The sequence below is a fragment of the Antechinus flavipes genome, chromosome 4 (assembly GCF_016432865.1).
Source record: "Antechinus flavipes isolate AdamAnt ecotype Samford, QLD, Australia chromosome 4, AdamAnt_v2, whole genome shotgun sequence".
NCBI classification, from domain to species: domain Eukaryota; kingdom Metazoa; phylum Chordata; class Mammalia; order Dasyuromorphia; family Dasyuridae; genus Antechinus; species Antechinus flavipes.
In genome coordinates, this window is record NC_067401.1 from 126,861,236 (window position 1) to 127,149,593 (window position 288,358).

Here is a 288,358-nt window from a genome sequence, read left to right on the forward strand (position 1 = left end):
CTAGGGATCTTCAAGTATGTCATCATATCATTTGCAAAGAGTGACAGTTTTATTTCCTCATTGCCTATTTTTATTCTTTCAATTTCATTTTTTTGATTCTTACTACTATGGCGAGAATTTCAACAATATTGCTTACTAGTGGTGATAATAGATGCCCTCCCTTCATATCTAATCTTATTTTGGAAGTTTTAAATTTATCCTCATTATAGATAATGTTTGCTTTTTGTTTTAAGTAAATACTACTTAACATTTTTTTAAAGGAGTCTATTTATTTCTCTGGTGTCTAGTTTAATAGGATTGAGTATTGTATTTTTATCTAAACCTCTTTATGAATCTATTGAAATAATCATATCAATTGTGTTGCTTTTGATATTTTCAGTTATGCAAATAATTTTCCAGATATTGAACCAGCCATACATTCAAGGTTTAAATCCAACCTGATCATAACAGTGCAAGAGTTTTGTAACTTTTCATTATGATTGCCTTTTTTTAAGGTTCTTACAATTTTTTATTGACAGATTAATAACATAGTTTATGTTTTGTAGTTTACTTTCCTCTTTTTTAATTAAAGCTTTTTACTTTCAAAATATACACATGCATAATTTTCAACATTCAACCTTACAAAACCATGTGTCCTAATTTTTCCTCCCTTACTCCTTCCTCCCATGGATGACAAGTGATCCAATATATGTTAAACATGTGTAATTTTTCTATTCGTATTTCCACTAATATCATGCTGCACAAGAAAAATCAGATCAAAAAAAGAAAAAATGAGAAAAAACAAAATGCAAGCAAACAACAACAAAAAGGGTGAACATATTGTGTTGAGGTCCACATTCAGTTTTCACTATCCTCTCTCTGTGTGCAGATGGTTTTCTTCATCACAAGACCATTGGAACTGGCCTAAATCCTCTCATGTTGATGAGAACCATGTCTATCAGAATTGACCAATATTTAATCTTGGTGTTGCCATGTTGCCATTTCCTGGTTCTTCTCATTTCACTTAGCATAAGTTCATGTAAGTCTCTCCAGACCTCTCTGAAATCATTCTGCTGATCAGTTCTTATAGAACAATAATATTCCATAATATTTATATACCATAACTTATTCAGCTATTCTACAACTTATGGGCATCCATAAGTTTCCAGTTTTTTACCATTACAAAAAGGCCTGTCACAAACATTATTGTGCATGCAAGTCTCTTTCTCTCCTTTATGATCTCTTTAGGATACAAGCCTAGTAGAAACACTGCTGGGTGTTTCTACTGAGCTTATACCCCAAAGAGATACTAAAGAAAGGAAAGGGACCTGTATGTGCCAAAATGTTTGTGGCAGCCCTGTTTGTAGTGGCTAGAAGCTGGAAAATGAAAGGATGTCCATCAATTGGAGAATGGTTGAGTAAACTGTGGTATATGAATGTTATGGAATATTATTTGTCTGTAAGGAATGATCAGCAGGATGAATACAGAGAGGACTGGCGAGACTTACATGAACTGATGCTAAGTGAAATGAGCAGAACCAGGAGATCATTATATACCTCAACAACGATATTGTTTGAGGATGTATTCTGATGGAGGTGGATCTCTTCGATAAAGAGAGCTTTAACTGATCAAAGATGGACAGAAGCAGCTACACCCAGAGAAAGAACACTGGGAAATGAATATAAACTGCTTGCATTTTTGTTTTTCTTCCCGGGTTATTTATACCTTCTGAATTCAATTCTCCCTGTGCAACAAGAAAACTGTTTGGTTCTGCACACATATATTGTATCTAGGATATCCTGTAACCCATTCAACATGTAAAGGACTGCTTGCCATCTGGGGGAAGGGGTGGAGGGAGGGAGGGGAAAAATCGGAACAGAAGTGAATGCAAGGGATAATGCTGTAAAAAATTACCCTGGCATGCATTCTATCAATAAAAAGTTATTTAAAAAAAAAAAAAAAACACTGCTGGATCAAAGGGAATGCAGAGTTTGATAACTTTTTAGGCTTAGTTCCAAATTGCTCTTCAGAATGGTTGAATCACTTCACAATTCCACCAACAATGAATGTCTTAGTGTCCCAGTTTTCCCACATCCTCTCCAACATTCATCATTATCTTTTGCTGTCACCTTAGACAATCTCAGAGATATGTGGTGGTACCTTAGAGTTGTCTTAATTTGAATTTCTCTGTATGATCTCCTTTTTAGTAATTTAATTGTGTTTGCCTTAATTAAGGAAATTATTCTGTAGCTTTGTCTCTGTTTTTGCTTTTCCAGGTTGATACATCAAAATGCTATTTATTTATAAAAGAAATTTATTAGGACTCCTTTACATAAAAAAATAAATTATATAATACTAGGATTAATTATTCAATTTATGTTTGGTAAAATTCACTTATAAATCCATCTTCTGGGGATTTTTTCTTATGGAGCTCATTGATAAGATGTTCAATTTCATTTTCTCAGATAGGGTTATTTAAATGTTCTATTTCTTCTTTTGTTTAATATGGGAAGTTTATCTTTTTGTAAATATTCATCTATTTTAATTAGATTGCCAACTTTACTAGCTTATAATGGGGTAAAATAAGTTCTAATAATTGCTTGAATTTTATCTACATTGATGCTTCATTCTTCTTTTTGTGATACTGGCGATTTAATTTCATTTTATTTTCTTTCAATCAAATTAAAAATGTTTTATTGTTTTTTTTTTAAACATCTCCTGGTTTTATTATTTCTTCCTTTTTCTTTTCAATTTTATTAATCTCTCTTTTGATTTTCAGGATTTTGATGTCAGTATTTAATCTAGGAGTTTTGAATTTGTTCCTTTTCTAATTTTTAATTGCACCCTCAATCAATTGATTTGCTCTTTTTAAATTGATGTACATGTTTAGAAATATAAATTTCCCCCTAAGTACTGCTTTAGCCACATCCCACAAATTGTGAAGTGTTGTTTCATTGTTATCATTCTCTTTAAAGAAATTACTAATTCCACAATTTATACTTTGACCCATTTACTCTTTAGGAACAGATTATTTAATTTGCATTTTTTTCCACCTATACTTCCATACCCCTTTAATACATGGTCATTTTTTGCAAAGGTGGCATGTGTACTTGAGAAAAAAATATATATTAGTTTTAAATCTTACTCGGCTTTCTCCAGAGTTCTATCATCTAAATTTTCTAAGATTTTATACATAATTTTGACATTTTTCTTTTTTTTTTTCTTATGGTTAGATGTATGTAACGTTGAGATGAGCAATTGAGGTCCTCAAGTAGTGTTTTGTGTTTTTTTTCCTCTATTTACTTCCTCCTTAATTCATTTAATTTTTCCTTTAATAATTTTGATATTATGCCATGTGGGGCATATTTGTTAAGTATTGTTATTATAAGGTTGTCTATGGTATCTTACACCAAGAAATAGTTTTCCTGCTTTTCCCTTTTAATTAGGTCTATCTTTGTTTTTCTGTTTTCCTGAGATCATTATTGTTATCCTACTTTCTTTACTTCATCAAAGCCTGAGAGATTCTGTGTCAGCCCTTTGTTTTACTTCTGCGTGTGGCTCTCTGTTACAAATGGTTCTTGTAAACAATATATCGTTGAATTCTTATTTTTAAGACATCCTACTGTACACTTTCATTTTATGGCTGAATTCTGCCTTCTGTCTCTTTCTGTCCTATTCTCTGAAGTTCATTTTATTTCTGACTACTGCCTTATCTTATCTTTCCTACCTTTTGCCATCTACACTTTTTTTTCTTATGTTCTTTCTCTCTTATTTTCTTGTTCGGTAAGATAGATTTCTATTATTATTTATTAGATAGACTGACAAAGATATATGGCTATCAATATCAATAGAGAGATAGACAGAAAGATGGAGATAATTATTTGTCTCTTTGAATCAATATAGATGTGAGTGAGGTTAAGTATTGCAAGTCATTTGCCCCATCTTTTCCTTCTACCCTTGTATGCCTTTTGTTTGTCAAATAATTTCCCCAATATTTCTCTTCCCTCTTCCCAGGATATCCCTTTTCTTCACCAATTCATTTTTTATATCTTTAAAACTTAATTGACTCCCTCCCACACCTTCGTTCAACATAAAATATTTCTAACTGACCTAATAATATTTATGTTATTATAAGATGAATCTGTCATCTTCCCATAGAGAAAAGTAAACATTTTAATTTTATTGAGACACTTATGATTTTACTTTCATGTTCACTTTTTTGTGCTTCCCTTGAGTCATATTTGAAAGTAAAATTTTCTATTAAGCTGAGGTTTTCTCATCAGGAATGCTTGAAAAATCCTCTACTTCATTAAATATCCTTTATTTTCCTTGAAGGATCATGATCAGTTTTGTTAAGTAGATTACTTATGCTTGTAATCCTAGCTCTTTTGTCTTCTGGAATATCATATTGCAAACCCTGAACTCCTTTAATTTGGTGGTTGCTAAATCTAGTGTGATTTAGATAGATAGATTGTGGCTCTATGATATTTGAATTGTTTCTTTCTGGCTATTTTTCTCTATAAACTAGGAGCTCTGGACTTTGGCTATAATTTTTCTGGGAGTTTTCTTTTTGGGATCTCTTTCAGGTACTGATGGGTAGATTCTTTCACTATCTTTTTTGTCCTCCTATACTAGTTTATCTTTGATAATTTCTTGAAAGATGATGTCCAGTTGGAGAATGGGTGAATAAGTTATGGCATAGGAATGTTACATAATATTGCTGTCCTATAAGAAATGATCAGGAAGATGATTTTAGAGAGTCCTTGGGAGAACTATATGAATTTATGCTAAATGAAATGAGCAGAATCAGGAGCATTATACATGGCAACAACAAGATTATACTATGATCAATTCTGATGGACATGGCTCTTTCCAACAATGAAATGATTCAGAGCAGTTCCAATAATATTGTGTTGAAGAGAATCATCTAGACCCAGAGAAATGACTGTCAAAACTGAGTGTGGATGACAACACAGCATTTTCACTTTCTGTTGTTTGCTTGCATTTTTGTTTTTCTTCCCGGGTTATTTATACCTTCTGAATTCAATTCTCCCTGTGCAACAAGAAAACAGTTCGGTTCTGCACACATATATTGTATCTAGGATATCCTGTAACCCATTCAACATGTAAAGGACTGCTTGCCATCTGGGGGAAGGGGTGGAGGGAGGGATGGGAAAAATCGGAACAGAAGTGAATGCAAGGGATAATATTGTAAAAAAAAATTACCCTGGCATGAGTTCTATCAATAAAAAGTTATTTTTAAAAAAAAAAAATATTAAGGAGTTACTTTGCCCAACTTTATGCCATTAAATTTGATAACTTAATTGAAATAGATGACTGTTGTGATCTTTTTCTTCTAGCCCGGTTAGCTTAGAGGTCTATCTCTCTGCTTAGTTCCAAGAGCTCTCTCCGAATGTTGCCAAATCCAAAGGTCTGGTCCTTCAGCCTCTGCCTCTGCTTTCTTCAGCCTCCAGCCAGCTCCACTCTTCATCATTCCAGTGAAATCTCGACTTGTAGCTTCTTCACTCTGAAGAACTTCTTCGACTGGCCCATTGGCCTATTTATGCTCCTTCCAGAGAGAGGGATTATGGGTTTTCTCCCATAGTGCTCTCTGGCACAAAGAGCTTCAAGGGAGGTATGAACTCATTGAACTCCAATGAGTAAAGGTATGAACACAAGCCTTGTATTAATTAGTTCTACTTAGTACCTTGTTTCAGGTTCTGCCCAAAACATCTTCTTGTAAGATTAGATCAACTCTAATTAGTTAGCAGTTAGTAAGGATTCCAACAGATGACTACCTCCAAAAATATAGGCTTCCCAGATTAACAGAGGAAGTACATTGCTTAAATAGTCCCATTTTAGAAAAAGAAATAAAACAAGCTATTAATCAACTCCCTAAAAAAAAATCCCCAGGACCAGATGGATTTACATGTGAATTCTACCAAACATTTAAAGAACAATTAGCCCCAATCCTATATAAACTATTAATTAAAATAGGAAATGAAGGAGCATTACCAAATTATTTTTATGACATGGTACTGATACCTAAACCAGGTAGGTTGAAAACAAAGAAAGAAAATTATAGATCAATCTCCCTAATGAATATTGATACTAAAATCTTAAATAAGATATTAGCAAAAAGACTACAGAAAATCATCCCCAGGGTAATACACCATGATCAAATAGGATTTATACCAGGAATGTAGGGCTGGTTTAATATTAGGACAACTATCAGTATAATTGGCCATATTAATAACCAAATTAACAAAAACCATATGATCATCTCAATAGATGCAGAAAAATTATTTGACAAAATCCAAAATCCATTCCTCTTAAAAACACTTATGAAAAGATGCTTCAAGTCATTATTAATCAGAGAAATGCAAATTAAGACAACTCTGAGATACCACTATACACCTGTCAGACTGGCTAAAATGACAGGCAAAGAGAATGCGGAATGTTGGAGGAGATGGGGAAAACAGGATTGATACATTGTTGGTGGAATTGTGAATACATCCAACCATTCTGGAAAGTAATTTGGAACTATGCTCAAAAAGATATCAAACTGTGCATTTTTTTTTATTCTCAGTTTTTTTTGCTTCCCTTGAGTCATATTTGAAAGTAAAATTTTCTATTAAGCTGAGGTTTTCTCATCAGGAATGCTTGAAAAATCCTCTACTTCATTAAATATCCTTTATTTTCCTTGAAGGATCATGATCAGTTTTGTTAAGTAGATTACTTATGCTTGTAATCCTAGCTCTTTTGTCTTCTGGAATATCATATTGCAAACCCTGAACTCCTTTAATTTGGTGGTTGCTAAATCTTGTGTGATTTAGATAGATAGATTGTGGCTCTATGATATTTGAATTGTTTCTTTCTGGCTATTTTTCTCTATAAACTAGGAACTCTGGACTTTGGCTATAATTTTTCTGGGAGTTTTCTTTTTGGGATCTCTTTCAGGTACTAATGGGTAGATTCTTTCACTATCTTTTTTGTCCTCCTATACTAGTTTATCTTTGATAATTTCTTGAAAGATGATGTCCAGTTGGAGAATGGGTGAATAAGTTATGGCATAGGAATGTTACATAATATTGCTGTCCTATAAGAAATGATCAGGAAGATGATTTTAGAGAGTCCTTGGGAGACCTATATGAATTTATGCTAAATGAAATGAGCAGAATCAGGAGCATTATACATGGCAACAACAAGATTATACTATGATCAATTCTGATGGACATGGCTCTTTCCAACAATGAAATGATTCAGAGCAGTTCCAATAATATTGTGTTGAAGAGAATCATCTAGACCCAGAGAAATGACTGTCAAAACTGAGTGTGGATTACAACACAGTATTTTCACTCTTTTTGTTGTTGTTTGCTTGCATTTTTTTTTACAGTGGGAAATCTTGGCTTTTTAATTTTTTTAAATATTTTATTTTATTTTATAATAACTTTATATTGACAGAATCCATGCCAGGGTAATTTTTTTACAACATTATCCCTTGCACTCACTTCTGTTCCGATTTTTCCCCTCCCTCCCTCCACTCCCTCCCCTAGATGGCAAGCAGTCCTATATATGTTAGATATGTTGCAGTATATCCTAGATACAGTATATGTTTGCAGAACCAAGCAGTTCTCTTGTTGCACAGGGAGAATTGGATTCAGAAGGTAAAAACAACTCAGAAAGAAAAACAAAAATGCAAATAGTTCACATTTGTTTCCCAGTGTTCTTTCTTTGGGTGTAGCTGCTTCTGTCCATCATTTATCAATTGAAACTGAGTCTTTGTCAAAGAAATCTACTTCCATCAGAATACATCCTCATACAATATCGTTGTTGAAGTGTAAAGTGATCTCCTGGTTCTGCTCATTTCACTTAGCATCAGTTCATGTAAGTCTCTCCAAGCCTCTCTGTATTCGTCCTGCTGGTCATTTCTTACAGAACAATAATATTCCATAACGTTCATATACCACAATTTACCCAGCCATTCTCCAATTGATGGGCATCCATTCAATTTCCAATATCTAGCCACTACAAACAGGGCTGCCACAAACATTTTGGCACACACAGGTCCCTTTCCCTTCTTTAGTATTTCTTTGGGATATAAGCCCAATAGAAACACTGCTGGATCAAAGGGTATGCACAATTTGATAAATTTTTGGGCATAATTCCAGATTGCTCTCCAGAATGGTTGGATTCGTTCACAACTCCACCAGCAATGCATCAGTGTCCCAGTTTTCTCGCATCCTCTCCAACATTCATCATTATTTTTTCCTGTCATCTTAGCCAATCTGACAGGTGTGTAGTAGTATCTCAGAGTTGTCTTAATTTGCATTTCTCTTGTTAATAATGATTTGGAACACTCTTTCATATGAGTGGTAATAGTTTCAATTTCATCATCTGAAAATTGTCTGTTTATATCCTTTGACCATTTATCAATTGGAGAATGGCTTAATTTCTTATAAATTTGAGTCAGTTCTCTATATATTTTGAAAAAATTAATTAAAAGGAAAAAAGAAAAATTATGTCTAGGAGATAGGTGGATGGCACAGTGAATTGAGAACCAGTCCTGAAGTCAGGAAGAGTTGAGTTCAAAACTGCCCTCACTTAATACTTCCTAGCTCTATGATCCTGGGCAAGTCTCTTAACCACAATTGCTTCAGTGAAAGAAAGATGATGTCTAGATTATTTCTTTGATCATGATTTGCAGGCAGTTAAATAATTCTTTTTATTTGATTTCCTCAATAGTATTTTATTTTCCAATTGAATGTAAAGATACATACTTTTTATAAGATTATGAGTTCCAATTTTTTCTACCCCACCTTCCCTTGCCTTCCCTTTTCTCAAGATAATAAACAATCTGATATAAGTTATACATGTACAATAATTTCAAACATATTTCCATATTTGTCATTTCATGAAAGAAAAACCAGGGGAAAGAAAGAACAAAGGGGCAAAATAATGAAAAAGAAAATAGCAAATAAAAATGGTGAAAATACTTTTTCAAATTACATTCAGTCTCTACAATTCCCCTTCCTGGATGTGGATGCATTTTCCATTCCAAGTCTTTTGGAATTGTTTTGAATCACCTCATTGTTGAGAGCACAATCTAATTAAATATTTCTGAAATTAACTCACCTGGATCTGTTTACAAGTCAATTGCTTTTGTTATGGGATGTTTCACATTTTCTACTACTTTTTTCATTCTTTTGAATTGTTTCTTGAGTTTCAAAGTCATTAGCTGTTGCTTGCTCAATTCCAGTTTTAAAGTGATCAATTAATTCAATGAGTTTTTCTACCTCTTTAGCCTTTTGGTCAATTCTCACTTTTATTCAGACACCATTAGTTCTTTCTCTGAGTTTGGAAGGTGGTTTTCATTATAATTCCTTCTGAGTTGTCTTGGATTACATTGCTGAGAATAGCAAATTCATTCATGTCCCTCATCTTATAATATTGCTAATACTTTGTACACAGTATATTTCACTTTTTATCAGCTCATGGAAGATTTTCCAGGTTTTTGGGAGAACATTTTGCTCATCAGTTCTTATAGCACAAAATGTAATCTATTGTAATCACATACCACAGTTTGTTTAGCCATTGCATAATTGATGGTCATCCCTTCAGTTTCCAATCCTTTGCCCTGAGAAAAGCTTCAATAGATGTATTGTGTATATATGTTTATGTGCTGTTTTCTTCATTATTGTTACCTCTTTAAAAAACACATTGTTAATTATCTTTTCATAATTTTCTTTCTTTATTCTTATTTCTTTATCTAATTTTTCCCCTACCAAGATTTGATTTTTTTATTTTTAAATTTTGATTTTTAATTTTAAATTTGACTATGTGCCCAAAAGTCTTTGGGGAAGCTCTTAAAGTTCATCTAAGCCTCCCATAGATGAGAAAATAGAGGCATAGAGAAATTAAATCACTTGGCCAGAGTGAAATGAATAAGGTGAGCCACTTGGACTTTGAATCTGTATCTTCCAACTCCATGTCTAGAGCTCTTTCCCAAGTACCACATAAGTTTCTCTAAGCTTTGACATGTCTTCAAAGTATGTTTCCAGAAAATGTTTCTGCTAAATATGATATTGTAGAATTTTTGGTCCAATAATACAACCTTTGAGAAATAAAGAATATACGAGTATTCCTGTGTGACCTCAGATAAATCACTTAACTCTTTTGGGCCTCAAGTTCCTCATCTGTAAAATGAGGTTAGGGTAACTGATATCTAAGAAATTTTCTAACCTTAAATTTTGATATTTTTATGTATTTGAATTCCTTTTTTCCTCAACTGCTTGCTGAAATAGGTATTGCAAAGATGCTTATTATCTTTATATACAGGAGGAAACAGGTTTGGATAATTCTCATTTGAAGAAGCTGCCTTCTGAATCCACAGTACTTTCACTAAACATCATTTCTTATATAGTATTTACTATTTGCCAAGAATTGTACAAAGTGTTTTACAGTTATCCCATTTGATTTTCACAACAATCTGAGGACTAAGGTTCTATCATTATCCCAATTTTACAATTGATGAAAATGAGAGGGAAGATATTAAGTTGCTTGGCCAGGATTATATACTAATAAGTATCTGAATATGAATTTGAACATAAGTTTTTCATGACTCCAGACTTGGTGTTCCACCCATTGCACCACCTTGCTGCCTCAAAAATCAACCTGAGGATATTAAATTGATTTAGAGTCAATTTATTTAAAATTAACCTTACATCTACCTACAAAAACCTTATATTATGCTCTCTATTTCTAGTCACATCATCATCATTTTCTTAGCCTAAGTACAAAACTAGGTTTTAAGTCTCTTTGGCTACTACTCTCCATCTCTCACTTGTACACCCAATTAGCCACTAAAACTTCTCAATTCTTGCTTCAAAATGAATATTAGAACTATCTCTTCCTTTCTAGTTCCACTGTTGTCATCTTAGTTCAGACCATTGTAACATTATACTTATTCTATTGGAATAGTTTCCTCTTAATAATAAGAGTTAGCATTCATGTAGTATTCCAAAGTTTGCAAAATGTTTTACAAATACTACTGTATCTTATTCTCACAATTCCTGAGAGGCATGGGATCTTGAAGAAACTGAGGCAAACAAAAGTTAAATGATTGTCCAGGATCACACTGTTGTTAACATCTGAGAAAACATTTAACCTTACATTTTAACTCCATTTGATTCCAGGTAGAGCACTTTTTACATTATACCATCTAACTGGTTGCATATATATATAGTGTAAAAGCAACCAGTTAGATGGTATAATGTATATTATTATTACTTATATTTTACATATTATAATATATAATTATAGTAATATATGTTATATTACTATATATTACTTTCACTCAATTCAAACAGCCAGAATTCCAGTTCAGTCCATCAGCGTTTTTCACCTTTATGTCTTCATAAGACTTATTTGCTTTCAGTTTCTCTAGAAAACCACATGAAATCAAGCCTCTGAATAAAGTCTGATGAAATTAAACTATTCTCCAGCTCAAGATAGAATTAAAAAATTCAGTCTCACTGAGGTAAAAATGGTGTTCATCCCAGCTCAGATAGATTCTGGGAAAGCTGGTGAGAGGGTCTTAATCACAGCAAGTCAGTAAATATAACCCTCAGCCCTGGCTCAGTAGAGGACCAAATCAGTGAGGCAATTTTCAGTCTTATCTCAGAAGGCAAACTCGGGGAATTCAAGCTGTTCCTGAAAAGAGCAAGAAAAGCTATCCCCTGCAAACACAAGTTGTCCCCATGCTCAAAGCTAAGGCTCAAAGTTGTTCAGGAAGCTTGAGACAACATCCTCTTTAACCCAGAAGCAAAGCTCAACCATTAAAAAAAAAAAAAAAAAAAAAAAAAAAAGGTAAAGAAAATGAGCAGAAAAGGAACGACCATAGAAAGCTACTATATTGACAGGACATACAAAAACACAAACTCATATGAAGACAGAATGTCCACAGAAGAAATCTCTAAGAGTGATATGAATTGGTCACAATCCTAAAGAGAGTTCTTGGAAGTGCTCATAAATTACTTTAAAAGGCAAATATGAGAGTTAGAAGAAAAATGAGAAAGGAAATGAGAGGTATGCATGAGACAGTTAAAAAAAAAAACTTTCAGTAAGGAAAAAACTGAAGAAAACAATTCTTTAAACAGTAAAATTAACTAAATGGAAGAAGATACACAAAATCTAACTCAAAAAAATTACACAATAAAAACTAGAAGAGAAGAGAAAATGAAGCTAATGACTTTGTGAGACAGCAAGAATCAAACAAACTAAAAAGACTGAAAAAATAGAACATGTGAAATACTTCATTGGAAAAATAGCCAATCTGGAAAATAGATCCAGAAGAACCAAGTTAAACATTATTGATCTACCTGAAAGTCATGACCAAAAAAAAAGAGCCTGCATAGCATTCTATAAGAGATCATAAAGGAAAATTTCCCTAATATTCTAGAAAGAATCCATCTATCACCTCCAGAAAGAGATCCTACAAAGAAAACCCCAAGGAACATTATTGTGAAACTCCAAAACTATAATCTGAAGGAAAAAAATACTGAAAGCTGCCAGACAAAAAGAATTCAAATATCAAGGAGCAACAGTCAGGATTACAGGATATGGCAGCTTCTATAATAAAGGATTTGAGACCCAGGAATACCCTATTCTGGAAGGCAAAAAACCCAAGGTTACAACAAAGAATTAACTACATAGTAAAATTCAGCATCATCTTTCAAGGGAGGAGATGGAACTTCAGTGAAGTAAGAGACTTTCAATCATTTCTATTAAAAAAAGTATAAAATTATAAAAAAAGAATTAAACAGAAAATTTAATCTACAAACACACAACACACACACACACGTATATATGTAATATCGATGTAAACAGTTTACATATATATATGTATATTTACATATATATATATAATTTAAAGATAAACTGTTTACATCCCTAGATGAAAAAATGATATCTGCAGAGGGATACTTGAAACAAGGTGTAAATTCAGTGGAATTGATGAGATGATGGTTCTCTAGTTCATATATATACTTAGTACTTAGCATGATGATGCAATGGTTCTCTAAGTTCATACATAATCAGTAGGATGCAATTACAATAAGGTATATAAGGGCTAACAAGGACTGGAAGATAGACATTTCTATCTTTGATTAGCCTAGTGGTGGCTCTCCTGCCTCCTGCACTATGGGGGGGACTGGTTCAGACTGGGAAACTGAAGGAGACAATAAAGACTTTGGATTTTATTCCTGATTATTCTTGTTTTGATTATTCTGCTGAGAGCAAGGATGGTCTTAAGGTCCTCCAGAAAGCTATCTCAAACATTACAGATATCTGTAACTCTTGTGAACTGTATTTGTTGCTGGAGCAGATAGATGGGGGCATCACATATACTGAGGATATGGTTGTGAAAGGACTCTGATGATGACTTCAAAGAAAAAAAAAACTTCAAGGGATGGAAAAGATCTGTAGATTTGTGATGGAAAAAAAACAAAAGGGGAGAAATAATGGGAAAATTAGTTCGTATGAAGAGATGCAAAAGACCTATTACAATCAAGGGAAAGAAGGGAAAGGGTGAGTATTGTCTATATCTTGATCTCATCAATTTTGGCTCTAAGAGGGAAAGCATTATTAAGAGAAAGAGAAGGGATGATAAAAGATAAGGTAATGGATATGATGGGTAAGGAAAAAAAAATCAAGATTAAAGACAAGGTAGAAAAAGAGAACAAATGGAAACATTTCCATGAAATGGAAACAACAGAATCCTACAATATATTGTGTACAAGAAACATATCTGACACAGAGAGACATTTACAGAGTAAACATAAAAGGCTAGAACATAATTTATTATGCTTCCACTGAAGTAAAAAAAAAAAGCAGGGGTAGCAATTCTGACCTCAAATAAAGAAAAAGTAAAAATAGATCTTATTAAAAGAGATAAGTAAGTAACACTTTCTATCTGTGTGACCCTGGGCAAGTCACTTAGCCCCCTCCCCCCCCAAAAAAAAAAAAGATAAGGAGAAAAATACATCGTGATAAAGGGTATTTAAATAATAAAGTAATAATAATACTAAGTGGGCATGCACCAAATGATACAGCAGCCAAATTCCTAGAGAAGATTTTAAGACACTTACAGAAAATAATAGCAAAATTCTATGAGCAGAGAACTTCACTCTTTCCCTTCCACATAATCACAAAATAAATGGGAAAGAAAAAAGGGAGATTAATAGGATCCTAGAAAGTCTAGATATGATAGATCCCTGGAGAAAATTGAATAAAGGTATAAAGGAATACATGTTTTTCTTGACAGTACATGACACTTACACAAAAACTGACCATGTATTAGAGAATAATAATAAAAAAAAAACTTTCAATCAAATATAGAAAGGCAGAAATAGTAAATGCTTTCTTTTCATACCACAATACAATAAAAATTATATTCAATAAAAGGCCAGGGAAAGATAGACTAAAAACCAATTGGAAATTAACCTAATTCTAAAAAATGAGCAACTCAAACAACAAATCACAGAAATAATCCATAATTTCATTCAAAAGAAGAAAAATAATAAGATAACATGCCAAAACCTATGGTATGCAGCCAAAACAGTTCTTAGGGAAATTTTATATCTCTAAATATCCACATGAATAGAATAGAGAAAGATAAGGTCAATGAATTAGGCATACAACTATAAAAGCTAAAAAAAAATTTCAAAACCACCAATTAAATACCAAATTAGAAATTCTGAAACACAAAGGAGAGCTTAATAAAATAGAAACTAAGAGAACTATAGAACTAATAAATGAACTAAGAGTTGGTTTTGTGGGAAAAATCAACTGTTGGTTAATTTGATTAGAAAAAGGCAAGGAAAAAACCAAATCAACAGCATAAAAATAAAAAGGGTGAATTTGCCACCAATAAAAAAAAAAATCAAAACATAATTAGGAGATATTTTGTCCAACTCTGGAAATAAGTTTTGGCAATCTAACTGAAATGGATGAATATTCCCAAAAATATAAATTTCCTAGTTTAACAGAAGAGGAAATAAATTACATAAATAGTCCTATTTTAGAAAAATAAATTGAACAAGATGAACTCCCTAAGAAATTGTCTCCAGGAGCAGATGGATTCCAAAGTGAATTCCAAACATTTAAAGAACAGTTAATTCCAATTGTATGTAAACTATTGGTTTAGTAAAGTAGGTAAAGAAGGAGTCCTGCAAAATTCCTTCTATGACACAAATATGGGACTAATGCCTAAACCAGGAATAGCCAAAACAGAAAGAAAATTGTATACCAATCTCCCTAATGAATATTAATGCAAAAATTTTAAATAAAATAATAGCAAATGTATCAATAGGATAATATACTATGACCAACTAGCATTTATATGAGGAAAGTGGGAATAGTTCAACATCAATTAAACTATTACCATAATCAGTCATATCTAAAACAAAACAAACAGAAATCATAAAATAATCTCAATAGATGCAGAAGAAGCTTTTGACAAAATACAGCACCTAATCCTATTAAAAACTCTAGAGAGCATAGGGATAAAGAGAACTTTCCTTAAAATAATAAGCAATATCTATCTAAAACTTTTAGCAAGAATTATTTATAATGGAGAGAAGCTGGGCACATAAGATTAAGAGTGAAACAAGGCTGCCCATTATTAGTACTATTATCCAACATTGTACTAGAAATGTTGCCTTTGGCAATAATAAAAGAAAAAAAATTAAAGGAAGTAGAATAGGCAATGAGGAAAAAAATATAACTCTTTGTAGATCATACCATGATATACTCAGAAAATCCTAAAAAATAATCCAAAAACCTACTGGAAACAATTCACAGCTTTAGCAAGGTTTCAAGATATAAAATAAACCAACACAAATCATCAGCATTTCTATATATTACTGACAAAGCCCATCAGCAAGAGATGGAAAAAGAAATTCTATTTAAAATTACTGTAGACACAATAAAAATACTTGGGCATCTATCTCCCAAGACAAATCCAAGAACTATATAAACACAATGGCAAAATACTTCCCACACAAATAAAGTCAGATCTATAGAATTGGACAAATATCAATTTTTTTTGTGGCTAGATTGAGTTAATCTAATAAAAACTACAATTATGCCTAAATTGCTCTACTTATTTAGTATCATACTGTGGTGTTCTTCTTCTTTTGTATAATATATATGATGGTTCTCTCTGAGAGCAGGTTTCTTGGGCAGGTTTTCTGGAGGCAGTCTTAGTTTCAGTTCAGATCAGTAATCACTTCAAATGCAGGCAGGTGATAAAACTTCAAACATTTATTTTCTCCTTCCAGTCCTTCAGCCTCCAGCCAGCACAAAGGTGGAAAAATGGAATGAATCTGACTCCACCTCGGAGAGTGGGCTTGTGGGCTTCTGTATCTCCCAGAGTGCTCTCTGGTCCTGAGTACTTGTTGCTTATATGTTGTACACTGAGTACACATCAATCATTATATCACTGGGAAACCATTATTTCTTGTATGATTAAATCAGTGTTAAACTAGATTTAAACAGTGTTTCCTCAATTCCACTTAGTACCTTGTTTCAAGTTCTGGCCCATAACATCTCCTTGTAGGATCAGATCAATCATACTGAACCATGCTAAATTAGATAATTATTGTCTCTATCAACTCTAATGAGTTAACAACTTGTAAGGATTCTAACATCATACCAATTAAACTGCTAAAACATTATTTTATAGAATTAGAAAAAAATAATAAGAAAATTCATCTGGACAAAGAAAAGGTTACAAATAGCAAGGGAATTAATAAAAAAAATGCAAAGGATGGTGACTTAGCAGTACCAAACCTAAAACTATATTTTAAAGCAGCAGTCATCAGAACCATTTGGTACTGTCTAAGAAATAGAGTGGTGGGTCAGTGGAATAGATAGATACACATGAGACAATAATCAAGACTTATAGCAATCTAGCATTTGATAAACCTCCAAACTCCAACTTCTGGAATAAGAACTCACAAAAATACCTAGGAAAACTGAAAAATAATGTCCGAATCTTGGCATAGGCCTACATCTCATATCCTATACCAAAATAAGATCAAAATGGAATATGGTTTTGGTATAAATTATGATACCATAAACAAATCAGAAAAATAAGGAATAATTTACCTATCAAATCTTTGGAGAAGGAAGAATTTATGACCAAAGAAGAACCAGAGAACATTATGAAAGGTATAATGGGCAACTTTGATTATATTAAATTAAAAAAAAAGTGTTGCACAAATAAAACCAACAGAAACATGACCAAAAGGTAAGCACAAAGCTAGGGGGAAATCTTTATAGGCAGCATTTCTGATAAAAATCTCATTTCTAAAATATATAAAAACTGTATTAAATTTATAGGAATACAAGTCATTCCCCAACTAATAAATGGTCAAATCATAAGAACAGACACTTTTCAGATGATGAAATTAAAGCCATCTATAGTCATATGAAAAAAATGCTCTAAACTATTAATGATTAGAGAAATGAAATTAAAACAAGTCTGAGATGCCACGTCATACCTCTTAGATTGGTTCAGATGACAGAAAAAGATAATGACGAATGATGGAGAAGATGTGGGAAAACTGGGGCCCTGATGCATTTTTGATAGAGTTGTGAAATGCTCCAACCATTCTGAATAGCAATCTGGATCTAATGGTTCATCAAGTTGTGCATATCCTTTGACCTAGCAGTGTCATTACTGAGTCTGTATCCAAAGGAAATCATAAAGATGGGGGGGGGAAAAAACTCTTATGCACAAAAATGTTTCTAGCAGTTCTTTTTGTAGTAGCAAAGAATTGGCAAATGACTAGATGCCCATCAGTTGGGAATGGCTGAATAATTGGTGGTATATGACAGTAACGGAATATTATTATTCTACAAAAAATGATAAGCAAGCTGATTTTACAAAGTCCTAGAAAGATTTACATGAACTGATGTTGAGTGAAGCAAGCAGAACCAGGAATACATTGTATACAATAATAGCAATAATGTATGATGAGCAACTTTGAAAGACTTGGTTCTTCTCAGTGATTCAATGATTCAAAGCAATTCTAATAAACTTTGGACAGAAAGTGCCATCTGCTCTAGCAAAAGAACTAAGAAGAATGAAGGTAAATCAACAATGCTATGTTCACTTCTTTTTTTTATCTCTCTTATTTTTTTCTTTTTACCTCCCAACATGATTCATAAAGCAATATGTATTAAAAATATATTTTTTAAAAAAACACCAAAAAAAAAAAACCTTACTTGATTCCCTCTCCAGAACACCACATTCAATTTCTCATCATTATTCTTCTTCACAATTTATCCCCCTTACCCTAAGTTTTCTACCACATCTTCTTTCCCTTTTAAATTTTTTAGCTTGGGATTCCATTTAAAGTCTCTATTCTATAGAAGGCTGTTCCTGGTTCTTTCTCTACTAATCCCATTCCTTTCAGATTACTTTACATTTATTGTATATTTATTTTGTAGGAACCTATTTATTTACATATTGTTTTCAACTTTAGAAAACTGTCAGTGCAAGAACTATTTTTTGGTCTTTGTTTTATTCCCTGACATGGTGTCAGACATGTAGTAAACAATTAATAAATGTTTGTTGATTGACTAAATAATTCTTCTCTACATTTTCATTCTTTACTTGTTTCAATCCATGTTACCCGATCACTGCTTTATTAGTTTCCCCAAAGTATTGTTTTTCAAAATGTCATTCCCCTCTTCATTTCCTACATCATCAAATTTGATTACCTTAAGCTGGCTTTCAAGACCCTTTAAAAACTGATTTCAACTTGCCTTGCTAAATATATCCCAAGGGTATGCTGGAGTCAACTTCAACAAGCTTAATAGACCCATTTGTTAAATTTTCAGTATGAACATTGGCACTACAGAAATTGGCAAATGCTACAAATAGGAGCTTGATTTATTGCTTTGTTGATTGTCCAGACTTAAGAAAGTGATGGAGTAAATGCTAATAATTCAGATTAAACTTAAATGTGTGTCTTGCATGTACCACCATTCTCTTCTCTGCTCTCACCCAAGAATTAGTTGTTAAAATTTACCAGCATACCTTTACTTTTATCTCACTACTTTCCTTCACAGACTTCAAGCCTAGGTAAACTGACCTTCTTAACTACAATAAGCATGTTACTAAATTCCTTGGTAAGACATTTTACTTCTTTGAATCTTTGTTTAATCATTTATCAAATGAAGAAGTTGACTGAGATGATCTCTAAAGTCCTTCAACCTTTCACATTGTTTATGTGAATAATAAAATGAGAAATATTGTGGTGTGGTTAACAAAGAATCAATCTTTTTTTTTTTTTTTTTTTTTTTTTAATTTTTTTATTTAATAATTACATTATATTTACACTCATTTCTGTTCCGATTTTTTTTCCCCTCCCTCCCTCCACCCCCTCCCCTAGATGGCAAGCAGTCCTTTATATGTTGGATATGTTGCAGTATATCCTAGATACAATATATGTTTGCAGAACCGAACAGTTCTCTTGTTGCATAGGGAGAATTGGATTCAGAAGGTATAAATAATCCGGAAGAGAAACAAAAATGCAGATAGTTCACATTCGTTTCCCAGTGTTCTTTCTTTGGTGTAGCTGCTTTTGTCCGTCATTTATCAATTGAAACTCAGGTCTCTTTGTCAAAGAAATCCACTTCATCAAAATATGTCCTCATACAATATCGTTGTCGAAGTGTATAGTGATCTCCTGGTTCTGCTCATTTCACTTAGCATCAGTTCATGTAGGTCTCTCCAAGCCTCTCTGTATTCATCCTGCTGGTCATTTCTTACAGAACAATAATATTCCATAACGTTCATATACCACAATTTACCCAGCCATTCTCCAATTGATGGGCATCCATTCATTTTCCAGTTTCTAGCCACTACAAACAGGGCTGCTACAAACATTTTGGCACATACAGGTCCCTTTCCCTTCTTTAGTATTTCTTTGGGATATAAGCCCAATAGAAACACTGCTGGATCAAAGGATATGCACATTTTGATAATTTTTTGGGCATAATTCCAGATTGCTCTCCAGAATGGTTGGATTCGTTCACAACTCCACCAACAATGCATTAGTGTCCCAGTTTTCCCGCATCCCCTCCAACATTCATCATTATTTTTTCCTGTCATCTTAGCCAATCTGACAGGTGTGTAGTGGTATCTCAGAGTTGTCTTAATTTGCATTTCTCTGATCAATAATGATTTGGAACACTCTTTCATATGAGTGGTAATAGTTTCAATCTCATCCTCTGAAAATTGTCTGTTCATATCCTTTGACCATTTATCAATTGGAGAATGGCTTGATTTCTTATAAATTTGAGTCAGTTCTCTATATATTTTGGAAATGAGGCCTTTATCAGAACCTTTAACTGTGAAAATGTTTTCCCAGTTTGTCGCTTCCCTTCTAATCTTGTTTGCATTAGTTTTATTTGTACAAAGGCTTTTTAATTTGATGTAATCGAAATTTTCTATTCTGTGATCAGTAATGGTCTCTAGTTCATCTTTGGTCACAAATTTCTTTCTCCTCCACAAGTCTGAGAGATAAACTATTCTATGTTCCTCTAATTTATTTATAGTCTCGTTCTTTATGCCTAGGTCATAGACCCATTTTGATCTTATCTTGGTATATGGTGTTAAGTGTGGGTCCATGCCTAATTTCTGCCATACTAATTTCCAATTATCCCAGCAGTTTTTATCAAATAATGAATTCTTTTCCCAGAAGTTAGGGGCTTTGGGACAAAGAATCAATCTTGAAATCAGCAAACCTGACTCCAAGTCCTACTTGTGGCACATGATAGCTATACTCTAATGTGTAAGACAATTGATACCTCAGTACACTCAAATGATGTCTATTGCTAATGAGTCCCTGATATGCATTGGTGAAGAGAATTCCTACTTTAGGATTACTTTTATAAAGTCCTACATTGCAGCAAAATCTAAAGTAACTACATAGCGTAATAGAGCTCATTTTTTTTTTTTGGTGCTGATCCTAAGAATTAATAGACCAACAAACATTTATTAGATACTTATTATGAGACAAGTTCCTGGCTAGGCACTGGGAACACAAAATCAAAGAATGAAACATCCCCTATTCTCAGAAGTTCACATTATACTCTCAGGAGTTGGGTAAGACAACATGTACATATAAACACTGAATACAAAATAAATATATATGGAAAACACAGTATTATTAATGAGAGAACAATGGTCTTAGCAGTTATGAGAATAATTACAGACTTCAAGCAGGAAATAATGCTTTGGCTGAATCTTAAAAAACAAAATTAGAGAATCTCATGAGGCAAAGATACAGAGAGAATGAACTCCAGAAATAAGGGCTGGCCATTGAAAAATCACACACACAAAAAATAGATGGCATGTAATTTTGTAAGGAACAGAGAGAAGAATAATTTTGTCTTCTTCTAGAAGTAAGAGAACAATGTATAATGAAGAAAGATAAATTCAGATCAGGTTATGAAGGACTTTAAAAGTTAAAGATGAGTTTTTGTTTTATCCCTGAGGCAATGAATTGAATAGGAAAATAATATATCAAATTGACAGTTAAGGAAAATCACTTTAGAAACTGATTGAAATATGGAGTGAATCAGGAAGACCAATTCCATAGCATACCATTGCAATAGTCTATGAGAGAGCTAATAAAGTCCTGAACTAAGATAGCAGTTTGGCAGTTGCATGAGTAGAGATAAAGGGTAAGATTTGAGACACATTTTGCATATATACATACACATATACATACATATATACATATATACATATACATATATATATATATATACACACACACATACATATACATACACACATATATAAAACAGCTGTGAGTTATCCATATAGAAATGATAATTAAATCCAATAGAGTGGATGAGAATACCAAGAAAAATAATGTAGAGAGAGAAAATAGTCCAGGATACAAACTTGAGAAATATTTACATTTGGGAGATATGGTATGTATAATGAGCCAGCAAAAAAGACAGAGGAATAGGAGAAAAGACAGAAGGGAGTATGAAACAAACTACAAAGGTAAGAGCATCCATAAAGAAACAGTACTAGCCAAAATCACTCATTACACAGAAGAGGAAACTAAAGTCTTAAGGCAGACTTACCCAGGATTGTATATCCAGGAAATAGCAAAGAGCCAAAAAAGGCCATCTGTCCCCAAGTATATTGCATTTTCCATTATTATCAGGTTGTCGATATGATATAATTGAATGGCATGCTATTCTATGGTATTGTCTTCTTTTCTACCCTAAACAATCTCTTCCCGTCCTTTCCTCTTCTCTCCTTCCCTCCATTGATTTCCTTTTCTTCTTTTCCCTTCCTTGTCCTCTCCTTTCTTCTCCTCTTCTCTTCTTTCCTCTCCTTTCTGCTTCTCTCTTCCTCTTGTCTCCTCTTTTTTTCCTATCTTATTCCACCCTATTGAGTCCTATCTGGGGCAATCCTGTTCTATACTATTCTATTCTGGCCTGTTAAGTCACATTTAATCCAACAAATATTAATTAAGTACCCATTAAGACTGCTAGATTCTAGTAATAAAAGAACAAAGAACAAAAATAGCCCCTTCCCTCAAAAACAACATTCCAGAGGGGGAAAAAAGTAGGAAAATACATATGCACAAACTTACAAACACATCACACACACACACAATGATATTTGGAAGAGAGAAAGAGAAAGAAATAGAGGATGGAGAAATCAGGAAAATAGTAGTGTTTCCATTAAAAGACAAAAACTAAAAATGAGCCATATAAGAAAGCTAGCAATTCTAAGAAGTGGAAACAAAATGGAAGTGCACAGAACTGTGTATACTGAGGTACTAAGGCAGGAGATTAGAATGCTATACTTGGTATTGAATGCCAATTTAATTGGATCATAGATTATACAAAGGAGAAATGTGAAATAAGCATTAGAGGCAGATTGTGAAGGACTTTAAATGTCAAGGTGAAGAGTTCATATTGTAGCCTAGAAGCAATTGGGTATCCACTAAAGATTATTCAGCAAGGACGTTATATGGCCCCATATTTTTTGAATAACATTATTTTGGCAGCTAAGTTGAAGAGGGAGAGAGCCATGGACATGGAAATCCAACAAATAGGCTATTGCAGTTGTCCAAGTGGAGAGTGATGAGGACCTGAACTAGACTGATGATTTGAGGAATGGAGAGAGGCAGAAGGATAAAATTTTAATTTGTGGAAGTAGCATTAATGAGATGTAGCAATTAATTGGATACACAGAAGAATGGAGAAGGAAGACTGAAGGATTATATTGAGTTTGTGAATTTGGGTGGCTGGAGGTGGTATCCTTCACAGAAACAGAGAAATTTGGATGAGAGGAGATTTAGTAGGTAAGATGAAACAGGTCTGTCTTTTCAGGGTACCACTAAATGCCCATTCTCATTTTTATAGTACAAATCCACTAAAAATCTCATCTCCCATTTCATCACTCCTATAGTACCTTTGGTTCTGTCATCTTAATCCCTTGCTGCAGTGTCAGCATTAGAGCCTGTTCTTGCTGCCCAGGATTTAGCAGCTGCAGTATACAGAAAGGAGGTCATATGCCTATGGTCTCTTTCCCCTAAGCACCAACCCATTTATGAAATATTTTATTACTTAATCTGGATTCTTGGCTTTGGTTCTCATGCCTAGGACTGGCTTAAATCCTCAGGACTGAGAAACATCTCTATAAAAATGAATGGTTTTGCATAGACAGTAAGTGTAGTTTAATTTCATTTGGACTAAAATTTGAGTCTCCTTAGACATTTTGAAAAATTTCTTTCTTTTTAATGCTGTTGTATTTACTGACATTTCCAACCCTGGGAGTCCAGTTTTCTTGTTTATTAGAGGCGCTGTAATGAAAGTTTGCCACCTGATTAATTTTAATAGTTTAGCCAGGAACCTGCGGATAATGTATATTGGCTGCCGAGCTTGAGATAAATTCTGTTCGCTCACTTGCAAAGATTTTTGGCAGAAATAAAGCCTGCCCTTTGCAGAGGAAACATCAAGGAACTGGTGAGGTGGCATTTCAAAGGCAAGTATGTAGCAAAAGACCCTGTTTTGTCTTTCTTTGTGACTTTTCCTGCTGTAAGAATCTGATAAACTTGGTCATCTCTTCCTTTCTGTATGTACATATGGTTCATTTTAACATTTTATTTAAAGAATAAATGCAAGCTCTTTGTATGGGTGTTCAGTCCTATTCAAAGCCAGGAAGACTTCAGAGAGGCCCAAGGAGGCCAGTCACAGATTGTATATGATGTCAAGACAATGAGCAACAGTTTAGAGCACCCTACTGATACTCCTTGAAGAGTACAAAAGGAAGTAGAATCTCAACATTTTAGTAACTTGCTTTCAACCTAGTAGTAATGTTTTTAATCCTATCTCTTACTGTTGGTTAAATATATATATATATATATTTATATTTATATATATATACATAAACACCATTTCTCCATCCTTCTTCAAAGGTTAAGGTAGTGATATCCTACTGAGACATCTTACTGAAAATGGTAGTATTGGTGACATATCAGTACACACAGGGATTTTTAATAGCTTGTTTTTCAAAAGACAGTGAAAACAAAATGTTCAAGAAAGTTCAGCAACAGGAAGTTCTATTGCACTGTTTCATACTCAGCAAATTACAACTTAATTTCTATCTCTCTTCTTCTTCTTCTTCTTTTTCTTCTTATTTTTCTCCTCCCCTCTCTCTCTCTCTCTCTCTCTGTCTCTCTCTGTGTGAGTCTCTCTCTCTCCCTCTTTCTGTCTGTCTCTGTCTCTCTCAAAATAATGTGAACTGTTAGTCCTATCTTTTATGCCCAAATAGATCTTAATGATTCACAAATTCATTCTAATAAGCACAATACAACTATCTCTTCTTGCTCAATTTGTGATTCCTATGACACTACCCATAAGTTTGTCACAAAAGGTCTACATAGCATAATGAATACACTTCATGGGAAGTAGAACATGATTGCTTATCATACCTTGCTTGATCTTACCATGTCAAAAGCTCACTTCTTTTTTATTATTGTGATTTGATGATATATTTGCACTATTTTTCTTCAGTCACTCATTTATTATACAATATACTCTCACCAATATCTTAGTGCAGTTTTAATTTTAATAGCTTAAAATAGCCATAAAAATAATAGCAGTCAAAGCTTAAAACAGTAAAAAGCTGTTGGGGATGTCATCTATGATCCAGTGTCCCTGTACAGCCTCTTTTTATTGCTCTCTACATGATATCAATTTTAATTTGTTTGAAGTGGTTGTACTATATACCTTGCTATTATCTTACAACAATGTGAAAATGTTAAAATGCTAACTTTAAAAAGATGAATCTTTGCTTTTATAGAAAGTTTGGAATCTAGAGGCTTACATCTTGTATGAAAATGCTCTTTAATAAAGATACTCTTGGGAATAAAAAAAAAAAAAGAAAGTTTGGAATCACTAAAAACACTTTACACTTTCCAAAATTAAATCCAGGCAGTTCATCTCCTCTTATTCAATTCTGATTCCATTTTTTTCTGATGCAAAAGTTAATATTCTTTATTTTTTTCCTTTCTTTTTTTAAATTATTAAAGCTTTTTATTTTCAAAACATATGCACAAATAATTTTTCAACATTGTTCCTTGCATAGCCTCGTGTTCCAAATTTTCCCCTCCTTCCCTCTCCTTCCCTTAGATGGCAAGTAATCCAATATGTCACATACATGTTAAAATATATGTTAAATCCAACATATGTAAAGATATTTATACAATTATCTTGTTGCACAAGAAAGATCAGATCAAAAAGAAAAGAAAATGAGTAAGAAAACAAAATGCAAATGAACAACAATAAAAAGAGTGAGAATGTTATTTTACGGTCTACCCTCAGTTCCCATAGTTCTCTCTGTGAGTATAGATGGCTCTCCTCATCATGAAATCATTGAAACTAGCCTCAATCACTTCATTGTTGGAAAGAGTCACATCCATCAAAATTGATTGTTGTATGATATTGTTTTTGCTGTGTACAATGATGAACCCATGTTAATGTCCATTTCTCTTGTCTGTCCTAAATAATTCTCTTCTATTTACCACTTTTGGGATTTCTCCTCATCATCTGGTAATTACATTGGAGCTGTTTGCATTGGATATTGTCTTGTTGTCTTAAAAGGCCTGTATTCTTCCCAACTGTAATCCTGATTGCTTTTCTGTTGGTTGATGACATCAGAGTTCTGAATTTCTAAAGTCTCTCTGGGTGTAACCTCAGCTGCTATCATGCCCCACCTGTCCTTTGATTGATACTTTGGAGCTGGGCCTTGCCTCTCCTTCTTCTGGGTCAATATACATTTAGAGGCCCAGTGAAAGCCTCGGTTCGGTTACATTTTGGACATGGGGTTTTAGGTTTTCTCTCACCCTGTCTTCTCACTCTATCTCCATATCTACAATGAGCTCTCAAATGTCCAACTTTTCCGCAATGAAAACATCGACGAGTTTCTCTAGAATTCCTCTGCCAAGAAGGACCTTGTCTTTCCATGTTCATCATAGTCTGGGCATAATAAGCATTTGTGCCCACTGTGGCACAGCGTCTAATGATCTCCTCTAAAGAAACATTTTTGTCTAGCCCCCATATAATTCTCTTGCAAACCTCATTGGCATTTTCCTTAGCCAAATGTCTAGTCATTATTTCTGTTGCTGCATTGTCTCCAATGGTTCTTATTACAGCTGTTTGTAAACGTCCCACAAAATCTGCAAAAGGTTCGTTGGGACCTTGCTCTATTTTTGTGAAAGCATTATTTCCATCTTTCTGTCCAGGGAGAGAATTCCAAGCTTTTATTGCAGCCTTAGAAATTTGCTCATACACTGTTATGGGATAATAAATCTGTTCTGAACTCTCTGCATACTGACCTTCTCCAGCTAGTTGGTCAAAAGCAACTTGTACAATAGCTCCTGTTTGCCTATTGTGTTGGGCTTGAATCCTACATAATTCATGAAACTCTGAAAGCCACAATAAATTTTGTCCTGGTTCAAGACATGTTTTAGCAATGGATTTCCAGTCATTTGGGGTTAAGATTTCATAAGACAAATTATCCAGTAACATCTTCACATAAGATGATGTAGCCCCATAAAGAGTGCAATCCTTTTTCAAATCTTTAATTTTCCCCAAATTAAAAGGAGTGTATTTTCTCTCTTTTTGACCTGAGGAGTTGAGCTTTTCAATCACAGGATATGCATTTATAAAATCAGATATATCTTCTCCTTCATTTTTTGCTTTAATTAATGCTTTTTCTAATCTTGTCAAATTCTGCTTTACAGGAGAAGCTGACTTTGTTTCTGTCTCTCTCCCTCCCCCTTGTTCCACACATGAAGGGTTAATTACAGGGGGAGGGTCATGAGATGTGGAATCACCTAATTCCTCCTGCTGTGAAGTATCATGCTCAGAATTGTAATTAACTCCATTCTCATCTGATCCGTCCTCCTTTTCACCTAGTAAAGTTGGTACTTCTTCCTCCTGTACTTTCCTTTTCATCATTCTATCACTTAAATAACTTCTTATAGCCAATTGTATTACATTATATGTATTAATTATTGAGTTAGGCCCATTTTTATCATAGAATTGACAAAGATCCTCTCCAACCAATTTCCATTCATTTAGATCTAATTCCTTATCAAGAGAGAAACAAGGACATATGTCCTTTACAGTTTGTAAAAGTTCAGTGATTTGCTGTAAACTTATAATTAAACCTTGGCTTTCCATAACTTTGACAATGCTCTCTAAACATTTTCCTTGAACAGAAACAGGCTATTTTCTAAATATCTGTCCCATCTTAGATGAAATTCTACTTTAACTCTTCTAACAAAATTTCTTTGTTGCACTCACCCTAATTTCTGGGTTGAAGAGTCTTTTCCACTGGATCAGGATCAGAGGCTTTTCCACTTGAATCAGGATCGTAGCTTTTCCACTGAAATCCACTGAGGGGTCTGAAGTTGTCAAATTTATTGGCATAAAGTTGGGCACAGTAACTCCTAATTTTTGCTCTAATTTCCTCTTTGTTAGTGGCGAATTCTCCCTTTTCATTTTTAAGACTAACAATTTGATTTTCCTCTTTCCTTTTTTTAAATCAGATTTACTAAGGGTTTGTTTATTTTGTTGGTTTTTTCATAGAACCAACTCTTAGTTTTATCAATTAATTCAATACTTTTTTACTTTCAATTTTATTGATCTCTCCTTTTATTTTTAGAATTTCAAGTTTAGTGTTTGACTGGGGGTTTTTAATGTGTTCCTTTCTAGCATTTTTAGTTGCAAGTCCAATTCATTGACCTCTTTCTCTATTTTATGCAAGTAGGCCTCTAGAGATATGAAATTTCCCCTTATTACCACTTTGGCTGCATCCCACACAGTTTGGTATGATGTCTCATTATTGTCATTTTCTTGGGTGAAGTTATTAATTATGTCTATGATTTGCTGTTTCACCCAATCATTCTTTAGTATGAGATTATTTAGTTTCCAATTATTTTTTGGTCTACTTCCCCCTGGCTTTTTGTTGAATGTAATTTTCATTGCATCGTGGTCTGAAAAGGATGCATTTACTATTTCTGCCTTACTGCATTTGAGTTTGAGGTTTTTATGTCCTAATCTATGGTCAATTTTTGTATAGGTTCCATGAACTGCTGAAAAGAAAGTGTATTCCTTTCTGTCTCCATTACATTTTCTCCAGAGATCTATCATATCTAACTTTTCTAGTATTCTATTTACCTCTTTGACTTCTTTCTTATTTATTTTGTGGTTTGATTTATCTAATTCTGAGAGTACAAGGTTGAGATCTCCCACTATTATAGTTTTGCTGTCTATTTCTTCTTGTAGCTCTGTTAATTTCTCTTTTAAGAATTTAGATAATTCCTGACTTTCCTTTGGTAGGTAGATTCCCAAATATTTTATGCTATCAACAGTTATTTTGAATGGAATTTCTCTTTGTATCTCTTGCTCTTGGATTTTGTTGGTGGTGTATAAGAATGCTGAGGATTTATGGGGATTTATTTTGTATCCTGCTACTTTGCTAAAATTATGAATTATTTCTAATAGCTTTTTAGTAGAATCTCTGGGGTTTTCTAGGTATACCATCATATCATCTGCAAAGAGTGATAGTTTGGTTTCCTCATTGCCTACTCTAATTCCTTTAATCTCTTTCTCGACTCTTATTGCAGAGGCCAGTGTTTCTAATACAATATTGAATAATAATGGTGATAGTGGGCAACCTTGCTTCACTCCAGATCTTACCGGGAAAGGTTCCAGTTTTTCCCCATTGCATATGATGCTTACTGAAGGTTTAAAATATATGCTCCTAACTATTTTAAGGAAAAGTCCTTTTATTCCTATGCTCTCAAGTGTTTTTATTAGGAATGGCTGTTGGATTTTATCAAATGCTTTTTCTGCATCTATTGAAATGATCATATGGTTTTTGTTTGGTTGGTTGTTGATATAGTCAATTATGTTAATAGTTTTCCTAATATTGAACCAGCCCTGCATTCCTGGTATAAATCCTACTTGGTCATAGTGTATTATCCTGGGGATGATTTTCTGTAATCTTTTTGCTAATATTTTATTTAAGATTTTAGCATCAATATTCATTAGGGAGATTGGTCTATAATTTTCTTTCTCTGTTTTCAGCCTACCTGGTTTAGGTATCAGTACCATATCTGTGTCATAAAAGGAGTTTGGTAGGACTCCTTCAATCCCTACTTCTTCAAATAGTTTATTTAGCATTGGAGTTAATTGATCTTTAAATGTTTGATAGAATTCAGATGTAAATCCATCTGGTCCTGGGGTTTTTTTCTTCGGGAGTTGATTGATAGTTTGTTCTATTTCTTTTTCTGAGATAGGAGTGTTTAGGATATTTACTTCTTCCTCTGTTAGTTTAGGTAAGCTATATTTTTGGAGGTATTCTTCTATTTCATTTAAGTTGTCGAATTTATTGGCGTAAAGTTGGGCAAAGTAACTCCTAATTATTGCTCTAATTTCCTCTTCGTTAGTGGTGAGTTCTCCCTTTTCATTTTTAAGACTAACAATTTGATTTTCCTCTTTCCTTTTTTTAATCAGATTTACTAAGGGTTTGTCTATTTTGTTGGTTTTTTCATAGAACCAACTCTTAGTTTTATTAATCAATTCAATAGTTTTTTTACTTTCAATTTTATTGATCTCTCCTTTTATTTTTTGAATTTCAAGTTTAGTGTTTGATTGGGGGTTTTTAATTTGTTCCTTTTCTAGCATTTTTAGTTGCAAGCCCAATTCATTGACCTTCTCTTTCTCTATTTTATACAAATAGGCCTCTAGAGATATAAGATTTCCCCTTATTACCGCTTTGGCTGCATCCCATACATTTTGGTATGATGTCTCATTATTATCATTTTCTTGGATGAAGTTATTAATTATGTCTATAATTTGCTGTTTCACCCAATCATTCTTTAGTATGAGATTATTTAGTTTCCAATTATTTTTTGGTCTACTTTCCTGTGGCTTTTTATTGAATGTAATTTTCAATGCATCATGGTCTGAAAAGGATGCATTCACTATTTCTGCCTTACTGCATTTGAGTTTGAGGTTTTTATGTCCTAATATATGATCAATTTTTGTATAAGTTCCATGAACTGCTGAAAAGAAGGTGTACTCCTTTCTGTCCCCATTACATTTTCTCCAGAGATCTATCATATCTAATTTTTCTAGTATTCTATTTATCTCTTTGACTTCTTTCTTATTTATTTTGTGGTTTGATTTATCTAATTCTGAGAGTGGGCAACCTTGCTTTACTCCAGATCTTACTGGGAAAGGTTCCAGTTTTTCCCCATTGCATATGATGCTTACTGATGGTTTTAAATATATGTTCCTGATTATTTTAAGGAAAAGACCATTTATTCTGATCCTCTCAAGTGTTTTTATTAGGATTAGATGTTGGATTTTATCAAATGTTTTTTCTGCATCTATTGAGATGATCATATGGTTTTTGTTTGTTTGGTTTTTGATATAGTCAATTATGCTAATAGTTTTCCTAATATTGAACCAGCCCTGCATTCTTGGTATAAATCCTACTTGGTCATAGTGTATTGTTCTGGGGATGATTTTCTGTAAGCTTTTTGCTAATATTTTATTTAAGATTTTAGCATCAATATTCATTAGGAAGATTGATCTATAATTTTCTTTCTCTGTTTTCAACCTACCTTGTTTAGGTATCAGTACCATGTCTGTGTCATAAAAGGAATTTGGTAGGACTCCTTCAATCCCTATTTTTTCAAATAGTTTATATAACATTGGAGTTAATTGTTCTTTAAATGTTTGTTAGAATTCACATATAAATCCATCTGGTTCTGGGGATTTTTTCTTAGGGAGTTGGTTAATAGCTTGCTCTATTTCTTTTTCTAAAATAGGATGGTTTACGATATTTACTTCTTCCTCTATTAATCTGGGCAAGCTATATTTTTGAAGGTATTCTTCCATTTCCTTTAAGTTGTCAAATTTTTTGGCATAAAGTTGGGCACAGTAACTCCTAATTTTTCCTCTAATTTCCTCTTTGTTAGTGGCGAATTCTCCCTTTTCATTTTTAAGACTAACAATTTGATTTTCCTCTTTCCTTTTTTTAAATCAGATTTACTAAGGGTTTGTTTATTTTGTTGGTTTTTTCATAGAACCAACTCTTAGTTTTATCAATTAATTCAATACTTTTTTACTTTCAATTTTATTGATCTCTCCTTTTATTTTTAGAATTTCAAGTTTAGTGTTTGACTGGGGGTTTTTAATGTATTCCTTTCTAGCATTTTTAGTTGCAAGTCCAATTCATTGACCTTCTCTTTCTCTATTTTATGCAAGTAGGCCTCAAGAGATATGAAATTTCCCCTTATTACCACTTTGGCTGCATCCCACACAGTTTGGTATGATGTCTCATTATTGTCATTTTCTTGGGTGAAGTTATTAATTATGCCTATGATTTGCTGCTTCACCCAATCATTCTTTAATATGAGATTATTTAGTTTCCAATTATTTTTTTTTGGTCTATTTCCCCCTGGCTTTTTGTTGAATGAAATTTTCATTGCATCATGGTTTGAAAAGGAGGCATTTACTATTTCTGCCTTATTGCATTTGAGTTGGAGGTTTTTATGTCCTAATATATGGTCAATTTTTGTATAAGTTCCATGAACTGCTGAAAAGAAAGTGTATTCCTTTCTGTCTCCATTACATTTTCTCCAGAGATCTATCATATCTAACTTTTCTAGTATTCTATTTACCTCTTTGACTTCTTTCTTATTTATTTTGTGGTTTGATTTATCTAATTCTGAGAGTACAAGGTTGAGATCTCCCACTATTATAGTTTTGCTGTCTATTTCTTCTTGTAGCTCTGTTAATTTCTCTTTTAAGAATTTAGATGCTACACCACTTGGTGCATATATGTTTAATATTGATATTGCTTCATTATCCATGCTACCCTTTAGCAAGATATAGTGTCCTTCCTTATCTCTTTTAATTAGATCAATTTTTGCTTTAGCTTGATTTGAGATCAGGATGGCTACCCCTGGCTTTTTGACTTCACCTGAAGCATAGTAGATTTTGCTCCAACCTTTTACCTTTAACCTGCATGTATCTCCCTACTTCAGGTGTGTTTCCTGTAAACAACATATTGTAGGATTCTGGCTTTTAATCCATTCTGCTAACCATTTCCTCTTTATGGGGAGTTTACCCCATTCACATTTATGGTTAAGATTTCCAATTCTTTATTACTTGCCATCTTGTTAACTTCTGTTTATGCTTTTCTCCCTTCTTTCCCCTTTACTCCCTCCCCAGTATTAAGCTTGTGAGCACCACTTGCTCCTCACAGCCCTCCCTTTTTAGTATCCTTCCCCCTGCCTTAGAGTTCCTCTCCCTATCTTACTCCTTTTCCTCACAGTTTCCATATTCCCTTCCACTTAGCTTATTTCTTCCCTTTTCACTTTTCCCTTCCCACTTTTCAATGATGTGGGAGAAGTTTCACCATAAATTGAATCTGTTTAAATTTTTTTCTCTTTATGTCAATTCTGATGGCGGTAAGATACCCACTATATTCATCCCCCTCCATTCTTTCTCTCAGATATAATAGGTTTCCTTTGCCCCTGGCAGTCCAATAATTCTCAGATTGTCTCTCCTAAATCTATTTTCCAGGTCTGTTGTTTTCCCAAGAAGGTATTTGACATTTTTTTTGTTTGATTTTTTTTTTTTTTGTTTGTTTTGCTTGACTGATTCTTGTTGTCTCCTCAAGTCATTCAATTCCATTTGTTAAATTCTGATTTTCAATGAAGTATTTTCTTCACTCACTTTTTAAATATCTTTTTCCAATTTTCCAATTGAGTTCTTAAGTGAGTTGTTTTGTTTATAAGGATTTTTATCCATTTCACCAATTTTATTTTTTAGAGAGCTATTTTCTGTTTCCAGTTCACTAATTCAATTTTTCAGGGATTTGATTTCTTTATCCACTCTGTCTTTAAATGAGTGGGATGACTTCTCCAGACTTTCTTGCCAAGCCTCCTTTTCCCTTTCCCATTTTTCTTCTAGCTCTCTTGTGAGAGCCTTTTTAATTTCTTCTATGAAATTCATCTGTGTTGAGGAACAGATCATCTCCTCCTTTGGGATTCACTTGGAGATAGCCTGTTTTTAGTCTCCTCAAGGTTTAGAATCTGTTCTCTATCCATATAGAAGCTGTCAGTGGTTAAGGTCCATTTAAATTTTTTCCTCATTTTGTCAGAGAAGAATCAAACACAAACTGGCAAAGAAAAAAAGAAAAAAATTAAACAAATGAAATCTGCTTTTTTTTGGGGGGGGGGCTGCTGGGTGGTGTTACTGAGCTTCCTCTACAAACCATTGTGGGGGGCAGGAGTGGGGAGGGGGCAGCAGCGAGGTACTAACAGGACAGTCATGGCTGTGCTGCGAGCCTGTGCTCTGAGACTCTGAGAGCGTGCTGAGACTGTGGGGGAGGGGAGGCCAGGTCCTGAGAGACTTCAGCTGTTCGGAGTTGTATTCTTCACCCCCTGTGTTTTTAGCTTCTCTGCTGGGCTACTGACTTGCTGCCAGGATAAAGTATCCAATCCTGTAGCAAAGCTCTCCCCATAGAAACAGCTGAGATCATACCCCACCCCCCTCCAGTCTGCTTGGCTGTGAGCTGCCTGCCAATGCTCTCACTGCCACTGCCTGCCCTCAGCCTGTGTCCAATCTAAAACCATCTCTGCCCTTGAGCAAAAACAGACCTTTCCTGGCAAATTTCAACCGCTGTCTTCTCTTGGTAATTATTTGTCGGTTTTTTTCAGTCAAGCATTAATTCAGAGACTTGTCATGAAATGGATTCTGACAGAAAACGTGGAGCTTATGCAGCTGTGTGTCTCTTCTCCTCCATCTTGGCCGGAAGTCCTGGAATTCTTCCAAGAAAGCCTTGTGAAATGGAGACCAATTTATACCTCTCTTTAGGCTTCATCTGGAGATGTTTTGCCTTTGGTTTCCTCAGGCTTGGAGGTATGTTATCTGTCTTCATAAAAGCTATCTATGGTCAGAACTCTTTTTACTTTTTACTCATTTTTAAAGATTGAAGTGTACTCTTATGACAAAGGAGAGATTATCCCAAGCTTCCTCTATAGGGTACATAGGCTTCAGGTTGCTCTGGCCCCAATGCTACTGGCTTTCTACTTGGGCTGCATGGGCCTGGTCAAGTCATGCATTATGCTGCAGTTCAGGAGCTCACTATTTGCTTTCTGTAGTTGCTTTGGAAGTTTCACAGCTAGTCTACTGATTCATTGGCTTCTGAATCAGGACAGAGTAGCAAATGCTGCTGTATTATTCCTGTGAGTCTCCCACTAGTTTCCTCAAGCACATGGAAGCCCTTCCTCCCTGAGTCTCCCTGTACTATGCTGCACCTGCAATGGGTTGTAAACACTCCCCCCTATCCCCCACCCCTCCTGATTGAGACAAACCTTTCCTGAAGTTCTTCCAAAATATATTTTCTGGAAATTTGTTACACACCAAATCTTTGTGGTTTTTGATACTCCAAAATCTGTTCAGAGGCTTGATCTGATGTTGATCTGAGGGAAGCCAGAAAGAGCTCAGACAAAGGCTGTCTGCTCCCTTCAATCTTGACTCTACCCAGAATATGCAGTTTTATAGTTTTTTCCTAGATTAGACAAGCAACAGGGCATTACTATCCCGCTTCCTCCTCCCATATCTCTACCAGCTTTTGTCATTTTCTTTTTCCCTCATTTTAGAAAAATATGATAGATGTGAAATAGTAACATAGTGTGAATTTTTATACCTTTTTTTTAACCAATTGGCCAACTGTTTTTTTAAGATGTTTTGTGACATTTTCACCAAGTTGTTAATCATCTTTTCATAATTTTCTTTCTTTGATTTTTTCTTTTTTTATCTATTTTGCTTATTTGATTTTTAGAATCTTTTTTAAAGCTTTTACAGGAATTCTTTTTAAGCTTGAGTCAGATTCACTTTCTTTCCTTTGAGGATTTGACTTCACTGTCTACTTTTGAGTTTGTATCTTCATCTTCATTTTCACTGTAGTGTTTGTCAGGGTTTTATCATTGTTGTTATTGTTCACTCATATTTGTATTGCATTTCTTTATTTAAAACTTTGTCTTATATTTGGACTCTGTTCTAGGCAGTGTAGGAGAGGGCACCAATTCAAGCTTCAGGCTTTTTTGAATTTCTTTTTGTTTAGAGCTATTTAGGTGAGGGGTTGGAAATTTTCAGTTTTTCCAAGATGGTGTGATCTAAAGAGAGGTGTAGTTACTTCTCTCTTGGTTTGCATTCTGGTCTTTATTCAGGAAGACCTAGTGATCCTTTTTAATTTCAATGGATATTACTTCTCAACCTCAACCCCCACCTTGGGACTAGAAATTATACTGTCCTGAAGGACTTCTACTCCTTCTTATTAGAGAGTGATTATTTATTCATTTGAACTACAATTCAGAAGTGGGAGTAGGCCGTAAAGTTGCCAAGCAACATCGTCTCTTATGTCCAGTGCTAATAGAGAAGTACCTTGTAAGATCTTTCTGACCAACTATTAAGTCTTCTTATTGTCTCTGACTTGAGAACTCGAGAAGCTGCTGTTGCTTCTGTCTCTACCACCTAGTCTCACCACTAGTATTTCATCCATGTGATTTATGGTCAAGGTTCCATCCCTGACATATATCTGTATGACAGATTTCTCCTTTGACCTCTTATATTTATCTTGGACTTAAAACATATCTCACTCTCAACTTCTATTGCCTCTGTCACTCCAGAATTCAATTTGAGGTACTATTTAAGGTAGTTTGAAAGAAAGTTGGGACTGAGTTCTGTATAATAAGGTGATTATAAAAAAAAATTAGAGGTATTAAATGTTAAAAGGAGAAATTATATTATGAAAATGGTCTGTGAAAGGAATAACTAACAGAGAAAGCAGATAAGAGTAGAGAGCTGGTATTATTCAACCTAACTTTTATCTGAGTTGAAGAAAAAACAACATAAACATCTGAAGAAGGGAGAAGTTTTTGCAACTTCTATAGAGTTGAAAACATTAGGTAATAAGTTAGAGGGGGGAAATGTATAAGGGTATATTGATTAAGATTAGAAAAATGGGGTGAATAGCTAAGGGATGGATTTTGAGAGGAGCCACTAAAATAAGGAATAGAGGGTGGGGAAGAAGATAAGTTAAAGAGAAAGCAAAGAAAAAAATAGTGAGTAAAAATAAGATGGAGGGAAATTCATGAATAGCAATTATAACTTTGAATATGAATTAGAAAAAAATAATAACAAATTCATTTAAAAAGCAAAATATTAATAATATCAAAGGGAATAATGAAAAAGAAAAGTGTAACTAAAGAAGGTTTAGCAGTATCAGATCTTAAAGCGCATTATTATAAGATATTTATCATCAAAAATCTCTGGTACTAGCAAAGGTAAATGGATGTTTACAAAGCAGACATACAATTTAAAGCAGCAAATAAACATAATCTTGTATTTGACAAGTGTAAAGACTTGGGATTTGGGGATAAGAATTCATTATTTGGTTTAAAATTGATGGGGAAAGTGGAAGGCAATATAGCAAAAACTTGGCATAGACCTATAGTTTATACCACTTACTAAGATACAATTAAGATGGATACATGACCTAGATATAAAAAAAGACTGTACAAAAAATTAGAACACAGAACATATTACGTATCATACTTAGGGCTAGGTTAATAATTTATGAATAAACAAGAGTCAGAGATCAAAGTTAGATGTAAAAAGGTTGATTTACATTAAACTTAAAAGGTTTGTCCAACTAAAATAAATATAGCCAAGATCAGAAAGAAAGGAGAAAATTGGGGAAAAAAATTCTCTAGACAATTTATCAGATAAAAGTCTCATATCTAAAAGATATAAAGAACTTTGTAAAATCTATAAGAATATGAATCATTCTTAAATTGATAAATGATCAAAAGGATATAATAGGCAACTTTTTTCCAATGCAAAAATCAAAACAATTTATATCCATAAAATTGTTCTAAATAATTATTGATTAAAATGCAAATTAAAATAAACCTGAGATATCATTTTATACCTTCCAGATTGGTTACAATGATAGAAGGGGAAAGAGGCAAATATTTGAGGGGATATGTTAAAACTGGGATACCAGTTCATTGTTGGTGGAATCATGAACTGATCCAACCATTTTGTTGAACAATCTGAGATTATGCCCAAAGAGATATTAAACTTTCTTATATCCTTTGATTCAAAAATACTACTATTTGATCTAATCACAGAAACAGAAAAGACCTATATGTTCTAAAATGCTTATAGTATCTCCTTTTGTGGTGGCAAAGAAATGGAAATAGCAGGGATGTCCAGCAATTGGGAAATGTCTGAATAAGTTGTAATACATGATTGTGATGGAGTACTACTATATTATAAGAAAGGATGCACACAATTATTTTAGGGAAAAAAATAGAAAAAAATGCTTAAAATAAAGAAGAGTAAAATGGGCAGAATCAAAAAAAATTGTATACAGTAATGGCAATTTTTTTTGAGTTCAAGTTCGAGCAAAGTGTTTTTGGACTATTATAAATATTTAAATTAACTATAAAGTACATATGAAGAAAACTGCTATCTGTATCAAGAGAAAAAATCTGATAAATAGATGTATGGAATAATTTTACATAAATATACATATATGTACCTCATGATAGCTATCTCTAAGATAGGCGGGAAGGAAAAAAATAAATTTGCATGATAATTTCATTTTATATTTGCAAAGAATAGCAAATTCTGTATAGCAGATTTACAGTTACATGTGCAATCATATTTTTAACTGTATTATGTTATAGAAATGCTTATTTATTCCAATAAAACAAATAAACTTTAGAAGGAAATGTTGCAAGAGCTTATCTGAGTGCTTTTTCTAATCTTGGTTCTCCCCCCCAGAATTCCTTATTTGGCTTTTAAAATCTTTCATAATCTGGCCCCTTTTTAGCTTTCCAATTCTTTTATAACTCATTTCCTTCCACTTTTCTATCCAAAGACATTGGCTACCTTTCTGTTTCTTAGCTAAAACATTCCATGTCCTCTTTATGTGCATTTTCACTGGTACCCACCCCAGATTCTTTCTTATTATTGCCATTTGCTGGCTTCTTTGGTTTTCTTCATTTTTCAATTAACATTCCACTTTTGCACTAAATTTCCCCAGTTATATCTCCCTTCTGAGACTACCCTAAGTTATCCTGTGAATATCTTGTTCATGGTTCATGTTTTCTTCCCTAGAAGAATGTGAATCCTTTTGAGAGCAAGGCTATCTTTTGTCTTCCTTTATATTTCTAATACTTAGCAAAGTTCCTGGCCCACAGAAGGTGCTCAAAAATGCTAGTTGATCCAACTTAATAATGTAATAGAAAAAACATAGGACTTCTAATCATTAAATTCTGATTCTTCTCCAGGATCTTCTATGTTTATATATGTGATCGTGGGTATATGTAACTATCTCTTTATGCACTTCTAAAATTAGAAGATTGCCGTAGATCATCCCTTTCAGAATTTGTAGGTTTAAGAAAGGTGGTATCTCACTACATTAGAAGTGGAGTTAGGAAAGTTGAGGTGTAAATCCTGTTTTTGGCATCCATTATGTAACTTTGGGTAATTCACTAGGAATTTACATAATTTCTCTGAAATTGTAAACTACAGATAATTAGTAATCTGAATTTTGGAGAACAGTTGCCACACTGACAGAATTACAACTTATTAGCATGTTAAAGGCATACTTTGTTGAATCCCTAGAATATTTGTGAATTCCTTGATTTTCAAACCATGGGGCACTGTAATGATGGTCTTAGATTTAGTTTGACTCCCTAAATGAGTAGATTATTCCCCTAGATTCATGGGATAGGTGCCTCTATGTAACTTGCTTAAACTGTTCCAGTTTGAGGGGAAAAAATCCACAAAAGTCTTAACTCATAGTGGATGAAAGTGATGCTTTCTTTTTAGGTGGCATTTATGGGAAGAACTTCATATGAGGTAATATGATACAAATCTATATTAACATTCGCCACCGAAATGTTAAAGTAAATAAGGGTAGAGTGGTCCTTTAAGATATAAGTTGCTTTTAAGATATAGGTTGTATTGTCTCAGTCCAACACATGCATTCTCTGATTGAAAAATTAACTAAAAATTTAATGGAATAAATTATTTGAAAATATGTTAGGGAAATAGACTATGGAAATGATTTTAACCAAAGAATTTCCAAAATATATCAATGTCCAAAAGTTTCATCCTATAATCATAGAATCAGGATCTTAAGGATCTTAAGGGACATCAGATTTAATTCCTATAAATTTCAGTGATTTGCCTAAGTTCACATAATCATTTAGGATCTCAAATAGGATTAGAACCCAGATCTTCTTGACTCTGATTCCAAAATTTTATCTACTTCATCATGCTGCCTCTAAACTTTAGTAAGTCTGTCACAAACTATCTAATAGTATTTGAAAAGTCTACATTTCTTATATTTGGTTTGAGGATATTGATGGTCCCTATTATTAAAAATATTGGCATATGTATATGTATGGTATTTTAGGGTTTTCAGAGCACTTTCATAGTTGGTAAATTTTCCTGTAAAGTAAGAAGAGAAAGATGTTATTGTCATACTTTTTCCTTAGGTCAACTCTCACTAAAAATTACATTTCTTCATGTTACCAAAAGAAAAAAAAAAGATTAAGAAATTTAAGTATATGCAAGCTAGTCACCTATTTCAATGGAGTACTATTTTTTTTAGACTATCTCTAGAAAAAGAAATTTAGAATTCCTTTTGTGTACAAAATATGAAATATTTGCCTCTAAAGATCATGTTGGATTTATGCCATAGTGCAGACTTGAATTACAAAAGAGTTGGACACCTAGGAGCATATTAATACACTATGGTCATGTTCTGAGCAATGCTTGAAAAAAATAGACAAATAAAAAAAGATCATAATAGCAAGGCAAGAGAAAAAAGTAAATAAGGACCTTTCCCCCACTATATCAGCCTAATGTACTTATTCCCTGGATAAGTGTTTAAGGAAATAGATTCTTTAGAGAAATGTCGAGGGAACGGGTCATGGAGAGGGTACTGAAAAGAGAGTAGAGGAGAACATATGAAAGCAATACAATCTATAGGCATAAATAAAACCAGATAATAACTTATGAAGTCCAAGTCCCTTTAATAAAAAAGAACAAGAATTGCAAGGAGTTCCTACAGCTTAAAGACAGACCTAAATACTCCTAGAAAATAATATAAGAAGGAAATATTCCATGAACATTTGAAACCAAAACATGATTTTTATAGTCTCCAAAGAACTTAATGTGTTTTAAAATCTCTGTGTCAAATTTCTGGTTAAGATAGATATGTGTAAATTTATAGAGGGCCCTGATTCTCTCATACATTTCCAAAGATGTAAAAATAGCATTAGACTGAAGGATAATAAAGATATTTAGGAAGAAACAACAGTAAATACCAAAATCCAGGCTAGCAATGCACAAAGAGAAGACAGCAGAATTGGGAAAGGGATACTATAAGAGAAAATAGGACAAGAACAAATAAACAGAAATAAGCCTAAAAGCCAGCCATTTCTCTGACCAGTGATATACTAGGGTCATCTGAAGTACATAATATTCAATTTACAAGTGTCCCAGAAAACAGAATACTCTGAAGAGGAAGCTTGAAAAATTATTGGGATCCTTAGGGGCTTTGGATAGGAATGTTTTATGATCCCAGAAGCTAATAATATTGGCAAACTGTATTTGATGGATGAATAATATAAGGATTATAATGCTCTGCCATGGGATGATGCAAAGGATTCTAAAGCATGATCAAAGCCTGAATATAAACAAATCAAGAGAGAGAGACTATCAGGAGCACAAGAAATCAAAAGAAAGACAGTAAAGTTGGTTTAATTACTTCATCAAAGAATGCAAAAAAAGGCAGAGCCTGATCCTGTTATAAAGTTTTCATAAAAAAAAAATCTTAGGTTATAAATATAAATAAATGAAATAAAATCAACAAGTATTATGCATTAGAAAGTGCCACAAAGATAAACCCAAAAAGAATGTAGTAATTCTAATAATTATAAGCAGATCCTCAAAGGTGAAAAAAAAAAAAAACAACTTAAAAACATGAGCCAAAAAGGCTCCGCAATCACTTAGACAAAATAAAACAAGAGATAAAAAATGAGTCCTAGCGGAAAGGGGAAAATGGAAAAGACTCAATATCTAAGAAGAGAGCAAAGAAATGTCCAAATAGCAGACCAAAATTAAAACTGAACAAATAGAATTATTGATGACAGGATACAACAGAAAATAAAAGAACTAAAACAAAAATTGAAATAAAGAAAATAGGAAAAAGTAAAAATTTGGAAGGGATTGCATAAGGATGAAGTGCTTAGATTCTAACAGCAAGATAGAAAGGTGTCCTTTCAGAATCTAATGTCTTCATGATTTACAGAGGGAATTAGAGGGGACAGACTAGCTTGGTTTGGGATACATTTCAATAGTCTCGAGTGAGAAAAGAAAAGGAAGTAAAAGGGACAAGGCAGAAAACAAATGAATAAGAAGATAGGAGTTACTATTTCACAAAATTGAGTTTCATGACAAAAACACAAGGAGAATATTAAATAAACCTCACTATATCTGGATCTAACAAAGGAAAGTTAAGCACACACATTCCCTATGTACCTAACTACACACATACATATATTCATATGTGTATCATCTACACACAAAATGTTGTATAAAATGCATTAACACCAAAAGGGAAATGGACAAGTAAAGAAAATGGAGAATGGGGTTTAGGAGGGAAAGTAGAGTGATGATGAATGGCGATGATGAATGGCAAATGACTCCATTGTCTTTGCCAAGAAAACTCCAAATAGAATCATGAAGAGTAAAATATGAATAACAATGAATCAATGAGAAAATAATTAAAAGCAAAAAGATTACCAGACCAAAAAAGGTAAGAACAGTAGTAAGGGTCCATATGATGTGGAAAAAGTATGGGTAGTAGAGTGAAAGTAGATCATTGATCTCTTGTGGTTCTCTTCCTTTTTCTCTGACTACTCTTTTCACAGTATTCTTAGTTGAATTTTCATGTACACATGCCCATTAAGAGGTCAGGATCTGCTAAATATAGGCGTCATCAACTCTCATGATTTCAATTTTGATTTCTAAGTATAAGTATACATCTATTTGTTTGGCTGAAATAGCTTTCTCAACTTTTAGTCTTATATTTCCAAAATTCTTTCATACATCTCAAATTCGATGTCTTAGAGATATCTTAAACCCAAGATGTTCAAAATTGAAACTATTATCTATCTCCTTCAAACACTCTCTTCTTCCTAACTTTCCTATTAGTTTCAATGCTACCACAACTGTCCCAGTTCTCCAGGATGCCATCTAGGTGCTTCCCTCCTCATTTTCCTTCAGTGTCCCCCATATTCAATCAGTGAACAAATCCTGTCATTTCTACCTTCATAACATTTCTCTCGTGTATAGCTTTTTCTCCTCTACCCACCCTTATTCAGGATTTCATCACCTAAAAACTAGTCTACTACATTACTCTGCTTATTGATTTCTGTACTTTACCTAAATACCTATGCAAATCTTCCACCCAACTTTCAAATCAATCTGGAAACACAAACCAAATTAACCACTATAATCAACTCCAATTCTAGTATCTCCATTACTCTAAGATCAAGTATGAAATCCACAAGCATTCATGGCCAGCAACATTTCCAGTTTTCTTACACCTTACTCTTTCCCATATATATTGTGATCCAATGACCTCATCAGATCTCATTTGTTGATTCCAAGAGTTTTTATTGGTTGTCCACCATATTTATAATTCATGGCAAAACTTTTCACTTCATTGTGTCAATGCAGGAACAACCATCAAGATGACAAGAAACATAATCAGAAATTGGAGAATAAGTATATTTATTAAGTAAGGGGAATATATTAAATTGTTCTTATTCATTACTCTTATTCTGTTGTTCTTCAGTTCTGCTATATCCTAATTCAAACCTGTATTATCTCTGGCAGCTGGGTAGCACAGAGGATGGAGAGCTAGGCTTAGAGTCAAGAAGACTCATCTTCCTGAATTCAAATCTGGTCTCAGACATTTACTGGCTATGTGACCTGAGGCAAGTCATTTAATTCTGTTTGCTTCAGTTCCTTTATCTATAAAATGAACTAGAGAAGGAAATGGCAAACCTCTCTAGTATCATTGCCAAGAAAACCCCAAATGTGATCTCAAATAATCAGATGCAACTGAAAAATGATTTAACAACAAACAAAAAGATTCTTCAACTCTTTGCTAATTGAAATACCCAATTTTGGATAGACCAGGGTAGCTATATATTCATGCCGAGTGCTCTCTATGTTGTACTCAGTAATTGCATGTAACACCCATGGCTTTGAAAGCAAAAGAAAGGAGTTATACATACAGTAATAGAAGTGGTCATCAGGGGGCAACATAAAGGTCACACAAATCCCTTAGTTATGTACTCTCATGGAAACTGAAGACTATAAAAGCAGATGCCATCCTGCATTTTTTTCTACCAGACCCAATGCAGATTTTTTCTGCTTCTCTGGAGGCTTGGATTCCGCAGATATTATTCATGCACAATTTCCTCCAAAGACCTAAACTTGTGCCCCAATAACAAACATAGAATCTAGCCATCCACTTTGAAGCCTGAGCAGCTTTCTACTACAAGGACATAGTGAGCCCTGAGCATGCCATCCAAGACACTATGGCATCTGTAATAACTTCACAGACTTCCACAAAAAGAGAACCTCAGGGAACTGTGCAGAATTATAACTTTGCAGTATTTTTCTAAATTTCTAGTATTTTTCTGACTTGAACCTCGCCTTTGCCTACCCCTATTCAGGATTTCATCACCTAAAAACTAGTCTACTACATTACTCTGCTTATTGATTTCTGTACTTTACCTAAATACCTATGCAAATCTTCCACCCAACTTTCAAATCAATCTGGAAACACAAACCAAATTAACCACTATAATCAACTCCAATTCTAGTATCTCCATTACTCTAAGATCAAGTATGAAATCCACAAGCATTCATGGCCAGCAACATTTCCAGTTTTCTTACACCTTACTCTTTCCCATATATATTGTGATCCAATGACCTCATCAGATCTCATTTGTTGATTCCAAGAGTTTTTATTGGTTGTCCACCATATTTATAATTCATGGCAAAACTTTTCACTTCATTGTGTCAATGCAGGAACAACCATCAAGATGACAAGAAACATAATCAGAAATTGGAGAATAAGTATATTTATTAAGTAAGGGGAATATATTAAATTGTTCTTATTCATTACTCTTATTCTGTTGTTCTTCAGTTCTGCTATATCCTAATTCAAACCTGTATTATCTCTGGCAGCTGGGTAGCACAGAGGATGGAGAGCTAGGCTTAGAGTCAAGAAGACTCATCTTCCTGAATTCAAATCTGGTCTCAGACATTTACTGGCTATGTGACCTGAGGCAAGTCATTTAATTCTGTTTGCTTCAGTTCCTTTATCTATAAAATGAACTAGAGAAGGAAATGGCAAACCTCTCTAGTATCATTGCCAAGAAAACCCCAAATGTGATCTCAAATAATCAGATGCAACTGAAAAATGATTTAACAACAAACAAAAAGATTCTTCAACTCTTTGCTAATTGAAATACCCAATTTTGGATAGACCAGGGTAGCTATATATTCATGCCGAGTGCTCTCTATGTTGTACTCAGTAATTGCATGTAACACCCATGGCTTTGAAAGCAAAAGAAAGGAGTTATACATACAGTAATAGAAGTGGTCATCAGGGGGCAACATAAAGGTCACACAAATCCCTTAGTTATGTACTCTCATGGAAACTGAAGACTATAAAAGCAGATGCCATCCTGCATTTTTTTCTACCAGACCCAATGCAGATTTTTTCTGCTTCTCTGGAGGCTTGGATTCCGCAGATATTATTCATGCACAATTTCCTCCAAAGACCTAAACTTGTGCCCCAATAACAAACATAGAATCTAGCCATCCACTTTGAAGCCTGAGCAGCTTTCTACTACAAGGACATAGTGAGCCCTGAGCATGCCATCCAAGACACTATGGCATCTGTAATAACTTCACAGACTTCCACAAAAAGAGAACCTCAGGGAACTGTGCAGAATTATAACTTTGCAGTATTTTTCTAAATTTCTAGTATTTTTCTGACTTGAACCTCGCCTTTGCCTACCCCTATAACTGCAGATGATTTTCTTCTCCAGCTCTGAGAAATTTTCATCTTCCTTCTAAGAAGTTCCACATTATATAAAAATTTACTGATTCTCAACTTTATTCAAGTCTCAGATGGGAGATAAGAAACAAATTGGGATCAATATAGCATCCTGGGGCTTATGAAAGGATGACCAAAGAATTTCATGATTACTTACTTTCTTACCTTGCTGCCATGACACAGTTTCAGAAAATAGAGTCCATAATGTGTATAGATTTGTACATTTTAGTGGGTTTGACATATATAAAGGCAAATCACTTTAGGCAAAATAAACAAAATTGATATCTGAACTAAAGAGATCAATTCGTCATCTAGAAAGCAACATTGAAATGTTCCTTCATATCAACTTTTTGAAGAAAATTCATTTTAGGTGAAATAAAAGACCACTGGCCTTGAGACATAAAGCCCCATCGTGTGAGATACATGAAGCAAACTCTACATACAGATTGAGGCTTAGAAGGCCAGTTCTTCAGAAGGAACAGGATAAGGCAAGTCAAGAAAAAGGTTCCCTGAAGTGACCTGAAAAGTGGTTATAAAAGGGTAGAGAATTAGGCAGCTAAGTGGCTTAACAGAGAGAGCACCAGCCCTGAAGTCAGGACGACCTGAATTCAAATCTGGTCTCAGACAGTTAACACTTCCTAGTTGTGTGACCATGGGCATGTCACTTAACCCCAATTGCCTCAAAAAAAAAAAAGGGATGGGAGAGCATTATCATCATCATCATCATCATCATCAATCAGCTAATTAATTTAGCTCCTAGGACATATGTCCTAGAGACATAGAGGCTTAGTAAGGGTTTAGGGCAAGAATTGAACTCAGATCATTAAGACTCCCAGAATTTTCCATTAGACCACATGGTAACCTTCTACTTCAGCTAATTATTCTTGCTTAATTGATGCAGAGTATGTTTTTTTTTCTATCTGATAAAGTCTTCAAGTGTTGTCAGCTCCATCCAAATATTAGGCCCCTGAATAAAAACCTTGATCTACACATCCTATATTTAGCTCTGGATAGTCACCATATCTCTGGCAAAATCAAAAGAAGAAAATTCATAAATGATTCAATCTTATTTTGTTTCCAACTGAAAAACACAACTTTTCAAAATATAGATTTCATAGTATCACAGTATAGTGTCATATCTTCTAGATATGATATCATATCTTCTAGAGCTGTAAGAGACCTCTACAAGCCATATGTATTACCCCCTCATTTAAAGATGAGGAAAAGAGGCTGAAATTGTAACTTACCCAAGATCACATAGTTATTATGGATTATAGAGGAACTTTAAACCCATGTTTTCCTGACCCCAAGGCCCAAACTCTATCCACTATTTTCATTGTAACATATTTAATCATTTGTTGTTCACTCATGTCCAACTCTTGTAACTCTATTTGGCATTTTCCTGGTACAGATACTGAAGTGATTTTCCATTTCCTTTTCAATTCATTTTACAGATGAGGAAAATGAGGCAAATAAGATTAAATTAGTTGCCCAGAGTCACAGCTAGTGAGTATCTGAGGCTAGATTTAAACATAGGAAGATGAATCTTTCTGACTACAGGCTTGGCTCTCTATCTACTGTACCACTTAGTTGTCTTTGCTTAAAATTTGACATGAGCAAGCAGTCAAAATATTCCTACCATTAGGAAGTGATTTTAATTACTGTGATATTTTTCACTGATTAGTATTTTAGTCCTTAATTTGTACCACACTGACATAAACTTGCTAAAAAAATTTTTTTAGCCATATCTAACTTCATTTTATACTTGTGGCTTCTCTCATCACGTGCAATATAAATTCCTTGAAAGCAGATATTGTCTCTTTTTCCCCTTCCTCCATAACCTAAAAGCTACTCAGTTTATATTGTTGGCTGACTCATCACCCTTAGCTGATTTAATTAGATATCTTCAGAGGTTTAAGACAATATTCTTCCCAATCTGGTATTTATTGTTACATAGATTCTCTGTTCTGGAGATTTGGGGATTTTTGTCAAGAGGTTGCTTTAACAATATTCCTGCCATCTTTTCCCTCTCTCTATTCAACTAACAAGATCCCTTAAGGAAAACACTAATGAAAGAAAATACTCTTGATACTCCCTATATTGTCCTCCATTACTTTTCTCATGAATTGATTCTAGTCAGCATTCAAGATATGGAATGGCATTGTAATAAAGAAGGAGCACTGGCCCAAGAGACTTAGTTCCTGCACTGCCTCCTAGCCATATGACACTGGACAACTAATATAACTTCTCTGGGCCAAATTTACTCATCTACAAAAAAATGAAGTGTTTAGATTAGATGATTATGAAAGAATCTTTCAATATGAATATTTTATGATACTGTTTTTATTCTAATATTTTAGGATTTTGACTTATAATATTATGACTATAACATTAGTGTATTGATCAAGAAGGGATGATTGATTTAATTAAATCAACTCATTAAACTATCTATTAAGAATGGTAGTACTATGTTAGAATATATACTAGCTATCAGTCAACTGACCTACCTCAAAGATGAAAGGCATGTCAATATATATTAAGTTGTAAGTGCATTCTTACAAGATATGTATGTTCATTTGGATTATAAAAATGTATAGATTCAGCTAGGAGGAGGCATGTAAAGATATGCTATAAGGTCTACCATATGCTTCATGATAGCTAGAATGTGAGACTTGAAGTGAAGAAGATTCACGTTTAAATTTGACCTAAAAATTTACTAATTGTATGACCCTGAACAAATCACTTACTCACTGTTTACCTCATAAACTGTACTGTTTACAAATTGGTGAGGAAGCATATAGATACATACACACACACTCACAATACAAACACATATCTTTACCCACTAAATTATGGAAGATAATAGAGCTAATAGCGCCTACATTCCAGATTGTTTTGAGGATCAAATGAATTAATATTTGTAAAATGTTTAGCAAAATCAGGTACCTTGTAGTTACTTAATAAGGGCTTGTTCCTTTTCTACCTCCCTTCCTCCCATCCTTCCTTCCTCCTATTCTTCCTTCCTTCCTCCCTTCCTCCCTTCCTTCCTCTCTTCCTCCCATCTTTCCTTCCTTCTTTCTTTCCTCCCTTTCTCCCATCTTTCCTTCCTTCCTTCCTTCCTTCCTTCCTTCCTTCCTTCCTTCCTCCCATCTTTCCTTCCTTCCATTCTTATCTTCCTTCCTTCCTCCATTCCCAAGAAAAACAATAATATCCACTTTGAGGAGAGCAAGAGGGCCAAAGTTAAACATTTGTTTCTCCAATCTCTAAAAGAAGAAATAGAGAAGACATATCTGTCCTCTTAAATATATCTCTAAATAGTGATAATATAGACTCAGAACAAAAGCTACTTCCCTAGTTGCTAACCCTTAACTTAAGTGTAATGGGAAGGAGAGCAAGAAGAAGAAGAAGAATGCTTGCACTTATCAGCTTGACCTCTGGGCATCAATTTCTGTTTGGAGTCTTGAAATTTCTCTCTGATTTAAACTGCTGTATTTCAGAATATACACAGATGTATATTGGATCTTGGGAGTGAAATATCTCAAAACAAGAGAGATACCCAATCTTACCCAGTGTTTCTAAGGAGATAAGCCAGAAATCAGAGACATGTTGGGCAGCCTACTCTCCTATATGTTTGTAGTTTACAAAGATTTTTTTTTACTACGTGTTTATTTCTCAAAGACAGATTACCAGTTCTACCTTCATATAAATTCAGTGTCAGAATCCTATGCAACAGTATGTAAAATACTGTATGCTTCATTGCAAGTAAGAAAGTAATGAAAAAAAAAGCCTTAAGAACATATAAACCTGTTTAAAAATGAATTCTGTGGGAGTTAAATTAGAAATTCAATCTGTGGAAAAACTTTGATGTCTTTGATTTGTTTGAGCTTCTGACATTCCATATAGGGGAATCTTTCAGAATCTAACTAGAATCATAAAGAGCAAGCCCTTTAACTCCATGAAAACAACTATGGCATCAGACCTGGGAAGAATCAGGTTTGGGGAGTTTGTTTTGTTTTACCTATGATATCCATTCTCCTTCTTCTGTATGCTCAACCCATTCAACAGCTCAAAAATCCCAGATTATAGATCTGATAGCCAAGTGAAAGATCAACCCATGCTTTCTTATGATATGGTAGTGTTCTTGAACCTCTTTCAAGTGAAGAAAACAGAACAACATTCATCATATAAAATTAGGAAGCTCTCCCCAAACACACACACACACACACACACACACACACACACACACACACACACAGAATGATTCAACCTTTGTATCCAGAATCCTGTGAATACTAACCTAACCTTACTTTTACACTATGCTACATCTTGGTCTCCTGTTCTATAAAGTCTTCTGTCCCTTTTGTACACTTCTCATACACACCTATTACTCTTGGTTTAGAAAAAGTAAATAAAATAAATCAATACTGTCTTGCTAATGGAAAAAAAAAAAACCTCTCTCTCTCTAGCACACTCTCTCTCTCTCTCTCTCTCTCTCTCTCTCTCTCTCTCCCTCTCTCTTTCTCTCTCTGCTTTTCTCTCTCTCTCTCTCTCTCTCTCTCTCTTTCCTCCAGACCACAGTTGGGCAAAATAACTAGTTATTGCTTTAATTTCCTCTTCATTGGTGGAAAGTTCACCCTTTTCATTTTAGATACTAGAAAGTTGATTTTCTTTTTTTCTTTTGCTAATCAAATTAAGTAAATTTTTATCTGTTTTGTTGTTTTTTCCATAAAACCAACTCTTAGTTTTGTTTATTAGTTCAATAGTTTTCTTACATTGAAATTTATCGATCTCCCTTTTTATTTCAGAATTTCAAAGTTGGTATTTAATTGGGGGTTTTAAATGTGTTCTTTTTCTAGCTTTCTTTAGTTGCATACCTAATTCATTGATCTTCTCTTTCTTTTATGCAAGTTATCATCTATACATATAAAATTTCCCTAAGAATTGGTTTGACTGCATCCCATAAATTTTAGTATATTATCTCATTATTGTCATTCTCTTGGATGAAATTATCAGTTCTGTCTATGATTTGTTGTTTCACCCACTCATTCTTTAGCATTAGATTATTTAGATGCCAATTAATATTTGTTCTATTTTTGCTAGCCCTTTATAGCAGGTAATTTTTATTGCATCATGATTTGAAAAACATGCATTTACTATCTCTGCCTTTCTGCATTTGATTTTGATGACTTTATGATGATATTCTGATAATATGGTCAATTTTTGTGTAGGTTCCATATCATTGAGAAAATAAAGCATATTACTTTATGTCTCCATTCAATTTTCTCCAAAGGTATATCATACATAAGTTTTTATAAAATTATATTTATCTCCTTAACTTATTTCTTATTTATTTTATAGTTAGATTTATCTAGTTCTGATAGAGGAAGTTTGAGATCCCTGACTAGTATACAGTTTTGCTATTTCTTCTTGCAGCTCTTTTAACTTCACCTCTAGGAGAAATTTGATGCTACCACTTGATGTATATATGTTTAGTACTGCTATTACTTCAATATCTATGGTACTCTTTAGCAAGATGTAATTTCCTCTCTTAACTCTTTTAATTAAATCTATTTTTGCTTTTGCTTTATCTGAGGCAGGATTGCTGTCCCTGCCTTTTTTTTAACTTCAGCTGAAGCATAATAGATTCTGCTCCAGCCTTACCTTTTCTCTGTATGTATCACTGTGCTTTAAATTTATTCCTTATAAACAACATATTATAGGATTCAGGCTTTTAATCCAGTCTGCTAACTGCTTCCATTTTATGGGAGAAGTCATCCCATTTACATTCACAGATAAAATTACTAACTCTGTATTTCCTGACATTTTATTGTCTCCAAGATATATTTTTATTTTTTCCCTTTTCCTCCTCATCAATGTTTTGCTTATGACCACTACTTCCCTCAGAGAGCCCTAGCCCTTTTACAGCCTCACCACTTTTTTTAGCCCTTTCCCTTCTACTTCTGCTTTCCTTTCTATTATCTCTTTTTTCTTTTCCCTTTCTCCTTCTACTTCCCTATAGAATGAGACAAGTTTCTATATTAAATTAAATATGTCTGAAATAGTCTTTTTGAGCTAAATCTGATTAGATTAACATTCACACAATGCTCATCTCCCTCTCTTTTTGCCCTCATCTTGTAGGTCTTTTTTGCCTCTTTAGATGACATAATTTACCCTATTTCTCGTCTTCCTTCTCTCTTCTTCCAGTACAATTCCTTTCCCCCCGTAACTTCTTTTTTATTTCATCAAAATAAAGTGAAATTATACCAGTACCTTTTAAGTACATCTCTAAAAATATAGTTCCCAGGAGTTGAACGTGTTATCTTCCCATATAGGCACATAAACATCTCAACATTTTTTTTTTAAATGAGTTTTTTCCTTTCCTTTTTTTGCCTTTTTATACTTCTCTGCAGTATTGTGTTTGAAGATTAAATTTTTGTGCAGTTCTGGTCTTTTCATCAAACATAAGTGAAAGTCCCCTATTTCATTGAGTGTCCATCTTTTTTTACATTCAGCCCCCACAATCCTCTCTCTGGATGTAGATGTCTCTATTCATCAATGAACAATTGGAACTGGTTTGAATCATCTCATTGTTGATGAGAGCCATGCCCATCAGAGTTGATCATCATATAATCTTGTTGTTGCCATGTAAAATAATCTCCTGGTTCTGCTCATTTCACTTGGCACCAGTTCACGTAGGTCTCTCCAGGCTTCTCTGAAATCATCCTGTTTGTCATTTATTACAGAACAATAGTTTTCCATAATATTCATATACTATAATTTATTCAGCCATTCTCCAAAAGATGGCCATCTGTTTAGTTTCCAGTTTCTTGCCACTATAAAAAGCGATGCCTCAAACATGTTTGCACATGTGGTACCCTGTCCCTCCTTTATGATCTCTTTGGAATATAAACTCAGTAGAAACACTGCTAGATCAAAGAATATGCACACTTTGATAACTTTCTGAGCATAGATCCAAATGGCTCTCTAGAATAGTTGGATCCATTCACAGTTCTACTAACAAGGTATTAGTGTCTCAATCTGACCACATCACCTCTAATTTTTTTTCATCATTATTTCTTCCTATCATCTTAGTCAATCTTAGAGGTGTGTAGTGGTATCTCAGAGTTGTTTTAATTTGCATTTCTCCTATCAATAGTGATTTAGAGCACCTTTTCATAGGACTAGAAATAGTTTCAATTTCTTCATCTGAAAATTTTCTGTTCATATCTTTTGACCATTTATCAATTGGAGAATGGCTTGCATTCTTATAAATTTGAATCAATTCTTTATAAATTTTAGAAATGAAGCCTTTAAATTTGTGACCAAAGATGAACTAGAGACCATTACTGATCACAAAATAGAAAATTTTAGTTATATCAAATTAAAAAGCCTTTGTACAAACAAAACTAATGCAAATTAGTTTCCCTTCTAATCTTTTAGAAGGGAAGCAACAAATTGGGAAAACATCTTCACAGTTAAAGGTTCTGAGAAAAGCCTCATTTCCAAAATATATAGAGAATTGACTCTGATTTATAAGAAATCAAGCCATTCTCCAATTGATAAATGGTTAAAGGATATGAACAGACAATTTTCAGACGATGAAATTGAAACTATTACCACTCATATGAAAGAGTGTTCCAAATCACTATTGATCAGAGAAATGCAAATTAAGACAACTCTGAGATACCACTACATACCTGTCTGATTGGCTAAGATGACAGGAAAAAATAATGATGACTGTTGGAGGGGATGTGGGAAAACTGGGACACTGATGCATTGTTGGTGGAGTTGTGAATGAATCCAACATTCTGGAGAACAATCTGGAATTATGCCCAAAAAGTATCAAACTGTGCATACCCTTTGATTCAACAGTGCTACTACTGGGCTTATACCCCAAAGAGATACTAAAGAAGGGAAAGGGACCTGTATGTGCCAAAATGTTTATGGCAGCCCTGTTTGTAGTGGCTAGAAACTGGAAAATGAATGGATGCCCATCAATTGGAGAATGGTTGGGTAAATTGTGGTATATGAATGTTATGGAATATTATTGTTCTTTTTTTATTTTATAATAACTTTATATTGATAGAATCCATGCCAGGGTAATTTTTTTTTTACAACATTATCCCTTGCACTTGCTTCTGTTCCAATTTTTCCCCTCCCTCCCTCCACTCCTCCCCTAGATGGCAAGCAGTCCTATATATGTTAGATATGTTGCAGTATATCCTAGATACAATATATGTTTGCAGAACTGAACAGTTCTCTTGTTGCACAGGGAGAATTGGAACAATATTGTTCTGTAAGAAATGACCAGCAGGATGAATACAGAGAGGCTTGGAGAGACTTACATGAACTGATGCTAAGTGAAATGAGCAGAACCAGGAGATCATTATACACTTCGGCGATGACACTATACGAGGATGTGTTCTGATGGAAGTGGATTTCTTCGGCAAAGAGACCTAACTGAGTTTCAATTGATCAATGATGGACAGAAGTAGCTACACCCAAAGAAAGAACACTGGGAAACAAATGTGAACTGTTTGCATTTTTGTTTTTCTTCCCGGTTTATTTCTACCTTCTGAATCCAATTCTCCCTGTGAACTGAGACATATTTAACATATATAGGACTGCTTGCCATCTAAGGGAGAGGGTGGAAGGAGAGAGGGGAAAAATCGGAACAGAAGTAAGTGCAAGGGATATTACCCTGGCGTGGATTCTGTCAATAAAAAGTTATTATAATAAAATTATATTTCAAATTTAAATTATTTTAATAAAATATAATATAAATAAATTTAAAAATATTATAATAAAAATAATTTTAAAAATTAAAAAAAAAAAGAAATGAAGCCTTTATCAGAACCTCTGAATGTAAAAATGTTTTCCCAGTTTATTGCTTCCCTACTAATTGTGTACATTAGTTTTGTTGGTACAAAAACATTTTAACTTAATATAATCAAAATAATCTATGTTGTGACTAATAATGATCTCTAGTTCTTCTTTGGTCACAAATTTCTTCCTCTTCCACAGGTCTGAGAGGTAAATTATCCTATGTTCTTCTAATTTGTTTATAATATTATTCTTTATGTCTAGATCATGAACCCATTTCAACCTTATCTTAGTATATGGTGTTAGATATAGGTCAATGCCTAGTTTCTGCCATATTTGTTTCTATTTGTTTTCTATTTTTCCCAGCAATTTTTGTTGAAAAGTGAATTCTTATCCCAAAAGCTGGGGTCTTTGGGTTTGTCAAACACTAGAATACTACATTCATTGATTATTTTGTTCTGTGAACCTAACCTATTCCACTTATCAACTATTCTGTTTCTTAGTCAGTACCAAAAGATTTTTATGACCATTGCTTTATAATATCATTTTAGATCTAGTATAGCTAGGTTACCTTCATTTGCTTTTTTTTTTTCATTAATTCCCTTGAAATTCTTGTCCTTTTGTTCTTCTATATGAATTTTGTTGTTATTTTTCCTAGATCAGTAAAATGGGGCCTTGGGGCCTAAATAGATGAGTTTAGGTAGTATTGTTATTTTTATTATATTCACTGGATCTATATCTAAGAGCACTTGATAGTTTTCTATTTGCTTAGATCTGACTTTATTTGAGTGGAAAGCATTTTGTAGTTTTGCTCATATACTTCCTGACTTTCCCTTAGCAGATAGATTCCTAGATATTTTATGCTATTATCAATTATTTGAAATGGAATTTCCCTTTGTATCTCTTGATATTGAATTTTGTTAGTGATGTAAAAAAATGTTGATGATTTATGTGGATTTATTTTGTATTCTGCAACTTTGCTAAAGGTGTAGATTATTTCTAATAGCCTTTTTAGTTGATCTTTAGGGTTCTCTAAGTATAACATGTCATCTGCAAAGAGTGATAATTTGTTGTTGTTTTTTTTTTTTCATTACATACTCTAATTCCTTTAATTTTTTTTCTTCTCTTTGCTAAAGCTATTATTTTCAATGCAACACTGAATAGTAATGGTGATCATGGGCGAACTTTTTTCATCCCCGATCTTATTGGGAAAGGTTACAGTGTATTGCCATTATATATGATGCTTGTTGATGGTTTTAAATAAATGCTACTGATTATTTTAAGGACAAGCCCATTTATTCCCATACTTTCTAGTGTTTTTTATAGCAATGGGTATTAGATTTTATCAAATGCTTTTTTCACATTTATTGAGATAATCATATGGGTTTTATTAATTTGGTTATTGATATAGTTAATTGTACTACTAGTTTTCCTAATATTGACCCAGCCCTACATTCCTGGTATAAATCCTACTTGGCCATGTTATATTGTACTGGGGATGACTTTCTGTAATCTCTTAGCTAATATTTTGTTTAAGATTTTTGCATCAATATTCATTAGGGAAATTGATCTATAATATTCTTTCTCTATTTTCATCCTATCTGCTTTAGATATCAGTATCACATCTGTGTCTTAAAAGGAATTTGGTAGGAGTCTTTCCCTATTTTTTAAAATAGTTTATATAGAGTTAATTAGTTTTTAAATGTTTGGAGGAATTCATATGTAAATCCATCGGGTCCTAGAAATTTTTTCTTAGGGAGTTGATTAATAGCTTGTTCTATTTCTTTTTCTAAAATAGGACTATTTAAGTATTTTATTTCCTCTTCTGTTAATCTGGGCAATCTATATTTTTTGTAGGTATTCTTCCATTCCATTTCATCAAGTTTATTGGCATAAAATATAGCAAAATAACTCCTAAATATTGCTCTAATTTCCTCTTCATTGGTGGAAATTTCTCCCTTTTCATTTTTGAGACTAACAATTTGAGTTTCCTCTTTTCTTTCTCTGATCAAAATAACTAAAGGTTTATCTATTGTTTTCATAAAAACAACTCCTAGTTTTATTTATTTTTTTTTAACTTTCAATTACTTTTAGAATTTCACATTTGTTATTTTATTGGGTATTTTTATATTGTTCTTTTTCTAGCTTTTTTTTTTTGAAAGCCCAATTCATTGATCTTCTCTTCTCTATTTTATGCAAGTAAGCATCTAGAAATAGAAAATTTCCTCTTATTATCAATTTGGCTGCATTCTACAAATTTTGGTGTATTGTTTCATTGCCATTCTCTTGGATGAAATTATTAATTGTGTTTATGATTTGCTGTTTCATCCATTCATTCTTTAGGATGAGATTGTTTAGTTTCCAATTACTTTTTGGTCTATTTTCCCCTAGCTTGTTATTGAATGTAACTTTTATTTCATCATGATATGAAAAAAATGCATTTATTATTTCTGCCTTTCTGCATTTGATTTTGAGGTCTTCATGTTTTAATATATGGTCAATTTTTGTGTAAGTTTCATGAACTGCCAAGAAGAAAGTATACTCCTTTCTGAATCTATTCAATTTTCTCCAAACATCTATCATATCTAACTTTTCTAGTATTCTACTTACCTCTTTTACTTCTTTCTTAATTATTTTGTGGTTCAGTTTGTCTATTTCTGAGAGAGTAAGATTGAACTCTCCCACTATTATAGCTTTGCTGTCTATTTCTTCTTGCAGCTCTTTCAACTTCCTTAGGAATTTCCATGCTGTACCACTTGGTGCATATATGTTCAGTATTGATACTACTTCATTATCTATGGTACCCTTTCACAAGATATAGTTTCCTTCCTTATTTCTTTTAATTAAATCAATTTTTGCTTTTGCTTGATCTTAGATCAGGATGGCTACCCCTGTTTGTATTATTTTTTTTTACTTCATTGGAAGCATAATATATTATGTTCCATCTTTTTTACCTTTACTCGGTATGTATCACTATCCTTTAAATGTGTTTTTTGTAAACACCATATTATAGGCTTCTGGCTTTTAATCTAGTCTGCTATATGCTTACACTTCATGGGTGTGTTCATCCTATTCACATTTATGGTTAAAACTACCAATTCTGTATTTCCTGCCATCTTATTTATCCCAAATTATAATTTTCTTTTTCCTTTTCCCTTTTCCCTCCTCCCCAGTATTTTACTCATGAGCACCACTTGCCTCAAGCAGTCCTCTCCCTTTAGAAGCCCTCCCACTTTCTTATACTTTTTTCCCTACTGTTTGTTTTCTCTTCTATTTAGCCTATCCCTTCCCATTTTCTCTTTGCCCTCTCACATATATATAAGGTAAGAGAAGTTTCTCTGTGAAAACAGATAGGTCTAATATTCTTTCTTTGAGCCAAATCTGATGAGAGTAAGATTCCCACAACGTTCATCCCCCTCCCTTCTTTCCCTCAATTATAACAGGTTTTTTTTTAACCTCTTTGTGGGATGTAATTTTCCTCATTTACCTCCATTTTCCCCTTTTTCCAGTACAATCCCCTTTACATCTCTAGTTTCTTTTTTATATTATAACAGTTAAATCAAGTTATACATGCATTATCTATGTATATTCATAACAGAAATGCAGTTCTCAAGATTTCTTTTCTTTTTACCTTTCTATGCTTCTCTTGAATTGTACATTTGGAGGCCAAATTTTTTTCTTTATCTCTGTTCTTTTCATCAGAAATAAATGGAATTCACTTGTTTCATTGAATGCCCATCTTCTTCCCTGAAAGAAAATGCTCAGTTCAGCAGTGATAATTTATTCTTGGTTGAATTTCAAGTTCATTTATCTTTGGGAATATCAGATTTCAGGCCCTTTCAATTTTTAAAGTGGAAGCTGCTAGGTCCTGGGTAATCCTTATTCTGCCTCCTTGGTATTTGAATTTTTTTTCTTTCTGGATGCTTGTAATATTTTTAACTTGGTCCAATAGCTTTCAAATTTAGCCACAATATTCTTGGAGTTTTAATTTTGGTGTCTCTTTCAGGAGGTGTTCAAGGAATTCTTTCAATGGCTATTTTACATTCTGATTCTATGACATCTGGGCAGTTCTCTTTGATGATTTTCTGAAAAATACTGTCCAGGCTCTTTTTTTTTAATCATGGTTTTCTGGAAGTCCAATAATCCTTAGATTGTCTCTCCTAGAAATATTTTCCAGGTTAGTTCTTTTCCTTAATAGGTATTTTACATTTTTTTCTATTTTTTTCAGTTTTTTGGTTTTGCTTGACTGGTTCTTGATGTCTCATTGAGTCATTCATTTCCATTTGTTCTGTTCTGATTTTTAGTGAATTTTTTTTTTCATTTACTTTTTTTTTAAATTTCCTTTTGTATGTGTCCAATTGAATTTTTAAATGAGTTGTTTTGTTCTATGGATTTTTTTTCCATTTCACAAATTCTGTTTTTCAGAGACTTGTTTTCTTTATCCATTTTGTCATAATTACTTTTTAATGAGTTATATGCTTTTTTTCTATTTTACTAGGTCTATTTTGTAGTGAATTTTCTCAGAGAGTTTCTGTGTTGCCTTCTTTCAAAGCCTTTTGCTATGTTTTCATTTCCTTTCCCCATTTTTCTTATAGCTCTCTTTTAAGATCCTTTTTAATTTCTTCTAGTTAAACCTTGTGTGATGGGGATCAATTTATATCACCTTTTGGGGCTTCATCGGGAGGAAAATCTGCTTTTATTCTCCTCAGGGATTGAAATCTGTTCTTCTCTTTCATCATAAAAACTAATTATAGCCAGGGTTCTGTTTGCTTTTGTACTCACTTTTTAAAAAGTTGAGATCTGATTTTAGGGCAAAGGAGATTGTCCAAGCTTCCTCTACATGGCCACTTGTATGTGGCTGTGCTGAGTCAATGTTTACTGAATTCTGGTGCTGAGTGGGCATGGCCAACATAATAAGAAACACATTATGTTGAGGTTCCAGGACTCACTATTTGCCTTCTGTAGTTGTGTTGGATGTCTAACAGCTATTTTGCTGATCCACTGGCTTCTAAATCAGGACAGAGTAGCCAATGCTGCTTTTGGTAAGAGTCTTCTGGTAGATTATGTATATCATGTATATGCTATTTCCCTAAGACCCCGCACTCCATCTTGCTTGAGTATTTCCCCTCATGCTGAGTTGAATCAGATCTTTTCTGAAGTTCTTTCAAAATATCTTTTGCTAGAAATTTGAAATACTCCAAATATTTGTGGGTTCTGCTTCTCCAAAACCTGTTCAGAGACTTGATCTGGTTTTGACCTGAAGGAAATCAGGAAGAAATCAGAAAAAGAGCTGTCTCCTCTCTGCCATTTTATTTCCCCTTAATTACTCAGTTTATTAAAAAAAAAAATGATGAGAATTCAAGATCCCACTCTGTATATTCTTTGTTGGCCATAAGAGAAAAGCTATGACATTGGATTCAGGAGAGGGGAGGGAAAGCACAATTTTAAATATTCTCTTCCCATAAAATGTCTCTAATCCATACATTAAAATTATTTAAAATTCCTTGAGAAATAAAACAAAAAGATAAATGTGTTCATTGACCCATAAAAAGCAAAAATAAATAAATAAATAAATAACAAAACAAAACAGTAATAAAGGATATTCAGCACAGATTTCAAGTTCAAGAAAGATCCCTTGTGAGTGATGGGATCAGTTAGATATTTTCATTTATAGATGACATCCTCCTAGTTGCACCAAGAAGCAAATATTGCAGAGTCTCCTTAAAGGGATCCTTAGTCACTCAAAACATTTTGTTCTAACTCTTTATGCGATTAAAATTATGTTAATGAAAACTATCTATTGTCCAGATTATGACATGTTGTTAGAGACAGATAAATAGATATACACATATATGCATACATGTGTGTATTTAGGTGTATATTTTTATCTATGTGTATATAAATACAATTTAGCATCAAAAGTTACAGTTGTTTTTTTTGTTTTGTTTTGTTTTGGTTTTGTTTTTTTGTAAATGGGTTGGTCCCATAAATAAAAAAAGAAGCAGAGTCAAGCCGAAATCACCCTCAGGAAATTTCAAATTTCCTTCAATGATTTCCAATTTTCCTTGAAACATCTTTTTTAACCCAAATATTCAAGGGTATACTGGCAAATATTTAACAACTAAAACTCTAAAAAATACACATTACACACATTTAAGTGTGATTTGAATTATTAACATTCCATTCATCATCTTCTTAAGTGTAAACAATCAACAAAACAATAAAATGCAATCTCATTTGTGATATTTCATGATTTGGAAGGTATACATATTCACAATGAACATTTAGCAATTGCCTTGGCATTCAGGGTATTTCCTTCATAAGGTGTAAATATTCCACAAGTATTATAGTATGGTTATGAATCATGAAACATTATAGCCTCTGAGGAATTAACATATATATATATATATGTCACATGAAGTACAATAGAAAAGCACATTATGGGCACATAGGAATAGATGAGTTATTAGGAGCATGATCTGAGACAATAACCAAATCAATGAAATCACAGATCCTTTTGAGTATGATCTGTGACAGTCCCTGGCTCTTTTTATGAATGCCAATAGATAGAGAGATAGACAGATATAAACAGAGAGATGAATTGGAAACTTTAAAGTGCCACATTAAGTACTAATCATATACAAAACAAGGAAACCTGGCAATACTTCAGAATAAGCTGTAAATCAGAAATGGCTTAAAGAAAGAGACATGAAAATATAAAGGAAAACCCCTACAACTGGGAAAGAGTCATTTAGCATATTAGGAAGGAGCTAATTCATTTTTAATAGCTTTTTGTTAACAAAACATATGCATGAGTAATTTTTCAACATTGACCCTGGCAAAAACTTTTGTTCCAACTTTTCCTCTCTTTCTTTCCCTCCACCACCTCCCCTAGATGGCAGGTAGTCTCAAACATGGTAAATATATTAAAGTATATGTTAAATACAATATATGTGTACATATTTATACAGTTGTCTTGCTATACAAGAAAAATCAGATTTAAAAAGAAGGTAAAAATAACCTGGAAAGAAAAACAAAAATGCAAGCAAACAACAGAAAGAGTGTAAATGCTATGTTGTGGTCCACATTCATTTCCCAGGGTTCTTTCATTAGGTGTAACTGGTTCTGTTCATTACTTATCAATTGGAATTGATTTGGATCCTCTCATTGTTGAAGAGAACCATTTCCATCAGAATTAATCTTCATATAGTATTGTTGTTGAAGTGTATAATGATCTTCTGGTTCTAGTCATTTCACTTAGCATTAGTTCATGTAGGTCTCTCCAAGCCTCTCTGTATTCATCCTGTTAGTCATTTCTTACAGAACAATAATATCATATAACATTCATATACCATAACTTATTCAGTCATTCTCCAATTGATGGGCATGCATTCAATTTCCAGTTTCTAGCCACTACAAAAAGGGCTACCACAAACACCTTTGCACATACAGATTCCTTTCCAGAAGGAGCTAATTTTTAAGTAGATAATTTACATAAGAAAAAACCAGAAAGATAATGGCCTTTCTTCTAAGGCATAAATTACATTATTATTATTGTCCCTATCCACTCATCTACAAAAGATTTCAGAGAGCATTGTGGGAGAATTTTTTTCTTATGACTCATCATTTCCTTTATTTGTACAAGACAGTGAATAATTTTTCCCTGATTGAGGCGGGGAAATGGTTTGTTTTAAGCAATCTTTCTTGTCTTGAAACATCTATTTTGAGGGCATGGGACTAACAGCTTTAGCTCTACCATCTTTGGTTGGTGCCCTTAGAATCAATGCAGTTGTCTGTCTTGGATTCAATAGTTTTAACAACCTTGTAACCACTAGGCTTTCTGGTCTTGGAATCAGACTTGGGGACATTGACATCAGACTTAACTACCTTGACTTCAGACTTGGTTATGGTGGATTCAGAATTGACTGCCTTAGGATCAGTCTTGGTGACTTTGGTGTCATACTTAGTAGTCTTGGATACCTTGGTGACAGTTTTGGTGACTTTGGGGCCAGATTTAGTAAACTTGGGATCAGACTTATTTACTTTGGTATCAGACTTCATGACCTTAGTATCAATGGGCTTGGCAATCTTAGTTTATATGATTCTGGCAAACTTAGAGTTGCACTTTGTGATCCTGGGACCTAGATATTTGGTGTTTATGATAGGGCCTGGATGCATGGTAGTCATCTTATAGCCAGAATGCCAAATATTAGCCCTGGGGATCTTGGGCTGAAGGAGCTCAACCTTGGAGGCTTTGGTGCTCAGACCTTTGATGCCTCTGCTCAGGCCTTAATGGCTTTTATGGTTGTTGGTCTGTCTTTTATTCAGTCCTTTTCTTGGCAAAGCACATGTTTCTCAGAAATTTGGGGTCAGCCCCTTTCAGAGACTCATCTCTGTAACATAGGTTTCTTGATGGCATTTCTCTGCCATTTTCATGATTGCTTTCCATCTTTATATCATAATATATGTTAGCAAGCACTCCACAGACCAAAAGAGGCCAAGAACAAAATAAAGAAAGAGAGCCTGGGAAATTTTAGCTGGTTGAATTGGAATTGATCATGCTAAGTCAAGGAAGAAAAGCTTACTGAAGAAACATTTGTTTCCCCCCCAAAAAAAAAAATCCTTTCTTTCCTCACTTTCTTTTACCTCTTTTTTCCTCTCCTCCCTCTCTTTCCTTCCCATCTCTAAAAACAATTTTTGAGGGACACACAGAATTCATCATTTATCATAGGAGTCAAATCATTTATATCACTTCAAAAGCACCTCTTCTCAGATGTAAATAGAGAATATCCAAGCTTTTGATCATAAGAATGCAAAAAAATCAGTGCCTCCTTATTCCATTATTCCTGCTTCCAGCTCAGTCTTAGAAGCTATTATATAAGGGCAAATAATCTCTATGGAGAAGGGGTCCTTCATTCTACTACCACTAAAACTCACTTAATATTACAATGGACATATTAGTCAAAGTGCTGTAGATATTGTATACCAACCTTAATCCCCATACACACATACTACCAGTCCAGCTTCCAGGCAAGTTTCCCATAGCCTCCTTGTAGAAATAGAACTTTTATGGTGAGACCATCTGGCAACTGTCTCTTTAGGTGCTGCATTCCCTTACTCAGTTGTCATAGCGACTCAAAAACCAGAAAAGGAAGTTATTCCTACCAAATTCCTTGGTATTACAAAATGGTTTAACCTCAGAAACTTATATGATTTTAGCAATAGATGCAGCATTAAAAATCATGTTATTTTCAATATTTCCTCCCTCTCCCTGCACATTCTTCCTTTTAGAATGTGACTTCCTTGAGAGCAGGGAATCTTGTTTTTCTATTACTGTCTAACACTTCACACAGTGCTTTATAATAGTAAACATTAAATAAATGTTTATACTCTTTCTCTCTCCTTTTTCCTAACCTCCTTTCCCTTTCTCCCTCCTTCCTTCTTTTCTCTCTCTATCTCTCTGTGTCTCTGTCCATCTGTCATTTGTCTTCCTCTTTTTCTTCCTCTCCTCCTTCCCCTTTCTCCTTCCCCCTTTTTCCTTCCCTCTCCCTCTCCCTCCTTCTCTCTCTTTTTCCTCTCTCTCCCTCTCCCTCTCTTTTTTGTCTCTCCCACCCCTTCAATATTTCAGCTTTCCTGATAGCTTGCTAATTAATCATGAATTTCCAATATGTATATTAATATCAGCCGATTGTGTATTAAAGTTATTTTCCTGTGAATGATGTTTAACCACCACCTACCACCCTGCCTGTCACTCCAGTTTCTGTCTCTTCTCTCGGCCTTCTCCCTAAAATGAATATTGTTTGTTACTATCTTCTGTGCTAAAAATTTGCAATGTAGTTTCACAGCTCCCAAGAGCTTTTGTCTGATAATCAAAGGTCAAAGTCATGTTTGCCATAGTGCTAGTAATACACAGCCAAATATATAGGCAAATCTATTAAAATTATCTTATTTGCTCACTTTTCTGAAGTGCCTCAGGATGTGCTGTTTCATCTTTTCTAAAGCTTTGGTAGCCAATCTGGATTTTTTTTTTTTAGTTATCCTTTAGGTTCCTATGAGATTTTCCGGATTGTCCTTGCTTTCTGACAGATCCTCATAACTGAGACAAAGTAGTTCATTATTGTCAAGTTCTTATTTCCCAAAGCTTGTTTTTGTACCAAAAATAATTTAAATGGTAAATTCCAGTAATTACATCAGTGTCATGATGTTGGTGTAGAGCCCATTTCTAAGAGATATGAGTGACTCCCAATTTAGATATAATAAGTAGACAGAGATGAAAGAATGAAAACCTAAAACTTAATACAGTTAAGGCCAATTCACCTTTCTTCTGTCAGCATTTAATCCCAAATTCATAAGAATAATATGTCCTAGTTGATCAATGGAATACATTAGGTTCAAAGGACAAAACAGCCAATAACTTTAATAATATAGTGTTTGACAAACCCAAAGACACCAGTTTCTGGGATAAGAATGCATTATTTGACAAAAATTGCTGGGAACATTGGAGATCAGTATGGCAGAAACTAGGCATTGACCCACACTTAACACCATACCCCAAGATAAGGTCAAAATGGGTTCATGACCTAGGCATAAAAAATGAGATTATAAATAAATTGGAAGAGCATAGGATAGTTTACCTCACAGACCTGTGGAAGAGGGAGGAATTTATGACCAAAGAAGAACTAGAGATCACTATTGACCACAACATAGAAAATTTTGATTATATCAAATTGAAAAGTTTTTGTACAAACAAAACTAATGCAGACAAGATTAGAAGGGAAACAAAAAACTGGGAAAACATTTTTATAATCAAAGGTTCTGATAAAGGCCTCATTTCCAAAATATATAGAGAATTGACTCTAATCTATAAGAAATCAAACCATTCTCCAATTGATAAATGGTCAAAGGATATGAACAGACAATTCTCAGATGAAGAAATTGAAACTATTTCTAGACATATGAAAATATGCTCCAAATCATAATATATGTTAGCAAGCACTCCACAGACCAAAAGAGGCCAAGAACAAAATAAAGAAAGAGAGCCTGGGAAATTTTAGCTGGTTGAATTGGAATTGATCATGCTAAGTCAAGGAAGAAAAGCTTACTGAAGAAACATTTGTTTCCCCCCCCCCAAAAAAAAATCCTTTCTTTCCTCACTTTCTTTTACCTCTTTTTTCCTCTCCTCCCTCTCTTTCCTTCCCATCTCTAAAAACAATTTTTGAGGGACACACAGAATTCATCATTTATCATAGGAGTCAAATCATTTATATCACTTCAAAAGCACCTCTTCTCAGATGTAAATAGAGAATATCCAAGCTTTTGATCATAAGAATGCAAAAAAATCAGTGCCTCCTTATTCCATTATTCCTGCTTCCAGCTCAGTCTTAGAAGCTATTATATAAGGGCAAATAATCTCTATGGAGAAGGGGTCCTTCATTCTACTACCACTAAAACTCACTTAATATTACAATGGACATATTAGTCAAAGTGCTGTAGATATTGTATACCAACCTTAATCCCCATACACACATACTACCAGTCCAGCTTCCAGGCAAGTTTCCCATAGCCTCCTTGTAGAAATAGAACTTTTATGGTGAGACCATCTGGCAACTGTCTCTTTAGGTGCTGCATTCCCTTACTCAGTTGTCATAGCGACTCAAAAACCAGAAAAGGAAGTTATTCCTACCAAATTCCTTGGTATTACAAAATGGTTTAACCTCAGAAACTTATATGATTTTAGCAATAGATGCAGCATTAAAAATCATGTTATTTTCAATATTTCCTCCCTCTCCCTGCACATTCTTCCTTTTAGAATGTGACTTCCTTGAGAGCAGGGAATCTTGTTTTTCTATTACTGTCTAACACTTCACACAGTGCTTTATAATAGTAAACATTAAATAAATGTTTATACTCTTTCTCTCTCCTTTTTCCTAACCTCCTTTCCCTTTCTCCCTCCTTCCTTCTTTTCTCTCTCTATCTCTCTGTGTCTCTGTCCATCTGTCATTTGTCTTCCTCTTTTTCTTCCTCTCCTCCTTCCCCTTTCTCCTTCCCCCTTTTTCCTTCCCTCTCCCTCTCCCTCCTTCTCTCTCTTTTTCCTCTCTCTCCCTCTCCCTCTCTTTTTTGTCTCTCCCACCCCTTCAATATTTCAGCTTTCCTGATAGCTTGCTAATTAATCATGAATTTCCAATATGTATATTAATATCAGCCAATTGTGTATTAAAGTTATTTTCCTGTGAATGATATTTAACCACCACCTACCACCCTGCCTGTCACTCCAGTTTCTGTCTCTTCTCTCGGCCTTCTCCCTAAAATGAATATTGTTTGTTACTATCTTCTGTGCTAAAAATTTGCAATGTAGTTTCACAGCTCCCAAGAGCTTTTGTCTGATAATCAAAGGTCAAAGTCATGTTTGCCATAGTGCTAGTAATACACAGCCAAATATATAGGCAAATCTATTAAAATTATCTTATTTGCTCACTTTTCTGAAGTGCCTCAGGATGTGCTGTTTCATCTTTTCTAAAGCTTTGGTAGCCAATCTGGATTTTTTTTTTTTTTTAGTTATCCTTTAGGTTCCTATGAGATTTTCCGGATTGTCCTTGCTTTCTGACAGATCCTCATAACTGAGACAAAGTAGTTCATTATTGTCAAGTTCTTATTTCCCAAAGCTTGTTTTTGTACCAAAAATAATTTAAATGGTAAATTCCAGTAATTACATCAGTGTCATGATGTTGGTGTAGAGCCCATTTCTAAGAGATATGAGTGACTCCCAATTTAGATATAATAAGTAGACAGAGATGAAAGAATGAAAACCTAAAACTTAATACAGTTAAGGCCAATTCACCTTTCTTCTGTCAGCATTTAATCCCAAATTCATAAGAATAATATGTCCTAGTTGATCAATGGAATACATTAGGTTCAAAGGACAAAACAGCCAATAACTTTAATAATATAGTGTTTGACAAACCCAAAGACACCAGTTTCTGGGATAAGAATGCATTATTTGACAAAAATTGCTGGGAACATTGGAGATCAGTATGGCAGAAACTAGGCATTGACCCACACTTAACACCATACCCCAAGATAAGGTCAAAATGGGTTCATGACCTAGGCATAAAAAATGAGATTATAAATAAATTGGAAGAGCATAGGATACTTTACCTCGCAGACCTGTGGAAGAGGGAGGAATTTATGACCAAAGAAGAACTAGAGATCACTATTGACCACAACATAGAAAATTTTGATTATATCAAATTGAAAAGTTTTTGTACAAACAAAACTAATGCAGACAAGATTAGAAAGGAAACAAAAAACTGGGAAAACATTTTTATAATCAAAGGTTCTGATAAAGGCCTCATTTCCAAAATATATAGAGAATTGACTCTAATCTATAAGAAATCAAACCATTCTCCAATTGATAAATGGTCAAAGGATATGAACAGACAATTCTCAGATGAAGAAATTGAAACTATTTCTAGACATATGAAAATATGCTCCAAATCATTATTAATTAGAGAAATGCAAATTAAGACAACTCTGAGATATCACTACACACCTGTCAGATTGGCTAGAATGACAGGGAAAGATAATGGGGAATGTTGGAGGGGATGTGGGAAAACAGGGACACTGATACATTGTTGGTGGGATTGTGAACACATCCAGCCATTCTGGAGAGCAATTTGGAACCATGCTCAAAAAGTTATCAAACTGAGCATACCCTTTGATCCAGCAGTGTTTCTACTGGGCTTATACCCCAAAGAGATACTAAAGAAAGGAAAGGGACCTCTATGTGCCAAAATGTTTGTGGCAGCCCTGTTTGTAGTGTCTAGAAGCTGGAAAATGAAAGGATGTCCATCAACTGGAGAATGGTTGAGTAAATTGTGGTATATGAATGTTATGGAATATTATTGTTCTGTAAGGAATGACCAGCAGGATGAATACAGAGAGGACTGGCGAGACTTACATGAACTGATGCTAAGTGAAATGAGCAGAACCAGGAGATCATTATATACCTCAACAACGATACTGTTTGAGGATGTATTCTGATGGAAGTGGATCTCTTCGATAAAGAGAGCTTTAATTGATCAAAGATGGACAGAAGCAGCTACACTCAGAGAAAGAACACTGGGAAATGAATATAAACTGCTTGTATTTTTGTTTTTCTTCCCGGTTATTTATACCTTCTGAATTCAACCTGTCCCTGTGCAACAAGAAAACTGTTTGGTTCTGAGCACATATATTATATTTAGGATATACTGTAACCTATTCAACATGTAAAGGACTGATTGCCACCTGGGGGAGGGGGTGAAGGGAGGGAGGGGAAAAATCAGAACAGAAGTGAATGCAAGGGATAATGCTGTAAAAAAATTACCCTGGCATGGGTTCTATCAATAAAAAGTTTAAAAAAAAAAAAAAAAGAATAACATGTCCTATAGTAGTGTGTAGTTCCACTGGGATAAACCATTATTATATTGTATATAATTATAACTTAAAATATTGCAAACCTGAATACATGTTACATCTTTATGGTATCCATTATTTGTATTTATTTCGGTATAGATATAGAATGGAAAAGAGGGAAGAAAGAAGGAAGGGAAAAAAGGATGGAAGGAAGGAAAGAAAAAAGGAAAGAGGGAAAGAAAGATGGAAGATGGAAGATAAAAGATGGAAAAAGGAAGATGAAAGGAAGATTCTTTTAAGTGCCTACTATGTTCTAGGCACTGTGCTAAGAGATTTTCAAGTTTTTTTTTTTGTTTTTTGTTTTTTTTTATCATTTAATCCTTTAGCAAGATATAATTCCCTTCCTTATCTCTTTTAATTAGATCTATTTTTGCTTTTGTTTGATATGAGATCATGATTGCTATTCCTACTTTTTTCTTTCTTTCTTTCTTTTTTTTTATAAAACAAAAAATTTTAATAGGCATATGTTAAAAGTTAAGATAATACAAAATTGTTAATAGGCACATATTAAAATTAATATATAACATATAACACAAAGATTGTTAATAGGCACATATTAAAATTAACACATAATATATAACACAAAAGTGTTAATAGGCACATATTAAAATAAACATATATAACACAAAGGTTGCTAATAGGCATATTAATAAGGGCATTTTGGGTGGCACAGTGGTTAGAAGGCTGGTCCTGGCATCAGGAAAACTTCTCTCTGGTTGTTGCTCAGTTGTGACAGCCTTGTCCAGCCCTTGTTGTCCCCATTTAGCCTTTTCTTGATCCAGTGGATCCATTTTGTCAGATAGTCAGAGGTAAAATGACCTGTCCAGGGCTAGGCAGGATGTGAGGCTAGATTTGAATTCAGTTCTTCTTGACTCAGGTCCTGTGCTCTATCTTTTTTTTTTTTTTTTTTTTTTTTTTTTTTTTTTTTTGTGAGTGGGTTGGGGAGGAGACATTTATTTGGTCACTCCAAATACAGGATTTGGAGGCAAAGGAGTCAAGGGCATGTTACAGTGTGCCTGACCATACGAAGCACAATGGCAAGTGAAAAGAACATCGACTCTGAAGATAGAGGACTTGAATGAAACACTTGAGTCTTGCAGTGTATCCTTCAATTTCTCATCTTTGTTGAAGTAATTGTAGGAGGAGTTTGGTTGAACTGTATTCTCTTACTTTACTATGTTGTCTAGTTTCTCCTTTTTCTACTTCTCTTGATTCCTGTTGTTGGAGATCAAATTTTTTTGATTAAGTCTGGTTTTTTCCTTAGAAACAGATGGAATTCCTCTGTTTCACTAAATGTCCATCTTCTTCCATGGAAAAAAATACTCAGCTTAGCTGGGTAGTTTATTCTTGGCTGCATTCCAAGTTCTTTTGCCTTTTGGAATATCTGATTCCAGGCCCTTTGATCCTTTAATGGTGAGGCAGCCAGATCTCACGTGACCCTTATTGTGGCACCTCGGTATTTGAACTGTTTTTTCCTGGCTGCTTGTAAAATTTTTTCTTTAGTTAGAAAATTCTGAAGTTTGGCCACAATATTCCTCAGAGTCTTTATTTTAGGGTCTTTTTCAGAAGGTATTAGATGAATTCTTGCAATGCCTATTTTCCCTTCTGGTTCTATTACTTCTGGGCAGTTCTCTTTGATGATTTCCTGTAAAATAGTATCTAGGCTCTTTTTTTCATCATAATTTTCTGGTAATCCAATGATCCTCAGGTTATCTCTCCTAGATCTATTTTCCAGGTCTGTTGTTTTTCCAAGTAAATATTTGACATTTTTTTTCCAATCTTTCATTTTTTTGGTTTTGCTTCACTGATTCTTGATGTCTCAATGAATCAGTCATTTCTATTTGTTCAGTTCTGATTTTTAGTGAGTTATTTTCTTCATTAGCTTTTTAAACTTCTTTTTGTATATGTCCAATTGAGTTGTTTTGCTCTATGGAATTTTTTTCCATTTCACTATTTTTTTTTTTTGTGAGTTATTTTCTCTTTCCAATTCGCAAATTCTGTTTCCCTGCACTTCTTGGGAGTTTTTAATCTTTTCCAATTCACATTTTAGGAAGTTGTTGCTCTCTTGCATAGCTTCTCTTTCCTTTCCCTATTTCTCTTCTAGTTCTCTTTTAAGGTTTTTAATAGTCTCTTCTAGGAGAGCCTTTTGTAATGGAGGCCAATAATTGTCTGGAGACTGTCTGCTATTAGTCTCTTCAGGGTTGAAAAGCTGTTCTTTTTTGGTGTAGAAACTATCAATCATTCTTTTGATTTTTTTACTCATTTTGTTAAAGCCTGTAAGGTCTGCCTTCAGGGCCAGGAGGTTACTAGCTTCCTCTGCAGAGCAGTGATAGGTATATGGACTGGTAGCTGTCCTGCCCACCGGCTACAAAAAGCAGCGAGATACTGGAGTGGAGAGTTCCCCACCTGAAAGTAACTCAGGCCTGCAGGGCCGGTCTGGGAAAGTGCCTTTCAAAGAACCTCAGCTGTGTGAGATGACTGCCCTGGGGCTAGACACTTAGCAGTGAGAGTTTTACTGCCCCAAGACAAACCCTGCCCTGGGGCTGTGGGTATTAGCAGCTGAGCAGTGAATGGATTTGCAGGGACCGGAAGTGTCTGCCCAGGAAGCACAGTCAGCTGGGAAGGTTTTATTGCCCCAGGCCAAGCCCCCAACTCTGCCGATTAGAGGCTGCTTAGACTGTGCCCCCCACTCTGCTGATCAGAGGCTGCCCAGGCTGTGCCCTGCTGCCGTGCAGATTTGTAACTGCCCCTGCAAAAGCCCTGAAATGCTGGATGTGGCCGAGGGGCTGCGGTAAAGTCTGCCTGAGTCACTTCTGGGTTTGAGGGGTTACAGCCAGATCTCGTTAGGTCCTGGCGTTTTTTAGAGGACCCTTTGTTTCAGGCCTTAATTTCTCTGCCAGTTTACTGCTTTGTAATCAAGGCAGAGCAGTTAGCCTATAGCAGAGTCATCTCTATAACTTCTCTAGCGACAGAGATCACCCCCTCCCCTGGTCTGCTCAGGATGCTAGCCTCTCGCTGCCTGTGCTAGTCTGTTCCTGGCCCCTCAGGACAAACATTTCCTGGCAAGCTTCTGGACTGACTTCAGCTGGTAAGTTGTAGTGCTTCTCATCTTCATGTATTTAAGCAGTGAAGAGCTATTTTTGAGGCTGGATAAAATAGTTGGTTATGAGGAGAAGGAAAGGAGCTTAGAGAGTCGTGTGTGCCTGCTCTGCCATCTTGGCTCCACCCTCACTCCCTAATACTTTTTATTTATTTCAACTGAAGCATAATAGATTTTCTTCCAGTTTTTTTTTCCTTTCTGTTTCAATGTGTTTCTTTTAAACAACATACTAGTCTTCGACTTCCGGTTAAAATGGCGGAGAGGAGGCACACAGCTGTGTAGCTCCATGCTTTCTCTCACTATCCATTTCATTACAAGCCTCTGAATTAATGCTTGACTGAAAAAAAACCCCACAAATAGTTACCAAGAGAAGCCATCCTTGAGATTCGCCAAGAAAGGTCTGTCTTTACAGGAGGGCTGGGAAGGTTTTAGATCGGGCACAGGCGGCGGGCAGTGGCAGTGAGAGCACGGGAGCAGACTGGAGAGGGGGTGGGGAGGGATCGCAGCCGTCTCTGCTGGGAGAGCTTCACTACAGGAATGGATACTTTGCTCTTGCCGCAAGTCAGCAGCCCAGGAGAGAAGCTAAAAACACCGGGGGTGAAGAATACAACCCCAAACAGCTGGAGTCTCTTGGGACCTGGCCGCCCCCTCTCTTCTGCCCCCCACAGTGACTCAGCACGCTCAGGGATCTCAGAGTGCAGGCGCAGCACAGTAGAGCTAGTGCCTCACTGCTGCCCACCTCCCCCCCCCCGCAGTCTGTAGAGGAAGGTCGGTAACACCACCCAGCCCCTCCCCCAAAGAAAGACTCCAGTTTTTTCTGTTTTTCTTTGCTAGTTTGTCTTTGATTATTAGACAGAATGAGCAAGAAACTGAAAAGGACTTTAACCCTTGACAGCTTCTATACAGATAGAGAGCAGACTCTAAATCCTGAGGAGACTAAAAACAGACTGTCTCCAGGCGAATCCCCAAAGGAGGAGATCATCTGTTCCTCAGCACAGATGAACCTCATAGAAGTAATTAAAAAGGCTCTCACAAGGGAGCTAGAAGAAAAATGGGAAAATCAGAGTGAGGCTTGGCAAAAGGAGAGGGAAGCTTGGGAAAAGGAGAGGGAGGCTTGGCAAAAGAGCCTGGAGAAGTCAGTTAAAGAGAGAGTGGATAAAGAAGTAAAATCCTTGAAAAATAGGATTGGTGAACTGGAAACAGAAAACAGTCTCTAAAAAACAAAATTGGCGAAATGGAAAAAAATTCCACAGAACAAAAGAACTCAATGGGAAAATTAGAAAAAGATTTTTAAAAAGTGAGTGAAGAAAATACTTCACTGAAAATCAGAATTGAACAATTGGAATTGAATGACTCGAGGAGACAAGAAGAATCAGTCAAGCAAATCCAAAAAAATCAAACAATGGAAAAGAATGTGAAATACCTTCTGGGGAAGACAACAGACCTGGAAAACAGATCCAGGAGAGACAATCTGAGAATCATTGGACTTCCAGAAAAGCATGATGAAAAAAAGAGCCTGGTCACTATTTTCCAGGAAATTATCAAAGAGAACTGCCCAGAAGTCATAGAAACAGAGGAAAAAATAAACATTGAAAGGATTCATCGATCACCCACTGAAAGGGATCCTAAAATCAAAACACCAAGGAATATAGTGGCCAAATGCCAGAACCCTCAGACGAAGGAAAAAATATTGCAAGTGGCTAGAAAAACCCAATTCAAGTATCAAGGAGCCACAATAAGGATCACCCAGGATCTGGCAGCATCCACATTAAAAGATCGAAGGGCCTGGAATATGATATTCCGAAAGGCTAAGGAACTTGGTATGCAACCAAAAATAACTTACCCAGCGAGAATGAGCATCTTTTTCCAGGGAAGAAGATGGACATTCAACGAAGTAAGCGAATTTCATCTATTTCTGATGAAAAAGCCAGAACTTAACTAAAAGATTGATCTACAAATATAGAACTCAAGAGAAATCTAAAAAGGTAAAGATTAATCTTGGGAACTATATTTCGACTATATAGCTGTATAAAGAATACATGTATACCTTGCTCTAGAAATTGATGTGGAAAGGACATTGTACCAGAAAAAGGGTAAAGTGGGGATAGTACATCTCATGAAGAGGCATAGGAAACCTATTATATCTGAGAGAAAGAATGGAGGGGGATGAATATAGTGGGTATCTTACTGCCATCAGAATTGAGATAAAGAGAAAAAAATTTAAACAGATTCAATTTATGGTGAAACTTCTCCCACCTCATTGAAAAGTGAAAAGGGAAAAGTGAAAAGGGAAGGAATAAGCTAAGAGGAAGGGAATATGGGAACTGGGAGGGAAAGGGGTAAGATAGGAGGAGGAACTCTAAGGCAGGGGGAGGGATACTAAAAAGGGAAGGTTGTGAGAAGCGAGTGGTGCTCACAAGCTTAATACTGGAAAGGGGGAAAAGGGGAAAGAAGGGAGAAAAGCATAAACCGGGGTTAACAAAATGGCAAGTCATACAGAATTGGTCATTCTAACCATAAATGTGAACGGGGTAAACTCCCCCATAAAGAGGAAGCGGTTAGCAGAATGAATTTAAAGCCAGAATCCTACAATATGTTGTTTACAGGAAACACACCTGAAGCGGGGAGATACATTCAGGTTAAAGGTAAAAGGTTGGAGCAAAATCTACTATGCTTCAGGTGAAGTCAAAAAAGCAGGGATAGCCATCCTGATCTCAGATCAAGCTAAAGCAAAAATTGATCTAATTAAAAGAGATAAGGAAGGGCACTATATCTTGCTAAAGGGTAGCATGGATAATGAAGCACTATCTATATTAAACATATATGCACCAAGTGGGATAGCATCTAATTCTTAAAAGAGAAATTAAGAGAGCTGCAAGAAGAAATAGACAGTAAAACTATAATAGTGGGGGATCTTAACCTTGCACTCTCAAAATTAGATAAATCAAACCACAAAATAAATAAGAAAGAAGTCAAAGAGGTAAATAGAATACTAGAAAAGTTAGATATGATAGATCTCTGGAGAAAATGTAATGGAGACAGAAAGGAATACACTTTCTTTTCAGCAGTTCATGGAACCTATACAAAAATTGACCATATATTAGGACATAAAAACCTCAAACTCAAATGCAGTAAGGCAGAAATAGTAAATGCATCCTTTTCAGACCACGATGCAATGAAAATTACATTCAACAAAAAGCCAGGGGGAAGTAGACCAAAAAATAATTGGAAACTAAATAATCTCATACTAAAGAATGATTGGGTGAAACAGCAAATCATAGACATAATTAATAATTTCATCCAAGAAAACGATAATAATGAGACATCATACCAAAATGTATGGGATGCAGCCAAAGTGGTAATAAGGGGAAATTTCATATCTCTAGAGGCCTATTTGTATAAAATAGAGAAAGAGAAGGTCAATGAATTGGGTTTGCAACTAAAAATGCTAGAAAAGGAACAAATTAAAAATCCCCAGTCAAACACTAAACTTGAAATTCTAAAAATAAAAGGAGAGATCAATAAAATTGAAAGTAAAAAAAAAAAACTATTGAATTAATTAATAAAACTAAGAGTTGGTTCTATTAAAAAACCAACAAAATAGACAAACCCTTAGTAAATCTGATTAAAAAAAGGAAAGAGGAAAATCAAATTGTTAGCCTTAAAAATGAAAAGGGAGAACTTGCCACTAATGAAGAGGAAATTAGAGCAATAATTAAGAGTTACTTTGCCCAACTTTATGCCAATAAATTTGACAACTTAAATGAAATAGAAAAATACCTCCAAAAATATAGCTTGCCCAAACTAACAGAGGAAGAAGTAAATATCCTAAACAGTCCCATCTCAGAAAAAGAAATAGAACAAACTATCAATCAACTCCCTAAGAAAAAATCCCCAGGACCAGATGGATTTACATGTGAATTCTACCAAACATTTAAAGAACAATTAACTCCAATGCTAAATAAACTATTTGAACAAATAGGGATTGAAGGAGTCCTACCAAACTCCTTTTATGACACAGACATGGTACTGATACCTAAATCAGGTAGGCTGAAAACAGAGAAAGAAAATTATAGACCAATCTCCCTAATGAATATTGATGCTAAAATCTTAAATAAAATATTAGCAAAAAGATTACAGAAAATCGTCACCAGGATAATACACTATGACCAAGTAAGATTTATACCAGGAATGCAGGGCTGGTTCAATATTAGGAAAACTATTAGCATAATTGACTATATCAATAACCAAACAAACAAAAACCACATGATCATCTCAATAGATTCAGAAAAAGCATTTGATAAAATCCAACATCCATTCCTAATAAAAACACTTGAGAGCATAGGAATAAATGGACTTTTCCTTAAAATAGTCAGGAGCGTATATTTAAAACCATCAGTAAGCATCATATGCAATGGGGAAACACTGGAACCTTTCCCACTAAGATGTGGAGTAAAGCAAGGTTGCCCACTATCACCATTATTATTTAATATCATATTAGAAACACTAGCCTCGGCAATAAGAGTCGAGAAAGATATTAAAGGAATTAGAGTAGGCAATGAGGAAACCAAACTATCACTCTTTGCAGATGATATGATGGTATACCTAGAGAACCCCAGAGATTCTACTAAAAAGCTATTAGAAATAATTCATAATTTTAGCAAAGTAGCTGGCTACAAAATAAATCCCCATAAATCCTCAGCATTTTTATACATCACCAACAAAACCCAACAGCAAGAGATACAAAGAGAAATTCCATTCAGAATAACTGTTGATACCATAAAATATTTGGGAATCTATCTACCAAAGGAAAGTCAGGAATTATATGAGCAAAATTATAAAAAAGTCTCCACACAAATAAAGTCAGACTTAAATAATTGGAAAAATATTAAGTGCTCTTGGATCGGTCGAGTGAACATAATAAAGATGACAATACTCCCTAAACTAATCTATTTATTTAGTGCTATACCAATCAGACTTCCAAGAAAATATTTTAATGATCTAGAAAAAATAACAACAAAATTCATATGGAACAATAAAAAGTCGAGAATCTCGAGTGAATTAATGAAAAAAAAATCAAATGAAGGTGGCCTAGCTGTACCTGATCTAAAATTATATTATAAAGCAGCAGTCACCAAAACCATTTGGTATTGGCTAAGAAATAGATTAGTGGATCCGTGGAAAAGGTTAGGTTCACAAGACAGAATAATCAACTATAGCAATCTAGTGTTTGACAAACCCAAAGCCCTTAACTTCTGGGAAAAGAATTCATTATTTGATAAAAACTGCTGGGATAATTGGAAATTAGTATGGCAGAAATTAGGCATGGACCCACACTTAACACCATATACCAAGATAAGATCAAAATGGGTCCATGACCTAGGCATAAAGAACGAGATTATAAATAAATTAGAGGAACATAGAATAGTTTATCTCTCAGACTTGTGGAGGAGAAAGAAATTTGTGACCAAAGATGAACTAGAGACCATTACTGATCACAAAATAGAAAATTTTGATTACATCAAATTAAAAAGCCTTTGTACAAACAAAACTAATGCAAACAAGATTAGAAGGGAAGCAACAAACTGGGAAAACATCTTCACAGTTAAAGGTTCTGATAAAGGCCTCATTTCCAAAATATATAGAGAACTGACTCAAATTTATAAAAAATCAAGCCATTCTCCAATTGATAAATGGTCAAAGGATATGAACAGACAATTTTCAGAGGATGAAATTGAAACTATTACCACTCATATGAAAGAGTGTTCCAAATCATTATTGATCAGAGAAATGCAAATTAAGACAACTCTGAGATATCACTACACACCTGTCAGATTGGCTAAGATGACAGGAAAAAATAATGATGAATGTTGGAGCGGATGCGGGAAAACTGGGACACTAATGCATTGTTGGTGGAGTTGTGAACGAATCCAACCATTCTGGAGAGCAATCTGGAATTATGCCCAAAAAAATTATCAAATTGTGCATACCCTTTGATCCAGCAGTGTTTCTATTGGGCTTATATCCCAAAGAAATACTAAAGAAGGGAAAGGTACCTGTATGTGCCAAAATGTTTGTAGCAGCCCTATTTGTAGTGGCTAGAAACTGGAAAATGAATGGATGCCCATCAATTGGAGAATGGCTGGGTAAATTGTGGTATATGAATGTTATGGAATATTATTGTTCTGTAAGAAATGACCAGCAGGATGAATACAGAGAGGACTGGCGAGACTTACATGAACTGATGCTAAGTTAAATGAGCAGAACCAGGAGATCATTATACACTTTGACAACGATATTGTATGAGGACATATTTTGATGGAAGTGGATTTCTTTGACAAAGAGACCTAACTGAGTTTCAATTGATAAATGATGGACAAAAGCAGCTACACCCAAAGAACGAACACTGGGAAACGAATGTGAACTATCTGCATTTTTGTTTTTCTTCCCGGGTTATTTATACCTTCTGAATCCAATTCTCCCTATGCAACAAGAGAACTGTTTGGTTCTGCAAACATATATTGTATCTAGGATATACTGCAACATATCCAACATATAAAGGACTGCTTGCCTTCTAGGGGAGTGGTGGAAAAAGGGAGGGGAAAAAATCGATACAGAAACAAGTGCAAGGGATAATGTTGTAAAAAAAAATTACCCTGGCATGGATATAAAGTACTTATTAAATAAAAATTAAAAAAAAAACATACTATTGAATTCTGCTTTCAATCCACTCTGCTATTCACTTCTGTTTTAGGGAAGTGTTCATCCCATTCACAGTTAAAATTACTATAACTGTATTTCCTGCTATCCTCGTTTTTGCAAGTTATACTTTTCCCTCCCCTTTCACCCCTTCTCTCCTCACTATTGTTTTGCATTTGACCACTACTTCCCTCAATCTATCTTTCCTTTTTTCAGTCCCTCCCCCATTTCTTATCTTTTTTTTTCTTTCTACTTCTGCTCTCCCTTCTTTAAGCCTCCTACTTTCCTCTTCATTTTCCTTCTACTTCCATTTAGAGTGAGATAAATTTCTATAGCAAACTAAGTATGTATGTTATTCCTTCTTTGAGCCAAATCTGCTGAGATTAATGTTCAAACAATGTTCATCCTACTCTCTTCTTTCCCTCAACTGTAATAGATCCTTAGTGCCTCTTCATGTGGCATAATTTAATCCATTTTATTTCCCCTTTCCTACACTCTTATTGAAATCCTTTTTCCACCCCCTAATTTCTCTTTTAATGTCATTACATTAAAATCAACTTATACTTACACCCTCTGTCTAAGTATCTCCCTTTTAACTACCCTGACAAAGATACAGTTCTCAAGAGTTACATTTATCATCTTCCTGTAAACATTTTAACTTTAAAAATTTTTTTTCTTCCTTTTCTGCATTCTTATGTTTCTCTTGAGGCTTGCTTTTGGAGATCAGATTTTCTGTTCAGCTTTGGTTTTTTCATCAAAAATGATTGAAAATCCCCTATTCCACAGAATATCCATCCCCCCCCCGAAAGATAATGCTTAGTTTTACTGAGTAGTTGATTCTTGCTTTTAGTCTAAGCTCCTTTGCCTTCCAGAATATCATATTTCAGGGTGTTTGATCCCTTAAAGTGGAAGCTGCTGGGTACTGGGTAATTCTGAGCATAGCTCCTTGATATTTGAATTGCTTCTTCCTGGCCACTTATACTATTTTCTCCTTGATTTGATAATTCTGGAATTTAGCTACAATGTTACTTGGAGTTTTCATACTGGGGTCTCTTTTAGGAGGTGATAGGTGGATTATGTACACTTTATTTTTTAAAATTTTATTATGCCTTTTAGGTAGTCTAATAATTCTTAGATTGTCTCTCCTAGATCTATTTTCCATGTCAATTGTTTTTTCCAATGAGGTATTTTATGTTTTCTTTTTTCTCCATTTTTGAAATTTTGTTTGTCTTCTTCATATCTCATTGAATCATTCACTTCCATTTGTCCTATTCTATTTTTTAATGAATTATTTTCTTCATTGAACTTTTTAAATCTCCTTTTGCATTTGACTGATTGTACTTTTAAAAGAACTGATTTGTTCAGTGGATTTTTTTTTCTATTTTGTCAATTTTATTTTTAAGGGGTTATGCTTTTTTTTATTTAATCCATATTTTTCAAAAAGTTACTTTCTTTTTCCATTTCACCAAATTTATTCTTTAACAAGCTATTTTCTTCAGTATATTTCAACATTCAAAAGAGAGAATTATATGTAAAACTGATTTTATGTGCAATTCATTTTCATTTAAATTCTACATTAAATTTGAGAAGAAAGTATTTGTTGGATTTTTTTTGTCTTCCTTGAACTTTTACATATTTATGTTTTTCTTTCTTTATATGTATATTTTTACAACTCTGCCACTATTTACCAACTCACATACCTGCTCCCAATTAGTGATGCTCTTCTCCTTTTAAGAAATGTGTACAATAGTGCAAACCCAATATCTGTCATTTTTTAAAATGAACATCTCCTTCTCCACTTCTAATCATCCATCACATCTCTTGTGGAAGGTATGTTGCTTTTAAAGTCCTAATTTGTCACTGCTTTGATCAGAGCTATAGTCTTTCAAAATTTCTCTTCTTTATTAGAGAAATCATTTGTGATTTTCTAGAGCAATATGTTCCCAGCAAGAAATTAATTTCTTTTTTAGTTTGATATCACTATTTTACATTATTGTTGTTGGGCATCTTGTACATTGCTTTCTTGTTTCTATTTATTTCATACTGTATCTATTGATATAAATCTTCAAAAGTTTCTATAACTCTTAGCCATTTTTTTTTCTTATGGTATAGTAATCTATTACATTTATAGTCTGAAATATGTGCAGTCTACATTCTAATACTCCCATTATATCATACTGTCTTATTTATTTGTCTTAGGACTAACTCTACTACTAACTAACTGTGTGACTCTGATTTTGGTTTATCACAAAACCTTTATATTTCTTTATTAGTAGAAGTTTAAAATAGAAGAGACCAATTAAGCCATCTCTCCTCACTTTATTTTATTTTCCTTTTTTGGCTGAAGCAAGTGGGGTTAAGTGACTTGGCCAGCGTCACACAGCTAGGAAGTGTTAACTGTTGGATTTGAACTCAGGTCCTCCTGACTTCAAGGCCGTTGCTCTACCCACTGTGCCATTTAGCTGCTCCTCTCTTATTTTACAGACAACAAATCTCTCATCTGTAACATGTGATAATATTTCCATTTACTATCCTCACCAAGATGTTACAAAGAATAAATGAAAAAACATAGATAATAGTTCTTTGAATAATATAATAATAATAATAGATAACATTTGTATAGCACTTTAATATTTACAAAATGCTTTACAAATAAACACTTATTTTATCCTCACAACAATCCTGTGAAATAGTACTATTTTACATAGTACATTTTATAAATGAGGGAACTGAGACAGACTGGTTTTAAGTGACTTTTGAAATATCACACAGCAGTAACTCAAGCATTTATTCAGTCAATCAACAAATATTTTAAGAACTTCCTATATAAAATTCCAAATGTCAAGGATGCAAAAACAAAAGGAAAAATAGTACTGCTCTTAAGGAACTTATATTCTGTTGCATTGTATATCACCATTATTACTGAGGAACACATTTTTGAGGAGCTGTGTTCATGTTCTGAAGGATATCATTAAAAGGAGTGCAATCTATTGGATCCTGAAAATTTAGTGAAAATATCCCTAAAACATGGAGTAATTATAGTTCTTTTGCTTAGCAGGATCAGTTGAGATTCAATTTCTAAGATCAGGATCCCTGAAGACTTCAATAGAATTACATAGATATGGTTTCCTATAATGTCAGTATTGTAAGAGAAATTAATTAGTGATTGCAGTGGGCTTGTTAACCCACAAATTAACCATGAAGCTTGGATTTGGATATCTGATGCAAAGTAATTAGTCAACATAGCTGAAGAGGAGTAGACTGGGCAACAGGGCACATCAGCTAATGAGTGCTCTACACTAAGCATGCATGATAGTATGGCAGATAGAAATTCTGGCACTCATAAGAAAAAATGAATCATTGCAATTGGAACATCAGGTCAAGATCATTTGCGTGAAGCTATCTAGAGAGTACTGCAGAAATATTGCTCTTATAATACTTTTATAATAACCTGCACTTGATTTTTTATAATTTATGATGGCGAGGAGCAATAGAAACTTCCTATACTGCCATATGGCAGTTAAATGACTCACCCAGCAAATATTAGCCAGTGAAGAAGAGGCAAAACTTGAACCCAGATATTTCTGATTTCAAAGTCCAATTCCCTGTTCACTCTTCTGGAGTTCCTGTAGGTATATTATCATATTGTTTTGTGGCTATCAGTTCTACAATGCCAAATAATATGATCAAAAAATTCCCAGATAATTTGGTTAAATAATCAATGAAGTATATACTACATAAGAAGGAGTCCTTAAACAATTTGAGAAGATTATAAGGTTTTCATTCTTGGATAAAAGACAGATGACACTTGTAATGTTTTCTGTTCGGTTTTCCTGGGGGTCTCTGGGTTGCCTTCCTTTCAGTCCAAGTACACAAGAGCAGCCAGGGGTTAAAGTTCTAATCCTTTATTATTTCCTTCAAAATCTTGTCTCCTTTCCTGGGCCCCAGTTAGCTTTCTTAAAGACCTTCTGGAGTCTTGGTTTCAGTGGAAATATGCAAGAGGAGAGCCTGTCACCAAGGCAGTGTGAGATGAAGTGAATGAATCTCTCTGAGTTGAAAGGTTTGTGCTTCAGCCTCCAGCCACCACAAAAGTGGACAAATGAATCTGTCTCAGCCTTTGCTGGCTGTTATATACTACATTATCATAGGTGTGAATCTTGTGGAACTATATTAAGGACATAGTATATGTACTGAACTAGAGAACTATTAAGTCAATTCTACTGACTTAACACCTTGTAAGAATCCATGTTTCACAGTTCTGGTCCATAACAGAAACTACATAGGAAGCATCTTGTATTTAGTTGAGAAAATCAAGTCACACTTATTGGCCACTATATAAATAGAGAAAGTAAAGCTATGAACCAGTTAAATTATAAAAGACTTCCATTTCAGAGGATCCCAGTTTAAGAATTAGAGTCAAGCCCCTGAGAAGGAATCGCTCTGTAGGTATGGAAAAATATGTGAGGAGAGATTTTCTCTACCCCTTCTCTCCATCTCTAATATCCATGTCATCATTAGCAGATGGTACATCCAACTGGGATTGAGGATCAATCTAGTAGGAGAAAATATATTCAACCAGAGGTCACCTGAGGAACGATCTCCAAGGATCATAGATTGTACAAAGATATTGACCTCAAAACCGTAGCAAAAAGCTACCCTTAAGGAGAAGATCAAGAGAATTCCACAAAGGAAAGGAAGGGCTTCCAGTAACCAAGAGTTGTTAGTTACTCCTTTGTCACAAGTATTCTCTCTACATTTATACATCACTATTATTTGCCTGGATTCCCTATGGAGCCTATGTGTATTTGTGAGAATGTACCCCAAACTTGATGAGGGTTATGTAATTATTATTCTTGTTATATTATCTAACAATTCCTTTGTTTAAGGTTAATTATAGCTGATCTAACGGAAATCACACCATAGAGACATTGTGATGAGCTGTACTAGAAACACAGACTCTCAAGATTACCCCTAAAGTACTGATTAAACTGTTCTCTGATTCATCAATGAAAATGTGAGTTGAGTAAAAAGTCCACAAGCAGGTATTATACAGCATTTACTAATTATATCTTGATGTTCGATATAGATAGCTAGTTGGTGCAGTACATAGAGCACCAGACCTAGAGTCAAGAAGATTTGACTTTCAATCCAGCCACAGAGAGATACTATATGTGTGACCCTGAGCAAATCATTTACCTTGTTTACCTCAATTTTATCACAATGAGCTAGATAATGAATGTGGAATATTAGTCCTCCAGTAAAACACTTACAGTGACACATGGGAATAGATAGAGTTTCTGGTCCTGATGTTGTTATCTGAAGACTGACTTTTTGTAACCCCATTTGAGGTTTTCTTGGCAAAGAAACTGGAGTGATTTGCCATTTCCTTCTTCAGTTCATTTTACAGATGAGGAAAATGAGGTAAACAGGATTAAATGACTTGCCTTTGTCACACAAATAGCAAGTTTCTGAGGTCAGATTTGAACTCTGATCTTTCTAACATGGGGCAGCTAAGTGACAAAATTAATAGAACTTTGGGCCTTGAGTTGGGAAGTTTTATCTTGTTGACTTCACATCTGATCCCAGCCACTTACTAGCTTTGTGACAGGAGACAAATCACTTAACCCTGTTTATCTCACTTTCCTCAATGGATGAGCTCAAGAAGCACACGGCAAACCACTCCAGTATCTTTGCCAAGCCAGCCTCAAATAGGGTTACAAGTCAAACACAATTGAAAAATGTCTGAACACCACCATCTTTCTGATCTGACACATTGTAAGAGCTTAGTAAATGTGTATTGAATGATTAAAGATTTACCAGCACACCATTGTCTATAATGAATATGAGGAAAGTAATGTAGGACTAAGAGCAAGCCCAGTTCTTATGAGAGACTTCAAAAAATATTTGTAAGAGCATTTGACATTTTGAAAGGACATATGTCTAAGTCCTGCCTCTGTTGTTTCCTCAAGGTGACTTTGAACATATTTTAAAAATTTTCCTGACTCCAGTTTATTCATTTGTAAAATGAAGAATTTGGAGTAGACATTCTTTAAGGTTTTTTGCTTCTCAAACAAAACCCTTTGAGAGGTACTTTCTTTGGGTTCATTTCTTATCAGATTAAATATTCACTGCTCTCTCCTTTTAGCCTTTCTCTAGCAGTGTCTTTCAAATGTTTTGGTCTTCAGATAACAACATCAAGAACAAAGATCCCACCTGCTCCCACATGTCACTGAAAATGTTTTGGTGGAGGAAGAGGAAGGCAGGGCAATAATAACTCCACATTTGTCTAATATCATTAGAAATAATTAAATCACTTCAGAAAGAAAAACTGCTATATCTCAGATTAACAATAGCTCAAGTTTGCATAATGGTTGAAAATCATGATATCTTAGATCTGGAATTAGAAAAGACATTAGAGATCAATTAGTCCAATCTCCTAATTTTACAGATGAATAAACTGAGACTTAGGAAAGTTTAGGACTTGGCCAAAGGAGTGGATGGTAGCACCTAGAGTTGAATTCAGATCCTCTGATCACATAATTAATTATCTTTCCATTGCTTTGCTATCTCTCAGTCAGACAATAATTTGAAGCATCATGTGTCAAGCACAATGAACAAGTAGCTTAGATGGGCCGAGTGTCAACCATTATAAGTCAGGTTACATAGCAGGAGTACAGACAGTCAGACCAAGAGTTCACAGTTCTGGGGAATTCATAAAGCAACATCAAGATAGCACTAGTGATGAAAACCTAAAGCAGGATATATCTCTTGTCCCTCTGTTGAAGGAGATTGTTCAAATAGATAGTTAGCACAGAGTTTCTGCTGTTTAAGTTGAAGTTGTTCAGGCCTCCTACTCAGATAATAGCCTCCCCTATTTGGTCAGCCCCTGTACAAAGAATTCAAAGGGCTAGTTCTTGACAAGAGATTCTGCTAGATTCTGTTCTTGAACAGAGACATATCAAATAGGTAGGGAATCTTCATATCTCAAAGGTTTAGTACCCAAGTTTTCAGGCTTCTTCCCTCCCCATTACTACTGTCACCCTCAGAGAATTCATTGCCAGGACTCCTTGACAGGATATATGGACAGCAAAATGAACATTACACCCTAGAGAAGACACAGCTTGATTGTTGACTTGACAAAAACAAACTTGGTTGTTCTTATTAAGGAGATGAACGATCCCTAAGCTCATCTATCTAGTAAAGTATTGGACAAAAGATTCAATTACAAATTGGATTTCATAGAACAAATGGTGAAATAGCAGCATGAATTGGAGAAAGAGAGAAGAGTAAGCAAATTCTGGGAAGGCAAGATCTGGGCTTCAGCCAAAAGGAAGATAGTGATAAATAACAAAGATGTTTCAGGGACTATGGGATGTCATTTGAAGTTCTCTCAGTTAAAGCTCAGCAGCATTAATAAAGCTTAATTAAAATTAGTACATTAAAAATTAAGTGTCTGCAATTTTAAGGGTAATTTGTGTTTTACAAAATTCTTTTCCCTAATAAAATGATGAAAATAGAGAAGTACAGTAGAATGATCCCTAAAACTGAAGTCAAGAGTTCATGGATTCAAGGCTTGATCATCACTATCTAAAATTCAATAATAGTTCAGTAAGTCATTCCACCTCTCTGCATTTCAGTTTCTTCATATATAAAATGGAAAGTTTTAATCAAATAGCGTCCTTTGCACCTGAATCACTAAAATATAATCCTACTTGTAGGAAAGCAAGTTAAAGAGAATATATTCCACTTTGTAATGAAATTGCATGTGACATCATCTACAATAGCCTCTCTCATAGAAATATTAGTCAATGAACCTTTAAGAGTATATAGAATCAACTGATGACAGTTTAACCGACATTCTCTAAGAAGTGACTCTAAAGAGAGACTGTTAACAGTGATGATTTAGTTAGAAATATAAAAGACAGAAGAAAGATGAGACAGGAGAAGAACATATTAAGCTTTATGTTGGAAAAAAAATAAAAATACTTTTTGAGAAGAGACTTTACTTAGCATTTTGAGTGAACTGAATGGTAGACTGTGTGTTCAGATTTGAGAAGTCATCTACAATGGTGGTGATGGTTAAAGGTAACATTTCCCACAGCTAAAATATTGTAAATCATTATGTGTCTTTGGTTATTATTTACTAGATTATTAATAAAATATAAAGTTATTAATTTTGAAGTTTAATTTAAACTAGTATATTAGTTGTATATCTACATGCATGTGTATATAGGTATATGTAAAAATTATTAATATATACATACACACACACATATAGAGAGAGAGAGATAATGATATAAATATAGAAAGTAAAAGAAACAAAGGAGAGAGGGAAGGAAGGAAAAGAGAGTGATAAAAAGAGAAGGGAACAGAATTTTGGAGGAAAAAATTTATTTTTCTAATTTATTGCATATTTAATAAACTGGTGAGAGGTCTTTGATCTAATTAATAAGAAAGATTTTGTAATTTTAGAAATTAATGATGAAATATCTAAATATACCTTTGAATACACAAAACGATCAGAATGAATGTGGTGATAAATCAAGTAACACACTGAAGGCTGACTACTCATAAGAGTAAAGAGTGAATTGCATAGCCCCAAGCTCCTGCCCTACAAATATTGGCATATTATCCTTTGAGTGCTCTCCAATAGAAAGTATAATAAGAAATTTAATAGAAAAAAAATTTTTTTTGGATTTTGTTAGATCTAGGTTCAAATTATAATCTTTCCAGTAACTATCTTTGGGCTCTCAGGCAAATCAAAATTTCTCTGAGGCTATTTTATTATCTTTAAATGAAGAAATCTATAATATGATGTTATGGTTTCTTCCATTTCTTTATCTATGATGATCCTATGATTTAAAATAATGTATTTCAAAGAACTCAATGTCAGTAATTGCCTATTGTCTAAACTATTGCATCTTCTTCCTAATCATATCCCTGAATCAAACCTATGTTCTTTCTTAATACATTATCCTAACAGTTGACAAAATTATTTCCCTAAAGCACTGACCATTTCACTTCCCAACTCAACTAAGCCCTTACATTTTTCTTCAGGATTTTTTTTTATTATTAAAGCTTTTTATTTACAAGATACACACATAGGTAATTTTTCAGCATTGACAATTGCAAATCCTTTTGTTCCAACTTTTTCCCTCCTTCCCCCCATCTCTTCTGCCAGATGAAAGGTTGACCAACACATGTTAAATATGTTAAAGTATAAGTTAAAGACAATATATGTATACATGTCCAAACAATTATTTTGCTTTATAAAAAGAGTCGGACATTGAAATAGTGTACAATTAGCCTGTGAAAGAAATCAAAAATGCAGTTGGGCAAAAATAGAGGGATTGGAAATTTATAGTCATCTCCCAGAGTTTTTTCCCTGGGTATAGCTGATTCAGTTCATTACTGCTCTATTGGAATTGATTTGGTTCATCTCATTGTTGAAGAGGGCCAGGTCCATCAGAATTAATCATCATATAGTATTGTTGTTGAAGTATATAATGATCTTCTGGTCCTGCTCATTTCACTCAGCATCAGTTCATGTAAGTCTCTCCAGGCCTTTCTGAAATCATCTAGCTGGTCATTTCTTACAGAACAATAATATTCCATAATATTCATATACCACAATTTATTCAGCCATTCTCCAATTGATGGCCTTCATGGGATGGGATTCATTTTCCAGTTTCTGGCCACTACAAAGAGGGCTGCCGCAAACATTCTTGCACATACAGGTCCCTTTCCCTTCTTTAAGATTTCTTTGGGATATAAGCCCAGTAGTAACACTGCTGGGTCAGAGGATATGCACAGTTTGATAGCTTTTTGAGCATAGTTCCAAATTGCTCTCCAGAATGGCTGGATGTATTCACAATTCTACCAACAATTTATCAGTGTTGCAGTTTTCCCATATCCTGTCCAACATTCTGCATTATTTTCCCTGTCATTCTAGCCAATCCAACAAGTGTGTAGTGGTATCTCAGAGTTGTCTTAATTTGCATTTCTCTTATTAATAATGATTTGGAGCATATTTTCTTATGGCTAGAAATAGTTTCAATTTCTTCATCTGAGAATTGTCTGTTCATATCCTTTGACCACTTATCAATTAGAGAATGGCTTGATTTCTTATAAATCAGAGTCAATTCTCTATATATTTTGGAAATGAGGCCTTTATCAGAACCTTTGACTGTAAAAATGTTTTCCCAGTTTATTGTTTCCCTTCTAATCTTGTCTACATTCATTTTGTTTGTACAAAAACTTTTCAATTTGATATAATCAATTTTTTTTTATTTTGTGATCAATAATGATCTCTAGCTCTTCTTTGGTCATAAATTCCTCCTTCTTCCACAGGTCTGAGAGGTAAACTATCCTATGTTCTTCCAATTTATTTATAATCTCTTTCTTTATGCCTAGGTCATGAACCCATTTTGACCTTATCTTGGTGTACATACCGTGTTAAGTGTGGGTCAATGCTTAGTTTCTGCCATACTAATTTCCAATTTTCCCAGCAATTTTGTCAAACAGTGAGTTCTTATCCCAAAAGCTGGGGTCTTTGGGTTTGTCAGACACTAGATTATTAAAGTTATTGACTGTTTGTCTTTTGAACATAATCTGTTCCACTGATCAACTAGTCTATTTCTTCACCAATACCAAATGGTTTTGGTAACTGCTGCTTTATAATATAATTTTAAATCTGGAAAAGCTAGGCCACCTTCATTTGTTTGTTTGTTTATTTTTCATTAATTCCCTTGAAATTCTTGACCTTTTTGTTTTTCCATATAAACTTTGTTGTTATTTTGTCTAGGTCATTAAAAGAGTTTTTTGGGAGTCTGATTGGTATAGCGCTAAATAAATTAGCTTAGGTAGTATTGTCATATTTATTATATTTGCTCACCCTATCCAAGAGCATTTAATATTTTTCTAATTGGTTAGATCTGACTTTATTTGTGTGGAAAGTGTTTTGTAGTTTTGCTCATATAATTTCTGATTTTCCCTTATTGGATAGATTGCTAAATATTTTTTACTGTCAGTAAATACCTTAACTGGAATTTCTCTTTGTAACTCTAACTGTTGGATTTTATTCATAATATATAATAATGCTGATAACTTATGTAGATTTATTTTGTATCCGGCAACTTTGCTAAAGGTGTGGATTATTTCCAATAGCTTTTTAGTAGAATCTCTGGGGTTCTCTAAGTATACCATCATATCATTAGCAAAGAATGATAATTTGGTTTCCTCATTATCTACTCTAATTCCTTTAATTTCTTTCTCAGATCTTATTGCCAAAGCTAGCATTTCTAATACAATATTGAGTAGTAATGGATGATAGAGGACAACTTTGTTTTACTCCTGATCTTATTGGGAATGGTTCCAGTTTATTCCCATTACATATGATGCTTACTGATGATTTTAAATAGATACTACTGACTATTTTAAGGAAAAGACCATTTACTCCTATACTCTCAAGTGTTTTTAATAGGAATGGATGTTGGATTTTATCAAATGTTTTTTATGCATCTATTGGGATGATTTTGGTATGATGTCTCATCATTGTCATTATCTTGAGTGAAATTATTAATTGTGCCTATAATTTGCTGTTTCAGGCAAGCATTCTTTAAGATGAGATTATTTAGTTTTCAATTACTTTTTTGTCTATTTACCCCTAACTTTTTGTTGAATGTAGTTTTTATTACATTGTGATCTGAAAAGAATGAATTTACTATTTGTGCCTTCCTGCATTTAATTTTGAGGTCTTTATGTCCTACTATATGGTCAATTTTTGTATAGGTTCCATGAACTGCTGAGAAGAAAGTATACTCCTTTCTATCACTATTCAGTTTTCTCCAAAGATCTATCATATCTAATTTTTCTAATATTCTATTTACCTCTTTAATTTCTTTCTTATTTGTTTTGTGGTTTGATTTATCTAATTCTGAGAGTACAATATTGAGATCTCCCACTATTATAGTTTTGCTATCTATTTCTTCTTGCAACTCTCTTAACTTCTTTAGGAAATTAAATGCCAAGTAGAATAGCATTCTACTTGGTGCATATATGTTTAATATTGATATTGCTTTATTGTTTATAGTACCCTTTAGTAAGGTATAGTTTCCTTTTTTATCTCTTTTAATTAGATCATTTTTTTTTTGCTTTTGCTTCATCTGAGATAAGGATGGCTACCCCCCTTTTTTTTATTTCACCTGAAGCATAATAGATTCTTAAGCCCTTATATTTTTAATTAAATACAAATTCATCTATATTTCATTTAGATCCCTTAATAATCTGATCCCAACCAAACTCTCAATCTTTATTAAACATTACTCCTTTTCTTTCACACTGTTCAACTAAACATTGTGTTTTGATGTTCCTTATATACTCTGCAACCTTTGCTTTGACAATAGCAGTTCCTTGTGCCTGGGAAGCTTTACCTTTTTAACTTCCATCTCTCTAGTTTCATTTAAAACTGAGCTCAAGTACTACTTCCTACATTTCTGAATCTCCAAATCTTCTTCTCTGGTAACTTTTGAGTGAGGGAGAAAGAAAATGGTAAGATTCTAAATGGAGGGAGAGTTAGTAATAAAGAAGTTTCAGTCTGAAGCTTATCAGATGTGAATGTGATGAATATCAGACATGGGTAAATCAGACTCCTTGGAAGAGCTACTTGGAGTCCATAGCTAAATCTCCTAATAGCTATAATCGTTGTTATTCAGGCAGTCCAACTCTTTGTGACCCGATTTGGAATTTTCTTGGTAAAGATAATGGAGTGCTTTGCCATTTTCTTCTCCAGCTCATTTTATAAACAACAACAACAACAACAACAACAAAAAAAAAAAAAAAAAACCTGAAGAAAACATGGTTAAGTGATTTACCCAGGCTTAACACAGCTAGTATCTGAAGCTAGATTTAAACTCAAAACTTGACTGTGTGTGCGTGCGTGTGTGTGTGTGTGTGTGTGTGTGTATGTGTGTGTTAAGGGACAAGTCAATTCTCTGAGGGCCTCCACAACTTGTGATGATGTGGATCATAACATCTGAAGGAGTTGCAAGGCAGCCTTTGCTGACACAGGTATTGTGGATTGGGAATGAAATACATTGAAGGCAGAGGGAAGAAGAGAGAAGTCAAACAATGCAACTGCCTCTCAGTCTCCTTGTATCATTCTCTCACATGAGGAGATCCATTCTGCAGGTCTAGTTTGGAGCTCCAGCAGCCACTATCAGATGGCTCCCATGTATTTCCAACAGCTCCTGGTATTACGTGTGTGTGTGTGTGTGTGTGTGTCCATACAATGACATCAAATTCACTAATCCATCAGTTTTCTACCAGGCCACACTCTTCTCTTTTCTTCATGTTTACTCCTTGATGAGCCAGTTCAGCTCCAAACTATTTTCCATTTTTTCCTTCTTTATTATTCATATCATTGATTATACACAGCCAAGTCTCAACTTTGGATCCTCACTATTGCTCCTGTGCATGTGCTTTTGAAGACAGAGAAAATCATGTAACCATTTGATCAGGATCACTACAATTTTGTGCTATTCAATCTCAATTTGTATCCTTACTGCCCAATTGAGAGTTTTGCTTCATATTTTACAGGTTTTGCATTTTATATTTACGTATTTACAGATTAATAAAATGTTTATTCATCATGAGTTCCCTTTTCTGTCTTCCTTTATCTTCTATCATTCAAATGACTTCTGTCACTATCTCTTCACTCAGTATCATAAGGTGAATTGATTTTACTAAGATTAACCCTCTACTTGTTCAAGTAATCCCATTCCATCTTGCTTGCTTCAACAAATTGTTCCTTCTGTTATTCTTATGTTATTACTTCTTCCCAATCTCTTCCTGTCTATTGGTTCTTTCCCTTTTATCCACAAACATGCCCATGTCTCCCACTTTCTGAAAAAAGAAAACGTCAATCTTTCCAAACCTGCTATCATACTATATCACTTCTACCCTTTACAACTAATTTCCTTGAAAAAACAACTACAATAGAGAATTCCACTTTTTTCTTCTTATACTCTCTTATTTAACCCTTTACAGTCTGGGTTTCCACCTTATCATTCTACCAAAATGCATTTACAAGTTTACTAATGATCTCTTAGTTGCCAAATGTAATAGTTTTTTTTTTCAATATTCAATGTCCATGGCATCTTTGTATCCTTAAAACTGATGATCATCTTTTTATTACTCTTTTCTATGGTATTCTCTTCTTTAATATAATGGTTCTCTGGGAGCAGGTTTCTCAGGGAGGTTTTCTGGAAGTAGCCTTAGTTTCAGTAAAAAGTAATAATCACCTCAAATGCAGCCAGGTGTTAAAATACAGTCTTTTATTGTCTCTTCCAAAATCTTATCTCCTTCACTTGGGGCTCGGCTAATTTTCTGGAGGCCTTCTCTCTCCTTGGTTCCAAGAGCCCTTGCCACTAGTCCTTTGCCTCTGCTCCCTTCAGCCTCCAGCCAGCACAAAGGTGGAAGATGGAATGAATTTGTCTTGCCTCTGAGAGGGCTTCTCTCTGAACTGCCCTCACTGGCTCACTGAAGCTCTATTTATGCTGGGTGTAAAAGATTGACTCCTACTTCAAAGGAGGGATTAAGGGAGGTGTGAATTCACAATGTTACAAAGTTAACTTTGTGAATCTCCTATACTTGTGAACTCCAATGAGTACCTAAATACTTTAGTGAGTTAGAGAATCTACTAAGTACCATGCTAAATTAGATAATTATTGTCTCTATCAACTCTGAGTTGACACTTTGTAAGGATTCCAACACTTTTCTCTAAGTTTTTGAAACCCAATTCTCTCCTGATGCCCATATTATCTTTTTGATTTCTCTCAGTTTCCTTTGCAGAATCCTTATCTGAATCATCTCTCTGACCATAGATGTCCTTCATTCTTCCATTCTGAGATCTCTTTTCTTCTTCTAATTTCTTCACTTGGTGTTTTCATGAGCTCCTGTGGATTTAATTATCATCTCTATGCTTATGATTCTCAAATCTACTTATCCTGCTTGAAACTCTCTGCTGATCCTAACCTCACATCCTCATTTGCCTTTCAGATATCTAAAAAGATATGTTTTAGATATCTTTTGGATATCCAGTAGACATCAAAAACTCAACATTTTCAAAAAGTAAGTAATTCTCTTTTTGCCTAAATCTTTCCCCTCCTATCTTCTTTAATACTGTAGGAAGCAACATCACCCTCCTACTTTCTCAGGTACCTAGGAATCACCCTAAGCTCCTCACTTTTTTTAACCCATCATGTCCAATATGTCACTGATCTGTTTATTTCATCATTGCAACATCTGTCAAATATATCCTCTTCTCTTATCTGACACTGCTACCTATCTCGTACAGGTTTTCATTATATTACTCCTGGACTATTGCTCTGGTCTGGTAGTGAGTCCTCTTCCATCAAATCTTACTCCATTGCAAATTTTTCTCCATTCATTCACTAATATGATTGTCCTAAAGTACAGATCCAACTATACTGCCCCTCTCCATTAAATAAACTCCAGTAGCTTCCTATGCCTTCAGGATAAAATATACAATGATAGGTTTGGTATTCAAAACATTTCATAATTTAGACAGCTCTTGCCATTCCAGTCTTGCTACTATTTATTCTCCAACATAGACTCTGTAATCTAGGGAGATTGAACTGCTGACAATTCCATATACACGATCTTTTGCACCTCTGCTCTGGGCATTTTCTCTAGCTGTCCCTCATGTTTCATATGGTCTCTCCCATCTGCTTCAAATATTGACCTTCCTAATGTTGTTTGAGTTTCAATTAAAATCCTGTTTTCTCAATTTGTTCTTAATTCTAATGTCCTCTCTTTGTCAATTCTCTCCTATATAATTCTGGATATAGATAGCTTCCTCCGCAAATATTTGTGTGCATATTGTCTCCTCCATTACACTATAAGCTACTTATCCTGTAAGAAGGCAAGAACTCTCTTTCAAATCTTTTGGTATCCCCAGCACTAGCACTAGAACAAGTAGAAAGTTAGCCTTAATGGGTAAGATTACTTCATCATATGACACAGGGTGAAGAAGATATTATCAAGTCATTTGAATGAGAGAAAATAAGAAAGAAGGCAGAAGAGAAAGCTGCTTTGCACATAGTAGACACTTAATAAATATTGATTGATTGATTGTTTGAACTTGATGAGCCAAGTTTTCCAAATATACTTTTTTAATATTTTGCCTCTAACTATTATAGCTTTTGAAAAATAAAAATGATTTGGCTTTGATCTTTATATCCCAAATACTTAGCACAGTGCCTAGAACATCCTAGTTTTTTAATAAGTACTTGTTGATTGATTGATATGTACATTTATTGAATACCAAAAAGCAGGGATACTAATCTCAGAGGGAAGCAGCAGAGAAATTTCTCATTTGTTACTAACATCAAAAGAAAAGAAGTAAAGCCAAAGATGTAAAAGGAGAAACCTAGCACTGAGATTCTGAAAGGACTAACTTTGCCATCATAAAATAAATTGACAGTGACTTCCAGTAAGATGGTGGAGTAAGCAGTAAATTGCCGTAACTCTGCCACATTTACTTCCAAACAACCATAAAATAGCATCTCAAAAGAAATCTTGGAACAGTAAAACCAACAAAAAGACATGGTAAAATAATTTCTCTCCAGAAACTTGAAATGTGGGCAAGATGGATCTGTCTCACTCAGGTAAAAAAGTAAAATAGTCCAGGAAAGGAAGTGTCTCAACAAACCATCAGAAACACCCACCTGAGCAAACTAGCCAGAGATCCTGAGTCTTAGTCTTATGGAGCAGGCAAACACCAAAATCAGGATCCCCTACATGTCTCAGATCAGGTGCCAAGCTCCCAAAAAGTGCCATGTTCTTTAGAGTGCTTCAGCATAGTACTGGGTAAACAGGCAATCTCCAGAGGCCTGAGCACCATGTACTTTCATGCAGAAACACATCACCAGCCTCAGGACAGATCAAACACCACCATGAGGAACTCAGCTCAGCATCAGGTAAACTGTCAGACCCTTAACATGAGATTCCCCTGTGGGTCCCAGAGAAGTATCAGATAAAACAATCAGGGGCTACACTACATTCCTTGGCACAAAAAGTCTGAAGCAATGTCTCTTTACCCAGTGAGCAGAGCTAAAATTTAAAAGAAAAGACCAAAAAAGGAGCTAAAAATGCCCAGAGAAATATATTATGGTGACAAGAAAGATCAAGCCACAAACTCAAAAAAGGACAACAATATCAAAACACCTGTAGGCTCTTCCAGGGCGGAGCCAAGATGGCAGAGCAGGCACACATGACTCTCTAAGCTCCTCTCATTACCCTCATAACCAACTATTTAATCCAGCCTCAAAAATAACTCTTCACTGCTTAAATTCATGAAGATAAGAAGCACTACAACTTACCAGCCGATCCGGAAGCTCGCCAAGAAAGGTTTGTCCTGAGAGGCCAGGAACAGACTAACACAGGCAATGAGAGACTAGCATCCTGAGCAGACCAGGGGCAGGGGTGATCTCTGTGGCTAGAGAAGTTATAGGGACCACTCTGCTGTAGGCTAACTGCTCTGCCTTGATTACAAAGCAGTAAACTGGCAGACAAGTTAAAGCCTAAAACAGAGGGTCCTCTAAAAAATGCCAGAACTTAACGAGATCTAGCTGTAACCCATCAAACCCGGAAGTGACTCAGGCAGACTTTACCACAGCCCTGTGGCCACATCCGGCAGTTCGGGGCTTTTGCGGGGGCAATTACTAATCTGCACAACAGTGGGGCACAGCCTGGGCAGCCTCTAATTGGCAGTGTGGGGGGCTCAGCCTGGGGCAATAGAACCTCTGCACTTCCAGGGCAGACACTTCCGGTCCCTGCAAATCCATTCACTGCTCAGCTGCTAATACCCATAGCCCCAGGGGAGGGTTTGGCTTGGGGCAGTGAAACTCTCACTGCTAAGTATCTAGCCCCAGGGCAGTCATCTCACACAGCTGAGGTTCTTTGAAAGGCACTTTCCCAGCCCGGCCCTGCAGGCCTGAGTTACTTTCGGGTGGGGAACTCTTTCCCAGAGCACTCCAGTACCTCTCTGCTTTTTGAACCCGGTGGACAGGACAGCTACCCCATCCATATACCTTTCACTGCTCTGCAGAGGAAGCTAATAACCTCCTGGTTCTGAAGGCAGACCTTACAGGCTTTAACAAAATGAGTTAAAAAATCAAAAGAACGATTGATAGTTTCTACACAGAAAGAGAAAAACTTTTCAACCCTGAAGAGACTAATAGCAGACAGTCTCCAGACAATTGTTGGTCTCCAATACAAAAGGCTCTCCTAGAAGAGACTATTAAAAACCTTAAAAGAGAGCTAGAAGAGAAATGGGGAAAGACACATAACTCACTAAAAGAAAAATTTGATAAAGTGGAAAAAGAAAACAACTTCCTGAAATGTGAATTGGAAAAGGTAAAAAACTCCCAAGAAGTACAGGGAAACAGAGTTTGAAAATTGGAAAAAGAAAATGACTCACTAGAAAAAAAAATAATTAGTGAAATGGAAAAAAATTCCATAGAGCAAAACAACTCAATTGGACATATACAAAAAGAAGTAAAGAAAGCTAATGAAGAAAATAACTCACTAAAAATTAGAACTGAACAAATAGAAATGACTGATTCATTGAGACATCAAGAATCAGTGAAGCAAAACCAAAAAAATGAAATATTGGAAAAAAATGTCAAATATTTACTTGGAAAAACAACAGACCTGGAAAATAGATCTAGGAGAGAAAACCTGAGGATCATTGGACTACCAGAAAATTATGATGAAAAAAAGAGCTTAGACACTATTTTATAGGAAATCATCCAAGAGAACTGCCCAGAAGTAATAGAACCGGAAGAGAAAATAGGCGTTGAAAGAATTCATCGAACACCTTCTGAAAAAGACCCTAAAATAAAGACTTCAAGGAATATTGTGGCCAAACTTCAGAATTTCCAGACTAAAGAAAACATTTTACAAGCAGCCAGGAAAAAAACAGTTCAAATACCGAGATACAACAATAAGGGTCATGCAAGATCTGGCTGCCTCAACATTAAAGGATTTAAGGGCCTGGAATCAGATATTCTGAAAGGCAAAAGAACTTGGAATGCAGCCAAGAATAAACTATCCAGCTAAGCTGAGTATTTTTTTCCACGGAAGAAGATGGACATTTAATGAAATAGAGGAATTACATCTGTTTCTAAGGAAAAAACCAGACTTAAACAAAAAATTTGATCTTCAACAACAGGAATCAAGAGAAGTAGAAAAAGGTAAAAGGAACTTTTGAGAACTGTATTTCTGTTGTGAATATATATAAAAACCATATGTATAATTTGATTTTACCGATGTGACATAAAAAAGGGAAGAAGAAATGGAAAGGGGATAGTGTCAGAAAAAGGGAAGAAGGGAGATAAAAAGAGGGAAACTACATGTGACAATGAAGCAAAGGAAACCTATCATATATGAGGGAACTTAGAGAGGGGGAGGAACATTGTGTGAAGCCTACTCTCATCAGAGTTGGCTCAAAGAGGAAACAATTGACATATTTGTTTTACACAGAATCTTCTCTCACTTCATTAAAAAGTGGGAGAGGAAAAGGGAGAAGGAAAAAGAGTAATAAGGGAAGGGTACAAGAAAGGGGAAGGGATTTCAAGGGAGGAGAGAGGGATACTAAAGAGGGAGAGCTGTGCGACGTTAGTGGGACCAATAGGGAAGAAGGGAAGGAGGGCAAGAAAAAGAAAAGTTTAATCTGGGAACATTAGGATGGAAGAAAATGCTGAATTGGTTATTTTAACTGCAAATGTGAATGGGATGAACTCTCCCATAAAGAGGAGGCAGATAGCAGACTGGATCAAAAGTCAGAACCCTACATCTGTTGTTTACAGGAAACACATTTAAAACAGGGAGATACATACAGACTAAAGGTAAAGGGCTGGAGCAGAATCTATTATGCTTCAGGTGAAGTCAAAAAAGCAGGGGTAGCCATCCTTATCTCAGATCAAGCAAAAGCAAAGATTGATCTAATTAAAAGAGATAAGGAAGGAAACTATATCTTGCTTAAGGGTACTATAGACAATGAAGCAATATCAGGATTAAACATATATGCACCAAGTGGTATTGCATCTAACTTCCTTAAAGAGAAGCTGAGAGAGTTGGGAGAAGAAATAGACAGCAAAACTATAATAGTGGGAGATCTCAATCTTGCACTCTCAGATTTAGATAAATCAAATCACAAAACAAATAAGAAAGAAATTAAAGAGGTAAATAGAATATTAGAAAAATTAGGTATGATAGATCTCTGGAGAAAACTGAATGGTGACAGAAAGGAGTATACTTTCTTCTCAGCAGTTCATGGAACCTACACAAAAATTGACCATATATTAGGACATAAAGACCTCAAAATTAAATGCAGGAAGGCAGAAATAGTAAATGCTTTCTTTTCAGACCACAATGCAATAAAAACTACATTCAACAAAAAGTTAGGTATAAATAGACCAAAAAGTAATTGGAAAATAAATAATCTCATCTTAAAGAATGATTGGGTGAAACAGCAAATTATAGACACAATTAAGAATTTCACTCAAGATAATGACAACAATGAGACATCATATCAAAATTTATGGGATGCAGCCAAAGCAGTAATAAGGGGAAATTTTATATCCTTAGAGGCTTATTTGAATAAAATAGAAAAAGAGAAGATCAATGAATAGGGCCTGGAACTTAAAAAGTTACAAAAAGATCAAATTAAAAACTCCCAATCAATTACTAAACTTAAAATTCTAAAATTAAAAGGAGAAATTAATAATATAGAAAGTAAAAAAAAATTATTGAACTAATAAATAAAACTAAGAGTTGGTTTTATGAAAAAACCAATAAAATTGATAAACCTTTGGTAAATTTGATTAGAAAAAAGGAGAGAGGGAAATCAAATTGGCAGTCTTAAAAATGAAAAAGGAGAACTTACCATTGATGAAGAGGAAATTAAAGAAATAATAAGGGGTTACTTTGCCCAACTTTATGCCAATAAATTTGATAACCTAAGTGAAATGGATGACTACCTCCAAAAATATAGGCTTCCCAGATTATCAGAGGAGGAAGTAAATTGCTTAAATAATCCCATTTCAGAAAAAGAAATAGAACAAGCTATTAATCAACTCCCTAAAAAAAAATCCCTGGGACCAGATGGATTTACATGTGAATTCTACCAAACATTCAAAGAACAATTAGCCCCAATGCTTTATAAACTATTTGAAAAAAATAGGGAATGAAGGAGTCCTACAAAACTCCTTTTATGACACAGACATGGTACTGATACCTAAACCAGGTAGGTTGAAAACAGAGAAAGAAAATTATAGACCAATCTCCCTAATGAATATTGATGCTAAAATCTTAAATAAGATATTAGCAAAAAAGACTACAGAAAATCATCCCCAGGATAATACATCATGATCAAGTAGGATTTATCCAGGAATGCAGAGCTGGTTCAATATTAGGAAAACTATCAATATAATTGGCCACATTAATAATCAAATTAACAAAAACCTTATGATCATCTCAATAGATGCAGAAAAAGCATTTGATAAAATCCAACATCCATTCCTATTAAAAACTCTTGAGAGTATAGGAATAAATGGACTTTTCCTTAAAATAATCAGTAGCATCTATTTAAAACCAGCAGTAAGCATTATATGTAACGGGGACAAACTGCAACCATTCCCAATAAGATCAGGAGTAAAACAAGGTTGCCCACTATCACCGATACTATTTAATATTGTATTAGAAATGCTAGCTTTGGCGATAAGAGTTGAGAAAGAGGTTAAAGGAATAAGAATAGGCAATGAGGAAACCAAATTATCATTCTTTGCTGATGATATGATGGTATACTTAGAGAACCCCAGAGATTCTACCAAAAAGTTATTAGAAACAATCTACACCTTCAGCAAAGTTGCAGGATATAAAATAAACCCACATAAGTCATCAGCATTCTTATATATCACTAACAAAACCCAACAGTTAGAGTTACAAAAGAAAAAAATTCCATTTAAAGTAACTACTGATTGTATAAAATATTTAGGAATCTATCTGCCAAGGGAAAATCAGAAACTTTATGAGCAAAACTACAAAACACTTTCCACACAAATTAAGTCTGATCTAACCAACTGGAAAAATATTAAATGACCTTGGATTGGGCGAGCAAATATAATAAAGATGACAATACTACCTAAATTAATCTACTTATTTAGCACTATACCAATCAGACTCCCAAAAAACTACTTTGATGGATTAGAAAAAATAACAACAAAGTTCATATGGAAAAACAAAAGGTCAAGAATTTCAAGGGAATTAATGAAAAAAAAAATCAAATGAAGGTGGCCTAGCTGTACCAGATCTAAAATTATATTATAAAGCAGCAGTTACTAAAACCATCTAGTATTGGCTAAGAAATAGACTAGTTGATCAATGGAATAGGTTAGGTTCAAAGGACAAAACAGCCAATAACTTTAATAACATAGTGTTTGACAAACCCAAAGACACCAGTTTCTGGGATAAGAATGCATTATTTGAAAAAAATTGCTGAGAAAATTGGAAATCAGTATGGCAGAAACTAGGCATTGACCCACACTTAACACCGTACACCAAGATAAGGTCAAAATGGGTTCATGACTTAAGCATAAAGAATGAGATGATAAATAAATTGGAAGAGCATAGGATAGTTTACCTGTCAGACCAGTGGAAGAGGGAGGAATTTATGACCAAAGAAGAACTAGAGATCACTATTGACCACAAACAATGTTTGTGGCAGCCCTGTTTGTAGTGGCTAGACTGGAAAATGAAAGGATGTCCATCAACTGGAGAATGGTTGAGTAAATTGTGGTATATGAATGTTCTGGAATATTATTGTTCTGTAAGGAATGACCACCAGGATGAATACAGAGAGGACTGGTGAGACTTACATGAACTGATGCTAAGTGAAATGAGCAGAACCAGGAGATCATTATATACCTCAACAACGATACTGTTTGAGGATGTATTCTGATGGAAGTGGACCTCTTCGATAAAGAGAGCCTTAATTGATCAAAGATGGACAGAAGCAGCTACACCCAGAGAAAGAACACTGGAAAATGAATATAAACTGCTTGCATTTTTGTTTTTCTTCCCGGGTTATTTATACCTTCTGAATCCAATTCTCCCTGTGCAACAAGAAAACTGTTCGATTCTGCACACATATATTGTATCTAGGATATACTGCAACCCATTCAACATGTAAAGGACTACTTGCTATCTGGAGGAAGGGGTGGAGGGAGGGAGGGGAAAAATCAGAACAGAAGTGAATGCAAGGGATAATGCTGTAAAAAATTACCCTGGCATGCATTCTATCAATAAAAAGTTATTTAAAAAAACCCTGTAGGCTAAAGCTCAAAGAGAAACAGAACACCTCCTTTTTCAAGTCTGCTGAGGCACGTTTCTGTCTCAAGCCCAGAAAAAAATTCATGGAAGAAATCAAAAAGGATTTTAAAAATTACATAAGAATAGAAGAAAAACTGGGAAGAGACAAAATGATAAAAGAAAATGATGCACAGATAAAGAATCAAAATCTTGGGAGAAGAAAGTAGTTATTTAAAAAATAGAACTTGCCAAAAGGAAAAGATACAAAAATCCATCAAAGAAAACTCCTTAAAATGTATTATTGATCAAGTGAAAAGGAAGCTCACTGAAGAAAATGATACCTTAAAGTTTAAAAGCAGGCAAGTGGAAGCTAATGACTTTATAAGACATCAAAAATCAAAAAAATTCAAAAATATGAAAAAACAAAAGAAAGTGTAAAATACTTTATAAGTAATTGACCTGGAAAATAGATTCAGGAAAGACAAGTGCAGAATCTTTGGACTACCAGAAAACGATAATTAAAAAAAAAAAATACAGGACAGCAACTTTCAAAAAATTATGAAGAAAAACTGCCCTGATGTCTTGGAACCAGAGGACAGATAAGCATTGAAATAATCCACCAATCAGGATAGAGAACACAAAATAAAAACTCCAAGGAACATTATAGTCAAATTCTTGAAATATCAGGTCAAAAAAATATATTTCAAGTTACTAGAAAGAAAGAAATCAAGCATCAAGGAGTCATGCCAGGATTAAAAAGTTCTTAACAGTGGAAAATGTAAAGGATCAGAGATCATGGAATTTGATATTCCAGAAATTAAATAAGCAACAATCACATGCCCAGTGCAATCATGTGTAATACTTCAAGAGGAAAAATGGTCATTCAATGAAATAGAAGAAGAAGGTCAATCAAGGGAGGCATTAGAAAAGCAAAACAGTACGAAGGAACAAAATGGTGAAATGAAAGAAAAGACAAATAGAAGGAAAAATAGGATGGAGAAAAATTGCGCAATAATCATAGCTATGAATTTGGATGTGATACAGTCTGCTATCTAATTCTGTTTATATGAGAGTTCATCAAAAAAATGGAATCCTACAATATGTTATTTACAAGAAACATTTGTAAAATAGAGAGATACACACAGGATTAAGTCAAGGATGTGGAGCAGAATTTGTTATTCTTCAGGTGGAAAAAATCAGGAGTAGCAATCTTGATTGGAAAATTGGATTGTGAAAGCAAAACTAAACCTAATTAAATAAGTTAAGGTAACATCTTGCCAAAAAGGTACTATAGACAATAAAATAATGTCAATACTAAAAACATATGCACTAAGTGGTATAACATTCAAATTCTTAAAGGAGAAATTAAGTGAGTTACAGATGTGTAACCCAACAAGATAGCATTATAAAATGCAAAATTGATAATTTTAGTTTTATTAAAAAGGTTTTGCACAAACAAAACCAATGTAGCCAAGACTGGAAGGAAAGTAGAAATGTAGGAAACAATCTTTACAGCAAGTATTTTTGATTAAGACTTCATTTCTCATATAGAGAAGTGTTGCATTGACAAGAATACAACCCATTCCCCAATTGATAAATGTTCAGAAGATATGAACAGGTAGTTTTCAGATGAAGAAATTATAGTTATTCATAGGCGCATATAGTGATCTCTAAATCACTTTTGATTAGAAAAATGCACTTTAAAAACAACTTTGAGATGTCACCATATACCTATCAGATTAGCCACTATGACAAAAAAGGAAAATGATAAATATTGAAAAGGATGTAAGAAAATTGGGACACTGTTTCTTGTTGGGACACTGATTTCACTGTTAATGAAATTCTGTACTGATCCAAGTATTCAGAAGAACCGAACTGTGTATCCTTTGACCAAGCAATTCTACTACTTTGTCTGTATCTCAGAGATCATTAACAAAGGACCTACATATACAAAAATGTTTATAGCAGCACTTTTTGTGATGGCAAAATATTAGAAATTGAGGAGATACCCATCAATTGGGGAATGGCTAAACAAGCTGCAGTATATGAATTTAACAGATATTATTATGCAATAATAAATTAACAACAGGCAGCTTTCAAAAAAACCTGGAATGCAAAGTGAAATGAGCAGAACCAGGAAAATGTTGTACATGGTATCAGTAACATTGTGTGATAATCAATTATGAATGACTCACTCTTCTTAGCAATATCATGATCCAAGACAAGTACAAAAGGCACAGAAAGAAAAAATGCTTTCTACATCTAGATTAAAAAATGATGGACTCTGAATGCAGATCAAAAATAATGTCTTTTGTCACTCTATTCTTTTTCTTTCCCCCCTTTTTATTTTCTTTTTTTAATATGAAAATATACTTAAATAATAGCACATATATAACCTATTATCAAATTGCCTACCATCTTCAGAAGAAGGGGAGGGAGAAAAGAAAAAAAATTTTGGAATAAAAAATTTTGTAAAAATAAATGCCAAAAATTGTCTTGACATGTAATGGAAGGAGAGATGGAAATAATATTCTATTTTAAAAAATTTGACAAACCTGAAGAGAGAAATAAAATGATGTTTTTGCTTAATGTCTTGAAATGTTTGAGCTACTGTAGAATCATGCTTATCTCAGAGCACAATTTTGTTCTCTAGGTTGTTTTAAACTCAAGCATCACTAAAGTTCCTTGTGATCAAGCATAACCTATTTCATTCAAAATCCATAGTGACTGTAAAGGCACACACCATCATTTAAGCTCCCTCTGGCACTTATGCAAACGTGCTATTTGGGGGGTGGTTTGTTTGGGGACAGGAATGCAGAAAGCATGTGGGAGGCAAGGAGCTACAAACATTTGCTAGTTGCATTATGGAGCTTTCTCTCAGCAGGAAGACACTTTGCCTATGGAATTGCTGATACTAAAAAAACAGAGTTGGCATTTGGTAGAGACAGATTTCTCTTTCCTTGTGCTATAAACAAAGTCCTTCTTAGGAAGGTATCTTTTCTGATGCATTTGCTCTGGATTCAATCTATGAGATGGTATGTAAGAATTGGGAGAGTGAGATGATTAGTATAGAATGGAAGAAAGACAAAATGGAGAGAAAGAAAGAAAATGTGTTAATCTCACCTCTAACAGTCACTTAAGTGATCTTGGATGAGTCAAATAAATTCCTTGGAACAGTTTCTTTCCTGCAAAATGAAGTAGGAGGCAGGGTGGACCATATGTCCTCTGATTGCCCTTCCAGCTCAGAAACTACAATCCTATGTTTCAATGGTCATTACAGAATTACTAACACCAGGCAAATAGAAGCCTAAAAACATATATTGCTCAGTCTATTATTTCCTTCCCAAGGAACAATGGCAGGTATAAAATAAGGCATTCTGTTATATATTTTGGTTGACAAGCCAAAAGCAGCTGCTGGTACAATAGGTAGACCTCTGGTCCTGGATTCAGGAAGACCTAAGTTCAAATCTGGCCCACATAATTACAAACTATGTGATCCTGAGCAAGTTGCTTATGTTCTGTCTTAGTTTCAACTGTTCAATGAGGGGAAAAATAATCTCTGCCTTATTGTGAAGATGAATTGCTATAATGTTTGCAAAAGGCTCTAAACTCAGAACCTAGCACATAGTAGCCTCTATATGAGTACTTCCTTCCTTCTGTGCCTTCCCAAAGGAAATATTGGCTGAGTGAGCCCAGTATACTACTCTTCCTTTTCTAGGCTACACTATGACATCTTCATTAGCAGAATATTACAGGACTGGCAAACTCAGGAGAAATCATGAGCACTAAGCTTTTTTAGTTAGAATGATTATATTTTCATCAGAGAAGAAAGATATGGTGAAAATCCTTTGAATATTAGCAAAAGAAAGCTGTAGTGAGTGTTTTAGTTATAATATTTTATATTTGGCTAGAGTACTAACAACAGATAAGTGAATCACTGAAAAAAGGATAGGAACCCAAGTAGAAGTTCTTTTAACCTAGTACAGCCTAAAGCTACCTTAGCTGATCAATCAGCCTGTCATCCCAAAATCTAGCTATTTGGTATGTACTCCAGAGGAATTAGCAGAATATAAATGGCACGTGTTAACTTCTTGTTCCTTTTATCCTCTTTCCTGTCAATCAAATAAAAAAACACATGATCTTTATTGTCTTTCCAACTTCATTTCCAAAAAAATTCAATTCTCATTACATAATTAGGGCCCAGGTTATTCTTGTGGCACTCTGAAGTAAACTTATTTTTCAAATCGCTATAGCATCAGTTTGGTATTTGAAACATTGAGCAAGAACTGTGCTGGAATTAAAAAACAAGTAGGAAGGTCAAAAATTGCTTCACATGGACCCATGAAGTTCTTAAGGTACTGTGTAAAACAGAGCTTTTTAATCAGTTATGTCAATTAACTCCTGTGGCAGTCTTATTAAAGCCTATGGATGGCTCAGAAAAATGCTTTTGTAATAAAGAAAATTATAAATTTTAGTGAAATATTAAGAGAAAATAGATTTTTTTTTTCTCTATCCCAAGTTAAAAAGACTTGCTGATATATATCTATATTGCCCTTTGGAGTGTGTTTAAAATTAAACACACCTCAACTGTTTGGAATTTTAACATCTTTTCCAACCTTAATTCACTTCATTTCTCCAAGCTGCAATTTTCTCATATACCTAAAGGGCATAATGAGAGTTATACCATATATCCCACAGATTCACATGAGATAATGCAGATAAAAATGCATTAGAAATGGAAAGTATTTTATGTATTCCTATTTGAAGAAAGGAAGATCTCTCAAGGGCCAAGATATGATTTGGGAGCAATTAGAATAGTTCTGGGAGTTGCTTTGATTATTTAGGGATATATCAGTGGAATTCCTACATAAATGGTAGCTACATCTCTATGCGATGTGTTTCTAAGAATAATTGTTTGAATTGGTAGGATCACTGACCTAGAACTGAAAAGTTAAAGGGATCACCCAGTCACACCTTTCCATGCTGCTACCATAGTCAGCCAACTAGCATTTATTAAATGCTTATTGTATACTGTAGAAGGAGACATCTAGGTGTCTCAATGGATAGATTACTGGATCTGAAGTCAGGAGTTTCTATCTAGCCTAAGGTACTTAATACCATATTGGCAAGTCACTTAACCTTAATCCACTGGAGAGGAAAATTGCAAACTGCTCCAGTATCTTTGCCAAGAAAGCCCCATGGACTGTAGGCTCCACGAGGTCACAAGTTGAATATAATTGAATGACAGATGTGAAAACTGAAGTCTAAGGGGTAAGTAATTTTCCTGAAAACTCAAAAATAGCAAGTACCTCCAATCTGACAGTAACATCCCATAACAATAATTTGTCCAATGACATTTGTACCATCTGAAGAACTCCTTTTGGGGCAATTAATGTTAATTACAAACCCAATTACAGTATAACTTTTACTCTTCAAAGGAACTTAAGTGCTTCTATTCTGACTAAATGGATTTATCTAACCAAAGAGATATTCTGCTTTTGTCACAACATGACTTTGTCAATGTAGCAAGCATAATGCAATAGAAACTTTATAAAACTAATCTGAAACTTAAGAATATTAGAAATTAAAAAAACCAATCAATTTATAACCTGATCATTGTCACAAAGGTAGTATGTTTCCAAGACAAATGCAGGTTATTTTTACTTCAGGACTTGCCCCCTATCCTTTGTGCTAGGCTGAGCTTATCAAATATAAGAATGATAGGAAAAAAATGTGTTTCAAGAATATTACTCAATAGTTGATCAGTGTGATAGATTAGCCTCACAGGACAAAATAGTCAATGACTATAGTAATCTAATGTTTGACAAACCCAAAGATCCCAGCTTTTGAGATAAGAATTGATTATTTGACAAAAACTGCTGAAAAAACTAGAAACTAGTATAGCAGAAAGTAGGCATAGACTAGTATGGAAGAAAGTAGGCATTGACCCACACTTAACACCATACACCAAGATAGGTCAAAACAGGCTCATGATCTAGACATAAGAATGATATTATATTACATCCAGCCATTCTGGAGAGCAATTTGGAACTAAGCTTAAAAAGTTATCAAACTGTGATCCAACAGTGTTTCTACTGGGCTTATATCCCAAAGAGATATTAAAGAAGGGAAAGGGACCTTTATGTGCAAGAATGTTTGTGGCAGAAACTGGAAACTGAGTAGATGCCCATCAGTTGTAGAATGGCTGAATAAATTGTGGTATATGAATATTATGGAATATCATTGTTCGGTAAGAAATGCCCAACAGGATGATTTCAGAAAGGCCTGAAGAGACTTACAGAAACTGATGCCGAGTGAAACAAGCAGGGCCAGGAAATCATTATATACTTCAACAACAATACTATATGATGATCAATTTTGATGGATCTAGTCATCCTCAGCAATGAGATGAACCAAATAAGTTCCAATGGAGCAGTAATGAATTGAACCTGCTATGCCCAGCGAAAGAACTTTGGGAGATGACTAAGAGCCATTACATCGAATTCCCAATCCCTATATTTTTGCCTGCATGCATTTTAGATTTACTTCACAGACTAATTGTACTATATTTCAGAGTCTGATTCTTTTTGTACAGCAAAATAACGGTTTGGTCATTTATACTTATTGTGTATCTAATTTATACTTTAATATATTTAACATATATTGGTCATCCTGCCATCTAGGGGAGGGGGTGTAGGAAAGGAGGGGAAAAATTGGAACAAAAGGTTTGGCAATTGTCAATGCTGTAAAATTACCCATGCATATAACTTGTAAATAAAAAGCTATTAAAATAAAAAAAAGAGAATGATATCATAAACAAATTAGAAGAACATTGGATAGTTAGCCTTTCAGATCTGTGGAGGAGGAAGGAATTTGTGACTAAAGAAGAACTAGAGATCATTATTGATCACAACACAGATAATTTTGATTATATTAAGTTAAAAAGTTGTTGTACAGACAAAACTAATGCAGACAAGATTAGAAAGGAAGCAATAAACTGGGAAAACATTTTTCATTCAAAGGTTCTGATAAGGGCCTCATTTCTAAAATATATAGAGAACTGACTCAACTTTATAAAAATTCAAGCCATTCTCCAATTAATAAATGGTCAAAGGATATGAACAGACAATTGTCAGATGAAGAAATTGAAACCATTTCTAGTCATATGAAAAGGTACTCTAAATCACTATTAATCAGAGAAATGCTAATTAAGGCAACTCTGAGATACCACTATATATCTCTTAGATTGGCTAATATGACAGGAAAAGATAATGACAAATGTTGGAAGGGATTTGGGAAAACTGGGACACTGATACATTGTTGGTGGAACTGTGGACAGATTCCACTATTTTGGAGAGCAATTTGCAACTATGTTTAAAAAGTTGTCAAACTGTGCATACCCTTTGATCCAACAGTGTTTCTACTGGGCTTATATCCCAAAGAGATATTAAAGGAGGGAAAGGATTCCACATGTGGAAAAATATTTGTGGCAGCACTTTTTGTAGTGGCAAGAAACTGGAAATTAAGTGGATGCTCATCATTTGGAGAGTGACTGAATAAATTATGGCATATGAGTGTTATAGAATATTATAGTTCTGTAAGAAACAACTAGCAGGATAATTTCAGAGAGGCCTGGAGAAAACTAGATGAATTGATGCTAAGTGAAATGAACAGAACCAGGAGATTATTATACACAGCAACAAGAAGACTGTATGATGATCAATTCCGATGGACATGGCTTTCTTCAGCAATGAGATGATTCACACTCTAATTAGTTCCAATTAGTGGTGAGCTTTTTCTTCTCAAAACGCAGCCAGGTGATAAAAGTTCAGATCTTTTATTATCTCCAATATAGCCCGGTTAGCTTAGAGGCCTATCTCTCTGCTTGGTTCCAAGAGCTCTTGCCACTTTGTCCTTTGCTTCTGCCTCTGCTTTCTTCAGCCTCCAGAGCCAGCACCGCTCTTCATGTCATTCAGGTGAAATCTCAACTTGTAGCTTCTTCCTCTGAAGAACTCCTTCGACTGGCCCATTGGCCTATTTATGCTCCTTCCAGAGAGAGGGATTATGGGTTTTCTCCCATAGTGCTCTTTGGCCCAAAGAGCTTCAAGGGAGGTATGAACTCATTGAACTCCACAAGCCTTGTATTGATTAGTTCTACTTAGTACCTAGTTTCAGGTTCTGGCCAAAACATCTTCTTGTAAGATTAGATCAACTCTAATTAGTTAGCAGTTAGTAAGGATTCCAACACCAATTGTTTAGTGATGAATAGAACCATCTACACCCAGGGAGAGGACTGTACAAACTGAATGTAGTTCACAACATAGCATTTTCATTCTTTTTTGTTGTTGTTGTTGTTGTTGTTGCTCACATTTATTTTGATTTTTTTTTTACTGGTTTGATTTGATTTTTCTTGTGCAACACAATAATTATATAAATATATATGCATACATTATATTTAACATATATTTATACCATGTTTAACATATATTGAACTACTTGTCATCTAGGGGAAGGCTTTGGGGAAAGGAGGGGAAATTGGAACACAAGGTTTTACATGGGCTAATATTGAAGAATTGTCCACACATATGTTTTGAAAAATAAAATGCTTTAATTGATTTTAAAAAGAATATTATACAAAAGAGTGAATAAATTCTGCAAGAAAAAGTCAGTAGGTGAAAGAAAATTCTGATAAATGTCATACAAAATATGTTGATTACACACTCTGATATCTAATTTATCTATATTCCCATTTCTAAAGAGCTACATATACATTGATGTAGTGTGCTATTTGAGGAGGCATTGGATATTCCCATATACCAAAGCAGATGACAGGAAAAATCTTAGTAGAGTCCTGTTACCTTGAAAAATGCCCCTATAATATAAATTATCCTAATTGACAGAAGAGGAAATAATTTAAATAACCCAATTCTAGAAAAAGAAATTGAACAAGCTATCAATGGACTCTTAAGAAAAAATCTCCAGGGTCAGATGGATTTACCAGTGAAATCTATCAAACACTTAAACAATTGATTCCAATGCTATATAAACTATCTGAAAAAATTGGAAAGAATTTTGCCAATTTTTTATCACCAAATATGATGTCAATTCCTAAAGCAAGAAGAGCCAAAACAGAAAGTCTCCCTAAGGAATATTGTCACAAAAAATAATTTGCAAAGGGATTGAAGACTAACCATGGGGGATTTGTATCAAAAATGTGGAACTGTTTCAATTTCATAAAACTACTGGCACATCAATTGGAAAACTAACACCAATCATATTATTATTTCAATAAATGCGGAAAAAACTTTGACAAAATGCACCCCCACAAGTATAGGAATAAATGAAAGTTTCCTTAAAATGATAAGCATCTATCTAAAACAATGAGCAAACATATGTAAAGGGGATAAGTTAGAAGCATTCTTAAGATCAGGAGTGAAAGATTGTTCATTATCATCACTATTATTTAAACTTTTACCAGAAATGTTAGCTTTAGCAATGAGAAAGGAAATTGAATAAATTAGAATAGGCAATGAGGAAACAAAAATTGCAGATATAATAGTATATTTACAGAATCCTAGATGTAAATTAAACCTCTACAAATCATTTGTTACCAAAAATTTCAGCATCAAGAGATAGAGGAATTCCATTTAAAATAATAGAAAATATAAAAAATTGGGGGGTAAAACTGTCAAGACAAACACAAGAATTATATGAACACAATTACAAAACACTTTTCACACAAGTCAGATCTAAACTGGGAAAAAAAACAATTGCTCATAAAAGCTAATAAAAATTACAATTTTACCTAAATTAGTCTACTTACACAGTGCCATACCAATCAAATTGTCGCATTATTTTGAGGAACTAGAGTTAGAAAATGTTTCATCTGGATAAAGAAAAGGTCAAGAATGTCAAGGGAATAAAAGATGCAAAGGATGGGGGCTTGGCCATACCAGACCTAAGACTGTAATATAAAGCATCAATCATCAAAACTATTTTGTACCAGCTAAAAAATAGAATGGTGAATCAGTGGAATAGATGAGGTATGCAAGACTCTTGTAATCTAGTATTTGATAAACTCAAAGACTCCACCTTCTGGGATAAGAACCTTATTACAAAATTACTGGAAACACCAGAAAATAGTAAAGAAGAAATACCAAGATAAAGGCAAAATGGTTACAGGATTTAGACATAAAGGGTAATACTATTAACAAATTAGAATAGCAAGGCATAGCTTACCTGTAAGATCTTTAGAAAAGGAAGAAATTTGACAAGATCTAAAAATGAGAAAATGAATAAAGGGTTTGCTAGGAAACAATTTTTACTGCCAATAAAAACTTCATTTTTAAAAGATAATGGAGAACTCCATCAAACATATCATTCCCCAAATGATAACTGGTCAAAGGATATGAATTTTCTGATGAAAGTAAAGCCATTTAAAGTCATATGAAAAAATGTATAAATTATTGATTAGAGAAATGTAAATTAAGACAACTCTTAGATGCTACTTCATACTTATCATGATGATTGACAGGAAAAGGTAATGCTAAATGTTGGAGAGGATGTGGGAAAACTGAGACACTAATGCATTATTGGCGAAGTTATGAACTGATCCATTCATTCTGGAGAATAATTTGGAACTATACCCAAAGGGCTATATAATTGTGCATGTCTTTTAATGCAGGAATGTTGCTACTTGGTCTATATCCCAAAGAGATCATAAAAGAAGGAAAAGACTCGCATGTACAAAAATGTTAGTAGTAGCTCTTTTTGTGGTGGAAAAGAATTGGAAACTAAGTATATGTCCTTCATTTGGAAAATGGCTGAATAAATTATGGTATATAAATATTATGGAATACTATTCTATAAGAAATGAACAGGCCCATTTCATAAAAGCCTGGTAACATATGAATTGGTGCTGAATGAAGCAAGTAAAACCAAGAAAACTTTGTGCACAGGAAGAGCAAGATTGTGTGATAATCAACTATGAAAGCTCTGCACTTAGCAATTCAGTAATCCAAGGCTATTCTAGTCAACTTTGGATGGAAAATGTCATTCACATTTAGAGAACTATGGAAACGGAATGCAGACAATGCATACTATTTTCACTTTTTTTCTCAGTTTGTCCCTTTTATATTTTCTTCCCTGCATGATTCATCTGGAAATATGTTAAAAGTGTACACTTGTAACAAAAAAAATGCCCCAGTAAAGAATTAAAAGGCACAATCTGAAGCAATGATCAATAAAATCAAAGGAAAAGTCCATTAAACTCCATTACACAAAACTATTGTTCTAGAAGTTGACCAAAAGTCTGAAACCTAGAACCTAATTCAAAAGATTACTGTGATAATCTGGTTATTCCAATTAAAGTGTTTTGCAAGCCTTTATACAATTAAGAATGAAGATCTAAAACTTTCAGGTCAAAGAAAATGTCCTGTCTTTAGACAAAACAAGACATCAAGTACCCCTGGCTATTTGTACTTCCTTTTAATCAGACCTCTGTGCCACAGAAACTCTGCAACAGTTTACCCATTCCAGCTCTTTTTCCCAGAAATCATTTATAAAAAAATGAGAGAACTTCAGCTCACTCCACTGGAAGCAGTGGATGATTCCTCCCAAATTTATTACTGACTTCTCTGGAAATAATCAAAATGCTTCTCATAAACAAATCAGCAATTACAAATAGAAAAACCTTTAATTTATCTTGAATAGTAAAATAACCAGGAAAAGTGGTCCTTCTCCTCCTCATATTTATATTCTCATATTCTTTACTGGTGCATGTTTTACCTGTGCACACTGCAACTCAAGGAAATTTCCTCAGAGGTGACAGTTCTGGTTCCCCCTTCACTAATTCTCATTTGTTGAGAGTTTAAAAGCACCAACTAAAATGTTTTCCTTTAAAAATCAGCCAAAGGAAACAATTCAAAGGCATTTGATAAAATGGCATAGTAAAATAAACTTTCTCCCACAAATCTATTCTTCCCCAATATCCTTTTGGTTATCTTGTATTTAGTTTTATATTACTTTCATCAGTTACTGTTTATATTGATTCATAACACCGGAAATAGAAGAAAACCACAAAACTATCTTATGTGTCACATGTATGTAACATAATCTCTCTTTTTTTAAAGCTTTTTATTTTCAAAAGATATGCATAGATAATTTTAAAAATTCACTTTTGCAAAACCTTGTGTTCCAAAACTTTTGTTCCTCTCTTCCTCCAATTTCCTCCCCTAGAAAGCAAGTAATCCAATACATGTTAAATGTGCAATTCTTCTATACAAATTTCTACAATTACCATGCTGCACAAAAAAATCAGATCAAAAAGGAAAAAAATGCAAACAAACAATAAAAAATGTGAAAATACTATGTTGTGATCCAAACTCAGTCCCCACAATCTTCTCTCTTGATGCAGATAGCTCTCTTTATTACAAGACCATTGGAACTGGCCTCATTCACTTTGTTGTTGAAAAGAGTCATATCCATCATAATTGACCAAGGATATAATCTTCTTGATTCTATGAATGATGTTCTCTTGTTTTTTCTCAATTCACTTAGCATCAGTTCATATAAATCTCTCCAGGCTTCTCTGAAATCATCCTGCTGATCGTTTCTTATAGAACAATAATATTCTATAACAGTCATATATCATAACTTATTTAGCCATTCTCCTACTGATGGGCATCCACTCAGTTTCTTGTTCCTACTAAAAGATTGCTACAAATATTTTTTGCACATGTGGATTATTTTTCTTTTTTATTATCTCTATGGGATACAGGCCCAATAGAGATATTGCTGGATCAAAAGGTATGCAATTTGATAGCCCTTTGGGCAATAGTTCCATATTGCTCTCCAGAATGGTTGGATCATTTCTCAACTCCACCAATAATATATTAGAGTCTTAGTTTTCCCACATCCCCTGCAGCATTCATCTTTTTTTTTTCCTGTAATCTTAGACAATCTGAGAGATGTGAACTGGTACCTCAGAGTAGTCTTAATTTGCATTTCTCTAATCAACAGTGATTTAGAGCATTTTTTTTTCATATGACTAGAAATGGTTTTCATTTCTTCATCTGAAAATTGTCTGTTCATATCCTTTGATCATTTATCAAATAGAGCATTGTTTGTATTCTTATCAACTTGAATCACTACTCTATATGTTTTAGAAATGAGGCTTTTATTAAAACATCTGGATATAAAAATTTTCCCCAGTTTACTGTTTCCCTTTTAATTGTGTCTGCATTAATTTTGTTTGTACAAAAACTGTTAAATATCATGTAATCTCCATTGGGCACTGACTACAAAAAGGAATCCTTTCATACTTTCTTAAATTACTATTCCACATTCCAGTGGATTTCCAAAACTTTTTTTCTCTCCTCAATACTTCCATAGCTCTTCCTTCCAAACCCTCTCATTTGAGATTTTGCCTCATATTTCATTGAAAAATATCAGGTCATTTCCCAGGAGCTTTCAGTTCTCCCCTCATTATCTCTCATCACTCAGATAACTTTTGCCTTTCTCCTTCAGTCTGATTTCAAGTGAAGAGATGGTTCCTATCCTTGGTAAAGTAAACTCTTTTACAGATATAAGTAACCACATCCCATCCTGTCTTCTCCATCAGATTGCCTCCTGTATTGTTCCCACTATCTCACTTGTCTTTAATTTCTCCAGCTATGTTACATGCTTCCCTGCTGCTACAAACATACCTATATCTCCTCCATTCTCAAAAAAAAAATGATTTGACCCATCCATTCATGCTATTATTCTCTCTCTCTTTCTTCTTCCTTTTGTAATTATACTCATTGAAAATGTCATTTATAATAGAAGCTTTCCCTTCTCCCTTCTTTTTTTCCTACTATCTTCTTAATTCTTTGCAATCTGACTTCTTGCTGTATCATGCAACTGAAAATCTCTTCAAAGTGGAAATGATCTCTTGGTTGCAAAATTTAATGCCTTTTTTTCTTAATCTTTACCTCTCTCCTAATTCTTCACTTATCTTACTTTTTTCTTCTAATTTTCCTATGCTGAATCATCATTTTGGTTCCACCTATTATTGATGTACCCCAGAACTCTATTCTAGACACTTTTCTTTTTTCCCCTTCTACTATATGATTTTATTTGAGAATCTTATTAACTTCCATAAAATCACTGATGATTCTCAAAATTACTTATTCCCACATCTTCAGAGCTACTCAGTTCCTCATTATTATTTTTAAAATTACCACTATCCTCCCAGTCCTCCAGATTCACAAATAGATGTCATCCTTAACTCCTCTATCATCCTTGCCCTTTATATGAAATCAGTTGTCAATATTATTTCTGTCTTTATAACATCTTTCCCATCGACCTCTTTCTCTCCTCTGACACTGCCATCATTTGACAAGAGACCTTATCACTTCTTGCCTAATTTTTTATAATAGTCTTCTAGGTGGTTTCTCTGCCTCAAGTCCATGTCCTATCCACTGAACTGTCAATAATTGGATCTTCCTAAAATGCATTTCTGACCATGTCACTGTCTTCTCCACAATCAATAAACTCTGGTGGTTTTCTATCATCTCCAATACTAAATTAAAACCTTTTGGCTTCAAAAACCTTCCTAACTTGGCATCTTCTTATAGTTTGCATATACTCTTGTCATCCTCACATACTTAATTATCCAGTGACAACGTCATATTTGCTATCCTTTGTACAAGATAATCATCTCCCAATTTTGGAAATTTTCAATATTACCCAACTGTTCCCCATGCCTAGAATTAATTTCTACTTGCCTTCTTTATTTCTATCCCCTAACTTCAAAATCACTCCTGCAAGAAGCTTTTCTTGTTCTATCCTTAATACTAGGGCCTTCACTATTATTTCCTATATAACTTATATAAGGCTGGTTTGTACCATAATTACTTGCATGTTGTGTGAATGCATATACATATATACATGTGTATATATGTATATGTGTATGTATAAGTAACTGAAAGGGGATATACAAAAAAAGAAAACACATGGGATATATGTGTCCAGAGCACAAGTGTATGGTTAGAAAGTGGACAAAAATGTCTTCATATTTTGCAGGGCCATTGTTATTTCCTGGTGATGTCATGGTGTTACTCTTGCTGAACCTTCTTATTATTACTCTCCAATCTACATACAAATTCTTCCAAGGAGGCAGCATGTCTCCTTTTGTCTCTCTCTTCCTACAACACCCTCCCCTAGAAAGCAAGTAATCCAATATATGTTAAATATGAGCAATTCATATTTATACACATATACATATACATATGTATTTCCACAATTATGCTGCACAAGAAAAATCAAATCAAAAAGGAAAGAAAACAAAATTCAAACAAGCAACAAAATGTCCAAGTATGTGTACTTTAATATTTGCTTTTCTAGGCATATACGTTTTACTGGACATTGATGTATAAGATACTTCTCTGCCTGACACACAGCCTTCTCTCCATTGGGCATGGCACAATGGAACCAGAACTGAGAAGCTTCTTGTGTTTTTAGATTTTGCTGTCAGTCGAAATCTTTAGCTATAGATTTATCTCTGTTACAAATATCTATTCAATAAAACAAGTTCTTTTATAGCTTTTTTAGAATAGCAGCCATTGTACCCATGGATCAGTAACATAGCCCTAGGTAAAAACAACCTTCATGGATTTTTCCCCTGATAGAATGACCTGATTTGTTCTCTCCAATCTTAGCAACCAAGTTCCTTATCTTTACTATGATATTCCCAGCAAAAGGAACCAAATTCACTTAAAATCAAAAGGCAGAAAAAGCTCTTCCTAAATAATGTTCTTAAGTTGTTATTGTCTTATTTTTTTTTAAACATCCATTAGATTGCAAACTCCTTGAGGGAGTGACCTTTGGGCTTATTAGCCAAGTATCCTTCAGGTTTGACTAGTAAAATAATATAATTTATTTATTAGTGCCAAAAAATATGTGCCTGGGATGACATCACAAAGCCTTAGTAATAGCTTCTAAAGGAGGAAGGCATATCTATGGCAGGAAATAACACGTTTAGCAAAGAGTAGTAGAAGATTAATAAAAAAGCTGCAGCAACAGCAGACAGAACGTCAAATGAAAATTTTCACTGAGAGCAACAGCATCAAGGGCATATTCCCAAATAATATCAAGGGATCCACAAAACTTAGAACTGGGAAACACAGCTGGTTACTTGGAGAGAGAGCTCTGATAAGTATTTTAGCCATGCTACAATCTTTCCTGATGTTTTGGAACATGAGTTTTCTAATGTGTTGCTTCCTTCTTTCTCCACTCATATAGGTGTCCATGAAAGATGATATTCCTTAGTATATCATAATGAATTTAGAGGTTAGAAGTAATTCTACTGCTCAATATGTTGGAGGATTGCTGTTCTCCCCAATTATTTTTTGCCAATTGATTTGTTTCTAGATTGGTCTTACTATTGTTCAATCATTTTAGTCACACCTAACACTTCATGACTCCATTTGGGGTTTTCTTAGCAGAGATACTACAGAGATTTTCTATTTTCTTCTACAGCTCCTTTTACAGATGAGGAAACTGAGACACACAAGATGCAATGACTTGCCCAGGGTCACATAGCTAGTAAGAGTCTTAGGTAAGATATGAGCTCAAGAAGATGAGTTATAGTTATCCAAAGCTCTAAGTATTGTGCCACTTAACTATCTCCACCATGGCCTATTAGTGGAAAATTTGTTAGATGAAGAGTGGATCTATATATTCATAATTTTTATTAGGTCAAACACCCTACACTGAATCAAGTGTAGAAGCCTTCTATAGTTGAGAACATGCATTATGCATATTTAGTTTTGTATCAAATTGTTCTAAAGAATGGGAGATTGAAAAATATAAGCCACTCAAAACTCTACCATGAACTCATTGTGTGTCTCTGGGCAAGGCTTTCCACTTTTCAGTGCCTCAGTTTCCTTATCTAAAAAATGAGGAGGTTGTACTAGGTGATTTCAGAGTATCCCCTTAATCTTAATATTTTAGAGAGTCTAAGAAGTAAAACAACTTCTATAAAACTATAGTACTGCACATTATCACCTCACAAAGCAATAGCTGAATTTTGGCAATGATTTAATTTTCTTTAAAACCAAATTAGTCTGACTTTCTGGCTCTTATCTTCCTGACATCAGTGTCTTATTCTTTCAATTAAACTAGCCAGGATCACACTTTTTACTGAACATAATAGATCCTGGTCAATGTTTCTATTCTTTCTAGGTTTATAATCCCCAATCTTTGATTTTTAAAATAGTAGTATAACAAAGTTTTGTAAGGGTAAATGCTGAAAATTACCTATGCATATATTTTGAAAATAAAAAAATAATAATAATAATTCAATAAATAAATAAATGCAAATTAAAAACAAATCAATAGTTCTGTAAGACAAATTTATTTTAAAAATCAAGATGAATTCAAAATAATTTTAGAATTCTAGAATATTTGTTCATTATTTTTCATAGCTAGAACAGCCATTTCTACCTAATACATAGTGATTGGCCATGATAGATGCTCAAATTGTTTTTTTCTTTTAAATGAATAAATTTGGGATGTACTAATAAACCTTGTTTTGTCAAAACATCTTTTTCACTAGCTTACAATGTTAGATCTTAATCTTGCACACCCACTATGACCACAAATACTTGGAAAGTCTGGGTCCAATTCTTCCTCCACAAAATAAACCACCTTATGTCTCATATTCCAATGGTAACATCAAGAGAATGGAGGTAGGTGTTGTACAAGGGTTATTACCATTTCATAAAAAGTAATAACAAGGGAACTTCTGGGGTGAAACCAAGATGGCAGAGAGCAGACACAACTCCTCTAACCTTCTCTCAAACCAACAGCAGATTAAGCCTCTAAACTGCTGAAAAGAAAGTGTATTCCTTTCTGTCTCCATTACATTTTCTCCAGAGATCTATCATATCTAACTTTTCTAGTATTCTATTTACCTCTTTGACTTCTTTCTTTATTTTGTGGTTTGATTTATCTAATTCTGAGAGTGCAAGATTAAGATCTCCCACTATTAAAGTTTTACTGTCTATTTCTTCTTGCAGCTCTCTTAATTTTTCTTTTAAGAAATTAGATACTACACCACTTGGTGCATATATGTTTAATATAGATAATGCTTCATTATCCATGCTACCCTTTAACAAGATATAGTGCCCTTCCTTATCTCTTTTAATTAGATCAATTTCTGTTTTAGCTTGATCTAGAGATCAGGATGGCTACCCCTGATTTTTTGACTTCACCTGAAGCATAGTAGATTTTGCTCCAACCTTTTACCTTTAACCTGCATGTATCTCCCTGCTTCAGGTGTGTTTCCTATAAACAATATATTGTAGGATTCTGGCTTTTAATTCATTCTGCTAACCGCTTCCTCTTTATGGGGGAGTTTACCCCGTTCACATTTATGATTAGAATGACCAACTCTGTATTACTTGCTATCTTGTTAACCCCGGTTTATGCTTTTCTCCCTTCTTTCCCTTTTCCCCCCTTCCCAGTATTAAGCTTGTGAGCACCACTTGCTTCTCACAGCCTTCCCTTTTTAGTATCCCTCCCCCTGCCTTAGAGTTCCTCCCCCTATCTTACCCCTTTCCCTCCCAGTTTCCATATTCCCTTCCACTTAGCTTATTCCTTCCCTTTTCACTTTTCCCTTCTCACTTTTCAAAGAGGTGGGAGAAGTTTCACCATAGATTGAATATGTCTAAATTTTTTCTCTTAAAGCCAATTCTGAAGGCAGTAAGATACCCACTATATTTATCCCCCTCCATTCTTTCTCTCAGATGTAATAGGTTTCCTATGCCTCTTCATGAGATGTACTACCCCCACTTTACCCTTTTTCTGGTACAATGTCCTTTCCACATCAGTTTCTAGAACAAGGTATACATGTATTCTTTATACATCTTTATAGCTGAAATATAGTTCCCAAGATTAATCTTTACCTTTTTAGATTTCTCTTGAGTTCTATATTTGTAAATCTAATTTTTTGTTAAGTTCTGGCTTTTTCATCAAAAATAGGTGAAATTCGCTTACTTTGTTGAATGTCCATCTTCTTCCCTGGAAAAAGATGCTCATTCTAGCGGGGTAAGTTATTTTTGGTTGCATACCAAGTTCCTTAGCCTTTCAGAATATCATATTCCAGGCCCTTCAATCCTTTAATGTGGATGCTGCCAGATCCTGGGTGATCCTTATTGTGGCTCCTTAATACTTGAATTGGGTTTTTCTAGCTGCTTGCAATATTTTTTCCTTCGTCTGAGGGTTCTGGCATTTGGCCACTATATTCCTTGGTGTTTTGATTTTAGGATCCCTTTCAGTGGGTGATCGATGCATTCTTTCAATGTCTATTTTATCCTCTGTTCCTATGACTTCTGGGCAGTTCTCTTTGATAATTTCCTGGAAAATAGTGTCCAGGCTCTTTTTTTCATCATGTTTTTCTGGGAGTCCCATGATTCTCAGATTGTCTCTCCTGGATCTGTTTTCCAGGTCTGTTGTCTTCCCCAGAAGGTATTTCACATTCTTTTCCATGGTTTGATTTTTTTGGATTTGCTTGACTGATTCTTCTTGTCTCCTTGAGTCATTCAATTCCAATTGTTCAATTCTGATTTTCAGTGAATTATTTTCTTCACTCACTCTTTTAAAATCTTTTTCTAATTGTCCCATTGAGTTCTTTGGTTCTGTGGAATTTTTTTCCATTTCGCCAATTTTGTTTTTTAGAGAGCTATTTTCTGTTTCCAGTTCACCAATCCTATTTTTCAAGGATTTTATTTCTTTATCCACTCTCTCTTTAACTGACTTCTCCAGGCTCTTTTGCCAAGCCTCCCTCTCCTTTTCCCATTTTTCTTCTAGCTCCCTTGTGAGAGCCTTTTTAATTTCCTCCATGAGATTCATCTGTGCTGAGGAACAGATGATCTCCTCCTTTGGGGATTCATCTGGAGACTGTCTGGTTTTAGTCTCCTCAGGATTTAGAGTCTGCTCTCTATCTGTATAGAAGCTGTCAAGGGTTAAAGTCCTCTTCAGTTTCTTGCTCATTCTGTCTAATAATCAAAGACAAACTACCAAAGAAAAAAAGAAAAAAATTGGAGTCTTTCTTTGGGGGAGGGGCTGGGTGGTGTTACCAACCTTCCTCTACAGACTGCAGGGGGCAGCAGTGAGGTACTAGCCCGACTGTGCTGCGCCTGCGCTCTGAAATCCCAGAGCGTGCTGAGTCACTGTGGGGGAGGGGGGAAGAGGGGGGCAGCCAGATCCCTAGAGACTCCAGCTGTTGGGGTTGTATTCTTCACCCCCCCCCCCCGTGTTTTTAGCTTCTCTGCTGGGCTGCTGACTTGCTAGCAGGGCAAAATTATCCAGTCCTGTAGCGAAGCTCTCCCCGCTGAGACGGCTGCGATCGCTCCCCACTTCCTCTCCAGTCTGCTCCCGTGCTCTCACTGCCGCTGCCCGCCGCCTGCGCCCGATCTAAAACCATCCCAGCCCTCCAGTAAAAACAGACCTTTCTTGGTGAATCTCAAGGATGGCTTCTCTTGGTAACTATTTGTGGGTTGTTTTTTTTTTTCAGTCAAGCATTAATTCAGAGGCTTGTAATGAAATGGATAGTGAGAGAAAATGTGGAGCTACACAGCTGTGTGCCTCCTCTCCATCATTTTAACCGGAAGTCAAAAAAATGTATTTCCTAACACAGAACTCAAGAGAAGCATAAAAAGGTAAAAAAGAAAGAACTCTTGAGAATATTTCTATATTTCCAAAGCCTTATTTCTAAAATATATAGAGAGCTTACTCAAATTTATAAGAATTCAAGTCATTCTCCAATTGGTAATGGTCAAAGGATATGAACAGACAATTTTCAGTTGAAGAAATTGAAACTATTTCTAATCATATGAAAAAGTGCTCCAAATCACTATTGATCAGAGAAATGCAAATTAAGACAACTCTGAGATACCACTACATACATCTCAGATTGGCTAAGATGACAGGAAAAGATGACAGATGTTGCAAGGGATGTGGGAAAACTGGGAAACTGATACATTGTTGGTGGAACTATGAACGGATCCAATCATTCTGGAGAGCAATTTGGAACTATGCTCAAAAAGTTATCAAACTGTGCACACCCTTTGACCCAGCAGTTTTACTACTGGATTTATATCCCAAAGAGATCTTAAAGGAGGGCAAGGGACCCACATGTGCAAAAATGTTTGTGGCAACCCTTTTTTGTTGTGGCTAGAAACTGGAAACTGTTGGAGAATGGCTGAATAAATTATGGTATATGAATGCTATGGAATATTATTTTTCTGTAAGAAACAACCAACAGGATGATTTCAGAGTGGTCTGGAGAGACTTACATGAACTAATGCTAAGGGAAATGAGCAGAACCAGGACATCATTATATATGGCAACAACAAGAGTGTACGATGATCAATTCTGATGTATGTGGCCCTCTTCAACAATGAGATGATTCAAACTAGTTGCAATGGTTCAGTGATGAAGTAACCCATATACACTCAGAGAGAAGTCTGTGGAAACTGAGTGTGGACCACAACATAGCATTTTCATGCTTTCTGTTGATGTTTGCTTACATTTTGTTTTCCTTCTCAAGGTTTTTTTTTTTTTTCTTTCTAGATCTGTTTTTTTTTTTGTGCAGAAAGATAATTGTATAAATATGTATGTATGTGTATATATATATACTGGATTTAACATATGTTTTAACATATTTAAGTCCTATCTAGAGGAGAGGGTGAGGGGGGAAAGGGGGAAATTTGGAACAGAAAGTTTTGCGATAGTTAATGTTAAAAAATTATCCATGTATATGTTTTGTAAATAAAAAGTTTTAATTAAAAAAGTAATAACAATAACTAACTTTATAAAAAAACTTTAAGGTTTATAAAGCATTTTGCATATTTTAATCTCAGTTTATTTTGATCCTTACAACAACTTTGTGAGATAGATATTATTATGATGTTTATTTTATATTTGAGGAAAATTGAGTCTGAGAAAGTTGAGTAACTTGTCACAGATCACAGCATTAGAAAGTGTTTAAAGAAAGATTCAAGCTCAACCTGGGTGATGATACCAGTTCCTCACTATGCCACTTAAACCCAATTCACTTGCAAGTCAAGACATCACTCTCCTGTTAACATTAGCTCCCTCAGAATAAAGAATACTGTTCTAGTAGGCCTCTATTAAAAGACAATAGCAGGGAGAAAAATAGAAGCAAGTCTTGAATATTAGGGACAGCCTTAATGTTAGTAATACAGTACAAATAAGTTCAAGGGCTGGGAGCCTAGTTTAGATGCTATACAGGTATTAAGCTGAAAAAATGGATGAGGAAGAGAATTGTACCAAAAGCAAACTGTATTTCACAATTTGTTTTTTTTTTTTTTAATAATTTTTCTTGTTTGAGTGTGAAGGTCATCCCATCAGGGTTCCATTATAGACTTATTATCATTTTTTTGTTGGCAGTTATGTTGGCAATTATGTCCATGAGGGCCAGAGAAGGGAGCAAATATCACATGCCTCAGGATAAGAAGTTGCCAATCCAATTCATTAGTGCCAACTTTTCTTATCTTAACTGACCTACCTGGGCATCACCCCTTGACTTACATATATATAATAGTTTCTAATGGCTCCACCCAAAGGAAAAGTAAGTAATCGCAGCCAAAATGTTTTGGCTAAGAGACTGACAAGTTAGGGAATGATTTTACCCCCACCACCTGTAGTTAAGACAGAAAATATCTGCTCCTTCCAAAATAGTGTAAATCTAATAGTGATAAGAAGAGAAAAACCGGAAGAAACCCATCAGAAGATGATACTTAAATGGAAAAACAACAACAAAAACAAAATCACAGAAGAGCAGCTCATCAGGAGAATTAGAAGAACAATTTAAACATTAAAACCTTTTATAAAGCTAAACAATATTGAGGTGGGTGGTGTGCTTCATCATCCATCCTCATGATGACTGCTCACTATATTGATAAGAATTCTTAGTTCTTTCAAAATTGTTTGTCTTTACACAATGTTTTTAGTGTATAAATTGTACAGATACAGCATGCAATACAGGGTTTTCAACATGGGTGTGAGGATTTCTTTTGTTATGTGTATTTGATAGAAATTTGTTATGTGTATGTGTATTTGTTCTCTTTTTCAGGGAGTAGAGGGAAGAAGGGGAAGAATATAAATTTTTACTAATTGATATAGCTTTACTTTTTTTAATTAAGGAAATTAGGTATAACTAATGATTATCCAAGTCTTTCCAAGGATTCTCTCATAGTATCAAAATGGTTCATCAGATCTTGTCCAACCCATTTAGTCTAGAAGAAGAAAGAATGAGTAAGATAGGTCTAGAGAATGCACAACAAACAGGATTTTTTTTTCAGCATATCAGGTTGCTTATTCTCTTTATCTCATTCCAGTGGACCAGAAGCTTTTGAAAAGGTTAGTAGGCCATAAGATGAATGTGGTAAGCTTAATATGACACAATTAAAAATAAATCAGAACCCAAAGCTACAGAATGTCTTGGAAGGTATCCATAAAATATTGTAGTGTTAAAATTGGGCCATCAAATTGAAGATTTCATGGGAAAAGCAATGTAGTAATCTTCTACTTCCTTATCACATAATAGACATTTAATAAATGTTTATTAAGTATTTTATCACTTTAGTATTGTATTTGTAGTCCCTGACAGAGTTCACAAAGAACATCTTAGAGCAAGATATGGTCATCAGAAAGTGGGAAACACTTTTTTACTCCTCCAATATCAAAGAACTGACCACAGCCACAGAATTAATGATGTAAAGGCAAGTTCCTTAACCATACTCCCCAAAATTCAGTGGGGTGAAGAAGTCTTATCATAGTTATAAGAAACACCATAATAGACTGGATTTAGAAGTTGCATAGTTAGAAGCCCCAATCTGCAGATGGAGCAGACATGATTTTACTCAAAGTACTTCTGAAAGACGTCTTTCTCCATAATTTCTTTTTAACACCAAGAAGTTTTGAGTAGGTCTGTAAGTTTTTATTTTTTTTTTGTTTCCTTGAAGGCTAGGATGGGGTTTGAACTGAAAGGATGCTAGAGAAATCAGGACTTAAAAGTTGATCCAGAAGGTATCATCAGCTTGGATTTCAAGCCCATCCTGAAACTACTGTGCAATCTATTTACCAAATATAAGAAAAGGTAATCCTAGAAGCTGTCAAAAATATTCTTCTTATGAAGTCTTCCTAAAAGAAAACCATAGCTGGATCTTTCCTTTCTGACTCAATTATCAGCCTTTTATGCAGCTACACGTTTAGCTGCTTCCTTTTTTCATTATCCTCTTTGTGTTTTAGGGTAAAGCACACTTGAAATGCTGAGTGCATCTGGGGCTTAGAAACTTTCCTGGTGAAGACAGGTATTCACCTCTATCCCAGTATCTGTCATTTATATGCTTTGTCCTTTGAGCAAGAAAAATAGAAACCTGTTTCCACTAAAGTGAGTAGCCTTGAATTATCTTTAATGGAACCATCAGTGATTAGAAGCATAAGCAAATGAACTCTGCTATTGTTGGCTTTTATACTTTAGGCTCCACTATCTTTTTTTTTTTTTTTTGCATTTATGGCAATGAACTTTTTATTGACAGAACCTATGCCAGGGTAATTTTTACAACATTATCCCTTGCACTCGCTTCTGTTCCAATTTTTCGCTTCCCTCCCTCCAGCCCCTCCCCCAGATGGCAAACAGTCCTATACATGTTAAATAGGTTACAATATATCCTAGATACAATATATCCTAGATACAATTGGTGCAGAACCAAACAGTTCCCTTGTTGCACAGGGAGAATTGGATGCAGAAGGTATAAATAACCCGGGAAGAAAAACAAAAATGCAAGCAGTTTATATTTATTTCCCAGTGTTCTTTCTTTGGATGTAGCTGTTTCTGTCCATCCTTGAGCAATTGAAACTGAATTAGCTCTCTTTATTGAAGAGATCCACTTCCATCAGAATACATCCTCATACAGTATCATTGTTGAGGTATATAATGATCTCCTGGTTCTGCTCATTTCACTTAGCATCAGTTCATGTAAGTCTCTAGGCTCCAATATCTTAAGGGATAAAAATTACAGTAAAATCAGTTATTTCCATCAAAATGGGCTTTGCATTTTAATTCTTCTTTTTTCCTTTTAAAGATAACCAGAAACTATATGTCTATTTATATTAAAGTCAACATTTTCTCTGTTCATATTAACTTTTGGCCATCAAACATTATTTCTTAGTTATGTTTGCACTAAACAAACCCCCAGGTTGATAACCTTCTAAACAAAGTTGCTGGTATCATTAAAAGTCCTTGAAAAGCAATGTAAAAATTTTATTTAAAATACACATACCTAAGGCATCATCATGGTAAAAGAATTTATTAATAGGTATTCAAATTTCCCTCCATACTTAGGTAGATTGACAGATTTAGTCTATCCTTGGCACCATATTGGAATCTTTTTCAATTTCATAATACTTGCCAAAACTTTGTATTTTTCCAGTATAGACTTCAAATACCCAGGAACAGCTTGATGCCATTATAATTCATTAAAATTTCTGAGGAGGGATATTATAGTGGTAATAGTAATATCTGACATGTAGGCTAAGCTAATTTATTCTTAGTCATTTGAACTATTTTCAAGATTTAATTGTTTCAGGATACTAAGATTTGGGCAACAGTTTAAAAGAAAGCTATTCAAAACAGTCAATGATAATCAATAAACATTTATTAGGCACTATGTATTAGAAAATGCTAAGTAGTGGGTACATATCTACAAAAAGAAAAGTCAATCCTTACCTTCAGGGAGTTTATAGTAGTTTCTCCTAAATTCTAGAAAGAGACCAGTAACATCAGCAAGGTGATGTCTTGAGTTCAGATGAAATGAACTTAAGTGATTTGTGAATGTATTAGCCTCACTATTTCCTCCATAGTCATTACTGGCTTGTGGCAAGACATAGATCAAAACAACTGGAGATGGCTGTGGATGCAAATAACTAAGTTCTTTCTTAGAATCTAACAGAGAAAGATAAGATAAAAAATGGAGTTAAAAGCCTATGGAGTGGAGAGTACCAGCCCTGGAGTTAGAATGACCTGAATTCAAATCTAGCATCATTCACTTAATAGATGTCTGACTCTAAGCAAATCACTTAACCCCCATTGGCTCAAAAACAGACAGAAAACCAATGGCATAAGAGGAAAAGAAAGTGACTTGATTTGAAACATAATAGAGAAGTCAAAGATATCTAAAATGAGGACAATAGTAATCATAACCATCCTGGCTTCCTATTCCCACACCCCTCCAACAGCTACCTGTTACCTCAGGATTTGAGGTTAATATTGCCCTGAGCTAGGGGTATTTTAGCAATTAGAATATGTATAGTTCAAGCAAAGCAGAAGCATTAGCATTGTTGCTAGTACCACTCTAATCTTGGACTAGAGTGATAATTAGATCACTGCCAAAAATTAGCATTTTTATCGCCACAATATTTCTCACATACATCAATCTGAAAATTAACAAGAACAAATGAACTAATTCATAATAAAGTGTATAGACAGGCAGTAAACATTCAAATTTTTTATGTAAACATATTAATACAATTATCTTGCTGCATAAGAAAAATCAGATCAAAAAGGAAAGAAAATGTATAAGAAATTAAAATGCAAGCAAATAACAACAACAAGAGTAAGAATATTATGTTGTGATCTAAACTCAGTTCCCACAGTCCTCTCTGGGTGAGGAGCAATCTCTTCATCACAAGATCATTGAAATTCAACTCAATCATCTCATTGTTGGAAAGAGTCACATTCATCAAAATTGATTGTCATACAAACCCAAATACTCCAGCTTTTGGGATAAGAATTCACTGTTTGACAAAAACTGCTGGGAAAATTGAAAATTAGTATGGCAGAAACTAGGTATTGACCCACACTTAACACCATACACCAAGATAAGGTCAAAATGGGTTCATGATCTAGGCATAAAGAATGAAATTATAAATAAATTGGAAGAACATAGGATAATTTACCTCTCAGATCTGTGGTGGAGGAAGGAATTTATGACCAAAGAAGAACTAGAGATCATTGTTGATCACAAAATAGAAATTTTTGATTATATCAAATTGAAAAACTTTTGTACAAATAAAACTAATGCAGACAAGATTAGAAGTGAAACAATAAACTGGGAAAATATTTTTACAGTCAAAGGTTCTGATAAAGGCCTCATTTCCAAAATATATAGAGAATTGACTCTAATTTATAAGAAAGCAAGTCATTCTCCAATTGATAAATGGTCCAAGGACATAAACAGACAATTTTCAGATGAAGAAATTGAAACTATTTCTAGCCATATGAAAAGATACTCCAGGTCATTATTAATAAGAGAAATGCAAATTAAGACAACTCTGAGATATCACTACACACCTCTCAGATTGGCTAGAGTGACAGGAAAAGATAATGCTGAATGTTGGAGGGGATGTGGGAAAACTGGGACATTGATACATTGTTGGTGGAGTTGTGAATACATACCGCCATTTTGGAGAGCAATTTGGAACTATGCTGAAAAAGTTATCAAACTGTGTATATGCTTTGATCCAGCAGTGTTACTACTGGGCTTATATCCCAAAGAGATCTTAAAAGAAGGGAAAGGGGCCTGTAGGTGCAAAAAATGTTTGTGGCAGCCCTGTTTGTAGTGGTTAGAAACTGGAAATTGAATGGATGCCCATCAATTGGAGAATAGCTGAAAAAAATGTGATAAATGAATGCTATGGAATATTACTGTTTTATAAGAAATGACCAGCAGGATGATTTCAGAAAGGACTGGAGAAACTTACATGAACTGATGCTGAGTGAAATGAGCAGGATCAGGAGATCATTATATACTTCAACAACAATACTATATGATGATCAATTCTGATGGACATGGATCTCTTCAACAATGAAATAAACCTAATCAGATCCATTTGTTCAATAATGAATAGAACCAGCTACACCCAGGGAAAGAACTCTGGGAAATGAGTGTGAACCACTACATAGCATTTCCAATCCCTCTGTTTTTGTCCACTTGCATTTTTGATTTCCTTCTCAGGTTAATTTTATATTATTTAAAGTCTGATTCTTCTAGTGCAGCAAAATAAATGTAAGGATATGTACACATATATTGTATTTAACATGTCCTTTAACATATTTAACATGTATTGGTCTACCTACCATCTTGGAGAGGGGATGAGGGGGAAGAGGGGAAAAGTTGGAACAGAAGGTTTTGCAAGGGTCAATGTGGAAAAATTATCCATCTATATATCTTGTAAATAAAAAGCTATTATAATAAAACAAAGAATTGATTGTCATAAAATATTGCTTTTGCCATGTACAATGATCTCTTGGTTCTGCTCATTTCACTTCACATCAGTTCATGTAAGTTTCTCCAGACCTCTCTGAAATCATCCCACTGGTCATTTCTTATAGAACAATATTATTCCATAACATTCATATACCATTGTTTCAGCCATTCCCATCTAATGGGTATCCACTCAGTTTCCAGTTTTTTGCCACTACAAAAAGGGCTGCCACAAACATTTTTCACATTTGAGTCACTTTCCCTACTTTAAGAAATCTTTGGGATATAGGCTCAGTGGAAACACTGCTGGATCAAAGGGTTTGCACAATTTAATAATTTTTTTTGAGCATAGTTCCAAAATGCTCTATAGAATGGCTGGATCGGTTCACAATTCCACTAACCATGTATTAATGTCCCAGTTTTCCCATATCCCCTCCAACATTCATCATGATCTTTTCCTTTTATCTTAGCCAATTTCAGATATGTGTAGTGGTATCTCAGAGTTGTCTTAATTTGCATTTCTTTGATCAATAATGATTTAGAACACCTTTTCATATGATTAGAAATGGTTATAGTTTCTTCATCTGAAAATTGTCTGCTCATATCCTTTGAACATTTATTATTGAGGAATGGCTTGAATTCTTATCAATTTGAGTCAATTCTCTATATATTTTAGAAATGTATTTTGTCAGAATTCTAAAATGTAAAAATGTTTTCACAATTTATTGTTTCCCTTATGATCTTGTCTACTTTAGTGTTTTGTCTGCAAAAACTTTTGAGCTTAATATAATCAAAATTATCCATTTGGTGTTCAATTATGAGTTTCAGTTCTTCTTTGGACACAAATTCCTTCTTTTGCCATAGATCTGAGAAGTAAACTATTCTATGTTCTTCTAATTTGCTTATAATATCACACTTTATGTCTAAATCATGAATCCATTTTGATCTTATTTTGATATATGGTGTTAGGTATGGGTCAAACATTAAAACTTTTAAAGCATCTAAACAACTTTCAATATACCATATGCTTTTTTGTAGCACTCAATTTTTTTACATGAAGAAACAATGAATTCCTCATAAAACTACCCATCACATCATCTTGGATAATAATCATATCTTTAAGAAAGCTATAAAAAGTTCATATTTTTAAATCTAGCTCCATTTGTCACACAAAGGGCTTCAAAAAAGTTAAAATCAAAAGAATTTCTAAGCTATTTAGATATATTTATCCTCAGCTCTTGGATAAGGTTCTTCATTTTTATGACATATGACATGGACCAAGGATATATTCCAGAATTCCATTTCCATTTGGGAATTTGTAAAATAAACAAAAACAATTATGAGAAATTCACTAAGTGGCAGACATTAATCATGTAAGATATATGCAAACTTTAGCATTTTACAAAATAAAAACAAATTGACAGAAGAACCAAATAATGGATTGCTTCTATGTTTGTTTCCAAACCTCTCAATTCCATTCAATTCAGCAAACTCCAATTATATACTTATTATGAACCAGTTGTTAGTGCTGAATTTCTGCTAAATAAGTCACAAGAACTCAATGTTGGAAGGGATTGTACAAGCCTTCTATTTCTATGTATTCCTAAATATAAATCTCCTTAATACTGCCCCTAACAATTTATCATCAGAGTCTGATGGAAGGTTTCATTCAAAAATGATCATTAAGATGATGTTGGTGATAATGATTAAGGTGATTATGTGATGATGGAGATAATTTCCCATAGATCATTTTAAGGTTTACAGGGTGTTATATGCATACACACATACATACATACATACATATGCTCACACACCTATTTGGGGGTATAATTTCATTTGCTCCATTCCAAAATTTTGAATTAATTATAATTTTATCCCTATTTTGTAGATGAGAAAAGAGAGTACTGCTGAAGTTAAGAGATTTCACTAGAATCATAAGGCTAGTAAGTGTCTAAGAAAAAAATTGAGAAATTCTTGACTTCATCTACTATGACATGATTTACTTACCATCTATGGCAGCCCATTCCTCTCAAGTTATCTCTAATTGTTGGAAAGATTGTTTGATTTAGTTAATTTTTAATACCATCAAACACTGGGAGCAGAGCCAAGATGACAGAGATCACACATGACTTTCTTGACCACCTCTGACTTTTTCTCAAAACTATAGCAAAATAAGCTTCTAAACTTGTTTTGGAGTAACAGAACCCACAAATATTTGGAATACAACACATTTCCAAGAGAAGATAACTTTGGAAGAACATCAGAACAGATCTGTTTCAAATGGGCAGGGGGACAGTCAGCTGAACCCAGGGCACAGCACAGAGGGCCCAGGGCAAGGAGCTGGAGTGGGGAGTCAGAGCGTTGCAGCTTCTGCGCAGCTGGGAATCTTCTATGAGCTGCTTACGCTATTCTGTCCTGGGTGATCTAGCAGATTTTCAACAAAAGGCAAATTGTAAAACACTGAGCCTTGGAAGAACAAGACATAGCCACGATTACCCAGTACCAGAAATCATTTGGCAGAACTGCCCTAGGGAAAATTAAAGCAGCTGTCCCTCCTTCGCCTTAAGAGCAGAACTTTTAAAAATAGCAGAAAAAAAAAAAAAAAAGAAAAAAAAAAAAAAAACAACTACCACAAAAAGAACTCTTAGCATGGACAGCTTTTATGGTGAGAAAGAACAGACCTGAAATCCTAACATTCTTAATGGAAAATCAACTCCAGATGAAGCCCTAAAGGGAGATATGAGCTGGCCCCCATTTCACAAGGCTTTCTTGGAAAATCTTATACAGGATCTTAAAAGAGAGAAGAGAAATGGGGAAGGGAAATGAAATCTTTGCAAGAAGAAATGGGAAAAGCATACAACTCCCTACAATAAAGATTTGATGAAATTGAAAAAGCATATAACTCCTTACAAAATAGATATGAAAAATATATCAATTTGTTGAAAATGGAAAATTCATAAAATGGAAAAAAAATTCAATGAACAAAATAATTGGCCAAATACAAAAGGAGCTAAAAAAAAGTAACTGACAAAAATAATACACTAAAAATGAGAATTCAACAAATGGAAGTGAATGGTTTAATAAGACTTCAAGAACTAGTCAAACAGAACCCAAAAAAATTAGGAAAAAAAATAAAAAAAACTATGAAATAACCTTCTAGGAAAAACAACTGACCTGGAAAATATATGTAGGAGAAACAATCTAAGAATTATTGGGCTTCCTGAAATCCATGATGAAAAAGAACCTAGACATTATCTTATAGGAAATCATAAAGGAAAACTTCCAAGATGTCTTAGAAACAGAAGATAAAATAGCCATTGAAAGAATTCATCAAACACATCCTGAAAGAGACCCCAAAATCAATACTCCAAGGAATTTCATGGCTAAATTTCAGAACTATCATACAAAGGGAAAAAAAATAGTACATGCAGCCAGAAAGAAACAATTTAAATACCGAGGAGCCACAATTAGGATCTAACACAGGTCCTAGCAGCCTCTACATTAAAGGATCAAAGATCCTGGAATTGGATATTCCAAAAGGTAAAGGAACTTGTAATACAGCCAAGAATAAGCTATCCAGCTAAAATGTGCATAATCTTTCAGGGAAGAAGATGAACATTCAATAATGTAGTTGAATTTCATCTATTTCTGATGAAAAGACCAGAACTGAACAAAAAAAAAAAAATTGTCTACCAACACAGAACTCAAGAGAAGCAAAAAAAAAAAAAAAAAAAAAAAAGGTAAAGAGGAAAGAACTCTTGAGAACTATGTTTCTGTTATGGGTATACTTAAAGAGTGTGGTATAAGTTGATTTTATTATGATAATAATTTGAAAAATAAACTAGCGGTAGAAAGGGGATAATACTGGAAAAAAGAGAAAAAAGGAGCTGAAATAAGGAAAATTACATCTCACAAGAGGACAAACCCTACTATAATTGAGGGAAAGAAGGAAGGGCAATGAGCATTGTGTGAATCTTACTCTCATCAGATTTGGCTCAAAGAGAGAATATCAGACATATTTGGTTACACAGAGAAACCTGTCTCACCTTACAGGGAAGTGGGGGGAAAAGGCGAAGGGTATAGAAGGGGAAAACAGAAGTAGCAGGAAAAAGATGTAAGAAAGGGGTAAAGGGTCTTAAAGGGACAAGGCTGTTTGAGGGAGGTGGTGATTAGAAGAAAAATACTGGGGAGGAAGGAAGAGGGAAAGGCAAGAGAAAAGCATAATTTAGGGTAAATAAGATGGCAGGAAATACACAATTATTTATTTTAATTGTGAATGTGAATGGGATAAACACTCCCATAAAATAGAAGCAGATAACAGACTGGATTAAATGCCAAAATCCTACAATACATTGTTTACAAGAAACACATTTAAAGCAGAGATACATACAGAGTGAAGGTAAAGAGCTGGTGCAGAATCTATTATGCTTCAGTGCAGGTAAAAAAAAAAAATAGGGGTAGCAATCCTGATATCAGATCAAAGAAAGGCCAAGATCTAATTAAAAGAGATAAGGAAGAAAACTATATCTTACTAAAGGGTACCATAGATCATGAAGCAATATCAATACCAAACATATATGCACCAAGTGGTAAAGCATTCAAATACCTAGAGGAAAAGTTAAGAGAGGTGAAAGAAGAAATAGAAAAATGATAATAGTAGAGGGTCTCTACCTTGCTCTCTCAGAACTAGATAAATTGATTTTTTTTGTCATAGTGATTTTTAATTTTTTTTTATTTTGAAAAAAATTTCTTTTCAACATTATCACTTGTACTCACTTCTGTTCCGACTTTATCCCTCACTCCCTCTACCCCCTTGCCCAGATGGCAAGCAGTCCTATACATATTGAATATGTCACAGTATATCCTAGATACAATATATGTGTGTAGAACGGAACAGTTCTCTTGTTGCACAGGAAGAATTGGATTCAGAAGACAAAAATAGCCCGGGAAGAAAAACAAAAATGCAGTTTACATTCATTTCCCAGTGTTCTTTCTTTGGGTGTAGCTGCTTCTGTCCATCATTGATCAATTGAAACTGAGTTAGATCTTCTCTTTGTTGAAGAAATCCACTTCTGTCAGAATACATCCTCATACAGTATTGTTGTTGAAGTATATATTGATTTCCTGGTTCTGCTCATTTCACTTAGCAACAGTTCATGTAAGTCTCTCCAAGACTCTCTGTATTCATCCTGCTCATCATTTCTTACAGAACAATAATATTCCATAATATTCATATACCACAATTTACCCAACCATTCTCCAATTGATGGGCATCCATTCATTTTCCAATTTCTAGCCACTACAAACAGGGCTGACACAAACATTTTGACATATGCAGGTTCCTTTCCCTTCTTTAGTATCTCTTTGAGGTATAAGCCCAGTAGTAGCACTGCTGGATCAAAGGGTATGCACAATTTGATAACTTCTGGGGCCTAATTCCAGATTGCTCTCCAGAATTGTTGGATCCATTCACAACTCCACCAACAATGCATCAATGTTCCAGTTTTCCCACATCCCCTCCAACATTCATGATTTTTTCCTGTCAGCCAATCTAACAGGTGTGTAGTGGTATCTCAGAGTTGTCTTAATTTGTGTTTCTCTGATCAATAGTGATTTGGAACACTCTTTCATATGAGTGGAAATAGTTTCAATTTCATCATCTGAAAACTGTCTGTTCATATCCTTTGATCATTTATCAATTGGAGAATTGCTTGATTTCTTATAAATTAGAGTCAATTCTCTATATATTTTGGAAATGAGACCTTTATCAGAACCTTTAACTGTGAAGATGTTTTCCCATTTTGTTGCTTTCCCTCTAATCTTGTTTGCATTAGTTTTGTTTGTACAAAGGCTTTTTAATTTGATGTAATCAAAATTCTCTATTTTGTGATCCATAATGATCTCTAGTTCATCTTTGGTCACAAATTTCTTCCTCCTCCACAAGTCTGAGAGGTAAACTATCTTATGTTCCTCTAATTTATTTATAATCTCGTTCTTTATGCCTAAATTATGGACCCATTTTTGATCTTCTTGGTATATGGTGTTAAGTGTGGGTCCATATCTAATTTCTGCCATATTAATTTCCAGTTATCCCAGCAGTTTTTGTCAAATAATGAATTCTTATCCCAAAAGTTAGCATCTTTGGGTTTGTCAAACACTAGATTGCTATAGTTGACTGTTCTGTCTTGTGAACCTAACCTATTCCACTGATCAACTAATCTATTTCTTAGCCAATACCAAATGGTTTTGGTGACTGCTGCTTTATAATATAGTTTTAAATCAGGTACAGCTAGGCCACCTTCATTTGATTTTTTTTTTCATTAATTCCCTTGAGATTCTTGACCTTTTCAGAACTAGATAAATTAAACCACAAAATAAATAAGAAGTTAAGAAGGTGAAGAAAATGTTAGAAAAATTAGCTATGATAGATCTTTGGAGAAAATTTAGTGGAGACAGAAAGAAGTTTACTTTTTTTCAGCAGTTCATGGAACCTATACAAAAATTGATCATGTATTAGGGCATAAAAACCTCAAAATCAAATGCAGAGAGACAAAATAGTAAATGCATTTTTTCAGATAATGATGCCATAAAAATTACATGCAATATAAGGGCAGAAGAAAATAGACCAAAAATTAATTGGAAATTAAATAATCTAATCCTAAAGAATGAGTGAAACAAGCCATAAACACAATCAATAACTTCATCCAAGAGAATGAAAATGAGACCACATACCAAAATTTGTGGGATGCAGCCAAAGTGGTTATTAGGGGAAATTTTATATCTCTAGATACTTGCATAAAATAGAAAAAGAGAAGACCAAAGAATTGGACTTACAACTTAAAAATGTTAGAAAAAGAACAAATTTTAAAACCTTAAAATTCTGAAAATAAAAGGGAAGATCAATGAAATTGAAAATAAAAAAACTATTGAATTAATAAAACAAAGAGTTGGTTTTATGAAAAAACAAAATAAAGCTTTAGTTAATTTGATTAGAAAAAGGAAAGAAGAAAATTGTTAGTCTCAAAAATGAAAAGGGAGAAATTTCCACTAATGAAGAGGAAATTAGAGCAATAATCAGGAGTTATTTTGCTCAATTACATACTAATTTGATAACCTAAATGAAATGGAGGAATATCTTCAAAAATATGGATTGCCCATGTTAACAAAAGAGGGAATAAATTAAATAGTCCCATTTATAAAAAGAAATAAAACAAGCTATTATTCAACTCACAAAGAAAAAATCTCCAGGACCAAATGGGTTTACATGTGAATTTTGCTAAACATTTAAAGAACAAGTAATTCCAATACTATATAAACTATTTGGAAAAATAGGGACAGGAGTATTACCAAATTCATTTTATGACACAGATAAGGTACTGATAACTAAACCATGTAGGATGAAAACAGAGGAAATTATAGACCAATTTCCTTAATGAATATTGATGCAAAAATCTTAAGTATAATATTAGCAATGAGATTACAAAAAGTCATGCCCAGGATAACACACTATGACCAAGTAGAATTTATACCAGAAATGCAGGACTTGATCAATATTAAGAAAACTTATTAGCATAATTGTTTATATCATTATCCAAATTAACAAAAATCATATATCAATAGATCCAGGAAAAACATTTGATAAAATCCAACACCCATTATTATTAAAAACACTAAAAAGATCATGAATAGATGGACTTTTCCTTAAAATAGTAGCATCTCTTTAAAACACCAGCAAGTATATGTAATGGAGACAAACCAGGACCATTCACAATAAAATTAGGAGTGAAACAAGGCTGTCCACTATCACCATCACTATTCAAAATTGTATTAGAAAAATTACTTTTGGCAATAGGACAAGACAAGGAGATTAAAGGAATTAGAGTAGGTTATGAGGAAACCAAATTATTGCCCTTTGCAGATAATATGATAGTATACTTAGAGAATAGAAAATTCTAAAAAATCAACTAAAAAACTACAAACAATTCACAACTTTAGTAAAGTTACAGGACACAAAATAAATCCATATAAATCAGTATTTTTGAATATTAACCACAGAGCCTAGTAGCAAGAGATACAAAAAGAAATTCCATTCAGAATAATTGCTGATAATATAAAATATTAGGGAATCTATCTTCTAAGAGAAAGTCAGGAACTACATGAACACAACTACAAAACACTTTCCACACAAAGTTAGAAGTAATCTGTTGGGAAATTATCAAGTGCTCATGGGTAGGCTGAGTGAATATAATAAAATGACAATACTACATAAATTAATCTTTAGTGCCATACCAATCAAACTCCAAAGAAATTATTTTACAGATTTTGAAAAAATAACACAGTTCATCTGGAAGAACAAAAAGTCAAGAATTTCAAGGGAATTAATGTGGAAAAAATGACAATGAAGGTGGCCTACCTGCACCATTCCTAAAACTATATTATAAAGCAGTGGTCATCAAAATCATTTGGTACTGGTGAAGAAATAGAGTAGTCAATCACTGGAATATATTAGGATAATAGGACAAAATAGTTAATAACCATAGCAATCTAGTATTTGACAAACCCAATGACACTAGCTTTTGGGATAAGAACTCATTATTTGACAAAATTGTTTGGGAAAATTGGAAACTAGTATGGAAAAAAAAATTAGGCATTGACCCACATCTAACACCACATACCATGATAAGCTCGAAATGTGTACATGATTTAGACATAAAAAATGAAATTATAAGTAAATTTGAAGAGAATAGAATAGTTTATCTCTCAGATATGTGGAGAAGGAAGGAATTTGTGTTCAAAGAACTGGAACTCATAACTGAACACAAAATAGAAAATTTTGATTATATTAAATTAAAAAGTTTTTGCACAAACAAAACTAATGCAGAAGCGAAGCAATAAATTGGTAACATTTTTATATTTAAGCATTCTGATAAAGGCATCACTTCTAAAATATATAGAGAATTGACTCACTTAAGAATTAAAGCCTGATAAATGATCAAAAGATATAAACAATTTTCAGATGAAGAAATTAAAATCATTTCTAATCATATGAAAAGGTATTCTAAATCATTACTGATCAGAGAAATGTAAATTAAAATAACTCTGAAACACCACTATATACCTCTGAGATTGGCTAAGATGACAGGAAAATAGAATGATGAATGTGGGAGAGGATATGGGAAAACTGGAACACTAATACATTGCTGGTGGAACCGTGAACTCATCCAGTCATCTGGAGAGCAATTTGGAATTATGCTCAAAAAGTTATCAAACTCTGCATACTCTTTGATCTAGCAATATTTCTACTGGGCTTGTATCCCAAAGAGATCTTAAAGGAGGAAAGGGATCCAAATGTGCAAAAATGTTTATGTTAGCCCTTTTTTGTAGTGGCAAGAAATTGGAAATTAAACAGATGCCCATTACTTGGAGAATGGCTGAATGAATTATGACATATGAATGTTATGGAATATTATTGTTCTATAAGAAATGATCAGCAGGATGATTTCAGAGAGGCCTGGGGAGAGTTACATAAATTGACTTGAAATGAAATGAAAATAACAAGATTATTGTACACGGTAACATCAATATTATATGATAGTCGATTTTGATGAATATGATTCTTTCCAACAATATGATCATTGATGCCAGGTCCAGTGAACTTGTAATGAAGAGAGCCATCTACACATAGAGGACTGTGGACTTGAATGTGAATCACAACATAGCATTCTCTTTTTAATGTTGTTCACTTGAATTTTGCTTTCTTACTCATTTTATTTCCTTTTTGACCTGATTTTCCTTGTAACAACAAAATTATAGATGTTTATAGATATTGCATTTAACATATACTTTAACATGTATAACATATATTAGACTGTTTGCCATCTAGGGGAGGAGGTAAGGGGAAGGAAGGAAAAATCTGACACACAAGGCTATGCAAGGGTCAATGTCGGAAAAAAATTTATTTGTGCACATGTTTTGAAAATAAAAAGTTTTAAAATTATTTTCACAGTTATTTTTAATTGCATGCATTTTCCTCTATATTATTCTCTTATATTTTTTCTCCCTCCTTTCTCCATGAGCCCAGTGGTGTGCATAAACTCCATGACTCCTGCTTGAGGCAGATAGTTTCACTCCCCTTCTTTCCCTTTCTCCACACTCTAATTACATATTCTTAATTTTTAAAAATCCTTCTTCTGTGTTCTCCCCTCTAAACTTAGGGTTTGTTTAACTTACAACTAATCTTTGCTTATAACTTCCCCTCTCTTAATTCTCCATCTTCCCTTTCCATTTATTCTCCATTTTCCCAGATGAAATGAAAGTATTTCTTCACTTGATTTTTGCACACATATGTTTATCTCTGCATGTGTTTCACCTCTCTTTCCCTTGATCAATTTGAATGAAAATAAAGTTTAAATGACATTCTGCAGAACTTTGGTTCTTGAAATCTTTCTGGCTAGTTGAAGTATTTTTTCTTTGATATAAAATTCTTGTTTTTTACTTTGATATTTCTGAGAGCTTTCATTTTGCTATATCTTTCAGGAGTTGATTGCTGTTTTATTTTTACTTTGCCCCGTGGTTCTAAGATATCTGAGAATTTTTTTCCATAATTTTTTTGAAATATGAAATGAAATGGTCATATATTTTAGGTGAACTGGTGATTCTTAAATTATTTTCCCTTGACATATTTTCCAAGTTTTTCATTTTTTAAATTAGGTTTATTCCATTTTCTTCTATTTTTTTTTTTGTTTCCATCTTTGGACTTCTCAAACAGTTTTTCTTGTCTCATTGAGTCACTGGTTTCTATTTGGCCTATTCTAATTTTGAGAGAGTCATTTGATTCTCTGTGACATTTACTTCAATTTCTCAATCACATGTATATTTGTATGTATAAGAGTGACATTGTAGATATCATGTTAGATTTAGAATTAGGAAGATCTGAATTCAATAGCTATGTGTCTCTGAATAAGAAATTTGACCTCTATCACCCTCAGTTTCTTCATCTGCAAAATAAAGATAATAACCCCTAACATATCTACTGTGAGAATAAATTAGATAATGTGAATCTTGCACTATAAAACTTAATGCTCTATATAAATCCTATAATAACATTGATTCAATAATGATGATGATTGTGGTGATGACAAAGGAGCCCCAAAACTCTCTAAAACTTCTTCAAGGGGAAAGTCTCCTTGAATTCTGCCTCTGGAGGAGACCCCACCCAAGGACAAACAGCTTCATTCTATTATCTAGGTGAGGCTATCTGAGTCCTGAGCTGGAGAATTCCAAATATATTGAATTAAAGAGACACTCATTCACTTCTAAGATTTTCTGTTTAATTCAGCTCAAGCTATACCCAGTCCCATCAAAAACTGCCCCCCGCTTGTAGATAAAAAGAGCCAACTTGGGACTCAGTCCTTGCAGAGAACCTAATATGCCATTCCTGGCATAGCAGCAAGCTCTGCCTGCTGGAATGATATTCTCTTTCAGTGTTACCCTCTCTTTATCTTCACCTATTTCCCTAACAAGACTTTATACCTCTCTGTTGGGATCTCTCTACTAGTAACTTTACTTCTCTGCTGGGGCCTTGCCACTAAGGAATTCAGTCTTTCTATTCATGCATAGCAATGGCTGACTTCCAAATGCCAATAATAAACTTATTTTTATCCATCTAGCTTTTCAGGTTCATAAATTCCTTTGTGAAGGACCTCTGTGCCACCAGAAGGGGGTTCCCAGAAGGGGCTATGCCAAATCCCAAAGATAATTTAGGGTAGCCAAACCTCTTCATTTGGTTCCCTGAATCCCAAACCTGCCACTAACCTTATCATTTAACTCTCTGACCTCCAGAAACTCTAATTTTATCATTTTGGTTCCCCGAATCCAATCTTATCATTTGGTTTCCTGACCAGGAACCCCGAAATTTAGATTTCCTCATTGATAATGTTGTAATTAAAAAAAATTTTTCTCTGTATATTTCCTGCTGTTGATAATGTTATAATTTTTAAAAATTTTCCTCTTTATTTTCTGCTGTTGATAAACTTTCCTGCCAAGCCTGTTAAATTGAAATGCATGTCTATAGGAAATCTATAGGCTTTGAATTGAAGAACACAGTGTGGTACTTCAATATTCATCATTAATTGGTTCCAGAGGACACAATGAGTAGCAAAAATGAAGAGTGTCAAGCAAATTTTTCTCATAAGGTGTATGTATTTATGTCACATCATGAGATGTCCAAACCAGATCATAGATATATTCAGTAGTCATTAGATTAATATTTAGTTGAGAATAAAAACTTGCTTTGCCTACTTTTGTTTCTACATTACTTAACACATTGCCTGGCAAATAGTAAGTACTTAATAAATGTTTATTGATTGATTTTTGCAAAGCTGACATTGTTTTATTAGAAAATTATTGCTTGGTGCATCTGAAATTCTTGATATAAATTTTGAGAACTCCAGGACCTTCTGGGCAGAATGTGTAAATATAAGTGAATAGAAATAACCAAAACCAAAGCCTCACCAAACCTCCCTATTCAATTTCCCAAAAGGGCAAATGGGACTTCTAGCTGTGAAGAAATATATCACCCCAGATCTGGCCTCTTCCCTTTTTAATCCAACTCACTTTCTCAGAGTAATTATCTAAGCGTCCTTGGGATTGGACACTTGAATAGAAGGAGAGGCTGTGGTCCCACACCCTTTATTCAGTGCTCAGGTCTGCCAGGAGTCTTGATCATACACTGCCACTCCAGCATCCTTTAGCTGGGCTATGGCTTATGCCATCACTTTGCTCCTGTTCCTGTTGCTTGTCTTCCTGCTGAGCCTGCAGCTACTCCATACCCCTTTTCCATACCATGGTTTTGTGAGCCAGGAAACTACATGTTCCAATCTTATCATCCTACAGGAAGTACCACATTACCTGACCATCAATGTTGCCTCTAACTGGTAAGAGCTGCCCACAGCCAAGAACAATAGTAGTAGCAGCAGCTGGAGCTAAGCAATAACCCTGGCCTACATTAAAACTCTATGGCTTTAAATTGGGAAAACATTTTTACATCCAAAGCATCTGAAAAAGGCCTCATTTCTAAAATATATAGAGAATTGACTCAAATTTATAAGAATACAAGACATTCTCCAATTGATAAATGAATATAAACAGACAATTTTCAGATAAAGAAATTAAAACCATTTCTAGTCATATGAAAAGGTGCTCTAAATCACTATTGATCAGAGAAATGCAAAAAGACAATTCTGAGATACCACTACACATCTCTCAGATTGGCCAGGATGAAGGAAAAGATAATGACGAATGTTGGAGGGGATGTGAGAAAATTAGGATACTAATACATTATTGGTGGAGCTCTGAAGTGATCCAACCATTCTGGAGAGCAATTTGGAACTATGCTCAAAAAGTTATCAAACTGTGTATACCATATGAACCTGCAGTGTTACTACTGGGCTTATATCTCAAAGAGATCTTAAAGAAGGGAAAAGAACCTCCATGTGCAAAATGTTTGTGGCAGCCCTCTTTGTAGTGGCAAGAAACTGGAAACTAAGTGGATGCCCATCAATTGGAGAATGACTGGGTAAGTTATGGTATATGAATGTTATGGAATATTATTGTTCTATAAGAAATGATCAGCAGGATGAATACAGAGAGGCCTGGAAAGACTTGCATGAACTGATGCTGAGTGAAATGAGCAGAACCAGGAGATCATTGTACACAGCAACATCAATATTTAGTTATGATCAATTCTGATGAACATGACTCTTTCCAACAATGATCTGATTGATATCAGTTGATCTTGTGATGAAGAGTGCCATCTATGCCAGAGAGAGGACTGTGGGAACTGAATATGGATTACGACATAGCATTCTCACCCTTTTTGTTGTTGTTTGCTTGCATTTTGTTTTCTTATTCATTTATTTTCCTTTTTGATCTGATTTGTGCTTCAAGAGAATTGTACAAATATATTTACACATATCAGATTTAACATATATTTTGACAAGTATAACATATTGGATAGCTTGCCTTCTAGGGGAGGGGGTGGGGAGAAGGAGGGGAAAATCTGAAATATAAGGTTATATATGGATCAATGTTGAAAAATTATCTGTACATATGTTTTGAAAATAAAAAGTAAAAAAAAAATTATATTGCTCAGCTAAAACAACATTCTATTGTAACAAATGACAAGTAAGCGTCAAGTACTAAAACATAATTTTTCTGGTGGAAATTTATTGAATACCAAATTCAATGAGTTTCAAAGCAAATGAGTGTCAAGGTATTACTTTAATTCAAATTGAAATTAGAACAACTTCTAACCCTTTTCTTTCTCTTCTCAAGTATGTGTTTCTAACTCTGTTCTCTTCTCCTCATAATCAAGCTGCTTCCTTTGGATAGATGTATTGGACTCATGAAAGTTTACTTCCAAAAAATTTAGATACCATACATTCACCACCAAATAATAGCCTTTGTGTATGCAAGTTAATTATTTAAAACTCTCATTTTTGTCTTATAGTGAGATGTCCAAACCATATGCAGATCATAGATATATTGAGTAGTCATATGATAAATTTATTGAGAATAAGAATTTTCTTTGCCTCCTTTTGTTTCAGCATTACTTAGCATATTGCCTGGCAAATAATAGGCACTTAACAAATGTTTATTGATTGATTGCCTGCAAATTGACATTGTTTTAGTAGAAAATTATTGCTTGCTGTGTTTGAAATTCTTGATAGAAATTTGGAGAACTACAGGACCACCTGGGCAGAATGTGTAAATATAAATGAATAGAAATAATCCATCTTCTCAAAAAGACCTTATGCCTAGACAGAGGATGCCAGCTAATCAGGACAGATGCTCTTCATCTTCCTCTATGTTTTCTCTTTATATTCTGTCAAAAGTTTGTACAGTTTCTCTTTTTTAAGTTTTCCAAAATGGGAATACATCAAACCAGTTGTCACAATACTAATTCCTGCAGTATATGCATATATAATAGACATATGTACATGTATATTATGCATATATATGTATATATGATATACATATATATTATATGTCATATACATTACATATACATATAGTATATGTAAACCAAAAGCTTGATTGAGGATTTTATTGATTAGGTTAGAATCTGATTAAAATATAAGTTCCCCTGGGATTTACTGTAAAATTAGATGTTTCATATATAATATGTTGTTAATTTGATTTCAAAATTGAAACTCGTATCTTTAAGCACTATCAGGTAAGAAAAGAAGCATAGGAAAGGAGGAAGTGAAGATCATATGCATTTCTGTACTAAGTGCTCTATAAATAATATCTCATTTGATTCCCATGTCAATCCTGAGAAGTGGATACTATCATGATCCCTATTATACAGTTGAGGAAGCTGAGGCAGATAGCAGTTAAAGAAGTTAAGTGATATTCCCAAGGTGACACAGCTAAAAGGAAGTGTCCAAGGACAGATTTGGACTCATATCTTCCCCTCCAGGCCCAGTACCCTACTGTTCAACCAAGAATCCTGGCACTTACTACCCATATTACTTTAGACAGGTGACATCCTCTTTTGGCTTCAATTTGCTCATATTAAATGAAATAAAAAAGGTTATTTGGGAGAATCTTTAAATGCCTTCTCCTTTTACCTTACTATCTACGATCCTATAACAAATCTGGCCATTCCAGATGATCAGTGAAAAACTTCAGAAAAAGAAAACAAGTAAATTTTGTTTCAATGAACTAGAGGAAAATAAGATTAAGTTGTTCTAGCTCCAAGTTCTTAGGACCAATTTCACAAATAATCTCTGAAAGTTGATGCTTTTCTTATTTATCAGGTATCCTCTGTCCTGTTTTCTTCTAATGTTCTCTCTCTTTCATTGTCACAACTGCTCCAAATCTCAGGCTGAAGAAATCCATTCCTTCACCAAATAATTAGTGTGTATTTCTTATAAAGTGTATTGAGCAAATTAAACAGGTTGGTGATATATAGTCCATAACTTTGAGTGAACTTCCATATACAGCATGTCCTCCCTCCTCCCCTGTCTTTCAGAATCACTAGATTCTTCCAAAGCTTAGATCAGTGATAATTTCTATACCAAATGTTTCCTGATCTCTCTCCTTACTAACTCCCCAATACTTATTAGTGCATTCTCTGTTTTTCTATCTCTCTATTTCTGTCTCTCTGCCTCTTTCTGGCTCTCTCTCTGTCCTGTCTGTCACTGTCTCTGTCCCTGTCTGTCTCTGTTTCTATCTCTGTCAGTCTGTCCATCTCTCTCTGTCTCTCTTTCTCTTTCTCCATAAATCAATCATATTAATTTTATCTTAGAAATCCCAGCTTACAATAGTGTCTTTTACATATGATAAAAGCATTTTTTATTGTTATTTGTGCTTATTTAAAAGCTAAATTCAACATTAAATTCAATTGAATAGTCAATAAATTTCAAAGAGTCTCTATTGCCTCCAGGATCAAATATAAAATTATCAATTTGGTTTTTATGATACTTTTAAAAATAGGCCCCTATTTCCCTTTCTAATATTTTTTAATACTTTAGACTTCTTCAGGTACTCTGAGATTCCCTAATCAGCCTTCTTTCTGTTTTTCAAATAAGAAATTTCATCTCCCAATTTTAGGCAATTTTAAATGACCATTTCCTAGGTGTGGAATCGTCCTCCCTCTCAACTCCACCTCCTGGATTGTATATTCTATAAGAAGTCCTCACCAATATTCTTTCATTTTAGTACTGTCTCATGAAGATTATCTCCAATTTGTCCCATAAATATTTTATTTTTATATAATTTGCAGATTGTCTCCTTCATTAGACTGATAGCTCACTGACAGCAGTGACTGTCTTATGCTTTTCTTTGTGTTTGTACACTTAATACTGTACATGGCATAGAATACATGTTTAATAAATGCTAGTTGATTGACTGATGTAAATACTCAGGAGTTTTCACATACGTTCTCTTGTGCCAATACCATTCAAATATTTATTTCATCTACTGAGGAAATTAGTCCCAAGCATTTCCCTCCCTATCATAATGAGCAAATACACACATTCAGAAAAACATAAAATATCAGAGTTGGAAAGAAACTAAGGAATCTTATCTGGTAAATGAGGAAATATAATCCAAAATGGAAAGTGACTTGTCCAAGGTCACATAGATGGCTAGCTACAGCACCTGGACTAGAAGTGCTGTTTCTCATAGTTCATGTAGTTCATATGACTCATAGTTTAATAAACTTTTCATTTTATCTTGCTTCTCACATTGCTCTCAATTTTACTTTATACAACTGTGCCTTTCAAATTCAATTTAATTCCTATCTCCTTCAATCAAAAACAAAAGAAATCAGTCCTTTACATACAAACTAATTTCTTTCCAGTCTGGTGGAAAAACAAATAGAGTGCCAAGTCTGAAGTTAGGAAATATGAGTTCAAATCCTGCCTTGGACTGTGTGTGGCTATATGACCCTTGGAAATCCATTTTAACTTCTGTCTTCCCACATTCTTTAAAAGGGTAATAAAAGCTAACTCGCATTATTGTTAGATGGCATATGACATAATAGGTGAAGCACATTGCACACTTGAAGGTACTATATAAATGCTAGCTATCATTAAACATAATGTTTTGTCACTTGTCTAGGATTCATTGCTGAGGAATCACTTTATTTCTTAAAAACCTGCTTCCCTATAGAATTCCTACTCTGCCATTGTCCATAAAAGGTTACTGAAGACAAGTGAAATACAGTCATCAACCTTTCCCCCAACTCTATAGCACTAAGGGGTATGAAGTATTATGGCTATTCTATTATTACAAATAATCTCATCTTCCTTCACTGCCCATTGCCTACTTGAATAGCACAAAAAAAGAAAAATGTGACTTCTTTAAAATTCAATTTCAGTAAGAGATTCATTTTGATAGATTTGTGTCATAAAGGTAACAAAGGGAAATACTGCCTGTCTGGATAATTGCAACATGCAGCGGAGGTTGTTTTCATTTTCCTGGCAGGAAATTTGTTGGATTGGGTCACGTAGACAGAGCAAGGAAAAGGCCCCATTAGATCAAAATAATAACACTTGCCTAGAATCACTTCCCTACCACATGATGAATTCTCCCAAGCTGGTTTTCCATACCTCCAATCCCCATTCTCTTCTGCTTGACCCATAATTAAAATACAGAGTTACTTTCATTTAAAAGTCAATGACATTGTTCCACAATCATGTCAGGAGCAGGATTTATTCACAATCAGAGCTACTGTGGGGTCACAACTGAAACAATAAAATGAATTCCCTTCCTTTGGAGATGAGTACAATAATTTGTTCAGCCTCAACTCCTTCGACTGATAGAAGACTTTCATTCATAAATGAGTTGTCAGCAAGAAAGAAGTAATACCTTTTTTGCTTGTAGGCAGACCATAATGTGGATATCAAAAAATAAGTTTGAGTACCTGACCCAGTAAGATGATTTGTGTCTCATCTGACCCCTTACACAGTGTTCAAGGGGCATGGAGGCCCAAAGTAAATATTTTAAAGGGTCCGAAATTCAAGAGGAAGGTTTAGCAAAAACAAAACATGGAATTTGGCATCAAAATCTTACATTATATACATTTCTAGCTTTCTCCCTCAACTAGCAGTCTGATCACAGGCATATGACTTTATCTCTCCCAGTCAGTTCCTAGTTTATAAAATGGGGATAATTGTACATAAATATCAACCTCCTGTCTATTATTGGGGAGGATATTTATTTATACCATGAAACTATATAAATATGAGAAATTATTACCCAAGGTCAAGAGAAAAGTCATGGCTATTTTTCCCTCTGAAGTATTATATTCAGTTTTGCTGGAAAGATTATTCTTAGTTGTAATTCTAACTCCTTTGCTTTCTAGAACATCATCTTCCTAGCCTTCGAGTCATCTAGTATGGAAACTGATGAAATTTGTATGATTTTTTTTTTTTTTTTTGCTGCCTCATAGTCATTAGCTTCTATTTGTCCAATTGTAAATTTTAAGCAATTATTTTCTTCCAGAGTTTTTGTACCCAATAAAAAAAAAACAGAACAAAATAGAAGATTATATTCATCAATGTCCATCTTTTCTTTGCTTCCTTATACTTTATTCTTTTGTTCCCTCTTTATCTCTCTTCACCTTTCCCAGGTAGGCTACAATTAAACATGGGTATATTTACACACACATGTACGCATGTGGGTATATATCCATATATTCACACATGCAAGATACCTATATCTACACCTATACATATATACAAACACATACATGTATCCAAATGCATTTACACATGTGTGAATATGCATCTAAATAATATTAATATTGCTGATATACAATGTAGATTTTTCTCTTGATTGAATCTTTAAGATTAACTTTGTCTCAGATCAATGATTACTAGCCCTATTTTTTATAATAAATCTTGCTGATCATTATTATATTTGTATGTATCTCTTGTTTCCTATTCCTACTAATTCATCTACTTTAGTTCTGCTCCTTGACTTGTCTTGCTATTATTTAACCTCCCCCACCCTTTCTGTCCTTCTTTATACTATTTCCATACTTATCCCAATTAAACTAAAAAACCTTCTGTACCTTACCTACTCTCCCTCTTGATCCTTTTTCCATTAATCTATACATCTTGTCCCACTGCCATAAATCCACACAACCTTCTATATCCCACCTTACCTTACTTCCATTTTCCTTATTTCTTTATAGATTTTGTAGGGTGCTATCCCCTTCATGGTATATATAAACATAGATGTATTGTTCCTTTTTAACCCATTCCTGATGTGAGTAGGTTTTCAGAACTAACAGTTCTCCTCCCTTATCTAATAAATCTCTGTCAGTTCTTCCTCTGCACCTCATTTGTATAACATAATTACAATTTTACCTTTTAATAAACAGCTTCACTCTTTAGCTTCACATAGATCATATTCAACTCTGCCCCATTCTTTCTTTTGAACTACCCAATTACTCATGTCAGTCTTAAACATATGGTTTACATTTTCATGTATAAAACATAAACAGTTCATCCTTGTTGAATTCCTTAAAATTAGTCTTTAATGTTAGCTATTATATGCTAAATTTTATTTTGTTTTCAGGTTTGGTTGAAACAAAATCCTGAAAATTTGTGAGTTAATTGAATGTTTACTTTTTTACTTTCACTTTTATGCTTTGTTTTGCTGAAAATAATATTTTTTGGCCATAAGCATATTTGTTTTAAATTGTCAATATAAAATATTCCAGGTCTTTTATTATAGTTTCTGATAAATACTGTACTATTCCAATTGTAGCTCTAACATATTTGAATTGGTTTGCTGTTGTTGTTTGTTTGTTTCTTGTAAAATTTTCTCTTTGATCTGGGGGTTTCTAAAAATGTAGCGTTGATGTTCTGTTTTATATTTTTCTTGTAGGCTCTCTTTGAGGTGGTGATCAATGGATTTTTTCCAATTACAACTTTCCTTTTGTGTTCTATCATTTTAGGCAATTATCTTTGATAATTTCTTGTATTTTGGGGTCAAGGTTCTTTTTTTGGTCCAATTACTCTTATGTTTTTTCTTCATGATCTGTGTTCCAGATCTGTTGTTTTTCTTATGTTTCATATTCTCTTCTATTTTTTCATTCTTTATATTTTGTTTTGTTATTTCCTGGTCTCTTTTTGCTTCACTAACTTCTCTTTGCCCAATTCTAATTTTGAAAGAATTGTTTTCTTCTTTAAGACTCTATCTCCTTTTCTAGTCAGTTTGCTTTCTTTTCAAAATCTTTTTTTCCCCCTTAAATGGCTTTTATTTATTTATTTTGGTTTTTCCTCAATCTCTCTCATTTGATTTTTAAATTCTTTTTTTTGAGATTTTTATACATTCTTTCTGGGAAGGTAGCCATTTATTGTTACTTCCTGGAGTAGAAGAAGATTGTTTTTACTTCACTATCTTCCTCTGAAGATGAACCCCAATCTTCTCTATTTTCATAATAAATTTCTATGGTTGGGTTCTTTCTTCTTGGCCTGTTCATTTTCTTTTTTAATGAGAACTATTAGTGCAAACTCCTCTAATCCTAGGAAGGATATGGGGAGAGATGGTGCCCCAAGCTTCATTTCAGCTCTTTCCTCTCACCTGGAAACCCAAACCAAATAGTCCACCTTCTTACAAATAACTGTAATCAGCAGCCTGACTGCCCCAATTCTTCTGCACTCATTGGTTATACTAGTTTCTTCTTTCCCAGGGCCAAGTTTCCACAGTACAGTTGGGACTGTTGTTCCCTCAATCTTTCGAGACTCAGAACTCAGACTCCCCATATTGTTCAGGAGGGAAAAGTCTCTTTGATTCAGGCTGAAACTACCTCTAAAACAGCTAGCCCCAGGGCTCTTGCCTTGCTATTTCTGTGGAGCTAGGCTGGAGGTGTTCACATTTCACATGGGTTAAAGTTCAGTCCCAAAGTATTTCATCTGGTCCTCTCCAGTTATTCCAATAGGAGTCCTGTTCTGCCCCAAGTCTTATACTGATCTGGGTTCTCCATGAGGTGCAATTTTGTTTTGTTTGTGGGGAAAATCTTGAAAGCTTGGAATTTTCTGACCTATTCTACCATTTTCTCAGAATCCTCTGGGCCAATTCTGATTTTAGGGAGTTCTCTTCTGTGGACTTTTGTGCTCTTTTATCACTTGAGCAATTCTTTATTTAAAATGTTGGGGTTTTTTTCAGTATTTTCATAATTTTTTTGATCAAACTGTTAATGTTCTTTTTTAGCAATTGCTTCATTTTCATTTTTTTTTTTACTGAATTCTTCCTCTACTATTCCTGTCTCTCTCTTTTTTTAACTCTTCAGGAATGTTTGCTGGCCTTGGGTCCAATTAAAATTTGTCTTTGAGGATTTGTGAAAACTGTTTTTACAGCCTGGAAAGACTTACATGAACTGATGGTAAGTAAAGTGAGAAGAACCAAAAGAACATTGTACACAGCAACAAGAAGATTATGTGATGATCAACGGTGATGGACTTGGCTCTTTTCAACAATGAGATCATTAAAAATGTTTCCAATAAATTTGTGCTGGAAAGAATCATCTGCATCCAGAGAGAGAGAGCTATGAAGAGCAAGTATATTTTTACCTTTGTTATTCTTATTGTTTGTTTGCATCTTTTTTATTTTTCTTTCTTATGCTTTTTTCCCCTTTTGATCTGATTTTTTTTTTTTTTTTGGTGCAGCTTGACATATGACAGTATGAAAATATGTTTTGAGGAATTGAACATATTTAACCTATATTGGATTTCTTGCTGTCTAGAAAGGGGAAGGAGAGAAGGAAGAGATTAAAAATTGAAACACAAGATTTTTCAAAGTTGAATGTTGAAAAGTGTCTTTGCATGTATTTGGAAAAATAAAAGGCTATTATAAAAAGAAAATTATAAAAAAATTATTTTCACATAGTTGTTTTCTCCTGAGTTTATGTCTTCTTCTTCCCTATCACCTGAGTAACTTTTTATGATCACATTCTTTTTTTACTTATTTTCCTAGCCTATTTCTTGATTTTGGACTTTATGTTAAAGTTGGGTTCCAATCTTCATGCTTTTTGTGCTATTGTTTTCAGAGCTAGTTTTGAAAGTCTGCAAGATTTTTTGTTATCCTGGGAGGGATGTAATTGGTACTTTCCTGGTCCACATTAGGGTATGGACCAAGGAAGAGCCCCTGGATCACTGCAGTCACCAATACTAATGCTTCTTTTTGTAATTTTGCTTTGTAAGCGTGACCAGGGAATCTGCTTCCTTGTGACCAACTACCACTATTCCTCTACACTGTGGAAATTGACCCAGATCATCTTTTGGCTGAGGTTTCTTGAAACTGCTGCTGCTTTGGCCCCTGTTGTCACACTTTTGTTGGCTCTGCCATGCCCAAAATTTGACCTAAATTGTTTGTAGGGGGATGTTAAGAGAGTTTAGCTGAGTGGCTGCTCCTAATCTGTAATTTTAGCTCCATATAAGAGGAGCTAGTGAAAGGTTTTAAGAACCTGAAGGAAGTGCTTTTCAAGACAATAAGTAAAAAATAAACTTTAAGACACACGGTATGTGTCTATCACATTGAAGGTAAATTAATGTAATACAGCTAGGTACAATAATAGATAAAGTGTCAGTCCTGGATTAAAGAAAACTTGAATTTAAATCTGGTCTCAGATACTTACTAGCTATCTGATTCTGTGCAAGTTCCTCATCCTTAAAATGAACTTCAGAAATATATGGCAAAACACTCCAGTATCTTTGCCAAGAAAGCCCTAAAATGAGGTTACGAAGAGTCAAACAAAATGGAAAATAAGTAAACAGTGTTAAATACTTTTAATCAAATTCACTATAATATAGATTTAATCCTCTACAACCTCTAAGCAAAAATTAAAGATGGGACTCATTGATCTTACAACTCATCTAATCCATAGTTAACTTTCAAATAAATGAGTTTTCTTGAATGATATTGAAAAATAGATTTTCATTCAATAATACTCAGAAAAAGATATTAGATAACATGATTTACAATGTCCTTTGCAATTCTTAACTTTTCTAAGTCTCAGTCCAAGCTCCTTGGAGAGGATGAAGAAAATAAAACCAGAAAGTTTAAATGATTGACTTGATATTTGTAAAGCACTTAGCACAGTTGGCATAAAGTAGATGCTTAATAAATGCCTATTTCCTTCTTTCCTCCCAAGCTCAGAGAACTTGTTGAAGGAAGAATATATATTCTTAAATTCCTACTTCATCATCTTTGGATATATTTTTCAAAAATCAGATGCTTTGTTTATATGTTTAATTTATTTTATTCTGAATGTTTCAAACACTAAATATAATGAGCATATCTATATACAAAGTAGAGAAATTATAAGGATTATATTTGAAACCATGGTTCTATTATATACAATTTGTTTTTTTTCTTATAATTATATAATAAATTTTATGTATTATATTCAAAGCTACTTTTCTCACCTATTTCTTTCTGAACATATAATCACAAAAATGTTCCTGACTCTATTTTCTTTTTTTTTTCTGATTTTTGACTATACTATTGCAACTATCTAAAATATTCACAAAAATTTTGAAGAAAAAAATAAAAAATGCTTTGTTAATAATATATTTAAACAAAAATCCACATCTTGACCATCATGTTTTAGTGAAGGGAGTAGTATGCTTTATCATCAATCCTCTGGAATTTCCCATTATACCATTATTGCTCTCTAGCTGAAGGAATAAGGGCTTGCTCAATAGATAGGGGAAAATGCCTGTTCAAGAGACTGTCATGCCACAGTCTCTTTTTATTTTCCTGACTCAGTTTCCCTAATTATCCTGACTCAGTTTCCTAAATTGTTCTGCCTTGGTCTCCCTAATTGTTCTGCCTCAGTTTACAATTGTTCTGCTCAACCACCCCCTCCTAATCATGATGATCCAGATAAGGAGCTTAGTCATCATCAGTATGTTGGGTGCCTCTCCCCATTCTGCAATCCCAATTATCAGATATCCCCCATGCCTCCTCTCACCCTGTCAGAAGCGGATTGTAAGAGTCCCACTCTCAGCACCCTGACTCTGTCCCTGCGTCAGTCTGACCCTGAGACTGGGCCACATGTATATATATCATTGAGAACTCACATTGTTTGATGGATTCTTGGAGACAATAGTCTCATTCAGTCCTGGGATCAAATCATAGATCCATTTGGTTCCAGTAAATCTCTTCCTTTTAAATAAATTATTAAATACTCTCTAATCTATATCTTGACTCAGTTTCTCTGGCATTAAAAGAGAACTGACAAATACAGGATTGGAACCCAGCACTCTTCCCTTCTCCCAGTAAACTACTTCTCTCTCATCTATATAATCCAAATTGAATAGTGTTTTTTCCATGATCAGAATTTAAAGGTCACTTAAGATGCATACTGCATGGAGGGAAAGAACTGGTAATTTTTGCTTCTGCCTGCCATTCATTTTAATTTGACAAAGCCTCCACTTAACATACAATTCAGATAATACTGAAATGTCAATCCATTTTGCTATTCAGGCAGCTCCTTAATGTGCCATTTATTTCCTCTCCACATTACCATAAGAAAGGCCATTCAATTTACCAAAGGGATGACAATGAGTAGAAGGTCCAGTCTATTTACAGTGAGAATATCATTAGTGTTTCAGTAAATAATTACTGGCAAGGGCTAGATCCTTGATAACTAACAAAGCCATTTTGTAAAAACTAGTTATAGCCTTACAAAGTCAAAAGCTTTAACTATAAGGACTGAGAGTGATATCTTTTTTTTTTTTTTTAATCTTTAAAATCCCCCATTAGATATTTGTTGTAGGATCAAAATGTTAGATGTTTTGGTACTTTGCCAGAAAGCAATTTCCTATGACAACAATCAAAGAGAAGAAAACTATGTGTCAGGATACCCTGCTCCTAATTATGATTGACAGAGGCTGGAATTAACGATTGCTAAGCCAGGCATTTGACGAAATTCCATCATTGGTCAATGTCTTTCCAAAGTAAAGGTTGGGGAAAAAAAATCCAATGCAATCCATGCATTTATTAAGTGGCTACTGTGTATATAACTTATAGGAATTTAGATTGAATGGGACTAATTGGATTAAGTATTTCTCAGCATTGAGTCACATGATCCTTGTTTCAAGAGCTGGGACCCTGGGGAAGGGGTGAGTAGCATATGATCTCTGCAGGGATGAGCTTTGAACCCTGGGATACAGGAAATTGCAGAAGTTTCAAGAAATGATGTGACCTGTGGGAGGCAGCCAACATTGGTGACCATTGGTTAAGGATGGTTAAATCCTTTTAGTCTATCCAAAGAGAAGACTTGAGTCTTTTGCTTTTAAACCCCAGACAAGCTGGAAGCTAGCCAGATTCTAGGGGAGTTGGGATGGTTTCCAGGTGTGTCTGGGCCTCTCCCTGCAGGGATTAAATAAAAGCTTTCTCTTTGTACCTGAAGATGTCTCTGAGTAGTTAATTTGGGAAAGGTGTTCTTACACCCTTCCCTCTGCTTGCTTGCCTTTTGGTTTCCACTTTATTTACTGATGCCTGGCATGTGTCTGACTTTGTTTTTTTGGGTTTTTTGTTTGTTTTTTGCTTTTTCTTAACCAACACTGAGGAACTGATTTTGTCCTCTTCCTTAATTCTCTAATTTCTCACTTTTGATTCTTTTTTGTTGACCTTTCTGAGAAAATAGAGATAATTTAATATAATATAAATTCCCTCAAAGTTTCATCTCTTGCACAGTAGACTTTATAGATTGATGTCTTACTGTAACATCCTTTGTAATGGTCCCTGCTTCCTATCTAGCTGAAATGCAACATGCTTAGAGAAAGAGAAGTTAAAAGATGAGGTTGGATACTTTAAATGAGGACAACTTTACTCAGTCAACTATCTTTGCTTTGTAGGGATCTTAAAACTTTTCCCATATTAGAAAACCATGAAATAAATGGTCTCATTGAAGATCAATAACAATAGTCTTTGAACATAGATTATATCTCCGAGAATGGTGTGAGATAAGGATGGAAAGATAGGTTAAAAGCAGATTATATAGGAATGTGAAAAGAAGAACTGGGTAATCAGAAAATTATTTAGTAAATCATTAAAGGTTTTTTTTTTTTAATTGGAGGAGGAGTTATAATCAAAGTTATTTATGAATGTTTCTCCTTGAAGGCTAGTTAAGGAAGCAGGGGAAACTAGAATTGGAATACACGATTAGAAAAAAGTCAAACCTCTACATTTCAAATTCCATCACCTTTCCTTGTATATCATGTCATTAAGCAAGCAGGAAGAGAAATTATAGGGGAAAAAAAAAACTATACTTGAGGGAACTGAAAGAGAAGACATATCCCTAGAGAAAAGGGTAAAAGAATGAATGGAAAAAGTCAAGGATAGAAGACAATGGACCTCCAATTATTACTCTAAAAATTGCAAATGAACTAGTAATGAAGCTTCCATGGTAAAGTGAGTTTGAAAAATCAAAGGACTAAGCTGCATGGCATGACCGCAAAGTTTGTATAGTAATTCTGATTAACAGAGAAGAAAAACAAGAGTTAAGAAGCTTAATTGGAGGGATGTGCAATCTTAGTTAATAGAAAGAAAGATGGAAATAAAAAGTCCCAATGATTCCATTGAAATGCAGTATAATAGAGAGAAATCAGAGGGATATCTGATCTCAGTAACTTCTTGGTTTTTAGGCCCCAGTAGTAAAGACTATACCATTCAGATCTCTGGAAATTTTCAACAGCACACATCTACAAATTTACAAAAAGTAAAATAATGCTTTAACATGGTTGCTATATATTAGGAGCCCATTCCTGCAAAATTCAGTAAGATAAGAGTTGGGAGAAAGGAGAGGGCAGTGAGGAGGCAACAGGGAGCTTCTCAAATGGTCTCATATAAGATAATATAGATGTTAGACAGCAGAAGTGTAAATAGCAATTTCTGTGCTTAAATGCAATTTTACAGTGCAAGCTCCCTTAGGGTTGTGGTCACTGTATGCAGGAAGAGTGTTCTGGGCCACCAAGTTTTTTTTTGTTTTTTTTTTAATCAAATTAAGCAATTTTTTTTTTGTTACATGTTAAGTTTCAAACTGTTTCCCTCTATCTGTCTCCATCCCTCATTAGAGAATGCTACCATTTGATATATGCAAATATGAAAAATTCTATTTATCAGTTATTTCTCTGAAAGCAGATAATGCCTTCCTGTGTAGATCCCACGTAGTTGATTTGAATATTTACAACACTCAGAATAATTTAGTCATTCACTGTTATTTTTTGAACATTGTTGTTACTGTATATAAGATTCTCTTGGCTCTGTTCATTTTACTCTTCATTATTTCATGGCAGTCTTCCCATTTTTAAGAAAACAATCTATTCATTATTTCTTTCAGCACAGTAGTATTTCATCATAACCATATGTCATAACTTGTTTAGCCATTCCCCAATTGATGGGCATCCCCTCAATTTCCAACTTTTTTGCCATCACAAAGAGAGTTATAAATATTTTAGAACATATAGACTCTTTTCCTGATCACCTTGGGGAAAAGACCTAATAGTGTTATTGCTGAGTCAAAGGTTATATACAATATTGTGACTTTGGGGGCATAATTCTAGATTGCTCTCCAAAATAGTTGAATGAGTTCACATTTTCACCAGCAGTGTGTTAGTGTCCCAAGTGTTTTCATATTCCTTCCAACATTTTTCATTTTCTCCTATCATTTTAGTCAATCTGATCGATGTGAGATGATAACTCAGAATTGCCTTAATTTGTATTTCTTGAGTCAATAATGATTACAATGTTTTTTCATATGACTACATATATCTTTGATTTCTTCATCAAAAAAATCCTATTTATACATTTGACCATTTGTCAATTCGTTAATGATTTATTTTTATAAATTTAACAAAGTTCCCTATAAATTTGAGAGATGAGATTTTGATCCTAGAAAGTGCTTATAATTTTCCCTTCAATTTACCACACTCCTAATCCTGACTATATTGACTTTATTTCTACCAAAAAAATTAACTTAAAGTAATCATAATTATATATTTTCTTATAATGCCTTCTACCTCTTCTTTATTCATAAATTCTTTCCTATCTATGAGACTGAGAGGTAACATGTTCTATATTTTTCTAATTTACTCAGGATATTTCACTTTATATCTGACTCATATTTCCATTTTAACTTTATGTTGGCAAATAGTGTGAGATATTGGTTTATATTCAATTTCTGCCCGACAGCTTTCCAATATTCCCAACAATTTTTTTAACAAATAGTGAATTCTTATCCCACCAGTTTAAATCTTTACATTTGTCAAGCATAAGGTTACTATAGTCATTTGCTACTGTGTAGTTTATACTTACTCTATACCACTGATCCACTGAAGCCAATACAGATAGTTTTGAAAATTACCATCTTATAATACAGGTTTGGTACTGCTAAGCCTCCTTCATTTATATTTTTCCCCATTAATTTCATACACTTATATGTACACCTGTATATATGTGTGTTTCTGGGTATTTATATGTGTTTATATAAAATTTTCCAGTTACATATAAAATATTTTTCACATTTCTTTTTAAAACTTTGAATTCCAGATTTTCTTCCTACCCATCACTCCCTCCCTCCCATTGCGTAGGCATAAGTAAAGTTAGGCAAAACATTTCCATCAAAACCATGTTGCAAAAAAAATTTCTCTACTCTCCCTCCCCCCCCCAAAATAAAACTTTAGAAAAATAAAGTGTTGGGGTTTTTTAAGTGTACTTCAATCTGTATTCAGACAAAATCAGTTCTTTTTTAAAATATGAATAGCATCATTAATTCCTTGGAAATTATTGACCTTTTACTCTTTTAAAAGTATTGTGTTATTTTTTTTTACCTTAAGGAAATAATTTTTGGTAATTTAATTATGATGGCATTGAATAAGATTAGTTTAAGGTAGAACTATCATTTAATATGTTGATTCTGTCCAGCCATAAGTAATTAATATTCCTCCAATTATTTAAATCTGACTTTATTTGCCATCAAGAGGTTTCTAGACTATTGAAGCACCTTGGGGGAGAGGGGATGTGACTTTTGTTGTCACAGAGGAGACAGGACAAAGAAAGCTAAGAAGCCCCTCCTTAATTCAAGTGTTTTGAACTCATTACATATTTTCTAAGCTGTGCTCTTTCTACCATAATTTTGTCTCTCCCTTCCCAAGTAAAGGTTGTAGGGAGTAGAAATGGAAGGGAGCAGAAATTAGTTCTCATTTTGCATAGAAAAGGACAGTTTTGAGGTTTGCAAAGTAGAGAAAAAAGTTTCTTCATGCTCCCCTACTCCCTCATAACATATGAGAAACAGGAGCCTGTTAAGCATTAAGTGACAGCTACACTTGTTTCTATTTTTCTTCTTTCCCAGCTTCCTGGTAACTTCATGCTTTCCCTTATAATTCTCAAAACAGTCCATGCCAAAAGACCCATCCTCTAAAATTACTTCCTATTTTCTTACTCCCCAATCTGACTCCAGCATCAAAGCTCTTTTCCTTCTATGCATCTCAATATAGATTGATTTAAAAAAAAAATTGACTGACTCAAGTTCCACTATTCATTAACTGCCCTTAAGGGTACCTACTTGGTAACCTAAATGATGTTCCAAATTGTTAGCGTTTTAGCCACTGAGGAAAAAATATTTTCATATAGAACCACACAGATTTCCCCTTAAGTCAATACAATATAATAATCAGAATAGGTCCCAAGTGTTTCCAATTGTTCTCTCCCCCCTTTTTTGCATCATCATTTTCTTGCATTTTTTTTCTTGCATTATCATTCTAGGGCCTTCCTTATATGTAGGCAAAGTTGGGTGATGTTAAAACTCCAAAAAAATTTTCTGGTAGTAATTTCTGGATTTGCATTTTTACCCTTTTCCTATCCCCTATTTCAGAATTTTCACATATATTGTAGAAACCATAGATGGTCTACAGTACTCCCAGGTGTAGCCTGAATTGGATTAAATTGTAATTAAGGAATATTCAACAAAATAAAATTTAAAATATAATAAAATATATGAATTAATATATAATTTTCTAAGTCAATATGTAGCTTATATGTATGGTTTATTATGTATGGTTTATTAGCCTTTATTTCTATTTGAATTTTACAATCCTTCCCTAGGTGACTACATACAGTAACACTTGATTTGGCTTGGTAAAAGTAAGACTGATTATATTCATGCATTTTAATTTAACATTTATGTATAATAATGCCACCACTATCATCATCATAATTAACATGTATATAGAGAAACTTAAGTTTCTGATTAAGTTTAAACACTTCTAGCATCACTGGGTTGCTACAGTTATATTGCTATACACTTATTACAAGATATGTGCAGTTCAATACCCTCAAATTAGTCTTCAGATATTTTGTATGAAATGTTTGTTTCTTCCTTTCTTCTAGAAGTTGGCTTGACAACCCCCCCCAAAAAAAAAACTATCCAAGAAAGTCGTAAACCTATCACTGAAGCCATTTTTTTTTTATTTCAAACCAGATCATCTGTGCTCATCTTTGAATTTACAAAGGTGAAAGAATTCAGAGTGTCTTTGCAATCTAACAAAAGTCACTCTCTTTCTGTCCCTCTGTAACTTATTCCCCTAGACCAAACTCACCAGGAAAAATTGTCACTGAAAATTCTCTGAAAGATAAATTTCTCCACTCCCAAAATATTTTCTATATTTGTGCATTAATGAGATATGACAGACATCTTGGGGTTTGTTGGCCAATTATTTTTACTACATTTTAAAGGTTTAAAAATGAAAGATAATATTTTTTAAAAAAGCAATACTTCCCAAACTCTGGATGGTACTTAGAACAATAGCCTGAGAAAGTTATGTGGAAGAAAAAATGGAAATAAATTAACAATGTTTTCCTCTCCTGAAAGAAAAAGAAAAGGAAATGATTAACATCAGTACAGATTCTGGTCAGTTCATCACCGCGTTATCCCCAACTCTGGACCATTTATCTGATCATGTTAGCCAATCCTCAGTAACCCAGTCTTCATCTCCCAGCAGTCATGTTGTTGTAGCTAGGGCTGTCCTTTTATTCTTCCTACAAACCCTTTCCTGGGTCACTTTAAGATTGTAGGTAAATAATACATTATTCATGTTGGTCCCCTTTATAAGTCTCTCAGTCACTTCTCCTTGTGAGTCGAGCCACAGTTTATTGGGATTTATAAATGTTTCTTCATAACATCTCTGAGAGATACATATCCGACAATTTTTGTCCTAACTTTGCAGTTGAGAAAACTGAAGTTCAAATAGGGTAAGTTAATTACCTCCACGCAAACACAGGTCCTATGAGATTCAGAGAATGTGAACCCAAGTCTTCTACTACAGCTGACTTTTTGCTCATTATTCAAATAATTTTTATTTTTTTCTCTTTATTATAAGGTTTATTTCATTACAACTTTGAATCTCATTCACATGTCCATTCTTCATAGTTGTTGCTTATGTATCTTGCTTGTATACTCACAAAAAAAAAGAAAAAAAGATTATATTGTCACATAACTCTTATTAATAAGTAAGCAAAATGAAGTTAGAGTAATTCCTGAAGCCAATACGTGATTGTAAGGGACTATGAAAGTAAACTGAATTCTAAATTTATTACTTAGCAAAATAGGTCAGCCTGCCTACAGGAATTTGACTATGTATTTGATGTCACATTAACCAAGATTATGGTTATTTTTTTGTACCTTCATCTTTGCTTTAACTCTCTTTTGTTCAGGTACAACTATTTCTGAGTCTAAAGTGTTATATTTGAATACTGCATATTTTTCCTATGGTCTACATTGAATTATTTCACTGTTTTATGAGAGATATCCTTGGGAAAAATGATGTTAAAAATAAGTTCTTTGAGAGGAGTGAGAATTTTTTTTTGTTTGAACTCAGCATTTAGGGAAAGAACTGATGGGGAGGGGACCAATTTGTTTTATTTTAATTGATAGGATCATGCCAAACAATGAATAAGATATTGGGAAAATGCATCACCCTGATCTCTTTACTAATCTAGGAAAGTAATTAGTTTCTGGAAAGCACACTGAATGCTTTCTTTTCCATGAACATTTACTCTTTAAGCTCCTGTAACATTGAATTAGATGTGACATCTCTCAAGGTTAAGGATGCTTTACCTCCATTGTATTTAATGTGGTTCTAACATTTCCATGAAATATCAAACTCCATTAGAAATGACATACCAATGCAGGCTAAATGAGGGTGGGTTTGTGGGTGGGAAGCAACTGACAGAAATTTAGGTACTCTAGGTTACACTCTCATTGAGTTACCAACTAACAGTAATATTGAGCAAGTTAATTAACCTCTCAGTGACTTAGAGACCTGCTTTATGGGGTACAAATGCAGTTCATTTGCATAAGCATGGCATCTTCTAGGGAAGAAGGCAGTAAGACCTCTGGAGGAAGAAGGATAAGAATCCTAGAAAATTGTAGACATCATTAGTCCATACTCTCATTTTAAATAAAAGGAAATTGAGTCCCAGAGAAGCCAATAAATTCTTCTTCAAGTTCACACACTTTATTAATGGAAAAACCAAAACTGGAACATAGATCTTTTCACTTAGCCCCCAAAAGCTAAAAATTTGAAATATGCTTTAGATAGAAAAATTAAATTTATTTTAGAAAAATTTTAGGAGAAAGAAGATCAGTATTTCAGCTATTACATAATAGTATCTAATACAAATACATACACAATTATATTTAATAAACCAAATACCTTATTCATTTTCTACAGCAATAGGATGATGCGCATGAAGACACTGTGATTGGAGTCTAATTATATTGTGATAAAGGGAGTTGTTGATAAATGTTCAACCAATTCTCAAAAAAGAGTACACATATCACATTTTAAAATTTAATTATAATATTAACATTGTCACTTTACTAAGTCTCAATATCAACAAAATAATAAATCAAGTACTAATAGATATGATTTTCTTATTTCTGAAGTGTAAAGTCTCACATGAAAATCCAATATGAGCTGGCCCCAGGACACCCCATCTGAGATGTATAAACAATTGTAGTGCCCTATTGTCACCCCTCAAAAATTGATTGATTTATATAGATCTAGAATGCTGAGGTATCACTAGATTAGTGGATAAAAAATAATAGGTCAGATAGTCAATTTGTTAAGTGCCTGCTACTATTAGACATTGTGCTAACTGCTAGAATTAGATGAGAGGAGGAAAACAAGATTGAATTGTAGGAGAGGGGATTAGTCCAAGAAAACAAGATTATAAATACAACTAAGAGGGAAAAAAAAAAAAACTCTAAAAAAAAGCTGTAAAAAATATAAGGAAGAAGATAAGTCCCCAGTCATATATACCTTGTTTTTGACAATTATATTTCATTCACATTCTCTTAGAACATCAGACATTTGGGGATAAAAGCAATTTATGGAAGTGCTCTTTGACTAATATATGATAAGTCCTTCAACTGATATGGACTTCCCTAGTCACAATTATGAGTTTGAATCCATTGAAGGCAAGGGAAACTAAGGAAGGCCAATGAAACTAGAACCTAAATGAGAACAAGAACTCAATAGGTCCTTGTGGTTGTCAGCTATGTCCTGGAAAGCAAAGTCAACGTTCTTTCATATACCTTGCTTCATTCTGGTTTAGGATGACTACCAGAAGTCTACTTAAGTCAGTTGGTGTGGGAGGTCCAATTTTGCAAATGACTTCTTGATTCATGAAAGAAAGGGAAATTTGATCCCTCACCTTAATGGATAAGGTAAACTAGCCTGTAGCATTCACTGGCATAAGAACTAAAATAGTTTTGGAGAAATTCCCTCAATGAGTCAAGATGGAGTATCTTGCAAAACCTTAGAAAAAGGTGGAATGAGTGCAAAATTAAAAGGAATGAGAGGACTATATTTTGTTAGGAAAAGTTAAAAATCTTATCCCTTTCCAAAATTGATCTCCCCTTCAATACCTGGAATAATTCAAATGAGGTTGTCTTGTTTTATTTATGGTGATGTTGGTGGTGGTTGGTAATGGTAGTAGTGTGTGTGTGTGTGTGTGTGTGTGTGTGTATGTAATCACATATAGTCTCTTCAATCAATAGTATCTATTTGTATTTTTTTTTTGTTTATCTGGACAAAATTCCTTTTTCTTTGGTGTGACCAACAAAGAAAAGGGGAGGGAAGGTGAAGAATCAGACTTTATCAGCAAGATGTTTCAAATCTTTCAAAGGATGGAAAGCTATGAATACAAACCAATTTTTGTGAATTTTGAACCTAGAAGGTAGTTAGTAAATTAGTTTTTTTTTCTATTTTAAAAGATTCAAATGTGTTGTATTATTAACTCCTACATGGAATTTGTAGATTTAAGTATATAATTATAAGTATTAGGAGTCCCACCCACATTTAAATATAGCTAATTGTCCTTGCTTTCTCTTACAATTGGATGATAATTCTTTATCAGTCAGTTAGGAGAATCACTCAGAAACACTTTTCCCCTTTTAGACTCTATCCCCCATAGGGTATGAAATATATGGAATCGAAGTAATGGCTATTTATAATAACTGAAATATGTAAATTATCAGTTAGTTTTGGAATCTATGAAAGATAACTAGACAAATTGAAAACAGATTAATATACACTAAAGTTTTTTTTTTTTATTTCCTCATTTTCTGGCTGCATAATGTTGAGAAATAGGGCAAAATGTATCAAGTATCAGAGTAACTTTCTTGTTTATGATTAACCTTTCCTTTGATATGACATCAATATTTTGATTAATAATAATGACAGTTTATAATATCTAATGTTTATGGAATACTTACTCTGGATCAGGCATTATGCTAAGAACTTTAAAATTATTATTTCATTGATCCTTGCAAAAGCTCTGGGAGGTAAGTATTGCCATTTTACATATGAGGAAATTGAGGCAAACAGAGATTAAATTATTTGCCCAGGATTACACAGCTAATTGGTGTCTGTGGCTGGATTTGAACTCACCTTCTTGATTCTAAACACTATCCTCTATTCCTCAGGGACCACCTAGCTGGTTGGGGATTATGTGTATTAATTACTATGTGTATAAATGTGTAAATGTATAAAATGTGTTAGGTGTAAAGACTTTCCTTCCTAGGGCTCTAATCTAGACTGAGAAAAGGCTTAGCCATAAAATCTTCTGATTAAAGTTCTTTGTCAGAAAAAAAGAATACCAAAAAATAAGAAAATACCTTCCCTGAAGAAGCTCATATCCCAGTGCTGGAAGTAACATGTATATAATTAGATACATAGTGACATATCAGTAAATAGAAAGCAATATTTCAGAAAATACCTGCACCTGAAGATGTCAAGAAAGGGTACCTGTAGAAAACAGGCTTTTAGCTGAGCAGCTGTGCCTTGATTGAAGCTAGCAAAACAAAAAGGCAGAAGTAGGGTACATAATTGGGGATGGAGTTTTAGGTTTTAAGTAGCTGGATTATAGAGTGTGAACATATAGACAGTGTAAGAAGACTACAAAGGAAGGGGAGATATTAGGTTATGAGGACCTTTTAAAGGCCAAACAGTAGAATTTGTATTAGATTTCAGATGTAATAATAAATGAGTAGATCACATTTATCAGAGAAGCAATATAGTTAGATCTATATTCAAAAAAAATCACCTTGGCAGCCAAGTGGAAGATGAACTAGAATGAAGAATGCTAGGGAACAGGATGACTAATTAGAAGGTTATTTCAATAGTCTACAACAGAGCTAATGAGGGCTTTCTTGAACCAAGGCTATAGTGATATGAGTCAAAAAATATATTCTTTTGAAAATGTAGAAGAAAAGATTTGTCAATGTGAAGGGACCCAAAAACACTAAAACTCCTTGAAGGACAAATTCTCCTTGAATCCTGCCACTATGGGGACCCCGCCTGAGGACAAGCAGCTTCATGCTATTGTCTGGGTGGGACTGATTGAGTCCTGAGCTGAAGAATTCCAACCCTATTGAATTAAAGATACTCATTCAATTCTATTCAAATTCAGCTCAAGCTATAGCCAAAGACTTCCTTATAAAAATGGCAATTAAAAACTCATTTCTTTGCAGAGGTCCTAAAATGCCATGCCATGCCATGCCATGCTATAGTATGTCATGCTATGCCAAGGAAACTTCTGCCTGCTGGAATAATATTCTCTTCCATTTCTACCCTCTCTTTATCTCCCTCACCTATTTCCCTAGCGAGACTTTATGCCTCTCTGTTGGGATTTCTTTAAACTTTATTTCTCTGCCAGAACTCCTCCACTACTTTACTTCCTATTGCCTATAATAAACCTCTTTTAGGTTTTGGGTCTGCAAATTTCTTAATAGAGAATTTCTGTAGGGGGCTCCCCAAAACTCCCTACACATGGGCACAATCCCAAGGGGGTGTAAGGGAGCCAAACATTTCCATTTGGTTTCCTGAACCCCAAACCTGCCACTAAATCTTATTATTTAACTCTCTGACCACCAGGAATCCTAATTTCATTTTGATTCCCTAAATCTAGACCTCATCATTTGGTTCCCTGACCAAAGGGAACACCCAAACCTAAACCTCATCAAATGGATTGGGTATGTGGAATAAGAAGAATGAATTAAGGATGGCACTGAAGTAGAGGGAATGATTGATGGACAGAATGATGGCATTTGTGACAACAGGAGACTCAGAAGTGGGGAAGGTTTGTGGGAAGAGATGAATTTTTTCAGACATGCTGACTTTAAAATATCTATAATTCATCAGAGATATCATGGGGAAATTAGAACTCAAGAGAGTTCCAGAGCAGATTATATAGATTTTGTGAATCATTTGAATAGAAATGATAATTTATTATTTGGGAGCTGATGACATAAGCATATGTAGATTGAAAAGAGAAAGGAACCCAGGGCAAAGACTTACAGAAAATCCAAATTTATCAGATATGGCATTGAAATAAAGTAATCCGACAGGAAAACAACTGGAAAGAGATCAGTGTCCCAAAAACCTAGAATATTCAGATGAAAGTAATTAATAGCATCAAATGCTACAAATAGATCAAGGATATTAAAAATTGAGAAAAGGGATTTGAATAGAGCAATTAAGAGATCATTGGCAACTTTGAACAGGGCAGTTTCCACTGATTAATAAAATCAGAAGCCAAATTACTAAGTTTTAAAAAGTGTGAGGGGAGAAATAGAGGTATCAATTGTAGAAAGCTTTCTCTTAACCAATAAGAAGAGAAATATAGGATGACAACTAATATGGGTAATAGGATCAAGGAAGAATTTTTCTTCTTTTTTTGTTCATTTATCCATTAATTTAATTATTGGTTTATTTATTTATATTTAAGAGTGAGGGAGATATTGATATAGTTGTAGGAGCAGGGAAACAAAGCAGTCAGTAAATAGGAAGAAGTTGAAGATAAGAAAATAAAAGACAATGGGGATTAGATTGGAAACAATATGCTGGAGAAATCAGGGAGAAGTGGAATCAAAGGCATATGAAGAGAATTTTATTTAAGAGAGGAAAATGGCCACCTCCATCTATGGTTAGTGTGCAGGAGGAGATAATGGAAGATGTCTGCGTGTGGTGAAATGAGAAAGGACAGACAGCTCTTTTCAAGATATGAGGAAAGCTCCACAGCTGAGAATGCCAGACAGGAGTGTCATGGGAAGTGTGGAGGCAAAAATTTATGATATAGGGATAATAAATTAACTAGATAGGAATTTCATCTTTTTCTTGCAGTAATGAGCACCCAGCTAAGATAAATAAACTATATTTGTAGTTTGTTAAGTAAGCATGGTTCTGTGATTTCCTTTATCTTCATTCAGTAACACCCTTCAGAAAATTAGTCAATCAAGAAGTATTTATTATGTGCTTACTGTGTACCAGGCCCTATGCTAAGCATTGAAAATACAATGAAAGCTAAAAGATGGTCTAATGTCCCTCACAATCTAATGGGGAAAATAATTTGCAAACAACTGTGTACAAACAAGGTCTATAAAAGCTAAATTGAAAGATATTAGAATTAAGAGAAATGAGGAAAGATTGTGTGTTGAAGGTGAGTCTATAGATAGGAACTATTGTTTGATCATGGAATAGTCTCTTATCCTGGGGCCTCATATTTTTTTCCTGTGATTCTTAAACCAGGAAAGGTTTGTTGCAAATCTCAAATGTATACAAATTGCCTTGGAAATGTGTTTGTAAATGAAAGAATATATTTAAAGTTTTCTAAAGTGTCCTTAATACTATATTTTAGGTTCTGAAACTACTAAGTTATAAAATAATACAATCCCTATCCCTGAGGCATTTACTATCTAGTAGTAAAGTCTAGCACCTAGCACCATCCCATACACATGAAAAGTGGGACTTTATAAATGTTTGCCATTAATAGAAAAATACAAAACTAAACAAAGAAGTGTGTTGCCAGAAGGGACTTTCAGCCATGTGATATCTGAGGAAAAGACAAGAAGGTCAGAAGCAATCAAAACAAGCCTCATGTAACCAAATATTTTGAATCAGTTTGTAGGAACATAGGTTACAGTATGCTTATTGAGATAAAACTAGAAACAGTGTGAAATCTGAAAATGTAAGGTATTATGAAAATGAAAATAGGATGTGAGAATTTGCAGGATTTATTTACACTAAGGGACAATTGATTTTCTGATTCTATCATTTTAATGACAAACACTAAATTCTCAAAGGATGGTAAATTTGTCACAAGTTTCAAGTGGCTGAGTAAACATCTACTGGAATAGGATTAACTGAGCATCAGAACACATACTTGAAATCCTTGCTACTTGGGAAGATAAGTCTGGTGGATTGCTTGTACTTAAGAGCTCTGAGATCCAAGATGATTTCTACACTACTCCCATCCACTTGCACCAGCTTGGGGGAGGTGAGGAAACAACAACAGATTGCCTAAAGAGTAGCACACTGGCCCAGGTCAGAAAATATATAGTGGAGTTTTCATCAATGAGTGGCTGCTGAACTTCCAACTTGGGTCAGAACCAGAACCAGAACAAAAGATGGAAATATATTTAAACTATGATAAGAATGTGACTGGGGATAGGAGGATTCTTTTAAAAGGTTGAAAGATGGAAAGAAAAATGAAAAAAAAAATCAAAGACATTGTTCAAAAGAAGGGTAAAGTCAATGGCTTTCCAAATGTATAAATTCAGAAGATGAAACAGATAATAAATAAATAGCTAATAAACAGATATTAAAATAAATACACATCATCTAGAGAAGGAAGCAGGGAAAAACAAATACTTTTTAAAGTACAAAAGTTTGAGTAAAAGAATACAAATCAAGGAATAAAGGCAAGTCCTCTATACAGATAGTTAAGGGAAGAACGAGAATGTCAAGTGGAAATAAAAACATTTAACTATTGACATTTAAGGGTATAGAAAGAAAAGCCAAAAATAAATATGGGTAAAGGAGGCATCTGTCTTTCGCCACTCCACAGTGTGTCATGGGGAATACTATTTTCAATATTGTTTTCCCATTTGAAGGGGTCACTTATTTCATCTATATGGCATGCTTTCTACTGATGTACTTTCAAACTTAAAAATTGCCTCCTCACCTGTGTGATTCATGCTCTCTCATAAATCCTCCCCTTTTTAGAGATGAACTGACCAGTGATTTTATTAGTCTTGGGAACTCTTAGTGAGGAAATTCCTTCCATCAATGTTGATTAGCATCTTGTGTGGCTCAGAATAGTGAGGGGTCACCATTTAATAAAAAAGCTGGAGAGATCTCTAGGAGCAAAGCAAAAGTTTATTGTACATTCTCTCGAGAAGTGGGCATCCCTCCAGTCGAGCAAGCAGTTGAAGGGAGGAGGCACCTTTTGGGACAGGTTTTACACTTTAAATAGTCCCTAAGACAAACACCCTTCCCACTACTGGCCATCATCCTCATTGGCTGAGGGTCTTACATTATAAATGTGGGAACTACCCAAGAAATTGCTAAGTACATAGTTGCTCATATTTGACTGAAGTAGGGAGAAAATTATGCCATGGAAGGATAGCAGGAAGAAGACTTAAGGATGCCTTTGAGTCGATGTTCAAGGACATTCAGATCTACTCCAACTCTGAAGTAAATGAAGTATTACTTGATTTTCACAACTGTCTTGAGAGATCTCATCTCATCTAATTCAGTCTTACTTAGAGTAAGGAAGATCTGAGTTCAAATGCAGCTTCAGACACTTATTAGTTTTGTGATCCTGGACAAGTCACTGAATCTCTTTGATCTTCAGTTTCTTCATCTCTAAAATGGGGATAATGATAACACCTATTTCCCAGAGTTGTTGGAGGTAAAAATATGATATTTATAAAGTATTTTGCAAACCTAAAAATATTTTATGAATATTAGTTTATTATTATTATTATTTAATTACAAGATGACAATCTGCATTTCTCTTCACCATTTTAAGTTTAAGAATAAAAGCAATGTTTGAAATGAATAAATGATTTTCTCTATTCTTTGTTGCCAGAAAGCATTATAATTAAGTGGAACAGGGCCTCAAAACCAGAAAGATTTAAGTTAAAATCATGTTTCTGACACTTACTGGCTATATGACCCTGAACAAGTTATTAAAGTTTTCCTGTCTAGTGCTCCTAGACAATATAAAATGATAAATTGCAAAGAAGATACTGGTCTATTATGGCAAAGTAAGTCCCCTTATTAGTGAATTTTCTATATCTACCAAATAACAGGTCCAGTTTCTACTCTTATCCCTACCCCTAAATTGTTTCCATCCTTCCTGTAGTACTACTTAGTAAGTCAGTGGCAAAAGATAACATAAACTGATTGATTCAACTTCCTGATTCTTATCCTGACATTCATCCCATTTTTTTGTCTTACCAGAAAAATCTGATTAGTAGACTTGGTTTGGTTCTTAAGATCATAGAGATAAATAATTTTAGGATCAGTTGAATTCAACTTTTGTTTTGTGTGGAATTAACTGAGTGAAGGCACTCTTATGGAAATATAGCTTTAAACTATACTTTAATTGTGACTTGAGGCTTTAAAATAACAAATATAGTTATAGCTAAGAAGTTGCAGATGTTTGTCCCCTTTTGTTTCTCACTACCTCTTAATTAGCATGTAAGTGCCTCTTTTAAAATCAATTTATTCTTTTATTTATGGATTAGATTTGCCTGATTATAATATAAGTACAGACTCCCCCAAACAATGGGAGAAAAGGCCAGGAGTGAGGTGGGACTTCTGCATTCAGGGTATTTAATGTTGTGTTTTGCAGTTTTTACTTTGCACTCATTTTGCTGATAAACACCTTGTCAGAGGGGAGATGCCCTTTAATGACCCCCCCCTTTTTTTCTTACTCCTAGAATCTCTAATTTTTTTGTGGTTGATACTATACCATACAGTTTAAATCTTGCTCTGATACTCCTCCAAGTTAAATAAATTTTGACTTCTTCTAATACAATATACTCCATTTCCTTTAATGAGGGAAAGAGGTTCTCCTCAATTTTAATTGCAATGATAAAAATTATCCAGTATTCACTTAGCATTCAAATTTCATATTTTAATGTTGAAATTGTAGTTTCCTATCAACTAATCAAATACATAAAAGAACAGAATTGAATAGCTGATCATTTGATTTAAAATAAATAAATGCTAAACAAGGCAATGTTCAGAACACATTTTAGTTTACTACATCTATTGGCACATAGACGCAATTTCATGTACACATAACATTTTAATCACCAGTTAGGAGGGGCACTATTGGAAAGTGGAGATCACCGGTGTTACTAAATTTATGACTAGAACCTTTGACATCTTTGATATCTATAACAAGTACACAAAACAGTGTTGCCAAATTAATGTTTAATGCCAAATTTAGTTGAGTGTCTTTATGACAACCATAATATTGTTAGAAATACACTCGACCCTGAAAATCAGATATTGAGGAAAATTTATTAAAGAAAAATCTTAAGAAATTGTCTTAACATTTCTAGCCAGAAGTGATCCCCACTCCTCTTCTGGATGATGGAGCTCCAAGCACAGAAGAGGAAGAACCTTTATACTTGCTAGTTTGGCACAGTCCCTTCCTTCAGGGAATGGATTAATCCATTTCTTCCAGGCTACAATCTTTTTGATATGCTCACTACATATTTCCCCTAAATATGTATAAACATGCCCCCCCTCCCCTCATCATACATCCCATGTTCAAAAATGGTGGAAAATTCCTCTTATGAGGTGTATGGTTTAATACTCAATTTGTCTATTAAGCAGGCACATAGTGATTTGGTCAAGTCAGGTTATTGATCCCAATTAATTTGGACTGGATCAGCTATTACCTTAAGTTTGTAGTTTTTTTCAAAACCACAACATGCTTTCTGATTGTCTGAATCCATCTGTGCCTTCTTAGGTCCCCAATTCCTTGTTTGCTCAAGGCTTCTATTGATCACTTATTTGTTCTGTGGAATCTTAACCTTCCTTAACCTCTCACTTTCTGAAAACCTCTTGGCCAGTGATACCGACTATCACATCCTATCTCAAAGCTTGCAACACTGTGGAAACCCAGCTTTTCAGCATTTCTTACAGCACACCAGCCTCCATGCAAAGCAACTCCAAAATAACTCAAAAATGAAGAAGCTATCACAAGATTTGGAATGGTGGGGAGGCAGGGAGGAGACTGGAAAAAAGAAGAAACTGGAAGGATCTCAATTGGGCTACACCTGCTTGGATGGAAGTAGATTCTAATTTTAATTAATTATGTTAAGTTCAGTGATTTCTATTCGATGGAAATAATGTAAGTTCTATAAATGCCTTCTAAATTTTGAAAAATTTACTTTTTTAAGTAAAAAAAAAAAATTCAAAGTTCTTGCCCTAGATTCAGATCATGTATAATGGATATTGTATTATTTGCCTTTCTTTCTGGAGGAGGGGCTGGCAAGAAAGAGAATTTAGAACTAAGAAAAATTGTTTTTAAAAAAGGATATTTGGGGTAGCTAAGTAGTGCAGTAGATAGAGTATCACTCCTGAAGTCAGGAGGATTTGAATTCAAATATGATCTCATACACTTAACACTTCCTGGTTGTGTGATCCTGGGAAAGTCATTAACCCCAATTGCCTCAGCAATAAAAATAAAAACAAAAATTTAAAAAGGATATTTAGCAGAAGTCTTGAAGGCCCCAAGTGAGAGTTAGTGACTCCTGTGAGAGTTCAGAGCCTCCAGAGGATTCACTTGGGTTTCCTCCCACCAGAGAGGCATGTGGAGTTGAATTCTGTCTTTCTCAAATGGGACCGAGACCAGCTTCCAAATTAGACATCCGGTGGCAAAATAGTGTTGTGGGAAACTAGTCATTAATGAACACAGAACAGATGGGATGTAGGAAAATTAGAAGTTTAGTCAGCCTGGGACATTTCAGCCACTGAGTTGAAGAACAGAGAATTGAAGAATTAGAGAAAATTACCAATGTGTGGAGTGTTACCCTTGGCCAGAATGAAAGAGACCATACTCTAGCTGGGACTAGTTCTGTACCCACTGAAGTCACTTGTGGGGACTGAGGTTACTAAAAAGTGCAGGTGTGGAAAGAGGTAAAGGTACTTTTGAGTTCCAACCATCAGGGTTTCTGCCAACAGAAACCAAATGATGGGGGAATAAAAGGAAAAGGACTGAAGTTACCAAAGAACACAAAAGAAAATTCATTTTTAAAAAGTTCAGGTAAGTCAACAGATTAGCTATTAATAATTGAAGGAAAGATGGAAACATATCAGTGCCAGTTGAGAAAGACTAAATTCCTCCCCCCAGAAGGGCAGCAGTAGCAGGCCTGGAACCGCTCTCTGGTGCTAGGAGACTCAGGTAAATCCCCTGGGGGCTCCAAGCTCCAACAAGAGCCACTAGCTGTCACCTCCAGCCATTGAGACCTTTGCCAAAAATCCTTTAGTTTAAAACTAACAAAAGGAGAGAAGAAATAGGGAGGATTTTAATCAACCAAAGAAAAAATAGAGGGAGAATTAAATTATGAAAAAGAAAGATTGAAAAAAGGAATAAGCAAACTACCCCCCCCCAAAAAAAAATAGGGGAAAGAATAACAAAAGTGGTAGAGAGAATCGAAAGATATTATTTTATTAATTTATCTTTTTTTTTATAAGGTTCTTTTTAATTTTGAGTTTCAGATTTTCTCCCTCCCCACCCATTAAGAAGGCAAGCTATATGATACCCTTTGTACCTGTAAAGTCAATCAAAACATTTCTGTGTTATCTATGTTGGGAGGTGAAAGGAGGAAGAAGGCAAAAAATGAATGAAAATCAGCGTTCTTCAATGTGCATTCAGTTCTTTTTCCAGAGATAAATGACATTTTTCATTATGAATCCTTTGAAATTACCTTGGCTCATTGGGTTGATCAGAATAGTTAAATCTTTCATAGCTGACCATCATTACATTTCTGTGTATTTCTGTGTATAATGTTCTGTTGATTCTGTTCACTTTACTTTTTTCACAGTTTGCGCATGTCTTTCCAGATTCTTCCGAAACCATCCTGCTCATTATTTATTAGAGCACAGTGGTATTCCATCAGAACCATATAACTGAATATATTTAGTCATTCTACAATTGATGGGCATCCTCTAAATTTCCATTTCTTTGCTACTACAGGAGGAGCTGCTATAAATATTTTTTGTACATGTGGGTCCTATTTCTTTTTCTTGAATCTCTTTGGGATATAGATCTTCTGGTGGTATTGATGGATAAAAGAGTATGCCCTTTGGACTTGACTTTAAATTGTCCTCCAGAGTGGCTGGATCACTTCAGGACTCCATCAGCAATGCTTTAGTGCCCTCATAGTTAAACATCCCCTCCAGGATTTGTTGTTTTACTTTTCTGTCATATTGACCAATCTGATCTTTGTGTTTTAGCTCCTCAGTTGTTTTTACTTGCATTTCTCTGCTATTTATTTGAAGCATTTTTTCCCATTTGATTATTGATAGCATTGATATTTTCTGAAAACTACCTGTTCATATCCTTTCACCATTTATCATTTGAGAATGGAGAGAACAATTTAAGGGTAAAGAGAAGAGAACATATAGAAATGGAGTTTCCTTAAAATAAAGTCAAAATTACTTAATATCTTTACAGAATGTGGATTTTTTTAAAAATCACAATTCAGAATAAGAAAGTCATATTAGAAACAAGGATAAAAATATAAACCTAAATCATAACTTTATATGTGATTGGGACTGATTAGATGAAATTTTCTCAGTTTGAGATTGTCATATTGATGAAGTCTAGATATGGGGTACCTAAATGAAATTAGGCTTTAGTTGAGGTCTAGTGGCAGGTTTGGGATACAGGGAGTCAAATAGACCCCCCCCAATTCCCTTAGATTCGGCGCAAGGATACGGCGGTAAATGAGGTCTAGTAGCCGCAGGAGTCCCCAATAAAAGCATTTATCTGCGTGAAAAACTAGATTGATAAAAGAGGTTTATTATTGGGTTTGGGAGCAAGGTTAAAGTATAGGCAAAGCAAAATGTTTCTGGCAGCCCTGTTTTTAGTGGCTAGAAGCTGGAAAATGAATGGATGCCCATCAATTGGAGAATGGTTGAGAAAATTGTGATATATGAACGTTATGGAATATTGTTCTGTAAGAAATGACCAACAGGATGAATACAGAGATGCTTGGAGAGACTCACATGAACTGATGCTGAGTGAAATGAGCAGAACCAGGAGATCATTATATACCTCAACAATGATACTGTATGAGGATGTATTCTTATGGAAGTGGATTTCTTCGATAAAGAGATCTAACTTAGTTTCAATTGATCAAGGATGGACAGAAGCAGCTACACCCAAAGAAAGAACACTGGGAAATGAATATAAACTGCTTGCATTTTTGTTTTTCTTCCCGGGTTACTTCTACCTTCAGAATCCAATTCTCCCTGTGCAACAAGAGAACTGTTTGGTTCTGCACACATATATTGTATCTAGGATATACTACGACATATTTAACATGTATAAGACTGCTTGCCATCTGGGGGAGGGGGTGGAGGGAGAGAGGGGAAAAATCGGAACAGAAGTGAGTGTAAGGGATAATGCTGTAAAAAATTACCCTGGCATGGGTTCTGTCAATAAAAAGTTATTTAAAAATTAAAAAAAAAAAAGTATAGGCAAAGGTAGAGATAAGAAGGGCACTGGACAGAGGGTCCAGTGTACAGAGGGTCCCGACATCGCTAGCATGTTTGGGACCTCTGCAAAGAGGGAATCCCAGCATGTCTCTTTTATAATGGGAGATTTACCTAGAGGGGCCTTTGGGTGTAGCCCCTCCCTACCCCCTCCCACTCCCCCCCACCCCCCCACCCCCTGAGTTGGCTCAGATCCAGAGCGGGGCTAGGACAGGTACAGATCTTCTATTGGAATTCAAAGGGACCAGGATTTGTGAATCAAAAGGTAATTACATTAACTGGGGGGGATGGGAATCAGAAAGATAGGAATCTTAAAGAGACCACATCCACATCAACATGATTCCTATTCCCAGAGCTGGAAGATCAGGTCTGGAACCCTGGGTTGCAGGGAGTCATGCAGTCTCTAAAGGTCAGACCCTCAGGAAGTTACAGGAAGTGACATGACCTGTGGGAAGCAGACAACATTGGTGACCATTGGTCAAGGATGGGTCCATCCTTTTAGTATATCCAACGCAAAGGCTTGGGACTTTTCCTATTAACTGGGTGTTCTAGTTGTAGCTGGTCAGGTTCACAAGAACATCACATCTAGTGATAGAAACTAGATACGAACCCAGGTCTTCTGACTTGAGTGTAATTAGTTCTTTGTCCAAAGCACTTCATTGATTCTTATTAAACCCAGTGGAATGTAAGAAGAACAATTATAAGATGAGTGAGACAAGGGAGCTGATATAGGCACTTGGTGTATGGGTAGTTTCTGGATCTTTTTGGTAAAATCTTATGTTAAATTGTAAAGAAGTAAAGATGAAAACAGATAGCAATGTGCAGGTTGGACTTGTCATAATAAAGGCACAATGACATAATGGAGTAAAAAAGAATAAGGGAAGAAAACATTTAAAAATCCAGCATATTCAACAGAAATGCAGTTATTTTTGAATACTAAAAACACAGGCGTATTTTCAACAAAAAGTTAGAGTTAGAACATACCTTATAGATCCTCTAGTCCAACCCCCTTACTTTACAAATGAGGAAAATGAGTCAAAGAGAGATTGAGTTATTTGCACAATATAGCATAGATCATACACGAGCAGAATTAGGATTCAAATCTAGCTTTCTTAATTTCATATCTGATCTTCCTTATTATATTCTCATCTTTCCCCCTCTGTAAATAAGGAAACTTGTAAAGGGCTGAAATTTTGAAAAAGGTGTACTTGAATCAGACAACCAAACACTTAAGGCTAATTACCTATTCAATATAAGACAATGATTCTATTAGCATATGTTTGGGAAAATGGTCCTTCTCACTGGTGCTGGCTTAATGTTTGGGGTTAAGATAATCATAGGCAAGCTTTAGAGGGTGGGGTGAGAGAGGTGAGATCTCATTTGGTAGCAGGAGGAGGAGGAGAAAGATGAAGATTCTGGAGTCCAGAATCAAGAAGAGATCTTTGGCTAACCTCCTGGCAGTTTGCCTGCTTCTCTTCCTGAAAACCAAGGATTTTTACTTATCCTGACTCTGGATGATCCTGAGGCTTCCAAGGAGCTAGTCTAGACTTAACAGAAACTTATTTGCATCAAAGTAAAATATATAAATTATTGTGTATATATACAATCATTTTAATTAATTTAAGACTGCTTATAGATAAATTATTCAAAAAAATAGGAAGAGTAGACAAAGAAAAAAAAATAATAAAAGAGAAAGGAAAAACTCAGATTAAAACTATGGTCAACAAGGTGATGATGATCAAAACAGTAGATAAGACAAAATCAGAATTTCAAGGATATTCTTCTTTTTTTTTTTAATCTGACCCTTTTTTTTTTTTTTTTAGCAAAGCAATTGGGGTTAAGTGAGTTACCCAGGGTCACACAGCTAATAAGTTTTAAGTGTCTGAGACTGTATTTGAACTGATGTCCTCTTTACTAAGAATCAGCGCTCTATCCATTGCACCATCTAGCCACCCTATATTAATTCTAAAAAAGGAGGAAATTTTTATTATCTTGAACTAAAGATCCTTGAATCAAAAAACTGTTATCTTCAGATAAAAAACTTCCTGAGGTAACAAAAGTGCTAAAATCTAAATAAGTGAATAAAGTCAAGGAAAAAAATGACTAGAAGGATAAGCTCCCTCCTGGACAAGAAACAAATGTGATCAAGAGGAAACATTTGCAATTTGAATAGATTAGGAAGATCTTAAGAGAAGAGATAGTGTGGCACAGTGGATAGAAGGTTGTCAGGGAGACTTAGGTTGAATTCTCAATTTTGTTTTGACAAAACAGTTATTTGATGCTGGACAAATAATTTTATACTCTCAATGATCCAGGCAAATCTTTTAAAGCTATAAATTGAAGAATAGATATACAATTCTATGAATAGGGAGCATTTCATCACAGGAAATTAACTACTCCAATTAAATCACAGAATGACTTTAAAAAAATATGAGACAGCTATGCGATGTTCATGGGACTTTTGCTGCTTTGGTGGCAGAATAAAAGAATTACACGGAAATATTCTGTCAGAAAAATTATGTGAGATTCCACTGAGATTACATATATATATATATATATATATATATATATATATATATATATATATATATATATATAGAGAGAGAGAGAGAGAGAGAGAGAGAGAGAGAGAGAGAGAGAGAAAGAGAGAGAGAGAGAGAGAAAGAGAGAGAGAGAGAGAGAGAGAGAGTATGTGTGTGAAATCATTTTGAAAGGAATAAATTCAGCTTGCAATACTATTTAGATTCATGGTGATTATTATTAGGGATAAGGATTAGATCAGTTATTTCACTAATATAAGAAATACCTCAGTCTGAAAATTTTGTCAATGCAGCACAGAATCTTCTGTATATCCTATCAACTTAAAAAGTTGCCTAAAGAACTAAGTGACTTGTCAGGATCAGTTAGCCAGTATGTCATCAGAGATATAGTTTGAGTACAATTCTTCCTGATACTGAGATTGATTCTTTATCCACCATGCCATTTTGCTCCCTATTGTCTTTTATTATTATTGGTCACAGTGGTAGTGGCGGTAGTTCTTGTTGTTCTTGTTGTTATAGTTGTAATAATAATAGTAAGGAACAAGTAGTTGAATAAGAAGCAGCCTTTTTTTTTTTTAGTAAGGAAGTGCCAGAACCCAAATGAAGAAAATAATTTCTCAGATGGAGCATTCTAATTCTTTTATTATTGCCCTTTTGCCCTAAAATCCAAGAGTCTGTCTATGTTTCCATATTTCCTTTTAGGAACAGGTGAGGATCTGATGGTTTCTGCATTAAATTCAGTAACAATAGTATATTTGGAAATATATGATAAGCTGGGAGCTGATATTGCATCTTCAATACAATTCCAAGCTGAATTTCTTTGAAACTACATGTAGATTTTAAGGGAAAGTGAGCACTTTCTGTGGAAAGAGCACTATTCTAGGAATAAGGAAACAAGGGTTTTGGTCTTTGCCCTCGCCTTAACTCACTTTGTGTTCTTAGAAAAGTCATTTCATTTCTATTGACTGTAATGTTTTTCCTTTGTAAAATATCTTACCACAAAACTCTTCAGGGAAATAAAGTAATGGAATTGGTCTTCACTACTAAGGCTTGAAATTTAGATTTTTGGAATCTGATACTATATGATTCAAGAGTACTCTGTTTCACTCTTTAAATTATGTATAAGTGAGTGGCTAATGGCAAAGCAAATAAATATATGGAAACTCACCTGTCCCCACTGATTTTTTTCTGTTTAAGATAACAAATTATGTCTATTATTATGAGATAGATGTATGTCTATTTTATTAAACAATTCTCAATGTCTGCTGGCAGGATTCTATATGGATATGTACTCAAATGCTATTTGATGAAGGGAAAGAGGAAGAAAAGAAGGAGGAAAAGGAGGAAGTGGAGGAAGATGAGAAAAAAATAGAAAGAGCAGAGGGAGAAGAAGACCTCAAATATTAGGACAGGAGTTAAAATATTGTAATGACTTTTTTCCTGATTATCCCATGGTTCAAACTAATTTCACACATATGTAGTTCGTTGAACCTTCTTCCCATGTGGCAGAAATAATTGCTAAATCTCCACAAAATTATAGTGATCAATTGCAATTTTGTTTGATTTTTATAGGAGTTGAGTCCAGATGTCTTCAATTCAGAATAGTATCAAATTCATTCTCTTTAACTTGGGCCTATTTAATTTTAGGAACAATTTTAAGTCTACTGACCATCCAGTCTACATCAGATTAGTCCATATATTTAGAAGCAGGTGTCCCCATAATTGTGGTAATGATACCCTTAGAATTCTTTCCATCTTCAGTGACCCTTTTATTCACCTTAACACCTGTGTGGTATATTAAACAACCTAGCTGGCCTGTCAGCAACCACAAAAAAAAAAAAAAAAAAGTATTTGGATTTTTAACATTAAAAAAAAACAAAAACAAAACAAAACAAAAAAAAAAAAAAAAAAAAAAACCTTTCAAACTTCCTGTTTTAAGTGGGAAGAGAAATCATAGAATAAACATTCGGTTGGGATTCTTTCTAATCCATATTTACTGTTTCCCCAGAACTTTGCTTTAGTGTCCTCTTATTAAACTCACCTCCAAAAAACATAATCACCTCTCCACCAATGTCATGTCTCTACACATAGGCTATATAATGGAAAGAGTGCTGAGCTTGAACATAGAAAGTCCTGAATTCAAATTCTGCCTTTGTCACTTACTATGTAACTTTGGACAAGACATTTAATTTCTCTCTATTTTACTTTCTTCATTTGTAAAATATCCTTCCTTTCATCTCCCTTTCTCTGAGGGAAATACTCTTATCAGTTAACTAGCATTTATTAGCAACCCTGTGTAAGGTACTATACTAAGCACAGTGCCCTGAAAGGTGGATAGACCAGTTAACTTGAGTTGAGGGACATATGTCAGGTATGAGAAGTGAGGAAGTCCAGACATACACCCCTCTTCCACAAACACATATATAAATACACATACAAACAAATTAAATGCTTTATGTGTCCATGAGCCAATTAAGAAAAAAATCATCAGTCCAAAGCCTTTTTTATTCTTGAAACAAAACAAACAAACAAACAAACAACAACAACAACAACAACAACAAAAAAAAAAAAACAGTACCCTAAATTCTTATATGATAGGGGCTACTGATCAGCAGCATTTCCTAATTCCTTCAAGTCTTGAAATTCCATGTGTCCCAATTAGCCTACTGCCTCCTTGTAATATGTCTAGGACTAGCTTCACTCTGTCACAGCAGTAGTTGCACTGATTTCAGAAATAACAGGTTAGAGAAAGACTGTTTCTTTCATTAAGTAAATGAGCTCAGCAGGAAGCCCAAGCTATAATCATATTGTTCTAGTCTCCCCAAATTCCTTGCTTACCTAATTTCTAATCCATGAATCTGTTTGATGAGCACTTTCATAGGATCATAGATTGAGTGATAAAAAAAATCTGCAAAGTCACCAAAACAATCTCTAATTTTAAGATTGAGGAAATGGAGGCATTGGGAGTTTTAAATAATTTGCCTAAGAATATACAGCAAGGAAATTGCTGAGGCAATATTTGAACTCCCTGATACTAAATCCAATACCCTTTCTATCATGTCATTTTCTTTTCTGGACAACCCATTTATGTAGTCTACTCCTGAACCTCATGCCTACCTTTCGTGTACAGTCTTGACTGAGGCTTCCCAAGCCTATCTTCCTTCATGCTTCCTTGATGCATAGCTCTTAATCTCAGATTTAAAGAAAAATACCTTTTCCAGTAACTTCTGTTAATGTTCCATAGAACTAAATATTCTTAGAGCTGGAAGGGACTTTAGAAGTCATGTGATGCAACTCCCTCATTTTACAGAGAAGATTTTGCTGCAAAAATTATTCCTAGGCTTACATATAGTTTTATTTTCTTTCTCTTTCCCATCTATGTAAGAGGGAAGTAATCATGCATTTCTATTGACGACAAGCTGAAAATAGTGATTAAACTTTAATCATCAAAAAGAATATAAATCTTGAAGCCTGAAAGGTACACTATGTTTTTAAAACATAACTCTCCAATATAAAATAAATTGTTGGCCTACCTATGTTATAATATTTTAGTAAAGCCTTTGTTTAAACCTATTATCCCAAAACTTTGCCCCCTGTATTTAGTAACTTATAAAATATTAATGGAAAAATATAGAAGGAACACTGGGGAAGCAATCAGGGATAGAGAGATGTGAATAGAAGAAAAAGGAGAAGAGAAAAAGAAATTATAACTAGAAATGTCATGAATAAAAGAGGATATTTATTTAGAATTTACTGACCTGTAAAATCAATTTGAAATCATCTAGTAAGTAATAAAGGGGATTTTAAAAATTCCCATTTTATTGATGGAAAAATTGAGGGTAAGTAAATTGTAACGCTCCATTTTCATAATTACAGTATCCCTTTATACTGCCTATAGAGAAGAAATAAATTACTACAACTCATTCTTCCTCTTGTAAGTCTGATAGTTTTCATGCCTTCTGATGTTTAAGCTTACAAATAAGAAATAGGAAAAAAAAGCAGGAAAATCATTCTCCATCCCATTGTTTTTATCAAAAGGTGTCATAATGGAAGTAACAGCTAAAAAGGTATACATTTCACTCAGTAAACATTTATCGAGACCCTGGTTTGTGTAAGGTGGTGTACTATATTTGGAATCAAAGAAAATTGAGTTCAGTTACTACTTCAGATATTTACAATCTGTGTTCATCTGAGATAATTATTTAAATTCTGTTCATTGTTTTTCTCATTTAAGACTACTTGGTGGAATCAGGCTTCCAAGAAAATATTTTAATGATCTAGAAAAAATAACAACAAAATTCATATGGAACAATAAAAGGTCGAGAAACTCAAGGGAATTAATGAAAAAAAATCAAATGAAGGTGGCCTCGCTGTACCTGATCTAAAACTATATTATAAAGCAGCAGTCACCAAAATCATTTGGTTCACAAGACAGAATAGTCAACTATAGCAATCTAGTGTTTGACAAACCCAAAGATCCTAACTTTTGGGATAAGAATTCATTATTTGATAAAAACTGCTGGGATAACTGGAAATTAGTATGGCAGAAATTAGACATGGACCCACACTTAACACCGTATACCAAGATAAGATCAAAATGGGTCTATGATTTAGGCATAAAGAATGAGATTATAAATAAATTAGAGGAACATAGGATAGTTTATCTCTCAGACCTGTGGAGGAGAAAGAAATTTGTGACCAAAGATGAACTAGAGACCATTACTGATCACAAAATAGAAAATTTTGATTACATCAAATTAAAAAGTCTTTGTACAAACAAAACTAATGCAAACAAGATTAGAAGGGAAGCAACAAACTGGGAAAACATCTTCACAGTTAAAAGTTCTGATAAAGGCCTCATTTCCAAAATATATAGAGAATTGACTCTAATGTATAAGAAATCAAGCCATTCTCCAATTGATAAATGGTCAAAGGATATGAACAGACAATTTTCAGAGGATGAAATTGAAACTATTACCACTCATATGAAAGAGTGTTCCAAATCACTCCTGATCAAAGAAATGCAAATTAAGACAACTCTGAGATACCACTACACACCTGTCAGATTGGCTAAGATGACAGGAAAAAATAATGATGAATGTTGGAAGGGATGCAGGAAAACTGGGACACTGATGCATTGCTGGTGGAGTTGTGAATAAATCCAACTATTCTGGAGAGCAATCTGGAATTATGCCCAAAAAGTTATCAAACTGTGCATACCCTTTGATCCAGCAGTGCTACTACTGGGCTTATACCCCAAAGAGATACTAAAGAAGGGAAAGGGACCTGTATGTGCCAAAATGTTTGTGGCAGCCCTGTTTGTAGTGGCTAGAAACTGGAAAATGAATAGATGCCCATCAATTGGAGAATGGCTGGGTAAATTGTGGTATATGAATGTTATGGAATATTATTGTTCTGTAAGAAATGACCAGCAGGATGAATACAGAGAGGCTTAGAGAGACTTACATGAACTGAGGTTAAGTGAAGTGAGCAGAACCAGGAGATCATTATACACTTCAACAATGATACTGTATGAAGATGTATTCTGATGGAAGTGGATTTCTTTGACAAAGAGAAGATCTAACTCAGTTTCAATTGATCAATGATGGACAGAAGCAGCTACATCTAAAGAAAGAACACTGGGAAATGAATATAAACTGTTTGCATTTTTGTTTTTCTTCCCGGGTTATTTATACCTTCTGAATCCAATTCTCCCTGTGCAACAAGAGAACTGTTTGGTTCTGCAAACATATATTGTATCTAGGATATACTGCAACATATTTAACATATATAGAACTGCTTGCTATTTAGGGGAGGGGGGGAATGGAAGGAGGGAAAAAATCAGAACAGAAGTGAGTGCAAGGGATAATATTGTAAAAAATTACTCTGGCATGGGTTCTATCAATAAAAAGTTATTATATATATATACATATATATATGCATATATATATATATAAAGACTACTTGGTTGGCATATGTTAAGGTTAAAAAAGTATATGATATACAACTTAATAAATTTCAGATTTAGTTGGGGAGCTCAAAAATACATGCATAGGGAAATGGATCCAGGATGATGCACTAGAGGAAGCAACCTATTTGAAATTTCTAATATTCCCATCTAAACAACTTTGAAATAATGAAAAAAATATTAAATCTGATGACTCTAAGAAATATAAAGAGACAATTATACAAAGTCAAAACAATGAAAAATGGAAGAAAATGTGATCTATTTCATCAAAAAAACAACTGAGCTGGAAAATAGATCAAGAATAGATAATTTAAAAATTATTGGGTTAAATAAAATTAATGATCTAAAAAGAGTCTAGATATATTTCAAGAAATGATGAAGGAAAACTTTTCACAATCTTTTAGGTCCAGAAGATAAAATAGGTGAAAAAAAAAAAAAAAACTACTGATGACTTACTGAAAGAGATCCCAAAATGAAAACTTTCAGGTCCTATTACATTTAAATTTCAGAGCTTCCAGGCCAAGGAGAAATTCTTCCAAATAGATATAAAGAAAAATTCAAAATTATGTTGTATAAGAAACGTTCAGGAGGATGATTTTAGAGAGGCCTGGAGAGACTTACATGAACTGATGCTAAGTGAAATGAGCAGAATCAAGAGTTCATTGTACATGGCAACATCAATATTATACAATGATCAATTCTCATGAATGTAACTCTTTGCACCAATGAGATGACTGATGCCAGTTCCAATGATCTTATGATGAAGAGCTATCTACACCCAGAGAGAGGATTGTGGGAACTGAAAATGGATAACAACATAACATTCTCACTCTTTTTGTTGTTCATTTGCATTTTGTTTTCTTACTCATTTACTTTCCTTTTTGATCTGATTTTTCTTGTGCAGCAAGAGAATTGTATAAATATGTTTACATATATTGGAACTAACATATATTTTAACATGCATAACATATATTGGATTGCTTGCCATTTAGGGGAGGGGCTGGGAGAAAGAAGGGGAAAATCTGAAATACAAGGCTATGCAAGAGTCATTGTTGAAAAATTATCCTTGCATATGTTTTGAAAACAAAAATGCTTAAAAAGAGAGAAAAATTCAAATATGCAGCCATAGATAGAATCACAGACTTTTTTGGCAGCTTCCACTTACAGACATGAAAGACTTGGATTATGATAGTGCAGAAGGCAAAGGAGCTAGTATTAAACCAAGAATAACTTACCCAGTAAAACTAAGCATGTTCCATCAAGGGGATAATGAATATTTAATAAAATAGAGGACTTTCCAGCATTCCTGATTAAAAGCTCAGAATTGACTAGAAAATTTGATATCCAAACACAAATATTAAAAGAATCAGAAAAGAGAAATAATAAGGAACTCAATAAAAATAATTTATATTTCTATTTGGGAAAATTATATATATATATATAACCTTTAAGATATTGATCATTATTAAGGCAATTAAAAGGAGTATACACTGACAGAAGACATAGGTATGAGTTAATTATGTAGGGATGATCTTTTACAGAAATGAAGACATGAGATACTCTGGAAGAGGGAGAAAGAGAAAGGAAGAATAAAGAAAATTATCTCACAGAAAAGAGATGCTCACAAAAGAATATTTACAATGAAGGGTACATAATAGAAAGCAGCAGATAATTGCTTTAAAAAGTGAAGGAAATAAATACACATTGAACTCGGTGTAGAAATCTGTCTTACTTAACAGGGAAGTAAGAGGGGAAAAGTGATAAGCAAAAGAAGATGTGTTAAAAGAGAGGGCATATTAAGAAAGTAAGTAGTGAAAAACCAGACTTTTGAAGGACAAGGTGAAAACAGAAAGAGAAGAAAAAAAGGAAGAAAACAAGATAGAAGGAAATAGACTGTTAGTATTCGTAATTGTGAATGTGAATGGGATGAATTTAACCATAAAATGGAAGCAGATAGCAGAACAGATTAGAAATCAGAACTCAATAACATGTGGTTTTATAAACACAGAGTTAAAACAAGGGGCTGGAACAGAATCAATTATGCTTCAGCTGATATAAAAATCCAGGAGTAGCAATCATGATTCCAGACAAAGTAAATTCTTAGACAAAGTCTCTTTTTAAATATGTGGGTAACTAAATTAAATTTTAAAAAGAACTGAATCATTGTCCAATTAATAAATGGCCAAGGGATATGAACAAGCAGGTTTCAGAGAAGAAACTAAGTTGTATATAGCCATATAAAAATGCTTTAAATCTCCTAATAATTACAGAAATGCAAATTAAAACATCACTGAGATAACCATCTCAACTTGATCAAAAATAACAAATCCTAAAGTGGATGGGGTGGAAATCAATATGCCAATGAGGTACTGATAGAGTAATGAATTGTTCCAACCATTCTAGAAAACAATTTGGAATTGTGCTCAAAAAGCTATAAAATTGTGCATATACTTTAATCCAGAAATACTATTACTAGATTTGTACTTCAATGAGATTAAAGAAGAATATGCAAAAATCTTCAAATACTTCTTTTTGTAATGGAAAAGAATAGGAAATTAAAGCTGAATAATTGTAAATTGGTTGAACAAGTTGTAATATATGATAGTGATAACACATTGTTGTGCTTGAAGAAATAATGAGGCAGAATATTTCAGAAAAACCTGGAAAAACATATAAACTGATGCAAAATGATGTGAGCGAAATCAGAAGATCACTTTATATAAGTATAATATCATAATGATTATTTGACTATGAAAAACTTAGCTACTATGATCAATACAATGATTCAATACAATTCAGAAGGATTCATAATGGAAACTGCTTTATATTTCCATAGAGAGAACTGTTGAAATGAGTGCAAATTAATATATAATTGCCTCACTGTATTTTCTTGCCTTTTGTGATATAGACAACATGGAAATACTTTTTTAATTTTTTTCAAATGCAAGATGAATATCATATTTCTTATCTTTCCAGTGGGAAGGGGAGGACTTTTGGACTAAAAACTTTTAAATGTTAAAATGTTTTAAAAATGACAATTATTTTTAATAAAGAAAAATGATGAAAATAGAAAGAACAGGGGGTATCAAAAAAGTATCATAGTTGTGAGAGAATGAAGATTTTTGAGCAAAGCTTGAAGAGAGTCAATAGGGGGAAAAAGACAGGTCCATCTTAGACTTCAATGTAGGAGTATTTTTTGGTGATTATTAACAGAAGCTGTTACCATCTCTCTCTTCTCCCCCCCCCCCAATCCTATTAATAGTTTCCCCCCCAGGGAAGCTAAGAAAGTAATTGAACCAAAGCCTCATAATAATTTAAGTGATATATCCTCTTATTAGAAACAATATTCTGAATCCCCAAAAGGGCACTGTGAATGAACATACTCAGGATAAGTTAAGCAGTTTAAACTTTTAATAAGTTCCTATAGGAAGCAAGTGTGAAAATGGCAAATGTGTTCAGACACAATTCACAGATACCAGAGCCAGTGATTATACTCTGTAATCCTGCCCTAATTCCTCCTCCTCCCCAGAGTTTTCATTGATGGAGACCCTTCATATGTCCAAAATTTCATTACCCTATCACTCTATACACTCTTTAATATACCCCATCTGCCTGATCACTTGTCACATGTTGTCACATTTTATGTTAATAAGGAGAAGTTATTATTAACAAATTGGGGCATATTGAATTAAAATGTCTGCAAAGGACATCCAGGAGGAAATATCAATGGGGAGATATTTAGATAGTTACTAATATGACACTGTAGTTAAGGAGAAAGAACTCTCACTACCATCCTGAAAATTTATTAGTTAAATACTGTTTTGTTATTGTTTTTGCATGCATTCCATCAATAGACAAACATCTATTATGTGCCAGTCTCTTCATAGAGAGATGAAAATACAATGACAAAAACAAGATTACTTGCCCTCAAGAAACTTATATTTGATAGGAGGCAACATGTACATATAAAGATTTATACAACATGAAAATAAATTGAGGTTAATTGAGCTTGGAAGAAGATTAAAGCTGAATATGGGAGTTATGTGTGTTGTAACTATACATTAAACTAATGGCAGATGATGAATTTTTAAGGAAGAGTATAGAAATAAAAAAACAGCCCAGGACAGAACTTTAAGGAAGACTTTAACTAAGTGATGAAAAAAGCAAGAAGAAAAATGAATTTGCAGAAAGTTGGACAAAAAACATAAATTAGAACAGTAGTAGAGTAATAATTGTAGTAGTAGTAGAAGAAGAAGTAGGAATAATAGTAATAACAATTATATAGTGTTTTAATGTTTAAAAAATACTACAAATATTTTATTAGATTTTTGCAACAATTCTGGGAAATAATATCATTTTCATTTTATAGATGAAGAAATAGATAGATGGAAGTTAAATGATTTTTGCATTGTCTATTGAATAGGGACACACCCTTTTCTATCCTTTTTGAAGGTTGTTTGGCAATTCAATCTCAAAATCTTTAAATGATCATCCTTATAAAACTATTGGTTACATTACTGTTTTATACACTCCTCATTGACGTCAATGACATTTTTCTTTTCTCATTCTCTTCCTTCCTGTCTGATGACTCCTTCTTTGTCTCCCTTGGGGGATTATAATCTATCTCTATCACTTAGTATTGTTTGTTCTCTGTTTTTTAAAAGATTTGAGGAAGGTGATATTTTGACTTGCAAGGGAATTGGATTTAAGTGAGGCAGAATTGAGCAAAATCATGTCTCACCCTCTCCTCCAGAGCCATCTGGATCTAGAGGCAAGATATAAATCAAGATGACCAGAGATGGCTTCAGTGCAGTTGGTCTTTTTGACAACTTAGCATAGGTATTTGGTAACTGATAAATGGTCAAAAGATGTGAACAGCAAATTTTCAGATGAAGAAATATCCATCTATAGTCATATAAAAATGTTCTAATCATTATTGATTAATGGAATAGAAATTAAAACAACTCTAAGGTATCATATCTTAGCTATTACATTAGCTAAAATGACAGAAAAGGAAAACAATAAATGTTGGAGCTGTGGGGAAACTGGAACTTTAACATGTTGATATAGTTGTGACTCATTCAACCATTCTGGAGAGCAATTTGGAACTATGTATAAAGGGTAACCAGATTGTGTATATCCTGTGACCCAGAAATATTACCACTAGGTCTGTATCATGAAGAGAGCACAGAAAAGGAAAAGGACCTGCATATACATAAATATTTATAGCAGCTCCTTTTTGTAGTGGCAAAAACTTTGAAACTAAAGAGATGCTCATCAGTTGGGGAATGGTTGAACAAATTGTCATATGTGAGTGTAATGGAATACTATTGTTCTATAAGAAATGATGCACAGGCAGCTTTCAGAAAAACATGGAAAGACTTATATAAACTTATGCTGAGTGAGGTGAGCAGAACTAGGAGAATATCATACATAGTAATGACAACACTGTGGGATGATCAGTTATGATTGACTTAGCTCTGCTGAGATGATCCAAAACAATTTCAAAAGACTCACAATGGAAAATTTTGACCATAAAAAAGAAAGAACTATGGAATCTGAATTGCTTGTTTCATTTTTTCTGTCTTTTTTTGTATTTCATTATGTTTCTTGAACAACATGACTATTGTAGAAATATGTTTCCATGATAGCACATACATAATCTATACCAGATTGCTTGCTGTCTTAGGGAGGAGGAATAAAAGGAAGGGATGAAGGAGAAAAAATTTTTAAACTAAAAATGTCATAAAAATGAATGTTGAAAATTAAACTAAAAATAAAAAGGAATTATCCCCACATTAGTAATCAGTAATTTCTTCTTTGTAAATATAGAGTGAATTTTATTTTTAGTATACAGTTCAGGGTCCACCATGCCAAGCTAATTTCTTCCAACTCTTTTCTTAAATAAAGTATTCATGATAGACAGATTTGTGAATAACTATCCAGGACTTTCCTAATGAACTTCTTCTGAAAGTTTCTTTTGAACATCATCCCTTCAAAGCATTTTTGTTTTGATGCCATTAATTATTTAATTAATTAATATAATATTATTTAAATTTAGGAGATTTTATGAATTCTTTATATAAATATTTCTCTATTTCTTGGAACATAGACTGCAATTATGTTTATGATGGTCCTAGGTTTGCTTATGTTTATTGTGAGCAAGATGACCAATATTCCATGAAATGATGCTTTTCATTGTCTTTGAACATTTGATAAAACCAACTATATCAATGCCTTATTTCCTCTCCAAGGTAAACGTGTTTCTGTCTATCCATTTTGATATAACTTCTTTGTATTTTCTGGTGTTCTTTATACTAAGAACATCAATGTATACTTAATATAGTGCCTTTAGTTGTCCATTATTCATCAAACAAAAATCTTGTGCATAGAATACCAAAAGTTAAATTAATATTTGTAGACAGATTTTCTGAGATTATCAGTACCCTCTGACCTCCTTCACACTACTTTATCATACTCAGTATGAAAACTGAAGGGGTTTACATGGGAATAAAAGACTTTTTTTTAAAATTTGTTTGTTTCACAAGCCATAATGGCCAAAGAATTTCTAACCTAGTGACCATTCCACTGGTGATAAGCTTCTCCAACCTCGTTTCTTGGAGACTAGTTCTTGACAGCAAACACATGATTTTGGTGCTATCATTTCAAAAGACTTTCCTATATGTTAGGATTTTCCAAAAAAAGTTCCCTAAGGATATAATATTTGTGAACTCAGAGTCACCTCCATGCCAAAAATAAGCATAAGTGTAGGACATTAATAAAGGTGTATGTAATTGAATGTTTGACACTGATCTTCAACTTGAACTTTGAAGAACAATGAATCTATAAAGGAAAATTTGTGCCTTCCTCTCACTAAGGTACAGAGAGAAAGGAAAAAATTAGTCTAATATTATGAATTCAGAAAAAATTTCTAATGAGCATCACAAGAAGCTCCTAGAATCTTTGGCCGATGCAACGGGAATAGATCACTTAGCACTTTCATAAAGGATTCTTAGCAAAGAATCAAAATTAAAGAAAATTCTATATAGATCATGATGACCTTAAATTTCTGTTTATAATGCTATTGTGTACACTATATACAATAGCTACATACTGTATAACTATAGAATGATACAGAGACTCCAAAATAAAATCAATAACTATTTTTTTTTCTGGGAGAGGTGGGAAGAGAGGTGAATAGGGTCTTATGAACAAAGTGAAAACCCATATGGGCAAAGGCCTATTGTTCAGACAACTATATATGTAACTGAATGAACAGCTCACTGACCTGACTCATCAATGCATATAACTGAACAGACTCTGGAGACACAGTGGGCTGTGCCCAGATTTGAACAAGATGGGAAAACAGAACTGGATTTCATTTAAAAAATGATTCACATTAAAAAATCCCTCATATTTTCTTTTTAAAAAAAATAAAAATCTCTTTCTTTTCACAGCAATATTCTTTTGAGAGTTTTACATAGTTAATTTCAAATAGCCAATTTTGTAATGCCAGCCAGTCATTTTGGTCAAATTTACTCACATATATGAATTATACAACCTTTAATCTTTGGTCCTTTAAAGATATTTTCATTTTGACCCCATATAAATTACAGAATACCACAATTGCCTAACTATTAAAATTATAGTTGATCCAAAGGACAAAAAAGAAATGTATGTTATACATTAAAAAGCCACACCCTATTACTAATGAGGACTTTCACACAGGGATTGGTATAAAATATATTATCTAGGACAAATAAAAATTGGTAATGGAAGTATGCTTGTTGTTAGGTAGCAAAAGCAAGTGTTAACAAATGGATAGTATGAGTGGGCACTGACATCTATGAAAAATTAAAGGACTCCAGAGGAAGACATCCAGTAAAGTGGACAAATCCAACATAGAGAATTTATACAAGTACATGAACAAAGAGGTACAGAAGGGGGAAAATGGTGTGATTCAATTATAATTATGCAACAACTAGGAGAACCCACAATGATGCAGTTATTGACCATTTGAAGTATTGGCTATACTTCAGTTTTGATAGGCTGGCAAGTAAAGGGGAAGGAGCTAGATCCTGTGGAGAACTAAAAGGGAGAGAGAAAAAGAGACACAGATAAACAGAGACAGAGAAGCAGTGACTGAAAGACACAGAAAGATATAGTGGAACAGAGTCAGAGAGGGAACAGAGGGAAAGAGACAAAGAGATTAGAGAATAGTGAGACACAGTAATACTGACAAAGTTAATATGATATGACAGAGAGAGAGAATGGAAGAGGAAAATTGGGAGAGAGAGAAAGAGAGAGGGGGAGATGGAGGGTGGAAGAAGAAAAGGAGGGAAGAGAGACAAATAGAGAATCAGAAAGAGAGAGAGGGAGGAAGAGAGAAAGAGAGACATACAGACAGAGACAGAGAGATGGAGAGAGACAGGGAGAGAGAAGAGAGAGAGAGAAACAGAGACAGAGAGACAGAGATAAAGACAAAAGAGACAGAGAGATGGAGAGAGACAGACAGACAGAGAGAGAAGGGGGGAAGGGAAGGAAGAAGAGAGAGGGAGGGAGGAAAGGAGAAAGAGGGAGCGAGGGAGAGAGAGAGAAAGAGAAAAAGAGAGAGAAGAGAGAGAGAGACAGAGAGAGAGACAGAGATAGAGAGAGAGAGAGACAGATATATATATATATATATATATATATATATATATATATATATATATAGAGAGAGAGAGAGAGAGAGAGAGAGAGAGAGAGAGAGAGAGAGAATTACTAGAACAAAATTTTAGAAGTAGGAAGGAGTAGTATCAACAGCAAAGTGGAGCAATCTTAGGAGAAAGGATTATTTTCTCTGAGAAAGGAGGTAGACAGGATTCATGGGAACAGGGACACTTTTTTGCAGTGAAGAGAGGGTTTGGTAAGAAGATGTTTGGTAGTACAGAGGAGCAAGTGAATGGAAGCACATGAGGGAGCTCCCGGATTATACTGAGTTCACATAATAGGGATAGAAATTAGACCTGTGAATTAATTCTCATAGGGAACTTCCAGGTGAGGAAGCATGCTCTAATGATGTAGGTGGATACTTTCTTCTCAATTTGAAATCTTAGAGAATTATCTAGAGCACAATTGAAGTTAAATGACTTGCCCAAGATTACACACTCTGTATGTGTCAGATGTAAGATTTGAACACAGGCCTATTTAGATTCAAGGAAAACTGCGATACATGCTAGAATGTAAGTCTTTGAAGGGAAGGATATTTACATTTTTGTCCTTATATCACCAGTATCTAAAAGAGTGCCTGTGCCATGTCATCAATTAATAATTGATTAATAAATGTCATTAATTAATGACATTAAAACATTTATCCTTAATTAAGTAGAAAATTAACCAACAGACAACAACATGCTAGATTTATCCCAGATTCTGATTCTTCATCTAGATGTTAGAACATCCTGAAACCAGAAACTATCAGTAACCAGTATCTACTTGTATAGGATCATTTGAGTGTATTTTTGAGATTGTATTTGAAAGTATTTTCATTGAGATGCAGAGATCAGACTTACAATGCCCCCCACCTACCTTCTCCTAGTTCCTCCCCCAAAACATGTCCCAGTAGTAGAGACTTAGTGGGAAACAGAATCTACTGCCTTGTTCCAGCTTTCCTTTTGAATTTCCATTGCACTGACTAAGAACTATGAGTTTGTGCTTATTAAAAAACTCTTTGGAGGCTTATAAGAACAAGAAATTAGATCCAAGATAGAAGTTTGCACATCTCCCTTACTGTTCTGGCAGAGACAAGAGTGGGCAACACTAATATTCATTCTGGACCAAAGTCAGGAATTTCTGTTTGCTTAGCTTCCAGCTGTAAATCTTCCTGTACATGAAAATACATCATGCAGATGCTGTGATGGGCAGCATGCCCAGAGCTTCATTGAGTTATCAACATTCCACTTGATCTATTGACAGTGGGGGCATTAGAATAAACATTACCCACAAAGAAACTGGCTTAACTCAAGGCAAACAAGAAAATCTCTGTAGATAGTTGACGCCCACAAAAGAAACTGCATGGTACCTAACTTGGTATCTGCAGGTTACTTGAGTAGGTGCCACTGATTATGTATGTGAGCTTAGAAAACCCATAAAATTTTGCTCAGTCTCAATTTTCTTCATCTTTATAATGAGAGAGAGTATGTAACTAATACCCATACCAGAGATGCTACATTGCAGTGCTCTCTAATTGGTTTATTCTCTATTCACCCAGGATCTGGGTGATAGGAAGGGGACTGACAAAGGAGAAAGAAAGCTATTGAAGATTTCCCATTCCTCTCTCCAATTGGAGGTCGTCATTTTCTGTTCCTTAGAGAGTTCTGGGGAAGAAGCATGTCCATATGGGAGAAGACAGAAAAGTGAAAGTGCAAAATACATGAGAATACCAAATTAGATAGTCATCCTTCCATGCTTATTCTTGAAATTTCCTTTCTCACTCTGCAGGATAGGGGTATATTTATCTGTCTCTGGTTGATGCCAAATGTCTTACTGCCATATGGGAGACTAGCAACTGGTATTGGGAATAGTGACTCTCAGGCTTTACCAAGGCACTGTAGGATAATGGATGGAACAATTAACTTGGAGACAGGAAAAATTAGGTTCAAGTTCTACCTAAGATACTTATAACTGTGTGACCCTTGGTGAGCCCCTTAAATTCTCCAGGTCTCAGTTTTGTTATGTGGAAAAGGAAGGTGTGCCTCTGAGGCTGAGATAAAACAAAATGTGGATTGATTCTTTACTGATTGTGCTAATTTTGGCTTAACATTTAATACTGAACAAACATAGGTCCTACATCAGCCAGCACATCATCCATATTTGGAACCCTCACTTATAGCAAATGGTGACGTTTTGAAGGCTGTGGATAAATTTATTTATTTTGATGATCCACAGGAGATGTCCACAATGATGAGATTTTTTTTGTCAAAGATAGCTTAGTATTTGGGAGGCTCTGAAGGAAAGGACAGGAGAGAGATTAGAATGACTATAAAATTGAAGGTCTACAAAGTCATTGTGCTTATCCTATTGTTGTATGTCTGCAAAACTTGGAGAGTATACCAGCACCATGCCAGGAAACTATTTCACTTCCATTTGAATGTCGTAGGAAGGTTCTGAAGATCACCTGGCAGGATAAGATAACAGCACTGAGATCCTTTCTCAAATTAAACTGCCAAGCAATCAAATTCTAATGCAAACTGCAACTCCATTGGGCTAGTCACATTGTTTGAATGCCAAATGTACACTTGTTAAAAAGATTATTTTATGGAGAACTCACACATGGTAAATGCTCACAAGGTGATCAGAAAAAGCAGTACAAGAACACTCTCACAGTCCATGTGTTAAGAACTTTAGAATTAATTCATTACATGGTTCACAGTGGCATAGGACTGCCTAGTCAAAGAAGGTACCAATCTCTATGAGCAAAGCAGAAGTCAATTAATTCAGAAGAAACATGAGATGTACAAAGTTAGAAAAGATGAACCAAATGTTCATAGGGACTATTTATGTCTGACTTATCCAAGCTTGTGTCCAAGTTTGTATTGGTCTGATCAACCACAGTTGAACACGCTGAAACTCAACTCAAATATAATGTCGTTTTATCCCTCTTCCAGATGAAAGATAACAACTAACAAACCAAAAGGAAGGTATTAAACTCCAATGATATCTAAGATGTCTTCTAGCTTTCAATCTATCAACTTATACCATAGTAAAGATGCTTTGTATAAAAATCCTTTGCTCTGAACTTCCTCTCCTTTCTTTCTCTTTACCTCAAAACCAGTTTATTAAAATATCTCACTTTCCCCTCTAATACTTCCCTCTCTGATAACTATGGCTTTTTTCCTTGTTAAGGTCAACCCCCCCCCAATTATGTCTTAAACTTCATTTTCTCTAGCCAATTGCCCCTCAATTGTTCCCATTTTCTGAATATTTCATTCGCTTATTCAATAAATTACAGGTATTCCTTCTTTCTTCTATGACAAAATGTGACCTTTTATTGGGCATTTGAAAGACCTTTAAAACCAGCTTCCAATCCATTTTATATTTTATATAATTCTCCTCTATATGCTCTAAAATTCAAATAGACTGATCTTCTTACCAATACATTTACTTATTCAGTACCTTTCATTTCCCATTCCCATGCCTTTGTGTAGACTGTTCCTCAATGCCTGGAATATAGTCCATCTTCATCTTCATTTCTTTGAATCCCTTTATTACTTCCAAACTCTGGGCAAAATTATTTTCTATATAAAAGCTTTCCAGATGTATCTTCTCCTTTACCCCTTAGATTCTGTTAGTGCCTTTCCAGAAAACAAAGAAACAAACAAACAAACCAACCTGTATTTACCATAAATACATATATGATAAATACAAGATTTGTGCATATACAATTATACTTACATAAGTTTGTATGTACAAGTTGTCTCTCGAGGGGCAGAAATTGCTTTTTTATCTTTGTATTCCCAGCACCAAGTGCAATACCTACAGAATAGGTTTTAACAAATATTTATCAGTTAATTGACTGACCATGTCACCACATTGTTATAGTTCAGATAGGTCTTAGCAAGTGCTTAGTGAGTTGGGAGTTTCCCACTTAATTGCTGCAGTTATTTTTTTTAAATGATAAAAATCTTTTATTTTTCCAAATACATGCAAAGATAATTTTCAACATTCACCTTGCAAAACCTTGTGTTCCAAAATTTTCTCCCTCCCTCCCCACCTCTCCTCTCCCCTAGACAGCAACTGTTCCAATATACATCAAATATGTGCAGTTCTTCTAAACATATTTCTGTATTTATCTCTTTTTTCCAATTAGTTATCTACTTAAAGCAATATTCTTTTTTGAAAAATTTAAATATATTCATTGCACTAAGTAGAAAATAAGAAAAAAAAACAGAATTGAAAAAAGAATGACAGAAAAACAAAACACAATACAGCACAAAAGAACACCGTGTCATGTGCCCAGCAAAACGTTGGGGGGGGGGGATTCAAAATATATAACAATAAATTTCTATTTCAAGAAAATATATGAAAATAGAAGAAATTATATCCATGACTGTCCATCTTTTTTTTTTTTTTGCTTCCTTGTAGGTTATTTTTTGTTCTCTGCTGGGCACTTTTTAAAAACTTTATTCTTTTTTCATCCTTTCATTCTCCACCTCCCCCAAGCAGTCTACAGTTAAGCACAGTTATAGATATAGATATATACATAGACACATATATAGATAGACAGATATGTAGCTACACATTCACACACAAATTCAGACTCCCACAATACATATATTTAAATATACATATACTTAGAGCTATCAGCATACATATCTACATATACTCAGACACACACATATATACACACACATGCATTTACTCATATGTAAACATGCATCTAAAATAATATTAATGCGGCTGACATATAATGTAGATTTCTCTCTTGACTGAATCTTTAAGTTTGACTTTATCTAAGATCAATGAGTCTAGCCTGGCTTTTTTTTTTTTTCAAATAAATTCTACTCCTGATTATTTTTATAGTGTTTGTGTATCTCTTATTTCCTATCCCTGCTAAATTTTCTACTTTAATTGTGTGCCTTAACTATTTTCTTTTCTTCCTTTTTTCTATTTTTGCTTTTAATATTCATTGTTTTATGAATTATGTTGAGAAAGAAAAATCAGAGTAAAAGTAAAAAATTCTGGGAGAGAAAAAAAACAGAAAAAAATAAGTGAACATAGCATGTATTAATTTACATTCATATCCATAGTTCTTCCTCTGGATGCAAATGACATTTTCTGTCCAAAGTCTATTGGAATTCCTTTAGATTACAGAACCACCAAGAAGAAACAAGTCTTTCATATTGATCATCACATATTCTTGTTGATATGGTGTACAATGTATTCTTCTTCTGCTTGTTTTGCTCAGCTCAGCTCAGTTTCTGTTCATGTAAATTTTTCCAGGCCTTTCTAAAATCAGCTTGTTAATCATTTTTTAAAAAACAATCATATTTCATTACCTTCCTAGACCACAACTTCTTCAGCCATTCCCCAATTGATGGGCATTAACTCATTTTCCAATTTTTTACTATCACAAAAAGAGCTGCTGTAACACATTTGCATTTATGGGTACTTTTCTTATCTTTATGATTTTCTTGGGATGCAGACCTAGTAGTGGCTGGGTCAAAGAGTATGCCCTACTTATAACCCTTTGGACATAGTTCCAGATTACTGTCCAGAATCATTGGATTATTTCACAACTCTACCAATGCATTAGTGTCCTAGTTTTCCACATTCCCTCTAATATTTATCATTATCTTTCCCTGTCCTTTTAGCCAATCTGAGAGGTATGAGATGGTACCTCAAAGTTGTTTTAATTTGCACTTCTCTAATCTATAGTGATTTGGAGCATTTTTTATATGAATATGAATTTCTTCATCTGAAAATTGTTCATATCATTTGACCAATTATCAATAAGAATACAAGAATTACTTTTATTCTTATAAATTTGACACAGTTCTTTAAATATTTTAGAAATAAGACTTTTATCATAAACAATGGCTGTAAAGACTTTTCCCAGCTTTGTACTTCCCATTTAATCTTGTTTCTGTTGGTTTTGTTTGTGTAAAAAATTTTTAATTTAATATAATCAGAGTTGTTCATTTTGCTCTTCATGTTTCCTAGTTCTTTCTTCATAAATTCTTCCCTTCTCCAAAGATTTGATAGGTAAATTATTCCTTTTTCTCTTAATTTGTTTATGGTGTCATCCTTTATGCTAAAATCATGTACCCTTTTTTACCTTATTTTGGTATAGCTTGTGAGATTTAGGTCTATCCCAAGTTTCTGATATATTAAATTCCAGTTTTCCCACCAGTTTTTCTCAAATATTGAATTCTTATTTCAGAAGCTGGAGTTTTTTTTTTTTAATTTCTCAAATGTTACATTAGTATAGGTTTTGATTATTGTATCTTGTGAATCTAACCTATTTCACAGATTCACCACTTCATTTTTTTTTTTTTTAGTCAGTATGAGATGGTTTTGATGACTGTTGCTTTATAATATAGTTTCGGGTTTGGTACTGCTAAGCCATCATCCTTTGTACTTTTTTTTTCATTAATCCCCTTTGATATTCTTGACCTTTTGTTCTTCCAGATAAATTTTGTTATTTTTTCTAGTTCTATAAAATAATTTTTGAATATTTGATTTGTGTGGCACTAAACAAGAAGGCCAATTTAGGCAGATTATTAAATTAGCTTGGCTTCCCCATGAGCAATTGGTATTTTTCCAATTGTTTAGAACTGACTTTATTTATGTGAGAAGTATTTTATAATTGTGTTCATATAGTTCTTGGGTTTGCTTTGACAGGTAGACTCCCAAATATTTTATATCATCTACAGTAATTTTAAATGAAATTTCTCTTTTCATCACTTGCTGATTCTCTAAGTACATCATCATATCATCTGCAAGGAGTGATAATTTTATTTCCTCATTGTCTATTCTAATTCCTTTAAATTCTTTTTTTTTTTTGTTAAAGTAGCATTTCTAGTACAATATTGAATAATAGTGGTGATAATAGGTATCTTTTTTTCACCCCTGAGTTTATTGGGAATACATCAAGTTTCTTTCTATTACAAATAATGCTTGCCATTGATTTTAGATAGATATTGTTTATTATTATTTTAAGGAAAGCTTCCATTATCCCTATGCTCCCTAGTGTTTTGTTTTTAATAGGAATGGTTATTGGATTTTGTCAAATGCTTTATTAAATGATCATGAGATCATATGATTTTTGTTAGTTTGGTTACTAATATAGTCAATTATGCTAATAGTTTTCCTTATACTGACCAGCCCTGCATTCCTGATGTAAATCTCACTTGATCATAATATTATCCTGCTGATAAAGTTGCTGTAATCCCTTTGCTAACATTTTATTTAAATTTTTTTCATTGATATTCACTAGAAAGATTGTTCTATTAATTTATTTTTGTTTTGCCTCTTCCTTGCTTAAGTATCAATACTATATTCGTGTTATTGAAGGAATTTGGCAGGACTCCTTCTTTACCTATTTTTCCAAATAATTTACATAGTATTGGAATTAATTGTTTCTTTTTAAAATTTGGTAGAAATCACTTTTGAATCCAGCTGCTCCTGGGGGATTTTTTCTTGGAGATTTCACTAATAACTTGTCCAATGTCTTTTTTTCTAAAGTAGGACTATTTAAGTAGATTGCTATAGTTTTCAACCATCCTGTACCTGAGTGATGGAAGCCTATAGCAGCAGGTATATTTCCATAATTTTAAGATTTGATTCCCAGAGATGTTTCCCCTGCAATGTAGCTAGGAACCAAGCCCACTCTAAGGAAGTAGGGGAGATGAATCAAATATGAATGGGCACAGGGAATGTCTTTACTATGTGATTTTTCTTTCGTTTTCCTTATAGTGATTTACATTTCAATCATATGCTTTCAGTCTTGGCATTATGTTATTTTACTGAGAGGAGGCTTGGACCATGATTTGCATAACTGATTACCCAAAACAAACATGTTAACCTGGGGGAAAATAGCAAAAGTCAGAGTTCCCAGAAATGTTACAGGAAAGATAAGACTGTTGTGCCAACTACTAAATATGTAGCCCAAACAAAATTACTGTAGGAATTTAGAAAAAAGAAATTATTTCTAAATACTCACAGACTTCATGAAATTTAAGTATCATGCACCCAGAAAACCCTTAATAAATGCTTATTAAAGTAGTTTGAATTTTAGTAGGGTCTTAAAGGATGGATAGGAACAGAATACCAGGGAAAGGTTGTCTCAAGTTGAAATTGAGGTGTAAAATTTAGAAGCTTACACGTATCATTCCCAATAATTTTCTCCTGTGAGATACTAGGCCCATAATTTGCTAATTGTGCTGTGCCTGTGAGGCTTTTACAGGTGATCAACAGGAGAATTAATGTCATAACATAACAAGAACTCATTTTATTATCTATATTAATTTCTTTAAATCTATCTACATATCACCTGTATTTTCCATTATATCTTTCCCTTCAAACTTAACTTTTTCATAAGGGAGGCATCCCTTAAATTTTTTTTTTAAATAAAAAGGGGAAATTTTAGCAAAGTTAACCAAAATATTAAAAAAGTCTGATATTATAGACAAGGTATAGAATGCACCTATACTCTTAGGACTCACACTTATCATATTTAAAAAGTAGCTTTCTTTATTATGTTTCCTATCATCCTATTCTCCCCACTAATTCTAGTAAAACAGCCATTTCTTAGAAATGGGGTCCAACAGTAACAACTAAGCAGAAAAAAGGATAGAAAGACAGCTAAGCAGCCATCTGGTGGAACCCTATCAGAATGAAAATCTCTTTAGTATAGTCCAACAACTACTCAGACAGCTTTTGCTCAAAGGCTTCCAGTGTCAGGGAATACATTACTTCTTGAGGCCACTCACTGAATTTTTTTTTTAATTCCATAGCTCAGTTAGTTGTTTTTTTTTTTTTTTTTCCTTACTCAGCATAATGTGGTGCCCTCAAAACTGTTTAACAAGTACAGTGGAGTTGTAAAGTCCGGACACAAACCAGAATTTTAAAAGCTTAGATTCACTATCTGAGAAAAAGAGCCTGTAAATTTAAGAAAATATTGTTTAACTACACACAGATTATTCTTCATCAGCATATACATTTAAGTCTAGAAATGACTTTAGGATCCACTAGTGAATTCAATATTTCCATTGTAACCAGGTCTTCCTCATTTTAATCTCAGTGGTATGTGTATTAGGCCACTCAGATCAAATGGCAATGAAAACTGAGGCAAGAAAATTACTTTTCTGTAGATAACAATTGAATTGGACACTGACTGGAAAAGAAAACTCTATTTGCTTTTAAATTCTAATTTTTTTTTCTCATTCAATTTCTTTTTTTTTTAATTTTTATTTAATAATTACTTTATATTGACACTCGTTTCTGTTCCAATTTTTTTCCCTCCCTCCCTCCACCCCCTCCCCTAGATGGCAAGCAGTCCTTTATATGTTGGATATGTTGCAGTATATCCTAGATACAATATATGTTTGCAGAACCGAACAGTTCTCTTGTTGCATAGGGAGAATTGGATTCAGAAGGTATAAATAACCCCAGAAGAAAAACAAAAATGCAGATAGTTCACATTCGTTTCCCAGTGTTCTTTCTTTGGGTGTAGCTGCTTTTGTCCGTCATTTATCAATTGAAACTCAGGTCTCTTTGTCAAAGAAATCCCCTTCCATCAAAATATGTCCTCATACAATATCGTTGTCGAAGTGTATAATGATCTCCTGGTTCTGCTCATTTCACTTAGCATCAGTTCATGTAAGTCTCGCCAGTCCTCTCTGTATTCATCCTGCTGGTCATTTCTTACAGAACAATAATATTCCATAACATTCATATACCACATAAATTCTAAATTTTTATTGTATCAATATAACTTTCTAAACTTGAACATTTTAGGCCTTCATGTAGTAGACGCAGGTAAACAGGCAATTTATTAGGCACTTAATATGTGCCACATTTTGTTTTTCCTTCTTAAAGAGAACCATGACATCAGGGAAGTGATGCTCTGATGTACAAGTGAATAGTTTTTAAGTTAGGGAGGGCTGTGCAAGGTCACCTACATCACTTTCCCCTCCAGTCATCATGGCATCACTTGCCTGATGATTTGTCTCTCTTTTGAAAATGAAGGATAAACAACAATCTTTGTGAGTAAAGCTGGCTTGGAATTGGTCAGAGTCACATTAAACTCTAATAGTAGGGTGTAATTTAGATAGTTGTTGCATTCTTGCTGCCAAAAGCCCTAAGAATAGGAAAAAAATAATAACTAATGTAGGTTTACCAAGGATTTTCCTTAGGGTACTGAAACTCAGAGGGGAAGTAACTACATTTCCAATCCTTTAACAGCATCGAAATTATTAAGCTTAGTATCTAATTAGGTATCTAATAATTAAGAAGGATTTTGTTGCCTCCACAGATTAATGCTTCCTTGTTCTCCACTTCTCTATATTCACCTCCCCCACAGTGTATTAGATTCTTCCACCTTTTCACTACTAACAGTGAATTGAGTACCTGTTTTGTGCCAATTACCCTAGGTACAGAAATTGTTAGTTACTACTTTTGAAATATTATGGGACATTTTATATCTAGGGGTACAATCATATTGAGAGATGCAAAGAGAAGTAAAAATACTCAAACTGAACTCCAGTCAACAGATGACAAACGAGAAAAAAATATTAAAATTGTGGACTCTCTTCAACAGGTAAGCATTTTGTATCAACTACAAATCCATCAATTCTAGATTAGCTCCATTTTTGTAATCTCACAGGAGCAAGTATCAAAATAAATATTAATGGAATAATATCCTCATTAAGGGAGAAAGTCTGTCCTTAGGCTACTAAATATACATTTTGATTCCACTGTTGAAAAGGCATTCAAATTAGGAGTTAATAATGATTATTATGTCTCTTCCCATTTATTTGGCAGATTCTCATATCTCAGCTTTTGATTTTGAAACACTGTTAAATGCAAAATATTTCTTCCAATAATCAGTATTACCTTCTCATACAGCTAGTTGACATGAATATTATCACTCAAGATTTGGGAAGGGTTGTAGTCCACAGTTATTGTGGCCCACTCTGACTCTCAATCTGGTCATATTACTAGAGCTGACAGCAAAATGTAAGATTTTCTTTTTTTTTATTAAAACTTTTTATTTACAAAATATATGCATAGGTAATTTTTCAATATTGACAGTTGCAAAACATTTTGTTCCAATTTTTCCCCTCCATCCCCCCATCCCCTCCCCCAGATGTAGGTTGACCAATACATGTTAAATATGTTAGAGTATAAGTTAAATACAATATATGTATACATGTCCATACATTATTTTGCTGTAGAATAAGAATCGGACTTTGAAATAGTATACAATTCGCCTGTGAAGGAAATCAAAAATGCAGGTGGACAAAAATAGAGGGATTGGGAATTCTATGTAGTGGTTCATAGTCATCTCCCAGAGTTCTTTCACTGGGTGTAGCTGGTTCAATTCATTATTGCTCTATTGGAATTGATTTGTTTCATCTCGTTGTTGCAGAGGGCCATGTCCATCAGAATTGAAGATGTAGTATTTTCATTGAGATTATTACTTTAGTTGACTTTTAAGTCTAGAATTTAAATTTGTTAAATTTAAAGTTAAACTTTTGTCACTGGCACTTTTACACAATGCTTCCCATATAATAGAGATTTCTTAAAACTGATATATTTTGGTTTTATCTGATCAAAATTTCTTTCAACACCCCTCCCCATACCAAAAAAATTTATGTAACAAATTTTTTTTAAGAGAAAAGGGGGGAGAGATAGAAAAATTATACATTGATGCATTAAGAAACTTTGAAAATATAGGTAATGTTTCACATTCAAGTACTTCACTCCTCTACAGGGAAGTTAAGTGGGGATATCTTCTCATAACTCTTCCTTTGGGAAATGCTTATCCTTTGCAATTTTGCATCATTTGCTTTGGGTTGTTTTGTTATTTTTATACTTTCCATTTTCATTTACCATCATCAGATACATTGCATTCTTGGTTCTGCTTAATTTTGCATTAGTTTATTTAATCCTTTCTATGCTTCTTTTCATTCATCACATTCATAATTTCTGCAATATTCCATTATATACACATATTATAATTTGTTTAACTATTCTCTGATTGATAGGCATCTACTTTGTTTTTCATTCTTAAGGGCTGTTATAATTATTTTAATGACTTTCTTTTGGTGTGTGCCTGGTAATAGAATCTCTGTATCAAAAGATTTGTTCATTTTTGTCACTTTATTTGCTTAATTTTAAATTGCTTTCCAAAATGTTTGCACTGATCCCCAACCCCATCAACAATGCTTTATATACCTATATTCTCATAACTCTTCCAACATCAAATATTCCCATCTTTTCTCATTTTTATCAATTCTCTGGATAAAATCTTATGTTGTTTTGATGTATATTTATTTTAATATTAATGATTTGTATTACTCTGTTATATATACTCTTAATATACACTTATTGAATTGCCTAATTGCCTTTAGATGGATTATCTATCAAAACAAAAAAATTTTGAAGCCATGTAGAAGTGGTCTGGCAATCATAGTCTTCAAAGGCTAATTAAACCATTTGATTACCTTCCAATCCTTTCTTTCTCTTATCTACCTCCACGTCCAAAAATACATAATTGAAAGGACAATTGCAGATGTCCATCAATTAGAGAATATTACAGTATTTATATGATAACATGACAAAGGAGCTTTAAGGATCTATGCAATTGTGCCTTCAATGCCAAAATCAAATGAGAATATGACCTACTGATTAATATAAATTAACAAAAACCTAGCAAAGAATTGCTAGGGTGGGAATAGAATGGATACTACTCATTAGAAGCAAGCTGAAAAATTGTCTTTTCTCTGCACATTATTCCTTCTTATGGTATCACAGGATTCTAGATTTAAATTGGAAGGGGCCCCAAAAAACCATCTAATCCAGCCTATTCCTTTTACAGCTTAATCAGATATATGGGTCAGACAGTGCTGTGACTATATATTTATTGAACAAAGTTTTAATTTTGTATCATAATATTCAAGGCTCTCCATAAAATAACTTTCATTTAGCAAATTCTTCCATTACTTGACATAGAATCTTTCACTTCATCCAAACTGACCTAACCACTGAATCCCAAGATTCTTTGTACATTCTTCCCTCTCTTTTTGGTCACTGCCTCTATATGTAATTTTGGATTTTTTTTCTTTAAGTCCAACTCATACTCTAAATCTATCCTTATCTCCCTGATGAAGCCTTCTCCAACCATGCCAGAATACAATGATCTCTTCAACCTCTGAACCATGATAATATTATAATCTGTAATTTCACTGTTCATTCTAGCCTGTGAACATCTATAATGTTGCAATCCACATCACTCCTTGGTAGTATATACTGTCCTCCTGGGCATAGAGCTTTAGGAATACCAAATACACATTAAATGGTGGACTTCATTAAAAGAAAAATAGTTTCCAGGAATAAGGAATCAATATCCTCAATGTGTTCTGTTTTTATTAGACTTCATTCAGAGAATAATATTCAGATTTAGACACTATAATTAGAGTAGGACCTTGATAAACCATAAAGCAGGTGATTATTATGGTAAAGGACCTAAACTACGTTATATGTGGGTCTATTGATGAATCTGAAGATGTCCATCTGAAAGAAGATTAAATGGGGAGATGAGATAGATAGTTTCTTAAAAGGAGGCTTTCATCATGTGGAACAAAGACTATAGGTATTTTGTTGGATCTTATGAAGCACAATCAAAAACAATGAATGGAAATTGAAAAGCGATAGAATCAAATTGATGTCAAGAGGAAAACCACAATAAAGACAACATACTAACAATTAGAGCTGTCCAAAAGAGGGATGAGAAGTCTCAGAGATGGTGTATTGGTCCTCTGTAAAGGTTTTCAGGCAGAACTTAATAACTACTTGTCAAGCATGTTATATTATATAGTGAGTATGAGGACTTTCTTTTTATCAATGACCTCATTTGGGCATATGCCTGGTATGGAATCTAAGTCAAAAAGGAACGTCATTCCAGTCAGTTTATTTGCATCATGACAAACTGCTTTCCAAAAATGGTTTCAGTGGTTCGCAACTCTGATATCTTTTGTTATACAAGTTAAACTAGAAGGTCACTGAGGTACCTATCAGTTCTCACATTCTGTGAATCTATAAGTATATCTGGAACAGTACAACCAGACAATGAGTAGGATTCAGAACTGAATAGGGAAGGGAAAGAGATCCAGCTCAGAAACTTGTAGAACTTCTTAATTAATACCAAACTTTTCATTAAAGTAAAGGGACCTCTTTTTGATATTAACATTTTATTGTTGTTTCTTTATAGTACAAAAGCATGGAAGAAAATAGACTCTAAAGACTGAATATTAGAGGGCAGCAAAGAGTTATATAATGGGTGAAAGTATACTAAAATATATCACAAATAAGGAAATTCAAAGAGAAAAAGTTAAAGGTGATATTAGATAAATGTATGATAAGAAGAAATGATGGATTGATTACTAGGTTGAGAGAGTGAGAGTAACAAGCTGAAGAACCATTTTTCTCCTCATAATGCTAAGAGAAATACAGTTTAACCATAGGCAGAATGAGTGGATACCTTGTGATGAGCTCAGGATAGGATACAGACAAGATTGACACAGGATGAACAGGCATTAATGAACTGTGATTTGCATCATTTCAGGGAGTATCCAAACCAAAACACTCATAGATAAAATACACATACAAAGAAAATAAATACAAAAATATTATTATAATCATTAAAAAAAGTTTATATGTGGATGGATAAATAGATATAGATATAATATTTGCACCATCAATCTTCCCCCTTTCCTACTAGTGAGTGATGTAAAATTTTTATTTTAAAACAGGAAAAACCTCAATAAAATCATTCAATATCAATTAAATTTGAAGATTACATATATATATATATATATATGTATATGTATATTATTCTATCACTATACTCCTCCACTTCTGTATTAGCAGCAGGAGATTAAATTTTCAGCAGTTATTAATGATATTGTGTGTGTTTGTGTGTGTGTACAATACAATACTAAATCCTATAAAAAAAGAAATGTATAAAAGAGAGAAGAAACTGGGATGCATCTGTATTTAAAAAGAACATTTACCAGAATTCAGAAATAAGATGGCAGAATATAGGGACCAACCTAGCCTGAACTATCCCAACATTTCCTTCCAAACAACTTTAAAATGATTCCTCAAATCAAATTTTAGAGTCTAAGATCTCTTAGAAGGTCTTCAGGAGAGGTATGTAACACTGGGCTGAGAAACAGGCATAGTGTAAACCTGGCAGAAAAACCAATAGCAGGCATTGGAGGCAGCCCAAAAAGCATGCACACAGTTGAAGTGCCACCCACAAGCAATAGAGGCAGCCCCGATAGTGATGGCAGAAACAGTTTCAGGAGCTCTGAGTCCAGAAATATTCTGGGACACAGAACTGGGGCAGAAGGGAGCACTTATGGTAATTCACAAGGGAGAGGGGTTCCAGTCATAGTTCCAAGACAAAGATGATTGCTAGCACTTGTTGGCTGCAGGGAAACAAGGGGGCTGGTCAAGGGGGCTGGTTTCAAGGTCAAGAGGATGATTAGCATTTGTGGCTACAGGGAAGCAGTACCCTTCCTGAGTGAAAAAGAGCACAGACAGAAAGAAAGAGCAAGATCTCCTGAGAAAGAGCACCTTCCATCTGACAAGCAAAAGGAATGCAAAGGATAAACTGCAAAACACAAGATTAAATGCAGAGGCCCCTACCTAGCCTGGCCTTTTCTCCCTTTGTTTGGGGGCATCAAGGTTTACATTAGAAATCTAACATAGAAATAAAGGAATAAATTGCCTTTTAAAAGAGGTGCTTAAATGCTAATTAATAAGAGGTGGTGGGAAACAAGAGGGGATAAACACCTGCAACTTTTAGCTATAGCTTTACTTATTATATTATTACTATATTATTATAAAGTTTCAAGTAAGATATAATTTAAGGCTGTATTTCCATGAGAGTGTCTTTATTCAGTTATTTCCACACACCTACTAAGCTAAACAGTATAATATTTCAAGGAATAAAATGACTATTTAATGAAATAGAGGATTTTCAAGTATTCCTGATGAAAAGACCAGAACTGAAGAGAAAATTTGACATTCAAACACAAGTGATAAGTGAAGCATGAAAATGTAAACATGAAAAAGTAATCATAAGAAACACAATAAAGTTAAACTTTTTACATTGCTATACAGGAAGATGATACATTTAACTTCTAAGAACTCTATCATTACTAGTAAAGTTAGATAGAGTTCTTTATTTTTAATGTACTAGTTGCCTTGGTGAGTAAGAAAACTCATCTTCCTGAGTTCAAATTTGGCCTTAGACACTTATTATCTGTATTATCCTGTATAAGTCACTTAACCCTGTTTGCATCAATTTATTCACCTTTAAAATGAGCTGGAGAAAGAAATGGTAAACTAGACAAGGATCTTTGCCAAGAAAACCCCAAATGAGATTATAGAGTCAGACATAACTAAAATGAACACAAAGGGCAAGAATATACATCAATTATGTGATCATCTCCAAAAATCAAAAACAAAAAGTGATTAAAAAGTGAATGTGGAGAAGGGAAAAGGGAGAGACAGAATAAGGAAGATTTTCTAATCTCAAAGAGATTTGCAAAGAAGAGTTTTTATAGTGGAAGGAAAAATGGAAAGGGAGGAAAGATAACATCTGAAGTTCATTTTCATAGGGACTGGTTCAAAAAGGAAAGAATATATTCAAATATTCAGTTGGGCATAGGAATCTATTTTACTCAAAAGGGAAATAAGAGGAAAAAAGAAATAGGTGATAGAGGGAAGAGATAAATGGAAAGGCTGATTAAGGTAGGCAATTAGAAACAAAACAGACTTTTGAGGGACAGGATAAAAAAAAAAAAGAAAGAAGGATAAACAGAAAAAAACAATGGATGCAAATTCAAGTTAGAAATCATAAATGTGAGTGTAAATTAGATGAACTCACTCCTAAAATGAAAGTAGAAAGCAGAATGGAATAGAAACTAGAATTCAACAGTATGTTATTTACAAGAGCTAAAAAAAAAAAAAAAAAAAAAAAAAAAAAAAAAGCTAAAACAGAATCTATTGTGATTCACTTGAGGTTAAAAAAAAAAAAAGACAATTATGATCTCAGAAAAAGAAAAAGCAAAAATTGACCTAATTAAAGAGATTATCAGGAAAACAACATTTGCTAAAAGGAACTTTAGAAAAATGAACAGTTTTCAAAAGAAGAAATCAAAGAAATAAATGCTACAAATTGTTATTGATTAGAAAAATAAATATAAAATAATGTAACTCTTGAGATAGCACCTCATAACTATCACAAATGACAAATGCTAGAAGTTGGAAAATGACTGAACAAATTGTGGCATGTGATTACAGTTAAGTATTATTTTCCCATAAGATATGATGAGAAGGGTGGTTTCAGCCAGGGGGGGAAAAAGTGACAATATACAGTAAAGTGAGAAGAAACAAGAGATGATTGTGCAGTTACAACAATATTGTAATGATAATGAAATGTGAAAGACATGACTATTCTGATCACTACAATAATCCAAAACCATTGCAAATAATTCATAATGAAAAAATGCTAATCAGCTCCAGAAAGAGAACTGATGAACTCTAAGAGAAAACTGAAGTACAATTTTCCTGTTTTTTTAAAATATATTTACCCCTTTTAGTGATATAGTGAATGTATAAATATGCTTTCCATGGTTTCACATTTACGATAATTGATATAATTTTATTTGTCTTATTACTGGATGGGGATAAGTGGGAAAAGGAGAAAATTGGAGGAAAATTTTAAAGGAAAATAAATTGTAAATTTAAAAAATTTTTTTTAAAAGTCTATTATTTTTAAGAATGTTTCAGGTGCTTCTTTATTATTATTGAACATCTACATATGGTTAAGCTCAGACTTGCAGGACAGGTTACCCTACGTTGTGCTCTGAGTTTTATTGTTTTTTAAAATGCATTATTCCATTCCCTCCAATCTTTTCTTTTTAATTTATTTTATTTTTAAAAAAGGATAAAAAAAATAAAAAAGAATACAAAATAAAGCAAAACAAAAGACAACATTGTCATGTGCTCAGCAGAACATCAGGAAGGATTCAAAATATGACATCAGGGAGAATTCAAAATAGGTAACAACAAATTACTTGATCAAGAAATATATATATATATATACACACATACACACACATATAGAAGAAATTATATTCATGATCGTACATTTTTTTCTTTACTTCCTTGTAAATTTTTCTTTGATTTTCTGCTGTGAACCTTATTTACTTTATTCTTTTCCCCCTTTCAACCTCTCTGCCTCTCCCAAAAAAGCTACAATTAAGAAAGATATATTTATGTATAGATATGTAAATACATACATACACACAAACACATACACATATCACACATACACATAACATGTGAAAAGACAGTTTCAAAGAAAAAAATAAGCACTTACCAAATAGTAAAAGTGCCTTTAACTTTAGTTCAAACTAATACCAAATGCTGTAATTAATTAGATGATATGTAGTAGTACCATATAGAGTTGTTAATTATAGTAGGACATTTTTGTCAATTGATCAGTAACTTTTAACACCTTCAAAGAAAGAAAAATTGCCTCTTCAGTTGTGTGAAGAAACCATGACAAATTGTTTCCAAAGAGATCCACAAGAAATCGTATTTATCCACAAATTATTTCAAAGAATAAAGTCTGAATTATTTGTCCTTAGAATTTTATATCTCTGGCTTTTGCCATAATGACAGATATTAAAGCAAAAAGGAATGGGTTTCCATAGAAAAGAACCACTTTCACAACAAACACTGGTAAATGCTTGCCAGCAATAATCTTACATTAATGAAACTGAATTTTCAATTGATTTGACAAAAGATAGTTATGAAGTTCTATTGATTGCACTGGTATTTGAAATCCCGAAATCTATATATTTTTAGAGGTAAAAATGAAATTGGGTCTATAAGGTGTATTTCTGACTCTCATTGGTGATTAAATTGTGCAAATAAGTCTTGCATATAGAAGGAAGATGAAAAATATTCATTATAACTGAATAAGTTCATTGTTACCTCATTGATGTTAATAGCATATTTTCTTCAAAGTCAGCTACTAAAAAAAGGGTTACCCATTTGTCAGAATTGTGTGCCCCATTCTGAAAACTGTTGGACTATGAATTTAATTGCTGAGATGAGAGATTCACACTTCAGATCAAGACTGTCATTCAACTGAGAAAGACACACTATTATAGAATTGTGCTGAATGTTCCCAGTGGCATAATTGAGCTAGTGGCTTGAATTTTACTGGATTAAATAATATCCTAACTGGGAAATTTAGAAGAATAATTCATAGAATATTTTCTATGATATAATGGGAGAAGGAACACTAGACCTGGATTTTAAAAATTCAAGTTTGTGCTCTAAGACTATGGGCAACTAAGCTAATCTCTCTAAAACTCAGTGTCCAAATATGTAAATTAGGTATAATACTGGTACTTGCCACTTCCCAGAGTTGTTATGATGTCTCTTGTGTTATATTATTTCTGTTATGCTATGCTACAATCTAATCAGTAAAAAGGGCCAATGATAAGTTATTAAACTTAAAACATGTTGTTATGCCATGTAAGGTCTTTATGAAATATGATCATTAAGTGTCACCACAGAAAAAACAATGAAATACCATACCCATCACTTGACCTTTAAAAGACTGTCCAAGTGAAAGTCATTCTTTAAGGTGACCCCAGCTCCTAAGGAGTTGGAAGCTAAGAAAGGAAGGTTACAAAAAAGCCTTGTGGAGCTAGGAGAGGGGGAAGCCTCATATAGTTATCAAAAGAAGCAGGGTGAGAACACTAAGAACAAGGCTGTTTAAGATGATTACATATGCAAAGTGTTGGTATAGATGCCAAATCGCCAAAACATCTTTCTCTCATATACCTCAATGCCAGGATATTAATCTTATACTTCTTTTCCCCTGGGATACTTACATAGGATAAACATGAAGAAAGTTCATAAATAGATGTTTGTTTTCAATGTTTATATTGTTTTACTAACCAATGTTAACCACTAGTATTTGCTAGACTTGCTTTACTTATATAGAATGTAGGAAATAATCAATTGGGAGATAGAAGGGAAATCCAGAGAAGAAAGAATGAACAAATACTGGAATGTTTTGATTCTTTGGAGCTTATGGACAAAAATATAGGAAATTCTTTGATATTGGGTAAAAATATTACAACTAGAAACATATGTAGGTAGTGAGTTACCCGTAGGGTAAATGAGAGTCTAGGTATAATTGAATAAACCCACCACTACATAATATACTTTGCATATAATTGTGTGTTTCCTCCCCCCATGAAATTTAAGCTCCTGGAGATGAAATATTTTCATTTTTGTCTTTATCTCCAATTCCTAGTATAGTGTCTGGCTTATAATAGATATTTCATATTTCATAAATATTTATTGGCTGATTGATTGATTACACATATTTATTTTGTAACCAGGAACACATCAGTTAATTTTTCCTAGCTCTAAGGCAATTTTCTAAAACTATAACTTACAGGTTAGCTTACAGGATTTGTTTGAATTTCGACAGGAATTTTCCACATTGGAAGTTCCCTGACATTTGTGAAATTGATTATCTAAATTAAAACAAAAACAAAAAGAAATGGCTAGGCTTTGGGGACACTGAGGTAGAAATATTCTCCATCTTCAAGCAGTTAGTGAGAATACAATATAAATGTAGATAATCAAATACAAAATAATTATAAGAAGTAGAGAAAACTAAATATTAAATATATTAATTAATTAAATATAAAATAATAAGTTAATCATATTAGATTATGGTTGACACCAAAGTAGCAGTGTTTTCAAGAAATTTGCATGCTTCCCCTGACTAAGAACAGTTTCTGAATAGCATTTAAAATGGATAGGTGATAAGTGTGATCAGAAACGAATTGTTGATTTGATGTTCTGAAATTCTATTGTTACTTAACTTAGTATTAGGGTAAGGAAAAAATCTAGTTGGATGAAAGAGGATATCTGGCAATGGAAGTGAGCTCTGTAGTTAAAATTTAATGAATCTACAAGCAGCCAGGAGTTTCCAGAGGGCACCTCTCCAGTAGCAGGCAGAAAGGTACTACTTTTTTCTAGAACATAAAGGATCAAAACACTGTATGCTGCGCTTCTGCAGGTCTTTGATTTGTGTGGGGAAATAGATCCAAAGCAAGAGGATTAGTGCAGAGACTTTGAAGTGGACACAGGTTTCAAAGTAAGAAAAAAACAAAAACAAAAACAAAAAACAAGAAGAAGAAGAAAAAAAAAAAAACAGGGACTCTAGAAGGAATACATCTGAATTTTTGGGAGTCCCCCAAGCCAATTGGCAGTATCTATGTTTATATTCACAATAAATGAAAATGCAGCACAGTGAAATGCTCAGGAATATATACTCAGGGCAAAAAGTGTCTTGCTTTGTGTTGAATATAGCAACAACTTGCCTTCTAAGAAGAGTTTGAAAAATACTAATATTTTACTTTGGATTTTTTTTCTCTTTTGTAGAAAAGATATGCCTCCTGAGAGAGGTTGCAATTTTGGCTGATTCTTTTACTTTCATGAAAACAAACTATCCAAGATACATAATCTAAATTGACCTGAGTGTTTTGCTATAATTGACTAATATATAATATATATATATATATATATATATATATATATATATATATATATATATATATATATATTAGTCTATAGATTTGCCTTGCTCTTGGAATCATCAATTTTAATATGGTACATTGTGTGTGTGTGTGTGTGTGTGTGTGTGTGTGTGTGTGAGTGTGTGAGTGTGTGTGTGTGTGTGTGTGTGTGTGTGTGTGTGTGTGAAATGATTCATTCTTCACTCATTTTTTTCATTCTGGAGTCCTGAATTATGGGACAAACTGCTATAGATCAAATAGAGTTTATTCAGTGTGACTCCCACAAGTTTCTGAAATCAGGAGGGTAGTCTCATGAAATCCTAGGTTGTAGAACACAGCTTAAGAACCACTGGTAAAGATTGTGTCAGATTAACTTTAATCCTGCTAATGTATTTGGTCCTACAAACATATGTCTTGAATCAAATGACTTTGTCCAGTATTTCTTCAAAAGTAAGATTTGGTTTACAAAGTAAACTTACTTGTACAAAACAAAGCACACACACACACACACACACACACACACACACACACACACAAAGAGAAAAGAAAGAGGAAGAAGAATAGAAGAAGGAAGAGAAAGAATGGTTAGATGGAGGGGAAAGAGAAGAAGGACTGATATGTAATTGCCTTGGAGAAAGGAAGGGAGTAAGGAAAGAGAAAGAGGGAAATAAAAAATGTTGGTTTCTTTATAAAAGAAAAAAATCTGAGGAGGAGACTTGTAGAAACTTCATTGTATCATGGGATATGTTGGCTGAAGCTAACTAAAATCAGCTCTCATAAACCTAATATTAAATTTTCAGTGTAAGTATTTATAGCTGAGAAATCAGTAAATGCTATAAATCAAAACTGAATTTATTGCTTTGTTGATTATCTAGATGTGAGAACGTGATAGCAAAACATGATACAGATACAACTTTTAAAAATGCCATACATACTTTTGAGGAGTGGGCAGGGGGAGTGGCAATTGTTAAACATTTACCAACATATTCCGGACAAATCTGTTGATGTAGTATTAAATGAGTACAGTCTCAGACGTTCCCTAGCATTCCCATCAGAAGGCAGGCAAGCAGCCAGAATATGTATGAAAACAAATGTTTTCTACTATAGAAAGCAGGTGGGATCAAGAGGAACATTGGAGGAAAAAAACAAACACAAAATCATTGATGAGGAAAGACTATGAACAATAAGCAATTTTTTAATACATCAGAACTTCCACATCCAAATAACTGATATCTTTATCTGGTTATTTTACCTGGAAGACCATAATTTATTCCAATGATCTCATCATCACTCAAAACATTTGTAGACTTTTTCTCTTAAAGTCATCATAAGAATCTGGTACATATTAGTTTGAATATCCTTAATGGGAGTACTTTTCATTCAATGATGGTGCAGTTGATTTGTAGAAACTTTCAAAAGTTACTGGAAATCAGACCTGATTAATCAGGGTGAATTTAGATTATGTTTCTTGGATATTTTGTTTTTATCAAAGTAAGAGAATCAGTCAAATTTAATTTCCTTCTCTGGCATACCTTTCCTACAAAAGATAAAATATTAGTATTTGCCAGACTGTTCTTGATGTACAAGTGGTTGCTAAATTCAACATAAAGTAAGACTTTTTTGCCTTGGAACCCCTAAATCATAAGATTTCTCTTATGTGAATTTCTCCAATCAAAATTCTTTATTTCTACAATCATCTAATACCCTCTCAGTCCTTTGGAATAGCAATTCTAACTACAACTTCTATTTCCTAAGTTTATGGTACCCAAAAATCCATAAATGATGAAGCCCAGGGCCCCTAGGAATAAAAAAGCAACATTAAGACACAAATGCAGAGTTGAGTTTTAAAGTCTCCTTGCAGAATAGCTTACTTTTCTTTATTCCATCTGCTGTGTAGCAATTTTTTTTTATTTCATCCTGTTGCTATATACCTGTCGGAGGGATCCATAGTCTCAATAAAACAGACCAAACATCACATAAAAAACAAAGCAAGACTAAAGTGGAGCTATAGGAAACAAAGCACCCTAGTTCTGATGGACTACCAAGCATTTTCATCATCAGGATAGTGCTTCACTCTGATACATTCTTACAAAGTCTAGGCATTATCCAAGTTACGAATGATAAAGCATCTTTAGACAATGACTTCAAACCTTTTCTGGAAGTTGTCAAAATTAATATTACTGTATGTAATAGATGTAGGCTCTAGAAATATTCTCCAAACCCTCCCTTCCCCACTACCGCCAGTTTAGGTCTCAAGAGCTCAGCTATTGTTACTCCAACACAGGGTTTTAGAAAGGTCCAAAGAAGGTTGGTGGTGGTTCTCTAATGCTATTGTTTTCAAGACTCCATCCAATGTACCTCTTCCCAATATCAACCAACAATAATCATATGCTCAATACAAGTTAAATTGTAATTACATCATTGAAATTACATCAGTTAATCAACTTCTACAAAGGAATATATTCTGAAAATATATAGAAAGAAGAAAGTATAAAATCATTGAAACAGAAAACACACACTCCTCTACCAACTCAATTCCTGAATAGAGTAGATTTAAACTTAAAATGCTCATTACCAACATTGTCCCCACCAAGCTCAAATCTTATTTGTAAATAGCCACTCACAAGTACCTTTTTGCTTGTAAGACATAATGCTAAGATTTCTGGGTCAGGCTGCTGCTGGGTTGGTCAAGCAAGTCAATCCTCAAGGCTGGCTGCCCACTGGCCTCAATTACTAAAACTATTGACAGACTCTCCCACAAACTTCAGTTCCTGGATTTTTGGCGACTCTTCCAACCTTTTGAAGCTCGCAAAGCAGAGTGATTTGCCCACTATTAGCAATTGTCAAAAACAGTACTTGCCTTATTTTGCTATAATCTCCTAACTCCAACTAGATCCTTTTTAATTTCAAGATTGGTTTTCTATTCACTACTCCATACTAATTCTTATTGTTGTATTACTGTTATTATTATTGTTGTTACTACTGCTGCTTAGATCTGCACAGGGATACACAACCAATAGTCTAGTCAATCGCAACATAGATTTATATAGAGTATAGGAATAATTAGGTCCTTAGAGGCCATTTATCTCCACCCTTTACTTTACAGATAAGAAAACCAATAGATGTTAAGTGACTCAAACAGTTCAGAGCTCTGAAGTAGATTCAAAATGAAATCTAATGATTTCAGAAAACATCCCAGTTTACATTATGGCATTCAGCAAGAATTTATTAATCAACCAAAAATATTTGTCAAGCATCTATATACCAAGAACTATGTTAGATAAATGGAGATACAAATAAAATCCCCATTCCAGTGGCTCTTTTTGTGCCATGGACCCCATTGAAAATCTACTGAAACTTATGGAGATATTTTCAAAATGTTTTAAGTGGAATTTCAAAATAAACACATTATATTGAAATACAATTTTCAAATATTTTTTAAAAATCTAGTCTTGACCGCCAGGTTAATAACCTTTGCCTATTAAAAAAAAAGAGCTTATGTTCTAACTGGGAAAGTGAATATATATGTATGTGTGTGTGTGTGTGTGTGTATACATAGAATAAATATAAAAAAGAAAAATAACCAAAATTTTAAAAGTAGTTGAATCCAAGGAAGTCCAAGAGGAAAGCCCATCACCCCTGAAAGGATCAAGAAAGGATTCATGTAGAAGATGATCCTAGAGTTGTGTCCTTTTTAAAAGTTTTTTTTTAATTAATAGTATTTCATTTTTACAAATACATGCAAAGATGATTTTCAACATTCACCTTTGCAAAACCTTGTGTTCCAAATTTTCTCCCTTTCTCCCTCCTTCCCCCTGTCCAAGACAACAAGAAATCTTATATAGATTAAACTTGTGCAATTCCTCTAACCATATTTCTATATTCATCATGTAGAGCTGTGTCTTAAAGGAAAATAAGGATTCTGTGGCTAGAAATGAGGAGGAAACGTATTAAACCAATTGGGGTAGAGGGGAGGGTCTCCTGTGAAAAAACCCAGACATGAAAGAACCAAAGAAAAGGCCAGTTGGCTGTATCATAATGTATAGGAGGAGCAATAATATCCAACAAGGCTGGAAAGATGGCTTGCAACCACGATGTATAGAGTTTTAAAAGCTAAACAGAGAAATGTGTATTTTATTTTAGAGGCAAAAGAAAGCTGCAGGAATTTATTGAGTAGGAAATGACATGTATATTTAGTTCCTAGGTATACCAAGATGATACAAAACAAATATTTTCATGGGACATTCTTCTCTCCCATCTTTCTATTTTGGAGGGCTTTTTTTGATAAGATTTTTGCTTATAGGATTAGTGTCACTGGCATAAATATCCCAAAGCCTGAAGAGCACTGGGTACAAGGACCTTATAAGTAAGATGAAACAGCTACCCACTTGATCCTTTCCAGGAAATGCTCTTCAATGTGGCAAATAGAATAGACTTTAAGTCAAATATTTTCTATCTTGTTTAAAGCTGATGCTAAAGAAATTATGAGATGCTACTAAGTGCAAGGTGAACACACAATCAGGAAATATTTCAGAAAGGGAAATCTTGAGCCAGGAGTGACCTCAGTCTTCTCTTGCCTTCCTGAAGATGATGATAATCCACCCACCCACCCCCAAGACAGCCACAGCTCAGAAGCAGCCTTCTATTCAGAAAGGCATGTGAGTTTCAGAAAATAAAAAATTCAATTACAAAAAAAGCCAAGGGAAACAGCTACAGTGACAGCACCAGTAAAACTTGTTAGTCCTCAATTTATGAGAGCAATAGAATACGTGAATAACATAAACCTCCTGATACCTCCAGATGGAGGGTCAACATCACCGAAATGAGGTATTTCCAGCAGTAAAGGATGCTACTATCAGAAATCTGTTGGCAAGGAAAGATGATGCTTTGAAGGCAGAATGAAAAAAACAGCTGTGTTCCAGCTCTGTCAATGTAAGTGATAACCTAGGCACCCAGCTAGTCTCTTAGATGGAAACATCATCCATTGAATTTTGTCCAGGTTACAACTTTAAAAGAAGATTGAAATGGAAATTGTTGATAATAATTTTTCTGGTTCTTTTAAAAACCTGAAAGAAGACCATGGAGTATGTTGTTTTCTTTGATTTGAGAATAAGTATTTATATAAAGTTACATGGGTAGTATGTCAGGCAGCAGAAGCAGCATTTGAACCCAGGTCCTCTCCAGCCAGTTCTTATTTTTCTTTGATGTTTTGTTTTTACATTTCGAATATTTTCAGATTGTTTTCACTTTATGAGAGGTCTCTAATATAAAAGTAAAATATTTAAGTAATGTTAACAATGTAGGGACTCATCTACATTTCCCCTCTATAATACCTTTTCACCTCTCCATTTTTTAAAGAAGATATCAGTTTTCTTTCCCTTCCATCCTAGACTTCATTGAAAAAAGGAGAGGAGAGGAGAGGAGAACAAAGAAGAGGAAAAAAAGAGAAGAAAAGAGAAGAGAAGAGAAGAGAAGAGAAGAGAAGAGAAGAGAAGAGAAGAGAAGAGAAGAGAAGAGAAGAGAGAGAAGAGGAGAGGAGAGGAGAGGAGAGGAGAGGAGAGGAGAGGAGAGGAGAGGAGAGGAGAGGAGAGGAGAGGAGAGGAGAGGAGAGAGAGGAGAGGAGAGGAGAGGAGAGGAGAGGAGAGGAGAGGAGAGGAGAGGAGAGAGGAAGGAAGAAAGGAAAAGTAGGAGAGGAAAGGAAATGTCTTATAACACATATGCATAGTAAAGAAAAGGGGGAAGAAAAAGAGGAGCAGAAGGAGGAGAAGGAAGAAGAAAAAAATTCCTCTATGTCTATATACAAAAATATATTTGGTTCATTCTGAACTTTAAATGAATCAGTTTTCAGTAGTGAGTTCCTCTTAAAAAGATAATATCTATAAAATCATAGGATCATAATGGATCTAGAAGTGAAAAGAGCCTCACAGGATCTCTAGACTCAAACCCATTTTACAGATATAGAGTTTACAGATAGAAAGTTTAATGTGTGTGTGTGTGTGTGTGTGTGTGTGTATGGATGTGTGTATATATGCATGTCCATGTATATGTATGTGTACATATGTATTATTTCAAATGTATGATTTCATTATGGGCAGAAAACTCATAAAAACACCTTCAATTATGCAAATAGTCAATCCAGTTATAATTTATAGTATTACACTGATAGAGTTTTTAATCTTGAGTCTGTGGATTTATTATATATCTGTATTTCTATCCATCTATATATCTAACATTTCTATCTATCATCTATCTATCCATCTTTCTATCTATATACATATATGTGCATATATGTATTTATGGGTATATTCATATATATGTTTGCATATTTATGTACATGATATATCTCTGATACTCATAGGCTCACTACATCACAGAATTGATACACACAAACACACACATATATATGGATAGATATAGATATATTTATAGATATTATTTTGGATAGCTATTTCTACATAATTGGTTCCCTTTGTAATCCTAATTTATTTTGCATTATACATTTAAAAATATTATCCTCAAAAGGGATCCACTTTTTTACGAAACTGCCAAAGAGGTCCATGACATTAAAAAAAAAAAAAGGTTAAGAACCTCTATTTTACAGTGTTTTCTAAGGCACTGACCTACAAAGTAGATGTGGTTATGGCATGATCCTATATGTTGTGTGAGCACTCAGTCAGAAGGTGAGAAGATAAATAGAATCTTTCTGTCTTATTATTTGTTTTATGTTGATTATGTTTTAGAGATAATCAATCATAGACCCATATTCACAACTATCATTCACTCATGAGATCTCAGTACTCTCACATTATATCTCCTCTCATCAATGTTAAAACTCACAAACTTCCTCCTTTTGAGTCTCAGGAATTTATTCCAGCAAAACTGAAGAGATACCCCTAAGAAAATCATTCATCTAGCTTTCACATCAAGAATATAGTTGGATGCAATTTACATATGTTGGGTGCAAACCAAGATAAAAATTTGGAGACCACTGGTCACTGATCTAAAGCACTGAGACTTGCAATGTTAACTGACTTTTCTTCAGATAAACAGCCCTTTAATATAAGCTAAATTTCAGTGTGAATCCAGGTCTTTCTGATTCCAAGTAAATACTTTCTTTATTACCCCATGCTACCTTTTATATGTAATGCATATATTCTTTATATAAAATCATATCACAAAGTAGTAGGTACTCACAAGTAAAGTAAGCATTTACTTCAGAAAGTCATGTCTTTGTTAGTTACCTGAGATATAATATCAAATGACAATACAATCTCTCTTTTCATAGAGAACAACACAAATGAATTCTAGGACAGTCTAATGTTAAGAATCAGACAGCAGGAAAAGTCAATGAATTAATTTGTTATTAATTAACATTTTGTTTAGGATCTTGTTAACTCTAATGATTTAATCTAAACTAATCTAATGACTTAATGACTTATCTTATGATTTTGTTATAGATATCAGTGTCTGAATATAATAAAAAATAACAATAACTTGAATAAACTATGGGAGTATGTTAGAAATTTAAATATGTTGAAGTATATTCTCATATTAAATTTCCCTGAGACTGACTCAATCAATATATTCATATAAAGAAGGCAAAGGATTCAAGATAACAACCATAATCTACTGTTGGTACACTCCTATCTGCTTTTCCAAGTCATTCATCCTTCAATCCTACTCTGGTTTCACTTTGTTTTCTTCAGATCTTGTTATGCAGATTCATTTTATACTATTCTTTATTCCTGAGTCTTTTCCTCAGCACTTTTCATCCCTTTCTAAATCCTAACCATGCATTATCACCATTTGCTTTCTCTTCTCCTATAAGTGTGTATCTGAACACAGATAAAGGAAATCACACAATTGAGATGACTAAATCTATTACAGATTCCCATTAGGGAATTACCTCATTTGGGCCATTATTACCATATGACAATCCTTTTTGTCTTCCCTGACTGAATCGCTATCCCACTTCCTAAAGTTTATGTTCCAAGTCTTTTCTTCTGTTCTGATCATTTCCTTCTTCGCAGAAAACTTTGCCAAATACTTTACTGAAAAAAAAAATAAGGCAATCTCTCTGATCATTTCTAGTTGTTCACTCTGAAATATAACAACAGTATTCCTTATTCTCTCCTATTTAAAGAAACCCCTTTTCATGAAAGTCAAATGCTTGTAGTTGAGTGCTGCATTTGGCTTCAATCTGTGCTTAAACCAGTTTGAGTTAGTCATGGCCCAAAACAGAATGGGTAGAGAATCAGTGTGACCTTGGATAAGTTACTTAACTTTCCTATACCCCAGTTTCTTTAACCATAAAATAGAGATTTTATATTAAATTTCTAAACTTCCTTCCTCCTCTCGATCTGTCATTTTTAAAATTCCAAAATCAATCTTATAACACTAAGGGAGGGATTGATACTTCTAAAGTAACATTCTAAAGTAACTCCTTCAAAACCATAAATTGAGTTGGGAGGGGAGAGCATGGCTAATCTTTATACACTAGGAACTGGGAAGGAGTTTGGAAGGGATATAATCAAAGATGTTGATAAAAAGACTGGAGGTAAAAAGACTGCCTCATGGCGGGAGGGGGGGGAGAGGAGGGGGAGAGGGTTGTTGCTGTTTTACTAAGTGTTTAATAACTGTTTCAATATCATTGGTTTTCTTAGTAATACATACTTTTTTTGTGTGTATTTAGAAACATTTTTTCCTTAGAAGGAATTCATAGGCTTCACATGAATCATCAAAGAAGTTAAGAAACTATAGTGTAGAGGAATTCCATTATAGTTCTAAGTCCATTGTTTCAGAATAATTTACCCAATTATCTCAACTTGGAGGTCATGGCAGCTCTTTCAAGTTGCACATTATAGCAACTTGCTCAGCTGAGATGAAAGTTTCAAAGACCCCCAGACCAGGGTTTCTCAGAAGCTTTTTAAGAGGAAAGAGGTATGGTCCAGGCAGGTCTATTATGTTTACAACTCCTGGGGTCACTGGCAGGGAGGTAATAATCAGCTAGGAAATTGAAAGTTCCTAAGCTGGAAACTCCCAGACATAGAACAAAATAAAAGGCATTCCAGAAAAAGGATAGTGTAAGAGTATGAAAGTATGAAAAATGAACAGCAAGGGTAGGAAAAGGGGGAGGGCAAGAAAGAGATGACGAAAGAATACACAGTGTAATGGACAAAGATAGACTTTTTCTCAAAAATTAGATTTCCCAGAGGGCCATAAACTCATATTTATAAATGTAGTACAGACCATTTCAAAATTTTAAAGGGAAATTAAATCAAGGAGGACTTAGAAAGAAACATGGCTTGTGGTGGTTTGTATTTGAGAATATCTATTTCTAAAAGATCATGTTAACTGAGAAATGGCTGGGTTTTGTAGTTCAAGACAGTTATCAAGGGACCTGATAAGGCCCTATGATAGCTAGGTATACTGGATTAGGTAAGCTATTTAAAAGAAAGTTCTTTTAACTTTTAACCTTAGCTTGAAACAAAGGATGAAATGTTTCTTTTTTGTCATTTTGTTAGAAGTAGTGAGTAGAAGGATGGATTGGTACAGCTATAAGCATTTAACTGTGTTATAAGACAGCATTTCATGGAATTTACTCTAAATTTACTCTAAAGTCAAACAAGACAAATATAAATGACATAGTTTGTACCTTTCCTTTGTTTCAATGAATAATTCAGGGGAAGGAGGGAAGAAAACACATTGTGGCAGACTGTGGGAAACATCACTATAGATAGTTCTTATGATGCCAATGGCTATAACCAAAAAATTAAAATCTAATAGCAATCAAATGAGGTTTTAAAGGGAAGCAATCCCATCCTTCCTGCAGTGTAATTCAGCAATGGTAACAATACATAATAAATTTGAGAAATGATGAATTACTCAAATTTTTGAGTTCAATAACTTCCCAAAGATATTTCTGACACCAGAATAATAGAGACATGTGGTAAGCAAGCCTAAAAATGGCAAAGGCTCTAAAATGGAATAATATGAGAATTATTAATTGAGATGGCAATGTAAACTATGAAAATAGGGAGCTCTGGGCTTTCCTTCCAATTATCTTTTTTATTTATTTATTTTTTATAAGCATTTATAATTTGTCCATTCCAAACTCCCCTTGATTTTTTTTAAAGAAAAGAAGAAAACATCCTGTACAAGATGCATAATAATTTTGTATTGGTCATATCCAAAAATCATTTTTTTAAGTCTATCATCTTAATAATAAGAGGTAAGCAGCAAATTTCTTCTTTGGTCCACTGGACACATGGTTTATCATTTCATTGATTAGACTTCTGAAGTATGTCATAGTTATTTTAATTTATAATGTTATTGTATTATTGTATAAAGTTGTTTCACATTTCTACTTGTTCTACTCTCCATTAATCCACAGAGGCATTCTGAATTTCTTTTCAGTTTCACTGGACTCAACAATGTGTCTCAACTACCCTACTCCCCACAACATCTCCACAACCAAGATTATGTACACTAGAAACCCAACAATTTTTCTCCTGAAAGTTCCTTATAAAGAAGGCAGTCTTCCACTATCATACACATGTTCTGCTATCTTCCTTACTTTTACAGTTAGATTCTACCTAAACTGATCCTGGTCAACATTAGACACAAATTTAGAACTGGAGTAGGGAGAGTGAGCCTGCTCATGTTATCTCATCAATCTGAGGCTGGAAAACTTTATAATCAATCATTTAATAAATATCATTTATAAAATGTCTAACAAAAAGGGTAAATTTTGGTTTGCAATATCTCTTTTAAATTGTTTTATTTAATAATGTTAGGAAGAAAAAATGACTTTTCAGGGGGAAAAGTATAATTCTTTAAAATTTGACTAAAATAGTGAGTTAGAGAAATGAGACTAAAGAAAACTCTTGATCGGAAGTAGTTAGGACCACTTTGTATATGAGTTTAAAGCATGGCAGTATTTTATTATATTTTACATTGTTGTTTAGCTGTTTTCATTCTCACTTTAACTTTTCATGACCCCTTTTTGAGGTTTTCTTGGCAAAAGTAATAGAATGGTTGTCCATTTCCTTCTTCAACTCCCTTTACATATGAGGAAATTGAGAGGGAAAGAGTTAAATTACTTTCCCAGAGTTACCTAACTAACAAGTATATGAGGCTAGATTTGGATTCAGGTCCATCCTAAATTCAGGCCCAGCACTCTATCCATTGTTTTACCTCACTGCCCAACATTTCACATTACATTTTGAAATTATTAAGGGTTAGAAACAGATGAGACACTAATGGCCCTCTCCTCATTTATAGAAGAAGGAACTAATATCTAGAATGGTTCAATAGCATATCCAAGATCAAGAGGGGACCTTTAAATAAGAACTATATTTTTTTACATTTATAACTATATTTTAATATGACTGGTTTCCTTTGTAATCATACATTTTATCATATTCATTTCAAAACATTATCTTTTGGAGAGGTTCATAGGCTTCAGCAAATTATCAAATAAATTTATAATACAAACAAAAGTTTTTTGGTTTCTTTTTAGGCAATTGGAATTAAGTTACTTGCCCAGACAGTGTGAAGTGTCAAAGGTTGGGTTTGAATTTAGGTCCTCCTTACTTCAGGGAAGATGCTCTACCATGAGTTAATTAAGGTCTCCTAGGAAATGGAAGGGAAAAGGGAAAATATTACAGAATTGTGGAATGAACAGCATAAAAGTAGATGGCAGATGGATGGATGTTGTATAAACTCTCTAGGTCTTATTTGTAAAATAAAGATAATATTCAAAGTCCCTTTCACTTCAAAATCAACGATTCATAATTGAATATTCAGAGAGGGGAGAGATTGAGATTGGAGAGTCAAAGGAAAATTTCATTTTTAGATTCATTTAAGATTCTTGTTGGCAGGTTATGATTTTTGCCTTATGATTCTCAATTCCTGATGTATAGCAAGTATTCAATAAAAGCTTGCTAAATAAACAAATAGTAGAAACCTTATGCAAGTAAGTAAGTAGGAATAGGAGAGGTCAATGAATTAGTATATTTCAGGGAAATCTTTCTACTTTCCTCCCATAAAAGTTGATTACCAAGTTCACACAAAGAAAAAACAAAAGTCAGAGACCAATTATCTGCTTGTTAGTAGGGTGCCAAGAAATGAGGATGTTGGAAAGGGAAGAAGGCAGGATGCTGATGATGCCAATATGACATGGGCTAAGAATCTAGGCTGCAAAGATGAAAGCCAAGGATAAGCATCAGACTATATTGAGTTACAGAGAGGAAAAAATAGTCCAGAAAGATAGAGGGATTTCTAGGAGACAGTTGGCTCTAACAGGCAACTTATGGGTTTTCTTCTATTCAAACTTTTCTCTCAATTTCCTAAGGCATTTCTTATACAGCTAAACTGGGCATCTATGGAATTTCTGATAAATCCATCTATTCTTCCAACTAACATTAATTCAGTGCTTATTATATACAAGGGAACAAAACAACTTCTAAACTGGGCATCTATGGAATTTCTGATAAATCCATCTATTCTTCCAACTAACATTAATTCAGTGCTTATTATATACAAGGGAACAAAACAACTTCTACATCTTCCTAAGTGGAAATCAGGAGAAAATTGTAAAAAATCAATGAAAGCAAGTGAAACTTGAGCTGAAGCTCCAAGAAAGATACTCCTGAAAGACAGAGAATAGGAAGAAATATAAAGTATATTCCCAGAATGAAATTGGCATAGGTACATGATTAAACAAAAGTAAATTAGGGGGAAAAAGTTTAAAGTGAAGTAGGTTAGCAGTTTATTTCAGTGCACAGTCTTATTGGGTGAAGCTTTAATCTCTCAGATTTGGGATCTTAATGGTCATCTTAAGCATAAATGATTAGATCTTAAGAAAACTGATTCATACTACCTGAGTTAATACAAGACATATTTGTACTTAAAACCCAGTAGATTATAGTAATAGACTGAACTGAAAGCCAATCAATTTTTCATGTCAGGAAAGAGATACACTCTGTTCCCATTGGGGAAAACTGCCTTAGAAACCATTTGCATCTCAGGTACTAATTAGAGAATTAAATCATAAGAGGGGTATCAATAATCTATGAAAAATTCAATGAGAACATGTAAAGAAATTGTCCATTACACTTAGCAGTTGGCAAACTCCTTCTGTCTTTTTTTTTGCCCTTACTTCATGGCTTTGCATCCTATATTAGTTGCCCCATGCACACCCAGAATTCAAGAGTTGAAAAGAACCTGAGAGACCATTCTGGGTGCTGTAACATCCTGTACAAATAGTTATCCAGATTTGCTCAAAAACTTAAGCTAGGAGATGGATTGGGTTTAGGGTAGAGGAAGCAAAGATGGAAACAATCGCTTCCCAGAATGGTTCATTTTGCTTCCTAGAATGCTTCAGTTCTCTTTTCCTAACATTAATTCAAAATTTCCTTCTTGACAACTTTCACCCTTTGTTCCTACATATTCCCTCTGTGTTTCTTTTACATGATATACATGTAGGTACTTGAAAACCAGTTACCCTCGCTCCTGATCTCCTAAACCTTCTCTTTTTCAGTTCTTTTACCTGAGCCTCATACAGCATAATCTTAGAGATCATCATCAGAATGCATGTCCTCATTTGGATGGTATCTCAGACATCAATGACCTCTTGGGTGGAGCAGCCATTAAAATCACACAGTTTATCTTGTTAAGGCACATCCAAAGATAAATATAAATTGGACATTTTTGCTTATTTCTTACTCAGGATTCTGATCATTTTTCTGTTTCAGTATCATGAGTCACTTGTCCTATTTTAGGCCTCTTTCTTTGGTATAGAACTCTAAAGCCACATAACCATTGTGATTACAAATAAAGATTCATAATCATATCAAAATATATGTGTATCACCAAGTGTCTTCTTCCTCCAGTCTTTGGCAGGATTACTTTATTCCTGAATCAGTTTGAAGAGTATTTCAGTGTCATTTCAAAAATGAATATTAATGCCTTTGACATTTTTTCTCACTGGTGACCTTTTATACAAAGATCTACAAGATATATTTCTACTGATTCTATGCTAGTTGCTGTATGACTTTGGTAAGGTCACAAGGTCTCTGAATCTCAGCTCCCTTTTCCATAAAACAGGAATAATACAATTCCATATGCCTGTATTAAATAACTACTGTATACAGAGCCCCATTCTAGAAACTAGGGGGAAATATGAAGTTTTTATTACTTCCCTCAAGCAGCTTATATTCTAATGGAGAAATGACATAAATCATTAAATATCATACTCATTAATATATTAAGAATACATCAGAGAAGTGTACACAGAGTGTTACTTAACAGAAGAAAAGGATTGATGTTGGAGATGAACAGACTCTTTTAAAAATCCATTTAGTGCAAGGCACTATGCTGGAAGCTCTGAAGTATATAAAAAAGATAACAAAATCCCTTCCCTCAAGAAACTTACAGAAACCTTGAAGTCTAGAATCAATAGTCTTTAGGACAAATATAAATGTCAATTATGAGTATTATGAAGGGCAGTTAATAGAAGCTAATATTCCCAGGACATAGCAGAAGGCATCCCTACTCACCAGAATGGTAGTTTCTTGAAGGGAACATAATAGAAGACTCACTTTCAAGGGCTATTATTTATTAGAGTAACTAACATTTTTCTTCAGACACAAAATGCAATTTCAAATGACTTTAAGAATAGGGATAAGTAGAAGAATCCCCTAATCAACTATACTTCCCCAATACTCTATTTTAATATCAATATTCTTTTCTATACATCAGCACACTTAGTAATTTCATTAGTCATCTGAGATAAATTAATTATCTTCTCTGTGTAGATTGCTCTGAACAACATATTTTATTATAATTATTGTGAATAATATTGGACATATAATATTGCATATATTATAATATAAATAACCATATATCTATAGATAAAATTTATATAGCATTTTAAAGTCTGTAAACATTTTACAAATATTATTTCAAATATTAACTCATTCTATTGTCACAAAAACCCTAGAAGGTAAGTACAATTTGTATTTCCATTTTGCAGATGAGGAAACTGAATTATACAAAAGTTGTTTCTTGCCCAGGGCCACACAGTTAGTATGTGTCTGAGGCAGGATATAAACTCACATATTCCTGCAAAGTCCAGGACTCTATTCATGGTGCCACATAGCTGACTCTGTGTCTTCATTTTCAGCCTAAATTTCTCTTCTGAGTTCCAACTTTGAACACCTCCACCCCCACCCCCACCAGATTCCTGCTGGATAGCTTAATTTGGAACTATCAAATCCATATGAAGTATAAAATGACTGATAGGAGTTCTTACTCTTTTAAACTATATCTTTTTAAAGGAACCATTTTGGTAATGAGAATACCATTGTCCTTCTAGTCAATCAAATTTGCAATCTTGGAGCTATATTTGATATTTCTTCATTTTTTACTTCCTCCTTTTGATAATGAACTAACAAGTCTTCCAATTTTATTTCCACAATTCTCATATCCATCCCTTTGCACACATTCCTGCCACCTTACCTCTATCTTTCACTATTTTTCCAATAAACAATCATAATACTGTCTTAATTGATTTCTCTCATTCCTCCTCCAAAAAAACCAAACAACAACAAAATATACACACATACATACCTAAAGTATAATTTTGTTGCTTCCCTGCTTAGTATTATTTTTGGTTCCCCAATGTCTCTAATTATAAAATGTAAACCCTTTAGCTTGGTATTTAATATCCTGCAAAATCTCTTCCATTCAAGAACAAAAGGTCAAGAATTTCAAGAGAAGGGGCTGCTAGGTGGCGCAGTGGATAGAGCACCAGCCCTTAACTTGGGAGGACTTAACGAATGTCGCTTACCAGTACCAGCTCTGAAGCTATATTATAAAGCAGTGGTCATTAAAACATTTGGTACTGGCTAAGAAATCAATTGTTAATCAGTGGAATAGATTAAGTTCACAGGAAAAAAATAGTCAATGACTATAGTAATCTAGTGTTTGAGAAACCCAAAGACCCCAGCTTTTGAGATAAAAATTCACTGACGACAAAAACTGCTGGGAAAACTGGTAACTAGTATGGAAGAAACTAGGCATCGACCCACACCTAACACCACATACCAAGATAAGGTAGAAATGGGTTCATGATCTAGACATAACGAATGATATTTTAAACAAATTAGAAGATCATAGGATAGTTCCCTTCTCAGATCTATGGAGGAGGAAGGAAATTGTAATCAAAGAAGAACTAGAGATCATTATTGATCACAAAATAGATAATTTTGATTATATTAAGTTAAAAAGTTTTTGAAGGAAAAAAAAAAAACTAACGCAGACAAGATTAGAAAGGAAACAGTTTCACATTCAAAGGTTCTGATAAAGGCCTCATTTCTAAAATATATAGAGAATTAACTCAAATTTATAATAATTCAAGCCATTCTCCAATTGATAAATGGTCAAAGTATATGAACAGAGAATTTTCAGATGAAGAAATTGAAACTATTTGTAGTCACATGAAAAGGTATTCCAAATCACCATTGATCATAGAAATGCAAATTAAGACAATTCTGAAATACCACTACACATATGTCAGATTGGCTAAGATAACAGGAAAAGATAATGATGAATGTTGGAGGGAATGTGGGAAACCTGGGATACTGATATATTGTTGGTGGAAATGTGAATGGATCCAACCATTCAAACCAGTCCTAATCATTCATTGATGAAAAAAGCCATCTACACCCGGAGAGAAAAATGTGAGAACTGAGTATGGACTACAACATAGCATGTTCACTCTTTCTGTTGATATTTGCATGCATTTTGTTTTCTTTCTCAAGGTTTTTTTTTTTTTTTTACCTTGAAATGATGCAGCAAGATAACTCTATAAATATGTATACATATATTTGATTTAACATATATTTTAACATATTTAACATGTATTGGACTACCTGCCATCTAGGGGAGGGGATTAGGGAAAGGAGGGAAAAATTTGGAATAGAAAGTTTTACAAGGGTCAATGTTGAAAAATTACCCATGCATATGTTTTGTGAGCAAAAAAAAAAAAAAAAAAACTTTAATTTTTTTTAAAAAAATAAGTTAACTTATAATTTAAGCTAAACTTATAAACCACTCATTCTTCCAACTAACAGGACTATTGCTTTACCTGATACCAGAGGCATGTGGTGATTTCTTGATTTTTTTTTAATTCCAGAAAGCTACCACATGATGTTCTGTGCTAGAGTCAACAATTTAGTCAACTATCAGTGCTCATAGAGAAACTATCAGTCTAAAGCTCACTCACAATGAGATACTGAAGTAGTCTTGGGTATCCCCATTCTTCTCATCCTTCCAGCAGAAATTGGATGATCATTGTATTGTATGGGCTAGAATGAGTTTCATGTATAAGATAGGCTAGAAGAATGCTATTTCTCTTCTCTAGTTCTGGGATTGTGTACAGCAATTTTTCCATGATCACATAAACAATAAATTTCAAAACCATCATTCACACATTCAAATACAACGTAAGTATTCTCAACTCTATATACCATCCTTTTGTCATTTCACATTGCCTCTCATATCCAAAGAAATACTTCACTTAAATATTAAAGGTAAATGCAAAAAAATTGGGGTGACAAAATGGTTGAAGATATCTTTCAAAATTATAATAAAGATTAGTGTCATTGATTAAATGAAATTAAAAGTTTGTGGGAAGAATACAATCAATGCAGGTAACATAAAGGAAAACTAAATAGGAAAGATCTTTGAAACAGATAACTAATAAGGACCTGATAGTCAAACTCTACTGAGAATTCACAGCAATATATCAGTTACATCTCTAATAGACATATTTGAAGGATATGAACATGTTATGGGAGCCACCTGCCAGTGTCTGCTGGGAATCCAACTCAGTCCAATTGAATGGATCCCTTCATGTGAGAAGATAATAATGATACAAGGAGACTGAGAGACAGTTGCATTCTCTGACCTGTCTCCTCTTCCCTCTTGCCTCCAAATCATTTCATTCCCAATCCACAAACAATATCTGTGTCAGTAAAGTCTGATTTGCAATTCCTTTAGAGTTGTTATGATTCACAGCTACAGGGGCTTTTGGAAAACTGACCTGCCCCTTCACACTTAGGTGTGGTCTTAACATGAACATTTTTTTGATTGAATTATTAACTATTAACAATTATATAAGAAAAATTCAAATCATTAATATAAGGGGATGATAATATCCATGGAGTTTTCTTGGCAAAGATAGTGGGATGGTTTGCCATTTCCTTCTCCAGCGTATTAAGATAAACAGAAGTTAAGATAATTGGCCAAGATCACAGAGCTGTTTCTGAGGCTGGATTGAACTCAAATTTTCCTGACTCTAGGTCAAGAGCTCTTATCTATTGAACCACCTAGCTGCTTCCAATATGAAATGGTTTTATCTATACAAATAAAAAAAAAAAAACAACAAAAAGAACACTGAATACTGTATTAGTATAGTAAGAAAACTTGTCCCCAAAGAAGACAGGGGAAATATATCTTTCTCCCTTCTTTGAACAGATTGGAGACTATGGTTGCAAAATATTGCATGTGATGTCAAACTGATTTTGCTAACCTCTTTTTTTTTCTTTTTTAGCTCTTTGTTAACAAGGTAAACTTTCTTGGAATAAAGCTATCTTTACAATAGATTGCAGAATAAATGAGATGTAAGAATAAAAGTTTTAAATACATAAAACAAACAAACAAAAAGAACTCCTGAGTGAGAGTAGTATTATAAAGATTACCGTTCTTTAATAAAGATTGAATTTAAGAAAAAAAATAAAGATTGAATTTTTGAATACACTTTCCTGCACATATAACAAAACCTTCTGTATCTGTTTTTACAGATGTACACAACATTTTTTGACCAAGCACTATTAGTTTCATAATCATAAGAAAAAGAAGCTGCCTCTATTAAAAAAAATTCCCCTTTCACTTGTAATTAATTTCCTTCTCAAATTTCTGTCTGTCAGGCTAATCCTGGCTTAACCAGCTTGCCCATAGAGCCAGATACATTCTTGCCATCATCTTCCCCTGTTGCTCCTGATTGGTCTGGAAGGGATCAGCTGACAAATGTATACTGCAGGTGCAAATATGAGGAAAAGAGAGAGAGAGAATGCCTCAAGAAAGAAACTCTGAGAAACACATATAACTATATGTTGTCTTTTTTAAAGCCTACCATAGCTCAAGAATTATTAAAAGGTGGAAAATTGGCTTTTATTCCAGTTTCCTCTTTGGTACCTAATAATATATTTTTAAGTATAAGGCAGAAAAAAATGCACCTGAGAGGTGATGTAAGCAGGCCTATACCTATTTTATTCTATTTCATGCACTTTATAGTCTAACAAAATTAGCTTAATTGGATTTCCAAAACATATCATTCTAAACCTCCATGTTTTTTGCACAAGCAGTCTCCTTTACCTAGAATGCACTTCCTTCTCACTTGCAAGTCTTTAGAATCCAAAACTTCCTTCATGGCTCAACTCATATGCCTGTTTTGCCTCACTATTACTGTGTGCCTAATACAGCACACAAGATATAATTAATAAATTTGTGTTGGATTGAATGATTTTTCCATGACATGTGGAAGTATCCATACTATCTTGGGAAGTCAAAGTTTGTCCTTCCTCATTAAAATATAACCTAGGTTGCCATGACAGACTTGCTTAGGCTTCCAAACATGTTTGCTTTCCATCCAGACCAGTATTGGAAGCATGTTGCTAATCTGGAAGAGTTTAATTATTGAAGAAGTCTGTTTGAAGAATCCAGGCACTATTATTCACCAGGAAAATTCATTTTGGATGTCAAGTTGTCACATACTTAACTGTGGCTGATTTTCAGAAGACATCTAACTTTTTTTAATTGACTCAACGATTTTATTTTATTTTATTTTAGTTTTCCTAAAGCTTATTTTTTATTATTATAGCTTTTTATTTACAAGATATTTGCATGGGTAATTGTTCAGCATTGACCTTTGTAAAACCTTTTGTTATATTTAACATATAAATACTATATATATATATACACATACATACACATAAAGTATATGTTAAATGCTATATATATATATATAGATATATATACTTGTATATATATATGTATATATATATAGTATACACAAGTATATATATATATATATATATAATATATATATATATATATATATATAGCATTTAACATATACTTTACACACACACACACACACACACACACACACACACACATACATACAGTTATTTTGCTGTAAAATAAGAAAAATCGGACTTAGAAATAAGATAGAATTAACCTGAGAAGGAAATCAAAAATGCAAGCAGACAAAAAGATAGGGACTGGAAATGCTATGTTGTGGTTCACACTCATTTTCCAGAGTTCTTTCACTGGGTGTAACTGGTCTTCTTCATTATTGAACAAATGGAACTGATTTGGTTCATCTCATTGTTGAAGAGAGCCACGTCCATCAGAATTGATCATCATATAGTATTGTTGTTGAAGTATATAATGATCTCCTGGTCCTGCTCATTTCACTCAGCATCAATTCATGTAAGTCTCTCCAAGCCTCTCTGTATTCATCCTGCTGGTCATTTCTTACAGAACAATAATATTCCATAACGTTCATATACCACAATTTACCCAGTCATTCTCCAATTGATGGGCATCCATTCATTTTCCAGTTTCTAGCCACTACAAAAAGGGCTGCCATAAACATTTTTGCATATACAAGTACCTTTTTGTTCTTTAAGATCTTTTTTGGGGGATATAAGTCTAATAGTAACACTGTTGGATCAAAGGGTATGCACAGTTTGATAACTTTTTGAGCACAGTTCCAAATTGCTCTCCAGAATGGCTGGATGTATTCACAATTCCACTGTGTCCAGTTTTCCCACATCCCCTTCAACATTCAGCATTATTTTTTCCTGTCATCCTAGACAATCTGACAGGTGTGTAGTAGTATCTCAGAGTTGTCTTAATTTGCATTTCTCTGATTAATAGTGACTTAGAGCATCTTTTCACATGGCTAGAAATAGTTTCAATTTCATCTGAAAATTCTCTATTCATATCCTTTGACCATTTATCAATTGGAGAAAGGCTTGATTTCTTATAAATTAGAGTCAATTCTTTATATATTTTGGAAATGAGGCCTTTCTCAGAACCTTTGACTGTAAAAATGTTTTCCCAGTTTATTGTATCCCTTCTAATCTTGTTTGCATTAGTTTTGTTTGTACAAAAGCTTTTTAATTTGATATAATCAAAATTTTCTATTTTGTCATCAATAATGATCTCTAATTCTTCTTTGGTCATAAATTCCTTCCTCTTCCACAGGTCTGAGAGGTAAACTATCCTATGTTCTTCTAATTTATTTATAATCTCATTCTTATGCCTAGATCATGAACCTATTTTGACCTATGTTAGTGTATGATGTTAAGTGTGGGTCAATGCCTAGTTTCTTCCATACTAATTTCCAATTTTCCCAGCAGTTTTTTGTCAAATTATGAATTCTTATCCCAAAAGCTGGGGTCTTTGGGTGAGTCAAACACTAGATTATTAAAGTTATTGAATGTTCTGTCAACCTAACCTATTAACCTATTTGTGAACCTAAGTAGTCTATTTCTTAGCCAATACCAAATGATTTTGGTGACCACTGCTTTATAATATAGTTTTAGATCTGTTACAGCTAGGCCACCTTCATCTGAGGTTTGCTTGTTTGTTTGTTTGTTTTTCATTAGTTCCCTTGAAAATCTTGACCTTTTGTTAGAATACATCTAACTTTAATTTTCCCAGTACACACATCATTAGCTTGAGTAGAAGTTCTGACATTCAGGGAATGATTTTCTTCCACTTTTTCCAACTATTTTCATAAGAAGTACTTATAAACTACAACCTAATGGTTATGAGCAATAAATAATGACATCCAAAGCATATGTGCATAAGGAATATTATCTCGAGCAAAACAAAAAAGAATAACAACCAACTTCTAATTATGACATTTTAGCATCATGTCATTAGTTGATGTGTAAGGAAGGGAGGGTATTTATCAGTGACTTTTAAATCATACTAAGTAGAAAGTAATCTACTCTTTTAAAAAATATATATTTTGATATTGTATTTGCTACATTTCTTCTTGCTAGGGCATTCCAGGAAATCATGTCATCCTTTTTAACAAAGGATAAAAAAAAAAAAAACTGGCAGAAAAGATTAGAAAACTATCCAACACGTTGAAAGTACCAGATATTATATACAGTATTTTATATCCATTCTCATCTCACCTCTGAAAATAAAAAAGGAAAAGAACCTGTTGATATCCTCTTTTTGAAGTTAATTTGGTCAGTTAGAATTTTACAGTATTCAGTATTGTTTCATTGTTGGGTTTTTTTTCCTTTTAAATTGATGTATATATTGTGTGTATTGTTTTTCCTGACTCTACTTTGTATCGATTCATATAACTCATCTTTGCCTCCCTGTATTCATTAAATTTGTTATTATTCATTAAATTGCTTAGCATAGTGTTTAGTATATTTGGTGTTTTATAAATGCTTTTTTTGCAGATTGTTGAATTTTAAAAAGCAGTAACATTCCTTGGAATTTTAGTACTTTATATTCATTAAACTTCACTTTTTAGATTCAATGTTCAGTCATTTACTTTGTTTTCACATCATTATTAATTGTTGTATGTGTGCATTAAAAAGAAAGCTTCCATATATACTCTATGTGTATGTGTGTGTTTTTGTATATCTCTACATGTAATAAACGTAGAATCAATGTTCAGACTGAGGCTTCTTGACTATAAATCTCATGCACTTGGCGATTATACCATGCTGTCTCTCAAGTTCCAAATGAATAGTTTGCTTAGATATAAAAATTTATTGTAAAAAAAAAAGGGGGGTGATTGAAGATAAATTTTATAACTATGAGGATAAAGTTTAGGGTTATTAATTACATGAAATTAAAAAGCTTTTGCAAGAAAAATGCAATATATATATGAAGTTTCTTTTTATGATTGACTTCTGTAGGAAATATACCTAACAATAAGATCTCTTGATTAAAGGATATTAGAATTTTAATTGCTTTCTTCACATTATTACAAATTGTTTTTGAGAATGTTTAGGTCAATTCTGAGTTCTAGTAACAGTATATTAGAATCCACTTTTAACTATTTCCATTTTTTGGCATCTTTCCCAATTTGTTAAATGAGAAGCAAAATCTCAGACCTGTTTTGATTTGTATCTCTCTTATTATTTGTAATATGGAGCTTTATTTCTTTGTTAATAATATGAACATTTCTATTTTAAGACCTCTTAGTTCAAGTCCTTAATTCACTTGTTCTTTAGAAGTGATTTTTGATTTTAATATTTCTGTTACTTATTTTCTCTATTATCTAGAAATACATGTGCACATACACATGTGTAGGATACATACTTGCACATACATGTAGAAATGTATGCATACTCATTCATTAGGTCTAATTTCCATAACTCAAATTCCACTGCTCTAAAGAAAGAATAGTCAGCATGTTCATTTGTAAAAGGCTCACATCAAAATGGATGAAGCTTATTCTTCTCTTCTGACTTTCCTCTTGCATTTATAGATATCTGTCATCTTCACCCTTTCTTGACATGTTTTGCCTCTGTGACCTTCAGAGATACTTTTTCCTCCTGATCCCTTTCTGCCACTCTATAATTATAAATCTCCCCAGAGTCCTCATCTTAGGTCTGTTATCTCTGTACATACTCTACTGGGTAGTTTATCTACTCTCACCAGAAAAGAGAAGATTTGAAGTCATTCTTCTACATTCATTTGCGGTTTCCTGAGACAGGATAATGATGATGGTTCTGGTGGTTGCGATAACTTATATTTGTGGAGTCCTTTATTCTTTTCAAGGTCCTTTCACAGAAATTCTTAATGGGACCTCACAACAACAACCTAGTGAAAAGGCAGGGCAGGTCTTATCATTCCTTTTTCACAGATGAGAAAACTAAGAATCAAAAAAGTTAAGTGACTTATCCAAGATAAAGTTACTTTGGTATAGGCCTGGTCTGAACTTCTGATTTTTGTTACTATATCCCACTAGCTCAAATCAGACTTCTTCTAATGCCAAAGATATAAAAATAAACTAGGTGTACCTCTTCTTTTGTATGGCCTGCACTGGTATTTCAGTAATAGGTAAATAGTTCTTGTTGCTCTCTGTCAATTCACTTAGACTATAGTAATCAGAGTTAATTATTCTATTATGAAATTTTAAACTTTGAAATTTTTCCTCACTCTCCAGATGTTGGGAAATAAACTTAAGTACTAATAAAATACTATTACCAAAATTCAAAGAATATGTGTGTGAAGTTATCCTATCCCCAAAATTCTGAGAATTTTGCTCATATAATAGAATAATTCTCTGTACTAACTCTTCATGGTCTAAAATTTTCCTTAACATTTACTAATTGTTTAGTTGTTATAAAACTGGTTCTTTGATAAAGTATGTATAATATCTTAAGTTGACATTTGAAAACAACAGACGTAGCTATCCATCTCTCTGTCTACACCCACACACACATATACACAGTTGTGTACATAGAATTTATGTATTTGTGTATGAATATCAAATCCAATTTTTTATACTTTGGTTAGGTTTTAGAAGGAACCAAAGAAAGGGATGCTTAACAAGAGATGGGAGTGGGAAAGAAAAGTACAAGAAAATATCTATGGATATAAATCAGTTACATTTTTTCCTGTTTCCAGATCTCTCATAGCTATCTCTTTCTCTTTAGTAAAATGCTCTAGTTAAGACCCTTATGTCCTGGACTATTTCAACAATATCCTAAATTGACCTCAATGCTTCTTGTCTCCTTAACCAAGCTATTATGTTAACTATTGACAAAATGACCTTTCTACAAGACAGGTTAATTATGTTACTATAATCCAAGACCTCTAATGGATTCCTATTGTTTCTAAGATAAATTACACTTCTTCTCTATGTTTTAGGATATTTAATTTCATTTAATATTCAAATCAAGTACCAACTGTGATAGAAATCTTTTTCTATTTTTAATCATCATCATGAATGGCATCATCATTATTACTTTTAGCATAATGATTGCATATTAATATTATACCATTAAAATATGGATATGTCAACTTAATATATATTATAATACAATTGTATATTTATATCAATTATATATTGATTTTACTAATAATGCTAGCTATTATTTGTATGGGGCGTTTTTGCAAATTTGATTGTAATATGATATAATATGTAATTTGATGTAATATGATTTGCAAATCATATTACATATTATCTTATCTGACCCTCACAATAACCCTATCAGATAAATGTTATTAATATCCCTATTTTAGAGATAAGGAAATAGAGTCTAAGTGAATTTGTGTTACTCAGAGTCACAAAGCTAGTAAGTGTCCGAGGCATAATTTGAACTCAGGTCTTTCAAGTTATATATAACAAGTGCATTATTAGTGCACTACTTCTCCTAAAATTATCTTGTTATTTACCTTTCTGTTTATGTTTTATAGTCTCCTCATAGAGGGGAAGTTCTTGAATCTAGGGAAAGGTTTTGTTTATATATCCCCAAACGGCTAGCACAGTGCTGTACATGTAGCAGAAATAAATAAATGCTTATTAATTTCTAATTAAATTGAATCAGTATGGATATTGTAATGTGATCCTTTACTAAGAAAAAGTGTTTATAGATTGAATATGAAAAATAATAATAAAGCAATGTATGTATGAGTTGAGGCATAAAAGGACACCAAAAAGAAGAGTCAAAGGACTCAAAAAGACCCATCTGAGATACTAACATGTGTTACTTTTCACCTAAAGTTTGTCCCAAAGGGATATGGGAGCTATTTGCCCAAGGAAAGTCTGGGACACCAGTAACAAATGTTATTGCTTCTCAGTTTTGCCAAGAGGACATAGTAGGGAGTTACTAGCTCATTAACACTTGATCAGCTGAATATGTTCTTGAAAGAAAATTGTACATAACATATTTTGTTTGTATATCAACTAGCTCATTATTATAAAGCAAAGGCAAGGGTCTGTACTAAATATTTAGCCACAGCTAGTTTGGAACAAAAATGAACTGTAAGTCTGGAGATCACAATATAGAAAGTGTTACTATAGATAAATGAAGAAGGAATTCTCACCTCAGAGAATATTTAACATTAAGTATCATAGCGATATCAAACACTAATAGGAGTTACATGAATGTAAAAAAAGGAGAATAGACCTCTGAATGCAATGGAAACAAAGTAAATTTTCAGTGCATGTAAGAAAATTAAAGTTTAATTATGAGACAATTTTTTGAAGTTGATTTCTCTCAAGCTGTCTCAACAAGTTCTATATCAGAGTGAGAATTTATAAGTAGGTCGGTTTAATTAGCAGTCTGGAGGTAAATGTTCTGTGAAAAGTTGAGTGGGGCCTCCCGCCACAAGGCTGCACAGGGAAAACACAATGAAATATGAGCCCTGTGCTTCCTTACTAATATAAATTTCATCTTAAATTGTTTTTCTGCTTAAAATGCTTGACAGGCAAATTCCCACAGGTGGAGACTACAGTTCCTGGTAAGCAGGCCCTAATCTTAAGAGTAGATATGCCTGTTCTCCTTTCTAATATCATGAAATGCAACTTGTAGCTTCTTTACTGCAGTTTCTGCTGCTCTCAAACTCAAACTTTCTGGAATTCCAAATAAATATTTGAGAAAAGTCTCTCTTGCCCCTCTGAACAAAAGAAGACAAATATATCCCCAAAAGGTTAGAGATTCTCTTGATTTATTAATACACTGCCAGAGTTGTTGGATGTTATTTAAATGTCTACCTAAATTCTAGCATAAAATGTAAATAATATGTTTGTGACAAACACACATACATATTAATTAGTAGACATGTCTACCAACTTCATCTATGTTCCCATCTATGAGCAACTAGTTTCTTCATCATATTAAGCCACAGTTTTTGTCATCTTTAAATATACCCATGCTTCCTGGCTTCCAGGATTGTTGTGGGGGGAAAAAAAAGATACTTCATGAATTGAGCAGTGCCTCATAAATGTGAGCTTTTTTTTTTTTTTAAATCATCATCATTACTCAAGAATAAATAAATCTTGGATTTCATTAATTTAGAAATTCCCATCAATGTTACAGATATTTTGTCATGATATACAACTCTTGCTTGTTTTCTACCACAAATTTACCTCAGATCACTGTATCAAAAATTTTGGAGGTTTTCTTTGTCCTCTGACATTTCAAAAATATCAATGAATCTTTGAGGTTGTCTATGTACCATGAATTACTCTTGCCATGTTATCATCTACTCTTTTCTTCTTGTCTTGCAATTCCTTGTTGGCTTTTTCCCTCCGATATTGGTACCGATTTTCATCATCATTATTGGTGATCATATTAATGTTAATAAGAATGACAAATTTTAGTAGTCTCCACGACAAGATAAAATCATATTGAAAAATAGTGTAGGGCTAAATACATGAAGAGGCTTGGTTGCATTCTGAAACCAAACCTGAATGGGAAGAACATATATAAAGCAATTAGCAACCATGCAATATGAAAGTCACTATATACCTTTGGTACTATAGAAAGGATCATAACAATTTGGAAAGTATCCTAAAAACAAAAATGCATTTACAAACACACACCATAGCAAACAAGTATACATGCATACACATATGAATACACACATGCATGCATACACATACATGCATACACACACATAAATTTCACCTGTAATCTCCAAGCTACATGGAATAAAAACCTCTCAAAGGATATCAAAACTATGTGGGACTAGGACAAGGTCTATACTAATTATTCAATGATAATTTTGTCCACTATACAATAGTCTATAGGACAATAAGTTTGAAAGTAATTTATCACAAGACCACTTCTATCTAAATGCCATTAAAAAAGAAATCAGAGGTCCTTAAACTTTTTAAATAGGGGGCCAGTTCACTGTACCTCAGACTATTGGAGGGCAGGACTATAGTAAAAACAAACACTTTATTTTGTGGACCTTTAAATAAAAAAACTTCATAGCCCTGGATGAGGGGGATAATCGTCCTCAGCTGCTGCATCTGGCCCCAGGCCGTAGTTTGAGGATAATAATGTTGTTGTTGTTGTTGTTGCTATATACAACTGAATGATCAATTACATAGCAAAAGTTTGTCATGGTCCATGTGCTTTTTGTTATTGAATCATTTTAGTTGGGTCCACTTCTCCATGATTCTATTTGGGGTTTTCTTTCCAAAGATACTAGAATAGTTTATAATTTTATTTTCAACTCATTTTATAGATGAGAAACTGAGGCAGACAGGGTTAAGTGACTTGCCCAAGTTGCATCACTACTAACATCAAAAGCCAAATTGGAACTCAGGTCCTCCTAACTCCGAGACCAATGCTCTATCCACTGCATCACCCATTTACCCTAGTCTATATACTAACAGATAAAAAATCTTAGAACCACATATATTCATCTGAAAATATGCTTTATAATTTAACAAATAAACCATGATAGAATAAAAGTATTGTCACAGAAAAGAACTATTTTCCCCAAATCACTAACCCAAAATTCCATTCTATAAGAAGATAGGAAAGATGTTTTAAATAAACGTTATTATACCTAATACATTTAGTCTCCAAACTAAATGGAATAAAAATATTTCAATATACAGAGACCTCACAAAAGAAATTCAAATCATTTGGGAATATAATTGCTCTGTATCCATACAAAGAAATACTTAAAGACCTATCAGCTGAATATCTATTCACAGCATAGAATCACTGCAAAGAGTACAGGGATGGCATGAATGACAGTTGTGTTGAAAGATATGGACTAAACAATTATACAATTATATGCCTTCAGAACTAGAGAAATGGCTAAATTTAAAGAGTTTTCATTCATTCTTCAATATTAACATTGGCAGGAAGTCTCCAGTTAGTTACCCTAGGGATCTATGTTTGACCTTGTGTTGTTTAGCATATAAATCGGTGACTTAGAAAAATGCATAGAAAGTATGCTCATCAGATTTACAGATGATAAAAAGCTAGGAGGATAGCTAACATATTGGATGACTGAATTAGGATCCAAAATCTAATCATGAAATTCAATAGGGGTACATACACAATTGTATGCTTTTCATTTTCACAAGCATAAAATGGGGGAGACATGGCTAGATGGCAGTTTGTCTGAAAATGTTTTGGGTGGGTTAATGGACTGCAAGCTTATTATGAGTCAGCAATATGATGCACCAGCCAAAAAAGCTAATGCAGTTCTGGGCTTCAACTAGAGGGATTTAGCTTCCAGGAATAAGGAGATAATAATATCTCTGTACTCAACCCTGAGCAGACCACATACGGAGTGTTGTGTTCCATTTAGGTAGCCACAGTTTAGAAGGGTATTGGAAAGCTGGAGGACATCCAAAGGAAGGCAACTATAATGATGAAGGAACTTGAGTACCCATCATATGAAAATCATAGGAAAATCCCCAGAAACTAGTGATGTTCAGTTTGTAGAATAGAAAACACAAAGTCAATTTCATAGCACTCTTCGAGTGTGTTTAACAGATTGTCACAAGTAAAATGGATTAAATTTACTCTCTATGGCATAAGAGGGTGAAACCGGAAGCAATAGGAGAAAACTTGGGTAGGGCAAATTTAATTATTGAAGTCAAGAGAAACTTCCAAACAATTGGATTCATTCCAGAATGGAATGGGAGGCTTCAGAAAATGGTGGTAATCCCATTAATTAGTTTTTTGGTTTTTTTTTTTTTTTTTTAAGTTTAAATGCCTACTTTGGGGACATATTTTTGTGGGGATTTTTTTCTGGTATTTATTGATTTATATAGCTAACCTCTATTTCAATTCTAAAATTCTGCAATTCTATTAGGTATTTTTTAAATTTAATTTAATTTAAAAAACAACTTATAATAAGAAATGTTTGATTAAAATTGTCTTTGAACAGGGAAGAAAAGATGGGAATAATATCAGTGAGAATTCAACACAAGACACCTAAATCCACAAAACCAAATTGTAAAATTATAAACTTTATATTATTTGATGCTATAATTTTTACTTAATTTTTATAATGATAGGATTCCAATGTGGAATCCTTTGGACTAATTGCCTAATGCCTATAGAGAAAATTTGCAATTTATACCTTTCCCCTGTTAATTCTATGTCACGCAGTTAAAATTTAAGTATTTTGGTCACAAAATCTGGTACAGGTTTCTTTCTCCTTCTGCTGCCTTAGTCAATTAACTAGATTTTCCCACCAGTTTTTTGTCTCAATAAAGAAATTCCCCAAACCTGAGATTCATCTACACTTGGTATTGATAAAGGACCCTGAGAACTTTTCTACCACATCTGGGTCTGATTAAGAATGTCCCCTCCTGTATTTGATGCTGATTACCTGTCTTCAACCAAGTTTATTCTTAGGGAATATACCTTGCCAATTGAACCTCAATTTTGAGTGTATTTCCCCTCAAATGTACCTGACTCACCTCAGTTCCTTGATGATGAAAGCCATATATCCTCTAAGTTGGAGAGCCTGAGAAAAACTTCTCTGAAATCACTCCCCTGGTGTCACTCAATGTCTACTGTTTATATTATAATTAACAAAGGGTAAGAAGGCTTCCTTGGGAAATGTTTGCCCTGAAAGTAGGTTTTCAACAGACCAGTTGGTGAAACAAGCATAACACTATGAAATGGAATTTGGCAAAACTGATTCTAACTGAAGAAAAGAATGAAAGAACGATAAGATTTAAGCAAGAAATGACCAGAAAGCAGACGATGCTAAATATACCATTTGGGGAAGACACATCTTCCTCTGGATTCTTGTTTATAAATTAGGAAATAATAGAGTATAAGCAGTTGAGTGCAGCTAACAGATTTCCAACTACATTAATGCTCTACTCCAGTGCCAAACCTTGATGGGATTCTGCATGAGCTCCTATTAAGGGAAGAATGGAAGCAGAGTAGGATCATTTTAAAAGATGCAGGTGGAAATACAGAGTCAGCTCTTTTAAAATTTATGAACAGCAGCAGTAATTTAACTTGTGATGGGAACAATTTTATTCCCATTTCAACGAATGCTAATGTTCAAAATTCAGTTATTAAAATTAATCTGGCTCAATTATATGCAGTGGAATTGTGTTCTAGCAGTACTGATTGATAATAGCAATACATGCTAAGTAGAGCTTTGTGATCTGGGGCATGAACATGACTATGAACACACAAATGGGAGAAAGTGGAAAGGGTGTCCCTCTGACCCCCCAAAGTAAAATCCATTAGTAATTTATCACAAGTGATAATCTAATGGTAACTTTTTTTTCAATCAAATATTTACTGAGAACCAACTATACGCTGAACACCAGATTGGAAAGTTATCAAGAGATTCTTCTCATTTCAAATCTTATAGGCTTACTGAGGAAATGAGATAATTATTTGTTTTTGACCTATGAATGGAAGAATGGCAAAATAGGTTAGTTTGGCTTTAAATATGAAAGACTTACATTTGTGATACATATTAGCATGTGGCCATAAGCAGTTCACTTAACCTTTCAATGAACAACCTTTCAATGAACACAGTGAATAGAGCACCAGGCCTGGAGTTAAGAAGACCTTAGTTCAAATCTAGCTGCAGACATTTACTGGCTGTGCGAACCTGGGGAAGTCACTACTCTATTTGCCTTAGTTTCATTATCTGTAAAATCAACTAGAGAAGAAAATCACAAATCACTCTAGAATCTTTGCCAAGAAAACCCTGAACAGGGTCGTAAAGGGTAGGCTATGACTGAGAAATGGGGGAACAACACAAGAATAACAAAATAACAACAGAGCAGCTCTATAAAATCTCTACATTACAAATGGGTGGCCAATAGAAGGAACTTCCACAATTAAATGTACTCATATGAACAAAATCACAGAAATGCATTATTATTATTAATAGTCATAGTAGGAACATCATCACATCATCATCATCATCATCTCATTGGTACTACCACTACCATCATTGTTATCATTGTTATTAATTGTGACAATAGTAAAACAATATTTATGTTGTACTTCAATATTTTCAAAGTCATTGCATGTATTAACTCATTTAATTTTTCACAAAAAAGTGAAAGTGGTATTATTATCTTGTTTTACAAATAAAAAACTGAGGCTTAGTATTCCTTCTTTCATTTAGCAGATACTAACCCCCCAAATACATAGACAATTATTTGTATTCACTCATATATGTATATATATGTATATATGTATATATACATATATATATATAATACACACACACATATTTCATTTCTGCTATTTGTAGCAATTTGTCTGAATGTCAAAAGTAAATAATAGGTATATTTTGTTATTTTCTATTAAAGAGAAATTTCTATTAAGAGAATACCTGTTATGTGGAATATCTAATGTAGGGCTTTGTGGGGCATAAAATAATATAAGTTAAAACATGATTAAGTGTCTGATGAGTACTCTAGACAGTAAATAACTAAAGCAGTTCAGACGAAGCAAAAATAAGCGTAGATTGTGTATAGCCAGAGAACAGTTTATGAAGGAAGTGGGATTTATGGTACAACTTCAAGGATGTGGAGACAGACAAGACAGAGCCAGAACAGACAGACAGACAGAGACAGAGAGACAGAGACAGAAGGATTCTGAATTTAAAATTGGAATTCCTTACTTGACTTCAAATTCCAGGTCTTTCATTCAGAACTGATATTTCCTTAAACAACTTTCTGGGTTTTGGTCTCTTTATCTGTGAAATAAGGTAATCAGATGTTTAAAATTCTTTCTAGTTCTAAATGTTCTTCATAGACATGTATAATTTTTTTCAATTGAAAAGTTATATAAGGGGCAATTAGGTAGTGCAGTGGATAGGGCCCCAGCCTTGAAGTCAGGAGGACCTAAGTTCAAATAGGGCCTCAGATACTTAGCACTTTCTAGCTGTGTGATCCTGGGCAAGTCACTTAGCCCCAGTTGCCTCAGAAAAAAAAAAAAAGTGATCAGTTATGCTTTAGGAAAAATTAATCAATTTAATTGGTACTTATTAAACTCATGGGCAAAAGAAATGTTACCTACATTAAAGGAGGGATCATAAAGATATGACATAGAACACATCCTACAAACCAATGCCATAGATTTTTTTTTTTAATTAGACCTTAGTAAGCTCAAAGTAGGCAGGTTCTATGCCATATTTTTATTCTTGTGCCTCTGGACTAAGTGGGTTAGACATGATGTATGTGGGGATCATTGACTTCCTTGAGGATTCTCATCTCAGGGAATAAATGCTAAAATAAATGTGGGAAGAAAGATTACAATCAAATTGAAATTCTGACTGTGTTGTTCACTTTTGTTTTGCTTAATTATGTTATAGTATTTCCAGTGTTACTGGGCAGCCCTCATGGAAATTAAGGAGTATTACTGAGTAGCAGAATACTACATATCTACCTGTCCAGTTATGTTCTGTGTGTGTGTGGGGGGGGGGTGGTTATTGATTAGGGGAGGGTACAACTATACCCCTTTTGATGGCCTCTTTGTCCTTGTTCCTTTAAACTGAGAAGCTGTCACTTTTCAAAGGCATGCCTCTTAACTCACTTGGAAAGAAGGCTTTGGGGAACAGCAGAGCAGAGCATGAAAGCATTATACATGTTGCTTACTTTTCTGTAGAGCTTACATTACTATCTTCATGATGTCCTTAGCCCTCTTCTTTTCCCTCTATATTTTCCTGACTATCTCAATAGTTATCTCTCTACCTAAATGAAATTCAGATGTAACTATCTATCTTCTCTGTTATTTTTTAATTTAATTATACATTTTCTATTTCCTGCTATTGACATTTATGTGGTTCAGTAGATAGAGTGCTGGGCCTAGCATCATGAAGACCTGAGTTCAAATCCGGTCTCCGATAACTGTGTAACCTTGGGCAAGTCATATAACCCTATTTGCCTTGGCTTCCTCTTCTGCAAACTTAGCTGGAAAAGGAAATGGCAAACAGCTCCAATGTCTTTGCTGAGAAAACCCCAAATGGGATCACCAAGAGTCAGCCATGACTGAAATAACGGAACAAGAGCAATTTCCCATGTACATGTTGCAATGTGGGATCCTACACATTATTGATGTAGAGCAAGTAGAGACTTTGGAAATCAATGAGCCCAAATCTTTAATTTTGAGGGGTGAGGAAATAAAGCTCCAAGAGTTTAAATGATTTCTTCAAAGCAACTTCAGTTCTAAGTGACATAAAATTTGATGAAATTTGAATCCAGGTCCTTTGGTTTCAAATCAGGGTAATTTGCTTTGCCTATATATTGTGCATACAATGAACTCAAATTGAATACACACACACACATACACACACACACACACACACACACACACCCCTCTGATCTTCTCTCCAACTATCCTATTTGTGCTAAAACAGAAGCATCATCCAAGTAACCCAGGTTCAAAATCTGTGTAATTCTTGTCTCTTCCCTTTCTTTCATAATCACATTGAATCATTTGTCAAATCCTTTACTTCACCTAATCACAAATCTTCAATTGTTCCCCTGTAGTTTATAAAATGACACCTTTTTTCGACATTCAAGATCCTCCTTAATGTGGGGCCAATCACCTATAGTGAGTCCAGCATCATGCTAAGCTGGTGTTACAAAGAAAGGCAATGACTGATCCTGCCCTCGAGAAGCTACATATCTATATATGGGGGAGGGAATATGCAAATAAATATATAAAAATGTATACATACAATGCTAATTATATATTTGTAAATGTAAATTATATGTACGTATAAAATATAAATATAATAATATAAATGATATATAAATAAATATGTAAATAAGTAGCTGAATATAAGATATATTCAAAATTGATAGAAAATAATCTCATATAGAAGATTGGGGGGGTGCTAAAAAAGGCTCTGCAGAAAATAAGATACAGGCTAGGTCTCAAAGGCAGTCAGGGATTCAAAGTAAAGGCAAGAAGGAATATCATTCCAGGAATGGGAGACAACCACTGACAATGTATAGATTTTGGAGTTGGAGTGTCATATTCTAGAAAGGACAAGAAGGTAAGTAACACTAGAGTATATAGAGGAACAAATTAGAAGATCAGCAGGAAAGGTTTGGTGCAGCAGAGTGAGGGTAGAACACATTTCAGGGCAGGTTGTATCAGCATAGCCCTGGCCCCAGCAAACCAGAAGCAGAGCCACTGAATCAACAGTGGCAAAGGCTATTTCTGGAGCTCCCATCTCACAGAAGGTAAGGGGTATGGACAACTGATCCAAAAATTGCAGGGCTCTCTTTGCTAGCACTCAAGCAGGACTTTGTTCCTTTTTGCATATTTAGAACCGGGTCACAGTCCTGGGTAACAGTCCCAGGGTGAGCATACCAGAGTTTGTGAAGCAAATACCCTCCTCACAGTTTCAGGACAGAAAGAAATACTTTTTTAAAATAACTTTTTATTGACAGAACCCATGCCAGGGTAATTTTTTACAGCATTATCCCTTGCATTCACTTCTGTTCCGATTTTTCCCCTCCCTCCCTCCACCCCCTCTCCCAGATGGCAAGCAGTCCTTTACATGTTGAATAGGTTACAGTATATCCTGGATACAATATACGTGTGCATAACCAAACAGTTTTCTTGTTGCACAGGGAGAATTGAATTCAGAAGATATAAATAACCCTGGAAGAAAAACAAAAATGCAAGCAGTTTATATTCATCTCCCAGTGTTCTTTCTTTGGGTGTAGCTGCTTCTGCCCATCTTTGTTCAATTGAAACTGAATTAGCTTGAAAGAAATACTTTTGACAGAACATTTGCCAGGAGAGGAATAAACACCTCTCTTTAGATCATACCACCTTGGAAGAACCAAAAACATACAAGTCCCTAGAAGTATCTCTAAAAACAGCTGCACAGAATCCTTGAAGTCTGGAACAATGCACTCTATTAAAAAAAAAAAAAAAATCAACTAGTAGATTTTTTTTTAAATGCTAACAATAGGAAAAAAAAATTGACCAGAGAAAGTTAATATTGTGACAAATAAAATCAAAATAAACAATCAGAGGAAGATAACAAAGCTAAAGCTTCTACATTCAAACCCCCTAAGAAAAATACGAATTGGTCTCAGACCATAGAAAAAACTGAAAATCAAGTAAGGGACATAGAGGAAAAATTGAGAAAAAAAATGAGTGATGAAAAAAAATCATGAAAACCAAGTCAACAGCTTGGTACAGAAGACACACGGATTAAAAACAAATTAGACCAAATAGTAAAAAAGAAGTACATGAAGTCAATCAATGTCTTTAAAAAAGTAGAATTGGCCAATTGGAAAAAAAGAGATACAAAATTTCACTGAAGAAAACACTCTCCAAAAAGCAGAGTTGGTCAAATGGAAAAAGACACAATCATTCACTGAAGAAAAAGTCTCTTAAAAATTAAATATGAGCAAATGAAAGCTAATGACTTCAAGGGACATGAAGAAACAATAAAATAAATAAATAAAGGACTGTGAAATATCTCAAAGGAAAAACAACTGACCTGGAAAATAGAGCCAGGAGAGATAATTTAAAAATTATTGGACTTCCTGAATGCTGTAGCAAAAACAAAGATTAGACATCATTTTTCTCAAAAAAAAAAAAAATATTGTAAAGGGCTGAAACTCTGAATAGGTGCACTGGAATCAGACAACCGAGCACTTAAGGCTAATTACCTATTAAACAATACTTTATTAGCATATACTTGGAAAATGGCCCACCTCACTATTCTGTGCTGGCTTGATCTTTTGGTGTATACCGATAATTGTTGATGGGATTAGGGGGTACAGTGAGACAAGCCAGAGTCACTTTGTACAAGGATGAGAAGGAGAAGGGAGGTTGGTGGCAAGTCTCATGGAGTTTCATCCATCTCCTTTATTTCTCCTCCTAAAGACCAAGGACTTTTGCTAATCCTGACTCTGGCTAATCCTGAGGTCAACAGGGAGCTGACCCGGACTTCACAATTTATCAAGAAAAACTGTCCAGATATTTTAGAACCACAGAGTAAAATCAAAATTGAAATAATCCACTGAGAATTCCTGGAAGAGAACTCAAGATAAAACTCTCTGGAATATTATAATCAAATTCCAGAGCTCACAGTTCAAGAAGAAAATATTGCAAGTAACCAAAAAGAAAAAAATCAAATATCATAGAACCACTGTAGGGAAAATACAAGATTTAGCAGTTTTGAACATTAAAGACTTGGAGGTCAAGATAATATCTTGTGGCATAATATTACATCTTAAAATGTGATATTATGGAGGACAAAGGAGCTAGTATTACAGCCAGTAATCATCTACCCAGCAAAATTGCATATAATCCTTTAGAAGGGAAATGAAGGATTAATGAAATAGGGGACTCTCAATCATTCTTGATGAAAAGTCCAGAGTTGAATTTTTAAAAAATGACTTTCAAATACAAGATTCAAAAGAAAAATAAAAAGAGAAATAGAAAAGAGAAACCATAAGAGACTTAATAAGTTTAACCTGTGTAACCTCCCACCAAGACTACTGATTTCTAGGGCCATACATACCAATCTACCCTGTTTAGACATGAAGATGAACCAATATTAAGATGCCAAACAGCCTTTCTTTATCGGTAATCTCAACAGGGGTTAGCAGAAAGCAAAAGCAAGTATGGTCTCTGCTTCTCTCTCTCTCTCTCTCTCTCTCTCTCTCTCTCTCCATCCCTGAATCTCTCTGCATCCCTGAATCTCCCTACACCTCTGCCTCTCTCTACTTCTCTCTGCCTCCTTCACCTATGGACTCAAAGTTGGCAATTTATATTTACTGTCCTCTGAGATTACACATACCTAACCCACTCAGCACTATGTAGGTGGCTCCACAGAAGGAAGACACTTGGAGTTAGTGCTGTGTCCTAAGAAAAGATCTAGCAAGAAGACACATCCCTCTCATCTCATCATTATCTCAAGGAAATACCTTAAGACACAACCACCTGCCTTAGAGGCCAATCCCTCTTCTACTTCCTGGGTCCATTCTACCAGCTGGCATGGCATACATGACAATTCTCAGAAGGAAAATCCCTAACAAACCTGTTTCCATTCCTACATGGTAAGATGATACCTGTTACTCCAAGTACTTTCTCATTGTTAGGGCAGATAAAAGAGTATGTGCAGGCAGAGAGCACAATTGTGAGTTGAATATAAAGACTGAGAAACAAAATAGAATTAAGGAGTGAGAGAAAATTATATTGAGAGAAAGAGAAAGAAGTAAATGGGATGAATTATCTCACTTTAAAAATCATAAGAAGAAACTTTTACATAAAGGAAAAGAAGGGAGAGTTGAGAGTGAGTGAGTGAATTTTACACTCATTAAAATCAACTAAAAGAGGGGATAAAAGATATTTAATTTAACATAGAAATCTATCTTAGCCTATAAGAAAGTAGGAAGAGAAAGGAAGGAGGTGATAGAAAGGAGATCAAATGGGGCAGGGAGTAGTCAGAAGCAAAACATTTTTAAAGAGTCACAAGGTGAATGGAAAAAGAAAATAGAATAGATGAAGGGGGATAGGATGGAGGGAAATGCAGTTAGAAATAATGACTGTGAAAAAATTGAAGGAAGTTTATCTGATAAAGGCCTCATTTCTCAAACACATAGAAAACTGAGTAAAATTTATTTTTTAAAAAAGAGCCATTCCCCAACTGATTACTAATCTTTAAAAATGGACAATTCTCAGAAGAAGTAATAAAAACTGTCTATATCCATAATAAAATGCTCTAACAATCAATTAAAGAATTGAAAATTAAAATAATTCTGAGATGATACCCCATATCTATTAGCTTGGCTAATAAAATAGAAAAGGAAAATGGTAAATGTTGGAGTGGATGTGGGGAAGATGAGACATCAATGAACTGTTGGTAGAATTGTGAACTGATTCAACCATTTTGTAGACAAATTTGGAACTGTGCCCAAAGGACTATAAAAGCATGCATACCTTTTGACTTAGCAATATTACTACTAATATTATATTTCAAAAAAAAGGAAAAAGAATCTATATGTAGAAAGATTATTTAGATAGCAGCTCTTTTCTGGGATCAAAGAGTTAGAAATTGGGGGAATATCCATCAACTGTGTAATGGCTAAACAAGTTGTGGTGGAACACTGCTGCATTATAAGAAATGATGAGCAGAATACCCCTAGAAAGACTTTCTGAAAAAACTTATATGGGCTGATGCAAAATGAAATGTAGTATGTGCAAAGAAACAAATATTATAATATGATAAGCTATAAATGACTTGGCTATTCTCATCAATACAATGATCTAAGATTATTGTGAATAAAGATGATGAAAAATGTCTATCCCCCAAGAAAGAACTGGTGATGTCTGAATACAGATTGAAGCCTACATTTATTTTACTTTGTTTATTTTGCTTGAGATTTATATTTGACGATGAAGGTGGGGATTGTCCATTTTTTTTTTTTTTTTACAAAATGAATATTATGAAAATATTTTGCGTTATTACACAAGTACAACTTAGAATTGCTTGCCTTCTCAGTGAAGGGGGTGGGGGGGAGGAAGGGAAAAACATAAAGTTTTACAAACAAGTATTAAAATTTGTTTTTACATTTAACTTGGGAAGAATAAAATTGCAAATAAAAATAGAATACATAAAGGAGAGCAAAGTTTAAAAAAAAAAGACTGAAAGAGATCAGGTTATGAAGTATTTTAAAAGGAAAACAAAATTTCATATTTCATTCTTGAAGGAATAGGGAGCAACTGGGGTTTATTGAATATGACCCCAGTGCTTTAGGAAAATAATTTTGGAAAGCAGCTATCTGAAGGATTAATCTGAGTGAGAAGAGACATTCCAAGGAGAAGGTCATTGAAATGTTAATGGTAACCTAAATTAACATTTTTTTTTTTAATGTGAAAGGAGAGAAGGGAAACTATATAAACAATGTTAAGAGAGAAGAAAGATGCCTTGGAAACCAATTGGATATGTGCAGAGAGTGAAAGAGAGAAATTAAAGATATGATTTTGACCTTGGGTGATCAGGAAAATTGTGTATTGACAGTAATAAGAAACTTTAAAAGAGAAAGAATTTTGTGGGGGAAATAATGACATGTTTTGGAAATGCTACACTTAGGATTCCTATAGAATATCCACTTTGTGAGATCCAAAAGACAGCAAGTGATATAAGACTAGAGCTCATGAAAGAAGTTAGAGATGAATATATAGTTCTATAAATAATCTGTATAGAAATGATCATTAGATTCATGGAAGCTGATGAAGTTATGAGGTAATACACTAGAGAAAGATAAGAAAGAGTGCCAAGAACAAACTCTTGTGGGACATCTTTAATTAATATGCATGATCTTGATGAAGAGCCAGCAAAGAAGACTTAGAAGAAGCACACTATTGATAGGAGGATAACCAGAGAAGAACCGTGATATGAAAACATAAAAAGGTGAGAGTACCCAGAAAAAAAAGTGATTAGCAGTGCCAAAACTTGCAGAGAAGATTAAAAAAAAAGGTTATCTAGAGAAAAATTCAGTAATTAAAAGAAAACTGGATAGCTTTCAAGAATAGTTTCAGTTGCCAGACTGAAAATATTGAAAGCCAGACTGAAAAATATTTAAGGCATTGACAAGAAAGGAAATGGGGGGAGGGTATTAGCTGTGTATGATTTTGTCAAGGACTTTTAGACAAGAAGTGGTTGAAAGTTAGAGGAAAAAGCTGGCATGGACAGAAGAATAAAATAAAAATAAGAGTCATTTAAGGATTGGTGGGGAGGGGCATGCTAGCTGGAATCAATCCAATAGATAGGAGGCAATCATTGGTATACCTACCAAAGTATCTTGATTCTCTTTTTCTTCTCAGACTCTACTGAACTCTTAAATACTCTTTCATAATATCCTGCTTTCTTCTGCCTTGCCCACAGAATTATAATTGGAATGTGTTGAAATTATATTTTTTTCAAGATTTCATAAAATTTATCTGATGAATACAGAATAAAAATAAAACCTACCTGCCATGTCAGTCATTGAGATTTGTTTGTTTTAATATCACTTTGGATCTTAATACCCGACCTTGCAAAAATGTATCTTATTTCCTACCCCCCATTAAATTGTATAGTCTTTGTGGTTATGGGCTATCTTCTTTTTCACATTTATAATTCCAGAATGTAGTTATTGTTTCCTGTACAGAAAACCATTAGTAGATGTTTACTGCAGGGAATTGAATGGAGTAATCTCCCGGCTCATAACATGAATGAGAGATGAAGGTCTTCCCCTCCATAAATATGAAAGACATTCTGTTGCCCTGTGGTAGTTGGAAGGGCTGAGTTCTTCTGACAAGTTTGTTAAATTTTAAAGACCAGTCCAACACACATGACTATCAGCAATTTGCCACTAGGAACTGGTATGAAAGGGAAGGGGAAAAGAAAGAAGACTATGTCTATGTCTTACAAGATTCCAAGCTTTCTTTCCCATGTCTAATACTCATTATTTGTTGGAGCCTTGGCTGATCCCTGTCAATCCAAATAAGCATTGGGCTAAACATGGAAATTCAGATATGTAAATCAAAAGTTGATGAACCCAAACATTTAATGAAAGTTAGTTTACTCTGGCTGACTTCTTAATTAGTATATAAGGGTCCAGTCAGCAAGCCCAGTACCCCACCACCACAAGAGCGATTTGGAACAAATCAAGTTGGGAAGGTCATCTCGGGTTCTGTCAATCATCACTGTAAGTGGCATGGAGATGATGTAGTAGAAAATAAAAATGGTCTAATTCTTTCTCCTTTTCTTTATTTCCTTTTTCCACTGTTTCATTCTTTGTTGGTTTGTTTCTATCTTCATTTCTTTCCTGCTTCCTTGCATTCACCACTAAAATCAAATAATAATAGAACTTGTTTATCATTTTAAGATTTGTAAAGTACTCTGCATATGTTATCTCGTTTAATACTGACAATGATTGTAGAAAAAAATGCATTTCTTATTCCCATTTAACAGAGGAAGAAACCGAGACTCAGAAAGATTAAATGAATTGCTTAAAGCTTCTCAGCAAGTAAATGTTTGAGGCAGATTTAAAAACTCAGAGTTTCTTGACCCCAAGTTTAATGGTCAATCCATTATACTGCATTGCTGACTCTTCTACATACCATCTTTCTTTTTTTCTTTAGGTATAAGAAGAAATAGGGAATCTAGTTGTTCCAGTCTTTAGATTATGTGCTTATATATGAGTCCAGAAACAGGTGCTAATGAAAAGATATAGAATTAGGAGTCAGAGGAAACCAGATCCTATACTCCCCTGCTTTTTTTTTTTTTTTAATCTATGAAAACTTGAGTAAGGTGGGTCTTTCTGACTCTAATTCCTCCCAAAATTGTCTCTGACACTTTGCCTTTCCTGTTACCAGTGTCAAGAGGAAGAAATACCTAGATCTTTATGAATCCATTCCAACATTCTATCTACTGTGTCACATTGTTTCTCTGTGTCCTGAACAATGAGCAGATATGCTAGTGCTATTACTTTGCTATATGCTCTCTTTGCCAAAAACAACAACAACAAATGGGATGGATTTGGACATAATTGAAATAACTGAATAATAAATAATTTTTTGAAGAAAAGTTAGCATTATTCCATATCCCTGAACTATGTACTAAACAAACTTTGTTCCTATTAGAATCATATCATGGGATTTGAACTGGGAGGAAATTTTCAGGTCAATTAAATGCAAGCCTGAATTCTGGCAAATGTAGAAGCTGAAGAAAGAAATTAAGTGACTTACCTAAGTTAAATAGGTTAAGTCATTTGCTCCAGGTCATATAGAACAAAATTTCTTGAAACTATGAGTCATGGCCCTATATGACAAAAGTAAAGATATCAAATATTCTGCCAAGTTTTATATCTTTATGTAAAAAAAAAAGCACTTCTATCTCATTGGTATGCAAATTTGCTTCATCTTTGATAAATGGTAAAATTATATGTATAAAAAGAAGGGTTTTAAATAAATTTCTTTATGATTTATTATGAGTAAATGTTTGATTTGCATGCATCTTTATACCCAGGGACACAAAAATTTCTTGGGTGAAAAAGGGATATGAATGGAAAAAATTTAAGAAGCCCTGATTTATAAGCATATGACAGAATCGGGATTTGATCTTGGGTCTTCTGAATCTTCATCCAGAACTCATTCCATTGTACAAATCCTATACGCTAAGGAAGTTTATCCTCAAAGGCCTAGTTTCAAGATCCCCAATCTCAGGCATCAGGCTGGATCAGTGATTGCCATCTACATGTGTTTCAATCCCTTTGATGAGACTTGGAATGCCCGTTTACAGTGCTAATTACGTTGTCATTAGTTCCTACATGGTAGGCCCTGAGGCAAAGCCCATTAAAGAAATGATTTCTGAGACGGCCACAATCAGATATCAAATTGTGTTTTTCATCAAAATTCAATGAAACATCAAACCAAAGGCAGGACAGATGTCACCCTCACCAAATAATCCATGGGTCTTTTTTTTTTTTTTTTAAAGTTTCAGTGCTTTGTATAATGTGCTTATTAGTAACCACCAAACATTTAGACTATCTGCCTGATGATTTGTCTAAAGGTTTGTACTAGCAAACTTAGGTGAAATTGCATCACAGCTAGAATCAAAAAAATGAGATGAGTTGGTGATAACAAGTGACAGGATGCAATGAATATGCAACCCACAAGGCAAGCAAGTGAGTCTAACTGAAGCAGACATCAAAAGAGCAGAGACAGGAAAAGACAGGCAAAGAAAAACAGAGAAAAGAGTTAGCATATTCCATATAGGGCAAACAATCACCTCCTTCCGTTGGACCCAGAGTCCAAGAACATTACCCCAAGAATACCAACTTTTCCACCTGGGGTATCCATAACCCAGGGACAAAACCTTTGCAAAGTCTTGACCTATTAATTACTTCTGAGAGTTCTGAAGCTCTCCACCTGTCATTGCAGTGACAGCTACAAAGGACATCAAAAAGAGTCCATGCCTCCTCCCCCCCCCCAAATCATTCACACTAACAAATGGGTCATTATCAGAAATACATTTATATTCATGGAAATAATGTTAGAATATAATACCAGCTGCCTTGTAGCTGTACCCTACTAGCTCTAAGCCTTTTTCTTCTTGTTGAAGCTAGGATCTTCCCTATATACTGACTTGTCTATTAGAATGTGAACTCTTCAAGAGCAAGGACAATTTTATTTCTCTATTTGTATCTCCAGGACATAGCACAGTTTGTCACGTGGTATATATTTAATAAATTCTTACTTTTTATTCATCATTTAATCATTCCATGAAATCTTTCCTGAATCTTTCACCTATTAACATTGTCACTCTAAGACTACTTTCTGTTTAGCTAACTCCATCTTCTTTATAGTTATATCTTCTGTATATTCTATCAGAAACTATATACACTCTTCTGTATATAACATATTTTATATATTACATTCTGTATATACTTATGTATGTTATCCTCTCTCCCATTAGAATGTAATCTCCTTGAGAGGAGTGATTGTTTAATTATTTTTATTTGTATCCCTAGGGCCTAGCACTATGCTTGGCACATAGTATGAATTTAATAACTGCTTGCTTTTCCATTATTTTCCATTTATTCATTCATTCCATGAAACTTTTCCTGATTCCCATAACTTTTAATATTCTCATCAAACAACTTTATTTTTAGTTAACTCTATTTTTTTCATCTATTTTTTTTCTATTTATACAAATAGATATTTTTCTCTCTTCATTAGAATGTAAATGCCTTGAGAGTAAGGCTTTTAGAATCTTTTTATTAGTATCTCTAGGCTAACAATCACCTCCATTAGTTTTTAATACAAGAATATTCTCCAGAGGCCAAGCAGATGGCACTGTGGGGCAGAGAGTGCTAAATCTGGAGTTAGGAAGATCTATCTTCTTAAATTCTAATCTGGACTTAAATACTTACTAGCTTTGTGATCCTGGACAAATTACTTAACCCTCTTTGCCTTAGTTTTCTCATCTTTAAAATGATCTGTAAAAGGAAATGGCAAAACACTTCAATATCTTTGTCAAGATAATTCCAAAAGGGGTCACTAAGAATCAGACTCTACTGAAAAATGACTTAATAAAACAATAAGCCCAGTGGCCAAAACATATCAAGATTGGGACTTTCTGAACAAATGTATCCATTGACATGGTCTCATTTAGCAACATTGCCACTGGGATAACTTGTTACATCTTCTCCTTATCGGTTGGTTTGAATTTTCTCACCTCCTCTTACATTTTCTGTCAGTGTTTTGGTCTCTCGGAGAAGGTGACTCAGGTATTCCAAACAACCAGGCAGTCCTATGCTCATAAAAATTCATGTGGTGTTAAAAATGCAACACTAAAATCTTTGCTCAAGGTCCATTAAAATGGACAGATCATCTGCTTTCCATTAACTTGCTTCAAAAGGGCTGGTTAGTTTTGTTTGAAGAGAAAAAAATGATATTATCAAGTCAATGTGGCTCTCTTCAAAAGAAAATGAGCAAAATTTGTTTTAAAAGGGATGAAGAGAAGATCACGGCTATTACATTTCTGTACAAGTTAGCATTACCTCACTCTTATGATATTGCCTGTAATTCTCCCTTTGTCCTTCCCTCTGCAAAGCTCATTCTGACCCTGTCATTCACAACCCCATTCCATGTGGCTATAAGAATATGTCCTTCAAAATGTGGGTGGATTTAGGGCTACCAATCACTTCCATTAGTTCCTATTCTAGAAATATTACTCTAAACACGGCACTTATGAAATTGTTGCATAGGAATCTTAAGATCTATGAAATCCAGAAGCAAATATGAGCTTTAGAGGAACCTAACACATATCTCAGAGATTATAGTGATCACATCAAAAGCAACAATTCAGGGGCTAAGATGAAGGAATGATAACCTATCCATTTTTGTCTTTGTAACTTCAATCCCTGGCATGTAGGGATGTGCTAAGTAAATGCTAATTGATTGATTGGCTGTCTCTACTGGAAGATTACAATATGTATATAGGTAGGGAATGACTTTTTAGGAGTAAAAGTTGCTCCTAAGTTATAAAGTTATAAACAACTTATACATAAATTCAGAAATTTAGAACTAAAAGGGAAGTAGAAAAGCATTTATATAGTACCTACTATGTGCTAGACAATATTCTAAACACTTTGAAAATATAATCTCTTTTGATCCTCACAGTATCCCTGTTAAGTAGGTGTTGTTATTATCCACATTTTAAAATGGTGACTGAGACAATCAGAAGTCAGGTGACATGTGTAGGGTCATGAAGCTAGTAGATGTCTAGGGGCTGGATTTGAACTTGAGTCTTCCTGATTCCAGGACCATACTCTATCCACAGAAGTATCTACCTGCCTTGAGGGGAAAGCTTAGAAGTTTTGCGGGTTTTTTTTTTTTTTTTTTTTTTTTTGTTGTTGTTGTTGTTGTTGTTTTTAGAAGTCTTCTAGTCCAAACCTCTTCTTTTATATATTAAGATTTAAGGTCCAGAGAGAGTAAATGATTAGTTCCAGGTCACATATGTACTAACTATCAAAGGCAGGGCTTTGTCTTTTGACTCTAAAACCATATTATAATGAATAAATATATGAGATTCGTGTGTATATATATATATATATATATATATATATATATATATATGTATATATATATATATATATATATATATATACACATACACACACACATACATATATGATGTTTTTACTTAAATTGTATTGATTTTTTGTATTTTCTGAAGATTGAGAAATATAGTTACTAGAATTAAATGAAATACTAAAATTATTACTTTTAAGTGAAGAAAAAATCTGTTCTAGGACAAAATGTTTCTTTCTTTAAACACCTATAAACAGCTAAAGGAGAGCTGTCTTACGTGTATATTCTCTGCCTCCTAACTAGCTGGACCATAGCAACTATATAAATGGACTTCTTTGCCTGCATTGGATACACACATCAGCCTTGTCTGTCCTGCCACTCCCTTTTAAGCAACAAAAGGAGATTGTATCACAGGGATGACTAAAGTTTTTTACCAGTCCATTTCTGCTTAAGGAAATATCAAGAGTTTTTCAAATAAGCTCTCTATAAAAAAGGATTCTTTTGAAGCCCATTACCCATGTGAATAAAGTAAGCTTTACTAATAACCATTCCCAAATTGGGAAGGTCAGCTTTGATTGCTGGAAGTCAATAAAGGAAAAATTCAGTCTTGTAATCAAGCATGTGCCCACCCATCCTTGAAAAATAGGGCCAGTCTGAGAAAAATTCAAGGAGGAAAAGATGACTAGAGAGTTTGTTTTATTTATAAAGAATTTAGGACTACATTGAGAGTAAGAGGAGGGTAGGGTGGGTTGATTTTGTAATATGATTTGCTAACACTAACAGGAAGAAAGAGTGCTAGAACTTTTACAGAGAGCTGCTCTGCAAGAGCTAAATCACTGAAAGTTTGCCTTGAAAGTGAAATTGGGGACTTTGGGCCAAGATGGCAGAGAGGACCCTCACATCTACTTAAGCTCCACGTGTTCTCTCAGAATTTATTTCATGACAAGCCTTGGAATTAGTGCTTGACTGAAAAAAAACCCACGAATAATTACCACCAGAAGATATCCTTGAAATTCACCAGAAAAGGTCTGTTTTTGCTTGAGGGTGGGGACGATTTTAGATCGGGCACAGGCTGAGGGTAAGCAGTGGCAGCACAGCAGGTATCTCACACTGAGCAGACTGGAGGGGGGTGGGGAGTGATCTCAGCCATCTCTGTGGGGAGAGCTTTACTACAGTACTGGCTACTTTGCCCTGGCAGCAAGCCAATAGACAAGCAGAGAAGTTAAAAAGACAGGGAGTGAAGACTATAACCACAAAAAACTAGGGTCTCTTCGGACCTGGCCACACCCACCCATAGTGTCTCAGCACGCTCTCAGAGTTTCAGAGTGCAGATGCAGTGCAGGCATTGCTATCCTGCTAGTGCGTCACTGCTGCCTCCCCTCCCCCAGCAGTATGTAGAGGAAGCTCATTAACACCATCCAGCCACCCAACCCCCCACCCCCCCCCCCAAAAAAAAAAGCAGATTGCACTTGTTTGGCGGTTTTTTTTTTTTTGTTTGTTTGTTTTTTTGTTTTTTTTTTTTTTTTGTTGTTGTTGTTGTTGTTTGTTTTTTTTTTGGTTTTTTTGTTTTTTTTTTGTTTTGTTTGTTTTTTTTTGCTAATTTGTCTTCTTTGATCATTCTCTGACAAAATGAGCAAAAAATTTAAATGGACCTTAACCATTGATAGCTTCTATATAGAGAGCAGACTTTAAACCCTGAGGAGACTAAAAACAGACTGTCTCCAGATGAATCCCCAAAGGGGATATGATCTGATCCTGAACACCAAAGACTCTCATTGAAGAAATTAAAAAGCCTCTCACAAGAGAGCTAGAAGAAAAATGGGAAAAGGAAAAGGAGGTTTGGCAAGAGAGTCTGGAGAAGTCATCCCACTCATTTAAAGATAGAGTGGATAAAGAAAACAAATCCTTGAAAAACAGAATTAGTGAACTGAAAAAGAAAATAGCTCTCTAAAAAATAAAATTGGTGAAATGGAAAAAAACCCCATAGAACAAAACAACTCACTTAAAAATTCAATTGGACATTTAGAAAAAGATATTTTAAAAGTGTGTGAAGCAAATACTTCATTGAAAATCAGAATTGAACAAATTTAATTGAATGATTCGAGGAGACACCAAGAATCAATCAAGCAAAACCAAAAAAAAAAAAAAAAAAAAAAAAAAAAATGGAATAGTGGAAAAAAATGTCAAATACCCTCTTGGGAAAACAACAGACTGGAAAATAGATCTAGCAGAGACGATCTGAGAATTATTGGACTCCCTGAAAAATATGATGAAAAAAAGAGCCTGGACACTATCTTGCAGGAAATTATCAAAGACAACTGCCCAGAAGTTATAGAAATAGAGGGTAAAACAGAAATTGAAAGAATTCATCTATCACCTACTGAAAGGGACCCTAAAATCAAAACACCAAGAAATATAGTGGCCAAATGCCAGAACTATCAGACGAAGGAAAAAATACTGCTAGCTGCTAGAAAAAATCAAATCAAATACAGAGGAGCCAAATTAAGGATTACCCAGGACCTAGCAGCATCCACATTAAAGGATCAAAAGGCCTGGAATATGATATACTGAAAAGGCTAAGGAACTTGGTATGCAGCTAAAAATAACTTACCCAGCCAAAATGAGCACCATTTTCCAGGGAAGAAGATGGACATTCAACAAAATAAGTGAATTTCACCTATTTTTGATGAAAAAAAAAGCAGAACTAGACAAAAAGTTGGATCTACAAATATAGAACTCAAGAGAAACCTAAAAAGATAAAAAGAAATCTTGGGAACTATATTTCTGCTATAAAGATATATAAAAAACATGTGTATACTTAGTTTTAGAAACTAGAGGTGGAAAGGAAATTGTACCCGGAAAAGGGTAAAGTGGGGGTACTACATCTCATGAAGAGGCAAAGGAAACCTATTATTTTGAGAGAAAGAATGGAGAGGGATGAACATAGTGTGTATCTTACTGTCATCAGAATTGGCTTAAAGAGAAAAATTTTAGACATACTTGATGTATGGTGAAACTTCTCCCACCTCATTGAAAAGTGGGAAGGGAAAAGTGAAAAGGGAAGGAATAAGCTAAGCAGAAGGGAATACAGAAACTGTGAGGAAAAGGAGTAAGATAGGGGGAAGAACTCTAAGGCAGAGGGAGGGATACTAAAAAAGGGAGGGCTGTGAGAAGCAAGTGATGCTCACAAGTTTAATACTGAGGAGAGTAAGAGAGAAGGAAGGGAGAAAAGCATAAACAGGGATTAACAAGCTGGCAAGTAATACAGAATTGGTCATTTTAACCATAAATGTGAATGGGGTAAATTCTCCCATAAAGAGAAAGTGGTTAGCAGAATGGATTAAAAGCCAGAATCCTACAATATGTTGTTGACAGGAAACACACCTGAAGCAGAGAGATACATACAGAGTAAAGATAAAAGGTTGGAGCAAAATCTACTATGCTTCAGATGAAGTCAAAAAATCAGGAGTAGCCATTCTCATCTCAGATCAAGTAAAAGCAAAAATTAATCTAATTAAAAGAGATAAGGAAGGACACTATATCTTGCTAAAGGGTAGCATAGATAATGAAGCAATATCAATATTTAACATAAATGCACCAAGTGGTGTAGCATCTAAATTCTTAAAAGAGAAATTAAGAAAGCTTCAAGAAGCAATAGACAGGAAAACTATCATAGTGGGAGATCTCAACCTTGCACTCTCAGAATTAGATAAATCAAACCACAAAATAAATAAGAAAGAAGTCAAAGAGGTAAATAGAATACTAGAAAAGTTAAATATGATAGATCTCTGGAGAAAACAAAATGGAGACAGAAAGGAATATACTTTCTTTTCATCAGTTCATGGAACCTATACAAAAATTGATCATATATTAGGTCATAAAAACCTCAGACTCAAATGTAGTAAGGAAGAAATAGTAAATGCATCCTTTTCAGACCACAATGCATGAAAATTACATTCAATAGAAAGCCAGGGGAAAATAGACCAAAAAATAATTGGAAACTAAATAACCTCATACTAAAGAATGATTGGGTGAAAAAGCAAATCATAGACATAATTAATAGCGTCACCCAAGAAAATGACAATAATGAGACATCCTACCAAAATGTGTGGGATGCATCCAAAGTGGTAATAAGGGGAAATTTCATATCTCTAGAGGCTTACTTGCATAAAATAGAGAAAGAGAACGTCAATGAATTGGGCGTGCAACTAAAAATGCTAGAAAAGGAACAAATTAAAAACCCCCAAACACTAAACTTTAAATTCTAAAAATAAAAGGAGAGATCAATAAAATTGAAAGTAAAAAAAAAAAAAAACTATTGAATTAATTAATAAAATTAAGAGTTTTTATACAACATCAACAAAATCCAACAGCAAGAGATACAAAGAGAAATTCCATTCAAAATAGCTGTTAATAGCATAAAATATTTGGGAATCTATCTACCAAAGGAAAGTCAGGAATTATATGAGCAAAATTACAAAACACTTCCAAACAAATAAAGTCAGATATAAATAATTGGAAAAAATTCAGTGCTCTTGGATAGGCCGAGCAAATATAATAAAGATGACAATACTCCCTAAACTAATCTATTTATTTAGTGCTATATCAATCAGACTCCCAAGAAACTATTTTAATGCCTGAAAGAAAAAAAATAACAACAAAATTTATATGGAATAATAAAAGGTAGAGAATTTCAAGGGAATTAATGAAAAAAAAAATCAAATGAAGGTGGCCTAGCTGTATCTGATCTAAAACTATATTATAAAGCTGAAGTCACCAAAACCATTTGGTATTGGCTAAAAATTAGATTAGTTGATCAGTGGAATAGGTTAAATTCAGAAGACAAAATAGTCAATAACTATAGCAATCTAGTGTTTGACAAACTTTAAAGATCCCAACTTTTGGGATAAGAATTCATTATTTGACAAAAACTGCTGGGAAAACTGGAAATTAGTATGACAGAAATTAGGCATGGACCCATACGTAACACTGTATACCAAGATAAGATCAAAATGAATCCATGAGTTAGTCATAGGCCATGAGATTATAAATAAATTAGAGGAACATCAGATAGTTTATCTCTCAGACTTGTGGAGGAGGAAGAAATTTATGACCAAAGATGAACCAGAGACCATTATTGATGACAAAATAGAAAATTTTGATTACATCACATTAAAAATTTTTTGTACAAACAAAACTAATGCAGACAAGATTAGAAGGGAAGCAATAAACTGAGAAAACATTTTTATCGTCAAAAGTTCTGATAAAGGCCTCATTTCCAAAATATATAGAGAATTGACTCTAATTTATAAGAAATCAAGCCATTCCCCTATTGATAAATTGTCTAAGGATATGAACAGACAATTTTCAGATGATGAAATTGAAACTATTTCCACTCATATAAAAGAGTGTTCCAAATCACTATTGTTCAGAGAATGCAAATTAAGACAACTCTGAGATACCACTACACACCTGCCAGATTGACTAAGATGACAGGAAAAAATAATGATGAATGTTGGAGGGGATGTGGGAAAACAGGGACACTGATGCATTGTTGGTGGAGTTGTGAATAAATCCAACCATTCTGGAGAGCAATCTGGAATTATGACCAAAAAGTTATCGACCTGTGCTTACCCTTTGATCTAGCAGTGCTACTACCGGGCTTATATTCCAAAGAAATACTAAAGAAGGGAAAGGGACCTGTATGTGCCAAAATGTTTGTGGCAGCTCTGTTTGTAGTGGCTAGAAACTGGAAAATGAATGGATGCCCATCAAATGGACAATGGTTGGGTAAATTGTGGTATATTGATATTATGGAATATTATTGTTCTGTAAGAAATGACCAGCAGGATGAATACAGAGAGGCTTGGAGAGACTTACATGAATTGATGCTGAGTGAAATGAGAAATGAGCAGAACCAGGAGATCATTATATACCTCAACAATGATATTGTATGAGCATGTATTCTGATGGAAGTGAATTTCTTTGACAAAGAAAAGATCTAATTCAGTTCCAGTTGATCAATAATGGACAGAAGCAGCTATACCCAAGGAAAGAACAATGGGAAATGAGTGTAAACTGTATTTTTGTTTTTCTTCCCAGGTTATTTTTACCTTCTGAATCCAATCCTTCCTGCGCAACAAGAGAACTGTTGGGTTCTGCACACATATATTGTATCTAAGATATACTATAACATATTTAACATGTATAAGACGTCTTGCCATCTAGGGGAGAGGGTAGAGGGAGGGAAGGGAAAAGTCGGAACAGAAGTGAGTGCAAGGGATAATGTTGTAAAAAAAAAAATTACCCAAGCATATGTTCTGTCAATAAAAAGTTACACTAAAAAAAAAAGAAAAAAGTGAAATTGGCTATAAAGGGTGTGGAAGTGTTGAAAGAAAAATCAGTGTTTTAATACTATGTACTATACTATATATACATACATATATACACATATGTGTGTGTGTGTATCATTATATAGAATGTCCCAAGATTTTTGGTACAGTTTTCAGCTATTAATGCATAAAATTGTACCAAAATACTTGGCTCACTCATATAATACTTTCTTAGGAAGTCCAAATGGCATATTGTAGGTGAATACTTTGGTAACTTCAAAAAACTATTTAAATTCCAGTTTTTACTATTATTATGAATATTGCTATCAGTAGTAAAAGAAATTCTTTTATGGTCAGTTATTAGATAATAGACAGATCTAGAAATGACTTTAGAAGGGGCAAGGAAATATTTATTTATATAGTATCTACTATGTACTAAACACTGTGATAAGTGCTTTTCACAGCATTTAGTATATAGTAGACACTACATAAGTGCTTTTCAAAGATTATTTCATTTGATTCTCATAATAATCCTGTGAGAGAGGTATTATTCTTATTCTTATTTAGAGTTAAGGAATCTGAGGCAGATAAAAGTTAAGTGAGTTGCCCAGGATGACACAGTTAGTATTTGTGATCCTATTTGAACTTATGTTTTCCTGACTCTAAACCCAGTTCTTGATCTAATGCCTATCAACTATCTCTAGAGCCTATCTAATCTACTCCTGTCATTTAACAGATATTAGGTCCCAAAGAGTAAAATGTGAAATGAAAATGAAAGGAGAGAAACATTTATTAAGAACTTATCATGTGCCAGGAACTATGGTAAACACTTTACAAATATTTCATTTGATCTTCACACAATTCTATAAAAAATAGGTGTTATTATTATCTCCATTTAACAAATGAAAAAGCTGAGGTAGACAGAGGTTAAGTGAGAACTTACCTAGGATCACACAGCTGATAATTATTTGAGATTAGATTCTACCTTATATCTTCCTGATTCCAGACCCACTGATTTATCTATCATACCACCTAGCTATTTAAGTGATTTGCACAAAATTATAGTTAATATGTTACAGTGTTTATATATATATAGTTGCATAAGTTAACAGGTTGTGGAGCCAGGATTTGGTAATATAACATATATGTATATATATATTTGCATGTATGCATGTATGAATATATGTGAGAAAACCTGGTAGAGGGCTGATGGTAGATGTCTTATGAAAGAGAGCTGTGTAGACTTGAGTTTACATATTCTTCTTCTGGTACTAGCTATATCCAGCTTCTTAAACTGTGCACTGTGACCCCAACATAGTGTCTCATAACTTAATATGGGGGTGTGTGAAATTCTGATTCATTAGTGGTAAATGTATAATTTCTATGTCTATTTTATATACCTATTTCCCCTTGGTAATACAAAAATTTCTTGGACAAAAAGTGTTTGAGAGTGGAAAAAGTTGAAGAAACCATGGGTTTTATAACCATGAGTAAGTCACTTAGTTTCTTTATGATTATTATTTTACTAAAGCCTTTGATTTTCTAAATAACATATGCATAGATAATTTTCAACATTCACCTTGCAAAACTTTTTATTCCAAAATGCTCCCTCCTTCCCCCCACTCCCTCCCCTAGTTGGCAAGTACTTCTTAAACATGTACAATTCTTCTATACATATTTCCACAAACATCATGCTGCACAAGAAAAACCAAATCAAAAAGGAAAAAAAAATAAGAAAGAAAACAAAATGTAAGCAAACAACAACAAAACAACAAAAAGAATAAAAATACTATGCTATGATCCACATTCAGTTTCCACAGTCGTTTCTCTGGGATGGTTTTCTCCATCACAAATATATTGGAATTAATTTCCTTAATTCCTCAGTGGACTCAGGCAACTTTCTACATTTCATAGAAAGTACAAAGAAGTGCAATGGCAAATATATTTCTCAGCCAGAGCTCCCCACACCAATGAAATCATAGATGTGGGACCACACACACACACACACACACACACACACACACTAACACTAAAAAAGAAGAAAATGCCCAAATTGTAGAGGTTACAGTGAGCATCTGCTTTGCAGGAGCTGAATAATTCTATTATTTGCACACATTTGTAATGTATGATACCATTTTTATTATTACTCTTTTCAATAGAAAGCTAAACAAAAATTGCCTTTTGATTTTGCTATTTTACTCATTGACTTTCCTAGTTCTGTAAATCAACTGGCCTGTGTACTTCTTGTTATTTCTAGCCATTCATTCTCAAAGAGGACCATGACATCAAGATTGTGATGCAATGACATGCAAGTGAATTGAATTTGAGGGAAAGTGAGCTTGTGCAAAGTCACCTGCCTCATTTTGTCCTCCTGAACCCTTTGGCAAGGTATAGATTAGGGTGACAGGAGAAGGCTCTATATGCACTTGACCTTTTAAAGTAAGAAATGAGGCAGAGAATGGTCCCTTTAACCTAATCAAAAAAAAAAAAAAAATCAATCTATGAGGAAAAAACTCTCAGTGCTTCTGGCCAAAACAGAAACAATTACTGTTACATCAATTCACTCTGGGTCAATCAAGGCACAAACAATGACCAAGTGGGGCTTGTGCTGGGACTTACTGTTGGTCAAACAATGAGGGCTAGAGTAATCTGGGTTTAAGGCATGGTCCTAACCCATAAAGGCCAAGTTATCTCACAAGGTTTCAGCTATCGAAATTTACATTCCTTTGTGTAGGGCATTCACCTGTAAGGATATGATACTGTATATGAACAGAGGGAAGAAAAGGGGGAAAAGCATGAAGAAAAGGGAAGAGGAGAGGACAGGATAGGACAGCACAGGCGGAGAGAGGAGAGGAGAGGAGAAGAGAGGAGAGGAGAGGAGAGGAGAGGAGAGGAGAGGAGAGGAGAGGAGAGGAGAGGAGGGGAGAAGAGAGGAGAGAAGGAGAAGGGGGGGAGAAGAAGGAAGGGGAGAAGAAGGGAGAGGAGGGAAGGGGAGGGGAGGGGAGAATGGCAAGGGGGAGGAGAAGAAAGGGGAGGGAAGGAAGGGTGGGGAGGGGAGGAGGGGAGGTGGAGGGAGGGAGAAGAAGAGATAAGAGGAAAGTAGAGAAAGAAGAGAAAGTGTTGCCTAAATAGGTCCCCAGTGGAATAGGGTTGTTCTTGAAGAAAATCACAACATCAGAGAGGTGAGGCCATGACATGCAAATGAATTGGATTTAAGTGAGGTAGTGCTATATCCTTCAGTGTCACCAGCCTCACTTTCTCCTTCTGAGCAATGTGGGACCACTGAAGAAAGCTCTGCATGGATTTGCAAAAATTGGATTTAGGAATAAAACCCATTCATCTTGAGCAATTTCATCATTAGTACCTTCAAGCACTGTAAGTATCAAATAGCAAGATCAAATTATTAACAATATAATTTGGAGACAATGAATTTCTTAACAAATGAAGTGATAAGGGATAGAGTCAAAATGGTGGAGAGGAGATAGGTCTTTGAGCTCTTCCTGGCTTCCATAATCAACACCAGATCAAGCTTCTGAATATTTTTTTAAGTGACAGAACCCACAAATATTTGGAATATAACAAATTTCCAGTTGAAAATATTTTGGAAGAACTTTAGGAAAGGTTTGTTTCAATCAGGCAGTGAGGGGAAGGGGTCGCAGGCCAGCACAGGCATAGCACAGTGCAGTGCTGTATAGGGAGAACTAGGGAGGAGAGGCTTTCTCATGCTGGGCAATATATTGGGAGCTTCATAGTTAAATACAATAGCATTTGTTACTCTATACCGGGTCAGAAGCCAGTGGATCAGGAAACTTAGCTATGAAACATCCAATACAACTATACAAGACAAATAGGGATCCCCTGAACCCCAGAATAATGTGGGACTTAGCCACCTAACTCAGCACAAGAAGGAAGCCTGAAGGACAGCCCCAGGGTATCATGAAGCCACTGTCATGTGTAAAGGAAGCTTGGGACACTCTCCCTTGTGACTTAAGAGCAGATATTTAAAAGAGCAGCTCATTTTAAAATGAGCAAAAAATGCAAAAAGAGCTCTGAACATAAATAGCTTTTATGAGGACAGGGAAGAAAAAACTTCAAATCCTGAGGACACTAAAGGCAAAACATCACCAAATGAAGTCTCAAAGAGTGATATAAGTTGGTCTCCATCTCACAAGGCTCTTTTGAAAGAATTTTAAAAGGATCTTAAAAGAGAGTTGAAAGAAAAATGGAGAAAGGAAAAGAGAGCTCTGGAAAAGGAAAACACAGAAAATTTCTGAAGAAAACCACTCCTTAAAGAATAGTTTTGATAAAATGGAAAAAAGCAAACAACTCCTTGAAAACAGAATTTCTGAAATGGAAAAAAAATCTGATGAGCAAAACAACTCATTTAAAAGTTCAATTGGCCAAATGCAAAAGGAGATAAAAAGCTAATTGAAGAAAATTATTCACTAAAAATTAGAATTGAACAAATGGAAGAAAATCCTCAATGAGATATTAAGAATCAGTCAAACAAAACCAAAAAATAAAAGAAAAAATAGGAGAAAATATAAATATACTTCATTGGTAAAACAACTGATCTGGAAAATAGATCCAGGAGAGATAATCTTAGAATTATTGGACCATCTATGATGAACCAAAAAAATAAAAGCTTAGACAATACTTTTCAACAAATTATCAAGGAAAACTACTACAAAGAGGCCACAAACATTCTTGCACATACAGGTCCCTTTCCCTTCTTTAAGATTTCTTTGGGATATAAGCTCAGTAGTAACACTGCTGGATTAATTCCAGTTTGATAACTTTTTAAGCATAGTTCCAAACTGCTCTCCAGAATGAAGCCCTACTTCATTAAATTTCAGATGGCTCATTCAAAAATGGTGTGCCCATGGTACTGTTCTAGATGCCTTCAGGAACATAAATTCTTAATTTAATACAACTCAACAAATAACCATAAAATTTCACTGCATATCTGAAAAATTCGCAAAGATTCAAGAGACAGTAATAAATATAATGGAAAGGTTGTGAGGATATAAGTTTTTTTTTTTTTTTTAATTTGTTCAACTGCAGTTTCATCAATATTTGGAGCTCCCTATGAAGAAACATCCTATGTCAATTATTTTTCAACTAATTTTCAATTAGTCTTACAATGTTGCTTAGAACACTGAAACTTTAAACTTCTTATTCATTTTGTGTCAAAAGTGACATGACCTCATATTGGCCTATCCTCAAGTCTGTCTTATTTTGATATACCTTATATCTATTTTGATACACCTAATTGTGCATGAGTGTTTATGATGTCCCTAGGAGACTATAATTCCCTTAAAGGTAAGGATTTTCACTATTTTCTTTTGTTCCCTACACTTAATTTAGTGCCTGACACATAAAAGGCACTTAAAAAACACTTGGTGATTGAGTGCTTAAATTGGGTGACTTGATAGGTGCTCATGATTTACTTGGAGAAAAAGAACATGAGGCAGAATCAAAATGGCATAAAGAGTTATTATGACAATAAGGAAGCCCATGAGAAAATGACTTGAAAATATCTATGAACCAAATCTCAAAGAGAAAGAGAATATGGATGGGAAAGAAAGAACATGATCTAAGTTGTAAACTAAAAAACAATAACAACAATAAAAAACAATAACATGCAGAGCCTAAATTAAAGACATAACTTACATAAATAAATCTAGAGGTTAATGCAAGAATCATGAAACAGATCAGATCAATGCTCTAAAAGCTTGGATAAGTTAGAAGATCACACAGAGCTCAAAACAAAATTTCACCTGGATAAATACAAATCCAGAGGACAAGGCAAGAATCATGAACCATGTCAACATTCTAATGTTTGGACAAATGAATAATGAATAGAATGAATGAATGTTGCTGCATAAAACACCTGGATCAATGTAAGCCTAGACAAAGGAGAAGGTACTTGATGGTCTGAGACTGAGGACATGACAGAGCATCAATCCTGGGCAAAGAGAGTCTTTTCATCCTCTGGATCTTTGAGAGGTATTTGCAATGAATAAAGCTATAGATGGAAGAAGTGAAATGAATGAAAGTGGTATGAATAATAGGCTCAGTCTCAGTAGTAATAGCAGTAGCAGAAGCAAAAGCAATAGTTTTAATCGTTGCTGTTTTTGTTGTAGCAACAGTAGCAGTAACACTTTAGAGTTTGCAGACACTTCACAAATGTTATCAAATTTTATTTTCACAACAGCTCTAAGTTATAAGTGCTTTTATTGTTATCATTTTACAGACAAAGAAACTGAGCAGACAGGGATTGCCCAAGATCATATAACTGTAAGTATCTGAGACAGGAATCAAACTCTGATCTGCCTAATTCCACTCTGGTGCTTTATCAACAGTGCTACATAGTTAATGAGTAAAATAGGAGATGATATCAAATAAAAGAAATTTGTTTAGAGGTGGAATTGAATACTTGAAGTTAAAGTATAGCTTAACCAATATGATGAGGAATGTGTTAGGGTATTGAATAGTGAATACTGAAAAACAGAGATGACCAGAGTAAGCAGTTTGGAAACAATCTGTAGTGGACTCAATCAACGTGGCAGGCACTTCTGCAAGAAAAGGTAGGTGGAGTTATTATCAGATTATCAGAGTTTAGGTTAAGATATCATCAGAGAGGGACTAAAATGTTAAGAAGTTAAGGATTTCAAGTGTGGAGAGAAATTCTTTGTTGAAATTTTAGATTATGGGATAAAGACTGTGCAGAGAGAAAATGATATGAAAAAAAAATACTTTATACAGATTAAGAGAACAGGAGAGAGGGGTGGAATTAGAAGTTTTACAGTAAGGAGAGAGGACAGAAAATTGTCATTCAAAAAGAGAAATATATGAATTAATCCTTCCATGAAATGGAATGGTTTTCTAGTAATGGTTAGATCTAAGATATGACAACTTCTATGGTTTTATGAAGCCAAATAAAGATGAAGATGGTACATGAATATTGAACAAATAGATGGCACAATATATGTAGTGTCAGATCTGGAGTTAGGAAAACTTGAGTTCAAATCAGGCCACAGACACTTATTATCTGTGTAACCCTGGGCAATTCACTTAACTCTATTGATCTCAATTTCCTCACTGTAAAATGACTGGAGAAGGACATCACAAATCACTCCAGTATCTTTGGTGGAAAAACTCCAAAGAGATTCACAAAGAGTCAGACAACATTGAAACAACTGAAAAACAAAAGTTTTGGAAAAAAATTAATTCTTAAAAATTATCATCCTTTAAGTCTCAGTTAAATCCTATTTTTACAGGAATCTTTTACCAACCCCTTTTAATTCTAGTACTTTCCCCTCTACTTACTATTTTTATATAAATTGTATATGATTTGCTTTATATATATTTATTTGCATATTGTCTATCCCATAAATTGTAAGGTTTCTGAGGGCAAGAATTATCTTTTTTCTCTTCTAGTATTACAGTGGTTAGTACAATGTGTAGTTCATGGTAGGCACTTAATAAATATTGATTGATTAATAGGTTTCATTTGATCCTGACAGCAAATTAACCTTCTACATGAAGGTACAAGCTAGTGCTATTACAATAGGATTGGTAAAACAATAATAACAATAGCAAATATTTCACAGAGTTGTAATGTGAGAATCAAGGGAGAAATATAAAGTCATTTGCAAACCTTTGTGTTATATGGATATTACCTACTACTATTATTAACATTGCTGTTGTCATCTTAAAGGCCATAAATATGTGCGTCTTCTAGTATAGCTCAGCTATATTTTACCATCCAGTGAAACCAGTTTAAACATACAGAGAGAACACCTGAACATAAGTTGTTTAAAGGCTATGAATTCATAGATTCATATATCTAGAACATTTAGTACAGTTCTTATGTTCTCCATCTTTCTCTCTCTGTGTCTCTGTCTGTGTGTGTGTGTGTGTGTGTGTGTGTGTGTGTGTGTGTATGTGATCCCTTGGGCAGCCTGGTGAAGGTTGTGGACTTCTTATCAGAATAATATTTTAAATGCATGAAATAAAATAAATAGGATTGCATTAAATGCATAAAATAAAATAAATAGGATTGCAAAATAAACCAATTATTTTGAAATTATTTTTCAAAACATATCTTTAAAATTTGTTGTATTATAATGTTTTAACAAAAATAATAATATATCTATTTAAATAGGTAAGTTAAAACTCAATTTATTTTTATGATAACATGTAAAGTTGTGGTTGCATAGATTGTATAAGAGCATTAAACTGTGATGCTTTCAAAGAAAGCAACATATATGACATGTTGGACATTTAATTGGCTTTGAATTAATACTACTATCATATGTTACATTGATGATTGAAGGAAATGCTAAATTTCAATTAAATGCTATTGACAATAAAAATGTATTTTTAAGCCATCAATAGGACTGGATTCTTCTCCATGGACTCCAGCTTAAGGATCTTGTTCTAGGGCTAAAAGAGTCATTCTTACAATGATACTGTCTCTTTTCATTCCTTCCAAACCTAGTTCTTCTAGCACTTTGAACAGCACTTACAACTAGTAAGTGCTTCTGTTTTCAATGTTGAATGAAGAGAATGTCAACAAAACTAAAGTTTTATAGAGTTCTGAAATTCTGAGCACAGGGGCAAAAATATTCAGTCTGAAGTTTCTAATAGCTTTCATAACAATTATATGAAGACACAAAAAAATTTTTCATTCATTCTAAAGCTAACATTTCCAGGCAAGCAAAATAAGAGAAAGTTTTCCAATAGATTCCGACTGCAGGACCTAGAGGCAGTCTTAATTGGGATGTACATTTAAGAAGTCAGAAAAGAAATCCAGTTTTTTATTCTCATCCATAATTTGTGTTTTCTTAGTGGTCATCTGTCAAGTATTGCAATTTCTCTTTGAATTCCTTGCATATTAATTTAATAGCATTGATTGGGCTAAATGTTGAATAGTGCAGCATTTTGCCTTTAAATTTATCTTCAAAATGATTCTTAGCCAAATCTGTCACTTTTCCCACTTTATAATGTCAGAGAGAATTTGTTTTTTCTTGTAGTGTTGGTTTATTTGGCAGGACCCTATTGTGCCTAGCAGAATTCCCAGGAGGAGCTTCTGCAGTCATAGAATAACATAATACTCAACAAAGCATTTTCAAGCTCATACACAATATCTTTCTGTCAGTAGTCAAAAATTGTAGAGGAGTAGGAAGCTATTTTAAATGTATATTTTAACTTTAAAAACTGATGCTGATCCTAAGAAGCAAGTGTACTATACCTTCCACTTTTCCACTTGGTACCCCTCTGCCTTGGCCCCACACACAAATCAGACCATATTAATTCTGGGAGACCTGACCTCCAATGACAATGAAATAGGTCCCCTTTTGTCTCATACTCTGTTTCATTATACTGTTAGCCAGAAGTGTTTTGGTAAATATTCAATGATAGACTCTCTGAAAAAAAAAATAGTACCCATGATATCCCTAAATAATAATCTTCATTATTAACATTTTCTCTATCACTTTCTTAAGTCTAAATAATCAATAAAACAATTAATCAAATGATAGTGCTTGTTGATTTCTGAGGTGTAAGATGCTCACACTGAACAAGTTAACAATCTTCTCAAGTGTCTAATGTTATCACTAATAAATCTTGCTCCCTCACCAGGAATCCTAGAAGAAAATTAATTTTTGACTTATATGTAAGGAGAGAATTCTAAACCTGGGGTCAATGAATCCTCAAAGCTCTGTGAATAGAATTCAAGGAACCTTTCAATTTGGTTGCGAAAAGGAATTTTGCTATTTCAATATAATTGGCTTTCTTTATACTCCTTTATGTTTGATTTTATGCATTTAAACTATTATTCTAAGAAGGGGTCCACAGGCTTTACCTGACTGCCAAATGGGTTTATGAAACAAAAAGAAATGTAGAAATCCCTGGTCCAGGATTTCCCCAAAAGGAATATACATTTTCTGCCATGTAAATTACATATGGGACAGAAAATTACTCCTTATACACAAAGAAAAGCTAAAAGTCACAAAAGACAGACCATTTACTACTAGAGTTTGTGAAAACAATATTTAGCAACTTAATATATAACTCCTGTTATAATCTATCCAGAAAAAAAATAAATTTAACAATATCAGGGCATGAAGCAGTTTGCATGTATGCTAACCAGACATTTTACATTTCATTTCTCTTCTGCATCAACTCCTTTTAAATCCATGTTTTTCTTTCAATTACCAAGCATTTATTTTCTCCATATCTCCTCCCCTGATCTGAACAGAAAAAAATAGGAAAGAAAGACTAGACTCTTGAAATAAATAACAAGCAAAAGAAATTTACATGTTAAAGTTCATGTGTTCTGGTTAGGCTAGCTACTGAGCTAAGCCCCTTCTAGTCAGGTCTCCAAAGCAAAATGTTCCCTTAAAACAGTCAACTCCATTCACTGGTCTTCAGACCTCTTGACCTCTCCAGTACCTAGGATTGATTCCAAATCCAGATAATTCCATCACAAGGATGATGTTCATTGATTCAGGAAAAGAAACACAAAGGAGAAAAAACAAGCATTCCCATCTATGTTCATTAACTCTGAAATTCTTTTATCTGATGATATTTATAGATATAGATTTTTTTTTTTTACCATTGCATCTTTTCTTCTGCCTAAAGCTGCCAAGACCTGTTCTTCAACCTTGTCCAGCCTGATTTCCTGTCCTTTCACCCCTCAGTTATTTTACAGACCATTCTTCACTAAGCTAAGTAAACTGTCTTCATTCCATATATTGATCCCCTGAAATTGACCCACAAGTACAAAAATGTTTGTAGCAACCTTTTTTATAGTGACAATGAACTGGAAATTGAGTGTATACTCATAATTTGGGGAATGTCTGGATAAGTGATAGCATATGAATTCAAAGAAACAATGTTGTTCTGTAAGAAATGATGACCCTAGAAAATCAACTAAATGCCAGAGAATCAACTAAAAAACTATTAGAAGTAATCCACAAATTTGGCAAAGTTGCAGGATACAAAACAAGTACACATAAATCATAAAGCATCAATTAGACATCACTAACAAAATCCAATAGCAAGATACAAAGAGAAATTCAATTTAAAATAACTGTTGATAGGACAAAATGTTTGGGAATCTATATGCCAAGGGAGGGTCAGGAACTATATGAGCAAAACTACAAAACACTTTCCACACAAATAAAGTTAGATCTAAGCAATTGGAAAAATATCAAGTGCTCTTGGATAGGTTCAGTGAATGTAATGAAGATGACAATACTACCTAAACTAACCTATTTATTTAGTATTATACCAATCAAACTCCCAAGAAACTATTTTGCTGAATAGAAAAAATAACAACAAAATTCATCTGGAAGAACAAAAGGTCAAGAATTTCAAAGGAATTAATGAAAAGAAAATCAAATGAAGGTGGCCTAACTGTACCAGATCTAAAACTATATTATAAAGCAGCAGTACCAAAACCATTTGGTACTGGCTAAGAAATAGAGAAGTTGATCAGTGGAATAGGTTAGGTTCACAAAACAAAATAGTCATTGACTGCAGCAGTCATGTATTTGACAAACCCAAAGACCCCAGCTTTTGGGATAAGAATTCACTATTTGACAAAAATTGCTGGGAAAACTGGAAAATAATATTTTGGAAACTTGGCATGATCACTTTACATCCCATACCAAAAATAAAGTCAAAATGAATACATAATTTGAGTAAAAAGGATGATGCCATAAACAAATTAGGAGAACAAGGGATAATTTACTCAACAAATTTTTCCAGAAGGGAATAATTTATGACCAAAGAAGAACTAGAGAACATTATGAAAGGCAAAATTGACAACTTTGATTAAAGTAAATTAAAAAGGTTTTGCATGAACAAAACAACAGAAACAAGATTAAAAGCAAAGTACCAAGTTGGGAGAAAAAAATTACAGCTAATGTTCCTGATAAAGGGCTCATTTTTTAAATATATAAAGAATTATGTCAAATTTATAAAAATACAAGTCATTCCTCCATTGTTAAATGGTCAAAGGATATGAACAGAAAATTTTCAGATGATGAAATTAAAGTCATCTATAGTTATACAAAAAATGTTCTAAATAACTATTGATTAGAGAAATGCTAATTAAAATAATTCAGAAATATCACCTCACACCTCTGAGATTGGTTAAGATGACAGGAATAGATAATGATAAATGTTGGAGGAAATGTGGGAAAACTGGGACACTAATATATTGTTAGTGGAGTTGTGAAACAATACAAATATTCTGGAGAAAATCTGGAACTATGCCCAAAGGGTTCTAAAATTGTGCATACCCTTTGACCCAGAAGTGCTATTTTTGGTTCTGTATCCCCAAAAAATCATAAAGGAGGGAAAAGGAATCACATGTGCAAAAATATTTATAGCAGCTCTTTTTGTGGCAGAAAAGAACTGGAAAATAATTAGATACCTACCAATTGGGGAATGACTGTGATACAGTGTGTGTAATGGAATATAATTGTTCTATAAAAATGATGAACAAGATGATTTTAGAAAGACCTGGAAAATTTATATGAACTGATGCTGAGTGAAACAAGCAGATCCAGCAATAAATTGTCCACCCTAACAACAAGAATGTATGATGATCAACTGATTCTTCTCAGTAGTTTGGTGATCTAAAGCAATCCCAATATACTTGGAACAATAAATATCATCTGCATACAGAAAAAGTACTAAAGAGACATGTATCTTGTTGGAATCCTTACTAACTGCTAACTAATTAGAATTGATCTAATCTTACAAGAAGATTTTGGTCAGAACCTGAAACAAGGTACTAAGTAGAACTAATTAATACAAGGCTTGTGTTCACACCTTTACTCATTGGAGTTCACAAGTATGCCAGCTTCACAAAGTAAACTTTCTAACTTCAAGGGAGTTCACACCTCCCTTAAAGCTCTTTGGGCCAGAGAGCACTATGGGAGAAAACCCATAATCCCATTCTCTCAGAAGATTCACATATAAGGAGAGAGAGCTATTCAAGAATACATTTTTTCCTCTTGGCTGGCTGGTCGCAGAGGAGAGTTCAGATGGACTCGAGAGGAGCGACTGGTGCAGAGAGCACTTTGACGGATTTCAGCGGAATTACGCCAGAAGCCCTCTTTCCAAGGCAAGGCAGAATATATTCCACTTGGCTGGCTGGTGGCAGACTAAGAGTTTTCAGAGGATAAAGCTACGAGTGGAGAGTTCAGTGGACAACCAGATTCATCTTCATCTCATACCACTATAGCTGGTGGCTGGGCTCCTGCACGCCCCCCACTGAGACCAAGCTGGTCTGAAAGACTCACCAGAAAGCTAGCTGAGCCCCAAGAGAAGGAGACAAGAGATTCATTCCATCTCTGTGTTGGTCAGAGGCTGAAGAAAGCAGACGCGGAGGCTGAAGGACAGAACCTTTGGATTTGGAGACATCCGGAGGGCTCTAAGCTAAACCGGCTGTGTTTTGAGAAGAACAAGAACTCCAACATTTGAACTCTCAACAGTATCTGTGGAAAATAAAATAATTTTTAAATGAGTAATGAGGAATTAGACAAGATTGGAATGATTATTCTAAAACTCATCCTTTCTTTATTCTCTATATACGATTTCAGCCTGAACCATGATCAGCCTCTAACCTTGTCAAACAGAGAAAGCTAGAGACAAAAGAGTCAGGGATCAAAAAGAAGTTTAATTAATACCAGAGTGAGAGAAATGATTATAAATGGAAGCTTTTCCACCCTCTTCTGAGAAGCTAGGTTTAACATTCTAGAGCAAAGGCAGGGCTTTTATTCATAAAAGCCACAAGAAGGCTTGACCACAGCACACTTGTTTTTAGGTCTTGAGTAGCAATTCTCATGGTTGTCATTTTCTGGGAAAGTAAGATTTTTGTTGCCTCTTTTTTATGTCAGATAATTTATACTATTCTCCTTTTCTTTTCCTTTTCTTTCAGCACATTCCTCTCTCTTCCCCATTCCTTCATATTCAACTCACACTTGTGCTCTCTCTCTGTGTATATCTATCTATCTATATGTTTATTGATATATAGATATAGATATATATAGATATGTGTGTGTATATATACTCCTTCTGTCATAATAATGAGAATGTTCTAAGAGTTATAAGTATCATCCTCCTATGCATGACTGGAACTGGATAAATCTTATTAAATCTTTTATGGTATCACTTTTCTGATTATCTCCTTATGTTTCTCCAGAGTCCTGATTATAAAAATCAAATTTTCCATTCAGCTCTCATCTTTTCATTACAAATGCTTAAAAATCCTCTATTTCATTGAATTGACCACCTTTTCCCCTGAAGGATTATACTCAGTTTTTCTGGGTAGGTGACTCTTGGTTGTAATCCTAAATCCATCACTCTCTAGAGAATATCATATTCCATAGTCCTTTATTGTAGAAGCAGCTAAATCTTGTATTATCCTGAATGTGGCTTCACTATACTTAAATTGGTTCCTTCTGTATGATTGAAATATTTTCTCTTTGATTTGGGAGTTCCAGGTTTTGACTATAATATTCCTGGGGATTTTCATCTTGGATGTCTTTCAGGAAGTAATAAGTGGATTCTTTTAATTTTTATTTTACTCTCTGCTTCTAGAATATTAGGGATTTTCTTTGATAGTTTCTTGAAACATCATGTTCAGGCTCTTTTTTTTTTTTTTTTTTTTTTTTTTGATCAAGACTGGTTAGGTAGACCAATAATTTTTAAATTATCTCTTCTAGATCTGTTTTCCAAGTCAGTTGTTTATCAAATAAGTTATTTCATTTTTTGAAAAGGGTTTGGTTTATTGTATCTAGATGTCTTTATAAAGTCATTAGCTTTCATTTCCTCAATTCTAATTTTTAAGGAATTATTTTTCTCAATGAGCTTTTTTATTTCCTTACCCATTTGGCCAATTTTGTTTTTTTAAGGAATTCTTCTCCTCATTAGGGTTTTGTATTTCCTTTGGCACCACCCTCAATTATTTTCCTAATTTTCCCTCTATTTCCCTTTCTTGATTTTCAAAATCCTTTCTGAGCTCTCCCATGGCCTGAGTCTAATTCTTAATTTTCTTACAAACTTTGGATGTAGGAGCTTTGATTTTTGTGATCTTCTCAAGGTGTGTTTTGATCTTCCTTGCACCAGACTAACTATGTCAGAATTTTTTTTTTTTTGTTATCTACTCATTTTTCTAGACTATTACTTGGTTTTTAACTCTTTATACAAGCAGGTTCTGTTCCATGGTGAGGGGTGCACTGTCCCAACCTTCAGGGATTTTGTAAAGCTTTTTTCAGAAATTCTTCTAGGAACCTGATCACAAGCACTCCTTTCTGCCCTAGAACTCTTTCACTGCACTGTAGCTATAAGATATAGTATACTAAAACAACAAAATCCTGCTTTGTTGGCAATGGGGCTGGAGCTGGAGCTATGCTGGCCCAGCCCGTGCTGGGATTGTGCACTAGACTCCCAGAGGTCCTGCTTTGCTGATGCTGGGGCTAGGATTGGGTCTGTGCTGACATGGACTATGTTGGGACTATGTTGGGACTGTGTGCTGGACTCCCACCCTGTTGATGTAGACCTTTTCTGCTGATCTTCTAAGGTTGCCTTCATCTGGAAAATATTCTCCTTTTTTTTGGATATTCTGATGCTCAAATATTTGTTTAATGGCATTATTTAAAGGATTTTGGAGTGATTTGGGGGAGAGGTTGAGTAAGTTTCCATCTTTATTTTGCCATCTTGGCTTCACCTCTCCACTATCTCTTCATGAACACATGCTTCTTCTTTGGCATCTTTGCCACTAGTCTGTTCTGTTTCTCCTTCTACCTCTTTAAACTTTTATTGGCTCTTCATCTAGAACTTAATCACCAACTGTCTATGTCCCACAAGGCTCTAATCTAAGCCATCTACTCTTCACTCTTTACTATATCTTTTGACTTCGTCTGCTTTCATCAATTCTATTATCATTTCTTTGCAGATGATTCCCTAGTGTATATACTAAGCACTAATTACTCTTTCAATTCCTAGATATCATTATCAGCTGCCTTTTGGATATCTTTAATTATATTTCCCACAGGCAACAGAATCCGTTGTCTTTTCCCCAAAACCCTCTCTTCTTCCCAATTTTCCCACTATCACTAAATGTCCTGTCCGGCAGGACATCAACAGTGGGTCATCGAAGGGAACCAGGGCCGAGGGGGAGCAAAGGCTCTGTAAGACAATCAGTCTGTAAAGCACCACGTGCTTTGGAATGGAATCGGAGAGACAGAGAGGCAACTCAAGCTTTAAGATGGTGAATGTCTCTGTTTAATGAATGAAGAGAGTTTAATTAAATAGGATTTCTGAGTGGGGGGGTTACAATGAGAAGAATGTCAGACCATAGGTGTGGCGGAAATCCTAGAGTATACTGTTATCTAGATCTTGGGCGGAGATGACCGATTTCTTGGGACACACATTATCTAATCTCAGGAATTTAGGGTGTTTGCTGCTCTTCTTAGCTCTTTGTCTCCTGCGTCCAAGGACATGGCCTCTGGCAGTGTTCAAGGACATGGTCTTGAAGAGCATGGTCTCTGGCATATCCCCCTTTCCTTATTATTAAATAGGTGGGAGGCCTGTCTTAGGCTATGTGGCCGGCATCCACATTCAGTACCCAAGTAATCCGACCTTAGAAGGCCAGAGAAGGGCAGGACCCCTGTCTTAGGCTATGTGGGCGGCATCCGTCCCAGCACCCCAGCATCAAACTTCCGGGGTGTGCTTCTGGAAAACGGGCCCACAATAATCCCGTCATTGGGTGTTCCTGCAGCCAGAGGGTATGATGATCCTGAAATATGGGGCCACAATAATCCCGTCATTGGCTCACCCACAGCTTATTTACTGAATGCAGGGGGGGGGCAATACCTGAGACCAGACCTTGTATGGATATGAGGAGGAGGTGGGGCAAGAGTGCTTAAGGCAAAGTGAATAGGAGCTAAGAGTTCCCATTCTTTCAGGTATATTGAAAAAATATACCAGTTTCCCCAATGTTCTATCTCTACCTCCCCTTTTCAAATGACCATTCCCAAATAAGTCCAAGAGCAAATCAAAATCCCTATACATAACAGACTAATACAGTAGCATTTCCTTCAAAGCCCTCAAACATAACAGCAATTACAGTTTTAACAAATCCCATCCCAAGTCTTAAACACACAGTAATAGATGATCCAGGTAAGGTTTAACAGTCAGTCATCAACCATTCCCAAAGTCCCTCATATCAGTCCAAAGTACAGTCGATGCAGGGTCAAGTCCATGGTCTCATTTTAAAACTGCTGCTTCAGGCTGTGAAGTGATAGGAGGCTCTCATTCCTTGCAGAGTGGGTGTGTCATGCTGGCAATCAAAGCTGATCAAAGCTGATCCAGGTTCCAGAAGCAAGTCAATATCTGTAATTTGACCAAAATCTAAAACAAAAACACAAATCTAACACATAAAGATTGGATCAGTCTCAGATAGAAAGACTCAGTTCACCAGACTGTTGCAAAACATGAGGAGGCCAAAATGAATTGAAGAGCAGTTTCCTATGTGGGGAGACGAGTTTGCTTTACAGCACAAGCAAACAGCTGCAGTCTTACAGACCCCTGTTAATTGTCCACTTATCATGTAGAAACCTTAAAGGAACAAAACACAAATATCCAGTAACAGACAGTTGACTAGGCGAAATAGTTGCCCAAGCATTTAGGATACAATGATTACATATGACCAGACTGAAAATAGCAAGGCTTGACATAATTGAATTGCATTAACAGTTCCATTGACCATTGCTCTGATCAGAGAGAGATCAGTTACAGAAGGAAAAATTCAAGAACATAACTATAACATAACATAAGCAGTCGAATTTTAACAGCTTATCAATCAATTGTCCCAGTAACTGTCACAGGGTGCAGCTTTAAAACTCCCAAATAGCATTAGCGAATTAACTCTAAGCCCAAAGACTCCAACAACAGATGTCATCAAATTTCGGATAAATCTTAAACAATTATTTATCATATCCTTATAAGTCATAACAGAAAGCAATTTTGTCTCAGTAAGTTCACAACTTAGAACAATTATCATATCTAGGTAGATGTTACATGAGTGAACATTATACATACAAATCATTTTGCTTTTAAAATACCCAATACATAGAAAAATATCCCAAATTGCATATTGTCCATTACAAACATTTTCAAAAGGACAAAGAGAAAAAACTATTATGTTCAGAGACCCTTTAAATAACCTTAGAATGACCCAATACAATCGATTTAAACTTTATACAAAACACCCAATTCCACATAAAAGAATTCAAGGTTTTTTTAACATAGCAATTAAACTCTTAGAAATATTCATACCAAAGTATGGATCACATTTACGACCATATCTCTTAACCAAGAAAACCTTTATGAAGAAACAAATATTCAATCAATTAAGCTAAAGTAAGCATGTCCTTAAAAATCACAGTTTGCTGCACTGGCTGTAATCAGATAAGAAAAAAAGTGGCAGGAACATACTCAGGGAGGTGAGGGGCGGAGAAGATTCCATATGGCCATCCTTCCCCCACTCCTGACCCCCTAGAAAAACTTCCCTCAGGTTCCCCACTCAATTTCCTACATGGGGATCCTTTTCAAGATTTAACCCATCAGTTTCCCAATATCAGGTTTCTTCCCAAATCCACCCATTTCCAACTTTCTCTTTCCTTCTGACTACATACTTAAACAATCTCCTTAAAGAACTTTCCTTCCCAGATACTCCTTTGGTAAAGTAGCAGAAGGCAGTGGGGGTGGGTGACTCCTTCCCCCACTTCTTCACCTACTCCCAACAGTCTTTCTTTCACCCTTCTGATACCAATCGAACCTTTAATTATCCTTACAAATCAGTCCTTCCTAACTCACCTGCATTCCTCTTTCCTTTTCCCCATCAAAAACCTGTAAGATTCAACCCTATAGTGAATAATAAACCTCCAAAAATCCACACATGTCCAGCAGAGCTGGATTTAAAGTATTAACTCGTGTTAACAAACTTCAGAAGGTAACAAACTGAATCAAAGTAATACAGCTGTTTCTTCTACCACCTTTCTTTAACAGCGATTAGCATCTTATCTCTAGAGCTATTTATTGCCTAGGCCAGGCTAAGCTTGAATTTTATAGTTCTTTACTCTAGCAGGC